This window comes from Pelecanus crispus, chromosome 5 (genome assembly GCF_030463565.1).
Source record: "Pelecanus crispus isolate bPelCri1 chromosome 5, bPelCri1.pri, whole genome shotgun sequence".
Lineage (NCBI taxonomy): Eukaryota > Metazoa > Chordata > Aves > Pelecaniformes > Pelecanidae > Pelecanus > Pelecanus crispus.
This window is the reverse complement of record NC_134647.1, coordinates 22793269-23037061: the sequence shown is the minus strand read 5'-3', so window position 1 is coordinate 23037061 and position 243793 is coordinate 22793269. Positions and strand designations below refer to the sequence as shown.

Here is a 243793-nt window from a genome sequence, read left to right as displayed (position 1 = left end):
TTTTCTCCCTCTAGCCTTCTAACAGATGTAGTCTGCGTCTTCTTAAACCTGAAATAATCAACTAAAAATCCCTAGATCTAGTTAAGTCAGAAAACAATCAGCTGACACTTTAGTCAACAGGAAGCTGAGAGGGAGAGGTGTGTTACACTGGCATGGGCGATTTTGGATGTAGTTATGGGAAAGCCTTGAAGTGTTTTGAATCTGATTTTGCAGCTCTAGTCTTGCTGAAGTCCCATGTGATGATGTCCAGCAGGACAGGGTCCCTTTGGTTGGATGATGAGGTGCCACTGTAAAGTGAGAGGAGAAAATTTTAGATGAAGTAAATGGAGAACAGCATTGTCCTATGCTGGCTCCTTAGTGACTATCATTCTTCAGCAGTGAAGCATCTGGGCTGATCAGGTAATTTGTCTCTGAATGCATATTTTGTCTTCTGAGCGCAAAGAATAATGGGTGGGGAGGGCTTGACCCACTGTCTCAGCCCAGGGCTCACTATAAACAGTGTCTCCACCATTCCTGTTTGAGAATCCCTCTTGCCCACCACCCTGTGGGAAGTACAGATGTGTAGAAATGGTCATGGTGAATGGGGCAGGAGCACACCTGGCTGCCAGCTGTGTGGGAGTGAAACATAGGTAGGTGCCTCCCAAAGCTTGTATCCAGGTCACCTCAAACATACGGTGACAGAAGAGTGCACATAGCTCCCAATCTGGGGTTGCAGCTCCCAAGCACTGTTTGCCCTGTCTGCGTGTTGCTGGGGTGTGAACTGCTTTAAACAATTCCCCTTCTAATTAAGGACGATCCGTCTTTGTGTTGCCTTTTCAGGCACCCATCTGTACAGAGCAGATCTGCTTGCTCCCCTCTGAGGATCCCTTCCTTCCCTCCCATCGGCGTTGTTGGAGGATTAAAGCAGTGGCGGCCCCATACACAAACGCAGCTGGTTCCGTTTGGTCAGGCTGAGCCTTGCTGTGAAACCACGACAAGAATTCCAGTAAGTTGGCAACACTGAAACACAAAGAAAACAACAATAGGAAAAGTCCTTCCGTGCAGAAAGGAATGTTTCAAGCACTGTTCTCCTACAGTGAAAGGAGAGAGGGTGGGAGGGAGGAGAGAGGTTTGAAGAGGGCAGGTCTCCCCCCTCCCCCAGCAGCTCTGGATCTTGTGATGGAGAGATCTTATCCTCTCTTTGTGATTCAGAGGTGCCAGGAAGCTAATTGAATATTCTGATCTGCCCCCAGTGTTTCTTGTGGCTTGACCCCGGTGCTGTGTCGTACCACTACACCAAACAGCCCTGAACCTGCATAAATCACAACCTTGCAAAAGCCTATGCTCCACATCTTCTCCCCCTTATCCCCCCCCCCCCCCCCCCCCCCCCCCCGCCTTTTCTATCTTGATAGTTAGAAAACCTTTACGGAAAGGTTTAGGGGGATTAGTGTCCTACAGGACCTGGAGAAAAATCACAATCTGCTAATAAGCAACAATATGTTCCTCCGCAACTTTTGCAAGAATAATGCTGACACCTCTACAACTTAATTGAAATTGCAGTCCATGGCAAAGAGAAGAGTTAATGCTTTGAAATGTCGCTTAAGTTCTGTTGCAGCATCCGCAAACACCCATTGCAGTATAGTGAACATGGCATGAAGCTAACGTAAATAATATATGGAATTTATAAAGGTGGTGTAATTAAAATTAATCTGAGAAAGCCTCTTGCAAGACAAATACACCTATCTTTCTCCTATGGTATGTATGCACGGTAGTCATTGTTCACATGCATGTGTGTGTGTGCGCACATACAGAGAAAGGAACAGCTTGGCATAACTAAATTTTCTACATGGAAGACTATTTCTGACTAACATAAAACAAAATAATGATTTAACTTCACACAGTTTATGTGTGATGCTTCTGATCCTACAAGCAAAGCCTCCAAAATGTTTGCCTTTTTTCCAAGACTGCATTCCAGCCTGAAGTATTAGGGTATCTTTATCTTTCCCCTGTGATACTATGCACTGTTCTACCCTTGTTAGTAGGTATATGATTCCTGAAATGGCAGCAGGAAAAAACCACAGGCAGACATTTCACGTGTTGCACACGCTGTTGGAGACTTAGAACCAGAGTAAGGTATCTCCATCTGATCTCTTAGGCATTCACAGCCAAAGCACTTTACCAAACTGATTTTATCTGCTAAGAAAGTGCAGAAGTAAGTTTCATCCCTACAGTTTTCCTTTTGCAATATTTATGTGAGGAATAATAATAATAATAACTTCTAAGCTTTATCCCCTGCATTGCTAAGTAGGTGTTGTGACATTTTTCAAAGGTGTCAAAAATACTTTCTTGTTTGGAGCATGCCTTTGGGACACTTGAGTGTCTCATATAAGCCACATCACATTTCACACTATCTAAAACAATGGCAGTTATTTGCCAGGGAGGTATTTTTTCCAAGGATTTAAAGAACAAGCGTAACCCACCTAATCTCAAACTAAACTGGGACATACTTCACTTGCGATCTGAAATTCCCCTGATCTACTCAAAATACGCAGTGTAGCACCAATGGACTCTGATATAAAGTCTGCAAAGTGCAGGGACTTGGAAGCATCTTGCCTATCCTGCAAAGCGTGGAAGGAGGGGCAGAGGCAGCCTGTGGCTGGCTGCAGGGCCTGGAGCAGTGCCCGATTCCCTCATGCTAGTTCCGGGGCCGCCGGGTATAAAGAGCTTTATGCAATGTCTGGAGGGTGGGAGTTTATAGAAAACGCGATGTCTCAACAGGCGAACACGCCTTTCTTCTGCAACTAGCGGGATAAGAAAAAGACACCAGGCTCCTTGTGCTGCTGCTGTGCAGATCAGCACCCCGGAGTTGAGGAGCCAGCTTCTGAGGGAGCTGGAGCATCCCAGCCCAGATGGGACCTCACCATCGGATGGATGGAAGAGCAGCAACTGCTTGCAAACTGCTCATATTATTCACTGCATGCATAATGCAGGGCAGTTGCCAAGGTAAGCACTATGCTCCAGCCTCTCCGGAATGGGACTTGCACTGCAAGGAGCACATCCCTGTCCTGGGGACTTGTATGAGAAAAAGACCAAAGTGCCTGAAAGTAGAGGGTTAACGGGAGCAGATTCAAGGAGTTCTTTCTCATAGCTAGGAGAGACAGCTGGCTCTTTCCAGGAGTCATTTGATGAAGTTGATTTCTGTTGTGGAAAAGGAAGTAGCACTTTAAAAAACACTACAAACCCCACCGGCTCTTTAGCTTAACTTCGTCTTGGTTTTAAAGTATCCCAGGATGGTTTTTCTGATTGTTTTTCTGGTTTGTATGAACTTTTTTTCTGGTTGTACAAGACAGCAACACAGAAATGTTGCTAAATTTGGAGGGACAACTCAGATGGTCTAAACTCACAGGGTTACAGAGATGCAAGTGGGCAGCTTTTTCGGTAGCGAGTACTGCTTACTGGCTGTGGGTAAGGTTAAAAAAAAAAAAAATCACCCCAGAGTTTTTCGCATTTTTTCCGCTTGATCTTGGTGCCCTTCTGGCTAGTGAACGGTGGGTGGTTTTGCAGAGCAGAGTTCACCTGCATTCCAAGAGCAGGTTTGGTGACCACTAAAATTGTACCTAGAGTTGTTTTTGATGAGAAGTGCACAAGCTGTGGCACTTACACGTAGACAGGTTTTGCCTGTGTGGGGGAGTTATGTGTGGACAGGCTTGCGTACGTGTGGTATATGCAGTCATTTAGAGAAGGCTATAAGAAAGAAACAGATGCTTAGTCTGGAGCACAATAAGCTCCCCTCAGTCGGTCTCAGACGCAGATTTGAAGTTGAGAGAGGGAGAACTTTTTCTCTGGGCTTTGCTGTTGCTAGGCGACATCTGGGAGCATGTGACGGGCAGAGCAGGCTGAGTGCTGCTCCTCTGGTACTAATCTGGCTGCTAGGGATGGAGGAGCCGTGTCTCTAGGCCTCTCTCCCCAGCCTGTGACTGCAGCCCATCTCTTCCCGTCCCCCCTTCTTTGCGCAGTTTAATTGCCCGGCAGTGCAAATGAAGCCTGTCTTGTTGGAGCAAGAGTGGCTGAAGTGCGTTTCCTCTGTCCCATGTATTGACCCTGCAGTCTTGCTGGTTGTGTGTGTGTGTGTGTCTGTATTTCATGTGTGTTCAAATTGTTAATCTGCTTTCTTTGCTCAGCTCTTAGTTTAAGCTCCTTAGACAGAATCAAGTAAGTAATTATACAGCAACTGCTGCTAGCAGCTTCCACTTACAAGCCGGGAAATAGGAGATAGCTAATGTGAGCAGGAGAGCTGCAAAAGCTCTAGCCAAGGAGGTCACACTGGGCAGAGTTAATCCTATGCACTATTATTTTACATTGGATAGAATGGAAGCTGTAGTGCTGATCTAAAAGTTTCTTTCTTTGCTCTACAGCCACTTTTGACTGTTCAGGATGTGCCCCGTAAATGACGTGACAGAATAAGCAGAGGGAAGCTTTGAACTAGCATCCACAGGCAATGGAAGTACCGAAGTTTTTTACTTTGATGGTGTGTCTCCCCCCACCTCTCTTCAGAGTAGAATAACCATGCAAATGAAACAATATAGTTTTAGTAATGGGCAAACCGATGCTAGTAAAATCTCTGGATAATAATCACAATGTGGCCAAGATTGCTATTGTGAAATATTTGGTATCCTTAAGTTCCAGCTCCTTGAATGTTGAGATCATGTCAGGCTCTCATTAAAAAAAAAAAAACAAAACATTAAGAGAATCATGAAAGCTGTTCCAAGGCTCAGAAGGAAAATGGTGAAAATGATATTATCTTGCCTAATCCTCAGGTGCTTCCTGAAGTTTCAAAGGTGCTTCCATGATGTTTTTGAAGGTTTTTGTTGGCAATACCTGAGTGTTCCTAGTGTAAGCTGGATGTTTCTAGAAGTAGTTTCACCTAGGCACTTGCTCAAATGGTAGTATCATGATTCTTCCTTGATTTATCTAATTCTGGATTTACTGGAATTAAACATACCACTTATAAACTGAATAAAAATACTGCCTCTTGTAATTGCCAGTAGTACAGGGTCTGGTTCTGCAACCTTTACTCTATAAGCCTTGTTGCCTGTGGGGTAACTGTTATCAGAAAAAACTTCAGCTGGAATCTAAAAAAACTACCTAAGTGAAGGTAGTAGTGTGAAGAAGGAGCATCACGGGACTAATGTTAATATTTGTTTTGAGAAATCTCAAAGTGCTTCACACTCATAGTCACAAACTAGAGACGCTGGATCAATGTTACACTCTCAGCAGTTTTGCAGAGGGCAAATGAGATCACTAGGGCAACTTTGCATTTGAACAATGAGTTCTTTAATGTTGCTGCAAAGCATACCAGATCTACATACTTGTGCAATATTCCATGTAGTATCTGTTATCAGGCTCACCTTATCTAACATGGCAGGCCTGCTGTATTTTTTTTAATGAGGATTTAGTACCTGAGAGTGTTTGAATTTTTTTCTGTTCTTAATGGTTCAGCACCAGAGGAACTGTTGCTTTAGTTTCTTTATAAAATCATTCATATATATAAAAAATAATATCTAAATCATTCATAGAAACCTGCATTTCTTTTTTATGAAGAACCCTTCTTTCTAGACACAAAGTATTATGAACATTCTTCACAAATTACTATAGTTAATATTTCCGTAACCTATGTATTTCAGATCACTTAAATTTCCTTCATTGCTTTTTGGTGAGCCTTAGGTCCTGATGACCTACTTTCAACAGAGATGGTGTAAATTTTCCAGAAAATAAATTTATTAGCATTAAAATAATATGAATTATTTAATAAATACCATTGGTACTTATTTTTGTCTGTTAAATTAGTGCAAGCTACAAAACAATGCCACTATCATCTTTTTTCAGACTTGCATGTACTTACACTGAAATTCTGGCTTTGCTGCAATTTATTGCAAAGTATCAAATTGCTATGTAAAGGCCAGGATTTCACTGGATTGTGTAGTTGACAGTGTTTTAATTGCTGTTTGCCTTCCCCATCTTTGTGGTGGATACTTCTGAGGTTCTTTTTATTTCTTCAGCATGCTTCATGTATGGAATCAAAGATGACAGATTCACATTGCTGTTAATTACATGAGATCAATGATTGCTTAGCCAGGCTGTATATTTTCCTTGCTGATAATCATAATATTGGCGTAAACTTCAAATTCTGGGAAATGCAGCTGAAAATGCAAGCATCTCCCTTAATTGTCTTCCTCTCTACATATATGCTAATTTTTTGAATTTTTGGATTCTATATTGAGTTAAGAGGCCAGAAGATCACAACTAGGTTGACTTCTAGTATTTATTTTTTGCTCCTCTTTTCAGTAACTCATAGTTTACTGACTTTTTTTAAGGTTCCTGTTGTTGATCTCAAGATCAGAAGACACTTAATTTTTTTTTTTTTTTTTTTTTTTTTTTTAGGAAAGCTGATTAGCTATTCGGTATGTGTCTTGGCAAAACATGATCTGTGCAGAAACTTTGCTGTAGCACAAAAGTTAGTGCATCAAATTTGATTTACATCCTAAATCTCTGCAATGATCAGTTTAAATGTGTCCCAGGCCAATACGACTGAAATTTGTTACCATTATAAGGTCTCTATTAGTCTGAGAATGAAGGCTATTCTAAGAATGAATCTATAAGGTGTGATATCATATCTCAGAAATCACAATGAACATTTGCGTGAAGTGAGGCCAGTAATGAATAGGTACAATAAGACCAAGTAGAGAAAAGCTACAGCAGCTCTTTCCAGAATGGCATGGAGAAACATGCTTTTCCATCAAGCATCGTAATACCTCAATCTCCAGTTTAATAATTCAGTGTTTTTTAGACATTGCCTTCACTCAAATCGATTTAATCTGTCTGTAGGATGATGTATAGTGACGTTGCTGTAGGCGACAGGCCAGAGTCAGTATTACTCCTTTGTACATTGCTGTGCATGTTTAAATGACAGAGAAGTCTGTCTGTAAGATTACGCTCCTGCCAAGACCTAGTGTTTGAAGACCTTGAGTGAGACTTTCCTTGGGGACTGAAGATTTGGGAGTAATGAGAAGGGAGAAAGGATGGCAAAGAAAATGAATGTGCCAGTGCAATCCTGATGTACAATTTAATAGGTATTGTGCATGACCTGTCAGCTGCAGTGTTCATAATCCTGCACTAGTATAATTTTCTTGGTTTCTCTTGGAGATGTACTCGCACAAAATCCCACTGAGTGTCCATTTACCTGGCTCTGAACTAGTTTATTTTGTGAGGGCTGACAATTTAAAAGTACCTATCAGTGAAACACATTGTAATCTCACATTTTAATTAATGAGTCGTATTTCTGTGCACTGACAGTAATTTTTTTTTGTATGGTTCTTTTTAATGAGTAGCCCTCTTTTAGTACATCTCTTGAATGTTCTTAATAATTTACTCTTTTTCTGTATTCTGTTCAGCAAAGCATATCAGGAATTTGCAAAGTAATCAGCTAAAGTGAAAAACGGGACAAACCCCAGAATTTTAGTTAAAAATTGAAAGCAGTAATTGGATGACACCTGGTTAGATTTAGGTTCTATGCCAAATGCTAGAATTACAGTAAATAATTAAGCTACGGGAGTCAAGACAAATAGAGACAGAGCATCTAAGAAGATTTCAACTAAGATAAATGTGTGATATCTGTGATGCTTCTATTTCCCTGTAAGACAACCCAAAACCTTCTTTCATATATTGAGCTGATTGGAAATTTGAGCAATGAAATCCTACTTTAATCCGGATTTACTTTCCATGAGTTCTGCAGGAAATGAGCAAAGATTCGTTTGTGGGAAAGGCAGAATGCAATTTCATTAAAGCCTTTTAATTCTTTTCCTTTTGGGCTTCCTGGATTGACATGAAATCAATCACACTGTATGGAGCCTTCCCCCCTCCATATGCCTTCTTGCACTGTTAGATTATTGCCAGATCAAAGCCTAATGTTGTTTTTTTTAACTTCTTATTATTTATCACCAAACCTGGAAGTTCTTCTGTTGAGATTTTTTTTTTTTTAACTCTGAATACTCTTACTTGAGACGTAAACAGGCACATTGTAGAGGTAGTTCATTTTATCTTTATGAATATTGGATCAAATGCCATTCAGTCTTCGTACAATACTTATTTTTAGATCTGAGAGCTTGCGAAAACTTTTCAGATAGACAAATGAGTAACTTTGATTAACATTGTACTATCACTTTTTAAAGCAGGATTTTATAATTCTTTTCCTCTTTTAGAGATCTGCTTAAAAAGTGCTGGAACCATATAACACTTTGGATGTTTCAAAGGAAATTACACTTTCTAGAAGTTGTCATTGTTGAAAAACATTAAAGGTCCCTTCTAATTAATGATCTACAGGTTGACATCTATTTAAAGAGAAGTTGATGTTTTTATTCTACTGTGGCTAATTAGCGATGATAATCAGATAATTTGTCAGCTTTTCAATAGCTTACACTGAATGTGGCAAATAAATGACAGAGCTGTTTTTCAAATTATTTAAAACTAAAATGCTTCTTTATGTCATTTGATAATTATACTTTATTCTTAAAGATACCTTGGGCTGTTTCTGGATGAAGGAATAACAAGGTTTCCTCTGAGTCAACCCAGTGCAACTCCATTAATTTCAAAGAAATTATCTGTGAGTTGTACTGATCTAAGAGATAGAAAATAGGATTCAGTGAAGAGTAAACACTTCTTTTAATAGCTTATTATTGTTTGAGATCCATTTTGAAGTCCACTTTCCTATGATAATGTTAATTTTATTAACTGCTTTTTGCTTCCTTAACTCAGCACACTTTTAGACCAGTTTAAGAAAATGAAGTTTAATGAGTAAGCATAGAAATGTTTAACGGAATGAGTAGCCTTTAGCAGATTCCATAAGCTTTTACTGTTGGTTTCAAGGCTTTTAATGTTTCCTTTGTTTTGCAATGCTTAAAGTGGATTAGAGATCTAAGGATCACTGTTACAAGTTTTGTTTTGGATTAATGAAATGACATATAAGAATTGACTGAAATTGTTCTACTTTTATGACCTGTTCTGTTTTATGCATTTCACATGAATAATTTGCCTTTGTTTTACAATCAAGAAGTCAGATCTTCAGCAAAAGGACACTGTTTACAGCAGCAGTGTGTCTGCCCAATTATTTTCTTGCACAAGCAGGTCATGATACTGCACCCTGCTGAGCTGAGTGGAAGAATGGGGGTCCCTTCCAATAGGGACTCCCTTTGATGGGGATTGCAGGCTCATGCTTTTGTGGAGCGAGAAGGATGGGGGTTTTAGTTGTTTTCTGTGGCATCTCTTAAAAAACAAAACCCAAAAAAACCCCAAAACCCAAACCAAAACAACAACATTGTCAACTCAGATAAATATGCCACAGAGAGTTTTGTTTAGTTTGAGGAAGTGTAGGGGCTGCAGAACTGGAGTACATACATGTATCGATAATCCTCCCCAGGTTTGCCCAGAAGAAGGAAGTCTTCTATGTAAAGTTCACATCATTCAACACCAGTGGGAGGAGGCCCCATTTAGATCTGCTTCAGCCCTTGTCATCTAAGGGTACACTTTCATGAGAAGCCAACTGAACGGTTCACTGCTGCTGGAAGCAGGATGCCCCACTCTCATTCCCTCTCTCCTCCAGTGTCCCATTCTTATGTTGCTGCCAGCCTTAAGTTCTTGCTGCTTGCTAGCTTGCTAGCACCAGTGCTGATCAGACCTCTCTGTGAGCTGCTTTCATTTACAAACCTGGAGGAAAACTAAACCAGGCGTAGGGAATTAGGTGCTTTCCTGGTGGCTTAGTGATTTAGAGCAGCATGCAGAAAGGTCTGGTAATTACTGGAGTTTGGAAAAGAAAGTGAACCTTGGCATAAAGTGGGAGAAGGAGAGGAGTTGGAAAGAGGGAGAGAAAGAGACCCCTTTTTCCTATGGTAAGTCAGTGGGTTGGCTCAGCTGGCCATGCAACCACTGCTTAACGCTACTGCTAAGAACATATAGGAAATGCTTGGCTAGCATGCTAGTTACAAGAGTGGTCCCATCAGGGCTATAGTGAACCAGTGTTAGCACTGCAGGAAACCCTTTTGTGAAGTTGTCTAGTGTAAACAGATGGCTTGACTTGAATGGGACTGCTCACGTGTTCACTTTTGAGCAGGACTGTAGGGCTGTTCTCAACCTGCAATGCAATAAATGAGTTGGACGATAACCAAGCACGTGGAATGCTGCTGCAGTTTTTGTTGGCCTTCTAGCTGTGTTAATAAAAACTTTTACTACTCTAAAGTCTAATAGGTTTTTAAACCATCTGACGTGAAACAAATGAGCTCCAGTTTGTGTCTGAAATGAGTGACAAAGTTTGTGGTGTCTTGTGTATGAATATACGAGCCGTTTTTATTAGCTTTGGAGTTTTTACTTTTCTGCATGAAGTCAGCCACAGAATGCACTTTAAAGCCTCATTGAAAATGAATTTTACTTCCTAGTATTCTGTAAATGTAGCAAAGTACTAAAATTCCTTTTGTTACCTCTGCAGTACATGAAAGGTATTTAGTGGAGTAATTAAACTGTGTCTACTTCAGTTGTTAATCTGAGCCTTGACAAATTCCTGTTGGCTGAACCAATAGGAAATCTGAATAGAGCCTCAGACATAGCTCAGTTGTGGCCTGCCTTTTTGCTCAGGCAGGCTGGCCATCTGCTTCACCAGGAGCTCTGCCTGAGTAAAGAGGGCAACAACGACAGTCGGGTCCTTTGGCACTTGCAGAAGTGATATCCTGTCGTGTCATTTGTGTTCTAACTGTAGGCAATTAAAAAAAAATGATGAGTTAACAGTGGAAATGCAATAATGCTGTTATTACTAGCTTTTATTAATTTCGCAATTTTTAACTTTATTAAGCCTAACCCAGAATGTATTATAAAATGGTTATCTTACAGTAAAAATACAAAGAATAGTAAAACTTTAAAGCTTTAGAAATTTGGGTATCTCCTGGATTTGTCTGAGGAAAAAAGAAGCTATAAGACAAATAGTTATAGTCAATAAATTAATGAGTAGCAAAATTTAAATTAATTAAGAGTGAGGTAAAAGCTCCAACCTTGATGAAGTACTTTATTCATACTAAGATTTTATCATACTAAGACTTTATCACCTATTAGGTAACAGAATCCATTCCTCCCTGGTTTTTGTTTGGTTTCCTAAATAAAAGACACTTTAGCAATCGAATGCCTTTTTTTTTCCCCCCCTTAAGATGTGCAATACTTTCTAACTTGTTGGCCTATTTAACTTTTTCTGATAGGGTTCAAGAATTCTCAGAGACTTAAATCCCAAGAAATTTCATAAGGTAGCAGAGGGAGTCCCAAATTATCACCCTGTTAAGGGAAAATCTCAGTCATTAAATATTCGTTGTGGAGACACTGACTCTGTGGCCAGCAATATACCAGGTGTGGTTGCAATCTTCTTCCTAGCAGGCATTTTGAAAGACTGATGGAAACTATTGCTATGAGGAAGGGATTACAGTTTAAAGGTTGCAAGTCTACAGGCAAATGCCTGCAGCTCTGTGAGCAATGTTATTTATATGTTGTGTGCTACCACTGTGAAAACTTGGGAGACGTGCCTTTCCTGTGGGTTTGTGCACTTGGTTCTAGATGTAAGTACATAGTATGCAGTACTTGTATGCTCGTGTTTCCAAGGATGCAGCAAGTGTAGGGCTTATCCAGCTACACATGCTAGAGCAGGAGACCCTTTTTTCATGCTATTCACCTCTGTGCCTGGAATGCTGCTTAGAGTAGGTAGCTAATGTAATTTAAAGAATTACTTAAAATATTATGCCTAGCAGCCACCAATGAAGAGAATTAGTAGCAGAATCAAGCATCCTTAAAAAAATCCAAATGGGTGAGTAAATCTGACAGTTGTAGAATTTAGGTGGTTAGGGGAACTTAATTGGGTCTCACAGGAAGGGTAATATTTCAGTGGGAGATGATATTTCTTGTGTTTATCCTCTTCTGATGAATTCAAGGATTTTGTCTTTTTAAGTTGACAAACTCATTAGTATTACTATTTGGGTGAAAGAATTTTTTAAAATTATTTTTTAAACTGAAAGCTATATAGAAAATGCACCACATTTAAAAATGAAATAGCCAAAAGATTATTTAATTCTCATTGTTAATTTTCAGGTCTATTAAGAGAAAGTTACATTTTGTGTGAGCACATTGGACAACATTGTTGTTTCAGTTCAGGTGATCCTTTCTTTACTCAGGCCTGCCTTAGCACATGGAATTTCCTTTTCAAGAAGCTTGATAAGGAGCGACCAGCCATAGCTATTAGCTGCTAGCTGAAATTGAGTCACTACTGAATAAAGGAGAAACGTGATGAGTGTCAATGCATCCAAAGAAATATTTGTAGTTCCTAATGTCATGGGCAGTAGTAAGTAGCATTAGAATGTCTATCTAGACACACTAGATGCTTGTAGCATAGGATCTATCTATTCTGTACTGACACTTCAGTTTTTCCTGCTTTTCTGAAAATGTTCTTGCATGTTTAGTTTGCAACAAGTAACAGTCACTAATTTTGAAGTGCAAAATGATGACTAGTACCCTGTGAAGCTTTGGGACACAGCTTAAATTGTCTTTTTTATCTAGAGTCCCACTAGTTATGAGGGCACTACTCAAATAGTGAAGAATTTTGTTATAGATACGGGTTCTGTGGTGGGAAGAGAGAAATAGCTTTTGCTTTATATGCTTACCGTGTTTATCATCTGTAAGGGAAAGTGGTTTATTTTTTGCCTGACAAGTTTCATTTTTCATTTAATAACTTGTGATATAATATTCCAGTAAGCTTTATGATTTGGCAGTGTGTTATATGTTGCATAGCAATTTTCAATCTAGCAATAATACGTAAAAGAAATATAAAAAACTACAGTTTCACTGTCACAAACTAGATTGGAAGGCTTTTACTGAGGCTGATTCCTAGTGCTACAATGACTCATCAGCTTTCAGGAGAGCATGACTGAATTGAATGCAGCTCACCATCTCAGCATGGGGTCTAATTTTGAGAACAAACAGCACATTGGTTGGAAAATTTATTTAAAAACCAGTACAGCTCTCAAAATGAGAATAGCTTCCTGAGAAGGCTGTGTTATCATCTGCTACTGCATCTATCAGACTTTCTCAGTGGTATGTGCTGTACACGTTCTCTCTAAGTTATTTAAGCACTTTTTCTCATTTTCTATGCACTGTGTAGTTGTAAATACTTCCTAATCTTGAAGAGTTTCCTCATTTGGTCATATTCCTTTTCTCACTCCGTTACCCAATTGTTATTCTACAGCAGCCTTGGGGCCATTAGCAAGGTTCATTCTTATGAAAATGCTTGGGATACTTCCTTCTGTGAGTAAGTGGGGGTGCCTTTATTTCTACTGTGTTTGCTTGTTCTTCTTCCTCTTTATGTCATTTGGTCAATTAGAACAGATTTTTGCATATTTAATGTGCCGTTCATGAAAAAGAAGCTTCTGGGATTTAGGAGAGCTCAGACCTGTATGGTTCCTTAGATATCCACAGTGCTTGCTTCGCTTACCCAGCTAACACAATCACAATTGATTTATGTGGATTGAGACACCTAATGTCAAGACAACTGGTTGAGGTTATCCAATTTAGTGCAGAACATGTACTTTGTATGTAATGTGTCTGAAATACATTTTTATGTTGTGAAGGCTAATCTTTCAGTACTGCAAATACTGGTTCTCTTGAATTTGGCCATACAGATAACAACTTTACTAAATTCTCTAAGAAATGAGTACAAATAGTTTTTATTAGTCTCACCTTGGAAAATACTTTATATACAGTTGGGGTTAAAGAAAATATCCAGCAAAAATTAATGGCTGATTCTCAGTTATCACTGAAGTATGAGAAATTTGGCAGTGACTTTAAACGGAAGAAGGAACCTGGTCTGTTCAATATAAGGAATATTTACTTTATCAGTAGAAAGGAGTATCACCTCCTGTCTATTAGAATTAGCCCTTGCTTAAAAGGATAATTTCTTATTCCTGCCTTGTTATAGGACTAAGAAGATAGTAAGAGTTTGTTACTTTTTAAAAAGTGTGTGAGTTGAAGCAAGATTATAAAGGAAACTTGATTTTTATTAATGTGCTTATTGTACTGTATGGTGGTAAAGATACATAATATGGATATGTGCTGTTTGTGAGCATGTACGATAAATAAACTGTCATGATTTTAAATTTAAGAAGTTTGGGTTTTTTTACATTTAGGATCAGTGTGAATAATATTAATTTTTTTTTTTTTTTTTTTTTTACTTTTTCCAGAATGGCTGGCTTTAAAGTGATAATGTAGAGACCATAGTTATTTTGTTCTGAATACCAGAGCTTTAAGAAAAAAAAAATTTTAAAACTGAGAGTTTTTTCTAAGAGGTCCATATGTGGTTTATCAGAAAATTATGAGCTGCTTCTCTTTATTATTCGTTCAGACTTATACTTAAAAAAAATAAAATTGAATAGATATGTTAAAATGAATTTATAAACCGTTTCTATTTTTACCAAGCTGTTTGCATTTGTTGCTTTTTCAATTAATAAAGCTAAAGTAAGGTAGAGAGGATGAGGATTATGAATATCTTTAACGTTGCTAGGAGGCACTTACAGTGTCATTCCTTTGAACTTGATGTCTGCAGGAGACTTGAACCCTTTTTTCTTTGCAGGAAAGCTTTCCTGCTTAGTTTCAGTGGATTAAAATCCTGAATTTCTTTAATTCTTGGATTTATGTTGAGGCATTAGCAGAAATGAATCTATAGTCCTTTTATAATTGTATTAACTGAAAACAAATAGTTTATCATAGAATACACTAATTTTAAGTGGTTTTTTAAAAGATTTTGCATGTGAGCATTATTAAAATGAGATTTGATGCTTTAGTTTTAACAATGGTTTTAGTTGACAAGTGTCTGTGTGTGCAAGAGCATGCAGACACAAAGCACAGAGTATAATGTAGATTTTGCTGTCTCCAGACATTTTTTTTTTTTACTAGGCAAGTGGTTTTGAAAGGGAAACTAAAAATCTGCTGTTTGCTGCAGTGAAACATGGTATTTCTAAGCCCATACTGAAGGACAAAATTTTCACTTTTCTTGACTTTTAAAGTACAATTTATTAAAAATCTGTGAGTAAAAATTTAAAACATAGGTATTGGGTTCTACTGTGATAGGTTAAGATCCATTTATTACAGATTCCGGTACCCATCATTCCACTGAACTCAGGATGTGGTTTACTCAAAATTTCCTCTCCTGTGAGTATGGAATATCTAAGTCATTCATCTGAGATGGAAATAGACTCTGCATATCTATGTAGGCTTATAGAAAGAAACAAATGAGCAAAGATTAAACTTAAGTTTCTCTTCTGTTTTCATTCCTCTCATCCTCCTGGTATCAGTTCAATTTATAATCCAGTAATATATGAAGTTCTATATGGGAGTGGATTTTTAGGAAGAAGGGCTAGAAGTATCATTTTCTGCTGTTTGGTGGAGCAAAAGCTATTTTATTATTGTCATCAATGGATTTCTGCTAATTTTTGAGCAAGCTGTGCAACTGGGACTTGGGAGCCAAATCTCTTAGTCCAGTTAGTGTCAGTGGAGAGCAAGATCTGTTGCTTCAAGTTCAGTTCTTTACCATTTCCACATCCCTCCACATAAAACAATCTGAAATAATCTGTATGCTTTGTGTGCCAGAAAGTTTTCTAAAATGTCTGCATCTTTGCTTGGGGGCTAGGGAATGCATAATAAAACAATCAAATTAAATAAGCGAAGTACTGCTACTCATGCATCACATGATGTTGTTGGCATTCAGAAGGATAAATGGACTCAAAACCAGAGTAGACAACTTTTGTGAAGATAGTGCATTGACCACTGTTAAACACACCAGAGTTAGAGATGGAGTCTCTGGCTTGGAGTCCTTCCAACACCAATTGGTAGAAGGTTGGAGGCCCCTCTATAGGAAGATTCAAGGTGTATGTGCCTTGTTTCTTGTGCTGTCTAGTATATATACACACCACCAAAAATGAGTGTGCCTCTCGTGTACTGTGACTTCTGGAGTGCTGCTGGAGAAACAATAGAATGTGAATATGCATTGGTGAATGGAAGAACAGCACCGTTTGGCCTTTGCTTGTTGATGCTGGGGCACCCAGGTGAGTTCAAGTGCCTATCGTCTTTATGCTGCAAACTTTCTAGGGTATGACCCTTCTTTTTATTAAATGTTTGTACAGTGCAAGGCACAAAGAGTCCTTGATCAACTACTGAGAATGTAGATGCTATTTTACTAATATTAATCTTGTTATAATATGTAATTGGATGATAATTCAGTAATAGAAATCCTGTACTTCCCTATTAACATTGTAACTCTCTCTGGCACTGCAGCTCTTCTGCTTCATTGTCCCTTGACTAGTCCCCTGTCCACCTATCAATCTATATATGGAGATCTTGTAGTCATGTGAAGTGGGTGCAGACTCACATTTGTATTGTCTTTTTGTTGATATTGTCAGTTAAAATTATTTCTCTAATATAATCTAGTTTAGAGACATGTAGGTACAAAAGACGTTCTGTGTTGCATGGTCTTGAAGACTGAAGATAAATCTTGTACTGCTTTCTGTAATACCTATAAAGGCTTGTGTGGTCTGTGGTTTTTTTTAATCTGAATAGTTTATATTAAATATAATGGAGTTTGCAGAGTGTAGAAAGACTGGAAGTTAAATATTGCCTGATGGTATATGAAATTTAGCATAATTTTATCAGACTATTTTTCTTTACATTTTAAATAATCTTTGTTCATTTGCCTATTATAATTGCTAGCAGAATACTACTTTTTAGTATCACAGGGTATTTTACAATAATAAGCAAAGTTTTTTCCTGAACTATGGATTTCACTTCTTTCTTCAGTAGTGTGGGGGAACAGAGAAGGAATTTCCAGAGGTTCAGCTTCCTCTCCCTGAGCATTCCAAAACCTCGGGCTGTTTGACATGTAATTAAGCTAGGCAAAAATCTGACATCAAAGTGTATGGAAAGTGATTCTCCAGGATTCTTCTACCTGCAAGGCCACTGGAGTGGGCTGTTCTGTTTGGGGGCCGAATGGGAACAAAGAGTACCCCTTGTTGGAAGGCAGAAAGGGAGAAAAGAGAGCTTGTCACTTATTTTTCTTTTTGTAAAATTTATGTGGAAGAAGCTTGTGATGTACAGCTCGTTTGCACTTATTTGAGGAAAAAATGCAGATGTATTTACTAAAGGTGGAACTGTTCAGTTGAAAAAATACTACCTTGAAGAGTGTTACTCTTTTAAATGCTAAAAATCTGTTGAGAGATGATTCCTGAACTGTAAAGTTAATTGCAGCAGTGTAAGTTTAATTTTTGAGTGGACAGTTTGAAAATGGTACAATCTACCCTGGGCTTAATATGTTCTTCACTACTTTAAATCTTTCATTCAAGCTTAACTGTTAAAGAGGTGTTAGCAGTCCTCAAAGGTATTGTAGGCATGAAGAAGAAAGAACGAACGAGGGGTTTTGGCCTATTCTGTATAGTCAGAGTAGACAGTCATGGTGCCCTTAATCTGTGGATGACAAATGTAATTCAAAAGATTTGTAGTCAAAGTTTAAAAGTATGAGGGACTTCAGGGTTGAATGGGCAGGTAGAAAATGTATGAAAAAGAATTAGAAAAGACTAGAACTGTTCGGAGTGGAACTGAAAGGAGTCTAAAGTAATGCAGGGAGTGGCAGAGAGTAAGGCAGTATTGGTCTCCATTATAAGCCGAACATAACATTCCGGTTTTAATACAAGAGGATTGAATTTAAGCTTTAATTCTCAATCTAAATATTTCTACACAAACATACTGGGCCAAATGAAGCACAGAGGAGGTTGAGAGGGTGTTATGGATTGCCTTCCTATTGAAAACTGTAGCCCTATGGGTTAAACCATTGTGCTGTGGAATACCTGAAGCTATTAACCTCTCCCTCTTCTGCTGGAGTTCCATATGATTTAATGTGACATTGAATAACATTCATTAGTGGTGTGAAAGTTGACTACCATCCTCTAGTGGCAAGTGGGGTTTGTCTTTGGCAGTGGTTTAGCTTAGGATGCTTCATTCCTATGCAAGCAACGTTTGTTAGGCAAAACTTGTCTTGCAGAACATAAGGTAATTGTATTGAATAGTGCTTGTATTGCATTATTTCCTTTGGTAAGAGATACATTTATTTTTAATACATTAAAAGGAAAAAAAAAAGTTTTTTCATTTGGTTAGTGTTTTGTTCTATCTTTGCTCTGACAAAATCGCTATTAAGTTGCTTTATTCCAGTGGAAAATGACTACCTGGCATAATCTTTGTGCAAGTAGCTTACTCAGAGCCAGTAATATTAGCCTTCTTGTTTTTACCTGAGAAAATTGTGAATCTTAAACATCCACTCAAGGAATCTCTTATAAGAGAATCCCAGATACAGAGACCTACAGAAAGTCTAGTGACGAAGTTAGCGTAAAGCCTGAAGATAGCAAGTATAGCAAGAAGTTTAGAAATAGTGCTTTGGGCTATATTTTTCCAGTGATTCTTCTGATCTTTGGTTTGCATTTTTCAGTACTAGACCGGTTTATATTAAAAATTATATATTTGTCTTTTCCTTGGTGTTTTCCTGGATATTGAGCATCTGAAACAGATCTTATGTTTCAAAATTATTTTTGTTAATGCCCAGAGATTCTTCTTTATATATGTTGTTCTGGTGTGATGCATAAGGTCTGCCATGCATTTTTTTAGTCCGTATTTTAGTAGTGCTTTAATCACAGTCAGAAGACTAAAACTGAACTGTAGTAAAAGTAGAGCAACACCAAAAATTCAATGACTTCTGAATTTTGAACTTTCAAAAGTCACTTAGATTCTTTTCTATTAGCAAATTTTGAGCGTGACAGTGAAGACTAATTATTTTACTGCTTGTTTTTAAACTAGGTGCTTATTTCCTCCAGGAATCCTGCTAACAGGATTCTGTTTGTCTGAAAGAGGTGTCTGGTTTTATCAGCATCTGACAGAGTAAATCAGAATTTCTATGGAAATTAGCTCATTACTATTAATTGTTGGCAATGTCTGACTGATTCATGAGCTGCCTTGCCATTTAAAAAAAAAAGAAAATCTCTTATTGAAAGCAAAACCTTCCATAAAATTACTAAGGACTAATCTTTCAGTGAATCCAGGCTTTAAATAATGGCAGTAAACAAGCAGATACCCCTTGTCTTCTGACAGTCCCGGCTCTTGCTGAAACCCAGGTGCTGCAGACTCACATTGCACATAGCATATACCAATGGAAATAGTCCTTTTGGACTCCATAGGCTTCCTCTGTGGATCATTACTAGTCAGTGTGAGTAATGCCTGCAACATTTTTACTTAGATTAATACTGTTTAAAATACATAACTAAATTCATAGTAACTAAATGGCAATTCTTCAAATCTAATGTTTCCAGTACTTGTTTTTAGCAGAATATGTACAGTTAAGTTTTGAGAAAACGGTCTCTGTAGTTGTCTGTACTAACAATCCTGGTTATCGCTGACATGGTTATTTTTCTTTCATTCTGGATATTTCTCCGGTGTATTTGTAGCAGTAATTTTGTAATCATGCATTTTTCCCCTGATTACTTCTCCTTTATCAAGTTAGGATTCTTTTTGTTTACAGTTGAAACACCAGCTTTTTAGAACCTTGGTGAGAAGTGCCCTTGATGCTGCAGATCCCTTTTATTTCTTCAATATTACTTATTTTCAAAGATTGTCTTTTTACTGGATTAACATCATTATCTGCTATGTAATTTTCTTTGTTCTAAAGACAGCGATAAAACAGCGATAAGCGAAGTATCAGTCATATTTTTATAGGTGTTTCAGAGCTCTTTGCCTTCAGTTATAAGTAATCATGGAAGATAACATTTGAAAAACCTAATGCCAGAATTAAATGAATTATAACAGGCCTGCTGAAGAATTATATAAACGGAGATTGATACAGTGCTTACTGTATGTAGGTGTGAGCAACTTAAACTATAATTCTGCAAAGTATTACAGAGTGTAGGAGAACTGCATGATTTGCAAGTTTTCTGTTAACATTCAGTTACCATTTCTCATACTGTACAAAGGCTGCTATGTTTATAATGCTTTCTAAAAAGTTTATCGGTGTTATCTCCTCATTTTTATCACTATAAGGGTATGTTTAACTATAGTAACTTAATAAAAGATAGAAAAAATAAATTAGCAGTGTTGTACATAGTGCTTGAATTTCTTTTGGCTAGTTGTTATTTAGAAATAATATACAAATTGCTCATATTGCTTGTTTATAAGCATGTTTCATTAGAAATTCTAACCATGTGGATGCAGATTTAATTCTGTATTGTGACTTCTTTTTAAGTAAGTGGCTATGAATATTCCAGTGGTTTTGAATAGCAATAATATACTAAATATACAAGCAGATTTAATGTTCACTTTGCATAGTAATTCCAATTGATAAATCGTGGTTTATGTGTTGTGTTTATTAGAGCTGTAGCTGCTAATCTCATATGGAAATGTTGCTTTGTAGGGCAAAATTCAGTGAGAGGGCCTGGGATTCCAGAGTGAACTTGTACATTCCTTCAGGGCATTTTTGCAAGGGAGGTTGTTGTGTTTTAAAGGTAGTTGATAAGAGACCTGCACCACCAACCCCAGACCTGCACCACCAACCACCATCATGCATTAGTCTATAGAAGGTATTTGGGTGAACATACTCCTGTACCACTCCGTACCACCATTTATCCAAGTGAAATTTTTGACCATTTGCAGGATACATTATAAATCAGGATGTCACTACCAGACAATCAGATTTGAACATTCCTTGCATAAAGTAGCTTGCCTATATCCCTTAGGAATACATCACTTAACTGTGTTTATGTGACAGTGTTGATATGCCTGGTTTTACATGAAAGTTAGGGTAGTGTGTTATTTATGTCATCATGAATTCAAAAAGTAGGTGGTTGTGCTTTATGCATACTGAGGTTATCTTGAATTCAAAAAGTAGGTGGTTGTGCTTTATGCATACTGAGGTTATCTTCTCTGGACAAATCACTCAGAATAATTGAAAGATATAGTTTTATCATGTGGCTATTAATTAAATCAGGAAACAGGATTTTTTTTTTCTTCAGAGTTGGGCTTTGCTACCACCTCAGGTTTTTTCAGTATTCCCTTCTCTGAGGTGCTGACAACAGATTAACATGAAACAGAGCTCTGTTGAACCTAATTATGTTATAGCTCATTGTTTTGGGGACCTATAAAACTGTTCACTCCCTTTTTATGAGGCTGTAGTCACAATGAAAGGCCATAAACAGTGCATTTTCTCTTTCCTATGAGACTGGAGATTTCATTAGTCGACTCTAATAAAGGCCTGATCCAGCTGCATTTACACCTGGGAATGAATGCTTCTTTATGATGTCTTAATCCTCAGTAGGTCAAGCAGGAGGGAATGGCAGCAGGATAGCTTTTGGTCTGAAAGCTTAATTTCTTTTAAAATTATTTGCTATTCAAATGTTGACTGAAGACATGCTTTGCTATACTTCAGAGGAAAGATTTTAAATATTAGGGCATTATTAAAAAACAAAACTGAGGTCTTTCTATACTTTCAAGTAGTCACTGCTGAAACAAGATTTCCAAATTGGCTAATCGGCTAAGGGGTTTTCTTTTTGTGTTTGGTTTTTTTTTTTTTTTTAAAAACCTCAGAGACTCTGGGGAGGACTAATGTTTAGCACATTTAGCCCTTAGAAATAATGTGGAAAACGATGCCCTACCTTTATTTAAGTCTATACTGCTTGTGAATTTAAAATTGATACGTTCCTGCTAAATAGGTTTCTGTAGTGTAGGTGCTCCTCTGAGGCTTGTTTGGGTTATTCTTCCATTTTATTTTTGTTTGTTTGTATAATATACAAATATTAAAATTATGGAAATTTTCTAGCAATTTAGTTGGGAAATGTCCTGTAAGATTTAGAGCTGGTTCTTTTCTTTTTTGGTTGACTGGGTGTGTAGACGTCTTTTTTTTTTAAGTATACTTACTTGTATTTTTGTATTATCATAATGTTATTTTCTCTCCTTTCCATGCTGTAAGGTGATGGATAGATTACAGTTGTTTGACAGAAGTGCAGTCCACTCTCTGTTTTTATGTGCTGGTACTGCTAACCTGCTTTTTACTCTGCTTTACCACAGGATGTGAGCGGGGGCAGTTTCGCTGTGGAAATGGTCGCTGTATTCCTGCAGACTGGAGGTGTGATGGGGCTAGAGACTGCTCAGATGATACAGATGAAGCTGGTTGTCGTAAGTGAAACAACTATAGAGCAACATTTTTGTAACATAAGAAACACTGGGATCCCAATTTGCTCAACTGTACCGGTGGTACAAGAATGAATATTGGAGGGGGAGAAAACTCCTAGTTGTCTTGAGATGACTGCAGAATCTGTTTAAGAGTTGTGTTTCTTGAGTCCATTGGCTTTGGTAGTCAGAAAATCAAGTAGTGCTCAACTTCTAACATGACTTAGCCTTCTCTTAAAAAGTGTCCAATACTTTCTTGAGCATCCGATAATGCCATTTCATTTGATGACTAATGTTCTAATTAGATGTAGAAATCTGTTGTATTCTATTATTGTGGAATATTGAGTGTACATACAGCTACCACCAGCATCACTTGAGCTCCAAATCTTTGAATCTTTCAGGCCCTAGCCAACAAGCTGTACCTACTGCACCTTAAGTAGAGTCTTGGTTAGTTGTCTAGAATTGGTCATGTTATCCTCCGTGCCAGCAGCTCAGGGACAACAATGGCATTCAGATGGGCTGTAATGTCCATGCACAAAGATTCTCTTAAGCTGAATGTTAAAAAGTTGTGAAAATGAAGACATTCCCTCCACAGTCTATTTTTAGGAACTCTCCTGCATTTTACCTTCTTGGTTCTAGTGTTCTTTGAGGTCCTGTGAGGTGGTGCAGTTATCAGCCCATGTATAGGCTAGGCCAGTTTTTGCCCCTCAGCTGATGGGGAGTGAGAAAGACTAATTTATGTTGGTTCTTTTCACACTGGATTGTTTCTTTGCTGCTTCACCCATATAATAATTTGAGGTCATTCACACAACTTGACAGTCTGATTTGTTGCTTGACATTTTAGTTAGCTCCAAAAACCAGTGCAGTTCTGGATGAAGAATGCTTTAAACTGGCAAAACAAAGTGGCGCTGTCCTATAGCTTGCTATTTCAGCTTAGTTCTGAACTGCAACTGCAAAGAAGTGGTTGGGCTTTGAACAAGGAGTGGGTAAAATTCACACCGACTTTGTGAAAGATTAAAAAAAAAAAAACCAACGCTTACTAGATTTGTCATAGTTATAAGCATGAAGTTGAGTTGTTCTCATTTTTTTACATGTGATAAATTAGGAAGATGAAAATTAAACTTTTCAGTTTTTTTCAGTTAATTGTGCTGTTAAAACCAATATGTTAATGTGCTATAGGTAGTGGGGCACGTAAGTGTCTAGGAAGACAGTAGGAAGATAGTTTTAAACTGTTTAAAATTGGCCTAAGGTTAAAACTGTATTACTGAGATTATTCTTTGGTTCTTAAAACAGGAGTTGAAAAAAGTATGCATTAAGTGCATTGTCTGTAGTATGTGATCAATTTTATCCCTCTGATTACTTTACCTCTAATGTAATTTTGTACTTCTCAACTCTAAATCTACAAAGTGATTAAATTTTCTCCCTAGATGCTTTGTTTACATTAGTAGTTGTGCTTGCATATCATCCCATGAGCGCAAAGTCTTTCTAGTTGACTTTGCAGTACTGCAAAAACATGATCCTGAGAAAAAAAGATGGTTAAGACCATAGTCCTGTCTACTGGACTGTGTTGTGTTAGTGATTCTTCCCAGGAGTATTAACTAGGGATGGAGTAAGCTGTAACACCATTTCAAACATTTATTTTGATCTTTCTCTCTAATGGCTCCCTGTTGTTTGGCTATTTGAAAACTACAGAGTGGACCTGGGACAACAATATTCAGATCGTTCTGACCTGACCCTCACTTTTGCCTCATGAATTCACACAGAAGGGTCATGAGCTTTTTTTGAAAGACCTTCTTCCTACCAGGGATAGAACACCTGAGGTGGAATGGGAGCAATTGAACAGGTCCCTGTGAGACTAGGGAAGTTAGCATGACTCCATATGTGAGTGAAAAAAAGAGGCTCTGCCAGAGGGCGGTTCAGACTCTTAAACTTTTGCTGTGACCTGCCTTCTGGAGGAGCCTATGTCTCCAGGGGAGGATACAAAACTGAAGATTCATACGCAGGAGTTCACTAAACTAAATTTTGCCTTTGAGCATCCTTCTGCTGGCCCACTTTCCCCTCCCTGCTCTGTCCATTTTCTTTAGTTTGTCAAATGCTTCATGTGTTTAGTGGAAGTTACAGTGAATTGACACTCGAACCTTGAGTAGTCTTTTCCCTTAATTGTTTTCTTTGAAAGTGCTTTCCCAGATGTCTGTGAAATGACAATTTTTTTTCATTGCTTACACTAGCACAACCTACGTGTGAGGGAAATCAGTTTCAGTGTCAGACTGATGGCGAATGTATCCCACAGTCATGGGTTTGTGATGATGAGGAAGACTGTGAAGATGGCTCAGATGAGCATCAACAATGTCGTAAGTATTTAAGTTCTAATGTTATACCAGCTTTGTAAAATAAGGTAATTCACATAGCAGTATATTGAGAACATACAGAAATGAGCCTGCTCTAAGTACAGCATTTACCAGAAGAGTCTGTCTAAAGCAGTGTCTAGAAAGGAAATAATCTGAAATCTGAAATAGATAAAATTCAGAAAATATGTCCAAAAAGACATCTCCAGGTCTTGAAATCTGAAAATTTCTGATGTTTCAGTTAATGCAAAAGAGAAAAAAAGGAGAAAAATATACAGTGCATATTAGTTTTATAGTTGATACAAAATACAGTAGTTCCGAAAATGGTGAAATATACATAATACTCTGATGTCCAAACACTATCTCGGTCACAGAAAAAGCTGCTTTATTCATTGCATAACAAAATTCACACTGGCATATCAGAATTATATATTAAAAAAAGTTCATTCCTTTCTAGAAAATTTTGAAATTTATATAAAAAAGGAGGAATTATCAGTCAGTTGAAGTAAACATTGCTAAAAGAATCTTGTACCATATTCAGTGATGGTATTTAATGGTGGTGTTATTTAAAATGACCGGAGCAGTTCTTCCTCATATTCAGATACGAGCAATACCGGCAGTCCTGGTATGGGGTGGAGGTCTAGTCTTTCATTATCATTTAGACAGCTTAAACTTAGGACATAATTCCTATTAGTATTTCATTTTAGTATGCTAAACAGTGTATTAATCATGTTTGAGTTGGTGTTTTAAACTAAAGTGTTTAATGTTCTCTGTATATTTTAGAGCAAAGAAATCATCTAGCAGCCTAACTGCCATAGCCCACAGGCTCTCTTTTTTCAGTATTGATAGCAAGATAAATAGTGATAAAAATAAAATATGTTACTCTGATTTTTGAATTTCGTGACTAAGCAGTTTAAGGTCTGCATACAGTTAAGTATGTGCCAAAGTGATGAACGGTGAACTGAGATGATTATTGCATCAAATTACATTCCCTGTGTTATTGCATAAGACAGGAAGAAATAGTGTTGTAGTGTTCTAAAGAACCGACTTCCTGCTACTTCTAGTATTAGATGTTACTTTAAGTGATAAGAATAAGATTAATTTATTTGCATTTTGATTCTGTGTATAATCTTTTGATAACTTCTTTAAACTGAACAGCTCCAGAGCTCCTCACTAACCCCCTTGATTCTGAGGAAGTTCACAAGTTTAAGTTTTGGAACGATTTTGCTCACAGACTTGGGTTGTGCTTTTATATCTTGGTACTTGTTCCCACTGAGGATGGAAAAATTGGAACTAAGGTTAACTGTCTTTTGCTCCCCTCTTCCTCTGAGAAGGTGTCAGCACAACTACTGGTTATGTTTTAACTAAGGAATCTGTAGATACAAAATGCAAAATGAGCAACAGCAACAGCTCTGAGTTGACTTTTGGACGGGGTCACTGTAAGGAGCTTTTCCCTCTTGAAACATTAAAAATTTTTCCTGAGAAAAATGGTCGACAGCTCTGGACGTCACACATGCAGAATTACAACAAATTTGTTTTACTTCACTGTCTTGCTCTTGTTTTTCCTCATGACACTGGTATCGCAGTAGCTGATCTTACTTTGGGAACACTGCTGACAGAAGGAACAGAGAGCCCCTGCAAAGCAGCAGACCACATGCCAGTGTATAGACTGGGATGGTGTTGGGATATAGCATGAGTTTGAAAGAAACAAATGCGCAGGTGACGGGAGGAAAAGTTAGCAGTAATTTTGCCCTTCAGCTATGTCTTCACAGGTTCAATTAATTTGCCTAAGAAGAACAGAGTTTAATTTAGCTGTAGTGGTATCAAAGTGGAATTGCATAGTTTTATGTGGTTACTTTTCACTGACACAGCTGTCACAAGAAGAAACATAATCATTCTTGATCTCTATTAGTTATGAATGTAGAATATTCTTGACTGTTGAGGCCCTGGCTGTATTAGAAAGCAGTGCCTTACCTCCAGCTCTGCTGTGTTTACATTGTGACATTCTAGTTGACCAAATAACTTACAGTTTCTGACAGATTTTTACCCAGTAAACAAAATAATAGAGAAAACTTTAAAACAGTGAGAATTGGTAATTGAATCTTTTAGGCCGAAAAATTATAGGGAGGTAATTTTTAACCTAGAGGTCAACCCCTTCAGTAGAGAAAAGCAGTGACCTTGCAAGCTACAGAAGGCCTCATAGAGCTATGTTACCTGCCATGTGGTTGTCAAGTGTTCTTTAATCTCCTCGAGTACACAAAGGTACAGGGGGAGAAAGTCTTATGCTAATATCTGTGAGAAGGATGGAGTAGTTAAAGAGGAAGAGGGAGAATATTTTTCTGCGTAAAAAAAATCTTGGTTGATGGAAAAGACTGATTGAGTGCCTGTTTCTTGCAGCGGGAAGGACATGCTCAAGTCAGCAGTTCACATGTTCAAATGGACAGTGTATCCCAAGTGCATACTGGTGCGATCGAGTAAAGGACTGCACTGATGGAACAGATGAAAGATTCTGCCGTGAGTCTTAACTCTTAGCACTAGATCTGGTTTCATCTCATCTCTCTGGCATCTTAATAAATTTGTAAGATTAAAGGGCTTGTTGATGGACAGGATGACCACAATATGCTTTTTGTTAGGAGAGTTTCATTTCAGATTCTTTTGTGTATTAGAGCTGATGTTCTGATACAGATCCATTATCGCAGAAGTCAAATGCAAACTGCTACCATAGGATCAGGGGCTTCTTGTTTGTCATTGTCTGAAAGATAATTAATATTGCATTGGAAAAAAGCAACCATGTTTAAATGGCTTAAAGCCCTGGGAGACTCAGACTTTGCCAAATTTTTTCATATTCTTTTTGCATACTCCTTATGAAATCAGTGGTAACTATTACCTGTATAGAAAAGCAGAGTTTCTTTGACGGACTTTGACCCTTTCAAAAGCATTTGTATTCTGGACTGCAGTTTCCTGTGAAAATGAAGCAGAGATGAAGCGGCATTGGGTCATACTGTATTCAGATAAGCTGTTTGCATTGTGCCAACAAAATGCAGATGGACAAGTAGGTTTTTTTCCAGTGTAACTTCCCCAGAGTTGAGGCTGCCTGACTGTCTCATGACAACCTCCCTAGATCCTGGCCTACGTTGAATGCTGATGGAAAGGACAGCTGGCCACAAAATAGAGGCCACATTTTTCAGAGATGTTTTTGCCTAATACCTACACAATAGTGTGTAACAGCATGTCTGTTCATTGTTAGTATTAAGGAAAAGCTTTACACGTGTCATGAGTGACATGTAACATATGAGCTGCTATTCCAGCTGTTAGAACTTAGTGTTCCTTTGGGAAAAAAACATAACTGTAAACTTTGCTCAGAACCAGACCCGGGGCAGGAGGTGGGGGAAGAGGCTAGGATGCTAAGGGATGGATAAAGAAGCAAGAAATAAAATGTTGTTAATGGCTGCACTTAGAGGAAAAAAGGGCATATGCACATGCTGTATAAAGGAAAACTAGCGTATTACATGGTCAGCCAGCTGCTAGTGTGTTTTATCCCTGACTCACAAGTGGCTAAAATGTACACTCTGTAGAATGAAAGGTGATTCAGAACTATATGGTACTCTGGAATAAAAGGTTGCTGAGACAGCCAGATTGGAACTTTTCCGTGTGATAGACGCAGAGCCAATTCTGAAGTCACCAACACAAATGGCAAAAAGCCAAGATCCAAAGTGTCCCATATCATTGCTGGAAGAATATCTTCTATAGCTTGGCATTTTTTCTCTCAAAATTCAGAGGAAGAAAAGAGATTGGTAACTTAATTTAGCAAATCTATGGCACATTAAAAAAAAAAATCCTGAAGAAAAGATACTTGTTTAAAAAATGCATTATCTGTGAATTAAAAAAGAGGAACCACTCAGCACCTCTGGGAAATCTGTGAGTAATCATTGAATACAGTGTGGAACATCCAGATGAAATGGTGTGATTGTTACAACGGAGTAGATATGTGGTAGACTGGGAGTAGAGTCCTAAAGGCAATGCTCACAATTCTTTCTTCAGACTAGAAGCTGCCATGATGCTTGAAAATTGAAGTGCACATTTTATTTCATGTTTAACATTCTTGACTAAGTAAATTAAAAAGGCAGGTTGGAAAGGGGCCTCTAGATACCTTAACAGTAGCACTCTACTGCTGTGTGGGAAACCCAGTCATTGCTGCATCAGCCAATAGGCCCCATGGCTGTTGTGAAGGCAGCATATTCTGCCCGAGGGAGAGGGACTGCCTCATATCATTCAACAGCCTCTACTCTGGTTTATTAGAATATGTGTTGACAGTCCCTCTAAGACAGAAGAATGACTGTGACTTGGAACATTGAAAGTAGGAGTGTTGGACTAGTTTAAGGAAATGTGATGGTGCTGAAGACAAGGGAATCGAGAAGAATGTAATGACAAAACCCTTCCAGAAAGGCTGCTTAATTTTATTGCCTTTCTGTCTTTGCAAGGCCTGGAACTTTAAAGAGAAGCCATAAGATGAAATTAATAATTTGGTGATTTTCTGATTAACTATACAGCAGGGATTAGTGTAAGTGTTATATTTTACTGTTTTGAAGCAGATTCTAATACTTTGAATATTCATTTTTCCCACTGTTTCATCCATTTCCTTTTCCACACTATCTGATACAAGCAAATATAAGAGGAATATCACTATTTTTGCCTTTTTTATTGCCTTTATTTTTGCCTAGTCAAATGCAAAATGTCACCAATGTGAAGTAACTCAGCAATTAAACGTAAAAAAATAGAACAAAGGAATTCAAAGCTTTAGTCCATTTTACTGCTAATGGGATTAACAGCAAGGGAAAACTACCCATGCAGAGGCTAAGATAAACATCAGAACAATGTTTCAGCTACAGGTCATGTAATTGGTGCATTGAAGCTGTTTTAATTTCATAAAATTGTGGGGTTTTATTTTCTTCAAATATATATATCAGGTTGTTTTTCCAGCTTTTTTTAATTGTCAGCAGCTAGCAAATACTTTCATTTTAAAACTTCAGAAATGTAGAATGAAATGGCAGACTGTTTGGGGTAGCAAATACTTTTTGGGAGTAAGTAGCCAATACTGGTGTCATTTTTCTGTGTTACATACTTTAGTTCTTTCAATTAAAGGTAGAATTCTCTCTCCTGCCTCAGCTTCATAGTTGAAAAATGAAAATCCCAGCCATGTCCATTTTGCTTTGCTGTGACTGACAGAATAACCTTCCTGGATACAGCTCTGGCAGCTGAGCACTGCACTGAGACCATGAGGGGAAAAGGGGAAGTATTTTAAAGACATGCTGTTTGAGACTGATGGGCTGAGTGCAGGCCCAGAAACTCTGGATTTTTGATTCTAATTTTGATGTTGCCCTGGGTCAACTGCCTAACCTGTAATTCCTGCCTCTTGTTTGCTACGCAAAATAGCTGTTGTGGTGAGGAAGTGGGCAGCCAGGTCTGGGATGAATTTGCGGAGATCAGGGGGAAAGTGAACAAAGATCAAGAACTGAAGAGGTCATAAGGGATGTAAGTCCAAGAAAGAAGAAAAGGGCCATAGTCAGAGGCTGATGTTCTTGATGTTGGACAAATTACATGTAACAGCTACAGGACAAGGCAGAAGTTCAGGCTGAAGGAAATATCTCCACCAGGGAGAGTTTGGGATAGTGAAGAAGCAAAACTGGAGCAAGGTAAGGAAGGCAGCCAAAGACTAGAGTGGCAGGGATCGAAATCAGGAATTAAGTCCAGGAATGAGGGTCTGGTCAGTCTGCCAGCTCTCAAAGCATCTCTGCTATGAACACTACCTGATATTCTGTAGCTCATAGGACTCTTGGGCTCAGGTAGGTCCTCCTCCTGGTGTCTCTGATAGGCTATGAGCTGTCTGGGCAATGATTTGGCCACTGTGAGGTGGTGACTCAGGGCAGTGAGTCAAAGGGTTTTAATTAATTTTATTTTGTAAAATGTTTTGAAATGTTGCTGCAGTAAAAGAATGACACTTGGAAGGAGGAAATTGCTCCTTTTTTCTCTTTCTCCTTCTTGTAATATGGGTTATGTTTGCAGAAGGTTACATTTCCTGACTGTGTGACAGAAATCAGTGTCTGCTGAATCAAATACCAGTTGCAACTGTTTCCTGTTACTGCTTTTGTATGGATTTATTTCCAGCTTGCAGAACAAAAGTGTTAGGCAGAGAGCAAAATAATGTAGGTTTAGCAATTCCTGTGACACAGCTTTCAAGCATCTTCCACATGAGTACATTGAAACATGCCATTGAAATGTGTTTGCAAGTGTTGCCCCAAAACAGTTTGTGGGTTACAAGGAACAAGGTGACTGTCATTTGTGCTGGTGTTTGCCAGTTGTTTATATTTTGCAACTGAAGTGCTGGCATACCACAGGGAGACAGATTGTGAAGAAGTATTTTTGGCTAAGAGAGGAAGGGGAGAGGAAGAAGAGCTTCCTTTCTTCCTGAGTACTGGAATGAATGTACCTGCATTTCCTCCTGTTTTCACAAAGCTCTTATTATCTTCTAGGAACTGTGATCACTAGGAAAAGATCTCTTCTTTTCAGTTTTCTGTAATTAGCCAAAGGTTCTTGGGAGGAAAAGATAAAGGAAACAATGTTCTTGTTGGAGGCTCTTCACAATTAAAAGCAAGGTGAAAGAAAACAGTGTTTATATTTTGCTGTCCCTTCACGTTTCTCTCCTAATCCCATATTCAGTCTTATACTATGTTCTTTCACTGTATTCTCAGACCTCCTTAGCTGAAAGCGATCTACCTTGTCCTTGTAACTCAGAATCTTATCCTTCCTTTTTAGTTCTTTCTAATCCACCTTTCACTGAAAAACCAGCATAGAATCATAGAATTGTTTAGGTTGGAAGAGACCTTTAAGATCATCCAGTCCAACCATTAACCTACACTACCAAGTCCACACTAAACCAATCAAGGGTAGACTAGACTAAATCATGTCCCCAAGTGCCACATCTACCCGTTTTTTGAACACTTCCAGGGATGGTGACTTCACCACCTCTCTGGGCAGCCTGTTCCAATGCTTGACTACTCTTTCCGTGAAGAAATTTTTCCTAATTTCCAACCTAAACCTCCCCTGGCGCAGCTTGAGCCCATTTCCTCTCGTCCTATTGCTAACTACATGGGAGAAGAGACCAACACCCACCTCACTACAACCTCCTTTCAGGTAGTTGTAGAGAGCGATAAGGTCTCCCCTCAGCCTCCTCTTCTCCAGGCTAAACAATCCCAGTTCCCTTGGCATCTCCTCATAAGGCCTGTGCTCCAGACCCTTCACCAGCCTTGTTGCCCTTCTCTGGACACGCTCCAGCACCTCAATGTCTTTCTTGTAGTGAGGGGCCCAAAACTGGACACAGTATTCCAGGTGCGGCCTCACCAGCGCCGAGTACAGGGGGACAATCACCTCCCTGCTCCTGCTGGCCACACTATTCCTGATACAAGCCAGGATGCTGTTGGCCTTCTTGGCCACCTGGGCACACTGCTGGCTCATGTTCAGCGGGCTGTCGACCAACACCCCCAGGTCCTTTTCGGCCAGGCAGCTTTCCAGCCACTCTTCCCCAAGCCTGTAGTGTTGCATGGGGTTGTTGTGCCCGAAGTGCAGGACCTGGCACTTGCCCTTGTTAAACCTCATACAGCTGGCCTCAGCCCATTGGTCCAACCTGTCCAGATCCCTCTGCAGGGCCATCCTACCCTCCAGCAGATCGACACTCCCACCCAACTTGGTGTCATCTGCAAACTTACTGAGGGCACACTCAATCCCCTCATCCAGATCATTGATAAAGATATTAAACAAGGCTGGCCCCAAAACAGAGCCCTGGGGAACACCGCTCATGACTGGCCGCCAACTGGACTTAACTCTATTTACCACAACTCTCTGGGCTCGGCCACCCAACCCTTTTTTTACCCAGCGAAGGGTACGCCCATCCAAGCCATGAGCTGCCAGCTTCCCAAGGAGAATATTATGGGAGACGGTGTCAAAGGCTTTGCTGAAGTCCAGGTAAATGACATCCACAGCCTTTCCATCATCTACCAGGCGGGTCACCAGGTCATAAAAGGAGATCAGGCTGGTCAAGCAGGACCTGCCTTTCATGAGCCCATGCTGGCTGGGCCTGATCCCCTGGTTAACCTGCACTTGCCTGTTGAGTTCACTCAGTATGAACCTCTCCATAATCTTCCCCGGCACCGAGGTCAGGCTGACAGGCCTGTAGTTTCCCGGGTCCTCCTTCCGGCCCTTCTTATAGATGGGCGTCACATTGGCAAGCCTCCAGTCATCAGGGACCTCCCCTGTTAACCAGGACTGCTGATAGATGATGGAAAGTGGCTTGGCAAGCTCCTCTGCCAGCTCCCTCAGTACTCTCGGGTGGATCCCATCTGGCCCCATAGACTTGTGAGCATCCAGGTGACATAGCAGGTCGTTAACTGCTTCCTCCTGGACTATGAGGGCTCCTTTCTCGTCCCCATCCCTATCCTCTAGCTCAGGGGCCTGAGTACCCTGGGGATGACTGGTCTGGCGGTTAAACACAGAGGCAAAGGCGACGTTAAGTACCTCAGCCTTTTCCTCATCCTTGGTGACAATGTTCCCCCCCACATCCAGCAAGGGATGGAGATTCTCCTTGGCTCTCCTTTTATTGCTGATGTACTTATAAAAGCATTTTTTATTATCTTTTACAGCATTGGCCAGATTAACTTCTTGCTGGGCTTTTGCTTTTCTCATTTCCTCCCTCCATGACCTAACAAGATCCCTGTACTCCTCCTGACTTGCCTGCCCCTTCTTCCAAAGGCGGTAGACTCTCCTTTTTTCCCTGAGTCCCCGCAAAAGCTCCCTATTCAGCCAGGCCGGTCTTTTTCCCTGCCGGTTGGTCTTACAGCACACAGGGACAGCCTGCTCCTGCGCCCTTAAGACTTCCTTCTTGAAGAAGGCCCAGCCTTCCTGGACCCCTTCGCCTTCCTGGATCCCTTTGCCTTTCAGGACTGCCTCCCAAGGGACTTTCCCAACCAGGGTCCTGAAGAGGCCAAAGTCTGCCCTCCGGAAGTCCATGGTAACAGTTTTGCTGCCTCTCCGCTTGGCATCACCCAGAATCGAGAACTCTATCATATTGTGGTTACTAAGCCCAAGACGGCCTCCGACCACGACATCTCCCACGAGTCCTTTTCTGTTAGTAAACAGCAGGTCAAGCGAGGCACCTCCCCTGGTAGGCTCACTTACCAGCTGCGTCAGAAAGTTATCCTCCACACACTCTAGGAACTTTTGAGACTGTTGCCTCTCTGCTGTGTTGTATTTCCAGCAGATGTCCGGCAAGTTGAAGTCCCCCACGAGAACAAGGGCTAGCGATTGCGAGACTTCTGCCAGCTGCTTATAGAATGCTTCATCTACCTCTACATCCTGGCTGGGTGGTCTATAGCAGACTCCCAGCAAGACATCTGCCTTGTTGGCCTTCCCCCTCATCCTTACCCATAAGCACTCGACCTTGTCATCACCACTGTCAAGCTCTATACAGTCAAAACACTCCCTAACGTACAGAGCCACCCCACCGCCTCTTCTTCCCTGCCTATCCCTTCTGAAGAGCTTATAGCCCTCCAGTGCAGCACTCCAGTCATGAGAGTCGTCCCACCACGTTTCTGTGATGGCGACTATGTCATAGCCATCCTGCTGCACAAGGGCTTCCAGCTCCTCCTGCTTGTTGCCCATGCTACGTGCATTGGTGTAGCATGTCCAAGTCCCTGGAAGAGAACCCTTCTTTTGGTTTTTACATAGTTCCAGGTCACTCAGAGTGCTGACACTTTTTCCATGTGCCCCCTAGAACAGTGTGATCAGCTTCTCTGATCAGTATCAGTTCTTGCATAGCTATGGGTTTTTATACCCAAATGCATAGCTCTGGGATCAGGTGCGTACAGAGAAGTCTTATTTTTTAAAAAAAAAGTCAAATAAGAGCTAGGAAGTGTTTATTGTGTAAGCCCCAAATGCAGTGACTAATACAAGACCTTCCCACTTAAATTCAAAATGTCATGATACTTGCTTTCCAGACTTTCTTTGCTGGAGAGCTTTCCATTAAGCTAGATTGTATAGGTCTTCCAGTTTAGGGGGTTCATCCCATTCCTACCTTCCCGACTGCCAAGGTCCAGATTCTTCTTTTCCTATTGAGAACTTTCCATTTGGTGATAGGGAATAGAACAACTCAGCTCACTCATTGCTGATGTTTTCTAAATTTGGGAGAGAAAGAAAGGGAGAAGTCCTGTTTTTTTGCAACTGCAAGGACAGGCACTCCTTCATTTTCAGATATACTAATATTGTTATGAAGTTCTGTTTTCATTCTCTCAACACTGACAGAGTCCACCAGAAACACAATGCCATAGGTGCATCTTGTGCGTGACTTCCACAGGAGCCTTAGCTAGAAGCTGTTGGAAAGTGTAGTACAGTGGTTGGCCCTCACAGAAATCATAATTTCTTGCTTGATTCTTGTATCTCTGTTACTTTGCCTCCAATAAAAATGTGGATGGCTATCCCAGCTACTGTGGAACTGTCCTGATGGTGCAGGTGCTCCTGAACCCTGCAGTGCATTGGCTACAGCCTTTGATGTAACTCACAGCTTTGCCATTATTCATGAGGATTAGTTCTTAATGCCCCAAATAATTAAAACCATTTCAATAAAATCATATGCTATCAGGTACAAACAGTACAATGTACAATACATAATGCAGTGAAAAATATCTTTCAGATCAGTGAGAAAGCTGTGATCAGAACTAATTTACTAAGCTTGGTCTTTAGACAGGGGATTGGGAATGGGATTACCTGTACAGGGTTTAAAAGTTAAATTCATCTCCATCAGGCTTTTCAAAGAATGTTCTTGCTTCTGCAACTACAATTAAAATAAAGAATCTGTACAACAAGCAGATTTGAAAAGAAAATAAGGAAAAAGAGGTATTTGTTCACATTCTAGTAAACTGTCAATGTAGTCAGAATGTGTAGTCAGAAGGTGTTTTGAAGTGTCTTCAAAACACCTTTACTTATTGCCCTGCTTGGTATTTTTATAATGATTTGCATTTATACACTAGATTATACAATATAATAAAGATTTTTCCAGGCTGAGGACTTCTCCAGGCTTGCTGCAGGAGAGAAAACTTTGGCAAGGTGTCCCTTCTTCTAAGTGAGTTTAATATGAGCTTGAGAAAATCTTATTACTGACTAGATGGTTAGTTTGCCTGGGCATTCTTGAAGAAACAGGCAGTGCAAGGGAACGGGTTCAACTTCCTATTTGTTTGACATTCAATCCATCAGAAAGAGTTTGGAACATCAGAGGAGGTATTTCTGTGGGACATGAAGAAAGATGAAGAACGAAACTGTCCCTTTCCCCCTTAAAAGCTTTTCCACTTCAGTGCAGTTACAAAACAAATACCTTTTATTGTTCTTTTTCTTATATGTGCCCCATAATACTTACAGTGCTCTTGTACTGCCATAGCTATTTCCTGCTATGCCATAGAACTCCTGATGGTTCCTCCTTGTGATGGCTTTTCTGCTTCCAGACAGGGAGGAAGCATTGATTCCACAGCGAGCATAAAACGTGGCCCCAGGTCAGGCCTTTCTTTCTTTCTGTAGGCAGAGTTAAGACTTCAGAATCCATGTTGTTCCCAAAGCTTTATGAGTTGTTCATACTCTTAACAAGCCTAACCCAAGCAAGAAAAGGATGAGATGTCTGTGTTCAAGGGAGTTTGTCTGATTGAGAAGTGGGGCTAAAGGATGTTAATCATGTTTAGGGAGTGTGTTGGCATTGTCAGTGCAGGCTTTTGGAATGAAAGGTCTGGGAACTAGCACCAGAAGGCTACAGACAGGAACGCTGTAGCTGGAACCGGAACCCTGGTAATCTGCAACTGCTGTTCTCTGATTAGTCACATACTGTTCCTACCTGCCAGTTGTGGACTTACATTAATTGCAGTGAAAATGAACAAAATGTAAATGAATCAATCAGGGAGGTAGCCTGGCTAGACTTGTAGTGGACATCAACACAGCTGTTTATTCTCTCATATTAAGAATTTAACAGTTAAGATCACGTAAGCCTATTCCATAGGTGACTGAAGTTTAGTGGGAATGTGATGATATATAGAACAGCAGAAGCAAGCAAAACAGTTTGCCACTGCCTGGAAAAAATGCAGCTTTTCTGAGTTCTGCTTGAGTAATTTTATAATCCATGTTTTGAATTCCAAGAGTATGAATGAAAATGTGCGTAAGTGAGAGCCTGCTTTATCTGCCTTATTAACTCGTATGGAAGTAAAATGGATAAGAATTCAAGCTGAAAATCTAAAAGGTGCAAAATGAAATTTGGTTATTCTGGGTTTTTTTGAGTTCATTTATCTACCTGTATTTCCATATAGAGGCAAAGGTTCAATAGATCTCACTTCCAAAAATACCAATTATTTGCTTTCATACTTGCCATTTTTCTGAAATAAGTAACTTTTGTCTGCATGGCAATGAGCTAAACTAAGCTCATATTCTCCTACTCAACTCCAGCACATGCACATGCTTAATTTGTTGGATAGTTTCACTGAACTCACTGACTGCTTGTATGCGTAAGTATTTTCAGAATTGTTTTTGTTTGAAATAATCCCTTGTGTTGGCCTGTAGGTCAGCTACATAAGTAGAACAGCCAGAAACTGAAAAGTCATTCATTCTGCAGCATCTTCTTTGTTTTGGGAAGGGGAAAACAAGTAATAAAAACCAGAGGTCCTAAAGTTGATAATGGGACTTGGAAGATTAACATCCTTGGCTTAATTATAATAAAACCATAAAAACCTGAAGTCTCTGAGTTTGAGAACTCAGAACATTCTAAGAGGACCTAGGAACTATAAATTTCAGGAACTCCTTTTCTACCTAAGTATTTTTATTAAGATAATAGAGTGTAAAACTGAGGTACAAGTAAATAAAATAAAAGTCCACTGCTTGCTCTCCCTTCATATTACATGTTACATCATACTGCAAACTGTTTGAGTTGCAAATCTTTTTGGGATGTGGGAGGGCATCTAATTTTTCCCTTGGTTCTTGCGAGGTTTTGTAGGATCTGTCTAGAATCTGTTGGAGGAGACAGCATACTGGATAAATGGATTGTTTGTCAGTAGTAGTACAGGAAGTTTTGTATTCCTTTTTTGTTTTCCTATAAATCAAGATACTCTTGCTGACACTGGATATATATGACTCATTATACTCTATAGTCTAACATTCATGCTAATACTGAAGGATTTCTTATTGTAGACTACCCAAGATGTGAACAGTTATCATGTGCAAACGGAGCATGTTTTAATGCAAGCCAGCGATGTGATGGCAAAGTCGATTGCAGAGATTCTTCTGATGAAGCTAATTGCAGTAAGTACCACATGCAGAGCGATCCCAAACAAATATGCCTTATAGACCCTCTTTTAAAATTAAAAACTGTAGTTTTCTGACAGATTTTCTGTATGTCTTTCTGTGCTAAAATCTCTTTCAGCACATGGATGTACCAGTACGCAGTTTCAGTGTGCTAATGGAGAATGCATCCCACGAGCATTTATCTGTGATCATGACGACGACTGTGGAGATAGGAGTGATGAAAACTCTTGCAGTATGATGTTTTGGGGTTTTTTTTCACTTTCTTTAACTGTTTTACCAAGAACTGGTTCAAGCAGATGGCAGGAAGTAGATTGCTTGCCTATACAGCAATCAAAAGCTAACCACTGTTCTATAAGGACTTTTTTGTATGGAAAGATGAAAATTGCACTGCTACTTTGATAGACTTTTTTCAGGTTGTCTTAGCTGCTAAGTGCCTGGATGTGTGCTTACTGTTTGAATTTGCTGGATTCAGTGACAGTTTGCTTCTTAACACATAGAACTTCTTCACTACTTCTGTTGTTGTCATTTTCTTCATTTCAGCGTGACCCAAAAGTAATTCCTTCACTCTGAAATCCCAGTTAGATACAGCATGCTATTGTTTTTTGTCCAAATTTGTTTGGCTCTTTTTCAGATTTTTATTTTCCGATAGATGGAGTGGATCTTCTAGAATTATCCCCAGTGACTACAATGTACAACTTTACAGACAGATAACTGTACAGATAGTTGTCCTTTAGATGTTCACATAAGGTCTTAAATTGACTGTTCCATTTCTGGAAATTTCTTGCTCATTCTTTTCTTCACAATCAGGGCATCCCAAAGTATTGCATCTCCAGCCAAAATCATGGCTGTAGAGTTATCACTTATGTGAGCTATATATTTAAAAAGGTCCCCCACTGATTATAGGATCTAACTTTTATATTCTGCATTGCAGGAAGGCCATGTGTTGCCAGTTAGTTGCTCTGTCCTACCAAGGACCTCACACCAGTATGATTCCATGCCCCCACCCACAGTATTTGTCTTCTATGTCTTTGGCAATGCGTGTCCTTTGGAGGACCCACAAATGTTTCTGAACTCTTAGCAGGGAATGCTTCCCAGCCATGGAGGGCTTTGACGTAAATGTTCATTGGTTTTCTTACCTCTGTTTCTTTGAATGCAAAGCATACAAATATTTTCCTCCTGATGTCTTGAGTATCATCTCCTTGTCATGTCCACCTTTAGGAACCTTATTAATAAGGTGCTCTGCATCTAGTTGCACAATGAATTGAGAAATTTAGCCTTCCCTTTCATTTCTGTAAAGAACCAGAGTATTCTAAAATAAAGTTCATACCTAAAACCAGGGCAAACCAGCAGTGTTTACAATATATACAAGGTATGGAGCTGGCTCAGTTTTTCAGGAGAGATCATAAATGACTAATCATCTACAAGTCAGTATTAGTATTTCTAACCTTTTAGTCACTTAGAGTAGTTTGACTTTCTCATGTTTCTTTCCTTAGCTTACACAACTTGCAGAGGCAACTTCTTCACTTGCCCAAGTGGCCGTTGCATTCATCAGAGCTGGATATGTGATGGAGATGATGATTGTGAAGATAATGAAGATGAAAGAGGATGTGGTATATACTAATGCTAACTTCTAATGATGACATTTTCAGAGGAAGACCTCACTAAGCTACTTCTATGAAATTTTGACCAATCAAGATGTTCTGAATCCATTTTAATTCTGTGAAAACCTTAGAATTCCATCTCACCTGGTTTTGTTGGTGGTTGTTTTTGGTGGTTTTTTGTTTTTTTTTTTTTACTTATGTGTTGTGGCTTAACCCCAGCCAGCAACTAAGCCCCACACAGCTGCTTACTCACTCCCCACCTGTGGGATGGGGGAGAGAATCGGAAGAGTAAAAGTACAAAAACTCGTGGGTTGAGATAAAGACAGTTTAATAGGTAAAGCAAAAGCCATGCATGCAAGCAAAGCAAAACAAGGAATTCATTCACTACTTCCCATTGACAGGCAGATGTTCAGTCATCTCCAGGAAAGCAGGACTCCATCATGCGTAACGGTTACTTGGGAAGACAAACACCTTGTTAGGGAAGAAATTCTAAGTGTTACTTCAAACATACTCCTCAATTATTCTTGTTTTTCTTTTCCATAGAAAGTGGTCGCCAGGAATGCTACCCAGGAGAGTGGGCCTGCCCTGGGTCAGGGCATTGCATTCCAATTGGGAAAGTGTGTGATGGGGATGCAGACTGCCCTGCAGGAGAAGATGAAACTAACATCACTGCGGGCAGACATTGCAGTATGTATTAGAATCAAAAGCATACACCAAATAGCAGAAATGTCAGCATTGATATCTTTTTAGATTCACCTTTTGTCTCCTAAATGATGCTGAAGTTTTGGAAGCTCACTATTCTTGTTGGCACTGTTTTGACTGGATGGTCTGAAAGAGGCATATATGCTGCAAACAGACCATTTGTTTTGTAAACTTGTACATGAAGTTTCACAAATAATGATTTTTAACTCACTCTCCATATCCTAAAATGTATTCAAGAAGGCAGGGAAAGGTGTGCTATATGCCTTTTTTGTTTAAATACCTGTGTTTTTCCCTTTTTATAAGTAAGAAGGAATGTTGTGTACTTGCTGGAACACAGGACTGAATCAGTGTATCCTGAGCCTTTGGCTAAGTCACTTAGAGTTTTCAAAAATATCTTTTCACCTGGGATGTCTGGTTCTCCAGTTAGTGGTATACTGGGTTTTCTCTGTTTGAGGCAATAAGCACGCATAGTTCCTGTTAATTTCACTCTTAAGAATATTGATTCCCCCTGAGAATCAGGACCAGGATATTTTACATTTTTAATTTCTAGGACAGAGGAAAAGTCCTATTAATAAAGTCATGCCTTTTGGAACAGGAGGGCAGAAAAAATAATAGGAAATTAAATCTTACTGTAAAAAGGTGTTGCTTGCTTTGCTGAGTGGTTTAGTATTAACATCAGATGTGGGCTGCAAAGCAAGGAGTTTAACCTAAGAAACTGAGGAAAAGGAAGATTGAAAGGAGCAAGGCAGAAGTCAGCAAGTTCTTTACAATCATAATTTGATCACCTATCACTAATTGTTTATTAGGTAGTAGTACAAGGAAAGGGAGAAGTGGTGAAGGAAAAAACAAGAAAGAGAGAAGAAAAGGATAAAGAAGAGTTTCTCCATGGACACAACCCAACCAATATATTCTAATATATTGGAGTAATATACTTATTCTTCTTAATATAATGTAGTAGGGTTTTTTCTGCTTAAAAGAGTAAATGATGAGGTTACATGCCAATAGATGGAGCTCAAGGATGTGTTGTTCACAAGTAGGTCTTATGGAACCAGAGAAAGTTATGGTGCATTGCAGATGGCTTCCTCTGTGCAGCTTTTTACATGGCACTTAACAGTGGTGATTCATATAAGATTGATGCTTATCCTTCAACTCTGTTCTGAAAACCTATTATAAACAGTAGCTTATCTTCTGTCTTCCATTTCCTTGCCTGCATGCATGTAAGCATATGTGATTTCGTGGAACTTTAGACGTAATTTCTTGTGCAATTTGTTTAAGAAGCTGTTCCTGAAATTGTAGACTCATTATAGAAAAGACTATAGCTTTGTAACTCTTAGTAAGGCCAAAAGCTGTTCTACTGGTAATATGTATAATTGTATTTCTGAACTATTTTATCTCCTTTTTAGACATATCACGCTGTGCTGCTCTGAGTTGCCAGTATCGCTGTCATTCTTCTCCATCAGGAGGGATGTGTTATTGCCCTGCAGGATATACAATAAGTAGCAATGACAGTCGTACTTGTATTGGTAAGTGAAGTACAGTGATTGCAGATATCTAGTACCTCCTCACAGCTCATTGGGAAAGTTTGGATTCCAGGAAGGTGAGTAATTTCTAAATGGGTGGATGTACTGGCAAATAGAAAATCTCAAGCGTCAGCAAAAGAATAAAAATCTAAGTGGTACAATGGCTGCATGGTGACACAAAAACAACCCAGAGAAATATCATAAAGATCTCTTTCAGTAAGACTGTTAAAGACATAGTGAGAGCATGATGATGTTTAAAAAGATTTACTCTTGTATGGCTGTTTTATTACAAAATTTTTACAGGTCTTTTAGTGGTTAGATGAGAGTTTGTTTCTGCTCCAGGGATGTGTGGTGTTGTATGCCTGGAAAAATAGTTAATGATATTGAATTGTTTGATGCTTTTTGAAAGTGGCTGTGTATGAAGACAGTAGAACATTGTACTTTAAAAGGAAAAGGATGCTTTGTATTTGCACTATAGAATGGCAGTATCTCCTATGACATTTCAGTATATACATTATTTACATGAAAATGAATAATATTTGCAAGAATGTAAAGGTAAGTGAGGTATTTTGGTGTTGCATTTCTATTCTGTAGCTGCTGTAACTTGGTAGCACAAACCCTTGGTACTACAAATGATTTATCTCGGTAACTGGAAATAACTTCAGAATCATGAAGTTTAGCACTGCCTAATAAAAGAAACTGGATAAATATCTGTTATGGGTTTTCAACCCAAGCTGTGATGTTTGTGCTATTAAAAGTATTCCAGGTGCTCAGTCTCTAATGAGATTTCTGTATTTTCAAGAATACTGGGTGGCCTAGGGCTGTATGAGCTGCAGTGACAATATGGTTGCTCTTAATAGAGAGGAGGAATCAATGCACTGATTCCAGGCACAAAATTTACTCCGTTCTTTCAGTCTTATGTGGGAAATACATGAAGGACACATTTGCAAACCTGGTACAGTCTCAGTGAGTGTTGTTCTTTGACTGCCCTGTAAACCTAGCTATCTGATGCTGGTTTGTAAATCTGAGTCAATGTATTTGGTTTGCCGAGATCTAGGTATATATTTGTAGTGGGAGCAAGACTTGCCATGGGGCAATGGCTCACAGTCAGTAGTGTATAATTCCAGATCTTAGTTTAAATCAGTGGTTTTGGTTTAAGGCCAGAAGAATGAAACCATAGTGTTAGCGAAGTGTATTACTTTTTGAAACCATAATCTTTTCAATTTGTCTGCTCTTTGTTTCCTTCTGGCTCACTATATACTGAAGCTTTTTAACATGTATGGAAGCTGGAAAGCTACTGAGAACAACATTTTTTTAGTACCAAAATATACTATATAGGAAACATTTCATTTTCACTTATGTGTTAATGTTTAAAGCCAGAAGTTCCAGTAGGAAGACTATTTGAGATCTCATTTTCTCCTTTTTTGGCTTAACAGTGGAATTACCAGTTTCCAGCAATGTAATGTACTGATTCTACTCAGGTTTTCAAGTGAAGAAGGTCAGACTTTTAATGTCAAAACCATGTGTTAAGTAGTGTCAGAAATCTCCTGGGCTTTAAACAACCACCGATCAGATGAAATATCAGACAGTGTTCAGATATGAATTTTTTTTTCTTAGAAAATTAGGATTTTAAAAATCCTTGTTTTTAAAAGATGACTAGTTAAATATTTCACAATTTTAGAAGTAAAAGATTCTGCAGCAACCCTGGAAATTGCTTGTAGAATACATCTGTGAGAACTTGCTCGGTCGTCCTAGCTGCAGAATCTACCTATATGGTATTTTGCATGCCACAGTAAACTACTTTGTACTTTTTGCTGGCTGGTTCTGGTGCACAGCCAGCTTTTAATTGGAAATCAGACACCTGTTAACCTGGTACCAAGTCTGAGCTAATAAACATTGCCTTTTAGCAGGACTTACTAGCTTGAGCACTGCACGAACATAAAGGTAGGACTCTCCTTCAGAGTGGGCTTAAATCCAGCTGAGTGTGTGTGTGCAAAGTGTACAGGTCTGTTGCAGGAAGACTACTGCATAGACATATTCTGTATTGTGGAAAGTAGACAATGACATCCCTTCCAATGATTTTTGCTCTTCTCCTGACAGGTGTGGGTTTTTTTGGGGGGGGCATGGGTATGTCACTGGGCAGCAAACATCAGTTGCTTTGTTATCTAGAAATAGCAAATTTGTGGAAAAACATACAAAACTTCTCTTCCCCTTCCACAGTTTTCCAAACAGATATAAAGCAAGCAGAGAGGACAAACTTTCAGCTTCCCAAATATAATGACATCCCTTTTATACAAAGCATTGTTTATAAATAGGCCTTATTCACTTGACAGATTTTGATGACTGCAAAATGTGGGGTGTCTGTGACCAGCTGTGTGAAGATCGTGTGGGACATCACCAGTGCCGCTGTGTGGAAGGTTATTTCCTAGAGCATCATCGGCATTGTCGGGCCAACACTTCAGGTTAGAGTACAGCAGTGCAAGCCTCTTGCTGTTGTTGGACTAATAGACAGAGCTAGATAAAATGGGGCAGTTTGCACGGCTATGCCATACAATTGTGTTTGATTTTAACTTAACTCCGGTCTTAAGGACTTAAGGTCAGGACAGCATTCAGAACATCAGCAAATATCAAGAGACTCTGCATCTGCTGGCACCTATAGGGGGAATTTCATACCTCCTCTAAATCAGTTTCCTTGGATTCATTTTTGCTTTAATTGGGGAGAGTTTTATGTGTAGGGTGAATAGGATTTAGACTTAAATATATTCTTGTCAGACTCGCACCACGCCTTTCAACAGGCATCTACTTTGAAAGTGAGCTTTCCTTCAAAGACTTGCTGGAATCTCTCTTCTATTGTAAGATACACCAAAGATTTTCTGATGAGATGAGAAAATGAAGTAGGTGGATAGGATAGCGCAGTACATAAAAAGATAAGAAACGTGGCCTGCCTGCCAGAATCAAGGAATATCTGAATCTCATGGGGCAGAAAAATATTAAGAAAGTTTATACTTTGATTAAGGGAGCTAAAGCAAGGAAATAGAAGAGTAGAAATAGCCTTTTGGAGTTCAGATGCACAGGGGTTTTGTAAAAGTTTTAACTGGTGGGGCTTTAAATACATATTCCTGCCTAGTTTGCTCCAAGTCTAGAAACCAAAGGCAAATCAAAGCAAATTAGTACTCACATAGAAACATTTGTACAGATTGTAGTCTGAGCATCTATTTAAACCTTTGTGTCTAGTGTGCATGAACCAGTATGTATATATTTCAATGTCCCTTTGCAAAATAGCTTGCCTGCAGAGTAGTCATATATTTGTCACCCCTGCTTTCAGCTGGTGTTGCATCAATTATTTTTTCCAATGGCCGTGATTTACTGATTGGAGATCTTCATGGAAGAAGTTTTCGTACTTTGGTGCAGTCTCGGAATCGTGGGGTTGCAGTTGGAGTGGACTTTCACTTTTACCTGCGCAGAATCTTTTGGACTGATACAGTGCAAGATAAGGTGAGTAGAAATTTCAAGAAGAATATATTTTTGTGTATGTGGAAGTAGAGGACTGCAAGAGGCAGAATGCGTTGATGGGCCTTCATTTTTGAGAGCAGAAGCTGGCTGTATTTTTGGTTTTTAACAAAAAAGCTCCTTGAAATGTTTTATGTTAATGACTGCATTTTTCCAGCTATACTATTACATGTGAGATATTAAACAAAGAATCCTATTATATGGGAATGTCTTGAGCAACTTTTAATTTTACTGGAGATGGAGTCCAAAAAACTAATTAAGAGAAATAGTAGACATTCTTTCAAAACTGAACAAATTTTTCTTGGTAATTTTTTTGAAACATGATCATTTAAAATGTAAAAGCTGTGTGCCTTCCAAGATGATAAAAATCAGATTTCTTCATATACTTCAAATGGCACCGTAATTGAGGTTGGATAAGAAATATTGACAATATTTTGTGTAATGAGCCAATATTTTGTTACTTCTTTTTTTTGGAAGAGGAAATATTTTAGGTTCAAGATGCAGTAAAAGACAGTAATTTTAAAAAACAGTCTGGAGACCCTTGTGAAAGTTGGACTTCACCGTTGTTCTTTTTCTCTGTGCATAACTTACTGAAACAAAAGAAGTCCTGTGTCAAGTGCTGAAACTCCACAATCTTCATCCCCATATTGATTGTCATGCAGACTGAGGGAGAATCCATGGCCTGCCTCCTGCTGACACCATGTATGGATCAATTTGGTGTCACTGTCATTATTCTGAACCTACACATAAGCTGTAAACTGTAGTTTCTACTACAGTGCCATGTTGGTTCTGTTGGAAAGCACACTGCATAGCTGTCAAGTAGGACAGGATTTGTATACACAATTTTTGACTTGTTCACAATTCTGGCATTTTTATTTTCACTGCAGTGGGTTCCCATTACTGCAGTTGCATTGACAATGGCTGAATTAAGTCAGGGTCAAATCTGAACTTTCATGAGACAGGAGATTTATGCTATCTCTGTAAAAGGCATAAACAAAAGATAGTACGGGTTTTTTCACTGCACACCCCAGATGGCCAGGACTACCTCTTTACCTGCCCCAATATAGTTAAATCCTAATTAATTAATTAGGATTAATTAATCTAATTTAAGTTCAGCTAGAATACCCAGATGAAAACAGTGACATTAAGAATTTTCTTCTATGATGCATATTTTCACCTGATGTCTTAAAAGAAAAGTATTATTAGAGGAATTGTTTTAGTTGTCCTCTTTTTTTGGTTTTGTTTTAAGATTAAGATGTAAACTAAACCAGAAACTTGTGGGTTGTGTTCTGTGTCATCTTTATCTCATTTAGTGTACTGCCTGATAACCTAATGCCCATAAGCTCTTCCGTCAACAAGGTTTCCAAAGAACAGAATACACAGTTAAATGGTTTGCTTAATTATTGTTACCTGGAGCTGAAGAATATTTGAAATGATACAACTATTTCAGCTCTTATTTTTCTTGCATATATTTACTTGTGGTAATCTGCATTTTCATTTAAATACATTCCAAACCTCATGCTGTTATTCCAAAATAGGGGTAATGATTCGTAGCTTTTCTTATTACCCAGTGTTATAATCACAATTACTGTATATAGAAAATTACCATATTTATACTGTTTGCTTCGTGTAGCTCTGAGCTTGCTTGTAAGATAACAACACTATTTCTTCTTGAGCATGATGCTGTTAAAATTAGCCTTAAATAAAGGAGACCAGAAGTAATACTGAGCCTTCTTTCTGTCAGGACGGAGAGCTTTCCCTTTCTTCCTTTACTTTGCAATTTCCCCTTAGTGGTTGTGCAGTAAGAGCTCCCCCTCTTGTTTCTGGTCACTGATGAGAGCTTTACATGTTCATTTGTTTTCAATTAGTGAAAATACTGGGTTTTGCTAGATTCCAGGAAAGCAAGATGCACTTTCCTCATCTGTTTATTTTTTTAATCCAGCCATTTGTCATGTTTGATAAAGCACAAGGCTGTTTTAGTCTGTTACTTTGTCCATTTTGCAGAAATACTAGTTGAAGGCAAGCTTCCTGTAGTTTTCCGTAGTTTTCCATTGTTTTCCAAATTTTTGCAAAAAAACCTAAGCTAAGAAATAGCTTAGTGGGTAACTTGGTTGTGTCTAACAGCCAGTTGTGGATATTTGCTCAATGTGGTGAGAAAGGACAGGTGCCATGTGTCTTGTGATTAGCAAAACATCATGTGGGCACTGACAATATTTGTATTGTTTTCAGGTTTTTTCTATTAATATTGATGGCTCTGATTTCCAAGAAGTTTTAAATGTTTCAGTTGACACACCTGAAAATCTAGCAGTGGATTGGGTTAACAATAAACTATATGTGGTGGAGACCAGTGTGAACAGAATAGATATGGTTAACTTGGATGGAACAAACCGTGTGACCCTTATTGCTGAAAAGCTTGGAAATCCTAGAGGAATAGCACTTGATCCAACTGTTGGGTAAGTGATACATGTCAGGTAACGATAAATTCCTTTATTCCCTTGCAAAAGGAGGACAACTAAGAAATAGCTAGGGCGGTCATTTTAGAATCAGGTATGAAATGTTTTAAACATTTACATTCTATCCTAATCTATTCTACACCTTAAATTGTTGTGGGAGGGCTACATACTGCTTTTATTCCCAATGTGCGGAATCTGTTTTATGGCTAGAGTTGTATGTACATGAGCAGCTGAAAACAGGAACTGTGGAATTGCCCTGCAGAAGAGTAGAAGTTATCCTGAAAGATTTCTGTTGTGATACAGAACAACTACTATATGAAATAAAGTGGTAGTGATGCCAGGGAAGCTAGTGTCTCCCAAACCAACAGGCTTCAAAAATGTATGTGAGCCATGAAAACTTGGATCCTTAGAGAATGGGAAGAGGAATTTCATGCAACTTGTAGTGATGGATATTGCTTTCATGATGCATCTATTTGTCACTTGTTTATTTCTGGCAGTACACTTAAGTCTGTATTTTACTAAGGAAACTCAGTATTTCTGAGGTCTTTTGGGTGAAAGCATGTTTCTTTCTAGATTCAGTCTATAAAAGAAAATGCAAATTACTTCGTGGGCAGGAGGTATAAAGTGTGTTTTCATGGTATGCCAGCTGAAAATCAAACTCTGTCCTGAAAAGGTGCTGGTTTTAAATTCCATGTAAAATGTCATTTTTTTTGTAAAATCTCAAGGAAACATGGGACTTTTTTGGTTTTTTTCCTTTATAGTTATTTGTTTTTCTCAGACTGGGATAGTCTGTCTGGTGATCCTAAAGTGGAAAGGGCCTTCATGGATGGCACAAACCGTCAGGATTTGATAAAAACAAAATTAGGCTGGCCTGCTGGAATAACTCTGGATATTGTATCAAAGAGACTTTACTGGGTTGACAGCCGGTTTGATTACATTGAGACTGTAACTTATGATGGGCTTCAAAGGTAGGAGAAATATTATTCCTTGGAGGTTACAGATACACTGATTCAAAATGAGATACACAAAGGATGAAAATTATGATATAATGAATGTGATGCACCTTGATATCTATGGTGTCATGCTGCTTCTAGACAATCCTTAATTCCTCCATCATTCTTTGTCCTTTTTCTACCTTGCATACTTAACTGCACTTCTTTTATAATGTACTTCTTTTATAGTCCACCATTACAGCACACATTTTTATAGCATTTGCTTTTTTTTATATTTGAATTATATCCATTGTCTTCCATCATCATTTCTTTGCATCTTTTTCATGAATGAATTTATTTGAAATATTCCATTCCAAAGCACTGCTTCGTCTAATAGGTATTGTGTTCTTCTTACATTTTATAAATCTTTGCTGTCAGAAATTATCATTCACCCTCCTGTGGTGCTGGGGAAACTATATCACAGCATTCAAGAAAGGAGTCCTTGAGTTTTTATGGGATTGTGTCTTATAGTATAGTGTTTAGTGCTTATCTCTGCATCTGTGATAGTCTGTTACTCAAGCACGAGAAAAAAATTGTACCCTTTAGCATACCTCCTATATTTTGACTTAAAAAATAGTCCTCTGCTCATTTGACAGGTTTATTGCTCAATGTATTTTTTCACTTACAAAATTATAAAAATAATGCTGGTATCTTTGCTCCTTTATCAGGGTTTAATAAGACAAGAGTGTGTTTAGTAAAATCTCTGGATTTTGGAGATAAAAACCGATCACTCACATCAACATCAAAAATCTTGTACATGTTGTGCAAGTGGGCAAGAGGCAATGGCAGTCTGCAAAGAATGTTAAAATACAGCTTACTGTCCACTTGTGTCACATCTTGCATACCTACAGCATGAACCTAAATCACACGTAAACTGTTTAGAGCTGTAGAATTAATCTGATTTTGTAGACCTTCCTTCATGACTCCATGAAAATGATATTGTAGTGTTATTGTGATGTATTGTGTGAGGACTTAAATATCTCTTTTTATCTCCTAATATTTATCTAGGAGCATAGGAGCATATTCTTGCATAGAAGAGATACAATTTATTAGCATTTGGTTGTCCTTGGTTTTGCATGGGTGATTAGTTCAAGCCAAAGAAAGTTGGTTGGTTTTCTTTGGGTGTGGTGTTTGGGGTTTGGTGTTTTGTTTTTTTTTTTTACTGCATACATAGGATTTTATTATTTGGCTTGTGGCTGTTGCAGCCATAAATTTTTCACATTCAAGGTTTCTTGAATATGTCAAATTGCTACAGATGTCTTCAATTTCCTCTGTTTGGCCTCTTTCTCCAATTTTCTCTCGGTAATTATGAATCTTTTCCTACATTTTTGAGTCATCGTGTTTACTCACTCTGTTTTCTTGGAAATTGCTAACACTTTTGATTGCTCTGTTTTCACTGCTGTATCTTTTATGTTTATGTACCCTATATGTTTAGCCTCATCTCTTCAGTTCATTTGGTCTTTTTCGTTTGTACTTTGGCAGTTTCTACGTACAAGCAAAAGCCAGTGAATGAATTAATAATCCTGTATCCTTTCATCTGTTAATAAAGTTATTTTCTAGATAATATTTTGTAAATAATTTTAAAACCGTCTTTATAATAGGAGAACAATAGCTCATGGAGGCTCACTGATTCCTCATCCGTATGGAATCACTTTATTTGAACACAATGTTTATTTCACTGATTGGACCAAAATGGCAGTGGTGAAAGCTAACAAGTTTTCAGAATCTAACCCTCAAGTGATCTACCAGTCTTCACTGCGACCTTACGGAGTGACAGTTTACCATGCTGCCAGACAGCCGTATGGTAAGACAGTAAGTAGATTATTAAGGGAGGTTTAGGAACTATCTTAACAAAAGTTGGTAAAAATTATGAGAGACTGTTACTTTGCTGTAAAGAACTAATAATTATGATACATAAATTTGTATTGTAAAACTGGACTGGTTTTTATCACACAGTGGTTTCATCTAGCTCCTGTAGTTAATGAACTGCCAAATGCAACATTTAAGGGGGGGGCTTATTAAATGTATTGATATTTGGAAAAGTCAAACTTGTGCTTATGAGCAGTATTGGTGTTTGGGACTTTCTTTCCTCAACACTGCAATGAGGGTGCAGTTGGAAAAGGCTACCAGTGTGAATGAATTCTGTGAGAGATAATTCTGAAGTAGATCTATATGCAGAAAACTATAGCCCAGATTATGGCCTCAATGCTGTGTGCTGAGTATCTCTGTACAGAGCTGAATACCTTGAATACCAGTTAGCTCTGATGTGATTTTGGTGCATTCCAGGGTAGAACTGGTGGTGTATGATTTCTATGTGATGTAATTCCCACAGAGACCCCATGATTTATTGTGGATGTTGAAAAAAATCCTGAAAAATCAAGATAATGATGCCATTAGGTTAACAGATGAAGTTACAATCCTATCTGAATTATTTTCCAGTAAGAAATCCTTGTGGAAGTAATAATGGGGGATGTGAACAGATCTGTGTTCTCAGCCACAAAACAGATAACGACGGACTAGGTTATCGCTGCAGGTGTATACTGGGCTTTGATCTACACGTAGATGGACGACATTGTGTTGGTAAGAAAACGCCTTAGGATTGTTTGAAATGGCACTATTCCATTAGCTCTAGAGTTACTTTGAGAACATCCTTCCTCTCTTCAGTAGCTTTGTGGGTTCAGTATGCCAAGGACTTCATGTTTTTCCATCACAACTCTTGTTGACAGCTCTAAATGTAATAATTTCTGCTGATGTTCATTTCAAGCCACAACAACTTAAACTCACCACCTTTTATGAGCATTTTAAGAGAGTTAGATAGGGAATATGTGTAGACAGCTGTATGATTAATCCCTTATCCTGAAATCAAGCATGGATGCTTGCTCATATGCAGATTTTGCATTATTTTGAACACGTAAGCCTGCCTTCCTGTGCAGTAAAGTGCAGATTAGGTTTCTCTTCTCCATTTGAACACATATGGCAAGAGTAAAGAGATCCAGTTTTGGAGCTGTGGGCTTCCATCAGCAATCTGCTGCTTCCTGTTTGAGTGCAAAATTGTCACTGATGGGAGGTTTGCCATGTGTATCTATTGGCAAATTAAGCCAGATAGGATGTCTATAGTTATACTATTTGACCATGCATTTATCTGGCTAGTTCCGATATGCTATGGTTATATGGTGCCTCCACAAAGCCTGTAAGGTTTTTTTATAGATGATTGTAAAGAGGTGAGCACAGAAGATGATTTCTGCTTCCATAGGGATAATGTTTTCTGTAAAGGTGTACTAGGACCACAGTAACAATGCAAGAGGAATACCTGACCGCATAACCTAATATTGTGGGTTGGGTTTTGTTTTTCTTCTTCAGTTTTTAGGTCTGTGTATATTTAAATTCCTATTTTCTTATTCTTCTTTTTTCTATTTCCAGGCTATTAGTTGTTGCCAAGGAAAAGAAAGCTTTACAGTTAATGCTCAGTTGTCTCACCTTGTGAATAAATACTGTGTCTGATCATTTCTCTTGCAGCTGTGCAGCAGTTCCTGCTGTTTTCATCCCAGCTGGCAGTGCGGGGGATCCCATTCAATCTCTCCACCCAGGAAGATGTGATCATACCTGTAACAGGGAGCCCTTCATACTTTGTTGGAATAGACTTCTGTGCTCAGGATGACACCATTTTTTTTTCAGACACAAGTAAAGACATGATCTATAAACAGAAAACCGATGGTTCAGGTGAGAATCATTCTTAGGAATTGTAGAGTAATTGTGGTAAGGAGAGTAGAATATATATTTCTAAAAAGAAGCACAAAAAGTCACATTGTGAGATATACAGATAAATCTCAGTGTCACCCCAGTAATCTGGAAAATGTTTGTCAAAAGTGTTTGTTCAACTCGCATTAAGCTCGTTGAAGTCTCCTGTTCTTTGACAAATTTGCTAAATGTATTTGGGAATGAACTATTTGTAACACTTCTCACAAGTGGTATTTGTCGTCACCAGTCTGTTTCTGCAGACTAGTATGCCTTTCAGTTGTATGAAACTGAGTTTCTCTTTTTAATTTCCCTATCTGAAGAACAGGATGCTTGTTATGATACTGTAATACAAAAAAAGAACATTATGGTTGTGAGATTTTTGGAAGTCCTATTTGTGGTAGTGTGAAGAATGTTTCCAATTTATAACAATGATCAAATATATATTAAGGCAGCATATAGTCTTCTGAGCTTGCTTGCTGCCTTAGGTCAGAGTAATGGTAGACTGCAGCTGACCTTTACTATCATTACTATGCAAAGAGTAGCTAAGGTCTGGCTGTTGAGCAAGATGTCCTTACTGCACTGACCTTATTGACCTTCATTCATAAAAATTATCTCAGTGTAAACTTAGTGAGAGATTCTTTCTTTCATCTTTGGCTAGTCTTTACTTCTCCTCTTTTGGGTTTGTGCTCCTGAACATATACCTCCTTTGCCTGAAGAAAAGGGCATGCCCCCTCCCCTTTGTTATTGGTCTTTATATAAAGTAGCACAGAGGCAGCATTTTTACCAAGGGAAACCACTAGTTTTGTGAACAGAATATTACATCCATGTTATTTCCCCTGTTCCTAAACATTTACAATCATTATGTGTATCATAAATTCTAGGAAGAGAAATCCTGACGGCTAATAGAGTGGAAAGTGTTGAAGATTTGGCCTTTGACTGGATCTCAAAGAATCTATACTGGACAGACCCTCGATACAGGAGCATTACTGTGATGAAGCTGGCAGATAAATCTAGGAGAGCTATTGTTCAGAACTTAAATAATCCTCGATCAATAGTGGTTCATCCTGTTATTGGGTAAGTTTAACTTTGATTCTTACTTGAAACTATACGAACAAATTTATGGTTTAAGCAGAATTGGTGAGGTTAGATTTACACCTCATTCTGGATTTCTGGGTTTTATTTGTGTTCTTTTCCAAAATACCATCTCTTTTCAGTTCTCTTGTCTTTATTTTGTTTGTTTTATTCTGGCCTAGGATTCAGCACCCAGAGGAAAGGGCAAGGTGATAGACATTCCACATGACAGCAGCAGTCTAAAAAATTCTCTTTAAAAGCACCATTTTTTTTTCTTTTACTCCTGTGGGTTGATAAACAGGCAAAAAACCTTTGTTTCTTTGTATCACTCAGATTAGAAAGCTATTTCTCAGTTGAAAGATAAAGTTTTCTAAATTATTTTTAATATACTTTCAGTTCCCAGAATGCTAACCTTGGTTCCTTTATTTTTTCTATCTGAATTTCTTTATTTGAAACATATTAGATACTACTGGCTGTATTTGATATAGACCTTACAATATGTGATTCTGTGTACGTAAAATGAAGCCCTGCTTTTCTTTGATGGAAATGCTTAACTTCAAATTCAATACTCTGTGTTATTTGGTCATGCCAAAACAGCATTTCTTTCACAGCATAGTCCAGCTTCCTACTGCCATACTACCAAATTTCTTAATTCCTGGATATTGAAGTTTCATGTTTAGTAATCAAATATACTATTTTGGAGGTAATCTCATAAGAATAGTGTTAAACTTGGATCCTTGGGTATCCCAACCTTTTTTGTTCTCTGCTTTTTAACGTTAGCTAGCTTCAACTCTTTGACTGTAGGCATAAGTCAAAAGGATCAGGAGAAAATTCTTTGTAATGTTTATGCTTACTTGTAAGCATTACCTGAAGATGCGGTTTTGCTTGATTCTTCCTCCTTGTCAGTACTTAAATGAAATCCTTAACAATTTTAATAAAGTTACGGATATTTTATGTCTAAAGGGATAAACCACTTCAGAAGATTTTTGGAAGTTGTTGTACACAGGATAAATATTAATTGTTGGTACCACTACCAGTTGAGGAGAGGGTCAACATAAAATTGTATTTTTTTTAAGCTACGTGAAGTTGTGGTACAAAGAAGAATGTTAATGCTGTTCAAACATTTGCTCTGTTTAATTATGCTATATCATTGGGTTTATGTGTCTTCTGACATGTGTCCTTTCAGGTATATATTCTGGACAGATTGGTTCCGTCCTGCGAAAATCATGAGGGCCTGGAGTGATGGATCCCATGCCTTGCCAATTGTGAATACAACGCTAGGCTGGCCTAATGGCCTAGCCATTGACTGGAGGTGAGGACAACATAGAAGACAGAAATTTTTTGAGCAAATATGTTTCTTCCTTTAAACTGTTAGGGATTAAAAATAAAGGAATTGTGTCAGATTGCATGCACTGGCACTTTCATATTGAAGACCTTATTTTTCAATTTGTTAAAAAGCCTGTAAAGTGTAAGATTTTCTCAGAATCCCTCCCCACACACCCCAATAGCCTCTTGTCAGGTTTAAGATTATTATTTGAGAAAATGTTAATGCTTCCTAATGGACATAATGTCATTTGAAGAGATAGATACAACATTTTCATTATTTCTAGTTCTCTAAGGCTGTACTGGGTGGATGCCTTTTTTGATAAAATTGAGCACAGCACCTTTGATGGGCTGGACAGACGGACTCTTGAACGTGTTACTCAGATGACTCACCCTTTTGGCCTTACTATTTTTGGAGGTAAGTCTGGCATTGAAAAACATTATCTATTATTACCACAGATGGTTTTTTTCATATGATGATCTGGGAGTATGTGAGATAAAATATCATGGCCTTCATAATACTGCTTTTCCTATAAAAAGCCCTGTTGAAAGTTTCTGTTCTATGTATTTAGCACTCGCTTTTAGGACTGTTTTTATGTATATTTGTGTTTAAATAATTTGAGGCAGATCAGGTAACTCTTTTAGTGCAATGAGGCAGATATGCTGTACTAATTATAGCTTCCAAGGTAGGCTACTCAGGCTGGACAGACAATGTAAGTCACCTCCCTAGAGATGATCAGCAATTTCAGGATTTTATTAATTGTATGTAGGGTTTATCACTGGATTTATGTTGTGTGTGAAGAAAGATGTCAGCATCTGACCCCTTTTGATTTTGTGGAAAAAATATTTTTAATATTCTAAAATTTTCTGGAAAATTGTCTTAATGAATGACTTTTAAAATTGCCTTGGAATTTGAAATGTCAGTTGAGTCTGTTGTATCTCAATTTATGTGAAATCTGAGAGGGCTTGTTTTTCTAAGTTATGTCTGCCTGTGACTGAAGGATGTACTTTGACTGCATTAGTGATAGAAGTCCTTTTGTCTTTTTCATGAAACAGTTATGAAAAATTATTAAACTTACATGAAAAGCCTTGCAGGTTTTTTTCTCATGATGCTTGTTCTTTTATGTCATATTGCTCTGTAATTGTTATATGTTAAATGTCTTTCAAAACAGGTTATGCCTATTTCACTGATTGGAGACTTGGTGGAATAGTTCGGGTGAGGAAGTCTGATGGAGGAGAAATGACTATTATTAGGAGGGGCATTAGTAACATTATGCATGTTAAGGCATACGATGCTCATTCCCAAATAGGTGAGCTCTTTTGTTGTACAGATGAAAGACATGAAATAGGGAATAAGAGACAAAATATCAGGATAGCAGGTTTCCACTCTCAGTTTTAGAAATGGCTTTACTGAATCGTAACTGACATGCTGGGGAGGCAGCACAGGCACTTGCAATCACATGTTATATATTTCACTGTTTTGTGACTGTATGTATTTTTCTTCCACCACTTCTGTTACTTTAATGACCATGTAAAATGAAATTATGATTCCATTATATTTTGTGTAATTGTATCTCCAATTGCAACCTTGTATTTCTCTTTGTCCGGTAGAAAAAGTTAAACTGAACTATTTATTTGGAGGAATGGGATAAACGTTTCTTAATCAAACTACTATTCTTAAAGTAATCACAGTGCATAAGTCTCCAATTTTTTCTTCTTTTCACTGCTGAATTCTATGATCTAAAGTCATAGGTAAGTCTATGATCTGAAACAAGGATTTGGTATTGTAGTTAATTTAGTAAAACACCCAAGCACTTACCAAACATATGATCAAACAGTGTGCTAAGGCTCACCACCTATTTGATGTCCAAAGATTGGATCAGGTCTCCCAGCCTTGCTCAGACAAAGGTCCTCATTTGGGGTAGTATACTTGTTTCCAGGCAGTTGGTGAAAATTGGCAGAAAAGTGGATGAAATTTAATAGTACATTCTTAGCTTCCATAAACATTTGTGTCAATGAAGAGTATATGGAATGTGGGATTTATTATTATGACTTGCTACCACTATTACTGTCAGTGAACTTGAGACTGTTTTGCAGTGTATGCAAAACCAGGGTTTGCTACAGCATCTTTTTTTGTAAAACATTCTTTTACAGATACCATGCACTTTTAATAGTTCCCAAGCTGTTATCAGTAGTGTATACGTTGATCTTCTCTATCACTTTTTAAGGCTCTAACTACTGTAATAGAGGAACAAATCCCAATGGAGACTGCAGCCATTTCTGCTTCCCAGTACCAAATTTTCAGAGAGTTTGTGGTTGTCCTTATGGCATGAAGCTGGCTTCAAATCAACTGACATGTGTTGAAGATCCATCCAATGAGCCACCCACTTTGCAGTGTGGCTCCTACTCATTTTCCTGTGGTAATGGAAGATGTGTGCCTCGATACTATCAGTGTGATGGTGTTGATGATTGCCATGATAACAGTGATGAACAAAACTGTGGTTCTTTAAGTAAGTAATCCCTGTAACTTACAGTTAGTATTTGTTGTTTGCGGTTCAGAAAGTTCAATGGGTCAGTCTGATTCCGTTGGAATAAACCCCAATTTTTTAGGGTTGCATCTGTGGATAAATCCTGAAATCTACCTGGGAGATTAGTTACTTTGGAAATTATTCAGATAAGTCTCAGATAAGTCATAGGAATACGGGATTCAACACTGGCCATCTAAAGAATGCACGAAAATATTCGTATCTCACTAGTTCTCAAAATTCAATTTACAGAGTAACAAAAATTTATCTTCTGAAAAAAAAGTTGTCTTTATTCTTAGTTTTTTGTAAATTTTGAAAGATATTGGAGTATCGCTTGCTTGTCTTATTTTGACACATGGGGAGGGACAAACCATCTTAATAAAGATTCAGACATTTAAAAAACAGCGCCATAAGAAAAATAACAAAACCATATGCATTGTCCAACCTTCCTCTAAGATTAGAGCAGCACCTTTTATTTTGTTTAACATCTGAATAAAGATTTTGTGGGTTTCATTATATTTGGGCACTTTGAACTCTTTGTTACATCTGGTTTTTTACAGTGAAGTGGATTAAAAACACATTGTTTCATTTCCCGGTTTTACCGTATAGTGTCTCACACAAAATATTTTGTTGATCAAGTAAATTGAGAGAACAGTGGTGTAATTATAGTTGATAAGATATTGAAGAGAGGTTTTTATGACATATTTGGTGCTTCTTTCTTTAGAGTCAGTTCTTTCTTTTAAATCACAAACAAGAAAATAGGACATGTTAATAAAATATGCTCCTTAATGCGTAGGAGTAACAAGTATGACTAAGGTGTAAACTCTATTTCTTATTAGTGGGCTATTTTAGAATAACTAGAATGTCTTTTGGGGAAAAGGAAAGTATAAAGCAAATGCCTACTTGAAGAAGTTATTTTTCTTGTTCTTTAGACTGTTTTGAAGTGCTTAACAATTTAGTTTTTTATTGATTCTTGCAGTTTAAAAAAGCTTGTAAGCATTCTGTTCAGTTCTGCAGCATGTTGGCATGACAGACATTTTCATTTTAAGCAATGTGCGTTTTAGAATTTGATGCATATTTTAGACACTCTGTAAGTATATTAAATGTACTGAATACTCTGGCAGGGAAGGCAAGTTTTGGAGATCTGTATAAAAGAGTCCTCCTGTTTTGTTTTTTATTTAGATAATACTTGTGCTTCATCAGCTTTTACCTGTGCCAGTGGACAGTGTATTCCAGGTCGATGGCGTTGTGATAAACATAACGACTGTTTTGATGGCAGTGATGAATGGCATTGTCCTACACAAGGACCCACTTCATGCCCTGTAACCCTGTTCACCTGTGATAATAGAAGATGTATTCCTAGGATCTGGCTATGTGATACTGATAATGACTGTGGTGATGGGTCAGATGAGAAAAACTGCAGTGAGTATCACAACTGCCTGTTGTTTTTTAAACAACTGTGTATGTCTACTGTCTGTTGGTGTAAGGATGATAAATGAAATTAGGAAGAAAGAACTCATATCTAAGTTAGACTAATATTTTGCAGTCCATAAGATGTGGAAAACTCATCTAATTTGAACTACCAGAGCCAAATAAAATGCAGAAAAATAATTGAATAATAATAAAAAAGGGGCAAATGTAATAGTTATAATCATGGTGCTGCACAATGTCATCCACTGCAATTTAGGGCAAAAAAATAGCTAAAGCTCAGATGTTCTAAGCACTTATTTCATGAGTGATCTCAGTAATGACTAATGATGTAGTCAGCTAATCTAGTCTGGAACTTTTTACCAGAAGTAAGACCGTAGTTTTTCTGTACACTTTCTTTAGTGTTATTTACCACTGAGTGGAATCTTCTTTTTGTTTTGTATGAGTCCAAGCCTACATATGAATAAACAGTTACCTGATACTAATGTATTAGTGCTTGTAATTTGTGTGATTACTAGTTGCTGCGTTACATGCTGCAAGTTAGTGATAGTGTCTTTCTACTGTCTCAGTATTATGTTTATTTCAGAAGAGAGAAAAGAAACACATCTGTGTTTATTGTCATTCTTAATAGCTTTCACAGGTACTTGTGAACCCAGGCAATTTCAGTGTCCAGACCATCGCTGCATTGACCCATTTTATGTCTGCGATGGAGACAAAGACTGTATAGATGGTGCTGATGAGCGTGACTGCAGTAAGTGTAACCTCGTTTGTTGAATGCCTCTTTATTGTTTCCTCACTCTTGCCCCCTGAGGGGTCTTTGGTGACTTCATATTACCAGCTCCAAGATAGCAGAACGCGTAATAAACCTATCCATAGTTACCTGTTTGTGACGCTTGTTTTAGCATTTTAGTAAGCCCTTTGATTGCTAGGCTGGTTGCAGAGGGCTGAAATATGTTTCCTCTGTTTTCTGTAGATTCCAAGGTCACTGCATTTTCTGTGTCCCAGGGAAATCATGGTCTTCAGCGGAACTTGGACTCCTGATATCGTATCTGACTTGGGCACCTGTAGAAAAATTGGGTACTGTCTAGCTCTGTAAAACAAATAAATAACATCAATATTTTTTTATTTTGTAGTATATAACTGCAGTGCCACAGAGTTTAAATGTCTAAGTGGGGACCAGTGTATCAGCACTTACTACCAGTGTGATGGTGTTTTTGACTGTAATGATCACTCAGATGAGACTGATTGCCGTAAGTATATTGATGCTGAAAGAAAGGCTCCAGTTATTAGGTGATGCTTCTGAAAATTTCCTTTATCTGCTATATCAAATAATTGACACTACTGTCCTCAAAAACTCAAAATTCTTTTTAGGGAAACTTGTCTATAAGTCGTTTCTCTGAGCAGAAATTTCAAACACAGTAGGTTCCAGCTCAAGAGTAGATTTTTCTGGCAAAGAGTACAGTTTTCATTCCTTTTGGCTCTAACGTTTTGTTTTACTTGGCACCTCAGTCTCAGGGTTTAAAAGTAAAATTAAGAAATCTATTCATCTAGAAAACTGAAAACCTTGTATCCATGAGAGTTAGACTGAAACTTTTGCTGGAGTAATTTTTTACATTTAAGTTGGTTAAAAAGTTGCAATGCAGGGTGGTGAAAACTAGTTTCAGCAAGTAATTTCATATTGCTTTGGGCAGGTACATAGATATCAATATACACAGATATCAGTATGTGCTTGCTCAAAATCTAGCAATAGTTGGATTGCCTTGTTCACCATAATATAAAGTAGAAATTAAATTGGTCAGATTCTGAAATGTCATGTAGATTGACTGACTGTGATTCCATGGCCTGATCTAAAAGCAACACAGTCCTTAATAGTATTGTATCTACTTATGCCAAAGATGAACTGAACATAGTGATTTTGCTTCTCTGTCTAAAATTGAAACAACTTCTGAACTATTGAATGTTACTGTTTTAGCTACAAGACCACCAGGGATGTGCCACCAGAATGAATTCCAATGTCAATCAGATGGCAATTGTGTTCCTGCTAACTGGGAATGTGATGGTCATCTTGACTGTGCAGATGGCTCAGATGAACATCATAGATGTCCTGCTAGGACCTGTCCTCCATCTCTTTTCCACTGTGATAATGGCAACTGTGTCTATCGAGCATGGATCTGTGATGGTGATAATGACTGCAGGGATATGAGTGATGAGAGAGATTGTCCTACTCAACCCTTCCGGTGCCCCAGCTGGCAGTGGCAATGTCCAGGTCACAGTATCTGTGTGAATCTGAGCAAAGTATGTGATAATTATGCCGATTGTCCTAATGGAGCTGATGAATCCCCACTGTGCAGTAAGTTACTGTTCAAGCATCTACTACAGCCTACTATGTGCTATGGCTTCAGAAAGAAATGGAATATTCAGCATGCTGTATTTAATGCAGCAACATTTCTAGAAAAAATTGTAAGCATGCTGAAATTAGAGCTCAGATTACTAAGTGGAACTTGCTTGCAGTGAAAGGAGACTACGATGATGACTGATGAATTCATTAGCTATGTCCAATCTTGTGCTCTGAATTCAAATGTGGCTTCCACTGACTTCAGTATAGGTGTTTATATAGCAATATGGGAATGAGTTTTGTGTTCCTGAACATGTTTCACTAAAACATGGTATGCCTTTAAGTTCAGATGAAATGTGATTCAGTCCTTAATATTTTCTTTTAAATTTCTAACTTCAAAAATCATGAAAAAAATCTAAAAGCTCACATGTAGTCAGAATTTGTATTTATATTGATTATGAATTGATTTAAGCATAACCTTTTTCTTTCTTTCCTTCTTTCCTCCTTCTCTTTAATCAATGCTCATTCTCAGATGAACCCCAGCCAGGTATGATTATAAATGATTTTAAATTATTGTTTATTACTACAATTTTAGGTTTGGAGTGGTACAGTAAATTTTTGTATATTTCCAGCTAGTTTAGAAAAATTTTTATAAATGCTTAGACAGCCTTCTGCTTAGCATTCATTTACTGGGATTCAGTAGTACATACTATGTTGTTAACTGCCTTTATGAGCATTGTGTGTGTTATATTTTGCATAAGGGCCTCAGTTCAGTCTTACATTGCATAACTGATGATAGTGCAGTCATGTTTTAGCAGCAGTCTTAGGCTAGTAATGCCATTGCAAAGTGTTAAATTTAGTATAAGAAGCTTTTGTTAACTACTTGCTTATTTCTTTCCCCAACTCCATTTCAGATCAGGAGAGCTGCTCTGACAATAATGCTGGCTGCACTCATGAATGTATTCAAGGACCTTTTGGAGCTCAGTGTACCTGTCCTATTGGATACCAGCTTGCAAATGACTCCAAGACCTGTGAAGATATTAATGAATGTGACCCTCCAGGCTTTTGTAGTCAGCATTGTTACAATGAGAGAGGGTCTTTTAGATGTTACTGTGATGAAGGATACATTCTAGAAACCAATGGGAAGACTTGTAAAGCAGCAGGTGAGGAACACTGATGTCAATCTAAAGAATGACAACAGTGTCTGGAAAATGTCCAGCTTTACCATTTTCATATTGCTCTTCTTTAAAAGAGCTGATGTAAACAGCCGCTTGAAGTTGTTCATGGCAGACGGCCTTGAGTATTAAAACTGTCAGCTGAGGGGTTAATTGGAAACTATTATTCCCTTGAAATAATATATTTAAATGAACATTGTAATTTTTAACCCTGGAATGGTCAAAAATAATATTCTGGAGAAAAGGAATGCCAGGCACCTGTAAGCCATAGGTTAAAATTTGCTCTTTATTAAAGTTCAATGCTCACAGAGCGTTTAAATCGCAGCTTTCACAAGACTTATCCAGTGCCTATGCTGTACTTTGCTCATTTCTAAAGAGTCAATAATACTGACACAGCCTAGCTGTCCATTGTTCTGTATCTCTTACATAGTATACTGACAGTATGGAGGAGCCATATACCTAATGGAATTTGTCACCACAGGTTTCCTGGTATAGGGATATACTCAGGTTGTGGAAGACTCTTGCAATTTACCTGCAAATAAGTTTGGCCCTTACTAATGGAAATTTCTCATAGTTTGCTCTCTTTATGGTTGCTACTCTTCAGTTGTTTTTCAGCAGCTTATCAGTGTAAGCTGCTGCACAGCAATTTAACTACAGCAGCCTGTGGCTTTCCTGTATCTGTTTATTCTCCTCCCTGGTCCCCATGCAGTCTCAATGGGGGAAAAAAGAGCAGGCTGCTAAACAGGAGGAAGAGCCAGGCTGAGTAGAGTAGCTAGCTGGTGGTGCAAAGAACTTTGGGGTTTGAATCAGTACTGGGAGCTGAGAGTGGCTTATAGAGGAATGAGGGTTGGATGTCAGCAGCAAACTGGTTGGACGGTGGGGAAGAGGACCCGAGGTCCAGGTATGAGACTGAAGGGGAGTCTAGTAAAAAGAGTAAATTATAGAGAAAGGGTGGAGAAAAGCCAAGGTAGATCCAAAAGTCAGGATGGACACACTGGATATGATAAAATATCTTGGCCTGAGAATTGATTTGAATTTGTGCTTTCAATATGTATATCTGGATACAATAGCTTTGATGCTATAAAGCCATGTCAAATTACTCTGTGTTTCTTTTTCTTACAGAATTACTGTTGAATAGCTTATTGGTTTATTAAAATTTATTTTCCTTTGACAGAGTCTGGGAATCTTCTTTTGCTGGTGGCAAGTCGTAACCAAATCGTTGTGGACAACATCACCTCTCAGTCACACAGTATTTATTCTCTGGTTCGGGATGGGAGGAATATTGTGGCTATTGATTTTGATTCAATCACAGATCGTATCTTTTGGTCTGATACAACACAGGATAAAATTTGGAGTGCTTATCAAAATGGGACCGACCGAAAAATAGTAAGTTTTGCTGAGTTATTCTTGTCTCTTTGTTGCAGAGAGAAAATGAAGACACTATCTCCAGTTAACAAAGGGGAAGAGGGAAATCCCAGCATAGTAAGAAGAGAGATAACATAGACAAAGTGAAACAGCTTTGTAGATACTAAGCCAACATTTCATACAGCTTTTTGAAAAAGAAAACTGAATGCTTTCAAGAAGCCCTTTTTTAACATGAGGCTATAAGTTGATTTTCTTATTAGTAGATGCTAACTTCTTCAGTAGACCCACTGAAGTTACTAGGAGTGTTTGGGTATGTGGTCAGTGCTTTGAATATGTACGTTGTGAGTCATTCTGCATAAGAGACCTAGAAAATGTTGGAGATTTGGTTCCCCATTTTCCATATCTATAGAAATGGAAAGGGTAAAAATTTAATATTAACTAGTTTGTTCTCTCTCTCTCTCTCTCCCCCTTTTTTTTTTTTCTTTAAATTTTTGTTATTAAACAGGTGTTTGACAGTGGTGTCACCGTGACTGAAAGTATAGCGGTAGATTGGGTAGGACGCAATCTTTACTGGACAGACTTTGTTCTGGAAACAATTGAAGTCTCTAAAATGGATGGGAGCCACAGGACTGTGCTGATTAGTGAAAATGTAACAAACCCAAGGGGACTAGTGTTAGATCCCAGAATTGAGTAAGATTTTTTTTTTTTATGATTTGTTTTTAAAAGATGCATATTTTATGATGTAACTATATTCAAATTTGAAATATGCTCAAATTGTATTGTAAATGACAAGCAGAAGAGAAAAGACAATTTTTTAATAGTGTGTTTGCAGAGTTGATTTAATATTTAAAGTCATATGGTAATCATTTGTAGTCTGTTGCTCTGTTGCACTGTAACAAGATGTGTTTTTTTCCTGTAAAACAGATTTTCCTACATTTGCTTCCTAGTAAGAACTATTAATTAAAAATTCAGATATATCTTTATCAGTTGGTGGTATACCACAAACTTACATGTAATATAATGTGGTGTGCCTACCTGGCAAGGAACAGGTTCCTTCGTAGCCCCAAGTCTAAAATAATTATCTGTACCTTATTAATGTTATCACAAAAGCACCTTCCCATTTCAGACAGCAAGTGACATAGAATAAATGGAATGTTATGATTTGAACTGTTCATGTACAAACTTGTACTGTTTTTTGAGCTCTTCAATGCCTTGAACTCTGTTTACTGCCAGCCACGTGGGGCTCTTCAGTTACAGGATTGTTAATATTATCAATGCATGCCTGGAAAAGTACAAACCCGTAACAAATTAATATTTAGCAACTGGAGAATCGGATAATAATCAACGTTGAAAAACAGCGATAACAGTAGCTTCTATATGCTGCTATTATCGACAAATGAAAGCAGCAGTAGATGTATTAAAAGAATTTTTACAACAGAAATTATGGTAATTCTTGAGCATATTGCTGAAATGAATATTCTGAAATTTCAGTATCGTTGTGTAGGACTTTTCTTAAAAAGGTTGTTTCTATTTTTTGGCTAATGACTCTTTGTGTAATGTTTCTCAGTAGGCAGCTAGTTTTTTTTCAGATTGGTAACCACAAGTTACTTTTTTCAGTGCTCATGTAATGTTCTGGACTGACTGGGGCCAAAACCCTCGAATTGAAAAAGCTAGCATGGATGGCAAAATGCGAACAGTGATTATTAACAATAAAATCTACTGGCCCAATGGACTCTCCATTGATTACCCAAATAAACTTCTCTATTTTGCTGATGCTTATCTTGATTATATTGATTTTTGTGATTACAATGGAAACAACAGACGACAGGTGGTTGCAAGTGATCTGGTAAGACATTAATAAGAAATCATTGTTTTCCCATGTCCTTGCTGATAGTACTTAAAAAAGTATTTGCACTGTCATAGACTTGGATGTATTTTTCTTCAAAATACTTGGGTGAAGCAGATATGAAATATTTTAGCTGCTTTCTGCAGCTGGAAAAAGAAGAATTGCATATCCTATTCACAGTCTCTCAGGAGATCTTCAACAGAACCTGGAGATGAGTGTAGACTTTAGATCATTCTCATTTGTTCTGTCTGCATGCATGAAGTCTAAAGGTGACAGCTTTACAGCTCTTACAGGCTATCTCCCAATGAAGTGCTGCTGGCAGCTTGTAGCACTGTCCCTGTACCACCACAATAGTTCAGATGTTCAGTTGGTATACATAAGCTGGTATAAATAACCACATGTATATTTTCAAGAATTGAACCTTGGGGCTTTTATTTTTGGCTAGAGAGACAATTCTTGTGAAATAGGAGCCAGTGCAATCTTTCTTGCCTCACTCCTAGTTTTCTGAAATTTAGATAAGCCACCTTCTTTGACCCTCTGGTAAATTATAGGGAAGCTTATCAGAGATGCAAGGTCTTGAAAGGTCCATAACTCTCACTAAACACTTCCTCTTGTGCCCTTGAAAATCTACAATTGGGTCTTTATCTGTTGGTTCCCTGTGTTCTGCCCTACAGTTACTGCTTTGTTAATTTCTCATGCTGTACATCTCACAGGGTCTATTTAGCATTTTCATTTAAAAAAAAAGGTATATTTCCCCTGTAATTAATGCCTTGTGTTTCAGGCAATAGATGATATTTCATATTCTTTTGAGACACAGCTGCTTTTTTTCTTTATTGCTTTAAATTATGCTCAGCTCTGTTGTTACTTCATCGCAAGCTTCACCTATACAAATCTCCAGAACTAAACTGGTAAACGTCCTTGCCTTCTAGATATTGCAGCATCCACACGCTCTAACTGTGTTTGAAGATTTTGTGTACTGGAGTGACCGCTATACTAATCGAGTAATTCGGGCCAATAAATGGCATGGAGGAAACCAGACAGTTATGATTTATAACATTCACCAGCCTTTGGGGCTTGTGGCAGTCCATCCTGTAAAGCAACCTAACAGTAAGTTCAGCAAAACAACTTAGGTAATTACAAGAAGAAGCCATGTAGTAATGTCATGCATGGGCACTCCTGGAATCAGTCTTGTCAGCAAATGGGCTGGGTTAAAACAAGCAAGTAATTCATACTATTGACTTGCAACTGAAGGTCATTTCAGGCTGTCCAACTGCTGAACCAGCCTGCCCAACCTGGTGGCTAGGGAGAGCAACCTAGGCAGCATGTAAGCATAATGACTAGCCAAAAAGAATAATAGGGAAGTAGTATGTGCCATTTTCTTACGCTTCTGTTCTGAATGTTTTTATAAGAAAATTGGAGCATTTTTGGAAAGCATTTTAATTTTTAAAATTTGTCTCTGTGGCATATCAGACTCCGTTCCTTGTATGTTAATAATATCATTCTTTTAGACAAGATTACTGTCGTCAACCTTCTCTGAAAGCAGTTTTGCATTATTTTACTTAATGAAATAATAATAAATAAACCCCTTCATTGCATTCAAGATTCCCTCTGAGATCATATGCAGTGATCTTCTGCAGCTGACTGTTAAAAAAAAAATAAATTTTTTTTTTCTTTCTGTTAGGTGGAGTTATCTCCCAAATCAGATTTCTCGTCATTTCATGGCATGACTTGAAGAGTGGGAAATATATTGACATGAATATTGTGTTTCATTTTCTGCTATATTTCTTGTGTACAGAGTATTTCTGATTAATAAATATTACGATGACTTCTTCCCCCTGCCCCTTGAAAACTGTCATACCGGGGAGGGTGGAGACTTGCATCTGAGTAAGGTGCTAGTAATTTCAGTGATATATTTGTTTTGGAACAAAACCTTCCTCAATCATGTTCAGAGCTAAAGCCGCTTAGCACTCTTGCTGCAAATTGTTCAGTCACCAGAGGGTACCATTAATTTATACAGCGTAGTCCTGGTTTAAGAGGTTTTATTTTACAACCCAAGGTTTTAAAAACTTTCTACCACAGGTGGAGAAATTTTTTTTTCTTCATTGTATTAAATTAGTACATTTTATGATTTTTCATTTAGAATTGTTCTGTTGTGCTTTATGTGACCAGACAGAGAAGGGAATAAAGCACTTGCATAATAGGAAAACGTGCTAATGTTTACAAATGAAGAAATAACTATTTGCTGATTAAAATTCCAGGTGCAGTATTAAAACTGTCATCCACTCTCTTTTTTTTGTAAATCATTAGATCTTACACCAACTAGAGTTTAGATTTGTTACACTGATGAGATGAATAATTTTCTTAGTTTGAGTTCTGAGTTTATGCCATTGTTTTATTGTCATCTTGTTAGTTTATTATCAGTTCTTTTCAGTTTTTATATTAGGAACAACTGTGTCATTTCCTGGAACTTTCAAGCTTCTTAGAAAAAGGCCTGCTGCAATTGCTAAGGATATACTCAAAATCTGATTTTTATTTTCTTACAAAGATGGCTTATCCTGAAAAATCCTTTTTAGCAGCAAGTTTGTGGAAGTGATCCAAATAGTTGAATTTTAGTATATAGTAATAATAGCAGTAAGTTAAGACCTTCACTGGCTTTTTTACATTTTACAAGCTTAGACTGACAGTTTCAAAGTGATCCAAGAAATTACGCCTTGAACTCCCACTACCTTTGAATGAGATAGAGGCAACTATTTTATCTCTTTAGTTTTCTCCAAGAAGCTTCAGTAAATAATTTAAATCCCCCATCTAGAAGCGTTGTAATGATCAAAGACTGAAAATGCCCCAGGCCTGCCTCCTGGAGCAGTTAAGAAAAGTTTGAAAAGGAGTTTGAAAGACTTTGTGATGCAAAAAAATTGAAAAGACCACTGTGATAATGGTACTGGTTTTACATGAAAAATTATATCCTGTTACGAGTGTATTGTATTACTTGTGGTTCTTGGAAATTTTTTAATTTTAAGGAAATAGCAAAACTGATTTAGTGCTGGGTTGATATTGTCAGTAGCAACGAGATTGAATAGTCTTTCCAGTCGCTCATGTTGTTACAGTTGCTAATACTTTCTTTTTGCTTTTCAGGTATCAATTCTTGTGCATCATCCCCCTGTAGCCACCTCTGCTTGCTTTCTTCATCTGGACCACTTTTTTTTTCCTGTGCTTGTCCTTCAGGGTGGATGCTTTCTCCAGATAACAGGAACTGCATGAGAGGTAGGGCACTAATAATGAGCGATGAAAAAAAAAGACCTGTCACTGTCAAATCCATCCCTCTGTCAAGTGAAAAGCATACTTCAGACCTGTGGACTGCTGCTCATAAAATCGAAGTTTGGGGCCATTCCAGGCAGACTTCATTTAGGATGCATGGAATGCACTTGGCCAAAGGTTTGGAGCCAGGTTCTGGAAAGAACTCAGAGATTCAAATGCTTCATTTGGGGAAGATGGATGAACTCAATTTCTTTCAAGCACTTTAAAGAAGCCACATTTTAAAATTTCTCAACATGTTGAATGTTTTGCTGTTGGAATACATCTGGAAGGAGCTTAGTATCAGTTAAAAATGAAAACATACTGTGGCAGAATGTTGTCCTTCTCTTTACAAATATTCAGCCTGGAAACCTGTTTTTAAGAGTTGCAATTGTAAGAATGTCAGGATGGAGGCACTAGAAGGGACTTTCTTGGTCACTCAAGTCTGTGTCCTTCTTGTCCTTGACTACCATATCATCTGTCCCCTTTCACCAGTCAAGCTCCAGTTCAAGATTAATTTGGTTTCTTGCCCCTAAAACTCAGTGAACCTCGCAATTTTGATATTTGGAAACCTTCTGATTTTCTGTTCAAATATAGTCTTTCCCCAGTTTATTCCCATTTCTTATGCCGTTTTTGTCCTTCAGGATAAATAGCATTAGTAGTTCTCCTGCATCCCTGGTATATGTCCTGTTGTATATATTTGAAGTGACTATCACATTCTTTCTCAGCCTGTATTTTGCCAAGAAGTAAGTCACAATCTTTTGGTTTCCTCTAATCAGGAGAGATGACCTCCCTGTTCCTCATCACTCTCTTCAGTCTGTCTGAACTAATGCATTTTGGAATTCAGATCAGAATTTCACAGCTTGAGCTTTTTCCCTCCCCAGTGTAAAAAAAAAAAATCTGCCAAATGCAGGAAGCTAGAAACACAGCCTAAAATCATGCATGCAACAGGTGATGCAGCTGTAACAGAGCTAACCTTTGCAAACAAAACTTCATATCAAAAAGTACTGCTGAACTTCCTTTGAACAGTCCACAGACCTCGATGATTTGTAAAAATAATTTAGCCAGTTCATTTAAAAAAAAGTCACAAAAATTCAAATTACTGGCAGGCAGTTTGTCACCAGAAATTTGACCAGATTAATTTTGTCAGATGAAACATTCATTATTAATTTTTCTGTCAGTTGTACAGATATAAAGTGTGCTTTGGTGCCTCCCTAATAAGGAAGCTTCAAATCACTGAAATTTAAGTAGAAATTATCTTTGGGATGAGCTAACACTAGAAATCTCTTATCAGTCAAAAGATCCTTTTCTTTTAAAACTATCTAAATTTTAAAAGCCATATCACACTGTTTTCCTGCTTGATACTTAGCAGGGTGTTCTTTAAAGAGCTGTGTTGCATTCACGTTTTTCTTAGCAGCAGTAAGAGAATTACCAATTTATATAATCTGAAATGAAGTGCAAGTTTGTTTTTATAGAGGGATCATGATGAAATAAAAGGAACATGGCAGTGATGAAGCACATGCATGTGTAGATGTTGACCCAGTTCTTCCACTGAATTGAGCTATTGACAGTTCTTACCTTTATTTCCCACATGTTGCAAAGTTCCCTGTGTCTACTTAGGTACAGTTGTGGCCCTTTTAAAAATTACATAATTGGTCAATATAAATGGTGTAAGAGAGAAATAGAAATATCCTTCTGTGAAGCAAAATTCTTTTAAACTATATGGGCTTATTTTTTCTTTTTAGATGGAATTTATACATTTAAAACAGTATGTAAAAAAACATCTACAGATTTTGGGAATTTTTTAAAATAATGTTTTTGCTGAAGGTCAGCACATCAGAAAAAGTTATAAAAACTATGCTGCCTCCTTTAATGGTAAAAGATTTTAATTATTACTAATTATTACAAAGGAATAGGCATTTGCCATTTCTTTTCTAATATTTACTATTATCCTTATCCTTGCTGTCATTGTTTACTTTAATAGGTCAGTACAAATTTTCGGAAGAAAGATTAAACTCAGCTGCATGCAGTGTCTCTACAAAACAATAATATTGCTGGTCTCTGCCTACTTAGTTTGCATATTAAATACCGCTAACTTCATGTTGATGGAAAGGCATTGATTCTAGGATTGCACCATTTCTAGCTTTACGTAAGATGAAGAATGCTAATATTATAATATTGCCTTTGCACTTATTTTACTTTAAACTGCATTTCAGGTTGATATTAAAGATGGTAACATAGCAAGCTGGCTTGGAAACAAAGCAAGGAATTGTGTATATTAAAATCTTGTATTAATATGGTAAATTTGCATATTAAGTATAACAATACATGGATTTTATATGGATTATCATTTGTCATGTAAACCTGTATTAAGTTTAAGAATTGCAGAAGTTATATTAATGTCTATCTGGTGAAGCTACACAGATTTTAGCTCTGTATAGTTCAGCAAATTTGCTCGATTGTCCATATACGAATGAGGAATAATCAGACTGTATAAATTTGCATAGGTGTTAAACTTAAAGGAAGCAATCAGCAAAAGATTTGCTGTAGAATCTAATTGGTTTAAATGAGACTATCAAAATTCTAAAGTTCAAACAGTCTAGCCTAGAGAATTCACATATCTGTATTTCAGCAGGATTCAGTAGTGTTGTACTGTGTACAATTAGAAAAGGAATAATGACTCCAGGGTCTTGATGCATTGGAACAATTTCACATGAATTTAGCTGTTCTTTGCAAACATTTTACAGAAGAGTACTGGCGTGCCACATTCTTAGGGGGAAAAAAAAAAAAAGGAAGTCGTCCAAGAATTTCACAAGCAGAGCTAGCTATATGTCTTCAGGCAATTATTTGCCAAAAGGTGATTTTTGTGCCGAGACAAACGATATCTAAGCTTCTGTCAAATTTGACTAATAGTTCCAGCTGCCAGAGAGAAGGATGGAGAATAATTTTTGAGACGTGCAATGATGCTGTGGTTTGTGGTTTTCCATGTCAAAATTTTCACTGCAAATTTATATAAATGTATTCAGCAGCCATTGAAGAAAATCAAAACAAAAAACCAAAAAAAAAGTCTTTGATCTATTATAAAAGAGGAAATGGGTTACTGCTACCTTCTATGCAGCAGCAGCAGCCCAGTTCCCTGTCAAGTGGTAGCGAGTCCCTATGGAGAGAAGAGGATAGAATTTGTTCTCCAAAGGCAAAAGCACAAGGAAGAGGGGAATTGGTGTTCAGGAGATTCACCTCCGCTACTCCCTAGCAGATGAGAAATGAAGTCGCTGACTCACACTCTACAGCTCTTCAGTGCATTTTCTCAGATCACCTGACCAGATGCCCTTTGTTAACAAGATTTAAGCATAAGGGTACAAGTTTACCTAAAAGTAAATATACTATAAGGAAGTATGTCTGCTCCCTTGGAGATAAAACAAGAAAACACAGTACTGCAGTTATATTTATTAATAAAGATCAGCAATTGCTGCTGTGACGTTGTACCTTGCTTGTGAGTCCTGCCCAACAGGCATTAGAACCCATCTCAGGCATGTCCTGGAGAGCCCTCAGAGCTTTGTCCTGCTGCTTCCCATTCTCGAGACATTTGAAAAAGCTGCTCAGAGTGATCCTGCCTTATTTACTTCCTCCTCCTCAGAATTTGCTTGCACATGCATTGTGATTGCACAGTGCTGAAACTTTAAATGTTACAACAATTACAATAACTGATAACCTCACTCATAGTGAGGGAACAAACTTACAGGTAAGTGGTCGCAAAACATCACTGGTAACATTCAACTATTCTCAGCATCAGGGAACTTTTGGGTGGGAGAGGGGAAGTACATCATAATGCCATTTTCTTGATCAGAAACAACTCTGAATTACATGATATGTTTCCACAGTTGAACACCCTTTCCTTATTGCTGTAAGAGATAATATAATTTACGGAATTTCTCTGAACCCTGAGGAGAAGACGAATGATGCTATGGTTCCAATAGCAGGAGTACAAAATGGTGTTGATGTTGACTTTGATGACTCCGAACAGATGATTTATTGGGTTGAAAATCCAGTAAGTTAGTATTTATGTTCTAAATGTGCACTAAAATAAGACTTTTTATTTTAAGGTAATGTTTTTGACTGAAATATATTAGCATTGCAGGTAGAATTTTGATAAATACAATTGAAAGGAATGAAAGGGGGCTGGGAGGGACGGGTGTTTGGGTTCCCCCCCCAGGACAAGATAAAGAAGCTTTATCTCTTTTCTAAATTAGTTTTCATCTTTGTCAGTTGAAATATTTGATTAATGCTATTTCTGGCTCAGCCAGAGACATGAACAGGAAATATCAGAAAGCATTGACAGAACCGTACTTTCAGCCCCCCTTTGCTATAGTCCACTCTTTCTCCTCTCTCTTGACTTAGGAGTTAATTCTGCAAATACAGGCAGAACACTTCTCCATGGGAGCAGTACATTGGACACAGTGGCACTAAACATTAGAATGAAAATACACACATCTAGTCTGAGCACTTAATGACGTCATATGGTAGAGAGGCATCTTTTTTTTTAAATGATGAAAATGGTTGCAAAGTCACAGCAATTTCCAGGTAGCACATATGAGGCTTATAGATCTAAAAAATAGTTTGAACTAATTTTTAATAGTGGATTATAATTGTTTGACTAAGCATTTTTAATGCTTGTCCTGAACTAAGAAGTGATATGTGTTCCCTAAGGCTAACTTGTCACAAAAAATTCCCAATTTTTGCAGGATGGACACTTAAAAAAAAAAACAAAAATCTCTGTCAGTCTGGGAGATAGATGTGGTAGGAATCTGCTGATTCAGCAATATATGCTCACTCTTGGAAACTTAAAAGCAGTTCTTTTTTCAAGAAAAGCTGTGCTTAGGTCCTGGAGGAGTATAATGGTAGATGAGAAGATTTCCCTAGTTATGTTTTACAGAAACAATTCACACTAACTTGTTACCTTTCATCCACACAAGATTTATAGGTGTTTTTCCCAGCCCGTTTCCCTTATATTTTGCAGCTTTGAATTAAAAATAAGTTTAAAAATCCCTCATTTTAAAGCTGTTTGTGTGTCACTCATAAAGGAATTATAACTTATGTAATTATTTGTTCTTTTAAAATTAGAATGTTTAGTTCCCATCAAGTATTTAAATAGACCTAATTAAGGAAACCTTTGCCCAAGGAACTAGATAAACACTCGGGAATCTTTTTGATCCTCTGTGCAGACTGAAAAGTTGTTCTTGACAGACCTCAGCCAGCAGATACAGCTGACATTTACAAGAGGTTGAAGGGTTCTGTAGGAGGTCATGGGCTGATATAGCCATTAACAGAGCTGGCAAGTGAAATGCCAGGTGCCTCTGCAGGCTGAGTGTGGGTAAGTGCTGTATTTTAGTTAGGTCTTGAGCTCCAGCCTGACAAATGCGTGGCTATGGGCTGTGCCCTGATCTGTACCCTGGACCTGCCGGCCTCAGGCTGCTGTTGCTCCCAAACAGGGCTGAGACACCCGTGTCAGTCATGGCTCGCTCTCTGAAAAAAGATATTTCCCTAGTTTCTGATGACATATCTGCTTACTTTCTTAACTGTAGTGCTTGTCCATTACCACAAGGCCTCCTCCTTAACACCCAGTTTTGCCTCCACCCATTGCATGTTGGGCTTTCCTGGGGTTTCTCTACGCTTGCATAGTTTGTAGCTGTAATTTCACTGCCATTGTTGGCAACAGTTGAAGCTGTAGTTAGAGCTCAAGTGAACATCCATCAACTAGTTCACCCTGTCTTGAAGCAAACTCAGGAAATGGAGATAAATATCAGAGTCCTCCTTATTCTACTTGAAAAACACTTCTGAAGTATTTTTGTCTTCAGCTGCCATGTTCCATAGATTATTAATTGTAAATGTCAATAATAAGCAGGAGAATTCCTATCTTTAAAGTGCCTATCATAGTAGGCACTGTTGTAAATATTCAACGTCCACCAGGCTCTCAGAGTAGGGTTGACACAGTACCAAAAGTTATCCTGCTTTCCTACTTTTTTCTGTAGGCCTAGGGATTCAAGGACAGGTTAGTTTGCAAATAGCACTACATTATTACGATTCAGCAAGCAGCGCTCTACTGGTGTCTAAGAAATTCTACCCGTTTCAGCCAGCAGTGAATTTGGCCTGGAGTTCTTGTTCAGATTTTTGACATCTGATACGTTGATTCCTTTCTGAAGCACCAATTTCAGTTCTGCACTGAGGTATTTAGACAGTATACTGATATCATGGTAACAAGCAATTAAGAGTATGCATGGACCAAATGATTACCGGGTGCTTTTCCTAAAGCTGATTCTACCTTGTTTCTGCTCTGAGATGGCAACTGCAACCTGTTCTCCATTTTTTACTGCCTGGGCCTGCTCTCTCTGCCTCTACCTCCTCCCTTCCTGAACTGGGCTAGTGTCAGCTGCACAGCTTCTGTCTGCAAGTGGGGCAGAGTTCAGGCTCTAATGGTGCACTCCATGTTCTGTCCCTTCGAGCTGGCAGCGCCCTTCTGTCTTTCCAGCAAAGTGCCAGAGCAGAACAGACCCTACTGCACGTGTTGCCTCCGTGAAGAACTGGGGCGGTGGCTCCCAGTGCTGCCTTGTCTGGGAGCCTGCCTCATGGAGGCAGGACAGGTGCAGCTTGTCTGCATCAGTGGAGGAGGAATTAATTAGTGAGGAGAGAAAAACAGATTTCAACACTCACTCACAGCTCCCCTTACCCTACTGACCTCTCTTCCAAAAGGCTTAATAAGGTGCGATAGCTGCTGGTATTTCAATTCTGCATTAATACTAGTTGTGAAAGATTCACGTGATAATACGCAGGACTTCTGCAGAACTGTAAAACTGACATAACCTGAAGAAAGCTCAGGAAGGCAGCTAGAGTAACCGCTTCAGACCTTTACCTTGCTTGTCTCTCTGTTTAGTGCTTGTTTATATCATGCTTTAGCATCACACACTGTAGCTAATACCAAAGAATCTGCAAGTCATAAGTTATCATTTCAAGGGTTACACTTATGAGGAAACCTGCAAGGATAATAGTCTTGATTCTTGCTATTACAGCTTATTAAAAATTTGGTTCTTGGAAGTGTTTATGCAGGGAGAGAACACTATTTTCCTTTACTAGATTTCAGGTATATTCAAGATGGTTAACTGAGGTATCTTGGTAAAAATCTTTTGACAATGAAATACAAATTACAGCAGTGTGACTGTATATAGCTTAAATATATACAGTTCAACCTTATAAAATATAGTAATTTTATTTCTGTCGATCAGGTTTTGGTTGGTAAACAGTAATGCCTCTTCACACTGGATAATTATGATTTACAATAATATTTTTGCCATGTTTATGGATTGAGCATATATAAATACATTTCTCTCTACTGGATTTTCATTTTACTAAGAAAAGATTGTAATATAAAGTGAGTGCTCATGTAGTTGGAATAGAACAGTGTTTTCTGCTCTTGACATTTTTTCACTTTTGTTATCTTTTTTTTCCAAGGGTGAAATTCACAGAGTGAGGTCAGATGGAGCCAACAGGACAGTTTTTGCTCCAGCAGCTGTTATTGGTGCTCCTATTGGTCTGGCATTGGACTGGATATCTGCAAACCTGTATTACAGTAACCCAGGGACACAGTCAATTGAGGTAATTATTTAAGAGGGACAATTGTAAAGTAAGAGCCTAGATTTTTCACTGCTATGTATACAGGTTGAAATTAGTAATATTTTTTTTTAGTGAAACTGAAATTAGATTTACTTTAAAATGCAAACAGTCTATAGAAAAATACTTATAAACTTGAAGACATAAACCTAAATTTGAGCGTATTCAAAAAGGTTTAAAAAAGACTGGGAACTTTATTTGTGCATAGATTTTTTTTTTTTCTCTTTTTCTTCTGGTGTTTGACATACAACCTCTCTGATCACTAGAGTTACTATTATTATTACTATTCTCACTTGAAATCAGTGATCCCAATACACTGTCTCTCTGATAGTAAAGGAATGTCCCGAATGCTTTGTTATCATATTATGTAGCTTTCTGGAGACTAGCAGTCTGATGGTATGTGAAGGATAAAATTGCCATTTAGTGTAAGGAAATAGAGGAATAGCAATATATAATACAGTAATGACTGTGAATAAGCTCAGTCATTAATGTCCTTGTCCCAAAATATAAAAACATGCTATTAAATTAAAAGGCAGCTAATTTAAACAAATAAAATTGAATACTTTCTAAATCAGCATTTCATCATCCTGTTCAGCGTGCAATAGTTTCAAGATATTATGGAAGCTGAAAGATTAACTATTTTTACGTCTAGGATGCTTACTTGTTAACATAGGCAGGTTCTGAGCTGCGAGCAGCCCATTCAAGGGGTGCATGTTAGAGAAGGGAGATGGCTAGAGTATGGAACAATGTGCTTTTGCTTCAAAGTATTTGAGTCAGTCTTCGGCAATTTCAGCTCCCTGTGGATTTAGGCTTTCTTCCTTTAATCTGAAAATCTGTCATAAGTTCTGTATTACATGCTCTGATGAGTTCAATGTTTGTATAGGTCCTGAAGCTGCATGGTGATGTAATGTACAGGAAAACACTGATTACCAATGATGGCACGTCTCTGGGAGCTGGCACGCCAATTGGTTTGACAGTTGATCCAGCAAGAGGGTAAATTTCCAAAATTGCTGTTGTCTTTGCACATGAGTGTATTCTCCACGTTTTTCTTAATTTTTAGGGTCTTCAGCTTCCATCCTGGATTTGACATGGTTTTGGTTTTTTCATATTTGTGCAGAGTTTATTTAGTCTTTTTAAGACCTAGAAAATAATTGCATGGCTTCATAAATTGTTGCATAGATGTTCATTCTCCTTAATTTACCATATTAAGTATATGGTAAAATTTTTTAATTAAAAAGGATCTCGGAATATTATGATTGTGAAAGAAATCTCTGAAAAATGGGAACCCAGAAAAAAGAGAACTCTAAAGTCTTTCTTTACAATATCTTGTGATGTCTGTCTTGAGGCCTACCTATAGTAGAAAGACACACTACATGGGAAGACTGTCACATTAAATAGCATAGCACTAAATATAATTTTACTGCTTTCTCCCCAATAGAGCTGTAATTTGCTTTTTTTCCAACAGAGTACTCAAAATTGCAATATGATGCTTCCTCCCCCCACCCCCAAAATCACAGTGTTCCATAGGCAGTTTTGCTGGTGACTTGGCAGGCTTTCAGATGAATTGATGCCTGACTTTTTGTCCCTAGTTGGGAGTCTGGCTGCCATGTGCCCCAGGTGTTCTTCAGCAACTGAGGCCAGAGCGGTGCACATATTCCCCAGAGCCAGATAATGGATTTCTGTCTCATATAGGTTTTTTGAACTTGTACTTTTAATTCCAGATTGGAACCAAACTCACTGCTGAAACCTTGCAGCCATCTGTGAAACAGAATTCTTATTCTCCTGCTTTCTTGTTATAGTCCTAATACTCTATTGAGTTTACCTGCTGACGGTATTGGTGGATGGTACAGGGGAGGTTATGGATTTCTAAAAATGATTTAACGGGCATTGTTCTGTTTTTCAAGAGAAACAGACATTTCTCTTTGTCAAGGCATTTCTCTTTTTCAAGGCATTTCTGTTTTTCAAGAGAACGAGCATTTTTCTCTTTTTTTTTTTTTTTTCAAACAAGATCTCTTTTTCATTGCGGCCTGGTTCAAAGTGATCTCTGTTCAGCATGTGCTGAAGTATTTAGCTGATGAAGGAGATGGATTTAAGCATATGCTCAAGTGACTCTGGTCCATTGATCTCTGTTATCAGCTTTGCTAACAGATGTGATAATGTGTGTTACAGGAAGCTGTACTGGACAGACCAGGGAACTGATAGTGGAGTCCCAGCAAAGATTTCCAGTGCAAACATGGATGGATCAGGCATACAAACCCTCTTCACTGGCAACCTTGACCATGTAGAGTTCATTACCATTGACATTAAGGAACAAAAGTTGTACTGGGCTGTCACAAGCACAGGAGTGGTAGGAGATATTTTTTTAATAATTGCATTTTTACCTGTTTGTCTATTTCTGTGTCTGTTGTTCACATGACTAATTCAGTTACTTTACTTTACTCGTGTAACTGGGAGTAGCAGGACTGAGCAAAATCTGAATAACTGTTGTTACTAATTACCATTAAAAATATATGATGAATTTGAATGAAAACCCAGAAATCATTACTGGCACCCTGCTGACCCTTTCCTTCCTACCTTGTATATAAAGATTTCATGCATGAAGAGATTTTAGTAGTGTATGTTGCATTTTAATTTTGTATTGTAATATTGAACTTTTATTATAAGAAATGTAATATTAAACTTTAAACTGATTTCTTAGATTGAGAAAGGCAATGTGGATGGTACAAATCGTGTGACTCTGGTGGTTCATCTTTCTCATCCATGGGGAATTGCTGTGTATGATACCTTTCTGTACTATACTGATCGAGATTATGAAGTTATTGAACGAGTTGACAAGTCCACTGGAGCAAACAAAGTAGTACTGAGAGATAATGTCCCAAGACTGAAATGCCTGCGTGTGTATTACAGAGACAGTGAGTATTTGCTAAAGAGTTATTTCAGGATATCCATCTTGTGAAAACTCGAACTTCCCTCAGAGACAGAATGCAAGCTCTTTCAAAGGAAATGGTTTGATTAGGCTTTCAGGAAAAGTGTCAGAAACACTTTACCTGGTTTTGGTAAAGAGATGTTCCACCATCCAGTTAAGGCATCTATTGGCACATACAGTTTTACTAAAATATTATCAATGTAATATTGACTAATTAACAAATTTTGTTACTTTGGATTCAAATTTATGTATCTTTTATCTGATTCTTGGCCATGTTGATCTTAGATGACAAGAAACCAGCAAATCCATTGCTAAAGCTTATGTGCTAAAATGTACAGTGATTAAGATCTTTATTTTTGTCAGCTGGTTGTTAATACTGTGCAAGTATATGAATTTGGTTATATATCTGCGGCAGTTTGTGATGATACAATTCAGATTTTTATGTCTTGCCATGTGCGTCTTTCACAGATTCTGCTGGTTCCTCAAATGGCTGCAGTAATAATATTGGAGTTTGCCAGCAGCTTTGCCTGCCTGTGCCTGGTGGATTATTCTCCTGTGCCTGTGCTACTGGATTTCAGCTAAATCCTGATAACAGAACCTGTTCCCCATACAGTTCTTTTGTAATTGTTTCTATGCTTTCTGCAATTAAAGGATTTAGTTTGGAGACATCTGATCACTCTGAAGCCATGGTACCACTGGCAGGAAGAGGTATGGGAACATTATAGTAGGAAATACTCTTACAATGCTTAATGTTTTGGCATTTCTTGCTGGCATAGCACATGTTTTAAATAAGTTAGTTTGTATATCAAAGGTAATTAATTATTACTTTTAAAAATATTTCAGGACGAAATGCACTTCATGTGGATGTTCACATGCCTTCTGGTTTCATTTACTGGTGTGACTTCAGTAGCACAGTTTCTTCTCAGAATGCAATACGTAAAATTAAACCTGATGGTTCTTATTTTAGAAATGTTGTTACAAATGGCATAGGACGAAATGGGATACGTGGCATTGCAATTGACTGGGTAGCAGGTAAGCGTAGCTGAATTTAGAAGAATGTTATTCTTTACAGACTGTAAAATTTTTAGACTAACGTAAATGGATGGATCCTAATGGAACTATTTTGAATGGAAGTCCTGTGATTCTAACTTGATTGTTTATGGACTGATTTTAAAACAAGAGGAAGTAATGAATGGCTCTTATATTTATATATATGTGTAAAAATGAAAGTTTATCAGAGCAGATGTATAGAACCTTTTCTCTCATAACACTTTCATATTTGTCTTAGGTCTCTCTTCTTGTCTGTGCATTCATAAGTAGCTGTTATCCATGGCACTACTATACTTTACTACTATAGTGAAAAACATGTACCAGAGTAGAGTGCACAACAGTTTTCTGATGACATTGTTAATAAGAAAGAACGACCCTTCGTCTACCCTCAGCATGCTGTGTACAAATCCTATAAAATATAATGAAAACTAGAGAAAACAGAAGAAATACTTTGTCTTTGAACTTTAATTACCTCACTTGTACTTCCTGTTCCTATTTAAACATATTAGAGATTAATTCAAATATTAGTTCTTCAGAAAGTGTTCATCAACTCTAAGTAGCGGACCATTGCCATTAATACATTTATTTTATATGTACTCTGTATATGTTTTGCAAAAGTTCTGTTGATTGATAGGCTTTTTGGGATGAGTTTTTGAATAATCATCTGCTGTATACAGTTAATTTAGTTACTGTATACAGTGCTAGGCCATAACACAGATTTCATAGTTGTGTGTTGTAAAAGGTAAAGGGATAAGAGTATGGAAGGGCAAGCCAAAGGCTTAGATTTAAAAAAAAAAAGTACACCTAAAGAACAACTGAATGCACTTTTGATCTTATACCACTGATTTTCCCCATGGCAATCAATGAGGATTTAGAAATTAATTGACTATTGTCAGTTTGGGTGTCTCCTTTCTAATTCCTCAAAGTGTAGGCAAGTACCTTATACTTCCAACTACTAAGATATTTATGGGATATTCATTTTATGGTTTAGTATTTTATCAGCTCATGTTTCTCAGGTGTTGATGCTATATATTAATTTTCTGTTTTGTTTTTCTCCTTTGTTTTTTTTTTTTTTTTCTTCTTCTTTAAATGCAGGAAATCTTTATTTCACAAATGCATTCCTGACAGAGACTTTTATAGAAGTTTTGCGTTTAAACACAACTTATCGCCGTGTTCTGCTTAAAACTACCATAGATATGCCAAGGCACATAGTAGTTGACCCAAAAAATAGATATCTGTTCTGGGCAGATTATGGACAAAATCCAAAGATTGAGCGTGCCTTTCTTGACTGCACCAACAGAACAGTTCTTGTGTCTGAGGGCATTGTCACACCTCGTGGGTTGGCCATAGATCACAGCAATGGCTACATTTATTGGGTGGATGATTCCTTAGATATGATTGCAAGAATTCAGCCTGATGGTGGTGATGTTGAAATTGTGCGTTATGGCAGTCGCTATCCAACTCCATATGGTATCACTGTCTTTGGAAATTCTATGATCTGGGTGGATCGGAACCTGAAAAAAGTCTTCCAAGCCAGCAAGGAGCCAGGCAATACTGATCAGCCAACAGTAATACGAGACAACATTAATTGGCTAAGGGATGTTACCATTTACGACAGTCATTTCCAGTCACGTTCACCCCTCGATGTCAACAACAATCCTTGTTTGGACAACAATGGAGGCTGTTCTCATCTGTGTTTTGCCCTGCCTGACATGCAGACACCCAAATGTGGTTGTGCCTTTGGAACACTAGGCAGTGATGGCAAGAGGTGTTCCATTTCAACGGATGATTACCTGATTTTTGCTCTTGAGAATGCCCTCAGAAGTATCCATCTAGATCCTGAAAATCACAGTCCTCCCTTCCGCACAGTCAATGTGTTAAGAACTGCAGTGGCCCTGGATTTTGACAGCATAAACAACCGAATATATTTTACTCAAAGTTATCCTTCAGGGACAGGAAGAATCAGTTATGTTAGTATTTACTCAGGAATTGGCTCTCCAACAGTAGTTGCATCTGGTAAGTGCACTGAAATGTGCTACAAAGTAATTGGATATTGAAAAAAAATGGACTGTAGCACCTAGCATTAGCTCAGCAAGTATTTTCATGCTAATGGTCAAGGTAGACTATTTAGTTAAGATATCTGATGAAATGCTCCTTTTGGCTCTTCTTGTCACTTTTTTCCTCTTCTGAGATTCTTGTTTCATCTTGATCACAATGAAATGGAAATATGAAACTGGTTAAATAGTATTTTATCTAGATATAAAATTATATGTAATAAATTAAAATTATGTATAGTAGATTAATATTATTGAGTGAGAGATGATTCCTGCTACTTGGAGAATAGCAACCAGAACTTAGGTCTATGTGAGGAAAAGGTCTTTGTAACTCTACTGCATACACAGGACTGCCTGCGTCCTAAATACTAGTTCTTCAGAATTTTAAATGGACAAATTTGCATCGATACCAGTGGCATTTCAAAGAGATTTTTGGCGTTGCCACATTATAATAGGCAAACAGTATTGCAATATCTCAGGGAACAGTACTGAATTTGTGTGTGTTTGCTTGCATATGTCTAAGACCTGGGGACTCCAGATGGCATAGCCTTTGACTGGATCAACAACAGAGTTTACTACAGCGACTACCTCAATCAGACTATCAGCTCAATGGCTGTGGATGGATCTAACCGCACAGTGATTGCCCGGGTTCCACGACCAAGAGCCATTGTATTAGATCCCTGCAGAGGGTATGTGTTGCACTTTGTATACTTTTTTTTGACTGCAGGTGAAACTACAATTTGGACTTTGATGAAGACTGCCAGATACTTCCTGTTGTGAGCCCTAAGTTCCAGCTGTGCATAACCATCCTAGATCTAACTCTTTAGGTTTAAGTTTCCTAAGCTGATCTCAGCCTCAGAGATTTTAATTTTCTTCTGAGATTTTTAGAATATTTATGAATGTGTAGTGCATGAGGCTTCACTTAGTGAGGGTGGGAGCCAGGTGCTGGGGGTAAATGAGAACGATGTTCAAAGTGGGTGTTTGTCAAGTAACTAACCACCTTCCATTTGCTGTGTAAGGCAGAAAAACAAAGGGTATTTGTTGAAACCAAGATTTCTTCAAAAATATCGTATCATGATAATCAGGTGGCACTGCCAAGACATTTCTCTGTTTAGAGTCTTATATGATCTTTCCCTTTTGCTGTTGTATTTCCTGAGTGCCTCAGAAGAATTCTTGTTTCAGTATCAAAACATTCTCTGAGAGGCTGGGGCCATTACTGTATTATACTGTATTTCTAATTTCATTACTAATTATACTGTATTTCAAATGAAGAAAGATAAGAAAGAGATTAATTGACTTTACTGGATTCTCATAGGAGCTAGAAAAACTTTTCTGAAGTTCACTCCCATGGACCCCAGTCATCCCTACTAGAAGATTACCTTGTCATGGGCCAAAACAGAGGAAGAAGTTCTTTTCCCCTGGTTTTACACTGCACACTTCAGGGACGGACACCAGGGTGGAAATACCCTGGAGCAGATAAGAGCTTTGTGAGCTTTAGCTGCTGAAAATGTAACCTTGTAATCATGTTATTGACAGGTATATGTACTGGACTGACTGGAGTTCAAATGCAAAGATAGAACGAGCTACACTTGGAGGAAACTTCAGAACACCTATTGTGAGCACCAATTTGATATGGCCAAATGGGCTTACCCTGGACTATGAAGAACAGCAGCTATACTGGGCTGATGCAAATCTGTATGTATTAATAACACACTTGGTGGTTTACATTTGGTTAATTTTTTAATAGATCTATTGTTTATTTTCCCTCATTTTTTAGACTGTTTTTCGGCATTTCAATTGAACTTGGTAGTTTGTATTATAGAATGTTAAGAGTTGCTTAATAGTTAATAGCAATGCAATGTCAAGTCTTGATATTGATGTGGAACTACTCTGCAATGATAAGTTTTGTTAGGCCGCAGTGTAGATTTAGTCCATTGCTTTATGGCATTTGTACCCACTGGCAGTTTGTTCATCTTACGTGCAACTCAGGACTTTTATAAGCATCTTCGCTAACAAATACAATCCCAGTGCATATTTTACATCATTCATTGCTCATGGCTAATGCCTGTCACCTGTGGAATTTGGCATGATGTTCTTGCAGTTGCCTGCCAGACAGAACTCTACCCTTCAATTTATGCCACCAGAATTTCTGCCGTCAGCAGGAAAGTTTTTAAAAATAATTTAGTTTGTATCCATTCAAATTCACCTGTGGTCTCAGAAATCACTGCAGCAATCAGACCTTTCCCCTCTGGTTTCTTCAGCACAGCAGTTCTTTTGCAGGCTTCTCCTTTGCTGTGACAGAAAAGTGATGTCTGTAATGTAATAACTATGACGTCTGTAATGTAGTAACTGTTACGTTCTGTGCCTCTATTGGATCTTCTGGGAGGAAGGGATTGTTATTTGGGTTCATCTGTGTGCAGGAATGCAGGGAACCTGTAATGGGAGCCACTATTTTAAGGGGAGTGCAGAATGTCAAATAAGACACCCTCTTCTCTTTCAAACTCTAGTTAATGGAGGTAGGGGAGCATATGCTTAAACAGCACAAAGTCGTCTTTATTCTGATTTTCACGGGGAGGGCCTTTACCCCTTCAGAGGGATAGATACCAGCATGGGGTAAGATATGAAAACCAGACACTCAAAAAGCCCAGTGCTCCTAGCTCTGAATGCACCAAGGGAACACAAGGGTGAGCTGTATAGTGTCTTCCATTTTTACTCTTGCTTATTCTCCTCTTGTTTGTGCTAGTGTCCCAAAGGTGCTACCCTCTTTCTCTAGAATAGTGTGTCTTCTTTTTTGTTCTAGACCCCTCCTGTTGCCTGTAAGTATTGTGATACTATTGGGAAGTAGATAGAACGTATGTGCTAGTTGTACAGTGTTCCTTTCCCATATCTTCACAGTTGCTGCATGCAACATAGTAAGAATCCCTCACCAGATAGCATGCTGACACTTGGGAACTGTGGCATCAAAGGGGGAAATTACCTGAGCCTGTATTGCAGGAGAGTTACATTTGAGCTTCTCTATGAAATTGCACTTCTACAAAAGAAAAGTGCCTTCCTGCACTTTTCCCACAAGTGTTCTTTCACATTAAAGCTTTTGCCTTATAAAGTGTCCATCTGTTATTTTCCTGTAGTAATTACTAACATTCTTTTCTTTTTGTTTCTTCTGCTTATATGAAATGTAGCTTTTCCCTTCCTACTAGTGATGACAAAGGAGACGAGCTGTTCAGCTTATTGAGAAATTTCTTATCTGCTCATTTTCTCTCACTGGATGTTTCCATTCTTATTCAACCCACACTGGTAGTCTAGTAGATACCTTAAATACAATTGGTAATAATTAAATTTTGTATCTAGCAGAAACTTAAACATACAGTTGCTTAGAGGTTAGATAAAATAAGTTCAAGTGATTTTGTTACTGCTAATGCTAAGTTGTTGGAGCATTTCTGTATTTCTGTGAGAACTCTTTTGGTGGCTTGAATCAAAGGGTGGAGCTTCTGCTTGGAGTCTCCAACAACAACATTTGGCCCTTCTGACTTCACAGGCAAGAAGTATTGGCCATGCAGTGATGAACAGGGAGAGAAGCTGCTAGCAGGAAGAAAATCAGCGGGTATGATGTCTTTAGCCCCACAGCTGCTGTATCCTAACCCTCCACAGAGCCATTCTGGGATTTTTATTAGCTCCCTTTCAGAAGCTTGTGCGTGAAAGACGCCACAGCCTCTTAGAGAATTGTTCTGTTCCATTGACGTTGCATAAACACCACTCCACTTCTTAGGCATTATGCCTTTATACATAAGGATACACACTGTCCTATCTCTGTCTGCTCTTTAGAGAAGAGTATTAAGAGCAGTGCATTTGAATGATGCCATACTTGATGGAGCAGAGACAACTCAAAGTGTGTTCTTTCTGTCAGTACATGGTTGGCAGCCTTGCCATGTGAACATCACAGTGTGACTGAACGGCAAGATCTTGGGAGCTGGAGGCAAGAAACAGCCTTTATCCATGCTCATTCTTGTTCTACTGTCTTCAGCTTGTTGACAGTACCTCATCTCATTTTCAGCATTTAGTTATATCTTGATGTTTTTCTGTCAAGCTCTTCCTCTTCCTTTGAATAACCCCAGCTATTACTTGTTAATTCTTCTCTTGTTATTCTCATTGCAAATAACTTTTGAACATCCTCCATTTTGTCTTCTCTCATGCTTTATTCTTGTATGGTCTGCCTGTCTCAGACAGGAGTCTGTGTGGTAAAGGGAACCTCTAACATTTATCATTGTTTTATAAACAATGCTTAGAAATAATGTCCTTGCATGAATAGTGCCTATTGAGTCTCCTGCTATCAGCATGTCTTCTCCTGCTTCCCCACTGACCTTTGCTGAAGTGGTCATTAAGGGTGGGAATGGCTGAAGGGGAGAAGCAGTGACAGAGTGGTTGTGGGTCAGTAGTGCTGCGAGTAAAGAATGGTTCACATACAGCAGAACCTGTCTATCAGAGAACTTGGAGCTGAACCCTGATTTTCTGGGGTTCCTTGAAGTCTTGTTTGTTGGAATTTTGTTTATCATGGCAAACACTGTTCCTAAGGTAGAATCAAAACTGGAAGATCAACTAGGAAGAAATGTTGATCATACACTATATATTTGTGGCTATTAGATGTTATATGTGGTGGTTATTATATATTAGAACTGTTTTTGCCTCCTGTATTCTTATGTGAGAAATAGCAGAAAATGCATGTTCATAGTCTTGTGAATTTGCTTGTATTTCCTGATTGTGTAAATTTGGATCTGCAGAATATAAAACTGAAATGAAAACATGTCCCAGTTCATGGGACTGTTGGTTTTCTCCCGGTCCAAGAAGTCATAAACACCATACCCATTCCAAAAGTGTATTCTCTCATGAAGGTTTGCATTCATTTTAGCTCTCAGTCACATAGTTGTTTAAACACTTCAATCTTCAGCCCAATTACTTCCAGTACGTTACTGTGTCAGTAATACAGAGCTGCTATTCTGCATCACTATTGAAGCTATAGATTGGAAAATTTGAGATTTTTAACTCGTAACAGCACCCTACATATTGGTGCACCTTACTGAAATGGTGGATACTAGTTGCTGGACTAACTAGGGCATAGCTTTATACATAAGTTAAAGACTTCTTTCTTTTAAGATGTAATAATTTCTTTGTTATTTTAGGCAGAAGATTGAGCGATGCACTCTCACTGGTACAAATCGTGAGGTAATTGTTAGCACTGCTTTGCATCCATTTGCGATGACATTGTTTGATCAACACATATATTGGACAGACTGGAACACGCGAAGCATTTACCGAGCTAATAAATATGATGGTTCAGATCAGATTGTAATGATCATGAATCTTCCACAAAGACCAATGGATATTCATGTCTGGGCAAAAAGTAAGCAGCAGCAGTGTACCAATCCTTGCAACCAGTTCAATGGTGGCTGCAGTCACATCTGTGCACCAGGTAAGCTGTTATACTTGATGACTGTAAGCTATTAGTGTTTGTATTAGAGTTCACAGTATAACAATTTTAGTCACAGAGGACAGCTGATATATTTCTTAGTGTTTCTAAATGTTTAATATTTATTTTATTTATAAATGCAATCAAGATGATTGCCATTCAAGGTCATGGTATTTTGCTAACACACCTCAGGGTTGTGTCAGAATCCTCACAACTAAAAATTACAATAAAATTTAATATAATAAATATAATAAAATTTAATAAAATTTAATTTAATAAAAATTAGTTTCTCTAATTTAAACCAGAACATTGTTTTCTGAGGTTTTAACTTTTTTTTTCCTCTGGGATGAGACATGAGGTGACCTCTGCAGCATATGGTTACCTTAGGAATACATACTGATACGCTGTATACTGTACAGATGTTTCCTACCACATATTTAAAAAAATCTTTATGGTCACTATTTCTTTATCACATGATATTATGAAATCTTTCCTTAGTGATTAATTTCCAAGATAAATGTTTCTACTACCTCATTTTAAATGTTGGACAATTACTAAGAAGACAGCACAAATTGATTTCTATCTACACTGTGGAGCAGGTGTCCTTTTTGAGTCATGGACCCCAGAAACATACTCTGTATCATCAGCTGCATGTTGGGGTGAGACCTGAGTGACATATGTATCCCATCTTGTATCTCTCCTTGTGGATGTGTAAGGAGAGAGTCGAAGTGCTCCAACAGGTCACCAGTCCAGGTGGCCAGGAAACCAGAATGGCAGTATACCCCAAAGAGCATACCTGTTACAGAGCTGTTTTGTATATTGTGGATTTTTGGAAGTTACAATCCTTGACTTTGAAAAACTCATTCAGTGCCTGCTTTCATCTGTAGCATCTTAAATACCTTTAAAAATATGTTTTGCCTGAAAACAACTCAAACTTCTCATTGATTTTGAGAAGAGCAGTTAGTCTAGCGCAAGGAGTTTTGAAAACCCTGTTTTGAAAACCCTGGTTTGATTTCAAGGTATAGAGCCTCAGCTGGTGTAGCTCTGATAGTTGAAAGCATCAGATGCCATCTTGCTGCCACCCAAAAACTATTTGGACAACAAGCAAATATTAAGATAGTCTAAGTTCTGATCTCATTTCCTCTAGGCAACTGTGAAATAAATTTTGTGGGTTTTGATGGGTTTGCATATGCTCAACTGAGATAAAAATCTGGCTAAGTCACCACACTTCTATCTAAGTAGATAGATCTTACAGGACTTGTGAGAACTTCATTGCCTTTTCCAGTGTTACAGCTGTGAACAGTTTCATAGAACCCTATCTAAAACATCAGTGTTAAATTTGTTTCATTTTTTGTCTCCTTTTTTTTTTTTTTTTTAACTGTCAAACATAAATTTAGGTCCAGCTGGTGCAGAATGTCAGTGTCCTTCTGAAGGTCATTGGTATTTAGCCAATAATAACAAGCACTGTATTGTGGATAACGGTACCAGGTGTGATACTGGTTTCTTCACATGCCTTAATGGGCAATGTATCTCCGAGAGATGGAAATGCGACAATGACAATGATTGTGGTGATGGCAGTGATGAGTTGGAAAGTGTGTGTGGTAAGCATTTAAAATAACTGCATGAGAAAGTGATGCATGCTCTGTCTTGCCTGTACTGTATTCTCTATCACTTTTATGGCTCTGTGATCATGGATCTTATGGCTGTAGTTTGGAAACGATCTCTTGCTTGTTCACAGACTTGAGGTCTGAATGGCTACTGGTTTGCTCTAGAATCCAAAGCCACTATAGTATTGTATTTTTAATATGTATAGCCAATTTCTATTTTGTTTAATTCAAATATGTATTTTACTTTTCATGCAGTCCGTTTTGCAGCTGTGTTTGCCCTGGCAGGTAAAAATATTGTGATTTTACTTGTTACTTGGTCAGAGAACTTAGATTACATTTTATCCTTATATATTCTTTTTTTTAAAAAAAAAAATTTTTATTTATTTCCTGCAGCTTTCCATACTTGTCAGCCAACAGCTTTTACCTGTGGTAATGGGCGATGTGTTCCCTATCATTACCGCTGTGATCACTACAATGACTGTAGAGATAACAGTGATGAGGTTGGCTGCTTGTTCCGAACTTGTGACTCCCACACAGAATTTACTTGCAATAATGGAAGGTGTATATCTCTTCAGTACGTCTGCAATGGAGTAAACAACTGTTACGATAACGGCACATCAGATGAGAGAAATTGCCGTAAGTTTATCCTAATTACATAGTGCGTCTTTGAGTCTGACTCTTTAGACCGAAGAAGCAAATCTGTTTGTGTGTGAAGAATTATGACAAAATCAGCAAAAAGGATGAAAGATTTCTTTATTTATGTTACAGATTCTGCTTTGTGTTATTTGAAACAAATAGAATTGTTAAGAGATTCTTGAGTACTCTAAGATACTACAGAGTAACTATTGCTTTAAATAGTCTGCCTTGATGCAACAAATGCTCATGCAGTGCTTAATGTTAGGTCTTGTGAGTAATCCCATGGACTTCAAAAAGATTATTTCAGATTAATTGGATGCAGGGCTTATATTTTTGCAGGATTAGCCTGGAGTTTGACAGTGGGTTCTTACTTTGTGTCATGCTATGTTAATTATACTAGATTTAATCATCAGGAGTGTATATTGTGACTCTTACACAGACACAGTTTATATTTATTCTGTTTAAAATTATATGCCTTATAGCTCTCAAAAAGTTATCAGTTATGTTTGTTTTCCTTAAGATGTAAACTGTGATTAGTTCAATATTGACTACTATTGCAGTTAATCAAACTAAACATGTCTTTGCACTAAGATTACATTCTTCAGTGGAGAATTTATATCTGGAGTTAGAGAAATTGATGAAAATGTGTTTAGAGAATTTTTTTACATTTTTGTGTGCACACTGATTTTTTTTTTTTTTTTAAACATTATTTGTGACAATTTTTTTATTCTCAGTGAAATCTGAATATTTGAAATTTCTGGTCTATTAGTAATTTGTAGTTGGTCTGATGATTCGTACAGCACCAGCTGGTTGCAAATGCAGGCATTACAGTGTGAATACATGTCAATTTACATTCCCTTACCCTGAAGTATTGGCATGTGTTTCTTTGATCATACTTTTGTCAGGATTTTTGTCAATAAAAGCAATTGTCTATTGTTTCCATATAGCATAAGCAGTATGAGTGCACTTTAGCAAGCGAGCGACATGGGACTCTTTAACAGTATTATGTGTCTTTCAATGAGATACAGCATAATGGTATTTTAAAAAGTTCTAAAGAACTTTTGCTTTTGTTTTTCCTCCCTCCTTAAAGCGGAGCGCACTTGCCAGTCTGGTTTTACAAAATGTCAAAGCACAAATATTTGCATTCCTCGAACATATTTGTGTGATGGTGATAATGACTGTGGAGATATGAGTGATGAGAGCCCTACTCACTGTGGTAAGTTAATAGGGCCTCAGTTACTTTTCTTGTACTTCAGTAATTTATTCCACTGCTCTTTACCTTTGACATAACTCCAACTGTTCTCAAAACATCTACTCTTGTAATACTGAAAGAGTTATAAGGTATATGCATTGTATTATTAGCTCCTAATTACCTAAATCATGCTTTTAGCTAATAAAAAAGATCATAATTTTTTGCAGCATTTTTATACAGCATTTGAGGGATCATTCCTTTTGCTTATTCTGCTCTGTATCCTTTATGGTTTTCCAAGGTAATTGGTACTAAAGTATTATAGCAAGTTGGCTTTTTCTGGAACTTTAACATTAAAATATTTTTCCTTCTGATCAAATGAAATTGTGTACAGTCTCAAATGTAATTTCTTTTAGCTCTTTCATGTAGTTATGTATGCCTTAGCATATGATTTGTTGTTCATTGTAGCTTCCAGTTAGTGTATAAAAGTGTCTAGTTTTCAGTCAGCCTTAATTGCAAACCAGCCTATTTTCGCTAGTACAGACATTTGTATTACGTAGTAGTTAGGTAGTACTTTTCCCATATAAAATGTTTTGGATCAGTTCATTATTTTCAGATAATGATTTATTTTTAGTATTGCCTGAGTGGATTATTTTTGCTTTCACTAGTTTTCCTAAAGGTACCTGCCTTGAATTAACTATGCCACAATTTTTCTAAAATACGAGTTCAATTTTTCTAGCCGAAATGTGGCCACTTTTATCTATGGACCCACACATGTCAAAAATGTGTGGCTGTATATACAGACATAGTGAGTCTTGTGTTGCTCATGAAAGGTGTGCTTTGTCCCTTCTACTGTTTATGTCCCAGCAGCACTGCTGAATTACTTAAATTGAGAAGTGGTGAAGGGCAAGAAAGAGGGAGAGAAGGGCCTTCCTTCATCTCCCATTCTCCTTAAGACATTAATGAGCAATGTGTTAATTGCCTTTGATTTCCATCATTAAAGGCCCATAGAAGAGGAAGTTAGAAGGCCAGACTGGATCCTTTTTGGTATCTTGAAATCATCAGAGGGTATAGTAAAGTATCAGTAACTACTGAAGAAATTATTAAACCCACTATACATGCCAGGATCAAGGGGCTCAGCCAAAGTGCAGAAGAAATATTTGCAGCGTGCTTACCTGGAACTATTCAGTGTTACAGTTTGTTCTTCACTGCCATTAAGAAAAGATTCCTACCTGCAAGTGAAGAAAAATTGGTGGGAGAACAAGGAAAGCATTATCTACCATGAGATATTACTTCCTTACTGCACCTTTTGATTCCTTGTAAAGCATGGAGTCTGCTAGTGCCTGGTTTGGGCACTGGAGAAATGAGTATATTGGACTGCGGTCATTTTCTTGTGCACAAATCTCAAGTATAAACATAGAACATCTTTACAGTTGCTGCATGCAATCCTATTTCCAGGGCAAGTTCTGTCTACTTATTAGCTGATACGTATACCCAAGGAGAGAATTAAGCCCATTTTTTGCATACAAATCAAGCTAGTTTGTACAATGAACTCTTTGCAGATAGGCTGTAAAAAGAAAGCCTTCCTAGCATAATTTTTTCTCTTTCTTTTTTGGGGTCTGTAATATTTTTGCATAACATGGACTCAAAAGCAACTTAAAACAAGTTGGAAAGGTAACAGAAAGAAAGAAGTCATACATAGGTTTTTTCTTCCAGTCTCACTGACTTGCACAAATAGTGAGTTTCGTTGTACATCGGGACGTTGTATTCCTGCTCATTGGTACTGTGATCAAGGAATAGACTGTGCTGATGGCTCTGATGAACCTGCCTCTTGTGGTAAGTTTACACTCAGAAGATACAACATGATGGGTTATGGGAAATAAGTAGTTTCTCTTGTAGGCAGCAGCTTGAATCCAGACTAGGTGGAAGATAAGTATCTTCTGAGGTTTATTCACTGACTCTAAATAATCTGAGTCATTGAGTAATTCAAGTCTTAAATACTTAAAGCAGTGTATGGAATATGAAGGCTTTTAGTTGCCACAATTATTGCTCTTAATGTGATTACTCTTAATGTATAACCTCCTGTCTCTTTATAAGACTGTGATGGTGGTAAATCAAGTGAGGAGAAGTAGCAAGTATTTTGATATTGTTTTGGATGTAAAAGCAGATGTCATGCTGTACAGAAAGTGTGTGTGCAATATTGCATTTGGGGAAAAAAGGAATGTAGGATGCAGAGGAACACTGTTGACACAGTATGAGGTAGAGTATCATAGTATCACAATAAGCAAATCGTGTAGGTACAGTAGAAGGTGATGGTAATAAGCAGCAGAGTGGGGAAGAACATGAAAAGAAGTAATCTCCAGGGAGGAGGAGGAAGGGCTAACTGAAGTCACTGAGAATTGATATTACAACATAGTCATTATTCTCACTGTAAAAGTTGGCATAACACAAGGCAGAACAGATTCTTCTGTGATTTAAGTAGGGCTGATAGCTCACTTTGCACATTGCTGGAGTTGCACCTTTAGCTTAAGAAAACGTCTTGCAGCTTATACCTTAACTGTCTTACAGTTAAGCTTCTATTTTACATTTCACTATCACAAGATTCTTCCTAAAATACCCTTCTTAGTAGATTTTCATGGCAGTGCAGGTTAGTTTAACAAGCAGGGTGACTGTGTTAATTTTTAAGTGCCCCAAGTGCGGACTTGTTCGAGTGACCAGTTCAGATGTGATGATGGCAGATGCATCCCAGCAACATGGATCTGTGATGGTGATAATGACTGTGGAGATATGAGTGATGAGGATCAAAGACATAATTGTGGTAGGTCTTTAATGCAAATAGATACTGCACTTTCTTTGTTTCTCCTGCAGGCATTTTTTAGAAAACAACCACCCCACCCCCAAACTCTGCCAATTTTTCTATCCATAAAGGTGCACATTAAGCATGAGGTACACTCTTCCTATACCTTCATTTTCATTGTATTTAATTAAAATTGAATATCTTACTGGTAAAAAAAAAAAAAAAAAATTTGTTCTAATTTTGTGGTTACTCTTCTTTGAATTGTTGAGTTCAAATGGAGATATAATTAACCTGGGTTGTTTGTACAGTCTGGGCAGTAATAGCAGCTTCAGTGGAGATACTCCCTGATCGTCACGCACTACATCTAGTGCATATTAATAACCACATAGTTTTGGCATAATGTCTTTAAAAATCAGTGAGCAAAATAAGTGTGGCTGTTTAGAGGGTGAACAAAGGGAAGAAGGTTCACTAAGCCTGGTCGCGCTTCTTGATTGTTTTAACAGCAGTTGGATACGCTTGCAGTCCTTGCACGTGCAGCAGAGCATGGCTCTGTTGTGGATTATGGGTGGATATCCAGGCTGTGTGTGTGTGTGTGTGTGTGGCAGGGGAGGGGGTTACATGCACAGAGTATAACTTGGCATGTCAGTGAACATGCTTTTCTTTCAGCAAACCGCAACTGCACAGCAGCAGAGTTCACATGCATCAACAATCGACCCCCACTCAGGAGGTGCATTCCTCGGGCATGGGTCTGTGATGGTGATGCTGACTGCAGTGATGCATTTGATGAACACCAGAACTGCACACGAAGGTCTTGCACAGAAAATGAGTTTACTTGTAATAATGGCTTGTGCATCCGAAACACATACAGGTTTGTAGCTACCTGAGCCACTGAGGAAATTCTCAAAATTTGCTTAAAGTGAAGGAGCTAATTCAACCTTTTTTTCACACTATTTAGTTGTTAAGTAGATCTGCATATTGTAATTGAACTATTTATCTGCTCTGCATTCATGCATTAGTTTTAACTTGAAAATGCTCTGGAATTTTCTATGTTAATATCCCCAGTGCTCACCAGTAATGTTTAATCCTTTTTATTGTACCTAGTAACCTCTGCTGGGGTGATTCTGTTCAGCTTGTAATGCATATGGGGAATACAAGCAGGACTGACAGGATCAGACTCTATATAATATGACCCTGATTTCTGAAAGTCTCTTCCATTGGTGCCAATAATATCTGACCTTTGGAAATCAGGAGAGTATATCTATGACTCTCCCCTAGAGATAGTGACTGCCTTCTTATATTTGACAAGTGTTCATTCTTCTTCAGATGTGACAGGCGGAATGACTGTGGTGACAGCAGTGATGAAAGGGGATGCATCTATGAACCGTGTCAACAGCACCAGTTTACTTGTCAGAATGGGCGCTGCATTTCCAAGGCTTACATCTGTGATGGGGATAATGACTGTGGTGATGAATCTGATGAGCTGGAACATCTCTGTAGCACACCAGAAGCAACCTGCTCTCCCCATCATTTTAAATGTGACAATGGAAACTGCATCGAAATGGTTAAAGTCTGCAATCAGCTAGATGATTGCTTAGATAATAGTGATGAAAAAGGATGTGGTATGTGTAGATTTATTTGTACTGTCTTATTGACTTTAAAACGCTTGGGCAGCTTTAAAAAAAAAAAAGAACTCTTAAGACAATTGCTAAATTACAATCATATCTATTCCACGGTTGTCTCTCAGGATTATAAGAAATGTATAGATCTAATTTTTTGGTTTAATTAACTCATACTTATTATATACTGTTTTAACAAACCGTGAAAATTAGCTAATGAAATTAGCTAACTATATTTAGTTTATACATTGTTACGTATTGCGCTTACATTTCCAAAATACACCATTTGTAACTGTATATTTTGCACTCAGTGTATTTGGTGACAGACCTCAAAGGTGCTAGAATTATTTTATATTAGATTAGAGTCTTTTCCTTGCTCCTTTATTACAGCAGCCCAGATTCATATTCAGCGTTTTCAGGGGGCAGCAAGGAGAGAGAGACAGCGAGAGTACATTGGAAAGTGACTGCACTATTTTCTCTGCTAGACCGTTCCTTGAATAGGACTCCTTTCCTTCCCCAGGTATAAATGAATGCAGTGACCCTTCAATCAGTGGATGTGATCATGACTGTACAGACACACAGACAAGTTTCTACTGTTCTTGTCATCCCGGATACAAACTTATGTCTGATAAACGGACTTGTGATGATATTGATGAGTGCAATGAAACTCCTTCAGTATGTAGCCAGATTTGTGAGAACACAGCTGGCTCCTACATCTGTAAGTGTGCCCCAGGCTATATCCGGGAGCCTGACGGAAAAAGTTGCCGGCAAAATAGTAATATCTCCCCATACCTTATTTTTAGCAACCGTTACTATCTGAGAAATCTCACAGCAGATGGCCAGTCTTACTCTCTCATTTTGCAAGGACTGAGAAATGTGGTGGCACTGGACTTTGACAGGGTGGAAAAGAGGTTGTACTGGATTGATGTGGGGAGGAAGGTCATTGAACGAATGTTCCTAAATGGAACAAATAAGGAGGCAGTGATAAGTGATGATGTGCCCAACGGGGAAGGTATCGCTGTTGACTGGGTTGGCAGGTAAGAAAATATATTTTCTGTCTTTCTGGGCTACTAAGGAGATTATGTGTGAGGGAGTTTATCTTAAAGTTTTTCTCCCACTTCATATGAAATTCCCAATGAGTGCTGAAATCGTTTTGGATTGTGCATGCAGTCTTATACAACTGCTCTGGAATTGTTTATTAGCATCTAATACATTACATAACACTTTTCTTTAATTGCTCTCATATCTAGTATACTGAGGTTATATCAGAGTTGCACTCTCATCAATAATAAAGTAGTGTGTATGACCCTTGGGAAAAACTTGTTAGGAAACCATTAATGAACAGACTAGGCAAGCAGGCAGGTGGGATGTTATATGTGGCTGTGGGGTACGGATTCTGAGCTTACGCTCTTTATTCCTTTGCTAGCAATTGTTGGGGTTGGGATGCAGGCTTCACTCTACGCATAAACAATATGTTGCAACAGGTAACTAGATTCCAGTGAAGTAAGTAGTAATAAACATTAATGAAATTTAGCTCCCGTACCAATGCGAAGACCATGTTTCTTTTGCTCTTGAAAACTGGACCTTTAACTGACACTCAAACAACATGATCCACATCATTTGCTGTAAGGAGGGCAGTGTAAGGGTGAGGTAATTGAAAGCACTTTGCATTATGGTCATTTTTTAATTGCCTGATGTGTGTCAAAAAGTAGTCTGATTTACTCCCACAGAAAATCTGTCCTTATGTGGTACCCTCTCTGACAGTGTTCTTGGCTGTGTTTCATCAGGTTTTGCTTTGAGTACAGTACTATCAGTATGAAAAGTTTGAATAACATGGATCAGACTGCAAAATAATGACAATGGTTCAAAAAGTCACATTTGGAACTTATATGAGAGTGTTTGTATGAATATGTCAACATAATAGTTTTTATTTTTAAACTACTTTGTCTCTAAACCCAACGATAATTAATGTTGCCAGCAGTCCCAAATGCTTTATGATTCATGGAGAGGCAAGGAAGGAAAAGCCTAATTTTAGCTGAAGTGGTCCTAGTGCTCCATTACTAATATAGTTGCTGAATGATTTCAGCTAGCATTAGTTATGTCTTCAGTCAGTTTTTGTTCAGGTGTTTCAGAAAGGCTGAAGGATGATACAATGGTAGGGGAGGTTTTCTGCTCACTTTCAGTACAGGGAGAGGACTGGAGGATGCCATGAGGTGCGGGTTGGGGAAGACTACCTTCTCCTCCCTGGTGGGAATGGTACAGCTCAGGGTGGTGTAGAGAGAGACTTTATCTGTCAGGCTATTTCTGGAATGACCCTGGGGATGCTGGAGCTGACCAGCTGTGCAGACAATTTCAAAATACCCTGCTGTAGTTCTAATTAAATTAAATGCTTTGTTTTGTTGCAGGCTTTTTAAAAATCATCACTTCAGCTTGCATGATTTCTTTGATTACAGCTGTGTATAATTCCTAGGCAGTAATAGAAGTGTTAGAAAATTCTAGGTGAAGTTTAAATTTGGCCATCAAACTGCTTAGGAATTTTCAAAGGAGAACCTGGCAACTGTTCTACCTGCTTGATGAGAGCAGAGGTAGCAGCATGGAACAGATGGCGATTCTCTCCAATACTTTACAGCCCTGGTCACAGTCCATTGCACTGCATGTGTGTTTTCCTACTCCTCTTTGCTGGTCATTGTTGGTAGGAGAAGAAGGGAAGACAAGGTGGGGTTAGGAATTTACAGGCAAATGGCATATTATTACTCAACTGGGCAACTTTGAATTTGGCCAAGTTTGAATTTGGCACCAATGACTGTGGATGCAGGAACAGCAGGAGTGAAAAGGGCAGTCTGGAGCATGATGTAGAAGAGATGTCAGTACAGTATGTGTATTCTTCCTTTGCAGTGGATATACTGCTTCTAGGAGAAAAAACACTGTGAAATTTAAGATGCTGTGAAGCAAATTAAACCAAAAAAAGTAAATAAGAGTAAATAAATTAACTCTAAAACATTTCAGAAAATTGTACTGGGTGGATGCCTACAAAGATTGTCTCTATGTCTCTGAACTTGATGGAAGATTCCGGAAAAAACTGGTGGATCGGTGTGTGGATGCCAACAACACTTTCTGCTTTCAGTACCCCAGAGCAATTGTTGTTCATCCAAAATATGGGTATGACATTTCAAGAGTGCTTTTCCTTTCTTTTGCAAATAGTCTTGCACTGTCTCTGAAAATCTGAAATAAATTTTGGCTGCCTGCACTTAGATTTGCATGGCATTAGTTGCAGCTTAGGAAAAATAGTAGCTTGCCTTTTGTAGATATATATATATGCAGGGCCGTCAGATATCATTGAAAGTGGAATTTGGTTCCCCATGGACAAGGAAGTTTTGATTGCAAGGCTAAAAAGGTTGATAGAAGTGTGTGTGGTTTGATAGACAGTGGGGCTGCCAGTTGCATTCTTTAAAGACAGTTGTGATCACACAATTTTCTGCTGTAGCAATTAAAGTAACAAATATATTAACCTTTTTCTTATCTTCCTCAATCTCTGCCTTAGTTCTGTTGCAGGAAATACTATATTTGAGGTGTAGCTTCTAATATTTACTTCAGCATATTTTTACTACGATCCTAACTATAAGTATTTATTTGAACAGACAGATTTACTGGACGGACTGGGCAGATCGAGCCTATATTGGGCGAGCAGGCATGGATGGCAAGGAGAAGACGGTGATAATCTCTACTAAGTTAGAGTGGCCCAATGGACTCACCATAGATTACACCAATGACAAGCTCTACTGGGCAGATGCCCATCTAAATTACATTGAGTACGTATGCAGAAGAGAATAAAAAACTGAATAATTGCGCATGTCAGATTGCAGTGGTAGCATTCATAGATGCTGTAAGCATCGTATGTATTTCTACCCACTTATTCTATAGGAAACCAGAGCTAGAAAGTCTGGAGTAGTAGGCAATACGAATCGCTAGATGACACAGTAGCCTAGTTCCTGTATTTGCATCCTAGGTCCCACTGGAAGTGGTCCAAAAATTATAGTGAAAAGATCCACAGTCTGTGTTCAAATATGCATCTTCTCTAGATGTACCTGAACCTGAACCAAAGCAAAGCTGAGTGTAAAATCACTATTTTTTCTGATTCTCTTGTTTCTGCCTATTGAGTTGAGCTGTAACTAAACAAGTTATGTGCTAATAAAATAGTAGACAAATCATTAGAAGATGTCTGAATGTTTGTCCATAGGTATGACATGGAATTTCCTGTTAGCATATGGGTTTTTTTTCTTAATCAAGAAAAATGTATTAATTGCTTCTAGTGTTAGAAAATTTCCACTTAAATATCAGTAAAAATGAATAACTAGCATTCTGGTTCTTGTCAAGGCATCAAAATACTTTAAAAACAGTCCTTTGTTATTTATATTAGTATTTATGTTTGTATTCATATTTACATTTAGTTTTATATTTACTTTTGTTCTTCTTTATGTTCATAATTCTGGCAGCGTTTTCTATGCTGAAGTCTTAAAATGTCTTTTTTAAAATGTATATTAATTATATGTATGTTTCTCTCTCTCTTGTATTTCATAATTTCCCCCTATAGCAAGGTGATAGTAAAAATGTAAAATCTTATTAAAGATACTCATCAGAGGAGGCTCTAAATCAGAAAGACATGTAAAATTTAGGAATATAGGAGGCCTATTATTGTCTTAAATGTTCTATTATTAGCTTGCCTGGATCATGCAGACTGCTAGTCTCCCATGTGACAAAACCAACTTGCTGTAAGCCAGTAAATGTGCAAAATTTCATTGGACTAGCTGATATGTTTCTGTGGGAAGACTTTACATTTCGGTGGATGTTCCTCTATTCCATTTATTTGCCTAAAATAAGCTGGTTTACTCTCCTGTATATCTTAAAATGAATTCACTGAGGCCAGTGCTCTATCATTAGGGACTAAAGAAACTGCAGTTCCACATTGCATTATCCTTGTCACCAATAATGAAGTACCATAAGCATACATAATAAAGATGTGAAGATGTTTTAGCATTTATCTGAACGTTATGCACATATTTTTCTTTGTGTAGGTACTCTGACCTGGATGGACATCATCGTCACACAGTATATGATGGGACTTTACCTCATCCATTTGCAATAACAATTTTTGAAGACACGATATATTGGACTGACTGGAACACAAGAACTGTTGAGAAGGGAAACAAATATGACGGATCAGACAGGACTGTTCTTGTCAACACCACACACAGGCCATTTGACATCCATGTTTACCATCCATACAGACAGCCATTTGGTGAGAAAACAAAATTAGATTTGCATTTACAGGATCAGCTGTTACCCAGAGACTAATTGTAAAGGGTCCTGAGTGCACTCAGCTTTTGCCTTTACTGAGGGGAATAAAATGCACAGAGTAAATGTAGGCCTCTACATTTATAAATGGCCTTTTCTTTGAATAGCAGTGGCTGGAAATGCATAATTTTAAATTAGTTTCTAAAACATCATGGCTTGATAGCATATATTTCCTGTCTATGAAATCATACATTTTTCTCTCACTAAGTCCCTATTTATCTAGGTTTTGTTTTTCAACTTATTACATTTAAGCTTTCAATACAGTATTAGAGGAGTCTGTTGTAGATTGAGACCTTTGTGTCCTGGGATTTGCAAAGTATGGTAATATTTATTCTTCTGTTTTACCAGTTAATAATCCTTGTGGCACGAACAATGGTGGTTGTTCCCATCTTTGTCTAATAAAAGCTGGTGGTCAGGCTTATTCCTGTGAATGTCCCGATAACTTCGTGATAGTAGAGTTCGGCAATACAGCCCACTGCCTTCCAATGTGCTCTAGCACCCAGTTTCTCTGTGCAGACACTGAGAGGTAAGTCACTGCTCACTGTCTTTTTCTCAATGGCTTTTTAAGGATGTATTTTACAGTTTAGTCTCTTCAAAAGGGCGTGAAATTAAGGATTGCTTCTGCTCTCATTATGAGTTTGTGTTGTGTTTGCAAAGACAAAGCCAGGACCAGACAGGCTTCCATTTTGGACAAATACTTCTGGACTCATTGTTTAAATAGTATTTTTTTCCCTTTTTTCCTGTTACATGACATTGCTAATGTAGCAAAGTTTGGCTTGTTAGAAACATGTAATTCAGAAACCATTTCCAGTTGAATTCACAAACCTGCAACCTTCTCTTATTCTTTGTTCGTCTTTTGCAATGTATGTGTTTCTGCTGAATATATGTGGTCTGCTAGTGGCCCAGGAAAGCCATTTAGCTGATGTGGGGGCACATTTTCAACCCTTTTTCTGAGACAACAGCAGTGGAGGGAGAGGAATGGTGATATAAGGGCTACTGTGCTGATATTGTATGACTCTGGAGCCTGTGAGGCAGGTGTGCTTATTGGGTGACCTTTTGAAGCAGTGTTACAATGATAATCCCTAGTGAAATTCTTGTGCTAAAGTTCAGGTGAGTTATTAAAATGTTACCTCATTAAAAATCCAGTTGAAGATTGATTTAAAAAGCATCAGAGATGGTTACCACAAATACACATAAAAATTAAATCCTTATTAATTTGCTGTGAACTTCCTTCTAGAGGCCCACCAGTATCATCTGTTTCTGATGACAGTATTCTGGCATATTTTGTTAGCATTTGCCATATGAAATAGAAGACATGAAATTCAAGATGTCTTGGAAGTTTCAAGAACTAATGCTGAGACAAGACTGTCTTTTGTGCTGTAAAAGGGTGGTTGTATATCTGTAGAGACATATCCTCAACAAAGAAAACTCTGTTTTCTCTTTGTAGGTGTATTCCTATCTGGTGGAAGTGTGATGGACAGAGGGACTGCCGAGATGGCTCTGATGAGCCCCCTACCTGTCCACACCGATACTGCCCTGTTGGTCAGTTCCAGTGTAATGATGGGAACTGCACAAGTCCACATTTCTTGTGCAATACCCAGCCAGATTGCTATGACAGATCAGATGAAGATCCTGTACTCTGTGGTATGTTACAACTAATACATTTAAGTGTTTTGCCAATACAAAACGTGTAAACAATATGTAAATTTCAGAATCATTATCCCTTTTTTACAGACGAAAAGGTGAGGTAGACAGATGCAGTCTTTTCTGGTCTTGCACCTGCTAGAGCAATTCGCCTCAGTCCAAACCCAGGGTAAAGGAGAGCAAAAATGTACTATATCAAAACATAAACATTTTCTATACCTTTGAGGCAGATTTGCACTGGTCTAAATAACAATCTGAGGTATAAAATGCTAGAAGCAGGACCCACTTTGTTTTGTTCCAAGTAAAGCAGTGTGAGTATGAGGAATCTAAGGCTTCCTAATGCCCAAGTCAGCCTACCACGTATGCTAATTTGCCCTGTTTTCTAGACCTTTGCGTGATGGGACAAAATAATTTCACCTTCTGCATCACACAAAATCTAGTGCATGTGGGAAGATTTGTTTTGGAGAGCTGTTTGTGATGGCAGTATTTTAGAAATATAGTCTAATTATGCTTGTGGAATACTGTTATTTCCTTAAAAACCTGTCTTATTCCACATGTTTGTCTGATTTAAAAAAGCACATCCTTAGTTCTCTTTTTGTAAATAATGTAGTTCTGGCAGTTGCAAGCTTAGTAACATAAACGGGAGGTGTGTGGGGGAAAGCAGCGTGGCTGTATAATTGATAGTTTCATTGCCTTCCATTAGCAAAGTGTTTCTAACAATGACAGAATTAAATAAAATGTCAATTTTACCTGAGTTTCAAATAGCTAAGCTCTTAAGTGTGGCACAGGGGAATATTGAATAAGTAGAAATGTGGCAACTGCATAATGTGTCACCAGTTTTAATGTACCGGGTACAAAAAAAGTCACTTGAGGTCTGTATAATTCCTTCTGCTCATCATCTCGTGCATGGGAATAGAATCCTTTAGTCTAGAAAATGTATGTAAATCATAATGTACTGCTTCCTCTTGAGCAGTTTGACAGTACACGTGAAAAAGTAGTAGGGTGGTGTCCAGTAAGACATACAAACTGTGGAAGCAGAGGTCAGTGGTGACTCCTATTTTCATAGACCTTCAGAGCTCCCCGAGTTTGCCAGCACTGCTGACATCAGCTTCCAGTGCTTTGCCCTTTGGAGATAGAGGCTGTACATTTATAGGTTGTGGGGCTGTTATTAGCATGGTCTTCTGCTAAGTTTTCTGATATGTTCATTCATAGTCAGAGGAACAGGCTCATCAGGCAATGAACATCTAAGTTAGTAGCCTGGCCAGAGCTCCTCTGCAAAGGGACTGGGACCTCCTGCCTCAATCATGTTTGAATGCTGGGTTTACTCCCCTCTGCATTAGATGATAGTACCTGTCTTGCTTCTAGAAAAATGTAGAGCCTTAGTGAGCTTATCTGAAGATGCCTGTGGGAAATGTGCCATGTGACATTAGAAATCTGTACCTTAACTGGGCAAGTAAACATGATGTTCTAAATTTTTACTGGCTTTCTTCTTAACTTTTGGTGTAGACATGATATCGCTCAATTGACGTGATGGCAGTAGACCATGCCTGTAAGTTTCAGTATCCTAACAGCTAATTTGTATTCTTTCAGCTAATCACCAGTGTGAAACTCATCAGTGGCAGTGTGCCAATAAACGATGTATCCCAGAAGCCTGGCAGTGTGATAGAGAGGATGACTGCGGTGACAACTCGGATGAAGATAGTACTTACTGTGCCAGTAGAACCTGTCCCCCAGGCCAATTTAAATGTGACAATGGCCACTGCATCCCACAGTCCTGGAAGTGTGATGTGGATGATGATTGTGGTGATAACTCTGATGAGCCATTCCACGAATGCAGTAAGCACATAGCTGTAGTAAGCTGCCTACATTATAGTGCCCCAAAAGCAGAGCAGACTGCATTACTTAGGTTTCCTGAGGTTGAAAATTTATTGGAAAGGAATATTTCCTGCAAGCTAATTGCAATCATGTACTAAAGAGTGTTAGAAAACATAGAGACTATATGATAATTTACCACTTTCTTATTCTTGAAGGGGAAAAAGCTTATTTATGCTGGCCAGACTATCAAGAACTGGCAGCATCTCACTCTGACTTGCTTGATGCTAACGGCATCCTTTGCTTGGCCCCTAACAACACTTTTTAAGAAGGATGTTATGCTGATCCTTTGGCTATGTGGAAGCAGTGAATGCCAGTTCACTAATTTTAACCTTATTCCACTTTGGAGCATGACATATGCCATACTTTTTACAAAAAACAAAGTAAAGTGTCATTTCTTGAAGCTAAAGTTTCTCATGATGATAGGCACATGATTTGGAAACAAAAGCTTACAAGGAGAACAAACACAGAGCACAGTCTAGCCTACGTTTAACAGCAGGATTGTCCTATGTGCTCCAGCATGCCTCTTTGAGTCACTGGCCATCTGGAAGAACTTGTGACCAAGTTTTGCCATCTGAGGACAAGCTGCCTCCTCTGGCTTCCAGGTTTGGGGCTTCTATTACCACTGTTACCAGCTCTAAATACTTCAGGGAAAAGCACACTCAATGTCGTTTGAACCTGTCATAGGTTTGTAGCATATGCAGAATACAAGCAGCATAGACTGGAAAACAGTAAAATCGGATACATTTAACGCTTTCTCTTTTACACTGAAGTTAGCAGATACCTCTTTTTAGTAGAAATAATTGACTATAAATCATAACAGATTTTGAAAGGCAGTTTAGCAAGGAAGACAGTTTAATGGCTAAGTAACAAAACTAACTTTGACAACTGCCTCTTTCAGTGGGCCCTGCCTATCGGTGTGACAATCACACACAATTCAGCTGTAGAACCAACTACCGTTGCATACCGTTGTGGGCAGTGTGCAATGGGAATGATGACTGCAGAGACAACAGTGATGAACAAGGCTGTGGTATGTTTGGAGAAGAAGGTCATTTCAACATAACTTTGCACCTAAAATATTTCTCCAATTTACAAACTCCTTGACTTTCTGAAAGTCTTCAGTAATAATGTACCTGGGCATATTTTGTTTGATATCAATTCATTACCCTGGTAGTTATTTGTCTTCAGGAAAAATTCTATGTGCAGCAATTCATTGTGCAGGTTATGTGTGTATGAGCTCTGAAGATCAGGGTTTTATTATTTTGCCCAGTATGTCATCAAATGAAACAGGAAATACTTTTACTTGAGCTGAACTATTTTAGACAATTAAAACTGTCAGTGTTTTCTACATTTACTTAACTTACCTCCTGTGCTGGTGAAACCACTGGCATGGGAAGTATGATGATGCTTTCCCAAACTCTCACATTTGCATTGAAACCTCTCATACACTTATACACAAAGCTTAGAGGGAATTGGATCACTATATAAGAGCCAGAAAAGACTTGAAAGTGTAACACACCATGAGGTCAAGATGCTCTCATTTGACGTTACTAATTTTATCTCTTTGTGTTTGTATCTCAGTTCTATATAGTTATTTCAGCTATTTCTTAATCACTTCTCTATTATTTGGCCCAGTCTGTGGCACGAACATCTCTGTCTACTTCCTTTATCTTCTGTGCATTACATCTTATCCAAATACTATGCTAATGTGTGCTGTTTCACTGGCAAACTGTGTACACTGCAGAGGAGATGACTTGCAGTCCTTTTGGAGATTTCCGTTGTGACAATCATCGATGTATCCCACTGCGCTGGAAGTGTGATGGAGATAATGACTGTGGAGATAACTCTGATGAGCACAACTGCAGTGAGTTCTTTTTTGACTGTCATTATCCTTCTATTTCTTATGAGAATGGGGCAGACAGCTCTCAACTGCAACCATTCTGTTGTTTTACTCTATAGCCTGTCTTTTTTTTTTTCTGAAATACCACAGTGATGTCACAAGGAAGCATTTTGGATACATAAAAACACTGATAAATCTAGTCATCACAATAACACAAATTCCTGTTTTCCACTAAGAAGTGACATTTGAATTCTGCCCTGTGTGTAAATGTAGTATTATATAGTTCCTTAAACAATGAAAGTGGATTTTTTTTTTTTATTTGGAATAAAAATTCCTGTATAATTCTGTGATGAAAAAAAATCCACAATGAATTTCTTTTTTTCTATGTCAAGAGGGACATAGAAAGTTTAACATAATTAAAGAGTATTGGGGGGAATGCTGTTTTAACATCATTTAGTTTTAAGGATTATACCACATTATCTGCCCATATTACTTTTGTCTTGTTTAATGAGACAGGTGTGGATGTTTAAATCTACATCTGGGTAACTTTTCATATTTGTACATTCATCTTAAATGAAGGTCCTCGTGAATGCACAGAAAGCGAATTCCGTTGTGACAATTTGCGCTGCATTCCTTCCCGGTGGATCTGTGATCACGACGATGACTGTGAAGACAATTCAGATGAACGTGACTGTGGTGTGTATTGTCTGGTTGCTACCTCTTACATGTTCACACTTCTGTTTCTAATGTGATAAATTATTCTGCAAAACTATCTGTCCTGGTTTCAGCTGGGATAGAGTTAATTTTCTTCCTAGTAGCTGGCATAGTGCTGTGTTTTGGATTTAGAATGAGAAGAATGTTGATAACACACCGATGTTTTAGTTGTTGCTAAGTACTGCTTATGCTAGTCAAGGACTTTTCAGCTTCCCATGCTCTGCCAGGTGCACCAGAAACTGGGAGGGGGCACAGCCAGAATAGTTGATCCAAACTGGCAAGAGGGCTATTCCATACCATATGATGTCATGCCCAGTATATAAAATGGCGGGGGGGGTGGTGGAGGGGGGCGTTGGCTGGGGAGCAGCGATTGCTGCTCGGGGACTGTCTGGGTATCGGTTGGCGGGTGGTGAGCAATTGCATTGTGCATCACTTCCTTTGTATATTATTATTATTTTATTGTTACTATTATCATTACTATTTTACTTTATTTTAATTATTAAACTGTTCTTATCTCAACCCAGGAGTGTTTCTCACTCTTACTCCTCCGATTCTCTCCCCCATCCCACCGGAGCAGGGGGAGTGAGCGAGCGGCTGCGTGGTGCTTAGTTGCTGGCTGGGGCTAAACCACGACACTATCTTTTATGGGAAGCATCTTTAATGGAGTAATGTTGAGCAGACCACCTTAGTCATTCCACCAAAAGTAGAGGATACCACAGTTTTAATGGTCTGGGATTTTGCAGTCTTTTTTAGGATGTTGTTCTCAAAAAGTAAACACATTATCTAGATTTGAACAAGACGACATTTCAACAGTTACTTCTGAATCTTTTCAGAGCTGAGGACCTGCCACCCAGGTTATTTCCAGTGTGATAGTGGACACTGTGTTGCAGAGCGCTTCAGATGCGATGGAAATGCAGACTGCGTTGATTTCTCCGATGAAGCAACTTGTCGTGAGTTTCAAGCTTTGCAATTGGTGCTCATTGAGCTCACTTCCAGAAAGACTTGCACTTTTCTCTCTCTTTAAGTGAGATGACTCCTTAGAGGTACAGAATTCTGCAACACTTGGTGTTATCAGTAAAAGTTCAGGATAAGTATAATGTTTTCAATCAGCTTTTTAATAATGGGTTGCCATCTCTTACACTGGTTGTAAACACATTCCTAATGCTAGGAAATTAATGTGTTGACAAGGTCCAGCAGAAGACACACATATGATCGAATTCAAATTTTTGATTATTCCACAGATGCTCCAAGATCCACTGTTTCAGTTGTACCATATTCTAATAAGGTTCTGTAATGGGATTGGGTTTTTTAATGCTCAAAGGTGTATATAGTTTCCTAAAGTACCAGTGAAGCCAAGGAAGTAGAATACTTTTCTCTTTCTGTCTTCCTTCTGTATATTGATCTAGTGTGAAAAAATGTCTGTATACTGTAGCTTGTATGGAGCTACAGCTGTTTACCCAGAAAGTATTGTTCCCAGTCGGAATGAAAATACCAACTCTGCTGTACCTATGCTGACTGACATTGGCTTTTTAGGTGATACTGAAGCGTTGGTGCTGACTTACATGTTCAAATGATTTTAGGCTTCGGTGCTTGGGAGAATTCCATTCTCTTCGTGTTGGTATTAGGGCAGTTCTGTAAATCTTCCTGTGCACCTAATTCTAACATCTGTGCTTTAAGTAAGAAGGGGCATCTGCATGGCAGGACCCTCACTTTTCTGATGGTAACCACATCCTGGAGTGTACATTGCAACAGTTAATCTTTCAGAACCTTTGGTTTGACACACAATGTTCAGCTGTTCTTAAAGGGAGGAAAAAGCATGTGAGAAGCCATTGAAAGGGCAAGGGTATGGTTTATTTATGTAGGTCGAAAGAGTCATATTTTTGGTTTCTCTTTGCTCTAGTTCAGTTTTTTTCACAGCTTTTACAGCATCTAGGAATTTTTTTTACTATACCAACGTGAGTCCTTTTGGAATTGGATATCTTAGGTACTTCTTCAGTCATTCACATTTGGTGCCAGTGACATTATTTACCTTTATTACTGAACTAGATTTGTCAGTAACAAATTCAAGTAGCATTTGTTAAATTAATGACAGTTTATTTTCAAAAGCTTTTCGGAGTAACCTACGTTGTTTCACTATTCATTCAAACCTTAATGAATTATGTTATAGCTACCAAGAAGTCCTCAGTCCTTGCAGTCTGTTGTTGCTGTAGATCTTTGCAGTGCCTCATAGTATATCTCCTACTATGGAGAGAAGGGTATTGAAAAAAACAATATAGGGTCAGGCTGAATATTTTTCAGGAAAACCTAAAATTTTAATTGTAAATGAAAATATTGTAATAATTTTCTTTTCTTCAGCAACACGGTATCCTAATGGTACATACTGTCCACCCATGCTGTTTGAATGTAAAAACCATGTCTGTATCCAGCCATACTGGAAATGTGATGGTGATAATGACTGTGGAGATGACTCTGATGAAGAACTTCACCTTTGCTGTAAGAAAGAAAAATATATTAAAATGAACAATATGCATAATAAAAATCTCTAATTACAGTAGAGAGAACAATTAGAAGATAAATTTTAAATATTTTGTTTTCACTGGAGACTCTGTCAGACTAACTTCAGGATGAGTGCTGAGAATTTTGCTTCATATGCAAGTTCACTTCACGCCAAGTTCACAGGTTCAATCCCTGCTTACTGCAGGGGGGTTGGGCTCGATGATCTCTCAAGGTCCCTTCCAACCTAAAGCATTCTATGATTCTATGATCTTCCTACAGTATGTTTCTCAGTGCTTTGCAGATGTTTGTATATGTGGTTATAAAAGTGGTGAGAAACATATCAGAGAGATAAGGACACTATTTCACATTTTCAAGTTGATTATCTGAAATAAGAGCATCAGTTTGCAATTAAAGATTAATTCAGATAATGTATATTCTCAAAGGTGCTGAGCTTTTAAAGCTACCAGTGTAGTTGGGACATCTTAGTAAATATGGTTGAAGAGTCCTGACTTTAGCTCTAAAAATGAGGTATTGGAGGTGCTACTTAAACAATTTTTGTCAGTTATGTACTCTATAGCCACTTAAATAGCATGTTGGATTTTCAATCAGTTTACTTCATAAACAAATCTAGAAACCTCAGTGTTATATGTAGTCATAGGATATGACTTTGGCTAAAGATGATGTACTGTTTTCTGACAAAAAATGTGTGATGTCCTAATATACAATCACCAAAATGTGGAGAAAGTATTCTTTTGGGTCTGAATGCCTCCACACCTTTTAAAATACAGTAAACATATAAATGTTACCACATAAAACCGATTGGGATAATTTGTGACTCAATGGCATGAAGTATCAAAGTGTGACTGACTTGATCTCTATGGTTTCAGTGGATATTGATTGTGAATCTCCATTCCGTTTCCGATGTGAAAACAATCGCTGTATATATAGTCATGAGCTGTGCAACCAGGAGGATGACTGCGGAGATGGAAGTGATGAGAAAGAGGAACACTGTATGTTTACACAAAATTGAGCAGTAAATTCAGTAATTGTGATGTGCTTAATGTTTAATAATACCAAAGGACTATATAAATGTCAAGATTAAACATAAATTATGAAAACTAGAGCTCAGTATGAAATAATTTGAACTATGATTGTTCGTACTATGTATTCACAGCTCTCCATACAAGTAGCAAAAATGAGCAAACATTTGTCTGAAAAGTACAGAGCATGATTTTCAAAATCATGTTGTATTTTATTATGAGCAGCAGCTAAATTGTGTCAACTTATTATGAACTCCTCTTAAAATAAGGGAGAAGAAAGAGTTTGGCTGTGCCATAAAATAAGGATGGAATGGATAGCTGGGACTTTTAAAATAGAGAAACAGGTACTTCTGAATTTGTGGCACTGTTATGCACATAGTAACAGTATTGATATTAAGGCCCAAATCCTGCAGAAGGTTTGTTAGTATTATATAGGTTTTTGCCCTCAGATATCTTACATAGTTCTCACTGACTATGTTGATTTTTATATTGTCAAGTTTAATCATATTTTTGGTTGCTTAGTGGTATTATTTTCTGGCTTTATTGGACAATATTTTCAATAATTTACTAGTATCTCAATAATCTCTTGAAGTCTGCAGTAGATGTATGAAGTATATCGTTAAAGCATATTAATAGATTTGCACTATTAAAAAGGAAGTTCAATAAACTATTAAGAAGAATTTACCTTCTGTCTTCATAAAATGGAGGGGCTTCTTTCAGTTCATGGGGATGTGACTATAAGTCAGGAGGCCCTGGTTATAGTTTTAGCTTTACTATAGACTTCCAAAGTCACTCTAGTTGTCATTTTACCAGATTGCATCAGGTTTCTCATTAGCAATGTGGAATAGTGCTGTCTGTTGGTACTGCACAGCTGAAACTGCGACAGAGGAGTGTTTCTGTTCTCGACTGTAGGTAGTGAACCAACCCCAAGACCTTGTACAACTGAGGAATTCAAGTGCAGTAATGGAAATTGCATTCCTCTACATTATGTCTGTGACAATTATGATGACTGTGGAGACCATTTTGATGAAATGGGCTGCAGTAAGTAATAATATCTATAGAATACAAAATTACAATGCTATTGAAATAAACAATCCTGAAACTGGTAACAATACATGTGTCGTCTTGAATAGCATACTAAGAAGTATTGATTTTTAATTAGCTTGTGCTAGGATTATACAATTAGCCATGACAATATCTTCTGTTCTCCTTCTTTTGGGGTATTTAAAAGATGTGTAGATGTGGCACTTAGGGACATGGTTTAGTGGGACTTGGCAGTGTTAGGTTTATGGTAGGACTCAGTGATCTTAAAGGTCTTTTCCAACCTAAATGATTCTATGATTCTATGAAATTCAGCACTCTGAACAGTTCTTTTTAGGCTTAAGAGTATTTATGCATCACAAAAAAGGGTTTGATCTTGTTTTTGATCTTGTTTTGAAATGGCTTGCATTATGGAGGCAAGAACATCCAGGTATTTCACTCATAATTGCAATAGGCCAACCTATGAAATTATTCATGGGCAGACTCTGAACTGGTATAAGTTGCTCTAGCCCTGTTAAAAACAAAAGTCTATTGAGATGCTTCTATTTTCCTCTTTACAGACATGACCACAGAATTCTATAAGGACAGCCAGTCCTTGGGCCCTCTCAGATCCTCTGCACAACTTTTATTATCTAGAATTATAAATTTACTAGCATCCATTTAGATGCAAAAGCTTTGACTTGAACTTTGAGGCAAGAGAAGGTATTCTTATGGAATCTGGGGAAAAAAATGTAATTCCTAACTTTTTATATCAATATATAGACAGCTGCAGAGTGATAATATGAGCATGTACTTGCAATTTCAATTTGTCAGGCTTTGATGCCTTCAAGTGAAAGTGTGCCAAATGATGCACTGGTGATTTACAATCCAGCATAGAATCATGCTTGCAAAACACAAATAACTCAGAAGCCTATAGTGCAGTCCATTTTGAAGCAGCTGGTTTCTCTGTTTCACATACCATCCCAATGGTCTTTAGGTAATATAACCTAATGCAATGACTTGATGAAAATATAAAAGTATAAAAAGGATATGAAACAGTGCAAAACAGACACCTTCTGGCAGTCAGCGCTCTACTGTTTGGGGATAGATGTAAATGCAGATCAAATGGTAACATTTCTAGCCTTCCCAACATCAAAAACCTGTGTTATAGAGAAAATAGAATATTTATGTATGTGTGTGTATACAGTGAATTTATGCTTCTATATGTATATGAAATTGAGCTGTTTAAACTTAATTTAATCAGCACTGGGATGTGTATGTATAAAGGAGATAATCAGCTTAATGTAATCTTTGCCATACATCTCTATCTTTTTCTCATGCTCTGTCAGTAAACTTATATTGTTTCTCTTTTCTACTTATACAACAGATATGAGTTTGAAAGTACTTTCTGTATATGTAGAGTATGTCAGAATCAATAGAATTCTGTATGTACTTTGAGTATAATTTTCATTAACTGTTACAGAATATCTATTATCCCTGACTTGCCTTTTCCATTATAGTCATGTCTTAAAGGGCAGTGCATTCTGTGCAATACCTGTATTGACTTCAGTAGGCTTTACATTAGGTACGGTGTGAACAAGCTGTCAGCTTCTCTCTAATTTCCAGATGTAATGTAGGGCCTGCGTTATGCATGATAGCAACTTGAGAGCATTTTTTTTTTAGCTGGTAAGAAAGGACTGGGTAAGAAAGAGATAGGTTGGCAAAGGTAGGGGTTAGAGTCAAGTCTCTTAAATAGTTTCTGCAGCTGCTGTAGGTTGGTGGTAATGTAGAATTCCCTTAAGGAAGGTGAGCGTGGATGGTTATGGCTGTTATCCTGACCGTGTTCACTTACTTCTAGAGGTTAAACTTCGTAGTTGACAGCTGTCTTGACCAGAGTTTACCACCCTCTTCTAGTTAGTTATGCGTTAGAAAATAGAGGTTCACATTAATTTGAGTTTCAGTTAGAAAAAAAGGAAAGAAAAGTAACATCATCTACTTGAAAATGATTTTCAATTATAATAATGATCAAAATTATGATACCTTCCTCCCCTTATCACTTTATATTTTGGTTATAATTGTATTTTTTTTTTCCCCCCACCCCCCAGATCCTGGAACACAGCGAACTTGTGCAGAAAATATCTGTGAACATAACTGTACCAACCTGAATGAAGGAGGCTTTATCTGTTCCTGTAGGCCGGGGTACAAGGCCAGTGAAACTAACCGAAACTCCTGTGATGGTATTTTCAATCTTCTAAACATCTTCTCACTGATAAGTATTCAGTGACCTGTCACTTCATCATTCTAATGTGACTACCCATTTTTACATTCTAACAGGATTTTTATACATTTAGCAGATGCTTCCTAAAAAGTTTTGCTGCTGAATCATGTTTTCAAATGTGCAGGCCTCATTCAACAAAGAACTGGCTCCACAGTTCAGACTTGTTTTAAGCTTTTGGTGGGTGTAGGTATATGGTTTTGCTTCACTGTATATAGGTTTTGTCATATCTTTGCAATCCGAGGAACAGAAATCTTCTGTTTGGTTTTTTTTTTTTCCCTTATTGAAAGAAAACTTACTGAAGGTTATACTCTCCTTCTGTTCTGCTCCAGAACAAACCTACAGTAAAGGTCTATTGTGCCATATTTTTGCCCTGATTATATGCATACAAAATATGGTGAGGAGTCTACCCACAGGCCATTGTTAATGGTCCTGCAATATAGTACCTTCACAGTTACCATTTCTGTATGTTTTGATGAGCACACTTCTGTGTGTTGCTCCCAGCTCTTGCAGACAATTTGTGTAGTTTTATTAAACATGATCCAAGACCACTCCTCCCTTTCCTTCCTGCTGATACTGTTTCTGAGGAGTAGGTATCTTTGCTTCAGCATTTCAAGAAGGCTTTGCTCTTGCATCTCATTGTAGTCATGCCTCATCTTTTGTCTTTCCTTGGTGATTTAACACAAAAATACATGATCAAAAATGTCTCTCTGAAAAGCAATCTGATAAGCAGGAGCAACGAAGTTATTAGCAATCTGTAGTTAAGACATGTTAAACAGTAGATGAGTGATGAGGAATTCTGTTAGATGCTGATGTTAAAGATCACTTGCTAGGTCACTGATCTTTTAGAGTATGCGGGGAAGGGACAAACCTACTACTTCATGGAGTAAAGGTGACCAGCATGTGGAAGAAGGAGATTAAGCTCTAGGTGTCTTTTCTCTACTTATGTCTAGATATCAATGAGTGTGAGATCTTTGGAACATGCACCCAGGACTGCAAGAATTCCAAAGGAAGTTATGAATGTTTCTGTGCAGATGGCTTCAGGTCTGTGGGTGATCAACAAGGGAAACAGTGTGCAGCTAATGGTATGTTAACAGATAGCAAGATTGATTGCTGCCTTTAAAAAGCAAGTGGAGTATAGCAACTTAATGAATATAATCCTCTCTTTTTTAGGAAGGAGATAATGAAAACCAAAATTTATTCTGTAGCATAATATTATCTGTGTATTCCACCCATTCCATAATCAGGAATAGAAGTGCTCATCTCTGCTTGCAACTGTAAACATTAAAAATAGTACCTTGATTTGAATGCCTGCCTTCCTTTCTCCTGAAATTTTCTGCAAACAAAAAACTGCTTATCCTGTGGCTGTCGTCAGAAGGAAATTAATGTTGCCTATTCCTGAAGTTCAAATTTTCTCAACAAAAGAATGCATCAGAAGAAAGTTGCGTTAAAGTGGTACAAATCAAAGGCAGTTTGATGACAGATTGCCATTCATTGTTCGTGGACTGATGCACACAAACAGAAGGACTTTGGCCAATGTTTAATGACAGTCATTAGCTTTTTACCATACCTCAGTGCAGTGACTACAGTGTGTGACAGGTTGAGACAGGTTGAGAGTTGATTCAGAAAACAATAGCAATAGAATAGTAATAATAAAGAGCTGAAGAAAATAGAATAAAGTGACAATGCAGCAGTATTACAAAAAAGACAGAAACAATACTGTATTTAGAAAAGTACTTACACTTTAACAGCTTTAAGAGATAGATGATAGAAATGTGGTGTGTCTAGTCGCATAGTAAAATCCTCCGAACAGAATGCCTGTGACCAGAACTGTGTGCTGCTGGAGGTTTTGAAACCTAAAATTTACTTGTAATATGAGAAATGATACAAGAAAACCAGGTCTCCAGGTTTCCAGTCCAGGGGCCTAATTCAGCAGATACTTACTGTTGAGCATGAGACTGGAAATACAAAAGGGCATTTGCACCTCAGTTTCTGCCTGGCTGCCTCTTTATGTGCCTGTGTTGGAAATCTAGTTCTTTGAAGCCCTTCTTCATAGGCTTTATTCAGGAAGCATCTAGACACCCAAAGTTTTCAAGGCTAAGTGATAGAAGATAACATGATTGTAGCTGATAACATCATGAAGTCTGTTGTGCCTATAGTTCTACTTCTGTGTATGCCCAGAACTCTGCCACTCTTTGTAGTACAAGCTCACAGCACTCATGAGGGCTTCCTTTGCCTGTGTCTGCTGCAGGCCTGATCAGTAGGCATTTTCAGAAAACACATAGAATATTAGATTTCCTTTTTCCTGTAATAGCATGTGTATTGGAAATGCTGTCAATTTCTACACTGAACCGTATGTTCATTAGAAAATAGTCACTTGCCTTCTCCCATAGTTGGGTGTGACTTAGAGGGAAAGGGATTATGTTCAAATTAACACTTCATAGGAAATTGAGCATTGTTAGTTGGAAAAGGCACTGGTAAATGAGATTTTCCTTTCCCAGCTGAATGCTTTGTCATTTCTCATTGGCTCTGTGAAGATGTGATTATTGTAGGAGAACTTTTCTGGAAGAAGGCCTAGGATTTAAGTCCATGACTCCCAAATGGACTTTGTCCTTAGCAAAAGGGCTGAACAATTACATTTTCTCACCAGCAAAATCAGCCAGATGGGACTGATACTCCCTATAGTCAAGTTATTAGAGTATTTAGGCTAACCCCAAATTAAGCTGTGGGTAGGAGAACATTCATCTGAATATGGAGACATTAGGTTTTAAAGACTTCCAGGTAGAAGAACTCAGACAGGTTGTGGCTCAAGGTACCGGCAATTTATTTGTACTTTCAAAATTGTTTCCTGTACTTTGAGGGGGGGAGCTGAACTGCATAGTGTATAGTGGCATTCTATTTTTGAGATGTGAGGTGGTGATATGCCAACACTGTAATGTTTAAGAATTTTTAAGGAATTATCCCTTAATGATTACTACTGCACAAAGTCTGGTGAAAAGGATAATACTGTCCTCAGCAGTAAGCATTTCCAGAGTTTTTAATGAATTTTGCAAAGCCAAGAAGTTAGAATAGCTCTGAAGCTTTGGAAGTGGCCCTGTGTTCCTTCTGCTTCTTATGCAGACAGAAATTGTGAAAACCCCACTTTAGTTTTGACTAGGAGTGACTTTCATCTCTCTCTTCTAAAATGGATACATGAAAGTAAAATTCATGATTGTTTCCCAGGTAATCCTCCATTGTTACTGCTGCCAGATAACGTGCGGATTCGAAGATACAATATCTCATCAGAACAGTACTCTGACTATATTGATAACCAGGATCGTATCCAAGCTCTGGATTATGATTGGGACCCTGAAGGAATAGGCCTGAGTGAGTATGTGTAGAACATTAATACTCAACCATGCAATGGTTGGTTTAAAAAGACGCATTTCTGCAGCGTAGCTATTTAATTTACACTGGAAATAAAAATCAAATTAGATTAACTGGCCAGGTCTTGGTTGAATGCGTCCCTCCCCTCTACTCATTCTTCAGCATCAGTGTTGTTCCTTTTAATGCTTTAATTCAGTTTAGCTAGGTTTTGTTGTGCTTTTCCTTTTGTTTTGGTGTGAGTTCAGCTGTGGAACTGTGGCTCTTTAGAATTATGCAGTAGTAGAGGATTGCTATAAATGAACCCCTTCCTTTTATTCTGCCTCTGCCAGTCCCCAAACCTGGCTCAAATCTTGCAAGAACTAATCCTTATACTAAGTAGGAATGGCCAATAGATCCCTATGTTAGCTTATATCTTTTCTTCTTTATCGGCTTCCCTGCTTTTGCCTTTTTCACAGGGTCACTGTCCTGGGTTGTACTTGCTCATTAGGGTCATGAGAGTCTAAATTACTCTCAAAATCATTTGCAAAGGCTTCAGAGCTAAGATCCTCTATTCTTGAAAAATGTGATACATATTTCTTGACAATCTAGATCAAGATTGTTTTAGATGTGTATCTTACCTATGATGAATAGCTTAAAAATTTACACACTAGCACAATGTAATTTAATTGAACAGATGACTTCGTGTTACTCATAAATAAATGGGTTTGGTATCTTCACATAAAGGCCTCAGAAAGATTAGAATTTTCAAAAAATATGGAATAATTAGACATTAAAAATTATCTTTGTCATCTTTTTTTGAAGGTATTGTGTACTTCAGCATTCTGGGACAGGGTTCTGAATTTGGAGCCATCAAACGTGCTTATCTGCCCACATTTGACAGCAGTAGGAACAATCCTACGAAGGAAGTTGACTTGAATCTCAAATACATAGTTAATCCTGATGGGTTAGCTGTTGACTGGGTTGGAAGGTAAGTGCACTCAAAAGCTAGAAAAATACTGTACATTGAATGTGTCAAGGGTCTGATCAGGCAGTGCACAATCCACTTTTTTCTTCCTTATGAACTGTCTCTGAAGATATCCAGTCTCAAGGTAGTTCAGAAGAATATAGTAAGTTCTGTTTGCCCAGACAGCAGGTTAATAGGTCAAATGCATGTTGCTTACTGCACCACACATCCTCTGAGGAAGCTTGCATTACTCCACAACTGGCAGATCAGTTGTGCATCAGTAAAGTGATAATACACTGGCATTCATATCAGATGGATTTTTCTTCAAGGACTCAGGTAAGCTCCGGGGAACAAGCTTTCTCTGCTGTTGGAAGCAGACCTCCCCAATCCATAATGGAATTTGTCTTTTCTTTGCTCCTTTCTCCCCAGCCTTGTGCTATATGAGCTAATCCCAAAGCAGAAGCAGCTCTGAAGTCTGATGAATATACGTGTTTTCTCAGAAAATGGTTACGTTTTTGATTATGTCGCAGAGTTGTTTTTCTCCTTTTTGTTGGTGGTGGATTTTTTTTTTTTAGGCTAAAATATGGCAATTTTTTAATTTAATCCTAGAAATCATGAGATCGCTGCTTATTTTCCCTCCCTTGGAGGGGAGCTGGGAGAAAGTTGGGCATGACTTTTGGGAGTTTGATGTCGATGGTGTCATTTCTTATTTGCAATGTAACTGTTAAAGGATGTGGTGGACAGGCATAGCTTAGTTCATTTGGTATAATGTTGAGAGGATCCTGATGTTTGTAGATAGACTATGAAATGTAGGATTCTGTTTGAAGCTGAATGGACAGAGGTTATAGAGATGAGTCAATGAGTCAATCTTCTGAACGCTGTTGACAAATTTTGGATGTTCCTGGTAATGCAGTCAATAGGGAGAAGAGGGAGGATGTTAAGATCATAGTAAAGCATGACATTTCTGGAAAGCTGAAAACTAAAAGAAGGAACTTAGCTGTCTGCTTTCTGTCTGCTACATGGTTATGAACTAAGTGGATGAATACTTTACCTTTTGTGTCCTCAGTCAAAATATGATTGGAAGGTGCTTAAGATCTGAACTGCAGCTAGGTAGCACTTAACTCTGAATTGTGTTTGTGGCAACAGAATTTTTTTTTTTTTTTCCCCCCCTAATGATTCAAAAAGCTATTGTATGAGTAGGCAAAGATTGGGAAAAGACTTATTCCAGTTTGGGGCCTGATATGTAGCTTTCATTATCTAGACTCTTTGTGTTAGGTGATGTGTGCTATGTTATGTGCTGTGTCCTATGAAATAGTTATGGAGTTGCTCATGCAGTATGTCACCCTGATTTCTAGAGCAGGATAAAGTCAGTCTAGCTGGCTGAAGTGATTCACTAGCCTGAAAAATTGTGCCATGATGGAAAAAAAGAAGTGGAAAATTGTATCTTTCCTTCAGCAGTTTGTAAATATGAGACAGATATATTGAAGTCTAGGCTAGCTTTCAGGTTATTTTGCTGTCTGCTTCGTGAACTGCAGGCCACCCAGAAAACCAAATGTCTCTGAGGGCAGAAGAGAGTGTCTGAATTTCTATTCACAAATCTATATGGTCATGAGAGCAGTGATAAAAGATATATATCACCAGCATCCTGGTGAGGCTAGCATCTTCAGCACTTCAAACATAGTGTCAGCAGTTCAAACATAGTGTTACACAGAACAATGTTGAAACGTATTTTAAAAACCCATATTTAAACGTCTGTCCCAAGCCAGTTGTGAGATAATTTGTTTCATCAGAAGGCACGGTGTGATTAGTGAGTGCATAATAATGAGGATGATTATTATGTAAGGTGAAAAAAATAATAAAGCTATGATGATAAAGGTAAGCAAAGTTCAAGGAAGAATAGACTGAGTGCCCTGTTTGTAAGGACTTAAAGCATTTGCATCTCATGTGGTAACAATTTATTCATTAACATGTCTGTCAGAAGACAAAAGTCTAGAGAGGAGCTGTGGACTAATAAGCTGGATACCTTCAGAGTTGCCGTATAAATTACATGGTAAATAAATTTTTGATTGTAATGAACCTCATTGTCTCCTGGAAAACTGAATCTTTAAAGATGCTTATTAGCCACTTCTGGTGCTTAAAAGTAACAATGAAAGTTCTCAGTAGCCCTTTAATGGAGATTATTTTACAGGGAACAGAGGCAGCTGTGGAAACTTTGTCAGATGAGAAAACTAGTGAGCCGATAGATCCCGTTTGCTAAACTCACCTGGATTTAGGGTCTGTTATGTTCCAGACTGAAAAAGTTCAGATGTAATCAATGCAGCTTCATTATATTAATTTTGTTCGGGTTTGATACAGCTTTTCTTCTTAAAAAAAATTTTTTTTTTAATTCCTCCCAAGTATGAACTATTTACTTTTGGAATGTTTGTGTTTTATGTAATTCAGACACCTTTACTGGACTGATGCAGGGACTAATCGCATAGAGGTGGCAAAATTAGATGGACGGTACAGAAAATGGCTTATCTTTTCTCTGCTGGATCAACCAGCAGCTATTGCTGTCAATCCAAAACGTGGGTAAGTACTACAGGACTTCCCAGAATTATTTTCAATACCAAAAAACCCCACAATGGTAAACTTTACAGGAAAGACTAAGGGAATGCTTTCTGGAGTTTCCCTTTACTAATGTTAGGAAATTTGTGTACATGGGAAAGTATTTTAGGATTAGATTTTATATGGGTGCTTGTGTTGGTGACAACACAAGGTGGGTCAAATAAAAGTCTCCTTTCTACAGTATTGTGTGCCCATTGAATTTCCCTGTTACTACTGAAATAGGGAAATTGATGGGAATGTCTCTTTACCAGCTCCAAGCAATACAGACATAGCCTCCTTCACAGTGGAAAGCAATGTAAATGCACTGGTACATTCAGCAGCCGTGCTTGCTACATCTTGTATTATATGATGGATCACCAGATATCGCAGTATGTACTTCTCTCAGCTCGAGTAAAGCAGCACAGCTCTCTGAAGTCACCTGGGCTCTGCAGCTTTATCATGACTGATGGATGTTCAGTGTTCACAGTCATTTTTCTTCCACTGAGAATGAGAAACTGTCATTAAAACCACTCTTTCTCCAAATCAGGACACAAGATGCAAATGTTCTTCTTTTGGTATTTATCTTCTGTACTTGAAACAAGCTTGTTCAGTGAACTCTGTGACTTTCCTGACCACATCTGCAAAACATGTTGCTGAACAGCTTTATGTTCCACAACTGACCTGTTCCATGAACTCCAAGTCATGGTGACCAAATTCTGAACCATATTAAATTCTGGTTCTGTCCTTTCAGGCTCATGTATTGGACTGACTGGGGAAGGCAGCCAAAGATTGAATGTGCCTGGATGGATGGACAACAAAGAAAAACTCTGGTCTCTGAAGACCTTGGCTGGCCAACAGGTCTTTCTATTGATTATTTGAACAATGATAGGATCTATTGGAGTGATTCTAAAGAAAATATTATTGAATCCATGAGACCTGATGGGACAGACAGAACTGTAGTATTACATGGAGGTAAGAACTTACTATGCAATTAATATAATAGTAACCAAGATATATGCTAACAAGCACTTGGGCTTCACAAGTGGGGCTAGATTCGTGAGCTTTCAAAGAGTAAGTCTGTGTAGTGTTTTCTCCTCCTTTATACAGGGATAAATGGCACACCAGGTTCAGAGCTCATGATGCCTGGTAACTAGATTCCCTGAGGGTAATTTACATGACCCAAATAAGGGACAATGTGGAAAATTGGATTCTTGCTTTTTTATGTATATTATTAAGCAGTGTGCAGGTACAGTATCATGAAGTGGTTAGGCACATGAGGATGTATATATACAGCTGCAAATGTCTTAAAATGAAAGGATTATATTATATAGTTAAGCTGAAGAAGAGCAGCAGTTTTATCACTCCTGCTGGAGATTTGCTTGCTGACAGTCTATTGTTTGGTTCCTTTGAGAAGCAGGCAGTCCATACAGCCTTGATGTCTTTGAAGGCCATTTATATTGGATAGCTAAAGAACGAGGAGAAGTCTGGAAGAAAGACAAATTTGGAAGTGGAGAAAAAGTGAAAGTGCTGACCGTAAATCCGTGGCTTACTCAAGTGCGCATCTATCACCAGCACAGATACAATCAGTCAGGTAGGTAATCAGCACGCTGGTGAGCCATTCCTTGCTATGAGACCGAAGTTGGTATTGATGTCTTCAAAGAGCTTAGTAATCTTCTGATAATGCATCTATCGGTATGTGATAATATTCATTTCTGAAAACCTAAAAATGGAATAGAGGCTGGCAAGTATTTTCTGCATACCCAAATTGAAATCAACAGTGGACTACCGCACACTGCTCTTTAGAGTCTCTTAGTTCTAATATACGACCCTGTCCTTTCTCTCCTTCCCCTCCATCACAGAGTTGTCACAGAGGTGTCAGTCACAATATGAATTTATCCTGGTAACGTACAAAGTGTTGGCCACTTAATACTGCCTCCAAGGGTGATATTTCAGCTATGACATGTCCATAGTAATCACAGGGGAGGATGTCCAGAGGAACATCCAGCACACCCCTCTTTAAAGGTGTTTTAGCTTTCAGAATCAGAAAGCTCTGTGTTTCTTAGAGTTGTTCAGTTTTTTCTTGGTGCTACGCTGGCTCCCAACAGCCATGGTCTCTCCCTTAAGAATGTAAGAAAGGGCAGAGAGGAGGTTTTAATATAAATGTGGTATTTGGGCATCAGTTGTTTTAAAAAATGGATCCAGTCCTGTTTAGATTTTTCATGTGTGGTATTGATGAGATACACTACTGACTATGGAATTGCCCTGCCTTACCTCAGGAATATACTGCATTGCTGCTTCACCTGCCTTTATCGCTTTTTTTTCAGTGCCTAATCCTTGTAAAGATGTCTGCAGCCACCTCTGCTTGCTGAGACCTGGCGGGTACACCTGCACTTGTCCTCAAGGGACTCGATTCATAGAAGGCAGCAGCACAGAGTGTGATGCAGGTAGAATAATTTGTCAAACTGGAAATGAAAACAAAGGAAGCTTTTCTTTAGGAATGCAAATACATTACTGAATTAGAAATGTGGAGGGGTGAGCTAGCTGATATAATAGATGTTGGTAAGTCAGGACATCTGGCTTTTATTCTCAGACATCGCTGATTTGTTGTCACGTTGTGCATTTCATTTAATCTCTTTGCATGTCACTTGTAAAATGGATATAGATATTTCACTCCAACCAGTCCAAACCCAGCTGCAAAATTGGTCACAGTTTCTGATTTTTGTTTTGAAATTCCAAAATATTTTATTTTCATTTTTTTAAATGCATTGATTTCAGAACTAGAGAATTTCTGGCAAATCATGGTTTACAATTATGTTTACAATTCTGTACAAGGTATTGTTTGATCAGTATAATAGAATACAATAGAAACTTGAAAAAAAGCTTACAGAACTCACAGTGTGAACAGAGATAACTTCTAGATAATTATTGTACACTGGAAAGCCTTTTAAGCACTAGAATTTAGTGCTTGGCTGTTGCATTGTAGCACAGTCCCCACAGTGCTTCCAGGAGCACCAATAAAATAGAATTGCTCAGCCTTTTCTAAGAAGAGAGAGCATACCACTGCAGGATTTCTATTTCTCTAGCTGACAGTCTGCATTCTTAGCGTACAGTGATGTGGATAGTAGCCAGATGGTCCTTGTACTTGTCCTTGCAACATATCTCTAATAAATTACGGTTTATAACATTATGCCTGGCATCGTTTCTATGGTTAATCTTCTCTGAATACTCTTTTTTTGCATTAAAAGAGAAAATGCCATAATTTTTTACACTACCTTACCTCTAAATTACATTTTCTTAATAATTGCTAATGCTCTTTCCTATTGCTACATGGTGTGAGCTGCAGAAAGAAGAGCTAGTAATATGATGTAATAGTGAGTGGAACTGTGCAATACATGGTTAAATTAGGGATCAATAACCTGTTGATTGCATTTGCTATTTGCTGTTTATTGCTCTGAGGACACTGCATTTGTTACTCTTTACTGAAACTGATTTACATAAAATGTCCAGGAATTAAGAAAACTGCTTGACCTTATTTTGAGGAAAAGGAGGAGACAGCAAATAGGATATACAGTACTGTCTCCATTTTTGAACTTCAGTATTTATCTTGAATTGAAGCAAATTTTTTAGCCAGTGAACTGTGACTGCCATAATTGACGTACTGACCAAACATAGCTTTTGTATATACAGTTGGTTTATTTGGTCCTTGCCGCATACTGCAGCTACTGAGAAACACAGTCTGCAAGACCTCTGCATTTTCCCCCTTTTGTATCCCTACTTGAAGGGAGTTTTACCTGTAAGGAACATTGTAGCAACAGACTTCCTCTACCTCTGGCTGATAAAAATTTTATGATAAAAGCGTTATGATCTAACGTATCAGTGTAAGACAGTCAAAGTCCATCCTTAATTTATAGCCTGTAATGATGTCTAAGATCCAGAGCTTTTCCTCTGTGAACTATACTTTTCTGACAGCATATCCTGAGCTCTTACTTGAAGGCTAGTACAACTTCAAGAAATTTCATTTTTTTTTTTTTCCACTTGACTCAGCATTAGGATAACATCAGAACCTTTGCAGCTCTGCGTTTGGGCCAGCTCAGGCAGCACTGCCACCTGGGCACCTCAGGGCTCTTGGAGTGTGGCTGAGACACTGGCATGATGAACAGGCTTTTGTGCTACCTGGTGCCAAGCTGTCAGCCTGTGCTCTGTACTGACAGAAAACTGAGAACTTTGGGTTTCTCTCTCGTTCTCGCTGTCAGGATGTATGAGAGTTTAGAGGGCCCTCCTATATGTGCATTTCCATCCACTGCTTTTCTTCATAAGTAAATGTGTCAGTTTGACCCTCTCTGTGCAACTTCAAGCTGGTTGGATGGAAGAGTCTGGGCAAAGGAGATAAAGTATTGCTGCTTTCTGAATGGAGAGCTTTGAAGGGTTCATGAAAGGCAGGTCCTGCTTGACCAACCTGATCTTCTTTTATGACCTGGTGACCTGCCTGGTGGATGAAGGAAAGGCTGTGGACGTCATCTACCTGGACTTTAGCAAAGCCTTTGACACAGTCTCCCATAGCATTCTCCTTGGGAAGATGGCAGCTCATGGCTTGGATGGGCGTACTCTTCACTGGGTAAAAAACGGGTTGGGTGGCCGAGCCCAGAGAGTAGTGGTGAATGGAGTTAAGTCCAGTTGGTGGCCGGTCACGAGCAGTGTTCCCCAGGGCTCTGTTTTGGGGCCAGTCTTGCTTAATATCTTTATCAATGATCTGGATGAGGGGATTGAGTGTGCCCTCAGCAAGTTTGCAGATGACGCCAAGTTGGGTGGGAGTGTCGATCTGCTGGAGGGTAGGATGGCCCTGCAGAGGGACCTGGACAGGCTGGATCGATGGGCCGAGGCCAGCTGTATGAGGTTTAACAAGGCCAAGTGCCGGGTCCTGCACTTTGATCACAACAACCCCATGCAACACTACAGGCTTGGGGAAGAGTGGCTGGAAAGCTGCCTGGCCGAAAAGGACCTGGGGGTGCTGGTTGACAGCTGGCTGAACAAAAGCCAGCAGTGTGCCCAGGTGGCCAAGAAGGCCAACAGCATCCTGGCTTGTATCAGGAATAGTGTGGCCAGCAGGAGCAGGGAGGTGATTGTTCCCCTGGACTCGGCGCTGGTGAGGCCGCATCTGGAATACTGTGTCCAGTTTTGGGCCCCTCACTACAAGAAAGACATTGAGGTGCTGGAGCGTGTTCAGAGAAGGGCAACAAGGCTGGTGAAGGGTCTGGAGCACAGGCCTTATGAGGAGCGGCTGAGGGAACTGGGGTTGTTTAGCCTGGAGAAGAGGAGGCTGAGGGGAGACCTTATCGCTCTCTACAACTACCTGAAAGGAGGTTGTAGTGAGGTGGGTGTTGGTCTCTTCTCCCATGTAGTTAGCAATAGGACGAGAGGAAATGGGCTCAAGCTGCGCCAGGGGAGGATTAGATTGGATATTAGGAAAAATTTCTTCACGGAAAGGGTAGTCAAGCATTGGAACAGGCTGCCCAGAGAGGTGATGGAGTCACCATCCCTGGAAGCGTTCAAAAAACTTGTAGATGTGGCACTTTGGGACATGGTTTAGTCTACCTTTAATTGGTTTAGTGTGGACTTGGTAATGTTAAGTTAATGGTTGGACTGGATGATCTTAAAGGTCTTTTCCAACCTAAACGATTCTATGATTCTATGAAGGGTGGTGGTGGGCTGTATTGCACAAGCAAAAGAAAGTGATGGGGCCTACAGCTTTTGAGTTGTCTGTGCCTACTTTTACTGAATAAGTCATTATTTTCCAAGAACAGGTTTTACTTCAAATAAAATAAGCTAATTTAGCATAAAAATAAATATAACAACAACAAATGCCTGTGCTATTAAAAGCAAAGCTTCTGAAAAGTAGCCTGTGAGTTTGCATACACAAGTTCTGTATTTATCTGTAGATAAATAAAATACTCTATGGTACTATTTCTTCTGTTGAAGATGTCTTGGTAACACATATGTGGCTTTTGAATTTTGCAGCTATTGAATCCCCTCCCACAATGCCACCAGCATGCAGGTGCATGTATGGAGGAACGTGCTATATAGATGAAAGTGGTCTTCCAAAATGCAAGTAAGTCAGTATGTTGTTAGGGTAGTCCTGGGTCAGATTGTGCTGATTTAGTCTCACAAAACAATTAACTCTTTGAAATGTGTTGGAAATGCTTCAGAAGACATCATACGGCTGCAGTAGCATGTTTGTAACAATGATGGAAAAATGCACATATGCATAAAAGTATCAGCAAATATGCAATGTAAATGCATCAGGTTGTGGGGGGGAGAGAAACACCACCAAAAAATGGAAAGGCAACTCTCTGAAAATTCTAGTAAAAAGCTATACCAAAAAATTGTAACAGTGAAGTAATGCTCAGTAAATGTAGCTTGGAACAGCCAGTAGGTGCCACCAATGCTCTGCTGAAACCAAATCTTTTGACTTCAGTGACTAGTTTTCTGACTCAGCACTTTTTATTTCCACTTTTAATTCTATGAAGATAGAAGACATACTATATTTACAGTCAGTGAAATATATAATTACTGAGCATGGAGTTAAAATTTATAGCATGTAGATAAATATTACAGAATATAATAATAAAGCTGAGATCCTAGTCATTCAGTCAGCTGTCCTTCTTAAATTTACAGGTGTTCTTATGGCTACACTGGGAATTATTGTGAAATAGGATTGTCAAAAGGCGTGCCTCCTGGAACAAGTAAGCTTCGAGTATATATTACACTTGATACTTTGAGCTAAAGAACATATAAGACTGAGATACCTGTTGAGGGTCAAGCTTATAATTCTATGGGCTCTTTTTTACACTGAACTATGTTTGCTTGAATGTTTGCTTGTTCTTCTGTCTTCGATAGCAGCAGTAGCAGTGTTGCTGACAGTCATACTAATCATAATAATTGGAGTGTTAGCGGTTGGAGGCTTTTTTAACTACAGACGAACCGGCTCCCTTTTACCAGCGCTTCCCAAACTACCAAGGTATGTTTTGAAGGCTTTTATAGCTGGAATGTCTGTGCATGGAAAATGTATGTTTGTTCCTAAATATTTCTGAAAAATCCAGTTTGTTTGCTGTGTGCCCATTCCGTGGGAATACGGGAAGTGCAGTGTTGCAGCAATTCCAGTGGATTTTTGATTCCAAGCAATATCATAGCTGATCATTATTTTGTAACAAAGGACTACTGTAAAACTCTTCTACATTCTAAATAATGAGGAATATAGAAGACTGTTTACCAGATCTGGAACTGTATATTCAGCTCAAAAAGATACAAGACCCTAGTTACGTATGTTTTGATTTTTTATAAAACTTTGTCAGAAGATGATTCTGGCAAAGAGATCTTTTTAACATTGAAAGACTGAGCTCATCTGCAACACTGCATTCATGTGTTTAAAAATAACATGGGGCATGTGTAGTGAACTTGTATCTGTTTCCAGTGCCTGAGAAATCTGGGCTTTTTATAGGTTCCTGCTCTCCTGACAGTCATACTGTCCAGTGAAAACCAGCTTTGTGAAATATAATTAAAAAACATTTGATGTTTTAAATTAAAAGATGAAGAAGAAAAAATATTTGTAATGATTTTAAATTAATTTTTTAAAAAAAGATGTCAGAATATGATGCTTCAAAATTTGTTTAGCTTTAAGCAAATTATGTGTTTTTAAAGGCATAAAGCTTCTTCTTCATAGTCTGCACCAATTTCACAGTAGTAGCTCTTAAATCAGTGTAATTAAATCATTGTAATCAGTAATGTGGATGTAGCTATAACTGCTTACTCACTGGAGGATTACACTGAACTAATTAAATTTATTTATGACTTGACATAGTTAAATTGGGGCAAAATTTTTGTGCAGATCAATCCTGCAGGACAAAGAGTTTGTAAGAGATCTCCAAGCTGCTCACTGAAATTCCCTGTTTCTTGCTTTCTTGAATGGAAATTTTCTGCATTGTCAGATAGTGAACAAGTAGAAATTTTAATGCACTGACTTGAACTTTATGGTTCAGCAATACATCTCATATATGTTATGAGGCCATGTGAAATGGAGATACCCATTTTTTGCCTGTGAGGCTTGATTCATAGTTTTTATTTCTGCCATGAATATGCCTTAGTGCTGCCATTGCTCAATCCCTCTTTAAACTGTTAACTCATACCTTTACTGCAGAGTTAACTCAAGCTATAGCTTAGCTGTTACCTTTAACATGGGACTTGTCCATGTACAGGAATTATAGCTAGGATTTAAGCTTTTTGTAAATTGAATCAGCTGATGCCTACGGGGCCCACTGGTAAATTGTGTACACAGTGCACCGCTGTAGGCTCGAGCTTTAACACAAGCCAGCTCCAATGAGGACATACAAATGGGAAGATTATTTCAATGCTTCTGTCCTCCTTGAAGTTAGGCAAATTTTACAAAATTAACTCAAAGGTTAATTATGCAGTGGATTGTAGTTGCATGTTTTTGTGGAGTTGCATGCACAGAGTTCTGTGCGGAAGGTCCTGTATTTGACTACTCACTACTATCTTTCACTGCACCTATTATTTGGAGCCTGACTTTCAGCCCGTTCTTTCAGCCCGTTTCCAATATTTCTCATGCAGTCTAATGTGCACTTGTGGTTACCTTAAATCTGTATGCAGATTGAACATTTGCTTGTATGAAAACAGTATCCTGTTGCAAACCTTCATGTTTGCATGCATAAACATCTCCAGTATAGGTGTTGTTGGAATTATATCCACAAATCTGTGTGCCATTTGAGCTGCATTTTTTTCAAATCAGTTTCAATGAATTTGAATAACTGAATGGATTCATGCATTTGTCTGTAAATCAACACTGAAGTAAGAGTAGTCAAAATGTAGGTAAATTTGGGGGAATTGTAATTCATTGAGTTCATCTGATGTCTGCATGAGTACACATAAAGATAGTCGAGATCATTCTGAATGGGCTAACTTAGGTTAAAAAAACCCTGTTGAAGGCATACTACTTCTGGTGCCCTCACTAGCTTGCTTATAGCCAGCAAAAATTCCAAGTGATAATTATGCTTAGAAGAACAACTAGAAGAATCTGTTTTATAAACCCTCTTTCTGTATCATCTATGTGTGTGGTTTGGTTTTTTTTTTTTTTTTTTGGTAGTTTAAGCAGTCTTGTAAAATCTACTGAAAATGGCAATGGGGTAACTTTCCGATCTGGAGCAGATGTGAGTATGGACATAGGAGTCTCTGGCTTTGGAGGAGACTCTGCTATAGACAGAGCAATGCAAATGGTAAGGTTTAGTTCTGAAATAATTTTTTAAAATTGTGTTCTTTTAATGTAATTTTTAGCTGATAGAGGGAAGTCTTTTATGTAAAAAAGATAGTGAGATGATAAATGTGTTCTAGAAAAAGAAGTGCACATTGATAATTTCCTGAAATATATTTTTGTAAATTGAAGGCAAGGACAAATGCAGGCTGTTCTTCAAAATAATGTGACTTTTCTCAAGATTTAATTTCCACCATATAAGTCGATTACCCCCTTTCCTATTTCAGCATATTCATGGAATATATGGGGAATGAATAGGCAAATGAAAACATTGTAACAAGGAACTTTTTGAGGGCCTTTGTGTTCCATAGAACAGGTTAAAATGTATGGTTTTCAAATCTAGACTGGATGTTAGAAACTTCAGAGGTAAAACTCAGGCCTAACCACAGGATACACTACTTTGCACAACAGATTATAGATTGGACAGTTTCTTATTTTTGCAAGTTAAAACAAATCATGTTTAATAGTTTCGGGGACATCATAAAGTGTAACTCTACTTCATCCATGTTTTGTTATGCACGTCTGAGAAATAGCACATCCTTGTGTTTCCTATACTGTATAGTTTTCCCGTGGAAAAAATATTCCCCTGTTTACCACAAGAAGTACAATGTACAAAAGATTTTTACTTATAAAAAACAGATCACAGGTATGTTTGAATAATAAGCACTTGCTGCAAAGTCTACGCTGGAAACTCCCTAAACTTTTAAAGTTAAAGATCAATTACAGACTTAACTGACAGTAAATTAATATGAAATGAAACAGCTAGTGAAGACAAGCTCATAAGATATGTATATGACCCTTTTCTAGATGAAGAAACACACTCTTTGCTAAAACTAGGCAGCTTGTGTACTGAAACAACCATATGAACGTTTCACTAAATACTGGGAAAATAGCTTTAGGCTTGAATATTACCCTAAATCTTTTCCATGCATGAAAAACTTTACAGTACTTTCCATTTTCTGGCCTAATATTGACATATTGAAGTCCAACTGATGCAGTTTTTACATTGCTAATAACAAGTTTAGATACAGGCTATTTCTACTTCGTTGGCGTTAATTCTCCCTGTGTATTCAGAGTATAAACAAAAAAATTGTATAGTTCACTGGGAAAGAATTCAAAGGGTTTTGATTTGTGGCAGTGAAGAACTGTGAGATGTACCTCCTAAAATTTTAACATCACATATGCATGAGTGGATCTTTGGGGAATGTTTTTCAGTGTGGCTGTTCTTAGCCAACCTAGGCTAATTTGAGGGAGCTGACAAGAGTTCACTGTGTAGTAAACTGCTATACTCTGATAGCACAAAGCATGAATCCTTACGGCATGAAGCAGTGGTTTATAGAAATGAGGCAGGTTTAAAGAACTAGCTGATGCACTATTCCCATATTATTCCTCACTATTCCTGTGATGGGGCTGTGACAAGGAGCAGGAAAAGTGAGTCTGGGTGGGGTTTTGCTTTCATTACCCTTCTACCTGTTCATGTTGAGCTGGCTAGCCCTGGGTGGCTAGCCTTATGCAACACTAAATATTGTCTTAAGAAATACCTAACTCACCACCTTTGCCCACCTGCTGCAAGCACTGTTGCTGCAGCTCAAGATTTGGCACAGTATGTGTGAAGTAGCTGCTATCCACACAGTGGTCTTCATGCATTGGCAAATTATTGGTTTATAGTAAGAGATGTGCTAAAAACTGTAAAACATTTTATTTCTGACATAACTTACATGTTATAACTAAGGGGATGCACTTACTGCTTTGTCTCAAAAAATATAGCAATCTCCCTGCTAGGACAAAATTAATGAATACCATTCTTTTATGTTTCAGATAGTGCTTATTAGTTTGTATGTAATTTTGAAGTATCTAAAATTAAATATTTATTTTGGGATTATGCTTCCTTTGATACCTCTTCCCTGTTGGAGGTGTGATTTGTGAGTCATTTTTTCCTCATCATAAAATACTTTGAGTCAGTTATTGAAATGTGGGGGGTTTTTTGTACAGCTAGGAAATGGGATAATATTGGAACAAGCAATGGTCCAGGCTGCTAAATCAGGGAGTAAAATAATGGATGGTAAATTAATGTTATGATATTAACAGATGCTAGATTTTGTGTAAGTGAAAGTAAATATGCATAGTCCCCTGAGACAAAGAATTGGACTATAAATTAATTCCTAGGAATAGGGATGTGTTTGTTGCACTGCAGTTGTTTTGGCTTTTTTTTCCTTCATAGAATGAAAATTTTGCAGTGGAGTCAGGGAAACAGCCGATCACATTTGAAAATCCAATGTATGCAACCAGAGATGGTGGAGCCAGCACAGCCAGTGCAGTTACAGTTGTTCGGCCAACACATGTAAGAGAAACTTAGACCTGACTTTCATCTTTCATTTTCCTTTATGACCTTCTTTTCTTCTTTGAAGAATGTTGATTTTCTTCCTTCTCCTACAGTTAGCAGCAGCTGGTAGTGAGGAAAAGGAAAATTTTGAAAATCCTGTGTATGCCTCTGTGATATCTGCTAATCCAAAGGAACCCTCTCAGAGTACAGATGCACCTCAGGTAGGACACAGAAATGCTCTAAGGCTGCCTTGTTTGTTTTGTGCTCCAAATCGGGAAAATTGAATTGTTAGGGAAGCTGCAATATAGTTTCAGTTCTCTTTGAATAATGCCATGGAGTTTGCACATAATCTGCATCAAGTCCAACTAACTGGACCATATTTCCAAGATTTCCAAGAGCTGGTCAGGAACAGTTTGATAAAAGAAAAGCAGCACAAGCACGGAATTGCCCAGGGCACACAGTTAGGATCTGTTTGGATTAAACACTCTCTTCTTCCTGGCCCACAGAGTTATTTTGAGAAGAACAGATTGAAACAGAGTTTCCTTTCACTGTTCGTTGTTCTTCATTTTGAGGGCAGATACTAGTCCAAAAATTGTAATGTAACTGCTGTAAATCGTCATTGCTTCCCAGCAGAAATTATTATAACTAAGGCTTTACTTTGGACTTTTAACAATTATTTGTAAACCCCTAATGAATTATACCTTGACAGAAGCAGCAGAGTATGGGGGGTTTATCTTTTTTTTTTTTTTCTCCTATAAAATATGAAAAGAAAACCCAAGAAAAATTACATTTTGGTTTAAAACAGTGAAAACCCAGGGTTTTTTGGTACAGAAAATTGAAATAAGACATTTAGTCAGTGTACTGTCATAATTTTTTTCACATTTATTTTTAATTTTATCCATATTTAAAAGTGCTAGCAAGGACATTTAAGAGACTTGTTCTGTGTGTTCTTGCAGGACATTTTAACAATCAAGATCAAGTGTCGTCTCATCCAGATTAGTCATGATTCATGGAAGATACATTTTTATTTCTTAAAATCCATCTGAATGAGCTGATGGTGGCTTGTTTATAGGACTATTTTCACACATTGTGCACTAAAAAGCACCTCTGAGCTTTGAAATGACAGGTCTGTCAACCTGTTGTAGTTTCATGTCCCTCAGTAATTTCTCCTGTGCTGTTTTCAAGACCATTTTTTCCCCTCTTTGACCTATTTCTCTGGAATGATAGGCTTCCATGAATTTATTTAGTCACTTTTATTGCCTTCTGGCCTAGCCTTGTGAATACCGCTTTAGGTAAAATAACTATAACTGGTTATCTAGCAGAAAAGGAAGCTGGGTCCCATGCTTAGAATTACAACATGGTAATGTAAGAACATCCAGCTGAAACCACTGAGTTAGCAGTAAGTGCAAGTGAAATCCAACAACAGTGATGTCAGTTTCCAGAGAAGTTGTGAGAAAAAAGTGTAAAGTTCTAATGGTTTTTATGTTTCAGGAATCAAAGTGGAGCTTCTTCAAGAGAAAAATGAAACAAAACACTAATTTTGAAAACCCGATATATGCGGAGGTATTGCTTAATATTGTATAATTCTATTTTTCAGCTAATGTACTGCTGGACTTTGTTCTTGCTTTCATAGGATAAAGATTGTGGGTAGATTCTGCTGCTAAGTGAAGCAGCACAGAAATTCCAGCCCAGGTCAAGGTAGGACTGAAGTGGTTCAAGAAAAGTTATACAGTCTCATGCAGAATGAGGTGTTCAGCAGGCATCCAGCTCAGGCAGCACAGCTGCACTGCACACATCTCTATTTTCCCAACCCAAGCACTGCGGCCTGCTCCTGCTCCAGGATCTCAGGTGCTGGTTTCAGCTTGCTGGTGCATTCCAGTACAGCTCAGGGACCCAGCACAAGTGGGAGGCTATTGTACTGCACTAGGAGAGAAGTGTCTATTTCTGCCCTTTCAGTCCTGGCTTCAGCACTGCACAGAAATTGAATAGCTCTGTATACTGCAGCACTGTTTCTACACCAGCCCTAGTGTTTTTCATCCATACAGCTGGATGAGACAGTTCTTTTAAGATGGTGTGCCAGTGGGTGGTATGTGTGCTGGAGGAATTCTCCCCTGGCTTGGGTATGAAGGTTTGGAGTTCTACTGACTTGAGCCAGTAATTCCAGCCCCTTTTATCTTACAGTTTAAAATTTCCAGATGGCCTAAGTGACTTAAGAACCTCAGTCCCAGGCATGTAACTAAAACTAGCTGCCTTTTGTGAAGGACTTAGGTTTCTAATGCTTGAAGAAGGTGAGAGAGAGTGTTCAGGAAGCCAGGGATTCATTTCCCCAATGCTAAATGAATGTAACTATTTTGAAACAGTAGTAGTGCCAATGTTATCTACATTCATGTATGTGCCTATAGACATATCAAGCTACCCCTGACAGTAAGCATTAAAATAGAAGTCCAAGTGTGTGGAGTAAGTTTGTAGTAGTGTATTTGATCAGCTGTACCATCTGAGGTAAAATTAACATTCAATTTTGTTGCGGGTGGTGATTTGCAGATAAAAGTTTTACCATGACATTTGACTTTAGCAAAATAATTGGATATTTATTTAACATTTTTGAAAGTTAAAGTTGGATGTTTTGTACATTAGAACGTACACTTGGATTTTATGATTATTGTTTCAGATGGAAAAGGAACCACAACAGGACGCAGAAAATGTCCCTACTCCTTCTCCTTCGCTGCCTCCCAAGATTACTCTGAAGAGAGACCAACCATTAGCTTATACAGCAACAGAGGATACATTTAAAGACACCGCCAATCTTGTCAAAGAGGACTCTGTGGTATAACTAGGTAACTGATTTAGGGAAAATTAGACTCATCCATTTGCACATATATTTTCTATAAACAGAAAAGTAAGGTTCACATTCAAATGCTTTATGAAAATATATACATCTCTTAGCCAGTGGCTGGAGATGTATGTTGAAACTATGCCTTGTTTTTTGACAAATGCCAATTTCTATTTTTATGAACAATTATCGTGATGTACTATATGTATATCTTTGCACTGAAGCTGTCTGAAAGTAATGTTATAAATATATTGTACATTTGTAAATTTTTGAAAGATTATCTTGTTCGGTGATGTTGCTAGTAGGAATCTGTGTGGAATTGGTCATATCTTTAGGGAAAAAATTCTTTATATAAATGCTTAAACTAAAAAAGAACCAAACAAGGCGAATACAGGAACATGACTGATTTACAGGATCTTTAGAGTATATATTTATAACAGCACCTTTTAAAAGTTCTACTGGTGCTCTGGGCATCTTTACCACCTATTTTTTTTATATTACTGTATGTAAAAATGGGTGTGTCTGTTTATCTCGTGTTAAGCAAAAGATGGGAGAGTCAATGCAGCATCATTATGCTGAAGAGTTACCTGTGCAAAATGTTGTTCCTACGATATTTTAACTGCCTGAGATAAAATAATTTCCTCTCAATCCATAATACATACTTTTCCTCTAGGTTCCAATTAACACCATTCCATTAATAGTGTTCTTAAAAAGTTCTGATATATTTAGATTTTAGTGCCATGAGTACTTAATTTAATGAGATTTTCTCCTGCTCATCAATGGAATAGCTCTGTTCTTGGCTGGAGTCTCTGGAAGTAATTTGTACTATTAAATGAAGTAGCTAGATTTCTATAACAGCTTATTTCGAAACAGCAAAATACAGACGATATTGGTTCATTTAAAAAATTATTCAGGTTTTTTAATGTGAAAATTTAATTTTATTGACTATTTATTTCCTGAGGTGGACATTAATAGAAAGGGAAACAATTTCTACTAATGCAGTCTTTGTAGTTATCTGGCTGTTTCTATAACCTTCCATCAGAATATACTATACATCTTATCAGCTTTTCTATTTCACAACATGCACCATTTGAGGAAACTCTGAGTACCACTGCAGGAACATGTTATTCAGCATTCCTGGCTAGCTACTCGTATAATTTAAAGATTCCTAAAGTTATAATCAGTGAGACATCTGCTATTTGATTGTTTTATATCTGAGTTCTCAAAATATATACTATTTCTAATTAGAATGCTTATAATTACTTTGTAATGTACTTTGATTAGAAAAGACAACTGGAAAATGATGCTGCTGAACAAATCTAATAAATGTATTATTTTATCACATCCTTATTCCATAATTTGTGTCAAGGCTCTGTGTACTTTTCTCAGTTGTGGAGACTTCAGTGTACTCTGAGATGAAAACAGTAGTGCTTTAGATAAAGTCAGATAAGAATAGTGCTTACTGCTTCACGCAACTGTCTAAAGTTCTTGATATAACATCACTGACATCGTATCACTGTGTGAAAACTGCCCCATTACACACATTAAATAAACTGGCCCTTGAAACAGGAAGCTCTTATTACTGACTGTAAGAGACTGACTATTAAGGTAGCATGGACATAAGCGATTAAAACCTTAGTTCAATTAATTTTCACATCTGAGTGCTTTAATGTAGAAAATCCCTTTGAATCTGGGACACAGTGTACACAGCATACACATCTATAAGGCTATGAGAAACGATTTCTTTGAAAGGCAGGTTGCTGTTCTTAAGGAAAGAGTTCACAATGTTTTTTAAAGAGAGAAGGCAAGGCTGACATTTCTGCAAGACCCGCCTCCAGCTGCATACCATAAGAAAAAGGAGCATCAGTTTTGTTGAATAGTCTTTGTCAACAGAAAGATTTGGAACCAGTTTTGAGGAAGACTGCTAATATGTCAGCCATGTATCAGAGATGCTTTTTTTTCCCCTTCTAAGAATTTTAACTTTTCAGATGTGGAAGAAAACCGTCCCTGGGATAACTGTATAGATAGGTAGTATGTAGATTTGATTGGTTAACGTACCTGATCGTGAAGGATTCCTAAGCTTCAACTGGGCCTCTTCCTCTCAGTAGCATACCACAATGGACCCTTCTGATTATGTAAAATTTTATTTTTGATACTTTGTTCAACAGAAGCTTTAGATTCTATTCCTAACTTTGTTTTTTCACTTGTATTCTTTTTCCTTTATGAGGACAGTCCCTGCTTGGATTCTTGAATTCTGGACTCATTCTGTTTCAAAGAAGGCTGATTTTTAGAGACTTCAGCACCTCTCCGTAATCTGCCACTCTTGGGCTGATAAATTATACTATTAAGTGTTTTCATGCACATTCTCTTTACAGCTGTCAGGCCAGGTAGAGAGGACTATCTTTCTGCAGGTATTTATTATGAAATGAAGTAAAATAAACTTATTCTTGAAGCTATTTGCCAGAGAATAGAACCTCCATGAAATACTTAAAGGTTACTAAACACTTTTTACATTCTGTCCCTTTCTTCCTCGTGTACAAACACACACACACACACACACATGCCCCCTCTCACGCACACAGAGTGATGAAACTCCTTTTCTTACATTTGGAGTTCTGACCTGCAGATGGTATTTTTGTAAGCTTAATTGAATTGCACATTAATGATTAATCACCAGCGTAGCGCTTTAGCAAATAAAACCTTTACCCCTTCAATTTCAATATCTCTAGGAACACCAGTTTGTGAGCCTCTGGCCAGCAACTTAACAGAGAGAAATAGTGTACAAGAGGCACAGTAACCTCAACTAACATTTTGCCATTCTGAACACACTCTGTACAGTCAAAATAATTTGCCATAGCATACACTAATGACCTGTTTCATCTGAGTGAAATAATCATCCTTTTAACTTGCAAAGCACACTGAGGACAACAGAAATGTGGATGCATATTATTTTTAGTATTTTCCTCATAAACTATACTAATATTAGGAAGAAAGTTAAAATACAAGATTGTACTCTGTTACTACGCGGAGTATCCAAAGTAGTTTTGGTTTTCCCTGTAATTGCCTATCTGTAAAATAGTGTGTTATATCTCTATACACTTGAATAGTCAGGTGATTAGGTGTGGTCAAATAGTGCAATTGTAATTTTTGGAATATGTTGCAGTAGCTGGGCTTTATTATTATTTGATTTCATGTCTTGTGTTGAGAAGCTTGTGAAGTTTAGCAACTCCTGAATATGACCATCAGCAAACCTCCCATGAAATAGATGACTAAATCTGACTAAATACATTCTGTAAGGTACATGTATAAAATACATGTTCTGAAAGGCCATTGTTTTATTTCAAGTTCACTAGCAGCCTATATGTTGATGAAGTCTACTTGAAAAACTGATTCTTTTAGTAATTTTATTTAAAAAATTTTTATTGGGTGCATAGTATTAACCAGCTTTGTAGCTGAATATTTTATGAATGCAGATCCTGTAGAGGTATCATTTCTGAGCATAAAAAATGACCTTTAAAAACATGCTTGATTTACAAGTCTATCTGCAAACTCAGAAATTCCAGGTAAGGAGGGATGGGGGGTAGAGAAAAGTGTCTTCTGAAAGGAATTTAAGCAGTCTAGTAACTGGTAAAGAAGAGGACGCCTGGTTTTGACAGGATTAATATTTATTCACAGAGCTGATAATGGTTTAATACTAAATGTTAATTAGAACCCCAGGAACTGATCTCCCACTAGCTGCTGGAGCTGGAAACATCATACACAACAGCATGTCAGATAAACAGCTTGGGGCATAGGAGAGAAACAGCCAAAAGAATTTTGCATCCCATCCAGCTCTGTATCGTGTCCTGGGGTACTTTGCTATCAGGGCATGTTCCATGCATTTTATGACCTTAGAAATATCAGTGTCACACAGTCTTTTCACTGATGATCTATGCGCTTTTGTATCTGCAAAGAAGAAAATAAACCTGAAAGCATTTATATGCAACATTATCTGTGAGAAGATTCTTTATATTCAAAGGTTTGTCTACAGCTTCAGGCTTGCTTTAAACTACTGGCTCAAGCACTGAGAGCAGTATAGCTACAGGAAAGCAAGGCCAAGAGCCCAGTAAACAGAAACCTCCCTGGCCCATGTTGTGAGCCAGATGTTCCCTACCGTAAGTGCAGCATGACACAGCACAACTTTTCAGATATCAGTAAGCCATAAACTTAGCATATGGTCATAGCAATTCATTCCCCCTGGGCATTCTACCTCTAAGTATGGAGAGACTAAGGATGGTAGCATGACATCACATCTCACCCATCTTGTATGGGAACTAATAGCACAGGCCTCATTTAACGTACACATAGTCCAGAACAGTCAGCAATGGGTTCTTCATGAACATTAATGAAGTCCAGCAAACATTCACAGAATCACAGATTGGTTGAGGTTGGAAGGGACCTCTGGTCCAACCCCGCCCCCACTCAAGCTGCGTCACCCAGCCCAGGACAATGTCCAGATAACTTTTGAATATCTCCAAGGATGGGGACTCCACAACCTCCCTGGGCAACCTGTGCCAGTGCTCAGTCGCTCTCACAGTAAAAATGCGTTTCATGATGTTCAGCAGGTACAGCCTGTGTTTCAGTGAGTACCCATCACCTTGGGTCCTGTCCCTGGGCACCACTGAAAAGAGCCTGGCTCTGTTGTCTTTACAGCCTTCCTTCAGGTATTTATATATGTTGATAATATCCCCTCTGAGCTTTCATACAGTCCTTTTCCTACTTACATTCAGCAAAGTATTTTTCTCCATATGAGTCCCTGATATCAGGAGTCAGTCTGTTCCAAAGTCTTATGAGGTATTTCTCGATGACATCTGAATTAACTACTCCTGCCTTAAAGAAACCATGCTCAACAATGCTTACTTTCACTCCAAAATGCTGCATTTCTATCCTAGAAGAAAAAAAACCAATAACCATCCCTGACCACCCAATAATGGTATAACCATTAAACATAAGTAAGTTGAAAGTCTGTCACATAAATGAATATTTGAGACTTTGATTCTTATTTTCAAATGTCAGAATAATTTTGAGATGTTCAAATTAGCTTCACAGCAGTGTACCTATCCTGTAAAAGCGCAGCAGGCAATTAACTCGGGGAAAAAAGCAGTGTCAGGAAGATTCACAGCTTTCTGTGTGGTTTATGTTGGACTGATGCAAAGGATGCAGCAGCCAGCTGCATCTTAGTCATGTTTATCAAACTAAAACTTTTGACTATTTCAAATACTGTTGCATCATTTCAGCTTCCAGCAGGAACAGATTATTAGAGTGCCTGGGAAAACGTAAAAGTGAGCAAAAATTTTCAGTTGGATTAAACCTTTATTCTTCATCATATGGTTAAATGGCTATGGTTAACTGCTTAAATGTTAGTGCAATAAAGGTTAGTGTATTTTTTGGTAGCATGGTTCCCTCTATGTAATTTTGTGTTGCAATGCAATTCCTTTAGGATGAAAATGGCCTCTTTGTCTTGCTGGGCAGCTGAAGAGACCCGGGCAGCTATGTTCCAAAGTGTGCAAAAGAAAGGACTACATGTACATTAGCCATTAGTTCATATTATAGTTCCTTGGGGCATATACTTCCTTTATATAAGCATTCATAATGGTTTGCAACCAACTTCCTTAGTCCTTGTGAAGACTTGACTCACTGGGCTAGGCCTTAGTAATCTCAAGGCAATACAACACAACTGGCTTCAGTGAAGGGTGCTCAGCTTAATTTTCTGAAGTTACGAGTACCTTGGGTAATGTGCTGGCTGCCTGGAATCACCCAGCTCAGATTGTTGTGGAGCACTAGAGCAAAATAAAATGTTGTAATGGTTGTAAATGGGCAAGTACAACTAAGTACAGCTTGCCCAGGAAGCTCTGGGTTTCTCACTAGGCTATGCTGTTGATTTACTTACACAGTGGATTCACATGCCTGAAAGCTGCATGCTAGCCATTTGTCTCGGATATGAAAATTTTTCCCAGTGCGGTTTCCTGGTGGGTCTGTTCATAGTACTGGAGATTGAAATCCCAAACAAGTGACCAACATCCTCTTATTTTCCTTTCCCCATTTAGGCAAGATTTCCAGAGAGAAAACGAGAGGGGCAAACATATAGTCACCCTTCATCAGCACATCTGGAATCTGTTTTTTGGATTCATGCATGTATTTCTAGCTACTCACCATAAGATATCAGAGAAAGCTTCCATGCCCCATTTGGACAAGCTGTATCCACCCCCTACAAAAGCCATGAGGCCTTTGGCATTAGTTAGATTGACTACTCTTCCCTCAGCTTTTTTCAGAAGTGGCAGAAGCTTGAGCGTGATTTCAATCAATCCCAGCAGACTAACATCCAGCACTGAGTGGAAATCTTCAATCCTCAGCCAGTCGGTGGGTGCTACAGGTGCTGTTCCTTCAGCATTGCTCACCAAGCCAAAAAGCCCTAAGAGGATTACAAAACCATTTATTTCAGTATGTGGCAATATCTTACCCTAGAGTTTCATACATAGCATTGGGAACCAAGCACACAGTCTACAAAAACTTCAGTGAGATGAAACCAGTTGTCTGGGGTTTGCTTGTAGGATTTACTCTGTATACCTGGCAAAATTTGCTGAAGGCCTTAGGCAATGACTCTAAAAGAGCATGGGTAAAGTATTAAAAGAGATACGGGACACCATACTGGGCTTTATTATCCGCTCAAGTATGTGGGCTTGTGGGCTCCTAATATACGCTTACATTCTTGTGAAAATCAAATAGTCTACATAAAAGTGGAGAGACTGACTTTTCTGGGTTGGGGTCTAAAGGTCTGAACGAGATGTGCAGAATTTGTCAATGCTTCTAAAAACATTAGCTTAACCCTGTGTATCGATAATACTGCTTTACTACCTTATAAATTACTTGAGGAACTTTAGATAAATAGTGACACTTCCAAGGGTTTGCTAAGGACAGCCTGCGCCTGAAGGGAGAGTCCAAAAGTCCAGCACTCAGCCTCCCTAAAGAGTTTCTCAGACTGAGGTGACAGCATTCACAGTGGTTACCCCGACCGAGAACGGCGGCTTTCCACGAGCTAGAAGCAGGAGCCTGCCGGAGGAGGTAAGCGCTAATAATTACGTTGTCCTTGCCCGCCCTCAGTCACTACATTCAAGAATGGTCTGCAACTGTCATGATGAGGCCAACAAGCTTTGAGGAGAAAGTCCTACTGGTAGAAGATATGTGTTCTGCTGTTTTAGCTAGTTAATTACTTAATAAGCCTACTGATTATTTGGTATAACTGTTTGTAACAGCTGGTAGGTGCAGTGCTGTGATCCCCTTTGACGGCCCTAAACAATGTCTAGTCTGAGCTATCAGTACTGGGAAAGAAACATGAATTGCTACAGTTGAATATATTTACCACACAGATCTTTTTATCACTCTTTGCCAAAACCAACACTTGAATCTTGTTTTTTAAGTCCACTCATAGGTATCCAAAGACAAACTCCTCTTTTAGACAAGTGCTTAGAAGCGTATGATAGCAGTAGTGACAGCTACCTATGGAACAACTCTAAGAAAACTGGCTGAAACGGCAAGTGTTTAACTCTTACAGTCAGTGCAATTGTTGTTGTGTGCATTGCAAAAGTTGGACTTAATTCAGCCATGCAAAAACACTCTTCTGCTTACTAGAGGAGGGCTGAAGAAGCCCTGCACCACGCATTTCTAATTGGGTGGGCTGGTTTTACTGTCAAGAAAGTTCCTTCTGGTACCAGTTAGCACCTTTCCCCCACTGAGATTCTTCAACTGCACCAAAAGAGTCTGAAAAATACACCTTGGAATGATTTGGTTTTAATAGACTGAGCAACTAGATTTTTAGGCACCCTGTTGGTGAAAGCGAGGAGAAGCCCAAAAGCATTGCTGGAGAGGATCTCTTTGAACTGAGAAATGACAGAACTGAAGAGTGAATGCATTTCATCAGTAAGATGAACAATGCCTCTGTGGAGAGTGGAGAGGCATCAGAACTTTTAGCTAGACCAGATTTGGTTATGTTGAACCATTTTTCTGGGAAATTGCTTTGCCACTTACCCTTGCCCGCTGTCTCTTCGGTCACAAATACCACAGCTCTGGCAATGCTGTTGGAGTCAGCTAAGTTCAGGTTCACTGTCTTCAGTGAGAGTGAGGAGCAGGACCGTAGCTCTTGGCCTCCTTTTTCCGTGGCACATGCAGCAATGACACAAAATCCCCTTTTGTCAAGCCATTTAGCCAGTGAGTTTGCAAGTCCGGTGTCACAGCCTGTTATGAAGACATGCTTTCCACGCAGGTTTCTCACTCTGTGACTGTCTCTGATGAGCCAGTAAATTATAAGAGAAAGTATGGAAGCCAAAATCACAATGTGCAGTGAGTCTGAAAGTGAGAGCTACAAGCATGTAAGTTAATGATCTAGAAATGCAATGAAGCAAATGTCCTCAGCCAACCCCCCAACTTCCTCAGACACAATTCCCATAAGGGGCTTTGCTTCTGGCTGCAGCCCTTCCAGCTCACTGCAAGTTACAGGCTAGCAGGGGTGGAAGCTTTGGCATAATGTCATTGGAATCCATGAATAATGCATCCCTTGGCAAAACCTTCCCTATCCTTTTTTTCAATAGATTTCCACTGTTTCCAAGCTTTGCTGAGCAATCTTTCTAGCCAGCCCTGTCCTCTCAGGACATTTCAGACTGAAAGGAATGACTGCGTCAGTTCTCACAGTAGCATCTGGGGTTTTTTGTGGACACTGGTTATTATTTGTGCTAATACTGGAGAGAGGAATTCCTCTGGGAAGAATGATGATTCTCTTTGACTGCCTGTATGATGCCACCCAGGCTGCTCTTCTAATCTGTAGCACAGAAGCAGAGTGACCCCAAGAACAAGCAGAAAAGCCTAAGCTGTAGTGGTGGGTCTGATGACTAATTTGCTGTGTGACTTGTGTTGTGTGATGGCGAGTAGTCTGCTTTCTGCCCCTTGGACAAGGTGGACTTAGGGGCAGTGCCCAGGTCTTCTGTCTCTTTCCTCATTGCCTGTTTAGCACTGATACACAGCACAGCAGAATATATTATATAGGAAATATGTTTCTATAAAGAAATGGGGAAATGCATGGAGATGTTGCCCTCAAATAAAAAAAAGCACTGAGGGAACACAAGGTTTCCTAACACTGGTGGGGAGGATACTGTTTGCTTATTACAAAAATTTTTGATAAATGTAGAATACATTTCTTGCCATCTAAAATCTTTGTGATTGATTAATGTTTTTCTATTGGTATTTTTGGTTTGTACAAGAATTAAACCAAAATAATTCATTAAAACCAGTATTTACAGAAAGGCTGGTAAGCATTTTCCAGGCATCCTGTTAAAGAGAAACTTCTTTACAGGTGCTAAGCAGTCACCTAGGCTCTAGTTACCTACATATGTGTAGAGGTGCAGACATCTGGCCTTTAGAATGCAATTATATTCAAAGAATGAAGTGATACTTTAAAAAAAAGGAATTTGTGATTATTTTTACATCCCGAAAGTACCCAAAGAGGAAGGGGTCCTTCTTCTCTAACTCATAGCTGTCTGAAGTTAACCATTCATTTGGCTGATTTTTGTGTAACATCCTTGCTACCTTAAGACGCGAATATTAAAGGCAGCCCAATGTATTAGGCCTGGTTGCTAGAGCCCGTCTGGTGTACTTGTTCCTACTGAGTTCATGGAGTGATTTGGATTTATTCTGATTGTAAATTTTGCTGTCACCTCACCAAGTGGGAATGGAAGGAATCTCAGAATGTGATAGTGAATGAATGTTGGACTCTCACTAAATAAGTCAGTCAGTCACATAGCTGATAAGTGATAACATGTGACAACATTCATTGCCACCTAATGGTCTTATTTTACGTAGTTGGGTGCCTCAGTAGCCATCAATATGGACTTCGGAGCTACTGGTTAATGCTCTCTGATTTTAAAATGTTAAGCAAATGTATACAGCTCAGAGTTTGCTTCTCCTTCCACTGCAATCTACAGGGAGGCTCCACTGAATTTTTGGGGTGTTAGATTGGTCCCTGGGCTGCAGTGGTTATTTCAGCAGCCCATGTCACTGTTGTTTTGAGGGTGATGTAATTGGACCTCTCGTTCAGGTACTTCACTTAGATACTTGGCTTTTTTTGCTGTGAATATTCCTGTTAAGTCTGACAAGGATTACAGTGTTCCTGAATGTGAGCACTTTGGAATCATCTTTGTAATGTTTCACTGAGTTGGTGACATTTATTTTTTGAGAGGACTCACAGAGTGTGCTCTGACAAAGTGCCATTAAAACTGTGAAAGAGCTCAGCCTAATTCAGGCTTCTGTGCTGTAAAATAGTCTGAAAACAGGATGTTGCAGCAGCTGATCATAGATACCCCCAGTCCTTTTGCAATGACATGCCAGGCAATGACATTTCCTTTGACTGCTGATTTAGAATTTGGACCTGAGCTAGACACAGAGAGAAGAGTTGGTACCTGCAGGCTCTTGTAACCCCGTGCCAATAAATCTCAGCAAACTACTCAGCAAGCTAGTGCTGTGATATATCATTTTAGGACTCAATCCACCTTTTTCCCAATACAAAATTAAATGAAATAATTAGAGATTTGGGGAAAAGATTAACCTAATTGGAAACAGGAGCTGAAAATCACACCTTCCTTCCTTGGCTGTGCTGTAGGGAGAAGGCAGTGGGCAGAGAGCTTGGTGCTACTGGAAAGAAGGTTAAATTTGAAACAGGGCTCTGTGGAGAAGTCCTGGAGTGTCTGGCCAGGATGCCTACTTGGCTCCTGTAAGAGAAACACCCGGGACTGCTCTGGTTAGTGTTGGTCCCTGTGTTTAGGTAGCAATAATTGGCAGAGAAGGGGCTCTAGGGGTGACAGCTGAGAGGGCAGCACTGTGTGGAGCCTCCACTGTTCCTCTCTCCCCTATCAGCCGTGCGCTCGTGTTCCTAAGCCTGTAATCCCTAACCACCTAGTTCTCCCCGAGTACCAGTGCTCCTTCTCTGATAACACGTGGACATTCAGTGCTGAGCACCATGGTGGGTTTTGTTCTGCTGGAGCCTTCTGCCAGTATTTGTTCTGCCAGATGATGTCATTGCTGCTGGAAGGAGTCTGGGGTCAGAATCAAAGGAAATAGTCTCAGTTAAAGCTTTCTTCCAAGAAAATTGTCTTGTTCTGTGGATGTACAATGTTATGCAAAATATTTCTTGTTTGGTAATTGTGGAGCACTAAAAAAGCCACTTGTCTTCCAGGGGCATACCAATTTTGAAATAGCTGCCTGGAGTGGCAAAGAGTGTTTCCAGAGAAAATGTCAGCATGCTATTTCAAGAGTATTGATATATCTTCATAAATATTGAATTCTGATTGCTAATGTAGCCAGTAAATAGCTAAAGGCAAATTCTACTTTCCATTAAAACTTCAATATTTGCCTGGCAAATTGAGAACTCTTGGGATAGAGCTTGGCTTCTTACGCCTAGACAAGTGCCATTATAAAAGCAATTGATTTTAGAGAAAAGCAGCATGATGATACCGAGAGCCCTTTAAGATCCTTAGACGACTGCAAAATACAGCATCCCTCTGCTTCTCTGCATTAAAGGAAACCGAAGCAAATAGACCATATTGAAGGGGGGTGTTCCTGTTTTACTCCCACAGCAAGTTTGCTTTGGTAGTCATGCCAAAGAATCTCAGGTTGGGTGAGGTTTGGGGTCTGGGTGTGCTTTGGATTCCTTCATCTGCCACCGTGCCAGTAGTGCAAACCTCCAGAAGTCAGTGCTCTGGAATGGGTTAGAGTGACCTCCCAGGCATGCTGAGGAAGAACTGGCAAGGGGAAATTTAGGGACCAGGGTTATTCAGAAACAGCACTCATGTAGCACTCAGTAGAAAGTTTAGATATATCAGACAGCGCTCTGACAGATCACCCTACAGTTCTCCAGAGTCTAGGAAGCACAAACTTTAATAATTGGTCATCCTGCCAGAGCTACAAACCCCCTGGTCTTCAGTTAACAAATTGAACAAATACGCAGGCACAAACACATCACATCTCCCACTCTTAGGTGAGCTATTCCTGCATGTGCAGGGCTTTGCACTTTTGTTTCATGGAAAAGGAGTGTTTTTTTGTATGCAGTGTAAAAATGTCAGTGTGATAATTCAGTTTGGTGGTCAACAAAAAACTTAAGATCTTCATTAATATGTGACCTTAAAAGAAATATATCTCCAAACTCTCCTACTCAGCATTTTGCAGGAAGATGAATGTGGTCTGGTACAACGGGGTCTGATTTCTTGGCATGATTGCATCTTTGCTTGTATGGCTTGCACTTCAGATTTTTACCACAGCATCAGTAAAAGACCCAGGAAATAAAAACCTGTAAACCCTCGGGTGACTGAGCCAGTAGTTCAAAATAAAGGAGTAGAGAAAGATTCCAGATGTTGGGAAGAACATTTCTGAGTTAGCATTTTATTCAGACCCTTTAGGTGCTTAGATAAGCAACAATTGTTAAAATCATTCTAGAAAGGAAAGGACTGCATGTTCTCTTGTCTGTGCTCTCAAAAACAAGTGCTTAATCTGTTCTCTTAGCTATTCTCAAATGCATGTAATGGGTACTGCTCACTATAACAATAGACATGAGTTCTGGGTTTGTGCCGGTACTCACATTCTGGGGAGACATCTGCAAGCTCATTCTTATACCTCCAGGTGTTCACAGGTTGCCTTCGCCAATTATTTCTGGTGTCAGAATATAGAAACTGCCCCAGTCAAACTCATAAGCTTGTGCACCAGCCTGCATGATGGTAGTTTCCAGAAAAATCTTGCTGTAAATTCTGTATCTGGTGGTGCTTTCTGATTGCTGTACGTCAGCTGACAAGCACAGCCCCGCTCCCTGCTGTTGATAATGACTTGTGCTGTGACGCTTCTACCTTAGGGACTTACTTGGTATTAATCTTCTGTATATACTCCATGCCTGCCTATCCTACCTATGTTGTATAAGCATTGCTGCCTATATAGTAATCTACACAGCCTGGGGGATTGTCAAGATTAGGGAGAACTAATCTACTCAGCTGGGAAGGACTGATCTGTGCTTCGTCTTGAAACCAGCAGGAGTCTTTCCATTGCTTGGAGGGCTTGGTTCAGACCTCTGCCTTTTCTCTTGCACGTGAGGGAATTGTTATTGATATGACTTAATCTTTTAAGATACATCCTTGTGTGTGAAAATTTTTGGGGATGAAATTATTTTTTCCAGTCCAGGGGCAGCTTTTTGCACAAATAATTGCCTGAGTAACTAAGCAATGTTTTTCAAATAAAACCTCAAATTCTACAAACTGTGCAAACAGAGCCTCTACAGTTTGCATGGGAAAAGACTCTAACGTGACTGGCAGGCTGCTTGTTTGTTTGCTACCTGGCCCAGATCTGCTGGGCACTTCTGACCCAGCTCTGAGTGCTACTGTGTAAACATGTAAGCAGAATTCCTTTTCCCTACTCTTCACGCCTCCCCATTCACAGCACCATGCAGTGCTGGATGCTGCAGGGAGCGAGGAGGCTTGGGCAAAGACCTTTCTCAACAGCAGAATGAATAAATAAGCTTTTTATGAAAATTTATTTGAAACTAACTGAATGAGAAGGAAATTAAAACTGGGGAAACCAAGCAAGGTAATAGGATGGAGCTGGAAGTGATCTGGCCCTATTCATTTGAGCGGACCATGGCAATGGCAGCCCATCCAGACCAGGAGCTGCATAGTTGTTAGTTCATCCTCTTCTTGGTGGGCAGCTCTCCCCCCTCCAGTTTCCCTGCTCATTTTGGCTTGGGCCTGGAAATTCTTGCTTCTTTTGCCACTCTGCCACACCAGCCTGAGCTGTGGTGTTGGTTCTTGCTGCACTTTCAGTACTCTCAGGGCAGTCAGGAATGTGTGCAGCTCGCTGGAGACTTGGGGGTTCAACAGGTTGCCTCTCCAGCACAAGCCTGGCAGACATGCCTGCTGGGCCTGCCTAGTTCTGTCTGGCCTGATTCAAACAACAGGCTCTACAGCATGGTTGAAATGACCACAAAACAGCACTCCACCAGCAGGCAAAGCCCGTCGCAGGGGAACATTTCTCCAGCATCATCAGCACCGGAGTCCTGCTATTGTAGGTAGCAATCCTTTGCCACACAAATGGAGAGAAAAACATAACAGAAGGTTCTCTTCCTCTACTGCTGTTTTTTTTTTTCCTCAGCAAACTGCTTCTGAACTGTAGAAAATAATTCCAGAAAGGTGAATAGGTCCTGCTTAGCATCTCGGAAAACATCGAAATGGGGAATTTTTCCAGTAAGTTCCCTTTCTCACAGATGATCCTCCCACTTGCTCAGAGCACAGCATGTGAGGGAGCTTAACAGAAGAGAAACCACATAAGCAAAACGTGAGCTCCATGTGCAGCTTTCTGTCAGAGAGCTTGGCATGAGACCGTCTTTCACCTGCAGAAAGCAGCACTTGACTGTCTGATTTCCCATTGACTCCTTAGGTGTATTTCATAATGAAATCCCTGACTCCTAGAAAGGATGTGGAAAAATTATCCCCCTTGAAGCATAACATTGGGAAAGGAGATTTGGTTCCTTTGTGAAAGTGAAAAGCAAGAAGCTACTGTTATTCCTGCTGGACAAGTGAAGGTTTTGAAGCACACCTTTGCGCGTTGGCTCTAACAAGCTAACTGAAGCCAGGTCCTGTGGGTGCAGTCCCCCAGGACGTTCTGACCTTGTGGAATTCATGGGTCTCCTCCTTCCAGTCCCTAAAAACGTATGTCTAAATATTCACCTGCCTCATACAGTCTTGTGAGCAGGACAGGTTTTGATAGCCGTAGCAGAGCGCACTGTGGTTTGCTCAGTCCCTGGCTTTTGTTGCTGGCATTTGAGTAAATGAGGCGTCTGGTTCCAGGAGAGAAAATGCCAGCAGAATCTGGCACTCCATACAGTGAGAAGTAATATGCTGAGCAGCTGATATTTTTCCTGCATTTCTAATTTAAATAACATACTTACAGCTAGTGTGCCCTGTCCCAAATTCTGTTTGTATTTTCCTTTAAATGTTAACCTCCACAGTGCTACTGTCTCACAGCAGCTGACAGCATACTTGTGGTCTGACAGGGACTGAATTAAGCCAGCCAAACTGTAATTTCTAAAGATAAAGATCAGAGTAGGTGGTGTCATTTCATACTATCTTTTTTTTCTTAATCACTTCGGCTGAGTAATCTTGGTGGGGAAAAAAAAAAAGCTCTATCTTCTAGAAAGGCTCTGTGTGAAATGACACCAGGGCTGTCTGCTAAGTTCAGAGGACAAGATTCACATCGCTAGGGCCCAATGCTGCCTGCTCTGCAGGAGCCAAGAATTTCACTGACTGGGATGGACCAATCTCTTGCCTGGAAAGCTAACAGCTCATGCAGATTGGGACAAGAAAGCTACTAGCTCACCAGACAGCTATGAAGCAGCCTCTGAATTAAATGTTAAATAAAGAAAACTTGGTTTTCTGTCACTTTTATTGACAGAAAGTTGGTTTTAAAATAAAATTTACTACAGCAATGCCATCAGTACCTCGGTAAGAGTAGCTAGTTGAGAGGTATTCTCCTCAAACCTGCTCTAGAAGGAATAACTTACGGTCCTGGTTTTGGCTGGGATAGAGTTAATTTTCTTCCTAGTAGCTGGCATAGTGCTGTGCTTTGGATTTACTATGAGAATAATGCTGATAACACACTGATGTTTTAGTTGTTGCTAAGTAGTGCTTGCACTAGTCAAGGACTTTTCAGCTTCCCATGCTCTGCCAGGTGCACAAGAAGCTGGGAGGGGGCACAGCCAGGACAGCTGACCCAAACTGGCAAGAGGGCTATTCCATACCATATGATGTCATGCTCAGTATATAAACTGGGGGGGTTGGCCGGGGAGCAGCGATCGCTGCTCGGGGACTGTCTGGGTATCGGTCGTCGGGTGGTGAGCAATTGCATTGTGCATCACTTGCTTTGTATATTGTTGTTGTTATTATTATTTATTGTTATTATTATTTTCTCTTCCTCTGCTGTCCTATTAAAATGCCTTTATCCCAACTCACAGGTTTTACTTTTTTTCCCCCCCAGTTCTCTCCCCCATCCCACCAGGGTAGGGGGGGAGGGTGAGTAAGCGGCTGTGTGGTGCTTAGTTGCTGACGGGGATTAAACCATGACACTTATTCAGATAACTGAGATATAAATCAAATTACCCACTAATGCTTAAGCATAAGCTGCACTGAGAAAAGTAGAATTGATGTTTTGTAAGCTCCATAGAAAGTAAATTGAAAAACAGCGCTATCTGGAGAGCCACCAGGTAACTTGCTCTTTAGCCTCATTGTGTCACAGCAAATTCACCAGCATGAGGAAAGCATTTCTTTTCATCGCTGAGTAGTTTCCATGGCATTGGGAAATGGCTTCCTGAGCAATGCACAGTTACAGACTCAACGTGGGGTCTTTGCAGTTCTCAAGCACTTTGCTGTGATTAATTCCAGTGGAGCCGTGTCTTAACAGGCACTTGTGTCAGGAATTGAACAAGAGCAGCGCCTCTCCACAGGAATTACTCGAAGATCTCACAAAACACGCTTTTTATACCAAGAAACAGCTCCCAGACTTGAAGTCTTGCAAGCTCAGAATTTTTTTTCTTTTAATTAAAAAAACTCCTTAGCTCTTCACTACCTTAATTGCAGGTCTCGGGCCCCAGTAATTGGATCCACAGCCTAAGTTTGTGACTACAGATCCTTTACAACAGAGGGCTGGAGCTGGACTTTAGAGACCTTCAAGATTTGGCATGCTGACCATGAAAATGCATCACCTATGCCTTGCAAAGTCCTGTGAGTAGGAAGGGGTGTGAATCCCAACCAGCTCAAGGACTTGGGCACATTATTTTGCTCTCTCTTCAGTTAGAACTGTATCAAGGAAAGGCAACCACAGTTTCCTTAGCCTCAAAAACTGAATAGGGGTGACTGCCAAAGAAAGCAGTATCAGGAAGTGGATTGTTCTGCCCGCCTTCCTAGTTTATATTGCAAGAGTTCACTTCTCCCAGAGGAAGGCCCTCTTTCCATTCCCTCCTCTGCCTGAGATGACTGAATTCTTCTTGCTTAAGGACTTAAAGCCACATTCCCTATTTTCCTGGGATATTTTTGTCTTACAGATCTTTGCGAAAACTGGAGCCTTGAAGGGTTCTCAAACTGAGCACCTTAAAGGAAAATGAAATAATGTAATTTTTTTGAATAGTAGCAGATAGCAGAGAAATACATGTATTTACTACATTTATAGGGAATGTGTGTGTATTTCATGTATAGTTTGTATCATGCCAATATAAAGGACAGATCTTACAGAACCAGCCTTGTCTGTGATGGGGGATATATTGGCAAATATTTACTTTGCATGGGAAACTGCAAGCTGTACTCTGTTCCGCAGCAGTAGGAAGTCTTGTACAATTGCTGGCATTCTTGAGAGGGGATTCCAAAACAACTTAGCATCCTGCCCAACAACATAATGGGCACGTGGATGGAGGCTTGTTAGGGCATGCTCCATGCACTGAACAACAGGTGAAATGTCCATGTTAAGACAGATCTTGGACAGCTTTTGTTTCTTTGCTGCATCTGTAAAGCTCAAAAGAAGAAGATCATTTAGTGACAGCCAGGCAAGGTGACTTTTAACTCTTTCCCCCACACTGATCTGTGAAATTTCACTAAGAAATTGGTATTTCTTCTTTCTCCCTACACAAGAGTTTGTAACAGTTTCTGAAGACCAAGTCCCCATTCATAATGACCTTGTGATATAGCTGACCCCAAGAACAGTGTAGTTACCCTTAATTGTGGAACAGTTACGGCAAAACCAGGCCTGTATGATCTGAGGACAGGCAACCAGCAGTGACAGTAGCTCAGAATAAACATAACTATGTCAGAGGCAAAAGGAAACAGAAATGCTGTGGTTGTAGATTAGTCTCTTGTAGTAAGGAAATTGCTTTGTGGAAAGTTGTGAAACACAATTGTAAAGAAAAAAATTGAGGGACAAGAAAGTCCAAGGATCAAAAGACAAGCAGCCCTGTTCAAGCAGGCTTAGCAAGGGTCTGTCAGAAAGGTCCTGGATGGCTTCATCACCACTGGGGCTAGCAGAAGCAAAGGGAGTTGATCCCTATTTGAGTACTAAACAAATAAACAATAATGACAGGAAAACAGATCAAGCACATTGATTACATCATCAGATAAAAGTTTTTCTGTTTGGGATTTTGCTCAAAAGCTTCATGCCAACACGAATAATTAATCTTTTACTGAGATTTTAATAACGCTTCCCAGAACAAGTCTTTTGTGCAGTCATATTGTAATGCAGATGCATTTGAAGAGTAACTTTTCACATCACAGTCTTTCAAAAGGGTCAGAATGATTAGAAGATATAATGCTACTTTGCAAGGCTTTCTCACTTTCTCAGCAAGAAATGCATTGCTTCTTTTGACACAAATGTCTGGAAACTGCCTTACCTTTCTGAAAATAGTCCGCTCCATATTGCTTTTTAATATCAGGAGGAAGCTTATTCCAAATAACCTCCTTCTCTTTCATAACCTTTGCTGGATTCGATAATGCTGTTTTGAACAGTCCAGGTCGGATACAACAAACCTTAACTCCAAAAGCTTTCATATCTCTCCTGCAAAGACAGCCGAATGATTTAATCACATTAGACATTGTTATTAATACTGTGGGTACTAACACTTTTATTTCTATCTTTACATGGCACACCAGCACACAAATACTGTGAGGTTTGTTCATGGTTGTGAACTTTCATTTGTCATCCCTAAATGAAAGAGGGATGAACTATCTTACCTGCTTCACTGAGTGAGAACATGCATGGGCTGTGACTGTGCAGTAGCTGGCATAGTGTATTTCACATCCTAGTTCACCTTGCAGTAGCTCATTAGTTATCTGACTTGCTTGTAAGACTGGCTGGCTGTCTAAATGCCAGTATGTAGAGCCATTTTTCACGTCTTAGGGAATCCTTCTCAACCTCTGGCTGATGCTCCAGAATGGTACCGTTCCTTCTGGCCCCATCTCATATCTGTCAGCCCTGTGTGAGTGTCCCGGTATCTAAAATGGCACCATGTGTTCAGGCACACAAATTGCTCCCTGTCTGTGCTACCAGAAGAAGCCATGATGGTCCCCAGGATTAATTTGCTATGTTCTCTAGATCTCTCTAATGATCGGTAAAATTAGGAGAAGACACGTTGGAGAACAAAGCTTAGACAAAAGTTACTATAATGCAATAACTCATGGTATGTATATGGTATGTATTTTTTCTGGATGGGCGGCTGCTGGAAGTTGCTAGGTGCATTTTTCAATTAGAATTAGGTTCATATTGCAAAGACATCTCAGTTCCCTTGACTGGAGCTTCCTCTGCAATGAGGCCTCTGTGCACACTAAGGTAGGTTAGTTGTGAATCTATAAGAGTACCAACTGCACTGCAATAATACTTGAGGACAGCTTGTGTGCCCAACAGGCTTTGTACCATTTCAAAAGTGGCATAATCTGTGTTGAGCAAAAGAACTTTTAAGAAGAATTAGTCCAAAGCGTCTAATCTTTTTCAATTTTATACCATGTGCCAGCATTATAAATCAGCTCCTGTTCTGCATGTGCCAGTTTTTAGTTAGTATATGAGCCTTAGGGAAAAAAAAACACAGTGGTCTTTAGTGAGTGTTATACCTTAAGCTGTCATTAAATCCTTCTACTCCAAACTTTGAAGGAATATAGCCTCCACCACAGAATGCTAGGCAACCTCCAACACTGGACACATTTACTATTCTTCCCTTTGCTTTTTTTATCAAGGGAAGCATATTTATTGTAACATTTATGAGTCCAATTAAATTAACTTCAATTGGTTCTCTGAAGTGCTCAATATCCAACCAGTCCGTAGGAGCTGCTGGCCCCATAATCCCAGCATTATTGACAAGTCCCCAGAGACCTGCAGGGAAAAAAAGAAGAAAGTCAGGAAGCAAATTTTCACCTAATGTGTCAGATTAATTGAACTGGGTGAGACTTCACAGAAAAGCAGTGAGGGACCAAGAAGGCAATGAAGATTTGGAGGAATTGCTTGAGAATGTCCTGCAGTATTCAGCTTTGTTCTCAGTGTTCAGGTTTTATCACCATGCTTTCCATCACCTGTTGTGTAGTCTTCCCCCTGCCACAGCATTTTGGGCAGGGTGTGGTGTTGGCTTTTTGTGGGGGAAGGGGCAGTAGAGGAAGGTCAGGTGTGGCAAAGAGCAATTATATTGGGTGACAGGAAATGTGTAAGAAATAGACCTGGCCCTTGGACAGGCAGTGTCCTGAGACACAGGTAAGTGTGTCCTGGTTCTGAGATGGGTGACGTGCCAGGACAATAAAGAACAGCTCTTGATAACAAAAAAAAATTAAAAATACTTCTCAAAGGTTTGAAAACAAGATGGGAACTGTGTGACAGGGAACGTTCTCACTATTCTTTTTCCCCACAGTGACATTTTTGTTGTAGCAGAGAACTTATGCCTCACATTAACTGACATGTCCCAGCTGGAAATAGGAAGGATTTTTTTTTTTTTTAAATGAACAGCCAGCTCCAAAAAATGAGGCGGAGGCAGAGAAAAACCACTAGCTTGATTTGAAAAGCATTTCTGACCCTTCAGAAGTGGGAGGGGAAAATACAAAAATGTAAAACCAGTTCTTCTCTTGTATCAGCTGTTAGAGTTGTGTGAATGAATAGCTTTGCTGGTCTGACCTTACTCATAGCTTTTCTTGGGGAAAAAAATCACTTTTGGCCTGAAACCAAGCACAGTTTCAAATAAAAGCAATTTGGCAAGTTATAAGCAATTTTATGAAGGTAAATGGAGATTGGAATTTAGCATTCAGTATAATTGGTACTATGGGACATCATAATAGACCAGATTTTAAGACTCAAAGTTAGCAGAATCCATTGGATCTTGGGCCTTTGTAAACTCTATTGCAATACTGCTCCTACTGAAATCAATTAGCATCAGTAATGGCAGCCTTGTTGTTGTCTTGTACAACTTGTTGGGTCAGAGATATGAGATTTTTCTGTTTTTCAGATGGTCTGCAAGCAATATTACAAAATAGTTATATTCAGATTTATTCAGTAGAGTTCATATATAATTTTTGCTTTTGATAGAATGAGTGATTACTTACAAGTGATTACTTATAATTTATTACATGTATTTAATTTTTAAAATAAAAGCTCTTTAAGCCTGTTAAACAGAATTTATTTAATTTGTTCCCTAGGTGGGTAACACAGCATGGGAAGTGCTGAGCACTCATACCATAACCCAGATACACATGTGAGTGCAAACAGTCCCAGCAAAGGTTCCAGGAACTGGATTCCTGTTCTGACAATGATGTATTGATAAGCCTGACTTTTTGAGCACATTCCCAAATATTTACCTACCACTAACTAGATGTATAAAACATCCCTCTAGTGAGATCTTCTTCCGTGTTTCTGGAAGGTGACAAGACATCCACACACACTTTTCAAACATCAATTAAAATAAGCTGTGAACGTAGCATGGTATTTTTAGGAAAACTCTTATTGCTTTTTTTTTTTTTTTAAGACAGATATCCTGGCACTCACCTTCTGACTGAACTTCTGCTTTGACCCATGCAGCCACTTTCTTAACACTGACTGAATCTCTCACATCTAGCAGCACTGTCTGAAGCTGCTTTGAGGTCACAGCTTTTAGCTCTTTGGCTCCTGTTTCAGTCAGACAGCTGGCAAAAACACGGAATCCCTTTTTATCAAAAATCTTTGCTGCCATATTTCCAAATCCTGTGTCACATCCAGTGATGAATATGTATTTTCCGGTGAGGTTTGTAACCTTCATCCTGTCTCTTGCCCTCCAATGCCACCACAGAGATATGATGCCAAGAAAGAGTAATAGGTAGAAAAGCATATTTACTGAAGTCCTTTGGACACGTTCTCCTGAAATGAAAAAAAAAAAAAAGCTGCTAGTTTTTAAGGGGTTGTTAGTTGGTTGGGGTTTTTTTCTTTTTTTCTTGAGTTGGCTAACTGCAACTATTCAGAGAATCAGGCACAATTCAGAGCAGTAGCCTCCTTATGCTAAAACAAACAAACAAAAAAATTCTTCTTTGAGCAGAAATGAGAACTGGACATATAACATAACATAAGGTTACAAAGAATAATGCATAGTAGGTTACTGCTGCCAGGTCAGTAAGCTCCCATTGAACATATCTGGGAGAAATGCTGACTAGAAAAGAGTAGCAAAAATGAAATATTTGCATGGAAACCAACAGAAATATCTGAACTCAGTGTCAGTTGTAGAAAATTAAAGAATAAGACTGGGGCCAGCTAGCAACAAAAGGTCAAGCAAGATCAGCAGGACCCAGAACCTTTCTCATCACTGTGGATACTTAAGCAACGCTAGCCAGGAAAAATTATTTACTTTATTTTACTAAAACCTTTGGTTGTCAGTGCCAGAGCCAGACTCTCAAGAAAGAGGGTAGCAATTACTGCCACTTTGCCTCTCAAGAAATAAATTCCCACCAGCTAGGTGGTGGAAGCGTGCATGTGGTCTCTGAGCATCGGAAGGAGGGTGCAAGGCTGGAGAACTTCACCTGCCAGAGTGAAGCTCAGGCAGTGGGACAACATCAATACTGCAAAATATGTTTGGGAAGAGCCTGCATATCTGGGATTATACTCCAATTGACTTAATAGTGAATTTATAAGTAACTATTGATGATGGATGAAATTCTGCTTAGAGAAAACAATTCAGTTATACTTCTTCAAGAGTGCTCATGGCCTGGAAAAGAGGAGATGCCTAATGCAATCGACTGAAAAAATAATTCTAAACAGACATAAAGGAGTACAGATCTTTTTAGAGACTGCTTACAGACAATCCATCTTGCAGGGCAAGATACAATGAAGTTGCATTTACTATGGCCAAATTCTCCTCTGGCAAAACTTAATTTAAAAGGAAATTGTGAACACCTGACATGTTTTTAAGCATCATAATAGGAACATCAACACTGCTTTTATTTTCTGCATGTAGAACTGCTTTCTGCTCTGACACGGGAGGTTCAATACATCTCAATTTTTATTGCAAGCCCTGTGGCTGCTCATGGTGCTTATTTATGTAAATAGGCTGTATGTATGCTTACATACATAAGTTGCTGTTGAAATGCAGCTTCTTGTCCCGGCTGGAAGTTACCCAGGGTGTTACTAAAGTTGCAATGCAGCGATGCTAGTTTTTGTTGCTTAACTTCCTCTGCAGAATCAGTAGTGAAGAAAGTATGAAGTGATTAGGTAACTGCCCTCCCCATGTAGTATTTCATGGTTCCTTTGTTGAGACGAGGAAATTTTTCTCTCACCATATGTACACACGCATAGCAGACTCAGCACAGTGGCTGGCTTTCCTCCTCCTGTGACCCTTATTAAAACTACTCTTCTCTTTATAATATAATCATAGAATGCTTTAGGTTGGAAGGGACCTTGAGAGATCATCGAGCCCAACCCCCCTGCAGTAAGCAGGGATTGAACTTGTGAACTTGGTGTTATTAGCACCATATTCCTTGCTCTGCTTGGAGTTGCCATATTCCTTCTCAGCCTTCCATCACCTGCAGCTGAATAACAGTCCGGACAGTGCCTAGCTGTTACACATCAGAGCCGGGGCCAGGCTCGCTCCCGGAGGCTGCGTGGAGACCTGCCCTCCTTCGCACAGAGGCACTGTTTCCCTGCCGCTCCTGCCCTTCCACACCTACCTGCCCCTGGACCTCAGCCATGCCGGGGAGCTGCACCTCGCACGTGCCAAAGCCCGGGCAGGGTCTGGCCACAGCAGCAAACCGCGGGGCCCAGGGATGGAGAAGGTTTGGGAAGAGCCCTTCTAGAGAAGAGGAGACAGAACTGTGTTTCATCATGCCCTACTTCAGCTGTAAAGTAGATATAAAGTATAACTAGTAAATTACATAAATAAAGCGGAGTTTTGGCCTGATATGTAATCTGGTCAACAAATAAAAATAAAAGCCAATTTAGCTAGACTGAGGGAAAAGGCTCACCTAGGCCTGTTTTTGCTGTGGCAACAGGCACATCTACGAAAATGGGACTTGGACGATCAGGGTTAACTTCTGGTCCCTGTGATCCTTCATCAATGGGTCAGGGGGACTTCTTTATATCAAACTACTAAAGTGCTGAAATTACAAGGTTTTCAGTTAGAGTGCTTTGTACAGGCTGTGTTTCCAACTCCAGCCTGCCAGGGAGACTGGGAGGTCTAGCGCCTGCCCACAGTGGCCCACCTTTGCAGTGTAAAGATCTACCTCCAATTTTTTATAGGGGCCGCAAACCAAAAAAGAACAAAACCAAAGGAGTCATCAAGAAAAAAAAGTATTTTTCTCTAGTTAGCAGGACGGCTTCTGACAACTCAGTCAGAAGCCCAGAAGGTGTTTGAGTGGCGGCATTCGGGAGTGGTTGGGAAAGCGGAGACGCAGGGGACAGGCAGGCTTACATGGGCATGGCACCTTCTGACAGGACCAGGCAAGGTGACTGAGGGGCCAGTTACCCAGAGGGTGGGGCAGGCACTCTCAGAGCTGTCTTTTTGAAAGACTTTTTTTATTTTAACATGTTGAGTCAGTTAATTTTGATATAAAAGTTAGAGTTTGCATTTAAAATTTACAGGTTGTTTTGCTTTGCTTTGTTTTGTTTTGTTTCTTAGAAGTGTTGTTGCTATCTCTGCTATTTTTACTTAAACAAGTGTTTGGAATGGAGAAAAAAATCCTTACCAGCTGCCAGACTTGGGTAGGAACAATGAGTTAAGTGAGTGTATTTCCTGCTTCTGGTACTTTCCAAGGGCAGATGGTGAGAGGCTAACTATAGAAACAAGGCAAGTAACTAGAGGTAAGTCCCTTGCTGCCTACCTCACAGCCTCCCTGCCGGACCCACTCCAGATGGCATTTTGCAGTTTCAGGGTAGCATATTTTTGTGGCTAAGAAATAAATATACCATGACTTATTGTCTCTGGTAGAGATTTAGACCATGGGAGAAGAAGTAAGTTTGTTTCTTTCTTTGTGCTAGCCTCCCACCTGGAGGTATCCCCTCCCGACAATCACTGACTTGGACTTTTTACTTTCCATAACAAGAGAAAGTCACAGAAATGTCCTCATTGTGCCCAGAGGTACTTTCCTTATTCCACTGTAAGAAAGTATCTGCTATTCCCCATTTCAGTATGACGAATCATAGAATCATTTAGGTTGGAAAAGACCTTTAAGATCATCAGGTCCAACTGTTAACCCAGCACTGCCAAGTCCACCAGGAAACCATGTCCCTAAGCGCCACGTCTACACGTCTTTTAAATACCTCCAGGGATGGTGACTCAACCACTTCCCTGGGCAGCCTGTTCCAATGCTTGACTACCCTTTCCGTGAAGAAATTTTTCCTAATATCCAATCTAATCCTCCCCTGGCGCAGCTTGAGCCCATTTCCTCTCGTCCTATTGCTAACTACATGGGAGAAGAGACCAACACCCACCTCACTACAACCTCCTTTCAGGTAGTTGTAGAGAGCGGTAAGGTCTCCCCTCAGCCTCCTCTTCTCCAGGCTAAACAACCCCAGTTCCTTCAGCTGCTCCTCATAAGGCCTGTGCTCCAGACCCTTCACCAGCCTTGTTGCCCTTCTCTGGACACGCTCCAGCACCTCAATGTCTGTCTTGTAGTGAGGGGCCCAAAACCAAATGCAGTATTTGAGATGTGGCCTCCCCAGTGCCAAGTGCAGGGGGACAATCACCTCCCTGCTCCTGCTGGCCACACTGTTCCTGATACAAGCCAGGATGCTGTTGGCCTTCTTGGCCACCTGGGCACACTGCTGGCTCATGTTCAGCCACCTGTCGACCAACACCCCCAGGTCCTTTTCGGCCAGGCAGCTTTCCAGCCACTCTTCCCCAAGCCTGTAGCGTTGCATGGGGTTGTTGTGATCAAAGTGCAGGACCTGGCACTTGGCCTTGTTGAACCTCATACAACTGGCCTCGGCCCATCGATCCAGCCTGTCCACATCCCTCTGCAGGGCCTTCCTACCCTCGAGCAGATCTCTTGCCGATGATCGAGGGTGCACTCAATCCCCTCGTCCAGATCATTGATAAAGATATTGAACAGAACTGGCCCCAAAATACAGAAAAAAAAGGGGGAAATTGACTTTTATCAATGAGCAGCTTTTTGCTTGCAGGAAAAATTATAAAACCCAGCCATCAAAAGAGGAAGTCTTGCTCTTAGGTGCAGAAAGGAGGTTTCTGTGAGAACACTTGCCACAAGATCTTTGGAAAGGACAGTAACTTTTCAGAAGTCACGCTGTGTTGAAGGAAATAATGTACATATGCACCTCACGGGATTGACATAATTCCATTTTTAATAGCATAAATCACAAATCAGTAAGCTCAGTGTAAAATTCACTTTGCATTGTATAAAGTGACTACTAAGTGATGTTTGTATAACTCCTGTGGTGCCAAGAATAGAATGAAGACATAGCATGTGGATACTTGCCAGCCTGACCAGTTGTGTGTGTGTGCTGACCTTTCCTGCAGCTTCCCACTCCTCCAGTCTCTGCCCTGATCAGAGTCCCACAGAGCACCTTGTTCTCTTCCAGCCCAATTTTGTTGGGTTTGTCCTCTAGATACCTTTATAACTGTGATAATTTTTTTTAGATTAATTTCATAAACAGTATTTAACAAATGACACTCCAAGAACAGATGTGGAAGTCATCCTCCTAATAATTCAAGCTGCAAACTGTATCTACTTTATTTCACATGTCCTTTACCTCAAATCAGGCTACCAAAAGAGAGCTGTAACTTTTATTTAGAGTCCACTTTGCTTTCACCTTCATACTACTTAGGTGAAAAAATTGTGATAGCATGCGGAGCAAAATAACAAAAAATATTTTCAAAACCCGGGAGAAATAAAGAAGCAAACAAAGTGTTTTCCTTTGTTTTTCAAAGGATCAGGGGACAGGAAGACAAAACATCATGCAGAAGCAGAAGTGTACTGCAATATCAAAATCTGCCTTATACTTCTGACACTCTGAGGTGCTATCACTATAAGTGGCACAATTAAGATGGGGATTATCCTCAAGGGAAAAATCCAGTGTCTGGCTTCTTTGCCCTGGAACCACTGTATGTTAGCTACAGAAATAAATTTGGCTATGAATGGTTAAAAAAAAATTAATGAAGCATAAGAGCTATCTGTTCAATGCCTTCTGTCAGGCAAGAGAGGCCAGACTGCTGTAATTGCATACAGCCTTTAGCACAAAACACAGAAACAAGCTGGTTATCTGGAGTCTCAGCCTGCAGTGGCAGACTGAGTCTATTCACCTGGTGGAAAACCATGGCCACCTACTCCTACATAGCTGTGAGCACTCAGTGCGAATTTTCTGGCTATCTTTAGGAAGCTTTGGAAGCATTTTATTTCATTGCTGTTACTAGCTGTTGTCAATACTGGAATAAAGATCAACAGGCTATAGACTACAGCTTAGACCTGAGAAGTCCTGTGCCAGAAGAGCACATGGGCTTTCATTTCCTACTGAGAAATTATCTGTCCAGGAATAACTAAGATTCATTTTTATTCACTTGCTCTTATGAACTGTTGGAAAAAATCCAGAGAAGAGAGGATAACTTCATTTGGAGTGGTAATATGCTAGAATAAACAGGTACTCAAATTGAGGGAAGAAGCAGTTATTTTACTGCATTTGGTTCAATGAATTGTGATCTTTTTTCTTCCTGTGAGAAGAGGTATTAACATGATGTGAGCTGTAAGCAAAATGTTTCCCTTCAACTCAGATTATGACTGAGGGGAATTATCCTGTCAGTATTGCCCATCTTTCATGAACTAAATAGTATGTATAGCCCACCAAAATTCAGAGATTTTGCATGTGTCCCCTAGGAGAATTCAGGGATGGGAGCATCTGTCCTCAGTCTCCTCGATTTACTGAAGTCTTGCACTCTGTTGTTTTAGTTAGTGGCTAATTCTTCATTCACTGAAGGGCTGACTCTAGCAACAGAAACTGAGTTTTCCCTTCCCAGGACATCAGAGGGAAACAAAGTACAAGAGGGCTTGAGGACATGGAGTGGATTTGGCTAGTTTTTCCACTAGCAGGTGTAAAAGGGGAAGGTGACTCTGTGGGAGCAGGACCAAAACCGAGTGCTTTATGTTCTCCACGTCACTTTACAAAGACGGATGATTTTTCAGCATAGATTCATTTTTATGGCCCATGTCATAAAGTCAGGTCAGAATTTATTAATCTTCAGGATTTTTTGTAAGGATGAGTTGAGAGAAGTGGAGGTTTAGAAGAGAGCAGAGCCCTTCAAAAAGGTGGGGGTCGTCTGTGGTCTCAGCTCCAATTCATCACTGCCTTTATCTACTTCATTAGCAGCATGAAACAGGCCCTGCGCACACTTTCCGGATGCTTAGATGAGCAAAGTCTTTAAGTGAAAAGGCTGAAGTAATTAGTATAAAGCTAAAATTATATTCTGTCTCTGACAAGCCAAGCCTTGTCTGGAGGTGCCGGACTTCCTTGCATGCTAAGAGTGAGCTCTGCTTGAGTACCTTGAAAAGCAAAGGCATTGCATGACCTTTGGCCATGTTGCTCCTGAAGAAGCTGTCAGGGGAGAATGAAGCAAAGCAGAGTTCTGCTTCACCATATAATTTTTCTTCCAGCCTTTCCACTCCTGTGCCCTGCACTGCAAGTAACTATTTTTTTTTTTTTTCTCTAGCTTTATGATGTTGTGGACAAGATGATGAGCACTGTGACATTATCTCACATACTGTTATTCTCAACACTATGCTGTGTACTTTAGTATAGATGTAGACTTCTTTTTGTTAAGAAAATGGGAGAAGACATCGGGTTTGTGTTTGGTTATGCCATCATTGTGAACACAGTAATGATGCTAAACAAGGAAAATGGAGTTCTGGTTAGCTCTATTTAATCGTGATGCACTTTTGTGCATGAACCTTTATCATGGAAAATTTGAGAGTACAAAAGACTTTAGGAGAGCTGACAGTCACTGAGATTAAGGCATTGCCTTTCTGTCTTGTCCTATCAGTCAGGGCTCTCTGTAGTGAGAACTGATTTCAGAGGGCAACTAAACCATGTTTGCTATTTCCCTCTAAACTCTGCGGTGACATTGGCTGAGGTCATAGCATTGTCCTCACCAATGTCCCTTACTGAAAAATCCATGGAGGGCTCACTTCCAGCGAGAATTCACTACTGCTCAGGAGCTTACAGGCTGTAAAATCTTCATTTTAGAGGAAGAAAGGTAAAATATTAGAAGCCATGGGGAGAGGGACAAGGTATGGGTTAGAAAACAAAGCTTTTGAACAAGTTTTTAATCTAAATTTAGCTTAATCTCTGGACCCATTTTCGTGTTATCATCTGATGTTGCTATTTACTGCAGGGACAGTAGTGTACACTGAATTACTGCATGGCTAATAAAGTAATTCTATACTAATGCTGATAAAATAATGCTATAATAATCTCTTCCCGTACATTCATTGTGAGGTTTTTTTTTTTCCAGAGAACCGTCTGGTCTCCTTGTGTATAATTGCTTTCCAAGTGCCCTGACTTTATGTTGTGAGATTACATTAGTCAAATTTAAACCTTCCATTAGATGTCAATGAACTGTAACCATTGTGACTGCATGGTTATTGACCCAGGTGCAAATAGCCAATGCCCAATTTAAAGATTCAGTTCTGACAAATGGGTTAGAATAATGAAAACATGATGGGAAATGGTTGGGTGCTTCCCTGACTAATTGAACAGGATCCTTGCAATTTGTTCTGTGATACCTGATTTTTCACAGCCACGGGTGAGTAACAAATCTATCACGTTTAATGTTTCAGAGTTAACAGATGAAACTTCCTGAACTGAAAGGTACCTGTATTTTTATTTCAGAACAATTTAAGCTAAATGCAAAATTCCCTTTGCACAGTTAGTGGTGGCTTTTTTTTTTCCTTTGAATAGGACTGTTTGAAAACAAGACATTCAAGTTCTATTTTGAAGCAAAATGTCTTTCTGCATGTATGCTATCATTAATGTCTGAGGAACCTGGTTTTAAAGAAAAATGAAGGATAGTGCCCATCACCACCTTTATGTTAAATAAAAATCTGATCTGAATAAAGATGTGATTTGAAAAAGATTTCAAAGGGCTTTGGATCAGGTCCTAATGTTACTTCATTCTATAGGATATGTTCCTTTGTTAGCATTTTCGAAGTATTACTTGTTTAAATCTGGATTTGGAGTTCCTTAAAGATTTTTGTTTATCAAAAATCCAGCACCCATACCTTAATTGGCTAGAGTAAAATTCTATTTCACTTTAGTGCAGTTTCTGAGGTATTCTCTGCTCCTAGTTTGTATTTTGCACACACAGGGGTAGATGGGATGATCTAATGCCTTCTATTATCTGTGATTTCTATTATCCAAATAATTTTTAATGCAGTCATCAGCAACAGTATTTTTCAAGATGTTCTAAGTGATCCCCAGTTAAACATTCAGACCCTGAGGAAGGTTATTTTAATATTCTAATACAGCATGCTGATCTGCTATACTAATCTGTTTAAGTCAGCTAATGAATGATGCGTGCTGGACAGGATAGTACGTGGATCCTATTTGATATGTTGAGATACAGAAAATATAGGAAAAATGTGTTCCCTTTCAAAAATGTGGGACAGTCACAATTTTATCGGAAAAGTTGTATCATTCCAGAACATTTAGATCTAGTGAGTGTTTATAACTAGAATTCTTATTCAAGTCTATCAATCATTGGGGGTTTCTTTCCACTCTTCCTATTATTTAAAACTGCATCAGCATTCAGACTTAAAAAATCAGTTGCAAAATCCATTTCATAGTGTCAAAATACAGCATCAGAGCAAGCACTGAAATGAGACTTCTCATGATGTTCTATACCAACATTTAAAGGACAGATTGACTTTTACAGTGTTCCATTACTAAATTTTGTATAGATGTTATGATTACAAAGTCAAATAACAAAGAGCTGAAAGAGGACAGGCACAGAGTGGCTCTGCTTGCTTTACTTTTGCCTTCCTCATCAATTTACAGTATGACATTATCCATTATCTTTCTGAAGCAGAAATGCAGTGGGGGCGGTTTTTTAACCACTTCATAGCTTTTCACTGGGAGCCACATTCAGTAGTATGGTTTAGACTTCTGTGAAGTTATAAAGTATTTTAAAGCTGCTGGAATGTGTGTGTAAATACCACCCTTAAAGTTTAGATTTATTCTGATAGCAGAACAGGTAGAAACATTGCTTCTTTACTCCAGCAGAACGCATTTTCATAACCCAGGTAACATTTCCAATTACACTAATTTCAGTGTAAAATCATCAGTTTGTGTATTAGCTCAGCTTCCTTTATACAGTTCCATTACTTGTGTGCTAAACAGTGCAAAGCAGGCAGTACTAGATCTAGAAGCAAATGATGCCTTCATGTTTAAGGACAAATTGCTAGTAAAATTACCATTGTGGTGAATTACTTTTTGCAGAAGAAAATATGAGTGTATGGTTGCAGTTGGTATCTTCTGTGTATTATTAATTCAGCCAATGATGCTTTAACCATTTGAACCAAAAATCTGAAAAACTTTAACAAGGATACAAACATTGTGATTTGATTGTTTTTCTCACACTGGTGGCTTGCTTTGGAATTTATTAATTCATGGTTTTTTTTCAACTGTATTCTTCCTAAAACCATATACTTAAGGTAAAAAAACTGGCCAGCCTTAGGCCACTTGCATATTTGAGCTGTATTTTCCTTAGAATCACGTCACTGTGTAGTGGTCCCCAGTCTGTGCTACCAGTGTCAAACTTCTTTGTAAATGGAGCAAAAAGTCTGTGTTTTCAGATCTCCTGCTCCAACCTCACAACTGAATTGACACATAAAAAAAATTGTCTTGAGAATGTGATCACTGACAAAACTGCCAAAAATGAGCTGGCTGAGAAGCTTTTTTTTCTTAAGAAACTTCTGGAAATTTAGGATGATTTGAATAAACAGTTTTTGGAGATCTGTTCCAGACTATTTCAATCAATCCATCAGACACAGCAAAAGGCAGGAGGAAGGGAGCAGAATAACTGTTTTCATTGAAGTGAGGGATTTTTTTTTTCCCCACTTGGGGAAGATTGTCACTCTCATCTTCAGTGAAAACATAATCTCAAGGGACTTCAAGCTGCCAGAATATATGCTTGCTCTTTTTGGGACTCTACATATATTTCAATATAAACTGAATAATATCATCTGGAAATTAAGCCCTTGTTAAATCCTCTTCCATATGCTTGATGCAAATCCAGCTGAAGTGAAATTTAATGATTTGTAGATAGGTCCCATGTGAAACAGTAGTACGTATATGATGCTTTCCATTCTTTCTGGTCAGAAGCAGGTGTTACATGCTTTCTCTGTTATATAAAAGAGCTGAAAGAGAACTTGGAAATGTGCACATGGTAGAGACTTTAACTAAGGAAGTACCATAGCTTGTTCAGCCCATTTGCCATCTGTCTCAGAGAATGGAAAAATTATGATTAAGATTGTAAATTTGTTCACTGTATGTAGGGATGAATTAAAAGCTCCTGTGATTTTATGTTGTAAGTGACTATTCTAGTCCTGGCCAGACATTTTGCTATTGCAGTGGTGATTTGGCTTTATGCATTTACTTAAGGAGAGAATTTGGGTAACAATTTTAGGGGTCACAGAATGTGAGGGGGTCAGAATTTACCAACCAGTGGATGACTGAATTGTCTCTCCTCATCAGAAACTTTTAGGCAAGACAAACTACATCCACAGAGTAGCAATCAATGAACCAATGTCCAAAAGAATGGATGTACTGAATGAAGTTCTGCCGAGGTCTGTCTTGCTTCTGGTATAACCCAGTAATATTGATAATGATGTGGATTACACAATGGAGAATACCCTTACTAAATTTGATCATGACATAAAGGGAGGACAGACTGCACATATGCTGAAGAACAGGACTAGAAATCAAAATCCCCTTAACAAATACTTAAAATGGGCTGAAGAATGCAACGTGCTATTCAATATGGACAATAGTAGGCAGGATTCATCAACTGTGAAAATATAGTTCGGAAAGCAACTAGCTCCGTAGCAAATTGTTTGCAAAAAATGAGTGGCTTTGGTGGATTACAAACTTAATGTGAATCAACAATGTGATACTTCTGTTAAAAAACAAATGTCATACTGGGTTGCATAAACAGGAATGTAATCCACGAAATGCGAACTAATCCTCCTCCTTTGCTCAGTGTTGGTAAGACTGGTGTTGTAGTGCTGTTACGGACTTGTCACTTCAAGAAAGATGTGTTGGAATCTGGAGGAGACCAGTGGAAATTATCAGAGGTTTAGGAAATATACCCTACCAAGGAAAATTGAATGAGTTGCTTTCTTCATCTGAAGAGGGAGACTTTCTAGTATTATTCAAATAAATACAGCCTACTTACAAAGTGGAAAGGAATAAATAAAAAGGAAAATAATAAATAAAATAAAAGGAAATAAAAGATGTTAAAGCTTTGATATCTGAAAGTGTTGGTAATACGCTTAAAATGAGAGGTTGTGAGAGGTTCATACAGAAGTATAAACATACAAATGTTGATGTTTAATGACTGAAATAAGGTATTGTAACTATGCTTTGGGATACATTACATTAAACAAAGGTGTGGATGAGATGACTTTGGTATGAAAGGGCATGTGTTGGGGAGGGCTTTTGCAGCACTTTTCCCCAGGTGCCATCTTGGATGCCAGGCCTGCCTGGCCAAAACTAGCACTACCGGCAGATTTTGCCTCACAAAAGTGCTTCTTTAACAAAAAAGCGTTAACTTTGTCTCCCTAATTCTGCTCATCTATGACATCTGCTCGGCATGTCAGTGTCACTAGTTAGGCATAAACCTGCCCAGAGGAGCCAGTTTGACGGGTAACTCACCCCAGCCGAGAGCTGTGGGAGTGCAGCTGGCGGTGGTGACGCCGCAGATGTCGGTGTGGCCCTGGGGTCACCCCCGGCCACCCCTCTTGTTCCCCGACTGTCCCCCTGTCATGGTCCTGCGGGCCGCTGCCAGGGCAGGGCAAGGCCAGGGCAGGTCTCCTGCCTGCCACTCCCTCATAACCGAGGCAGGACCTGTCATAGTAATATCTGAGTCAATAACCTACCCATGCCCCCTGCCCAAAAGCAGTAGTTTATTTTCATATGGCTGTTAATGGGGACAGGGCTGTTTCATACAATCATAGAATCATTTAGGTTGGAAAAGACCTTTAAGATCATCCAGTCCAACCATTGACCTACACTACCAAGTCTACTCTAAGCCAATCAAGGGTAGACTAGACTAAACCATGTCCCGAAGTGCCACATCTACCCGTTTTTTGAACACTTTTGCCCACTTTGCAGTGGGCTGCAAAGCCCTGCGAGCAGCTCTCACTTGAGGCAGGAGGCACTGAAGCCTTTCAGAGGCCTTGCACTTCAGGATGAGTTGGGCATGCTTCTCTGAGGTGTTTTTCTACTCTGTAGTTCCACTGTGTCTGGGACACCTATTCTGTTATAACTTGTGCTGTAATCAGTAGCATTGCCCTAGGCTAATGAGGGAAAAACTGAGGTAAGCAGGAGTTTAACATAATATTGTCATATATTCACAGACAAATGTATGCTGATGCTCTTTTCCTCTCTTCAGGACTTCTGATTTACCTCACTTATCATCATGTCTGACCCTGTTGTTCTGCGTAGCATCAAGAGATTGGGGGAGGATAACTATGCTTTTGACTTGGATGGCAAATGTAAGTAGTTTATTTTTCAGTCAGCTCCTTATTTTATAAAGCATGTAAAATAGGTGGTGGGTGGCCTAAGTGGAGCAAATAGTCTACAGAATACAAAGCAAACAGTCTGTGGAATAAATACAGGGTTATGTGGTACCTGCTGTTATGGGTATGCTGCCTGCAAAACAACTTTTCTGTAAAAACTATGTGTAACAATCCCCACTTACGGACAATCTTATCAGCCTACAAGTTCACAGTATCTACCTAGGTTTTTTTACTCAGCACTTTGGTGTACAAGTAAAGGGCCTTTACTGGGGGAAAAAAATAAAAAGTTCTATCTTCCATAGTTTCTGGAGCTCCTTTCAACAAACACATATATCTGTAGTCATACTTATATTAGGCAGAATTCTTATGAGCTCTTGCTATGCAAAGATCTGCATTCCTTCTCCTCATCAGAACTGCTCCTCTCTTCTGCCATTTTTCCTTTGCAGTGTGCACTTTTCCATTTTGCCAATCCAAGTGTGGCAAGAGTCAAGGAGAAGCGTGAAGAGAAACTGCTCAATATTTTGAATTCTGTTTATAAGACTTGAGAAAAGCAGACAAAGGGAGGGGTGTTGAATATTTATGTTGAATGTAAGGTACAAAGGAAAGCAAAACAGTAGCGCATAATGGAAGCTAAATTGCAACACAATGCAATGTACATGCTCCTCAAAAAGAGTAAAAAGGGTTCACGAAAAGATTCCAGCACTCAGATCTATCATCAGATTCCCTAAGCATACATACATTTTGTATTTTCAAATTCCCTGACAGCTGTGGCCTAATCCTGGAAGTGTTTAAGCTTTCATTAAAAACATTCTCCTAAGACCCAATGAAATGCTTCAGACCATGCATGAAATAGCCCGTGTTCTAAATATGGGCCTTATTGGGATTTACAGATGTGGCATTCACTCCCAATTTCACCTGCTTCATCACAAAAATAGGTGCTCTCGGGTCGGCTCTGAACAAAACACAGCTTGAGGAGGAGGGATGCTTTTTTATCATGAGTTCTCTTTCTTTGAATTCACCAGACGTTAGAACAATCAAGCTGGGCAGTGATAAAGACTATGCAGTTTTATTTCACTTGCCATACTTTGTGACAGATTACCTCCAGAAAACATGTCTTTCAACATGGAGACACATGTTGAAAGACAGTCCCTCTCTCTCTTGGAACTATTTTTCAGCAACAAAAAGAAATCAAAGCACACCCTACCAGACTGAGTTACAGTGAATTTTTTCCCCTGCCTAGACAACAACTCAGGTTTAAGGCAGTCCAGCCTCAGCCTCTTTTGTTCTGTGGGAACCATACATCTACTTTTTGTTAAACCTTGTGGCATGCAGCAAAATTCTTCACATAACCATGTATATCATGGAATTTCAGACAATAATCAAACTTTTTCAAGTCCTTATGACTGATTTTTAATCAGAGAGCCCTCTTCAAGCCTCTCTCTCTACTATATAGCAGCACAGTGTCCCAGCTATAACTTGATCTGTGATGCTTGTTGTTAGTTTTAGAACTTAGTTGCTGATGAATGCTAAGTCTGTATTTCAAATCTAGTATCATTCATTGTTTGGGTTTGGGATTTTCTTCCAATCTTTATCTGTCTCATAGGACTGTTGGCAAACCAGTAGTGTTTGCATTTGGAATATTCAGTCTGAGCTTGGACTAAGCCTTGATTGTGGTTACCTTTGTACAGATTGACTGATATCTGCAAACATAAAATCAGCCATTCTGTTAGAAGACAGTACATGTGCTTTTTTTTGATCTGACATTAGAAACTGAACAAGAGCTACATGTGCAGAAGGTGTTATGTTCCCACCTTCTGTCACTGTACTAGCCAGGTAATTCCTTTGGTTTTAACCATCCTCATCAAATCTTTTTCACTTTGCTGGGATTATTCTTCTAGACTAGATAACCTCCTGTTCAACAGATTCAAAGGTCTGTTTTGGTTAGGAACTTCAAATCTATTGTTACAGCTGGTAAGAAGATAGTGTAGGAAATTATTCTCTGAGTAACTTGAATGTGTTCTTAAAATCAAAGCTGGCATGCTAGATTCTGCAGCTGATTTTAAAGTCTGCAACACAGCAGCAGCAACCTCAGCTCCATGACTGTGAAAGAAACCAATGCAAACGCTTTCTGAAAGCCTGTTCTCTCCCCAGTATATTGCTACGCCAGCACACTACTCTGCATCCTGCTGGAATGAGCAGCCGCCTGCATGCTGAAGCAGTACAGATCTCCCCACTCCCCTCCACTGCTGTGTTTTGTTTTGCTTTTAAAACTTCTCACTTAGGCTGCTAACTGAAGGCAGTTCAATGCATGGGGCATTGTGGACTCTATTGTCGGTGGAGAGGGGAGAGGAATGACGAGAAAAGGCAGTGAATAGGTAAAGGGGTATGTCCTTCTACTTCTGAGATAGAAAACTGTTTGTCTCTTCCAGCCGCTTACTTAGAACTTCTCCCAGATGGCCCAGATTTATCTAGCTGGTTTGAGGGGTTGTTTTTCATCTGTTAGTTTGTCTTATGTACTTGTAGCTTTTACTTTATACAAGATTTTGGCAAAAGACTTTCTATTGGGACCAAAGCTATTCCTCTTTTCAGTTGTTTTTTTTTCTTTTTTGTCCTATCCAAGTGAGTTTGCCTCTGGTCTTCTTGGAAATGCACTGTGTTTTCTGCTTAATGTAGTGAGCAGTTTGTTGAACTACTGGAGCATCTTTCCCAAAGCAAACATCATTGCTTTAAAACCCTACTGGCATTCTGCTGATGGATCTCTTTGGCTCTGCAATCTCCAGTGAGGCTTCTTTCAATAACCATCTTTTGCACATATTAGTAAGAATTAGCCTTCTCTGGATCAACCCTTGAACACCACAACTGTAGGTATAGTTAAGAGCCAGCTTTAGTTGGGAGACTTTTGAGTAGAATTTTCATCACTTGAATCAAGTATCAGATTTCCTCAGGCTTAACTTCTACTGTGTTCTCACAATACCAGTAAAACATCAAATTCTTGGCAATGTTCTTCAGCTTTTCTTTGATTCTGTCCTTTTTTCAAATTGTAGAATTTCTTTCTTAAATGCCGTAGTTCCTCTTTCAAAATTTTTTGAGCATTCAAAGACTACTATAGGTTTTTTTTCTTTAGGGTTAATAAATTTTTTCATCTTCCCTATATTTGTTTCTTTTCAATAAAAATCATGTTCTGTCCTCTTTTTCTATTTTTCAATTATAGCAGTGTGAACTGTTACTCACCTGGTTCTTTCTTTCAAATTAAGCATAGGTAACGTCATTCCAAATTCTCCTCCTGCTTAAAAACTGCTGGCCCACAGTTCCTCACATTCTTGAATAGCACTGATATACCTTTGCTTTCAAGTTCATAGATTAGGGTTTCTTCACTTCTGGAGAATGTTTATTTTGCTCTCTAAATTGATATGACTCAGAAAGCTATTCCACCAGACTCTTTTGTTCCTCCCATTTTCCTCCCAGTAGCCAATTCCTTCATTTTTTGCAAAACACTTCACATTACCAGCCTGCAGAGGAAGCTTTCTTTAAACCTTATCTTTTCTGATAAACCCTGGAGAATCTCCTAGGAATGATTTCAAACCATTACAGCTGTTACCAGCTGCCAAACTTCAAAGAACTGCAAACAGACGTGTCTTTTTCCTTCACAACCAGCTCTCTTCTAACATCAAATGATTCTTTGTCATAATAATTTTACAAATTAAAACCTTCCTGGAAAATGTCTGGGACTCCTGGGGTAGACATATGTCCTTATTGAAAGAATCTTTTTACCATCCCTGAGTAACAAACAGAGCAGAATAAAACCAATAGAGTCACTGTTAGCTAAAGCCAAATAAAATTATCTTATTAATGCCCAAAAGAGGATGTAATCAGCTGTTCCCTCAGTCTCAAACTCAGACCGCTTCCATCTAACATTGTTGCCTTGGGAAATGCAAAACCCTGGATACAATGGAAAAGCCTTCTTCCATTGGGTGGGAAAATGATGGAGGCAAAATTTGTGGTTGCAGTGGCTTCTTTGCATCCTCTGTGAATTGTGATGCAAAGTTCCTCTGTGTTTGGTCTGTGAGATAGGCCTGTGCATGCTAAATGTTTGTCACTAGATGTGAAGAAAGGAAGGCACGGTTTGAAAAGCATGCCATGGTTCTGAAACTGATGCTGAGCAGCCAAGTGCATCGTAAACGAGCAAGGTGCATATGCCCAGTGCCCTTAGATTATTCAAACTGTGCTGTATGCATAAAGCTCTTTCTTCATTGCCATCTCAAGTGATGTACAACACATATTTTCTACATCAGCCCTTATAATGACACTTCTTCTTTGGGGCCCCTGCAAACACAAGCTGTGCTTTAGGTCAGTCTTTAACATTATCTCTTGAACGGGACCTAAATCCAGACCTGTTCTGGGGACTAAGGAGTTGCCCTACAGCATAATTATATCTTGTAGTATAATTCCATTTTTCTAAGCTATGGTTCCTTAGGGAGTATGACCAGTGTGACAAGTTCATCTTACCTCCCAGGGGCACAGCTGCCCCTCTTCCACAGGATTTGCAGTCTCTAAGTTGTTGGAAGGCAAGAGTGAAGAGCTACGACTCCTCCTTTCAGGGAACATGCATGGACTGCCAGTAGAGTAGTATTCCTTGATGAGCCAGTATCCAAGAGAACTAGTTGAATACTAGCAAACAGTCTGCAATGAAAATGAGTTGACTTTTGGCAATAGTCCTGAATAATGTATTTTGTGAAAACCATTTTGTCACCTGGGGGATTGAAAACTTGAGACTACTTCTTCAAGAGAAAGCAGGCGTAAATTGATACAAACTTAGCAAGGAATTTTTGGATCCATGGCAGTGCATGTCCCTGGCTAGATGTATCAGTGGGAATAAGACGCTTATAAATCAGGAACGATCAGGTCCCATGGCGTTTATGTTTCACATGTCTACAGAAGATTATGTACTTTAACAATAATTATTAACTAGATTGTGCATTTATTTTCCCTAACAGGTAACAGCTTCAAGAAATCAGAGTAAGTAATGTACACAAACAGAACAATCAGTATTTCTAGGAATATTCAAAGAACTTAATGCCATCGGATCAAATTCACGCATTTATAGAATATATAGTATTTAAGGAAAAGCTGTTCTCTAGGAGCTGAACTGCCTTATTTAATACAACTGACACAGGTAGACCAAAACAGTCCTAGAAACTTCTAAAAACAGAGAGTAATGGCAGCAAAATATGGCCTTCCTTCTGAAAATGTTTTTAATATTAGAATTTATCTTTCTTCAGCGCTTTTAGTTTGAGAAATGAGTTTTTCAGGAATTTTAATCAATCTTGATTAATTTCTCTTAAAGCTTAACTGTGAGACTTTAAAAGAAAAGGAATTAGCTCACCATTTGAGCTCAGATATTAAGATTTAAACGTAGAATTCTAGATAGTTAAAAGCTGAAATGACTTAGAGACCTTGACCTTCAGCTATAATCTGAGATTTGAACGGGGTTAAGAGCCTCCCTCGTCCTAGATCTTGGGACAACTCTGTAGCAGACTGGACATCCTAACATGTGCTGTAATTTGTGCCAGCTCTTTCTGACACAGTCCGAGAACTACTCCTAGAATGAGGAAGCAAGAACATCTCTTAATTTTTGTCTTTGTCAGGTTACCCGTCTCAGAGAACACCAGCCCAGTATTCAAGGTCTACCATGGTCCTTGCACATATCTTGAAACCCAAGTTCTGTTGGACTTTCACATGTAACACACATATGGTCCTACCTACTACACATATGAAGCTTCCTTCAGGCTTTCTAGGATCTGGTTTCTGAAAACTGTTCATGACAAATATAGCTTGAATTCATTTGTTTTATTAAAAAACAATATCCAAATTCAAAATCCCTACTCATTCATCACTGAACATACACAGCTGATGATTACTTGCTATAGTATGGATCCCATCTGTAATGGTGCAACTAGTCCTTTAGATTTTAACTGATCATACAGAACAGCAACACATAATGTGAGCACTAAAAAACCCCTATATGGTATGGTGAGAGATTCTACTGCCACTATGGACATACGAACATACAAGCAATATAAGAGGGAATGGGAACAAGACTTCCTCTGTCTAGGCCTAGCCAACATTTTGGATGGTTTTTCTCTAATTGACCTCCAAGAACCCAAAATCCACATTACAGCAACAGTGTTTGGAGGGGCTGCTTATGAAACAAAGCATAAACCTTCAGATAATTTTAACCTAACCTCTGTTCTAGTCCCTGTCTAAAATTTAAAAGAACCATCAAATCACTGGTTCCAAAGAAATGTGAAAGAAACACCTTGTCTCTTAAAATTTTGGGCAAAATGTCTCAAATAAAATGTAATTTCAGAGAAGTAACCAAGAGAATAAAAAAAAAAATTAATGTAAAATCTTATCCTTTTTGCTAGGAATTTCTATACATATGAAGAACCTTTTATAGAGAAGAAAAGTGAAAAGTAAGTTCAATTCAGTGTACTATCTTTGCATATAGAACAAAATATGTACTAAAATACAAGTTTATAATTTTATGTTTTGTGTTCTTGAAGGTCGTCAGAAAAGAAAGAAAACATTCGTGTTGGCTTCTTTCAGCTGGTAATGAAAGCAATGGCTACAAATATTTTATGTGTATTGTGCTGCAAAATAAGTGACAATAATCTATACGGTTGTTTTGGGGAATAGCTGTGACTAAGCCAAACTTTTAAGGATTAAACCATCTGGCATGAAATCCTGCCATTAAAGTCAACAGGAATTTAATAGAACCCTTTGTAATTTTGTCAGCTTGGTATCAGTTATCAATATTTGTGTCATCATTGTCTATTAAACACATTATATTGAACCTACAGGTAGATATGGGAAAAAGAATTAGGATGCACAGCAGTGGTCTAGGTGACTTTGATTCATTCTTATTTCTGCCAAAAATTTGCTGTGTGGTATTTGGCAGATAATTCAGCTCCCTTGTAATTGCTCCATGGATATTAGAAGATTTGGTAACTACAGAAACTTGGGAATGCGCAATACTGTATGGTATATCTAGCCTTTGATGGGTCTTGGAATCCCCTAGGGTGCATCTAAATTTTAAAATTAATGTAGTAGAGAGATGTCCAACCCAGCAGCATGCAGCTAAGAGGCTTTATTGCCTCTGTTTTGCATGTAGTCTAGGCAATTAGCCTATAATGTGTCCCAACTAATATGGTCCTGACTGTCATACTGGGCTAGTGCAGTTACATCCATGTGGCTTGTACTCCCTGGCTAATTATCTTAACCCTTAGTTGGGTGGAAAGAACAGTCTGTCCACGCAGAGGGCTATGTCTGTCAAGCAGAGGGGTTTGAATCCTGTAGCCTGTTTTGCACAGATGTTTAACTCCTAAAATGCAGTTGGTAAACACAGTATGTTTGCCTCAGATGTGCTGAGAAATTAGATTATCACATATCTGTGCATTTTCTGTGGTGTTTTTTTTTTTTTCTTAATCAAGGGAATTCCTAGACTTCTTATGAGCAGGGTTTGCAAAACACTTGTAGTGCTAGAGTTTTCTTCTGATTTCTTTTTTTGTAGAAAGACCTTTCATTTATTTCTCTTTTATGTTAACTGACTTGTTTTTCCCTTTATCTTGTCTCTTCCCTAATGTCCCTTTTCCATATGTCCTCCAAATTCCCACCCTTTCTTCTCTTAGACACTCTATAGCACCTACAGAACCTGGACAGGTTCTTCAGCAGGCTATGATTCCTCTTTACACTCCTATTTCAAAATATATAGCATTTCATACTGATATTCTATATGGACAGTTTGATCTATATATTTACACATGACTTCAGCCTGAGAATCAGACTTCACGCAATCATGACAAAGGTAACTTAAGTCGCTGTGTCTTAGCTCAGTCACCAGCTGCATATTTGCATGCTCTTGGTCCATGGCAAATGTAAGGTAATAGGACTTAGCTCAATCCTTTACTGCATACTATGTTGTATTTCTATATATTTCTCCAGATTAAGAGCCAATGCACAATTGCCTGGCTCAGCCAATACATTTTAGAATATTAATTGAGAACTTGCTCAGAGATGTTTAGTTGGCTTTCTACCACAGGACACCAGACCTTTGAGAAATTGGCTAACTCTGTTCAGAGGTTCTGCATAATGCCCTAAGGCTTTTTCCTCCCTTCCCTCTCCCTCCATCTCCACAGGAAATCCACAAAGCAGGCTATATATATGAATTATAATTACTATTCTTAATCTTTTAGTTAGTTTCTGGAATGATGATAATGTGGAATGATATTGAGCTATTAATGTTATATGATAATACATTCATTCACATGGTCAGATTCTGCTGTCAACTAAAAGGGAGCTCATAATAATTTATGAGGCTGTAATCACAGGTGCAATTAGATTAGATTGGAGAGAGAGATTTGTCTTCTTTCTGTATTGAAGATAATTCTGAAATTTAAAGAGAATGATTTTGTATCTGATCCACCTGATTAATGATTATAAGTGTACAACCAGCATGAAGACTGCCTCTCAGCAGAGACCATTTTTTTTTCCTGTCTCTTTAGTTTCGATTTTCTTCATCTGTGGAAATTTTAATGATGGCTGTTGGTAGTTTCTGTGCTATTGTTCATGGAGCAGCCCAGCCAGCTGTGTTGCTTGTGTTTGGTGCAATGGCAGACACATTTATTGAATATGACATTGAAATGCAAGAACTTAAAGACCCAGGCAAGACATGTGTAAATAACACCATAGTGTGGATTAATGGTACTATTCATCAGAATGAAAAGAATGCCACAGTAAGATGTGGGTAAGTAGCAGATGTAGTTGTTTCTTTTCCTTTGTTATTATGGCTTGTCAGAGAATGTATTGCTAGTGAAACTCCACTTCAGCCTTTAAATGTTACACTTTCTATCCATGAGGCAGAAAAGGGGCATGGTTCTTGTTACAGAGTCCTGTTTCTGAGCTGGAGATATTACCTGGAGGGAGAGAAGGTCAGCTTGGGTCTTGGTCTTTCAACTATAGATGTCAGCAAGGATATTCTTTGATGATGATTGTTCTGGTAACAGATATATCTGCTACGCATCTGAGTTCATTAATCTGTTTTCTCTGATGACACTTTAGGTAATAATGACTTCTGGTTATTCTGGTTAGGACTTAGGTACCTATAGAAGCCTGATGACTTCTGAGCAAGTTAGCTAAACTTTAGTCATTGAAGAGAAATGAGCACTTCTAGGATGCAATTCATCTCAGCTTATGGGAGATGTCTAAGGCAGGTCAGATGAACTGCCCTATAAGAGTGCCTGTTTCCTTCCATTAACTATAATAAATGGAGTCTAGATGATTCATTCAGATACAGATATCTGTCAAAGCCAAATTTGAACCTGTAACCTTTCCTAAGGCTCATTATTCAGTGCATTGTTCTAAGAGTTTTCTAATCACTGAGTAACATTTAATTAGATATTTAATTAGAATTAAAAGTTACTTGTCTGAAGGTCTCTGAAATTCAGAGCACACGGGAAGTGATTCACATTCCTAGATGCAGGTGACTGGGGCCAAATTATTTGCTCCAGGCTGTCCAAACCAGCCCTCCAAGATGGGGCTGGCAGATAGAATACGGGATTTGCTACAGACAGATCTCTGAAGCAACAGCTTCCTCTGAAGCAGCAACTATGCACTAGGCAAAGATACATTAAAGCATTAAAAATGGTACTGGATATCTGTGTCAGGCACCTGAGTTGCTTTCATGACTGTTTTTTGCAAGAGTCAGGTGCATAGTGTTCCCTTTTGGCTTAAAATTTCAGTGTACCAAATTCTGGGCAAACAGAATAAAATTTGCTGTCTGCAGGATGTTTTAAAAAAGTTTCCTAAAAGCATAACTGACAACAACCTGAAATGCCTATTTCAAAGTAATCTAGATGCAATAGCAGCAACTCAATGCCCTTCACTGATATTAGGAGTAATTTAATACTCCAACTTGAGCTAAAAGAAATTATCATTTCAGATTAGCACATTTATGGTACAAAGTAATACTTGAATTGACTTTAGCAGCCCTCATTTCTCTCTGTAAAACACTCTTGAATTCTGAGTGTTATTAGTTGGTATAATGGCACAAAGCAAGTGTATTCAACATCTAAGGAAAACCTGTTGGGAAGCTCTTCCCTGAAACCGCTCTCACCTGTGCTGTTTCGGAGCATGCTGTCTGGTGGGGCTTGTCAGAGGCTGCAGGGTGGCTCCAGGGTGGCAGAGCTCTTCCTGGTACCTCCCAGTGCCCTGCCCCTGTGAGACAGCCAGAGCAAGCAAACCCACCACTGCCAGCACTCACCTCAGTATTGAGCAACGATGCCTCTGTTACCAAAACAAGCTGACTTGCCAGCTGACATGACTCTAACTTGAAGAAACACCAGAAGAGAAATCTGAGAGAAACTTAAAACCATATTGCTAACTCTTTTTTTTTTTTTCCTTTTTTTCAGGCTGCTGGACATTGAACAAGAAATGACCAAGTTTGCAGGTTACTATGCAGGAATTGGTTGTGCCGTACTTGTGTTAGGATACCTCCAAGTCAGTATTTTGTTTCCTATTTTATTTCAAAGTTTAAATCACTAAATAATTAAGTTTATAATAATAATGTTCCCTTTAACTGCTTAGTCAGCTGCCCATTTGAGCAGAGCAGATGCTTTCAGTTCTCATTCTGTCGGCTGAAATAGGTTAGCTCTGGCAATCTGAGACCTCCTTGGATTTGTGTATGCCTACCTTTGTACAAGGATATGTTTCACCCAGTGAGATGAAAGTATGCTGCTCCTTTCATGCCGCAAGAAATAATTGCTCAAGTGTGGTTCCCGTGGAATCCACACGCTCTCCCAAAATAATAGCTGAAGGGCATGCAAATTCTCAGTAGGCATCTCAACTGTGTTGAGCCCTTTGTTTCTATTATAGAGGTATTTACAGACTGATACTAGCATAAAACTAGTGCTGGAGAAGAATCACACCCTACAGATTCTGTAGTAATGGTTCAGTCCTTATGACTGAGATGAGCCACAAGCTTGGATGATTCCTGCATAATCTGCCAAAGGGTTCACTGCTTCTGAAGCTTTTTATAATCGCAAAAATCACTTGTCAGTCTCCTTCCTGAAAGGAAGAGAGAGAGAAAACTCTCTATCCCAGAGCTTTGCTGAGGTAGGATGACTGCCATCCCTGTATTACTTACAGCTGTAGATGGAAAAATTTTTGTCCATATGACATTCACATAACAGCACAAGTAATTTACCTTGCATCTCCTCTCAGCCTATCAGAACTGAAACAAATGCTTGATCCAGAGGCTTTATAAAATTGTGGGATGATTTAAAGATCAAAGGCATAAAACAACTATCATGTCTGTGTAGCTAGAATATATTTTACCTGAATAGTAACTTTATCAATAGCCAAATTGTTCTTTCCCATTTTAGCCAAATTACTTTTTCCCGTTTGTTGGGAGTAGAAAGACTTTTTACTGCAATTTATCAGCCACATTATGCTCTTCCCAGATCTGCTTTTGGGTTATGGCTGCAGCTCGTCAGATACAGAAAATCAGGAAAGCTTATTTCAGGAAAGTAATGCGAATGGATATAGGCTGGTTTGACTGTACATCTGTAGGAGAACTGAACACCCGAATTTCTGAGTAAGTAATCTAGAAAAAACATATGCTACAGAGAACATTTTGCACTTCCAAACACAACAGAGTGCCAAGAACTAGGCATTTGACAAACACCTTCTAATATAAAATACAGCTATGTTCCTGGGAGCAGGGACCAGGCTGATTATCTCCCCCATCTTCAAACTGAGTGCCATAAACTGTTAAGCCACAATTATTTCCCTTTTGTGCCTCGTCTGTCAGTAAATGTGTGTGGGGGGTTGTTGGGTTTTGGGGTGAGGTTTTTTGCCAGCTTGTCCTATACTTCCCTTCTCCTGTGCCCAGTCCTTTCAGAGTAATCTATAATTTGGCTGCCACTGCACACTCCCCTGAGGCTGGAGATGTAGGTTTGAATCCTCTCTCTCTTCCCAGAAAGGAAAATTACATTAGGGGCACACTTTACTTTTAAAAGAGAAGAGTGAGCCTTGCTTAATCTTCTGCTAAAGAAGGTACAAGCACCTACCTTTAGAAAGGGGCCCAAGGTAGATGGAGAAGCCTTCTTATCCTGGGTAAACGTTTAGCCCTGAGAAAAGTGGAGTTTAAGGCTTGCTCCTTTTCTTAGTGGTTCCTGTTTACAGGCTGCAGGCAGCTGCGAGGTGAATATGCCGACTCTAGATGGCTCCCTGTTGTCAGTTGTGCCTGCATACTAGTAGTCACATCTGCAGAAGATTTTTCTGTAGTTGAAGGAGATTTTTATTTGCCTTTACCCACTGCCCAGTGGTATCTATGACTTTCTGTGGTGTTCTTTTTATGAAGAATAAATGCTAAGAGTAAGTTTCTATGAAGAATTTCTCTGGCAAAAAATAGGAACTGAACATGTATTTGTCTAATAAATAACACTTAGTTCCCTGTTTTTTCGAACAACATTGTCCTGTGCCTACAAAAAGCTTCCTGACTGGAAAAAACATTCCCCAGAAGAAATATAAACATGTTCTTCAACTCAACACTCTTAAATTTTTCAGTAGAGGACTGTAATATCACTTGATGTATCAATGAGCTAAACAACTTTGCACTTAAACCTCAACACCACTTGCTCCTATTTATTCCAGGAGTTCCCAGTTCTTCTAATCTCGGGGTGAGGTAGTAGCCAGGATTGGCAGAAGTATAATGTCTGGTTTGCTTTCAGACATTCTTTCTGTATTGGTAATGTATAAGAGAGAACAAATGAACTCTGCAGCTGCCTAAGGGTCAAATGATGTTAACTGCTGCACCACTCTCCCCCATATGATAGAGCTGTCTTGTTTTCCCACTGCTTCCACTGATATAGTAGCCCTCCTCAGTTTTCCCACTCTCCCTCTCATTTAGAGAACAAACTACCCAATAGGGTGGCGAGAGGAACCAGGAGGTGGTGGAAGGTGGAACTAGGAGAGAGTTACAGCCCTCCACCCTTTTCCTGCCTCCTCAGCAAGGCGGTACAGTACATTCTCAGTGCCCCATGATAGGAGGAATGCCAGATCAGCTATACTGTTTTTCCATTATCAGCTGCATCCAGCTGGGATGTCTCCACCCCTTCCTTTGAATCAGCTGGGGCACAGTAGTAAGAACCAGCTTGTGAATGAGTCTGCTGGCAGGACAAGTTTCCCAGGGAAAAGATATGGTCTCTGCAGTATTCATGCATAAAAGCCTTCTGCCATTGCAAAGGCACCAGGTTTTCTCACCGTAGCCCAGGGTCTTTGGAAGGGATGATGGTGGAAAGAATAGGGGTGAGGACAGGCCCTCTCCAGGGGAAAGCGACTAACCCAAATGTGGTCAAGACCCACAACACAAACAAAAGATATGCTCACCAATCTTCTGCTGGTTTTGATTTTTTCTAGTGATGTAAACAAAATTAATGAGGCTATTGCTGACCAAGTAGCAATCTTTATCCAGCGCTTAACCACCTTCGTGTGTGGATTCCTACTGGGATTTGTCAGTGGCTGGAAACTGACCTTGGTTATCATTGCAGTCAGCCCTCTGCTTGGGGTTGGAGCAGCTGTCTATGGCTTGGTAAGTGAATTGTGAGAGGTTCGTGTTGAGGTATGATGAGCAGGGAAGGTCATGCCATAAACCTGGGAGGATTGGTGGAAGAGGAGGCTATTCCACCCCTTGAAAGTCAAGAGAAGCGGATTATGGTCGCAGCAGCACTGGGGGTGGGGGAGCGGGGAGGCAGGCTTTGCTCCCACTTTGCTTATTCTAATTCCCGGAATAATATATCCTGCTTCTAAGCCAGGAGTGTAAGCATAAATTCTGTTGGGTCCTGTGGATAGATATTATGGTTGCTGAGATCAAAACCTGGCCTACGTCTTCCCTCTATTACTACACACCTGGTTTGGATGATTACTAGACACGGGGCTTGATTTCTTTATGTAGACTAGGGGCTTTTAGAGATGATCAAGTTTAAGAGCTGTAAAATGGTTGGAAAAAACTGCTCAAACTTACCTCAAGCTGTCCCTGCTCCTGGCAGCTGCTGCGTCCTCTCCCAGTTGCTCCTGTTCTGCTCCTCCACCTGCTCCCTACAAACTCCCTGTCACTGTGAAGAGGAAGGACAGTAAAGAGGGAAGCTGCAGTATCCTTTGCCCTCTCACCTCCTGTCCCACACCCAGCAGGGCTGGGCAGTTCCTGCTCAACCTCTGCACTCTCTCACACTCTGCTGCCATCATTTTGCGGTCAAACCCCTAATGTAACTCTGACTAATTTTTCGTCTTCCTGCTCTCCTTTAGCACCTGGTGCTGGCTGCAAGTAGATGACATGAATAATGACTCAGTGTGAAGTGGGAGAGCAGAATCCTGGCAGGGAATGAAATAAGCCCCAATATGCTTCTTTCCTTCATTTGCAATTTCTTTCTGAGCTCATTCACTTTTATGACCAGCCTGGTTAGCTCAGTTGGTTAGAGTGTGGGGCTAATAATGCCAAGTTCACAGGTTCAATCCCTGCTTACTGCAGGGGGGTTGGGCTAGATGATCTCTCAAGGTCCCTTCCAACCCAAAGCATTCTATGTTTCTAATTTTCCCCCTTTCCATTCTTACTTCTCTGGCACACCTCTTTCCTTTCATATACCCACTGTTAAGTGTTCCCTCCTTACTAGCCTTTCCAGCCCAAGTGTTTGTTTTTTACCATAAAGAAATCAGACCCAAGGTCAAGCTAGCCTGACTTCCTGTCTCCAAAAGTGGCTAATAGATGCCTGGGGTAGGGTATTTGAAGAGAGAAAGCAAATAATGACACTCCACAATTTTTAGTGATATGTCATTCCCAAGCCAATGTGGTATCCTTGTGTAGAATTGTACATGACTACATTTTCTTCCATTAATTTCAGCATTTTTTTGAGCCTAAGTAAGCTTTTGGCATCCAGTGTGCTCTGGGCTGCTGTGTAGGGACCTGTTTGTTGTCAGCCCAAGAAGCAAAGCGCAGTGGTGGGCAACATCTGTTTCCATCCTCCCCCATCAGTACCATTACCTCTTCTTCCTGAAGCAGGGCTCTGTCACAGTGGCTAAAGGGCTGCTCTTGCTGCTTAAGCTCCCCCTTCCTCCCACGATGCACAGGCCCTCAGTCTGCAGTCTGCCTAAGCCCAGTTAGCAGCAGAGAGAGAGGGAGGGAGGGAGAGAAGCAGGTGTTGTCAGCTGCTCTTTCTAGCTACCTGGAGCAGAGCTGTTGGCCAAGGGGATAACTGTTCTGCAAAACATATGCTACGGAGTTATATGCCCTAATACTAGAAGACAGAAATCTTCGAGTGTGCAGCACGCCTAATGAAAGCCTGCTTGGAGTGGAGGAGGTGGCCTCAGGCAGAGCAGACAGCACAGTGTGACAGCCAGCACTGCTTACCACTGTCCTTGTCTGCACCTACAGTTCAGGTGTAACCAGCACTTTCTTATGCTTTTGTAGGCTGTGGCAAAACTAACAGGCCGAGAATTAAAGGCTTATGCAAAAGCTGGAGCTGTGGCTGATGAAGTGCTCTCATCCATCAGAACAGTGGCTGCTTTTGGTGGGGAGAAGAAAGAAGTTGAAAGGTTGGTTTGGACAAATTGTAAGGTCTCTTAGAAAGAAATTTCCTGTAGGAACATAACGCTGTAATGCACTTTGGAGTCATGGCAATTAGTCTCTAAATTCTACAATAATGACTGTTTGCTAGCTTTGAGAATTATATGCATGTTATGTTACAGAAATTTATGTTTAAAATAATATTACATATGCAAAACCAGTTTCATAATTCAGTCAATCAATGAAACAAAACATCAGCAATACTATCTTCAAGTCATTCCCACTTGTAGGAACATACTGTCAAATTTTCCCCTAAACGTTGTCTGATATACCACTTTTGCAGCACATCTGAAAACTTTGGGTACTTTCAAGCTAAGTAAGAGAACTAGTTCCAGCAAGACATAATGATTTGATGATGTTAAGCTGCAAATTTCTCTTAAATTCATTTAAAACATAACATGGCTGTAGGACATGCTCTGAAGTGTTGACCAAATTCTCAAATCCTGTGTCACTCTGCTAAAACCCCAAACCCTGTGGCAAAGTATCTGCAGTGAGTGTGGCTTTTCTTGTGCTTATTACACTAGAACATACAAGGATTTCATGACCTGGGAGCATTGCTGGTTTCAGCAGTGGTCTCTCACTTCAGAGAGAGAGGTGTCAACCATATGTGGACTCTCTGTTAACTGTAGCACAACCAGTCATTGAGGACTCCCCATTTTGTTGGTCTTTGCTCCTTTTGAATTTTCTATCAAATTCATTCCATCCCCTTTTATTTTTCTTTCTTTCTACAGATATGATAAGAATCTGGTGTTTGCTCAGCACTGGGGAATTCGAAAAGGAATAATAATGGGATTATTCACTGGTTACATGTGGCTTATAATTTTCCTGTGTTATGCCTTAGCCTTTTGGTATGGGTCTAAACTTGTCCTTGAAGAAGAAGAGTATTCACCTGGTACTCTTCTGCAGGTACACATTTTAGCTTGATGCAACTTTTCTGGACTGTTTCTTGAAACATTAATTCTGGAACACACATTTGTAGTGTTCCGGTATCTGGAGGCTCAGTGGTAACAAACACTATGTATGTCTTTTGAAGATCATTACTCAGTATATGTATGAAAGTATATGACACAATTGAATAAGATTAAAAAAAAAAATCATGTTTATTTTAAAGCTTTGAAATGCTGCCTACTGCGATCAGAATAATGCTTTCGTTTGAGAGCCTGCTACACAATTGGCAGTGGCCTGAAACTAGCTTTCCCATTTTGTGGGTCAGCATGTGGCTTCTGGGATATTTGCTTCTCTGAAGAACTTACTTGGTGATGAAAAAAACTCATTGTGGTAAAGAGAAACCTGACCAAAGAAGGTTTTATCAATTCTAACCTCTCTCTCATGAACAGTTTCTGTTCTTTGAATCACCATTTTTTGTTGCTAATTGCCCACCCAGCTCTGTAGATGACAAAGAACATGTAAACGTATATGCTGATAAACACACACATGGCCGTGGCTCCTGCAGTGTGTATAAAAAACATACTAACCTGCACGGCACTCATGCATCCATTTCTGCACAGTAGATGCTTTAGACACTGATGACCTAAATGCAACAAAACCAGCATCTATGGATATTTTGGTTATTTGCTTTAAGCCAGGACTGCCCAAATGGCAGGCTCCCGTCCAGACCCAGAGTAAATTTTTCCTGAACCTTGGTAAGTCCTGGGTGTTGTGGTGAGACATCTATTTCTGATCCTTCTCTGCCTGTTGCACACCATGAAAGCTCCCAACCACCAGCAGCATGCAGTGCAAAACTTCCTGTTAAATGGAGCTTCTAAATTACTCTCAGAACATAGTAAAATTGAGTCATTCTGTTTGAGGATGTCCCTCACAGGAAATCATTTGCAACTGCTCTTGACACCAGTAGCTGATATAAGGTAGTGCTGTGAAAAACAAAGTGAGCAATTTCCTTGCCTTGCATGTGATAACTATAGTTCAGTGCTTCCAAATGACAAATGACAAACAGCGGGGAGCTACCCTGTAGCTGAAAAATTGTAGTTGTCAATAGAGAGACTCTTCCTTATGCTCCCCTTCCTCTCTTAGTTTCCAGTCGTCTTTCTTGCACTTCATGTTTTCTACCATACACTCCTAGGCTGGCAGGGGGTGGGGAGGGGAGGAGTATTTGTAGATACAAAACATTTAAATATGCTTTTCCTGGTCTCTGAACAACTGTTGTGCACCAGCCATACTGCACTGAGATACACTAAGCATTGCCTTCCCTTCTTCTTCTATCAAATGTACAGAACCTGCTCCCTCATGTTCATGATGGATTCTGACATGCATATAACCTTCTTGCTTTGGGACTCATTCACATAAGAAAATTAGTTTGTAGTAAAGCTGAGTATGAACTTACGATCTATACATCACAGTGTAGATGTTTGCAGTGCACAGTATGTGTACAGTAGATTCTTGCACTCTAGCCATGGAGTTATTCTCAGTAAACTTCACTATGGTCAAGGGAGAACTGAGTCCTGTCTACTTTTATTTCTTTTCCAACAGCAGTGTTTCCTTATATACCTTGCCCATTTATCCTGACTACTGTTTGTATTGTATTCAGAAGGCTAGCTGAGTCCTTGGTTCCTTCTTAGCAGAATTCTCAGGGATTGCCAAACTACAACAAACGTTTACATACCAGTTCTCCTGATGCTCAGGGTGAATGTTCAAGCTATCAGCCACAATAAAGCAAAAAATGGACCAAAAGCCTACACCAAAGACATTATCCAAACCTTTATAATCTGCTCTGCCAAACCATCTCTGTAACTGAAAAACTAAGGAGGAATAAAGAAGAGTAAATTCTAGGAAAAAAATGTTCATTCTGACAAGGACACCCTGCTATATTAGCACTGAGAAGAGTAAGCTATACTTATAATACTATGCAGCTCATGCCGTGTAGAAACAGATGATTAATGCATTTGCATGTGTGTGGTACATAAGTGGCACCTCCGTAAATTTACCTCAGTAAATATCTGGGTGCCCATGTTTTTAGGCCAGGGCAAATGTGAGCTAAGTTGATTTACTTCAGCCTGGAAGCAAAGTTGTGAAAGACAGTGAAAATCCCTTCTAAGATACATTTGTTTGCTTTCTTGTGCTCGTATAGTGAATTACCACAGCTCAGCTGATGCACAAGAAGTCATTAAGCCGCTGTAGTTTGATTTGCCTGTCTAAGCTCAAAACTGTAACAAAAATGCAACGTCATAGTTTGTTAATTTCTTTTTCCACTTCTTCAGGTTTTCTTCGGTGTTTTAGTAGGAGCTTTAAATCTTGGTCAGGCATCTCCCTGTCTGGAAGCCTTTGCCACTGGCCGTGGGGCTGCAGCAAACATTTTTGAGACAATAGATAAAGTAAGTAATGAATTGCTAAGCTGTGTCACTTTGTAGTGGAAAAATAATTAAATAAGCCCCAAGCGGTAGTAGTTTTATCTTCTGTGTAAATGAGGAAAAATGAGTGCAATTAAAGAAAAATTGACTGTGCAGTAGAAAGGTCTAGCAGCATGCACTCGGTCTCAGAGAGGGTGTTGAACAGATTTCTTAAGTGACCTGTTTCTGAATAATGAAGTTTTACTTCAGCTACTGCTGTTTCTTACCCCCATTTTCCCCTACATGTAATTACTGATCAGCGCTGGCCCACGGAAGGTGTACAGGCAGGCAGAAATAGTCATCTTGCAGCCAAACTTGCAGCAAGCATCTAGCTCCCAGCCTCCAGCTGGCATCACAAGGTGTGGCTCTGTTGGCATTAGTGGCAAAGGTGGCCTCTGTCACCTGTCCCAGAGCTACCCTGAGTTAAAATGAGACCAAATGAGCACAGACACTGGTCATGCAGCCATCATAAATGTTAATCACAATATTATCCAGACAGATAGATGTTTGAAATAAGGTTTTATGAGAAAGTTTGAGAGCCACTGGCATTTTTTGATGAGGATTCCTATCTATATTTGTATAAATTTAGTGGTTGGTAAAATACTGCTGAATTATTAGCAGTAAGTAGTATCTCTGGTCATTGACAAACTTTATTGTGCTAAAAGCTGTGTAAACACATTAAAATGCTGCTTGTCTTTTAGAGAGCACATAAGGGTATATGAAGAAGGCTAGAGAAGCTGTGGTAATGCTAATGGACTTTTTAGTAACCCTTCAATGTTCTATAATAACAGTAACACATATGCCTTATCAATGCCCTTCATAAGCTAAAGCTCTAAGATAAATTGAAAAAGATTAATAAGGAAAGTGATTTTTAGAGAAAAATTTAAAAAGCACAGAAGAATTAATCACAAAATTCAAGATAAGGCTGAGTCAGATAACCTTAGGGTAAAAAAAGCAAACTAAAGTGAGATTTCATCTGTCTAGAGAAAGGGTGACAAAATTAGATCCATCTGCTTGCTGCATTTGTAGATTTGTGATTAGACAGTAAAAGCACAGCTCTGCCCTGATACAGACTTTTTTTCTGGCACTAAGCTTATAGCCATGCTGAGGTTCCCATTTGCAGGATCAGTGAAACTTTTCTTCATAGCTTAGTATCTGAATTTAAGTAGGATATATCCCTAAAGAGGAACCAATCTTTTAGCTGTTCTTAACATCTTAGAACATACACATTTCTCATATTAAAATTCCCTTCAATCTGTTAGGCTACATAAAAACTCATGCACATTTCAATTATCAAATATTGGTGTTGATATAGTTTTAATTCATTCTCCGTATTCCATGCTTCAAAAATCTATCCTTAGAAAATTTGATTTCTTTGGGATTCCTCAAATTTCTCTTAGTTCTCTGCTCATGTCTAGCAGTCCACAAAACTCAAGACCTGACCAAAAGTATATGAAACCCAACGCACTCCATGGGAAAACTACAAAGCAGGATTCCAGCTCTTAGGACTGGGTGTGCAAGGATGGATGTTTTAAATGCAAAGTGGTGAAGTGTGCAGATTTTCAACAATGAGTTGTTGTTCAGCACTGTAGGAGAATGTTTATAAGGATGAAGTAGTGCCATTTTATTCCTGAGGAGCTGGCTAAATTAACTTAGTCAAAATGCCTCACTGAGTCAGCTATTCTGTTCCAGCAAAAACTAGCTGAGTAAATGAGAAGAGGGTTCATTCATCTTGCCTGTACTACTCACCAGTGACAAGTCCCCCATCACTGTGGCCTTCAATTTCATGTCCCTTGCCTGCTAACGCTGGCCTGCTGCTGGCTCAGTGCAGCCAAATGCTGTTCAAACAGAAGTGCCGTGGCTTTATATGGTATTGGGTATATTTATCTACTGCAGCAGTGTTGGCTGTTTAACAGCAAATAAATAACACAATAAATTCTGTCCTAGAAACCTGCCATTGACTGCATGTCAGAAGATGGCTACAAGCTGGATAAAGTACAAGGTGAAATTGAATTTCATAATGTAACGTTCCATTATCCCTCCAGACCAGACATAAAGGTAATTATTCATCATCCATCCTGTGAACACAATTACTGTAAACAATCAAAATATCCCGGTTCTGCCAGCAATTTCTAGATTTTCATCAGAGTTTGTTTTCTAGAAGCCCAGACCCTCTATTTAAAAGTAGACGAAATAATTCTTCTATTAAAGGGTTCTTCTAATTACCATTCTGCTTATTTTACCATTCTAACATATCCATTGCCATATGTATTCCTTGCTGCTGAACATAAATTTGTAGTAATTTCAGACAAATTCACCTGCATAGAGCATCTCTTACAATCAGTTATGCACTTGTATCAACGTGTGCTAGGATAGGACACAAGGTAATAATCTGAACAGTGCAAGGAGATCTTATAAAACTCTTCTGTTACCCTGGGGATGCGCCATGTGACCCATTAACACACTAGGAAAAGGTACAGGCGCATTGGCTGTATACCCCATTATTTCTCTACTACTGTGTTTGAATTGACAAATTCTCCTTGGAAAAGCAAATTATTGGGGAAGCAAATGAGTGTTATTGCTTCTAAAGACAGAGGCATATGAAGTATCAGATTTCTCTACATAATTTCACTGTTAAATTCTTAATATTTATGCTTTCACAGGCATTCATAGTACATGTACAGTGTTCTTTGAAGGGGATTTATTGCCTCCAATTGTATTAACTTGACCAGTTCTTAATGATGAACAACAGGAACAAAGATCAAAATCCATCTGCCTGTCATGGAAAACAGTTCTCTGCATTTATAAACTCTTCAAACAATGTAAAAATATTTGGCTTTCTTTTTCCTCTTTCTTCATAATATTTTTCTGAATTTTGTAAAATTGCTTTGAAGATTTTAAGATACAGAATATACCCACTTCGTTGTATGACTGTGAGAGAATTAGAACAGATAGATTCTGTTTCTTTTTTTTTTCCTCTCCAGATTTTGGATAACCTTAATATAGTTATTAAAGCAGGGGAGACAACAGCTTTTGTTGGAGCTAGTGGAGCTGGAAAAAGTACAACAATACAGCTCATCCAGCGTTTCTATGACCCCACTGATGGCATGGTGAGTGTACCAGTCTAGAATGTGTTTCTCTAGCCTTAGGGACTTGAAAGAATGACATGGTTTCTTCTCCAAGGTGGGAAGGAAGACTCCTAACTTTATTTTCTTTTTTTTTTTTTAAATGAGCGAAATATCCTCTTGTGCATTTTAGGGGAATGCTGAACAGTCTTATCAAAAATAATTATGTGAAAAACTGTGAGGAGAAAATAAAAATTCAGTGCTAAATCTGAGCAAAAACTATACCTATAGATACGATAATTCAGGAGTGACAAATCATTTTCCATTCTGGAAAACACAGTATTGGACATTTAATCATCATCCCATAATATTGCTTTAGTATATGCAATTACCATTTAGTAATGGATTGGCTAAGAATATGAATTACATCTATTAACAGTCTCATTCCATTTATGCGTTCCTAGTTGGCACAAAATCACATACATGTTGACCTGTATTTGAATGTATAAAAGACAAAGAACCAATTTATTGTAAACATATAAACATAATTTTGATGATTACTTTCCAGCTGGTTTTATTTCTGAGGCCAAGCAAAAAGAGGTATTGGCAAATGAAATCAAAGCACAACTCCTAGGCCCAAGAACTAGCATATACTACTGCCACTGCACTGCATTCTTTTATGTATGAAAGCTGTTTTTTACACTGGTCATGGAAACACAGCATCACAGGCCCTTTGTTTCCATTGTGTCTTTGTCTCTGAACTGAAGGGGATAGTGTCCCTGACTTTTTTCCTTTTTTTTGTCCATGTTTTAATTGGCTTCTGTAGATTACCCTGGATGGCCATGACATTCGTTCCCTTAATATCCAGTGGCTACGCTCACAGATTGGTATTGTTGAACAAGAGCCAGTGCTGTTTGCCACCACGATTGCAGAGAACATTCGCTATGGTCGGGATGAGGCTACCATGGAAGACATAATCAAAGCAGCCAAACAGGCCAATGCTTACAATTTCATCATGGACTTGCCGCAGGTATGCTGTGCCTTGTAAAGTGTTTGGCAGAGTTTGACAGAAAAATAAAGAATCCTTTTGTCTCTCCCCCCATGGAGCCATGTGTACTCAGATGGAAGGGCAGAAGATTAATATAGATAGTAGGCAGCAACCTTTCCTTTGACTAGAGTTAATTAGGTCTAACTATGTGTATGTCACCAAGTTAAAAAAAAAAATCACAAAAGGAGAAGGATTAGTTCCTCAGGAATCATATGCACAACATTCACTATCATGGTAATAATCATAGCATGTTTTTAAAATACGTATTTTGCATGCTATGGAGATCTGTTTCTGCTCAGGCCAAAAGCAATTTAGAGCGCAGACTCTAACTAGCCAGCATATGTTTTTCAGCAGTCTGTACTGATCCTCACAACCTCATCTCCTTGTACAAACTGTGTAAGTTAGCTGGAGGTTCCCTCTTCCCCAGTTTCTTCCCTTGTGATGACAGGGCTTTGATCAGTGCTATGGTATCCTCCTTACAAAGCCCGTATTTGATAGTACTTGGCTTTTTAGTTTTCTAGAATGTTATTTTGCCAAGTAGCTTCTCAAAGGGACATGTTACAACAGTGAACCTGATTGCCAGGATTCAAGTGCCATTAACTAATATGAGTACATATTTTTATCCTCCATCTATGCATTTCCAGGCTTCCAGGAAACTATTCATAGAAAGACTGTGTAAAGGCCCCTGTTTATTTCCTGGAAATGGAGGAATAAACAAGATTTGGCTCTATGTCAACATAATTACCCTGGCTCTTGAGATGCTAGCCTTTATGTGTTTATTTAATTCTCTACTTGAACCTGATGTTACCAGACTATGATGTCCATGAATCACAGACAAAGTGTTCATGAGTCACAGGCCATCAGCAGCCAAGTACAGCTCTGTGGAAAGTTTGCTGGTCAGTCATCTGATGGAGACAGGGCAGGTGTTTTCTCTCCATTTCAGCTTTTGCTGATATAACAATTTTGAGCCAAACCAGAACATTTCACCTTTTTATCAGTACATACTTTTGGCTTGGGGTTGGAACCCCAGTTCAGGCAAAATGATGTTGTTCATTATGAAGGAAGTTATTTCATCGGCTCTCCTTTGAACCTGATGCACTAACAATGTTTTTTTGTCTTTCAAAGACAGTAATTTTTTAGGTCTACTCCCAGGACAAATCTGAGAGACATTTTAGCAACGTCTTCACCAGTAGCTTAACAGACCCTTTTGTTATCTGTTTCATTTTCATTTCTTTCCTTCACACAGCAATTTGACACTCATGTTGGAGAGGGTGGAAGTCAGATGAGTGGAGGTCAAAAACAGAGGATAGCTATTGCTCGAGCTCTTGTGCGAAACCCGAAAATCCTGCTACTGGATATGGCTACATCAGCACTTGATAATGAAAGTGAAGCTACTGTCCAAGAAGCACTTCATAAGGTTTGCTATAGCATAGCATAAATCAAACTTAAAAGGGCAGAAATTATTTTTAATGCACTCTGCAGTGGGTGCTGCTGAATTGCAACAAAGCAATGAGAAGCTTTTCTTAATAGCCATTTCATATGCACAAGTAGAACCTGAGTATTATTGACAGAAGATATTTTTTTCTTACATTGGGTCATTAACAGAAACCTGTAGCTCCCTTTGCTCAGAAACAGATGCTTATCTATGGGCTATAGATGGACTTCAAGTCAAAGTCAGCTGAAACCATTAGAAAGACTCCTATTGATCTGGCGAACCTTTAGATTACATAGTGCTGGTTCCAAGCATTTCTGTTTGCTGTCCTGGGAATGGGTCTGTTGTTGTTCCCTGTCAGGCTCGCCTTGGCTGCACAGCAGTCTCAATAGCTCACCGCTTGTCAGCCATCAAAGCTGCTGATGTCATCGTTGGGTTTGAGCATGGAAGGGCTGTGGAGAGAGGAACTCACGAGGAACTCTTGAAGAGGAAAGGTGTTTATTTCATGTTGGTGACCTTGCAAAGCAGAGGAGACACAGCACGTAACAGAGAAGCAATGGAAAGTAAGCTTTTTGTTTTCTTTCATAAGATGATGTACAATTCCACAAAATGCAGAGATTTTTTTTTTTTTTTTAATGAGGGCTAGTTGCTTCTTTTTTTATTCCGCCTTTATGGCTGAATTTTAGCATTCATAGAAGTAATACATTAATAGCCCTGGCCAAAGTGTGTTTACTGCATATGCACTGAATGGCCTTCCTAATATAGATCTGCCCTGAAACATTAATCCTGACCTGCAATCCCCATCATTTTATAGCTCCATTTAGTGCTGACAGGCTGGTTCTGCTGCATTTGAAATGCAAACAAATTACAGAATATGCTGAAACCACCCTATTTGTTTTACTAGAGGCAGATTTGAATCAAGGCTTCTGGAAATGGAGGTCTAATAGAATGATCTGTTTTATTTTGGTGAAGCATCATACCTTGGATATGATTATCTTAAAAGAAGAGAGCAATTACAGTGCTAAAATAGGGAAACAGCCTTTAGCAGTCATATCCCAAGTGAGATGGTCGTTGGGTTAATATTCAGTTAAATTCATCATGTCAAATACAAATATAAAACTTGTGATACCTGTAGGTTGAGTAGCAAGGTTGTATTACATTCCTTGCCTTTTACAAAGTATTCCAGTTATGACTTGGAGACACTGCACTTTTTTGCAGAGCCACAGTGGACTTAGGTTGTATTTAATTTTAGCACAAACTGAAGAGCTCTATATACTGTTTTACAGCAGCAGAAAATAACCTGGTTGAGCCAAGTCTTGAGAAAGTCCAGTCATTCAGCAGAGGAAGCTATCGGGCCAGTTTGCAGTGAGTCTTAAAAATAATTTTAAATCTTAATATGTTTCCAGATCTCCCTACTTCCTCCCACTATTCCAAAATCGCAATAGTGCTAATGAATCACTTCTCTGTGTGTTGCGTAAAAGAGGGTGAAAGGGTTGCAAGCATTTTACTAAGACAGAGTTCACTTGGAAAGAAATAGCTTGGGTAATACATTACTGATTGAAGGTCCATGGATAAATAGCAAGACTCTTAATTTTACTCCCTTTTCTATCCATAGTACCTTCTCTCTAATTCTGGTCTACTGTGTTGATGTTCTATTTTTAATATTACTACCATATGGCTGTATATTTGTATTAACTAATGCACTTTCAGTCCAGTCACTTGAAAAATGACTTGCTGTGCAATTACTTGAGAAATAAATGCAATGTACAAAGACATTTTTATTATGGCTTCCACTTGATGAAAGTTAAAGCATTTTACAAGCCAGACTGTCTTGTAGCTAGACACTTAGTATGTCTTTCAGGCAAGCCCATGTCAGACATACGCAAGTGAATACTCATCTCCTGCATTACAGGGTTATGTTTTGTCAGGGATAGAGGTGGGTTGTTTCAGAATCCCGTTTTGCTGGACTGAATTACTTGATAGTGATAACGGTGAATTGACTTGGTGTCTTAACAGCTTGTGCAAATATAGTAGGATACACCACAATTTTGCTTAACAAATACACAATGGAGAGTACATATAAGACAATGTCTGAGTGGTGGGGGTGGAGTGTGATTTTGAAAAGTGTTTGTCCCTGTTGTGGGATATTTTCTTCTCAACAAGTTGAGAGAACATAGAAAAAAGAAAGAAAAAGTCCATGGGATTCCTATGATTTGCTTCAGTGAATGCTGATTTAGTTGATATGAAAACTGCACCTACTTTGCAAGCAAGAATTGTGTTACTGAGCTGTGAAGAACAGACCATTTCTGTCCTCTTTACAGAGCTTCACTTCGACAGCGCTCCAGATCTCAGCTCTCTAATGTGGTCCCTGACCCACCATTATCCATTGCAAGAGATCATGCAGAGTCTACGTATCTTATGCCTTCTTATGGAGAAGATGATGGACAAGCGAAAAAGGTCAGGTCCAATAGTTTGTTATTAAATTTTCAACCAAACAGGTTATGTTACTTGGTAACAATAACTGGTAGATATGCGCCTCTGTTATAGGAGTTGTTGGCAGATATGTCATCTTGGACTGATCCTTTTCTCTACTTAAACAAACCCACAGCTTCAGTTCTTATCCTCTGTGTAAACCCTAGGCTGCATTTTGATGGCTGTTATGCTTATTGGTCCATATAAAATTTCTAGCAGAGCATGACCTGTTGGCAAATTGATGTATATTGTAGATTTAAGTTGAAAAAGACATATTCATAAAAGCTGAATTAACTGACAAAAAGAAAAATGCTCAGTCTGTGAAATGTAATAACCACTCAGTGATACAAATGACACTGCTTCTTGTTCAATAAAGAGTAAATTCACTTTTGTCTCAAAATCATCTGGAGACTTGAGTAAAGAGAGACCCTCACTGCAACCTAACACAGAGTCCTTTCACTGACTGTGTCTTTGTGCAATCAACTAGCATAGAAAATAAAGACAGCATACCTTAAAATTATGCAGAATATGTAGGAATATACACAGTGGGTTTCCAAAGTGCTTATGAAGCTCCCTGCACCAATTTGCATGGTTATGATTGTTCAGTGCAGACAGCAGCGGTTAGAAGTCACTGTTCTTGCTATTGCTAAGCCTATTCTGTGGATAAATAGAGGGCTTTAGTGCTGTCACTCTGGCACTAGCTCAGAAGGAAGAGAAAATACAAGATGCTTCCAGCCATTCATCCTTGCCCATTTCCAGCAGATAGGTCTTTACAGTGTCTGTTTTGTCTGGGCATTTCCAGCCATATGAACTGAGGGAGATGAGCTGGGCTCAGCACACTGAGTGTTACAAAAATTCTGCACAAATCAAACTGCAGGGTAAGTCATAATTTGATGTTGAATATTCTGCTCTTACTGGGAATAATTATGGGAATTCAGCATATTGTCTGAGAGTATTTCACAGAAGGGAGGCATAATTAGCATGTATAAAGCCTGAATCCAGCTATCACTCTGAGATCTCTCTCGTTTTAATTATATAGCATACCTGTTAATTTGCTGCAGAGTCTGATCAGTGTGTTCACCCGCAATGCTTTAAAATAATATTTAAGAAGATTCCACGAGTGACACAAAAAGCCACTTGTGAGGAAGAAGTTTAAATTTTGGCACCGGGTATTGCATCACACCTCATCTGGAGGCAGCAAAAAGGGAACAGCCTGAGTTTCAGTGGCAGAAAATCTTAAACTGGTTGTAATTATCCTCTTAAGTTGCAATCAGCAGAGCTGCACAAGGCATGAATCTCTCTCTTTGTCTCCAGGGACAGTAAAGGTAGTTATTAATGTAACCCTCTTGTGACTCCCTAGCCCTACAAATGAGCTCCAGGCAGCAGCCAAGACCGATCACTGCCCCTTCCAGTACAAAGACAGAGCAGCTGTTTGGGCACTAGCTGGCCGTTTAACAGATTATGCTGACTATTTTATCTCACTGTCAAAGGGAGAACATCACTGGGGGAATGCATTTGCTTCGTAAATCCAACCCGGGTTTTTTTTTTAGGAATCTGTTGTTGCAGAGGAAGATGCCAAGCCTGTACCATTTACCAGAATTTTGAAATACAATGTCTCTGAATGGCCATACATGGTGCTTGGATCTCTGGCAGCAGCTGTGAATGGAGCAGTCAGTCCACTCTATGCTTTGTTATTCAGTCAAATTCTTGGGGTATGTTATGCTAACATTTTAAAGTGTACTTTAGCTCTGAAGCAGAGGGGAATGAAGGTATGATGAAGAACTTGACATGTTTTGGGCAAATCTTCAGATCTCATCAAGTAAATGGGGTTAGCCTTCTTGCCTATAAACAATTATTCAGTAGAGATATTTATATCACTGTCATCACAGTATCATTTGAGCTCTTTGAAGGGGTAGGCTCATTAGCATTTGTCATTTATCCTTCATTATCTCTGTTATGCACTTTCCAGGAATTGTTGGGAGGGGGTTTCTATACTTGTATATCGTTTATTTTAGATGAGACAAGATGTACCTCACGTGCAGGTACAGTGGCGACAGAGACATGCAGAGGTCCTTCCCTGCAGAATTTTATTCTACAGACTTGGCCAAACCTTTGAGAAAACTTTGGATCAGATCCAAAAAATACTTCACTTTTTTGTTCATATATTTCAGGCAGCTCTTTGCTGCCTGCTCCCTGCAGAAGAAGGTAGATAATTGTACAGGGTTCATAGCTGCCAGCAAAAAGTAGACTTGCATCAACAAGTTTGGAAGACAAGCAGGAAATAGAAATATGCTTTAAAGCTTGGCATTCACTAAAGGATGCATTACCACCAAAATCCACAGCCTTGCTTGAAACTTTTCATGAGTTCAACCATGACTGTTTTTTCCTTCAAAAACTTGCCATAATAGAAAGAGGATGCTTCCTCTTCTGTAAAACAGCTTTTTGGGGAAACATTTGCCAAGCTAGTGGGAAACTGGAGGGCTGCCTGAAGAAATTCAGCACTGCTCCAACTAATGCCTAGGAAAGTGTCCTAAATTTTCAAGAATTAGGATGATAGAGAAAACCTCTCTGTTGATGCTGTTTCTTATTGGGTAAAGTAATGACAAATTCACTGGGAAGAAAATGGGAATGCCACTATCATTTTGTGGTTTGGGTACCCACCTGAGATCGGATAAAACTTGTGTAGTGATTCCCATGTACTTGTTTAGGTCATGGTAGGTATGTATGCATGCAAAGAATATATGACCTAAAGGGCAGACACTCTTCTAGAAACTGGAGGTCCGAAACTTTTCAGGCAGGAAAGAGTGGATGAATGAATGCCCCAGCATCTCAGTTACTGATTAGAAAAGGGTTGAGAAAATGCTCCTAATAGCAGTGCTAGCAATCTATCAAAGGAAAGGCTGACCTTTTGCTGGGTTTTTTTTTGCGGGGGTTGTTTTGGCTTAGACATTTCTCTCTGGGAAGTTACTCAGGACTTTGAATCACATCTACTTGCAGCTTGATGTTTGCTAGCTAAGATCCAGGGAGGGGCAGAGCAAACGATGTTCCAGTCCCTGCTGATCCACTTAATGGCTCCTGGCCACTGTGCTTGGCCTTTTAGCCACAGTTGTGCCACCTCCAAACACTTTTTATGTGTCTAGACCTCATGCCAAGGACTGTGGCTTTCACTAGACAGTAGGTGAGGCGCTGCTATATGCATTCTGCAATGAATCTAACCTTTTATTCCTTTTGAGAGAGGTTTTCTAAACCCTGGGGGGAGGTTTGGGGCTGATGTCATCCTGCAAGATGCTAAACACCTTCATTGCCAAGGATGAATTCCTTCTCTTGCAGGCCTCAGTTCATCAAAGGAGAGAGGCTGCAAGAAAAAAACAAGCCATAATGAACATGAGCAAAGTACAACATCTGTGTTTCATTATTCATAAATTCAAAACATTTCTGCCTGGTGCCAAGGTAGCCAGGCAGATGGAATATGCATCTGCTTTCCAAGCTGTCTGAATATCTGCAATGATGTTGTGGCAGACACGTGGGCTTGTACTCTGGGACCAATATGCTCGGGAAGTGAGGGGAAAAATTCCCACAGCTATGAAATGGAAGGATAAATTTAGTAAAATCTGCCTTGAGGGTTCTCAGAAATTAATCCCAAAAAGTGAGTGAAGAACTGGATTAATACTGGATATATCTTCTGATCAGTTCAGATCAGAAGTGTACCTTTGGAACAAATTTCTCAGTAGTTTCTTCTTACTATGCTTTGGTTCCCACTGTGGAACTGTCTCAGAGTATGGCAAATGGATCCTTTCCAGTGCAACTCAACTGGAAGATGTGCTCTGACTGCTATCGGGCATGTAGCCCATGGCCCCAGATAGAAGATAGTCTATGCTAAAACTATTGAAACTTATATAATCTGAACATGGACACCTCAGCAACAACTCTTTCCTTTTATAGACCTGATGCTACTGTCCACACTACATGTTACTGTAGTCAGTGTTATTTTTTTAAATCAAGAACATAGGTCAAAAGCATAGCTGAGCATGCTAGGATAGCTGCAGAATGGGATAGTTCAATTTTACAGGACAGATTTGCACAGGAAAAAAAAAAAAATCCTCTGTTTGCAATACAGAGATCTCTTCCCAACGAATGTTATCCGCATTTCCTTCTGTAGGAGTATATATAAAGTGCTCTTGCTCCCAATTTAGGGAGAGTGTAAGCACATACTTCAGCCCATTGCTTTTCTTGAGCTGGGATGCTTCCTTGAATTTAGAGCTTGCAAGAGGACTCCCAGACTGACCAATAACTGGCTTCACCAGAAACCCTCAAAGAGTCTTGCAGACATTGCAGTTCTCTCAGCCTTTATCTAGGAGCAATGGAAAGCCTGGCCACAAGAACTGGGAAGGCCTTTCACAGGATATTTCTTGCATAAGAGAAAGCCGGGGAACCACTTTGAATGTGGGTGATATGGATAGAATATCAAAGCAAAGGCTCACAGCACTCTCCCTTTTCATGTGCACCTTTCATAAGCATGGATATGGGTCTAGCCTCCCTGAAATCAGGAACTGTGTTGCCTTTGACTTTCTTGAAATGAAGACTGCTACTTAATCTTGCCTACCATCTAGGCATACAGAAGCAGTGAACAAAAGTTTATTTATAACAAGCATAAATACTTACTGGGACTCACTGTAGGGTCCTAGGGCAAGTGTTTATCTCTGTTTCCAATGCTCAGTCTTTTATTTGATATTTATTTATTCAACTAGAGAGAAAAATTTCAAAGTGTGAAAAGAAAGAATGTTAAGTTCAACGCATGTATGGGGCCATCCCAGTGTTTCTGGATGACTGTGCAGAGACTTGTCCAGCAAAATCTCCAGCATCTCTGGAGAGTAGAGTTTTTCATCCCAGTTCACAACTGTATATTTATTATGATCCATCACACACTCTGTTTATCATGCTGTTTGTTAGTTTTACTCATTAGAATTCCTCTTCATTTCAATAGAGATTTTGCTAATGTTTTTTCACATAAAAAAGTGCCACAGCACTGTAATTAACATGACACATACGTTCTCAAATGTTCACAGTAATGAGTTGTTAGTAATTCCCCTGGTTATGTTTCAGGCTAGCTATGCATGTGGCATGACCACTACTATGAAGTGCATTTTCCCATTCATGTCTAGATGTTGCATACCATCATGATACAGAAAATACCATCACAGCAATTCTAAAATCCAGAATCCTTGTAGGACACAGTTTATGCATGCACTGAGTTCACCTCGTATCTCATTCAGTCCAAGTGTTTCACTAGAATATATTCTACAGACAAAAAACCCAAACAAAATCCAGCAGTATCTTTTCTAGATACGTAAGTTACAAAGATAGATGAAATCTGCTCACAGCCTGTTCAGTTCAGGATCAAACATGAATTACTGAACGTACAGTGGATTTCATTAAGGGGATAGGAACAGCAGCAGGCCATTATATGCTTTATTCTTATTATGACAGATTAAAACATACCTGGTGTTTTTTTTTTTTTAAAACAAAGATTAATCTGAGAAAGTAACATGCCTTGCCACTGATAAGACAGCATTGGAATAGCTCTTAACTTGAAACACTAAGTGCTGTTTTGATATTATCATTTTGGATTTTGCAGGATTTATTTTGTTGCCAAGGTACTGATGTACAAAGTTAAAATACTTGAAGTGGAATTCCCACTAGAGAACAGCTATTTCTTTTTCTTTAATTCATGCTCTAATTCCTCCCTGTTACTTTGATGCAAGCTCACTTTGAACTGTAAATAACTTGGGTTGACCTTTTAAGACTAGTACTTATGCTTATTTTTGTGGAATTTTTATATTTTGCAGCTGTAATGAAAATTCCTTCTTCTCTTCTACTGTTAAATACTTACCTAGAAGAATTTAAGCTGGTTTTGATCTAAGTAAAAGTCAAATGCACAGGTTATTTTTAATTACACCTTACAGATAACAGGTTGAGAGATTAGTCAATTCATAGTAATTACTACCTGTAAAATCCAATTAGAATTCATTTAAGGTTTGTGGAGAAGTACAAACATGAGCTGTGGCTTATACCTGCAAGTAGCAGAAGTAGTTTAACAACTTCAGGTAGGTTAACTGATCTACATATCAACTGCTCTGACTGAAAGGAATTGCTAAAGGATTGCTCCTTAGATTTGGACCACTACTGCAGCAGCAGGCAGTAATGCTGGCAGGTGTTGAAAAAGACCAGATATTAAGAAGAAGACATAAAAGGAAAATACCATGGAGACTGGAGCAGAATGGGGTGGAGAGGCTCTACTTTAAGCACTAATGTTTTTTCTCAAGTACCCAGCAGTAAGTGAATAGCCATACTAGGGTATAATTATTTACACAGACTTCATTTTGTATGGCCCAATAAAGTTGCAGTTGGCATAGGGGAGCTGCTGCACTGTTGCTTTGCTGCTATGCTATTTATTTCATCGCTATTCTCCGGTTATCACACTGGATCTTGTTCAGAGCAGGGGATGATTGATTAATTATAATTAGGGATGGGCAACAAGTAATAGCAGTATGTGCAGACACTGAGTATAATAAACTTGTTTAACAGGAGTAAAAAGCATTATGTTGTACCCAGGCTCACCTTAGGGAAAATAAAGAATTGGGCCTTTGCAAGGGGTGAGGGAGAGCTCTGTGTTCTGGCTTTGGTTCTAGGGTGGGCTTCTGCACTTGGCAATAGGGAGTCAGAAAGAAACTTCACATACAGCAAAACTGACACTTCTAATATGATGCCACCCATTTTTTTTTCAAAGACCTTCTCCATTCTTGATGAAGAAGAACGAAGAATCCAGATCAATGGTGTCTGCCTGCTCTTTGTCTGTGTTGGAATTCTTTCATTTTTCACACAGTTTCTGCAGGTAATACAGTCCAATATGGGTAAATTTTGTTTCTGATCCCTTACTCTGTGGGTATCTCTTTCTGTACATTATTTGTATTTATTCTTATGCACCCCAGGGATACACCTTTGCCAAGTCTGGTGAGCTGCTTACAAGACGGTTAAGGAAAATTGGTTTCCAGGCTATGCTAGGGCAAGACATTGGTTGGTTTGATGACCGGAAGAACAGCCCTGGTGCTTTGACTACAAGACTTGCAACAGATGCCTCACAGGTCCAAGGGGTAAGACCTGGTAGCTTAAGAATCGTTTTCCTATAAGCACTGATTGAAGGCCTATTTTGGCCCATTGTCGCAGAAATTAGCTAGCATGCAAACTAGCGAGGTCAGTATAGACCAGCCCTTGGTCAGTCAATTAAGCTACTTCTATTTATCACAGACTGTCAACGTGGAACTATTATCACTGTATTTACCTAAAACCACTAATAGAGGCACAATTTACTGCCCATTATTCCTGCCAGTATTACCAGAACACAAAAATCAATAAAATACCAACCATCAATGGAACAGGAAGGAGCATCCAGTGCAAAAATTTTAATTTCTTTTTTTTCTGGGGGCGAATTAGCTTTTTGCCACAATGCTTAAGTTTTTATTTCAAAAACACATCAGACTAGTATTTTAGTGACATTCATCACTGATCGTGTTTTCGAGTTTTCAGCATGGTATTGTGCCTGTTGTGACAGTTTTGATTTAAACTGATAGTCCACTTGAAAAAACAGTTTACAGTACTGCCTGGTGCTCCAGCCAGGGACTTATGCAGCCAGTTTCAGTGTGACTTAATATTTGGGAAAGTGAACCACTAACTCCATGCATTGTGTTCCTTAGTGGGTGAGGGTTAAATCATGCTGAGCTATAAATGTTACCTATCTGAATTGATGCTTTGGTAGAAGTGAGTCAGATGCTATTTTACTTGGCTCCAATGCAAGCAATTTTCTAGAAACGAAGAAGGAAACATACAGATTTCTTTGTTACAAAATTTGTCCTGTTTCAGCTTGGCTGAAGATGGTGGGTTAGTTTTTAAAAACTATTAATGGAGGTTTTAAGAATTTAAAAGACAAATGAGAGAAGAGGTTTCCCAAAACCCCTGTCAGCAGCAATTTCTACAGAATCAGAGAAACCAGCTGCAAACCCCTACAGCCCTTATAGGCACTAACAGGGCATATTTTGATTGAAATAAACAAACTTGTAAAATAGTGACTGAACCATTTAATAGCCTCCTAAGGTACATCTTTGTTCTAAGCACATGTAGAGCAGTGGGGCACAGCCATTCAACCCACAGCTCCAGGGGAAAAAACCAGAGCTACCTGAGCAGCAGCGTCCTGTGCCTTTCACCGCCTGACACAGAGCTTAGCCAACTGCTGCTATTGCAGAGTGAGCTGAAGGTGAGAAGATGCACGCAAGTGTCCAGGGTCTGAAAATGTCTACATCTGCATCAGGAGTAAGAAGTGGACTCTTGGAGTGAGGGGGGGTTGTTAGAGCTGCAGGATCCAGGTGAGAGCAGCTCCTTTTGGTAGCCTCTTCAGAGCTGGGAGGTGTTCCTTCCACCGTGGCCAGGCCTGAGGCACCTTGCCTTACTGCTGCAGGTCAGAGGAGGAGTAGATTATGAGCATTTTGTGCTGCAAGTTCACATCCTGCAAATGAGTTCGACTAAAAAGGATCAAGGATATCAAATGTATTTTTTTTTTTTCCTAATACATAGCAACCTAGTTCCTATCTAGGGCTGCTGCCATTTACTGCTATGAAAGAAAATAACTTTTGAGTAAATAAATCAAGTTTATTACAAAGAACAGTGTTCTCGAAGTACATAAGGAGAAGATGAATGAATTCAATAAAGGTGATGTCAGAGGTGTATTTAAAATTTTTCCTTAATAAAGAGACAGGCAGAAATGCAACTTTAATTCATCCTTCTCAGTGATGTTTCTTACTGATTTTAGCAAGGCTGAGACTTTGTTGTTAATAGTTAAGTTAAAAAAGGGTTCTGTTTATTATTTAAATCTAGATGGATAAAAGTAGGGGCTAAACACGGTATTCAGATGGGAGATTCCCCAGGGAACCAAGGGAACTCATATCAACAGTTAGATTATCTTTCTCACAATCATTGGGAACAATTTTCTGAGTTCTCACTGGAAAGCCTGGTGGGTGAAAGGAATATTGGAGATTTGCAGTCCTTCTTTTGACACAATTAATTCATAACAGTATATCCAAACTGGCTAAACTCCAGTGCAGTCAGCAGCCATTGGTGCTTTATGATATTTTAGTATCATTTAGAGTTTTCTAAAGTTTTATAGGAAAATTTATTTAAAGATTATTGAAGTTCCTATTGGAGTACAAGTCAATCACCTCTGTTTCTTTTCTTTGAAGGCAACTGGATCGCAGATAGGAATGATTGTCAATTCCTTTACCAATGTTGGGGTGGCCATGATCATTGCTTTCTACTTCAGCTGGAAACTGAGTTTAGTTATACTGTGTTTCCTGCCATTTTTGGCCTTATCTGGAGCTGTGCAAGCTAAAATGCTGACAGGATTCGCCTCTCAGGACAAGAAAGCGCTGGAAGCTACTGGACGGGTAACGTTATTTAAAAACTAATTTATATTTGCAGTCACGGGCAGTTGAAAAATCAGACATTTGGGACCATCAGTAATTCAAATGTAATGAAACTGGCAATGTTTTGGAAATAAGTTGTAATATTTCAGCTTGTCAAACCATTGAAACACCATTGGGAACTCCCTAACTGCAAAAGCACTTGCTGCATGGAATGTGACTGACTTTTCCAAAGTTATTGGACCTAACTGGTAGACACAGACCTCTCAGCAGTCTGTTTCACCTTTGTTGGGTTTTATTTAAACACCCATTTGTTGATGTCCTGTGATTATGTTGTCCTCAGAAAGCAGTGACATTTGTTCACTTAGAAACCCTCGCATCTGAGAATTCGGCACTGAACCACAGATTAGTACGTGGATTTTAGAGAGAGCAGAATTGTTCCTTCAGTGGGCCCTACTAGCTTACCAGCTTCTTTGTCAATGTGTGCTGCTAGATCACAGACATAACTTTATTTTTATGTATGGATTTTAAGGGTCAAAAATCTATCAATTCTCATTTCTCAACTAGTATATAATTTATTTTTTTTTTTAAATTCAGAGAAGCATTAACCCTTTTTCTGTTGATTTGTAACAGGAGACATAGCACTTTCTCATAATACTTCAGATTTTGCTCCATGGTGAAAACATGCCTGTGTGGGTATTAAACCAACCAGCATGGGACATGAGGAAGGAATTCCCTTTCCTTGGAAAGAATGCATCCAGCGTTCAGTGACCCCTGGCTAAAGCTCTCCTCCTTGTTACTCTAACTCCAGTATCCCGGTTAGCAGGATCCCACGCTCTGTTGGCTGCAAGACCCCATGAACTGCCTCACCTCGAAGGCTGAGAATAGGTTTATGTAGTTCACACAAGGCTGACAATAGCTTTATGAAGTTTGCACTGGCTCAGCAGACTTCCCGCCCATGTACCAAACAAGGAAAAGGTGGGGCCACAAGAGAAAGAATGGTATTTTCTCATCGAGTTCACTCCTGTGCACAAAGAGGAGCGGGCAGGTCTGCTGCCTTTGAAACACTCACACTCCTTTTTTAGTTCGGGGTCGCTAAGTTCTGGCACGTGACCCAGAACCTGGTACTTTTTAAATACACTGTTCAACTGTGCAGAAGCTGAACTACATCAGAAATGTGGGGATTTAGAAGACAGGCAACATGAGGAAGACTACTTCAGGTTACCCCACTCAGAGTAATGTCTGAGCCTTCTCCCCTGCTTTAGGCCACCATATTTCTAGCATCAGAAAAAGTATGCTTTGCAGGCCCTCTCAAAGACTCAGAGGTTTTCCTTCTGCAGAGCTACTTTAGGCCCATCCTAAAATGACTCTTGCAGAGTTCCCACTCCTCCCAATCCTCCTTCTTGCTACATTAAGGTTCTGTCCACCAAACATCTTACTCATCTTCCACCCTGCCCCATCTGAACCTTCCCTCTACCCATCTGAGCTCTCAAACAACTATCTTCAGCCTTCTCTTGACCATAATCTGTGCAGCAAACACGTAGCCTGGAGCCCTTTGCCCTGTTCAGCTCTGCATCTACTGGCGGTTTCTTTCCCATTGCCTGCTGCAGCTAGCTCAGCCTGCCACCCCCCCCCTTTTTGACTTCTGAAGAAGCAAATCTTCAGTTCCCAATTCCCATTTCTGGGTGTGATTTAAAGCAGCATGTCATGACTGGGGGCATAGAACTTAAGAAAAAAACCCCATGTTGACTACTTACACATGCAGACTTCTGGAATTTTTTTTTTTAAATGCACAAAAGGTATTGCGTGAATTAATATCACTTGACTTTGGTATCACTAATCAAATGAATACATTTACGGGCCACTGTTGAGTGCTGTTAGGAACAATCCTCAGTTCCAGAAAGCCAAGGAAGAGTTAAGACCTGACCAACTGCCCACACTCAGAATGGTTTAACTATTTACAAAAAGTGATAAATCAAAATACTGTCTTGACAAGGAGAGAAACTTCACTAATGAGTCAAGGCAACAGCTTTTATTCAACAGAATGACCCAGAGGCTGGGATGAAAAGGGCACTCAATGCTTCAGCAGTTTTGGCAATGACTGATTATGTCTGGTGTTATTTTCTAATTTATTTGCCAGCACTGCATCCAAATGCTAAACACTCTGAGTTCTTCCGCAGTGATGGCTCATCAGCCATGATAAACATGGAAAAGCACAGTCTGAACAATCCAATTCACAGTACCTACTTAGCCGCTCCTTCACATTGTATGATAATGCAAGAGATTTGACTCTTAATTTTGGCCAGGAAAAAAACCCTGAAATTGGATGTAATATTTTTAATGATTTATACTCAGATCTCTTCCTACATGCTGAAAGCATTCATAAGCCATATACCAGACTATTGCTTCCCAAACACACTATGAAGCTATTATGAAAGTCAAGGCAAACTACAGAATTTTAAACCAATTTCATAATAAAATTACTTGAGATAAGTAGGGTGAAATTAGGATCAAACAAACTGCCAATTTGCTTCTATAGATGAAACTGTAGTGCTATTTTTTTGGGACAGAAACCCAAATTCTGACTGGCACCAAAGCACAATGTAAAGCCTACAATTAATTAAAGCTCCAGAGAAGTTTCCATGGGGGTTATCTCATAATTTCCTGTGTTGCATTTTCTATGTACATATGCAAGCATTTGCTTACTCTTTGCCTATCTACAAGGCAAAAATCCTGGAAATTGTGTCACTGATGCTAGAGGAATCAAGGCATCAACCTCCATTTATATGTTCCATCTCATCAGGCTTTTTGGACATATGCAAGAGAAAGAGGGAGGGTGAGCAGGTGAGGAAACATAGTAAATTCAAGTGGTTTTAATTTATGAAACAGAAGTTAGGGATAGCATCCCTTCTAACCCTTTCTCTGACTATTGCTGTAAGTAAAACAAATAAAATCATTGACATACATCTCTTTAGTAAATGCATGCAATCAAGGAAATAACAGTGTTCCTAAAACCATTTTTGCTTTTGTGGATGTCCCATTTTATTCACATTATGTGAAATAAGTCACAAGTGCATCTGCCCGATTTCCTAAGTGTGCTTACAGTAACTTAGCTCTAGTGGAGCAGACAGAGCATTACTACTGAGGATGTTAGTAGATAATTGCTTGTAGGAAAGTTTCTCTGTAGGCTGGCTGATATTTGTCTGTATCACACCTGCATCAATTTATATATGGCATTAGTGACCTGTGTTCATGAAAGAATCATGCATTTGTGAAGGAGCACACTCCTCTACTCTTCCAAGTAAAAATTAGGAGCTTTTACCCATGTTTTTTTTTCTCCTCCAGATTTCCAGTGAAGCACTTTCTAACATCAGGACTGTAGCTGGGATAGGGAAAGAGAAAATGTTTATCAACAATTTTGAGAAGCACCTGCATATGCCCTATAGAGCTGCAATCAAAAAAGCACATGTTTACGGACTCTGCTTTGGCTTTGCCCAGAGCATAGTGTTCATTGCCAACGCTGTCTCTTACAGATACGGAGGGTTTCTAGTTGACACCGAAGGACTCCATTACAGCTTTGTGTTCAGGTGAGAGCCTGCCTGGAGCCGCAAACAGGCTCCTCTCCACGAGCACTGGTCTCGGTGTAGCATTCAGTTTCTTGATGGCTTTCCAAGAATGACTGTGTCCCCCTTCCCCACAGGGTGATCTCTGCTATTGTGACCAGTGGAACTGCTTTGGGAAGAGCTTCTTCCTATACCCCAAACTATGCCAAAGCCAAAACATCTGCTGCACGCTTTTTTCAACTGGTCGATCGGCTTCCTAAAATCAGTGTTTACAGTGAAAAAGGGGAAAAATGGGTAAGAGCAGAGATGAGTAATCTGTGATGTCATTCAGCTCAATACAAGCATTGAAGTTGCACTAACGATTTGTATGTCAATGAGGATCACTGCTTTACAAGAAGGTTATGCTGATTGTAGAATTCTTACTTGTCTCTGCTCTTTTGAAAGCAGCGAGCTGAGTACTAGAGAGCAAGAGTAATAGAAAGTGTGGCTATTAGGAATTTGTCAGTGAGAACTCCTGTAAACTGGAATAGGACCAATTTGGACGACTCGCAGAATAGCTTGGGTTTTTCTTTCTGCTCTACAGTTCGCACATAAACCTGACTATCGCTAGCTTATAATGGAGGCTTTTTTCCATTCACATCAAAATGTTGGGGGTGTTCATGAGGAGTCGAATCATCTTTGAGTCAGACAAAATGAAAGTGTTCAATTTTTGGTGAATTGAAAAGTCAGACCCAGAAAATTAAAATAGTTTATTTTTACTTAACTTATTTTTTCAGGATTAAATGAAAACTTGGAAATAATTGTTATGAACTGAATGCATTAAGTATTTTGCTTCAAACCATGAAAACAAAGTATCTTGATTCCCTTCAGAGTTTTGTAAAAGAGTTCTGGGAAAACTGCCCTGAATTCATGTATCGTTTTAATGTTGCAAAGTTCAACTGATTTTATTTTTTTTACCAAATCCAGCCTTTTGCACAAATGTATTTGGACTGTCACCAGATTTACACTTACACAGTGTCTGTAATTAAAACAAAAGCTTACCCATTTGCAAGACAATCCTATTTCCAATTGATGCCTCTGACCAGTGCAGTATGGGGAAGTATAAGCAGAGCAATAGTGTTATGACTAAAGGCTTCAACTCTAGAACAGCTACTCCAGTATGGGTTTTATTCCTCTTTCTGGGCTAATTTCACAAGCACTAATGTCATATTTTAAATAAAAGATGCAAGAATGGCATTTGAGGAAGAGTTACTTTGTACCTTACAACTCAGTTTTGAGCTCGAGCTCATTGCAGCATCTTTCTCCTTTTTTTTCACCAGGATGATTTCAAGGGAAGCATTGAATTTCTTAACTGTAAATTCACGTACCCTTCTCGGCCTGATATTCAGGTCCTGAAAGGACTCTCTGTAGCTGTTAAGCCTGGACAGACTTTGGCATTTGTTGGAAGTAGCGGCTGTGGTAAGAGCACCAGTGTGCAGCTTCTGGAGCGTTTCTATGACCCTGAGGAAGGGAGTGTGGTAAGCAAAGACAACGTGGTTTGTGTGCTGTTGTTTTCAGCAATGCTACAAGGACTCTTCTGAATGCGTCCTACTGTGCAGCCTAGCAGTGGTGGCATGTACATATGCAGCTTGGGGCTTCGGCTCCTTCTTGAACAAAGGTGCACTGTTCAGACAATTCCCAAGTATCATCTCAGATGTATTCAGGCAAGATCAGAACACTACAAGCCTCAGGTGTACCCTCATGCATTAGGTAGGCCATAGACATTCACCTCGGTAGCTCCTGTACGAAACATATAATGTGTGGCATACATTGTGGCAGCACAAGGAAAAATCAAGTCTGATCGGAGCAACAAAGAGTCTGGAACATCCCTAAATATAATCCAGCTTCTTTGCAGGTTGAATTTCTCTAGACTTAACTTCCAGTTACTCAATTACAGATAGCTTGAAAAGCTTTTACGTCTTCTCCTTATGTAAATACTTAACCATCTAGTTTGATTTCTCTTTCTTTGGAAAAAAGTGTGGTGATCACTCTGCCAGGAAGGCAACAAAGCATATGCCTCACCTTAAGCAATTAAATAGTTCACTTGGACTTAAGATCAAGCAAATGGTCCAGTGTTTGGCTGGATCACAGACATACCCAGAAATTACACATCATGCACAAAGGAGTCAAATATAAGCAGATTCTTGAAATCACTTTAAATCAGTCATGTCTGCATTTTAGTAATATGGCTAAATCATTTAGTTTTGCTATAAACTGTTTGGGTTTTGCAGGCTATTGTTTCAAGGTTTTTTTCTATTTCCTGGTAGTTAATAGATGGACACGACACCAAGAAAACAAATGTACAGTTTCTTAGATCAAAAATCGGAATAGTGTCCCAGGAGCCTGTGCTATTTGACTGCAGCATTGCTGATAATATCAAATATGGCACTAACACCAAAGAGGTGATGATGGAAGAAGTCATAGAAGTGGCCCAGAAGGCTCAGCTGCATGATTTTGTCATGTCATTGCCTGATGTAAGTACCTGCGAGCCCTTGGCTGTGGAACTACAGATAGGCTGCTCGGTGTTGTCACAGTGGGAGTTGCTCCAAAGCCAGTTAAATTTGCTACGCACATATACCTTTTATTTACTTTTACAGCTGTAACAGCAGGAGCAAAGAGGGTGTCATGACCATTCGTTGCTGACAGTCTGGGCGTGAATTGCTAGTGGGTTTTTACACAGTAGGCAAATATTTATAAAGCTGAAACCAGCAGTTACAACTCTGAACTAAGAGAAAAGGGAAGATTTTTCAAAGCTATGGACAAGAAAGAAGCAGCAGCACAGTTCAGCAGTCAAAGCGTTACGTTGAATCAGGAAATAGAAAACCTGTTCCCAACTGTGGGAGGTTTGTCTTTTGACTAGGGCATGATACTTAGACAAAAATATTTGAAGCTGGCTGCTTATGTGCTCTTAAGAAGTATTTAAATGCACTGAAATCATATAAATATAAATCAGAGGAACATACAAGGTATGGATACAATTCAGGTGCCCAAACAACACACTTATCCAGAAAGGCCTTAAATCACTTTTAGCCTCTTCTCCCAAATCTAGGGTGGGGGGATTTTTTTTGCCTCAGACATATCAGCCATCATCTTGCTATCAGATTTTTCTTCCAGGCCCATCACTGTACTGCCTGGGCCCCTGGGCCATGTGCGCTGCCAAAGCATGGCTCAGAAACAGCTCCCCAAACATGTGTATCACTCGTACGGTATTTCTGCATTGCCGAGTTTTTTAAGGAGGAGGCAGCCGTGATCAGCGCTCTTGCCTCTCTCTTCCTGCTCTTCCTTCCAGTTGTGTATTGGTGGTTGCTTACACCTGAATAAAATTTTCCTTTTGTATTTTTTTCAGAAATATGAAACTAATGTTGGGGCTCAAGGATCCCAGCTGTCTCGTGGGCAAAAACAACGCATTGCTATAGCGAGAGCCATCATACGAGATCCTAAAATTCTATTGCTGGATGAAGCTACATCTGCCTTAGACACAGAAAGTGAAAAGGTAAATGTGCAGTGATAAGCAATTAGGGAAAGTTAATACAATGGCTTACAATGTACAGCGCCTTTTGCTATTCTACAGAGACATCCTGACGTACTCCACTACATGACCGCAACGTTACTCCACATTGCTAATTCAGCACTTATACCTTCAATGATCTTTTTGAAAGATCCAGAAAGCACAGCTATAAAAAAAGCAGCCAGCTACAAGGACCCTCAGACTGCCAATGAGAGGCAGCACTTTTTCAGAAATGTGCATACTAATTCCCTGGGTTTCAAAGCATTCAGCAGGAATGTTTCATAAATACAGTTTCTGCACGTTAAAAACCAAGCAACCAAAAATGTATTCAAGCACATACGAATGATGAGCCTGAATATCCAATAAAAACAGCAGTGAGGGGCCTAAGAACTTGGGCAATAGTTTCCGTGGCTTGGTTACACTCTGAGATTAGAGAAATGGTGGAAATTTAAAAACGTATCCACATTGAGCTAACATTCAGCATGTCAGCTGAATAAAGGCCTTCCTTAATTTCTGCTGCTATGTTTACCCACTCCTTCTTTGTACTGCTCAGTTTAACTGAGTTCATGACCCAGCTACGCACACCAGTAACATAACCTTTGATTTAGCCCCATAGCCACTTTGACATGTGTTGCACAATACGGTTAATTAATCTGAAGCAATCAGGTTTCTCCGGCTCTGATCCCCAATTTGGTTTGCATGTTTTCACTCTGACACTTTGTCTGTTGCCTTCAGACTGTACAGGCAGCGCTGGATAAGGCCAGAGAAGGGCGTACCTGCATCGTCATTGCCCACCGCTTGTCCACGATCCAGAATGCTGACATCATCGCTGTGATGTCGCAAGGACTCGTCATTGAAAGGGGCACTCATGATGAACTGATGGCCATGGAAGGAGCTTATTATAAGCTTGTTACCACTGGAGCCCCAATTAGCTGAATTACTGTGATTCTAAATTTGAAAGATTTCTTTTCTGTAAGCAAATACTCTGCAGTAGGTATGTGTATGGTGGTACCCCACGGTGCTCTGCAATATTGCGAGTTCTGTGGTACCCTAAATGTATGTAGCGTTCTGCATCAAGCACATTTGTCAGGCACATGCAGGGGACTAAGCATGGGCCGATGCATTCAGGAAGCAGCTTAGCCTGCTGCTAAGGGCAAGAAAGCCTGAAAATGGGAAAGATCTTTGCTGGTGAGCTAGGGAATGGCCACCACCCGCAGTCAGACTGCGCAGTCCTGTCATGCCTCAACTAGCAAGGAAGACTCCACCCTGGTGTTCTGGAAACTGCCACTTGTCTAGGTAAGCTCTGTGAGTAAAAAACAATTCTGAGAACAATGCTGTGTATCTGAAGGGATCAAATCTCTCCTCATGTTCAGTCTGCAACATCTACCCTTGCTGTGGGTACAGACCTGCTTCCCCCCTTCGTACCAAACACGTCAGCTGTGCTGGGGGGGATGCTGGGCCCCCACTGCGCGCAGCCACAGCACTAACACATCGGTGCCCTGAGCCTGGCATAGCGGTGCCCCTTCAACAAAACCGTGAAGTACTCAGAAAGAAGGCAGCTCCACAAAAGTAAGGAAAGCAACCAAGAACAGGAACAGAAGCTGGTGAGGATCATTTCCCTAACACGCACCCCTCTGATCAAAGCTGTCAAATAGATTTTGAATAGGAATACATGCTTTAGTTAAATCAATGCAAAATCCTACAATCAATCATCACAGTTATTTAAATCACTTCTATCGAGATGGTGATGGATAATATGTTCTCTTTTTTCCAGAAGGCAGGACAATGATGAGTATTTTTACAGAAATCCTAAATATATTCAGTAAAGGTGGAAAAAAATTATCCATAATTAGCTCTTTGTTTGTATTAAGCAGAGTTGATAAATAGAGCAACAATTCATTCAGCAATGATGAAGGTCAGGAAGTATCTTGAAGTATCTTGAATGAAGGTCAGAAAGTCAGGAAGACTCTTTCATTTAGTGACTGGGATCTTGGAGACAAAGCAGATAGACAGAACACCTAAATTACAGTTTCAAAATTTAAATCTTGATTTTGAACAATAGAGCATTAACTGGAAAAGTCATTCTCCATGTCCTAAAATCTGCAGCTGTGGGTAGGAGAGTTCCCCCACTTTATAACAAATCACACCATAATGGAGTTTCTTATAAAACTACGCAACAGTACCAACTGCTGAAACTTGAATAGAGCTGTAAGGGTGACAACTTTATTAGGATACAGACCTTAATTCCAGGCGGCAAATAAAAAACAATTTCTAGTTTTGTATAGCTCCATTAATAGAATGACTTCAACAGAACCCACTGAAATCACATAGCTGACACGGAAATGCTATTTTCCCAAGGAAGCCTGTATTTTAATCCTTAAGTGAAAATGAAAAAGGAAGCTGCATTATTTGCCTTCTGTTTTAATCTTTTCATGTTTCAGAACAGTAATTAGTTTGGATGGCTCGGGACTGAAACCATTGCAAGAGTGACTATCAATAACCTATTGACATACCTGTATGATATTTAATTTATATTAGCATTTAAGGCCATGGAAAAATAACAACTCTTTGTTAAAAACTACAATTACTATGTGTACTTATTCCATAATTCTTTTGCCTAAAGGACACCACTGTCATGCCCCAAATTATACCAGTAAATTGTATTTTTTACTGGCTCTTGAGCTTTAGCCCTTCATCTCTCACCCTTCAGACAAGCACGCATCTTGCAGCAGATAACAATTTTTTGTATGTATTTAGATCACATCTGTAACAAGGGTCTGCTGTGCAGGACGGAGCTGTTGAGAAGGCCAATGCAACTATGCCAGTCCCTGCCTGCAAAGGAGCCTGCCATCTCCTTGCAGGAGCATCACGACTTGGGCCCGGCTGGGTGGTACTACTACTGCTCTTTGTCATAACATAATCCTATTTTTAGGCAGCTAGTAAATATTGGGAGCTATGTACTGGGAAGTATGCCTGTATAACAGAAGGCACTCACGGTGCACACAAACAGTTTTACACATTCTTGGGTGCCATCTCCTGCCACTTCATACCTGTGTGCTATTGACAACCAGTTGATTACACAGCCCTTCAGTACCTGTGTGAGGGGATTAAAGTGCAAGTGGAGCTACGCGGTGTGTCTGGGCACGAGCAACAATCCTTGATGGGCTGCTTGGTGCAGAGCTGGGCTGGCCTTTCCTCTGCAGCTGCCCCACAGGTAAGATCTCCCAGCCCTGGAGCTTGGTGACAAGACCCTGGAGCAGACCCAAAGGAGTTTGCTTATGTCGTTCAGAGCCAGCCCTGAGTTACTAGTCTTGACAGAAGTAGCCAACGGTGTCGTTTGGTGTCTCCTGCTGTATGTTTCTCTGCACGGTCCATGGCAGCTGCATTATCTGGTTTTACAACCACCCTGTTCCTCTGGGTAAGTATAACCATGACGCTTACTGGGATGACACCGAACTGCTCTGCAAATACAGCCGCTGCTCCAACTAGACTACTCTCAGCAGGAACAGCCTGTCTGCAGCCAGAGTCCTTCCAACAGGAAGGCGTAACGGGGAATGGGGAAGACGAAAAGCTGCATATTAGCAAGAGTGAGTGTTGTGAACTGAATGTAATGCCAACTTGTCAGCTAGTTTGTATGAGGAGTGAGGGACACTTCATGTAACTCCTGACCAGTGAGAATCTTTCTGCAGACAGATGGAAGGACTTTTGGAATTGCATTATCCCAATTCGGGCATCTCTAAGTCATAAAAGATTAACTTGCTCCTGGGATCCCATTAGTGGGAGCAAGGGGATCAGTCAAGCACTTTCCACCCTCCTTATTACATAGGAAAAGCTTAAATCAAAAGGGTGGCCCAAGCCAGATTGAGTGGTTCAGCCCACCATCATGTAAGTGTATATGCTCTGTATCTGTTCCAAATATTAACCATATAAACAGCTGCAAAAGCCTGATGAAGTTACAGTTTAAATGTTTAACAGTTTGATAGCTCTTAGTTAAGGTGCCACACAATCTTATTTAATAAGGCTTGACATGTAATTTTCAGCTGTGATAAATTCACTAAAGCCTGACTAAGGGACATGTAGGCCTATTTCACTGTATCATCTAAATGGCTGGCTCCTGATTTACAGTTCTAATTCTATGAAAATATCAAGATTATATCTTGACTCTTGTTTATTCCACCACTCTGGAAAAGTCTAACTCCATCTAAAGTTTCAGGAGCCCTCTTTGGAGACTCTTCAGGCAGTTGCACAAAACTCTATAGCACAACACACTCAGCTGCTCAGCAAGTGTCTTATTCTACTGCCATTACTTTATCAACAAGTTAATTTTTGAAGTTATTGGTAAAATTAAACTAACTTAATTTACTCAATTTTCCCACCATTCTTGGTTTTAGTAATGTTTTAATAGTTGCAGAAAGAATAAAAGGTGGTTCAGACAGGAAGCTGGTCTTTGTCCCTTTCCTTGAAGCACTGAGGGACTTTTTACAGAGTCATGTAGTGATACGACAAGGGGTAATAGCTTCAAAGTGAAAGAGGGTAGATTAGATATAAGATTAGATTAGATTAGATATAAGGAAGAAATTCTTCACTATGAGGGTGGTGAGGCACTGGAACAGGTTGCCTGGAGAAGTTGTGGATGCCCCATCATTGGAAGTGTTCAAGGCCAGGTTGGACGGGGCTTTGAGCAACCTGGTCTAGTGGAAGGTGTCCCTGCCCAGGGCAGGGGGCTGGAACTAGGTGATCTTTAAGGTCCCTTCCAACCCAAACCATTCTATGATTCTATGAAGTTGCAGGCTGAATTAATAGGACACTCCAAGAAAGCGAGTGAGAGCCCATGTCTTCTTGCCTGTACAGTACTTAGAAGAATACTGCAGAAATGCTAGTTGTCATTCTACATTAATAGTTCTGTCTATCCCGACACAGGCACCAAGATTCTCTATCAGTACTGGGAAGCACAGACCTTCATGTGGTAGGAGCTTAGAAACGTGATGTCTGCCCATAACTCCCAGCTTAAAATAGCCAACATTGCCAGTAGGCCCACACACTGCTGCAAGAGCCACAGATGGCTGTGCGCAAAGAACCCCCGGCTGTTGGCCAGGAGTGAGGAACAGGAGGACAGCTAGACCAACCTTCTAGCGTTTTGTGATGCCCCTGTAGGTCACCTCACTGGTAGGGAATAACAAACCACAGAGCATCTTGAACACAGGAGAAATCTTTGTCATAGCTGTCTTTGTTCTTCATTATTTGTTTCTAGTCCCATTAGCTTAGTCATTTTGCTTAAGGAGTCACAATTATTGAAAAGACTGGTTTCAGGCCAGCTGCTGCAGGAAAAAGAGGTCAGAGAATCATTACAGAAGGCATCAGGAGTTGCATAAAGCAGAATGCTCCTCAGACTGTTAAAAACAGATTAATAACTTTTTAAAGTAGGTAGTCTTACTAGGCTCTTAAATAAGGATGCCTGTTTCAGATTTGCTTCTGTAATTTGTATCATGTTCATTCCCAAGGGCCAACTCAAACTATTGCCTTGTTTTCCCAATTAGGTAAGATTCTTTCCATTTCAATTATCCCACAACTAACTGGAAGTCTAGAAGCAATATCATGTTTACATCTTCTAAGCCTCATTGCTATCAGACGACACACACACACAGCCCTCATTATCCATATTACAGCTTTATGCTGCTTGTACACTAAGTATTATGAGATGGTATCAGCAAAATGTCGCTTAAAGATTGTGCACCGAAAGGGAATATGCAACACTAGGTGTTAAAAAATGAATAAACAGGGAAAGTACCTGCCTTTGCCTATTTAGAGCATCCATTTTATACAGCAAACTTATATATAACATATTAGTTATATGTGTGCTTAGGTAAACCAAGCTGACAAGAATATAAACTTGCAATGACTTAGTCTGCAATCACATTTTCATGATTTACACAACTACGAACAGTGATTCAAGCTTGTGACTCTCGAAATGACAGAACTAGACTAATTTACCTTGGCAATACAGGAGCATGAACAACATTCTTCAGGTGATATGCAGAGATAATTTCATTATTGACAACTTTCTTCATTTGTTGCTCTGTGTACATGTACAGAACCCAAAGATTTGTTACACCGTATTTATGCATTTTCAGTATCAAAGATGTAATCTGTATCATTCATTATCTATATGACCACTTTCAAAAAGCACAAATGACAAAAATCACACAGTAATGCAAAAAATATATTCTACAGAGTCTAATTGAAATAAACTTTTATTTTTTTTCTCATCTGGCTTAATCAGAAGCTGGTTTGCTCAGGAAGCTCAATAAGTTAAATCTAAAGCCTTGTTTATAACTGTGCTGGCCTTTTTCACAGTGTCTGGGTACAGCTGTACGTGGTGTGATACTGTCACACCATTACCTAGCAGTTTAACACACAATATCTATATATAAAAAAATTAAATATTGAGTATCACTATATACAACTGAGGCTTGAAGCACCATCTAGCTGGAGATGGACAGAACTAAAAGACCACCAAGTAGCTAAATAAAACTAGCTGATTATACTTTAAAACGTTGTTATGACCCAGAATATTGGGTCATTTCTAACCATACTGCAGTGTGGTTGCAATATTTCTAGGAATAAAATCAGCAATTAATATTTCTGAGCTGCCAAAGTCATGCTTGAATGTACTGATTGTGAATGTACTGGTTACTTACTAGGAGCACACCAAAGGTGCAGTGGCATCCCCCTTGGTTAAAATGAGTCAGCACAACTGCCTTTGCAGAGGGTTCTTGAACAGTTCATATCCATCCCCACATTGCTAACCATTTGGAAACTTTATCTAATTAAGTTTCTTTTCAGTTGTCCTCATTAACAAGTGGACACAGTACGGAACCAAGGCAACTACAGTCAGAGGCACAGCTGCACTCTTACAAAACGAGAGAATGTAGAACAAATACTCAATATGAGTAGGTATCTTAACGAAATTATACAGCTGCAGTGTAGCTAAAGAAGCAGCTATACACAATATGCGGAAACTCATCTTACAGCTGTTTTTACCTTTGCAGCTCATGCTGAACATTTCCGAATTAATTCCGAGACCTAAGCCAAAGAGTGCACCTAAATTCCTCACCAGTCCAGCAAATGGAGTTGTGTCAATGTTTATCCAGTCTGGGTTGGCACACCACTTCTTGGCCTTTGGAACAGACCATAGCAAGTCAATATCAAGAAGCTTAAGGACTAGATAAAAGCCAAGGGCAAAGATGAAAAGAAACAAGTTTGTCTTGATGTACATTCTCAAGCTTGCTGTCTGAATAGCAGGGGTATGCTCAAATGCTTCTGCCACAAGAATGCCTGCGGATTAGAAACTCAGTGTTACAGGAAACAACACACTCATACTTTGAAGAAGCACTTTTTACAGTGCCCCTGTAGAATTTGACTTTTGAAGACAGAATAACACATGTATGTATTTTTTTAATATATATATGTATATATACAGACACACACAATTTACCCCTTCTGTAGTACATTGCAAAACCTGTTCTCCCACTCAAAACTGCTAATTTGTAAAAAAAGAAATTACATACCAAGCACTACACGTTTTTGGTATGAGGCATGCCTTAGGCCTGACAGAATTCCCCAGATGACAACCTATCAAATATTAGATGTAAACTAGAACATTCCTTTTTCCCAAGAGTCCTCCACTCAAAGACTGGCCCCAGCAATGCAGAATTCAATACCAGTTCCCACAGAGGCTTTGAGTGTTGAAGGAAAAGACACAGAACACACTTACCTTCTTTCTTACTCATTTTATCCTGGTTGTGAAAAGGGAGAGCTGGACTGCAAGCTGTTAGCCAGTCCTGCCCAGGCTGCTCTGCATCCATGAAAGAGAGCAGGAGCAGACAGCCCCTGCTCAATGCTCCGCTCACCCTCCTTAAAATCAGATAGCTACTAGAGAGATTGCTCATAGTTTCAACTCCCTAAATACCAATCTGAAACATGTTTAAGCAACTCTGAGAAACGTACTTTAGCTTCTTAAACCACCCTGGGGAGTTTGCACTGCTAATCTGCCTTTTTCTCTGTTTTGCCCCAGGTCTCTGGCCCTGTGCTTGTCCACACTGGTACACATGCTAGTTTGCGCCAAGACACCATTTGAAGTGAACCAAATAGCTTCGTCCTGAGGGGAAAGGTCAGGGCCATATAGGAGAAACTTCCTCTCTGATCCCTTCCAAACAGGCAGCAGATAAAGATCAGATGCAGCCAGTACAAACCAGACAGCATCAACTGGCACACAGAGAAGCACTCACTCCCTGTGTGAATTACAAAGACAACAGACACATACTGCCTCACTAATTTTACCTTTTGACTATCATCAAATCCTTGATCTTCCAGAGAGCGGAGAGCACCACTACAGCTGCAAGCTGAGTAGCACTACTAAAAATCTCTTGCCTTTTCTCATACTTAATTTTTTTCAGATTTTGAATATATGTTGAAAATAAAGGAAAACATAGCAGCATTACCAGCAAATACTCCAAGAATAACTTGATGAGGGAAATGTGTTGCTATGAATACTCTTGAGATGCACACACTGATCTGGATAATCCAAAAAATACTCCAGAGGAATGACCACGTCAATCTAAGAGGGAAAAGGAAGACGCTTAAAAATTAAGACAAGATATAATCACCTAGTAATTTACATCAGGCCCCTTTGCGTCAGCCTCATATTTTTACCAAGAATAGGTTTACAAGTAGATAAGTTTAGAATCAGATTATTAAAAACTGGAAGTCAGGACTAAACCATTAGAATAGAATAGAATAGAATAGAATAGAATAGAACAGAACAGAACAGAATCATTTAGGTTGGAAAAGACCTTTAAGATCATCAAGTCCAACCGTCAACCCAACACTACCAAGTCCGCCACTAAACCAATTAAGGGTAAAGTAATAATTAATTTCATGTTTCCTGGCTTGGTGGCTGGATTATTTTTCATAAAAGTAAAACTAGGAATCATTAAGGTTAGAAAGGATCTCTAAGATCATCAGTGCAACCGTCAACCCAACACCACCATGCCTGCTAAACCATGTCCCAAAGTGCCACATCTACAAGTTTTTTGAACACTTCCAGGGATGGTGACTCCACCACCTCTCTGGGCAGCCTGTTCCCATGCTTGACCACTCTTTCTGTGAAGAAATTTTTCCTAATATCCAATCTAAACCTCCCCTGGCGCAGCTTGAGGCCATTTCCTCTCATCCTATCGCTAGCTACTTGGGAGAAGAGACCAACACCCACCTCACTACAACCTCCTTTCAGGTAGTTGTGGAGAGCGATAAGGTCTCCCCTCAGCCTCCTCTTCTCCAGGCTAAACAACCCCAGTTCCCTCAGCCGCTCCTCATAAGGCCTGTGCTCCAGACCCTTCACCAGCTTTGTTGCCCTTCTCTGAACACGCTCCAGCACCTCAATGCCTTTCTTGTAGAGAGGGGCCCAAAACTGGACACAGTATTCCAGGTGCGGCCTCACCAGTGCCGAGTACAGGGCGACAATCACCTCCCTGCTCCTGCTGGCCACACCATTCCTGATACAAGCCAGGATGCCGTTGGTCATCTTGGCCACCTGGGCACACTGCTGGCTCATGTTCAGCCGGCTGTCGACCAACACCCCCAGGTCCTTTTCGGCCAGGCAGCTTTCCAGCCACTCTTCCCCAAGCCTGTAGCGTTGCATGGGGTTGTTGTGACCCAAGTGCAGGACCCAGCACTTGGCCCAATTAGCAAGAGTGGTTGCTCTTGCAGCCACATCTAGGGCTGCAGGAACAGACCCCAGTAGTTTCAGGTCCAAGACACCACTGTGGTTTTAGTGATGAAAGTCATCAATGGCAAGTAAAATTAGCACTAGTACCTTGAACATATTTTTCGTCATGAAGTCATACTTAAATGCAAAAGTTCAACTATTTGGTGACAAAATTCACATAGAAGAACAACCTTGTCAGGCTTAGAAAGAACAGCCATCAAAGCAATTGTAAGACTTCCCCACAGAGCTGAGTAACGTTACACTGAACTTTGCCAACATTATGCGCATTTAGTTTAAAATGTGGTATGAAGGACTACCATCAAAGCAGTAAATTTATGGATTAACCAAAAGATCCAACATGTAAAGACAATTAATAGAATTCGAAATTTCCAACGCTGAAGATGTGACATGACATGTGATGTGACAATAGGAGCTGATTCAGAGATATTGTTTGTAATGACTATAAATTAATGAATACCAACCTATAGAAATGGTAAATCCTCTTAATATTCTTTTTCTTCAGTTGAAGTAGATCATAGTAAAGGTTTGGTTTTTTTTTTTTTTTACAAACTGGACAAAACAGACTATGAAAATTTGGTTAAAATAAGTCCATTAAAAACACAGCATGTGTATAAAGTATCTGTATGAGTTAGAATAATGGAAAGACACTGACCTGTGAAGGGTAACTGCTGATTTATCTTTCCATCTAACTGTGTAGCTAAGCGCTGCTGTGACCATTACATACCAGACACAGGAAGATCCCATGGCATGTCCAGATGGGCTTCCTAGTAAAAACAAAAAGGAAATAGTCAAGCTTAAAAATTATGACTGCAACATTTGTCGTATACAAAATGTCTACTGGCAGTAACTCAGGCACCTAATCATTTAGAAAGAAAATTGTTAACAAAGGCTGAAAGAATGTCAACTGCTTCTCAAAAGTTAATTTTTTCAATATGAATTTTTCAGAAGATTTATCTATACGGAACCCAAAATATTTGTCTGAAATCAAGTAGATAACAGCTTAACCATCTTATATTGGTGTGAGCAGGTATCTTGATTGGAAAGCATAGTATTTTTCCATTACTTAGATTTGGATTGTGATGTAAAAAACAGAGCACCTAAGGCCCTCTTAGGGATGTAGCATACAATGTAGAAGATATATATGAGGATCAGATGAGATAGGTTTTGAATGGGCTACCTCATAATAAAGGGGAGCAATGGAGATTTAGCTGTTTGTAACATTCTAAATTAAAGTACCAGTATAACTTTAGATGGCCCTTCCAAATTGCCTTTTATCTGCTTCTCCAATTACCACAGCGTTAGCAATTGTGATTGTGATTCTGTGTCTCATTAGTAATATTACAGTCCAGGTAATTCACATTTTAGGTAGTTTTGTAATAAAATTAGAAATGTATCTGAAGTGTGATGGAAGAACTGTGTCTTTATGCTTTAGTTTGATTTATTTTATAAATTTTAAGGCATTGTACAATGTCCACTAGCTTGGAAACAGATTATCAGTGGAACTGGCACATGAAATGATGCTGTGACATACTGGACTACTGTACCCTCAGTAGTCTATAACAGTGAACACACTCTCATATAGAGATCAATAGTGATTTCTTTTTAGTCCAGGTATACTAACAGAAGTGTAATTTGTTTTAATTTAATGAATGAAATTTTAATTTTAGTGGAAATGATATGAAGCCACAGAGAAGTTCCTACAACCATGAAAATCATCAAAAACTAATGTATGCTGGCAAGATGCAAGGGAAATGATTCCTAAAACAATTCTGTCACTTCTTTTCCCCTGTTCACCAGGTTTACATACAACAAATTGAAATAGGGAAGGAGAGAAAATTAGATCATTGGAATCTCTCTATACCAGACTTTTACAGCTTGGCTTTCTGTGGAGACAAGAGAAGTAAAAGGGACAGGGTTCTTTCACTGGCAGAAGAAATACTTTTGGCTGAAGAATGTGTTATGACCCAGCACTATATAGTAGTTTGCTAAGCCAAAGAATATTTCAGTGAAGCAGCAAAGCAAGAATGTCTAGGAGGATAAGCACAATTATTTCTGACTCCCTGCACTCATTTTTGGTATTCTGCTTGGCAGTATCTTTAGTAGTCACACTAGCAACTCTTTGGTTAATTTCCTAACAGATGTACACTTCTAAACCTCACAACAAAACAAATATCACTGATAAGGAAACCATAAGGTTGTATATCAGCATTGGGAAAGCTTCTCTTTGTTGTCATCTAGGAAAATGTCATCTAGGAAAAATGTTTCATAGTTCATCTGCAAATTATCTCCTAGAAACAGCATAAACTCCACCTTAAGGTTTACGTTCTCAAAACCTTTCAAATACCAGAGAAAAGATGGCTGCAGGGTTTTAGTTCAGTTCATTCCAGAAGTACAAACCAAATTCCGGTCCTAGATTGCTTGGCGTGTAGTCATATAAAAAGTTCCCTCAGCTTTCCCTTTTGTTGAGCTGCAGAGTTTGGGGTTCAGGCCATCCTAGCAATATTTGGATATGCCCTTCTCACGTCTGTGGCTGCTTCTCTCCTCATATAAATGGCATATTTAAAAAGTGTGTGAAGTACCACGCAAGCTCACACAATGACTGTGCACCTAACAGTTGCACTGACTGCAACAGGTGAGTGACAGATATTGTCAATGGTCAAGGGCAAATCTGGAAGCGGGAGAAAATGAGGTCATTATAAGCGCACATAAGGAATCAATATGACAGTGGTACCCACTGGACAGAAATAGGAATGACTTGTTACTTCAGGAAGAAAGTAACAGGAAGAAAGGCCTTCTAGTTCAATGAATCAAAATGAAACACTCTGACTGGTTCCTTAGCCAGGGCTTGGAATTACATGGTGCTGACTGGGCTCAGTTCTGAAGTCTTTTGAAAAGACCTGAAGGACCTTAATACTTTGGGTTAGATCCCAAATGAGTTCACTTGAAATAGACTGCAGATCACGTATAGACCAGGCATTATTACACCCTGCCTGATACAAGGGCTTAAGCTTCTTGTTCAAAATTACAATAGGATATAATGCAGGATATTGTTAACAAAATACAGCTCTGCAAACCACTTAAAGTTTGCAGTGGCATTAACGAGGCACAAAGCACATTCATTTTCCAAGTCAATATATTTAGTGTACAATGAATTAAACTAAATTCAGTCAGTCAGCTCCAAGCAAGTTTACCTTATTTCACATATTAGGGTTGCATAAGCTCATTTAACTTCAGCAGTATTGCATTTGAGTTCCACAGAGAAGACAATGAGATACAAAAAAGTAAAAATACATTGGAAAGGTACATTTTGTTAAAGAATTATTTTTTCCGTATATTTGTACACATACCCCCACACACATATTCAGTGCCAGTGGCTGGTTCTGGAAAGAGTGGTCCCATTTTCTACTTGTGATACGTTATGTGATCGATTGCTGATACTATTGTTATTTACACTGAAACACCTACTATTTTTTGTGGTTTGAATAATACTTTCAATAGTGCACAAGCCCTCAAACTCAACAGCCCCCTGCTCTGTTTTGGAACACTCTGAAACTTCTCTCCCCAGGCTGATGTCATTGGCACTGTAACTGTTCCTAAAAATGACATCACAAAACAGGTGTATTACTCTTTCTGAACCTATGACACAAGTTATGTGAAAATTCCTTTCTAATACGCTGGTTCATTCTAGTAGGAGTTATTTTTAGAGCAAACCCCCATCCCTTGCACTGTTTAAAGGCAATGAAGTAGACATTCTTGACATACAGCAATCAAATACTTATCACATTTTATTTCTTCCTTTTTCTCTTTTTCTCTGTTTTGGTGCTATTTTAAACATGAGCTCTGAGATTTGTATATCATGTAAAATCTTCATATGTCACATCCTGTCCCTGCAAAAAGCCGCTATCTCTGTTAAATGTACCAATGTAATCTCCTTACCTGGTCCAGTTTCACATGTTATAGGAAACTGTTCAAGGCATGGGCTTGACTGATTGGGATAAATCATTGTTTCTTGCACCCACCAGTATGGGCGATGGCCAAATAAAATCCTGACAAAAAAATAAAATAAAATAAAATGAAGCAGAAACACATTAAAAAGATTTTTATGTAAGAAAGCCTCAGCAAAGCATGATAAATAATCTTACAAGGAATATGAAGAGCTATATTGCCAAAATTATTCTGTAATAGTTCTACAGGTTCTTCTTGTCTTACCAAAATGTCATTTCAAACATACCTTAAATATCTTCACTGTGAATTTCTGTTTTATAATTACAGGGGAAAGTCTACTAATACATTATTCACAGAAAGTTTTCTAAACTTGAGGTACATATAGTAACCATCATTAAAAATACCAAATCTTAAAATAAATGCAACTTCTTACCATTTAAATATGAGGTTGAACCAATCACCAATGACTGCCACCCATATCATTTTAGTACCAACCACTTGGTTGAGCTGAAACCAAAGAGGAAAATAAATTGAGAATATATTCCTGGGATCTCCAACATGTGACATAAAATTAAGGAAATCCTGGTAAGCCCTGTAGTCCCTCTGTAAATGCTGAATGATAAGCACGCCATTGCTATGAAGGACATCCATCTTAATGGATTAAACTGTACTTGAAATATAGTAAAGTTCCTTTAATCTTAAGTTTCTAGTGGTGGAGAATGAGAACCATGGAAGGGAGCTATTAAAAAGTGAGAGAAGGTGATTGACGTTGCCTTTATATTGTATCGCCGTGGTGTACCCAGCCATTCCTGGAACACGTGGGTCCAAATCTCCGGGAAAGCACATGAGTCTGTTAGCACTGGAAAGCTTTTCTGTTTGCAAATTTTAATTGGGGGAAACTAAGTGAAGTACATGCTGAGCAGCAGTAAATTGTGGGGAAAGTTTTGTGGAAACACAATGCGTGACTTAGGCAATCCTTTGTATGAACAGTTGGAACATGTTTGCTTGAATTTTTTCACAGTTCATTTCTCTGCAGGATGGGCATTAGCAGTGTGTATACTTCATTAAGTGTTGCCTGTATAAAGGATAGAAAGAATACACAAATAATTGGTCTTTGCAGAACTGTCATTAAAGCCGTACATTTCACTTTGGAATAGAATTTGGCCACCATGCTGCATCTAATACTTTGCACAACACATTTTCAGTCACGGAAAAGACAACCACCATCCATACATCAAGAATGCTGTTGAGCTCTAGATTAATTTTTAAAGTAGCGATATCCTCAAAGCACTGAAAAACAATTGTTTCCTTCATACAAGAGGCCATGCTAGTCTAGGGCACAATGCAGATGAAGCTTAGTCTCTGAGTCATCTCATTCAGTATTGCCATTCTCGCATATTGCTTGCATGAGGCAAGTCCTACCCACCTCTGCCAGAAGGAGCTGAAGCCTGACCTGCTGCGGCCCCCTTCTTGCTGCCCAGCCTAGCAGAAATGAGACCTGCTTTGCAAACCAGAGCAAGGTTGGGAACAGATGATTATGAGTATTTCCCTGAAGTATTCCCAAGTGAAGCACCTGGGTTCTCCAGGGCGAATAGCCAAGAGGAAACTGAGATTCTGCCAGATAGCAGGATTTTAAGAGTATACAGCAAATAATGTATTAGCACATCAGATTTATCAATATTAGTATTAATAACTGTAGCATAGGAGAAGATTACGTTCATTTGTGAGGTGGCTACATGATAAACTTTCTTCCACAAGAGATTAAATGGATACCAAAAGTCTGATGATGCCATCATCTGATAACATCAGAGCGGCAAGAGGAAAACTTCAGTTATCAGGCTCTCATATTCATATCTTCTATTAAAGATTATCTATGTATCTGAAACAATTAAAAGCAGAAAACAAAAGCAGCTGTACGTATGCACTGCGCCCTTCCCTACTGCTTTCTCTGTGGCACTTAAAGCTAAACTATACAAGATGTGGAGACAAAGATATGAACTACTTAACTGTTTTTGCTGAAGAGAGACTTAACGGCTTAACAGGGCTTTATGATGTGTGGTCAGGGAAGTCACATGGAAACATTGAGTAGATTCAGCAAATAAGGCTTGACAATTAAATGGACTTAGAAGACCTCTCTTCCTGACACAATCTCACATTTACTTTAGCTATTAATAGTCTGTTTGTAGAAACTTTTTAGCAGATTTAAGTCCTATATGTTTATTGCTACCAGTTGCATTGAGCCATGTAGAAAACCTTGACGTTAAAAAGAGATTTAAAATTCTATGCACTGTTTCTGAATAACTACTATAATATTTTTCTGTACATTGACTGAATTATTCACTTCAATTGGCATCACCCGATTTCAAGGAAAACCCTTCCAAATGCAAAACTTCAGGATATTTCAATAATAAATATTTCCTAGTTTCTTAGCTGCAAATATTTTGGGAGGTTTTTTCTTGCTAAGCCATATAGCTTATAGCTTTTCAGAGTGTCCAGCAAGGGAACTGTCATATAAATGAACAGATGGAACTTATTTTCCCTCTCCCAGTTCTTTCCCAAGAACTTACTTGTTTAGAAACATCTCTCTCAAATAACTTTTTATACCTTACCACTAGAGAAAATGTCCTTTTGCTACATTGGTTTTTTTTCTGCAAAAGTATCTCTCCTTTAAAGATAAGTAGGACTTACGATAACAACAACAATAAAAATCACTCTTTTAATACATGTCTGGGTTCAGTATGCAAAAGTGTGGAGAATCTGAGGTTTTCTTCTGGTTTTCAGTTTAGTTTATAAAGAATAATTAGCTTTAAACCTGAGTGTAAATGTCAAGTCAGTTGGTGGCTCAGTAACAGCCATCTTGCTTCTAGTACTTAGTTAAAACAGCAACTGTAATGAGGTTAAGTCTAAACAACTATTGCTCTATTAGGAAGAGTATTTTGCAATAAGTAAGTTTCCATCAAGATACAATTTAATGTCCTCAGGAGAGTCTACCAAGGAATAAAATAGATCACCTTCCAGTCCCTTTTTAATGCCACAATTGTTATTTATCAGAAAAATTGCCTCTCTGACGCAGGACCATTGCAATAACTATTTGTGTGTCTGTTTTGTTTATAAATATAAAAAAACCCACCCATGTCACCCATTAGGATAGTGCTGCATCTGCTCAGGCTGAACTCTTCTTCAGACAGAACCACTCAGGCACACTGGTTCTCCAGAAACTTTTTTAATATAATGTTTGAAGGTATGTCTTGGCAACGTTTCAGTACAGCAACCTCTTTTAGTATAAATGCTAAAGGCCTCCTGATATTAATTTTAATTTTAAAGATTTTGCTGCTGATTCATATGCTGCTAATTATCTTTCTGCTTAGATAGAAAGATAAACACCTTAGACATGATGAAGACTAACAGCTAACAGCAAATATAAATAAGCTTTAATTTTTTCCTACATTCTTTCTGTTTCAGAAGCTCCTACATCCACATCTTAGACATACCACACCACACATAAAACATGTTTTAAAAAAAAAAAAATCCAGAGTCTACAAAACAGAAAGCAGGAAGTTTTTGGAACAGGTGAGTAGGTTTCTGTGGGAGAGGCAGTTCAGATGATATTCTCATTGTGCCTGGAAGCACTCATGATCCTGCTTCATCCAAGAGGCAATCAACAGCTGACACGAGTCATCTCTTATCCTGCCTGTGATATCTGGCAACTTATAAAAGTCTGAGATGCTAAAGACTTTCCTAGCTCTAGTAACCAGCAGAGAAAAGAGGGTGAAACATGTCTTGAAATACTATATTTAATAAGTTCTTTAAACTAACAAAGGAGAAATACTTCCTCAATCAGCTTTCTTTACCCTCCTTTTCTATGCAAAGCACTGCAAAATGCTTCTGCAATAAGCTTAGTATTTCAAAGTCACTTGAGATAATATATGAAATAAAACTATTTGCTGTGTTTTAGTATGTAGAATTGCGAGGAAAAATAGTGATCTGTACAAAATGGTCAGAATGTGTATGCAATTAAGTTTTTTAAATCAAAGCTTTGTCTTGTTTTGATATTACAGAACTAAGGTTTGGCCTTCACATGATCAAATGAGTTCTTAGTGCAAACCCCTTTAAAATGCTATCTATTCATATAAAGAGTTTTAGTTTTTACTTTATTGATATTTTCTTGATTTATTTTATTTGCCAAGACATACAAAACCAGAGACTATCCAAAACTTTATATATTCTTGGTAATAATGTAGAAACAAGAATCATGTTGATGACCCACTGAAGGGAGGATAACATGTTTACAGCTACTTTACACCTACATATTAAAGCAAATATTACATAACGGATATCAGATGTTGTTAAGCAAATGTTTGCAAGGGAAGGAAAAGCCATCAAAGCAAACATTTTCTAAAATGCTGTTAATGGAGGCCTATGTACTGGGCCTAACTTTCTGGTACATTATGCTTAGTTAATTGAGCAATAACATTAATTTCCACATCAGTGTTTTCATTGGCACTGGACCAGCTGCAAGGATTAACTAGCAATTTAGTAAGTTCACAAGTAGACACTGTGTACAACAGCTGACAGCTATTTTCTTAGGTATGAATACTTTCCAAATGGAACACTGAAAAGGTACATCTTAATTTTAGGTTTAGGAAGAGAAGACTCTTTCAAGAAGTTTGTTCTTTCTTTCCATATTTCATTCCCTCAAGCATTCCTCATTGGACCCAGACAGCCCTAGATAAGGTCAGGCTTCTTTAGGGCTGTGCTGACCAGCAGAGGTTTAGCAAATGCTAACATGAACCAGTTGCTTTCTCTTGGTTTTGCCAGCTTATTAATCTAATCTTTCCTACCTACTACACTGTCATTATGCCTTGCTATAAAGTTAACTACGCGCATACAGGAAACTAACAAACCTTGTGTTTGCAATGTAACAGTAACTGCCAGACCTTAATTTTTGTTTATATTTGTGTGTGTATGTGTAACAGTGCAAATGATACAAACAATGCATGGAATACAATTCTGGCATGTTCATGAAAAAGTCACATCTAAGGAATTCTAGTTATTATAATTTTAAGTATGAAGAGCTACTTTTTAGAAATTACAAACAACCTAGAGTTTAACAGTGAATAAAAATCCTTCAAGTTCTATAAACTACAAGCAGAAATGGAGTCAGGACCAGTAAGGGCAACAATCTCCACTGCATTTTTTTGGTTCCTTTTGCAGTAAGATCACTCCCTTATTTATTGCCATTCTCTAATCCCTGAAACTAGCCCCATGCCAAACATAGCCCAGTGAGGTTAGAAACTTGCCAAGAGAAGTAGCTGAGTCTGTTTATTAGCACCAGCTCTTCAATTTTGTGTTCCCTTAGCAGTTTCCTCCTAAGCTGCAGTAGCTCTCCCACCCTGAACTATAGCTCTCAACTACCCCTTAACCCAGCACTGGAATAGCCCAGTATGGACTTTGAGCTAGGAATAAAATAAAGCAACAGGTCTTTGTTGGCACTAGCCTGCCCTTCAGTTCGATTGCAGGTTGTCACCTTGCTGCTGTCGTCGTACATCTTGGAACCTTAAGTTTAACCAGGTACCCTAGGGTTACAAAGACACCCACAAAGAGCTGGCAAATGCAGAAAAGGGGTACGTGGTACAATTACATTGTCTCCAGCAAAGCTCATAGTGCTAGAAATAGGGTAAATGGCTGTTGAAACTTTCTTCCATCCATGACTACCCTGTGGTTTGATATGACAGACATTTAGAAAAAAAAAAAAAAATTCAGAACAAGTGTCTGGGCTGGAGTTATGATAAGGTTAGGTGCCAGCGTTTCTGACTACAGAGCCTCTTGCATCAGACCTAACAGATGATTTAAGAAGCATATGACCTGTGCTAGTTTGTGTCATGAAGCCACATTTCTATTTGTGGTTGGTAAGAGCTGTCAGTTTGAACAGAAAACTAGCATCTGCTAAACCCACCATGCTTCATTTAAACATGCAGTTGGTAAGCTGATTGTGGAGTTTGTTCATAGTGGGAAAGTAAGGTTGAGGATAGGTTATAGTGTAAGTTCATGTCTCCAGAAAACTCTGAGAAAGGACTCCCAAATCAGTCAGAATAAAGATCAATTAAGGTATGGATTGTGCTAGTAAATGTCACGGGGCTGTATTTAGTGTTCGGCTGGTGAAAGTCTAAAACAAAGGAATAGGACTAATGAAATCTAGAAAAACTTCACTGATGAAAAAAGATACCTAACATTTTGGAGCTAGTCCCAGCTACTGTGGGGTGAACCTATTATCTATGTTAATGAAAGGATTCAGAAGACACCAGACTGAAGAACCCACCAAAACATTATTAATTAGAATTCTGGATTTGTTTAGATTCGTTTAACTTGCATTTGCTAAACTCCAGGGGCTGGGAAAATCATGTATTCAGAAAGTTATGAGCTCATATAACAAAGGCTGGTGATGTTAGGGGCAATATTTAAGCTTCATACTGGCAGCATTCACTTGGCTAGATTTCAGTCTGACTGGGAAAAAGACAGAAATGCTCCTAGTTAAAAAAAGCCTTAAGGTGTAGGCTTCATAATGCCCAAATGTCTGTGTGGCTAGGTAATCACTCTTGAACCAGCCCAACTTCAGTGCATTTGAATCTGAAGCAGCTAAGAAACAGTGGTCTAATAATTAGTTTTAGGACTAATGCTGAGGAAACTGTGAAATCTGGAGCACAGGTGTCTGAGTCAAATGAGACAGAAATACAGCTGGGTAGAAGTGCTATCCACTGGCAGTAACAGTTCATACACGACTAACGCAACTAATAGTTGGTAGTGTCAGCTCAGACTTTGCTTTGGGTCCAGGTGTGTGTGTGGGGGGGAACGAGTAATTAATGGTTTCAGAGAGCAATCCTCAAACCTTTACTAAGTTTGCATTATTCTGAGATCATCTAAATACCACTGCAGTAAATTAAAGCTAGGAGAAATTAATTAGCTATGATAACAAAATTATTAGTAAGTAGCTTCCACGATGAACTGAAGGCTGGTACCTGGGATCACAAACTAGTGCTTATCCAGAGCCAAAAGGGAATATACCCAAGTGGAAAAAAATTAGGCGCAGTATTGTAAGGAGGACATTCACGATGACAGAGGCTTATGACAAGTATTTGAATGGGCACACACACAACTACTGTATTGTGGTTTTGTTCATACCAGAAAGGACTGCAATTACCTCTGCATGTCAGTCTCCGATCATAAAGATCTACCCTAAAGATTAAAGGTCATTGTTTATTATTTAGCTATCATAAAAATAGGTAAAGATAAACTCATGAGAGATTTCAGGCTTGGGGAATTAAAAGGCAATTCAGAGCGTCACAAAACTTAACGACTGGATTACCCCAAGTATGTTCCGTGAATAAACTAGACATTGGAAACACGTTCTAGTTTCAGAGGAGCTAGCCTGCTCCCCAGTTCGAGCGTGGTTTCGTTCAGCACGGAACAGTAAATGGCACAAACCGCCCCAGGCTTTTTTTCACCGCGCCCTACCAGTCCCGCTCCCCGGCGCTGCGAACAGCCAGGCCGCCGCCTCCTCAGCGGGCCCTGAGAAAACGTCTTAATCCTAAGAGGCATTTCCCAGGGGAAGGAGAGGAACTCACAGCTGCCTCTTCCTCACAGCACCGGCACCGACCGCCTCCGCAAGCCCCGAGGGGCTGCACGGCAGCGCCGCCCGGCCCTGCCCATCATGGCAGCTCCGCCTCGCCCCAGGGGGACCGTTACCACAGCAACGGCGCCGGCAGCTCCCGGCATGCCCTGCGGCTCCAGTCACAGCAGGAAGGATGGCTGAGCCAATCAGCGCTGCGCTTGCTGCGAGGCGGGCGAGAGGCGGTGCCCAGTTAGAAAGCGGCCGTTGGGGAGGCGGGAGGGCGCCGGCCGTTTGAAAGCTGGTGGGTGCGGGCGGCCTCGGTACGTCGCCGCTCGCCGGGCGGAGAAGGGGGGAAGCTCCTCATCCGCCCCTCGGCCCAGGATGCGAGCGTGGGGAGGGGGCCCCGGCTCGGTGCGAGCCCTGCGGGAGGACGGCGAAGGGGTGGGAGCGCCCCAGTGGCAGGAGGGCGCGGTGCCGCTGGGGGCTGCTGGGCCCCTAGAAGCGGGTGGCGGTCCCGAGCACAGGGCAGGGCCTCCTCCTGACGCAAATAACCCATCGCTGGTGGAGTAGCAGAAGAAACGTAGCTCCTGCTCTTCCTGCTTGTTGTAACAGTAACAACAAAAACAACTTACGGGAAGAGGTTTTAATAACAAGCCAAGCGGATAAAAACTGCCCCGAAGGTTTATGCTGTAGTTGTGAGTTACAGCTGCCGCGATTGTCTTGTGTGTCGTGACACTGTATTTATTCACTTACGTGTTTGTTGCAGCACTATGGCTAATATAAAGACAGAAGATGAAATAATTCTCTTTGAAAGAGAAATGAAAGAGTTTTGGACCAAATTAAAAAGCACTTATGGCACTGAACAGATCAATCAGACTTTAGCACTGAGAGATTCATGCAAGGAGTCCATAAAACTGCTTTCAGGTAAAAAGGCTCTATGTCCCTGTTACCTCTACTTTTTCCAAGTTATCATCAAACTTCTTCAGATAACGGAAATAACTTTCCATTACAGAAAAATGGTCCAAGAAGCTGAAAGAAGGGGACCGGATGATCAATAAAATTCAGGAGTATAGCAATGGTATGGTATGGTGTTTTATTTATTGTGTCTAACATTTCTAAAATTAACTTAATACAGCTGAATAAATGTGTTTAACTTCCCATTTTAAAAGGTAAATAACATCAGAATGAAGGTAGAATTTAAACCAAATGTATTTGGTTGGTTATGGGATGTAAATTGCAAGTCAAAAGCAATTTGTTGGAAAACTTCCTTGATGATGCAAGAAGACAAAGATTGGGTAAAAGTTTTCTGTATAGTGGTTTTTGGTGCTTAAGTAAAACAAAAAAGTACCAGAACTTGTTGACAATAGGAAAAGGAAATTAAATGCCTAGTAAAGTTAAGTGTTGTGGGGTTACTTATGCCTCTTCCATATTAGCAATAGAATACAGTCAGCCTATCAATCTAGGATTAACTTCTCTGAATTTTGTAATTAAACTTCAGAATATCATGTAAAAAGAATTGCAACTCTTATATCAGTCTGTGTTTCCATTCCTTGCTTTCTGTCAAATTATTTGTCTGTGGACAGGATTCACCATCCTCCTACTTTGAGGATCTGTATAGTTCTGGCACCAGAAACAAATTGCATCTGATTGAAGTATCAGAGGAGCTCCCTAGTTAGTAGCTTCTCTTTTGAATAACTTTCGCTTTAAGCTTTTATTTGATGCTGTTTGTATAATTATGCTGACTTCTCTCTTCAACTGAGATAGCATGCATTTCACTAGATTTTATTCAAATGAGTCATCTCAAACTATATAGATAAGTACTAAATAGCGGGGACCTAATTAATCATCTGTATAAGTTCATGTTTTCTTGTCTCATTTCAGAGATTCTCCAGCAGAGCCAACGCATATCAGAAAATCAAGAGCATTTGGCAGAAATAAAATCTAACCTAAATCAGGAAGAAGAACAAAAGAAGGACTTAACTGACAGCATCCAAGAGCTTAAAGAAGAGTTGATGAAGAAAAAGGAAAGTAAGCAAGCAAAGGATAATAAGCAGATTTTCTTAATTAGAGGACGAATTGTTTTCAACACTTGCTCTTGATGGGATTTTCTGCTGTTCTAACTATTTTTTTATGTGCTTGTTTTACCTTTACTTCAATATTTATGGTGGCTTTTAAAATGCTAGTAATATCTTCTAAAAACAAAGCCACTAAGGAGAGAGTGGAACGACTGTGCAAGTCTAAAGCATTGTTTGAAGAGCGGCTTGGACTGGAGATACGCAGAATTCACAGTAAGTTTCTGTAGTTTTCATAGTTCCCATGTGATACAATGTGGTTAATGTTGGATTGTGCATTGAAGAACATCCTAGCTTACCTGGGCTGGGGCGATTCTTCAGTTGAAGACCCATTGTCTCTCAAATGGCAGAATGTGGTATGTTAAAATGCATTTATCTTTTTAAGAGGTCAGGTTTCCAAAACTTATAAGTATTCTAAGAATATTAAGTGAAAATGTAGCTTAATAGTGTGATTTTTAGTCATCACTGTGACTCTTCAGCAGAGGTTAATGGTGTTAATTAATTCTGTTTGTGTTTTCTTTAGATGAACAATTACAGTTTATATTCAGACACATTGACCACAAAGATCCTGACAAGCCATATGTGTTTACCCTTTCCATAAATGAACAGGGAGATTATGAAGGTATGTGAATTCTGAATATTTAAGCAAGAGGACAGAATCTGATACCCTTATTTGAAAAAAGGGGGAGAGGAGTAAAGTACAGTTTAGTTGTAGCCTTTATCTTCCAATTTCTGAATGAAGAATCTTGCAATGGTAATATATTTTTTTTTTTAAATGAAGTTTCTCTTGTTGATTTATATGAAAATACAACTGCTTATCTTCACTCCCATTTGTGCAGTTGCTGTTTACTTCGTACTGAGCAAAGCAGGAGAGAGTAGAGATATACAGGCATAGATAAATACTCCAGTTTGTAGTTTGCTGCGTCTTCCCTTTATGCTGGAGCATTTATGCTGACAGGCATATTTCAACCTGTTTGAGAAGCCTAGAGGGCAGAAAAAATGAGGTTCCCTACTATGTGGGGAACCCTTACAGTTCTGTGACATAGGAGGAAGTTTAAAACTTAAAATCCAGCATTCCCTTTCTGCAAGGGTACAACCCTTCAGATCTTAAAGCCGTTTTTGCAATATGGATCTTCCTTCAGTTACAAAGAACAACAGTGGTAATTTAAATACTCTGTTGAGTAGCTTCTAGGCGGATGCTACTGTTGCTCTGCTATGCCTCTAGGTATGGACTGAAGAGATTTCTGGTTTTATTAATTGTCCTGGTTTCAGCTGGGATAGAGTTAATTCCTAGTAGCAGGTATAGTGCTGTGTTTTGGATTTAGTATGAGAAGAATGTTGATAACACACTGATAGTTTAGTTGTTGCTAAGTAGTGCTTATGCTAGTCAAGGACTTTTCAGCTTCCCATGCTCTGCCAGGTGCACAAGAAACTGGGAGGGGGCACAGCCAGGACAGCTGACCCAAACTGGCCAAAGGGCTATTCCATACCATATGACATCACGCTCAGTATATAAACTGGGGGGGGGGGGGGGGGGGGGGGGTTGGCCGGGGGGCAGCGATTGCTGCTCAGGGACTGGCTGGGCATCGGTCAGCGGGTGGTGAGCAATTGCACTGTGCATCACTTGCTTTGTATATTATTATTATTACTATTATTATATTGTTACTCCTACTATTTTATTTTATTTCAATTATTAAACTGTTCTTACCTCAGCCCAGGAGTGTTTCTCACTCTTACTCTTCTGATTCTCTCCCCCATCCCACCAGGGTAGGGGGAGTGAGCAAGCAGCTGCGTGGTGCTTAGTTGCTGGCTGGGGTTAAACCACAACACTAACTCAAATCTAAACTGTGCTGAAGTTAAAAGTTTATCACATGCTGGGCTACATCAGTTTTCAGTCTGCCTGCCTGCAGAGCAACAAAAATGTTTAGGAATGTGTTTCAGTTTTTGAGCAGGCTATGGATTACTGGAAACAATTCAAGGAGGAGCACAGCCCTGAATAGGAGGTCTGGAAATTTAAAAAAAAAAAAAAAAAAAGAAATTGTGTGTTCTTTTAGGCTTTGTCTTTGCTAAAAGAAAATGACTTAATAAGTTACTGAAAAATAATACTGGATGAAGCTAAAATATACAAAGATAACAAACTACATCTGTATTTTATAAGCATGGAAAAACACTAATATTGAATTTTCTTAATAGTCTAATCTTTTGGAAATTTGTGTCATTTCAGTGACTTCCTGTACTCCTCCTCTGGACTGTATAGCAGAGTTCCAGCTCAAAGTGAGAGAAACTAACAATTTTTCTGCATTTGTTGCCAACATCAGAAAAGCTTTCACTGCTTTATCTTATAAACAGTCTGCATAAAACTAGCTTATACCTCTCTTTCCAGCTGTAGAGCACTCTTCTTCTTTCCTTCCTGTATTGTGCAAGTATGTATTTATCCATGTCTTACTCTAATTTCTAAATAAAGAAGATAATGAAAATAGTATTTTAGTCCACTGTCATCTAGAGACATTTTGGATGATTCTTCGAACAACAGTATAATCAACTACTTCCTTAACTGAATGTCTCCACACATGTAGATTTTCATCCAGCATCAAGTAGCTTAATGATGTAATGATCTCTATTTAACCACCCCAGGAAATACTCAAAAGAAAGTACTTTCTGTAATTTATGTCTCTCTTCCAAAAGCCTAGAAGTGTCTTTCACGTTTGTATGTGGTTGGAATGGGCCTGAAACCTACCAAAATAATGCACTGGAGCTTAGCAATTACTTTAGTTACCTGTGTCACAGGTCACTATCTTAATTTTTACCTTGTCTTGTATGAAAATGCTTTATGATAATACCAGAAAGTATATGTGAGTTGTTTTTCTTCTCATCTGTTAAACTATGTATTTTACTGCCTGTTTTGGAATCTTGTCTGGATGCCTATTACTGCTTTTAGTAACAAAATGCTATTCTTGAATAAAGCTCTTAACAGGAGCAAGTGGAAACTGTATTGATTTGATCAGAAATGCTAGAGACCTGAAATAGAACCCTGCTGTAGCCCAGAGGTTCCTGGCTCCCACAGCACCCTGCTGAGCAGAAAAGCTGGCCTGAAACTTGAAGTGCAGTGGTGAAATGAGTAATACTTGTAAGATTACCAGCTTTAGTGTTTTATTGGGTATGTTTTAGACCAGACTAGTCATTTTGCTTTATTACATAAAGCATGTTGCCGTGAAGGACTATTTATCATTGTCATTGGAAATCTTAAGACATGGCAAAGCCTGAAGTATAATGTATTAAAGTATGAAATACACAGATGATTTATCTGTAGCTACTGTATCTTGCAGCTTATCAAGAAGACTATTACTGCCACAGTACTCAGCTTTGATCAAAACTGTTCTTTTTTCATCTTATTTGTAAAGCCTTTTCCTTTTCACAAAATATTTAAATGGACAGCTGCAAAATGAAAGAAAACTCTTTATTTGATAATATAACATAGTTCAAATAAAAGCTTACTAAATTCAGTCCTGGAAATTTTAGTGAGGTAAAAGACCACTTGAATCAAAAACTAATGCAAAAAACTAACACAAATATCTAAGTACATAAAAATGAAATATCATGTAAAGAGTAAAAATATCCAGCACACTGAAAACCCTGTGAAAAAGTATTTAGAATTCTAGCATTTCCTAAATAATGAAAAAACCCTTTAAAATATCTTTTTGAAGAATGTCCCAAGTTGTTTTTCAATAAAACAAAACTTCAGAAGAAAATTCATTTAAAATAACTCCCTGTCTCAAAGCACCTGTAAACACAGGACCCTGTCTTTCCTGCGAAAGCTTCTTGAAATTTATACAGCATGTACCTACATCAGCGTTTTATTTTTTTATCAGGATTGGACTTGTGGACTGAGTCTCCAGATCCTCACCACTTTGGTTCACAGGAACTGCATTCCTTTTGGAAGGCAACTAAACTGGGAGATGCACACATAACGCGTTCCTGCTGTTAATGTTACGTAGTCTATAGGATGCACCAGAGGTGGTCCAAACCAGCGTTTGGTGTAGATGTTGGTTCTCCTGTTTACCAACGTAACTATAGCAGCACTCACTGTTCTTGCCCTCACCTATAATCTTATGCTTGGGTAAAAAACCAAAACAAACACCACCACCCCACCCCCCTCCCCTTACTCCTATGCCTTCTTCAGCTTCTTAATAGGGAAAGCTGGCCATTTAAGCATGTTTAAATCTGGTGATGCTGACAAGATACTCTTACTACAGTTGAGAACATTGCCCAGTCTGATGTGAACTGTATTTTAAATCACTTGGTTTGTCTAAACTTAACAGTATCATTTGCTGGATACAGCACAGACTGTGCACTCTATCTTCTATGAGATAGCTAAAGCGCATCTTAACAAAACCCAGTAACCCATGTTTGCACATGTTGGCTCCAAAAAAGAGAGAACCTTCCATTTCTTCCTCCCTACAGAGTATGATTTGCTATTTTCTAAGTAAGGTACCATTTTCCTTGGTATGCCCTATTGATTTTTTTCCTTGTCCTACAGCCAGCTATACAGAAAACATGAGCAGTAAGAATGGTAAAGGTGCCAACTGATGACAATTTTAGAACAGCATGGCAGCAGAGGTTACTAGGCATTTCTCTGATGACATCTCAAATGAAATACTTCCTCAATTTCTGCCCTGTCCATAAACCCCAGGTACTCTTGAGAATTTTGTAACTGACAATGGGACAGAGGCATAGGCTGGGAGACTGCCTTCAAGTGCTGGGTCTAGTTGTTCATTAGCAGATTTTGCCGTCTCTTCAACCACGCTAACAGGAATATTTAAACAGCAGGGGGTTTTCCTTTCAACTAATGGAAATAAAAAATTTCTTTCAATTAATTGCTTCTACCACCAAAAGAATGCTGTAGGCACTTTTATGTAGGTCAACAGACTAGCCAGTAGATAAAAAAAAAAATGCATTTGGCCAGCTCTGCACTTCCCACTTCTATCTTCTCTCCCAGGAGCTACAACTGCTGTATTACTCTGCTTTGTTGGTCTCTCCTCTTCCTTCCTTGTACGGAAGCCCTCACCTTCCATGTTAGAAAGCCTCTCTCTTCTGGCTTCTCATGAATGACATCACCCCTGTATCCAGAATGACTGTATTCATTTTGATGCATACTCCTGCCTTTCTCCACCTGTCTGTGCTAAGCAACAATTAGTTGCTCTGGAAAGTAAGAACTTCAGGATGCTCAACCAAATATTTTACAGCTGTTGTATGGAAACAAAAGGAGAGGCAGTAACGCAGCCACCTCATTTCCATGTGTTTAAATGGAGCTGTTCATTAAGAGTGTATATACTGCTCAGATGCACTCTGTAGCATATCTGATTTGATCGTCGTTTTCACAGGAGAAAAAAATTGAAACACGCCCTGAGTAACAAAGACAACTGCTCAGACTTACTGCCGTTTTCTTTTCGTGTTCATCCCAGGCATAAGTAGTTGGTTTATTGCTTCTAACAAAATTACTTTGCCAAGACTGCTATGTGCAGAACATAAAATACATGACAACCACTGCACTGGAATTTACATTCCTAGGACTTATTTGCTAGAAAAGATGATGTGCTTGGTTGTAAATGTTCTGTGCATACGCCTAAAGCAAGAAGTAAAGTTTGAAATGTTTATTGTGTGTAATTTAAACCTTTACAGCTCCTTTTGGAGCTGAATAATGAACCCACTTATATTTTCAAGGCAAATCAGATGCAGATATTTTACTTCCTCTAAAACAGAGCCAGGCATTCCAAAAGCAGGTAGTAGCTAGGAAAGTGTACACAATAGATTTGTTTCTTTGATTATTATAAAATATGAAGTAAAACTGGCTTGTGACAGCCCTAAAACAGCCTCTATGCTGAAGATCTGTCTTAAAATCTTAAAACCTTTGTGCCTTTATCAAATGCATTCGGTGCTTACAGAATTTCACACACCTGGATCTGTGGCAATTTGGAATTTTCTTTTTGTTATGAAGCTGCACAATACAGTGATAGCCAATAATAGTAAGGACAACTAGGATAATACTATATACTGACCCAACAGATATAATTATTGGGACCCCAGTGTACCAGATAGCCTACAAATACAGACTGAAGTGCCCCAAAGAGCACATGGGAAAGCTCCTGAGCCCAAAAGCAATATGCAGCTTAGGGACTATGACAGACAATCAACCAGCCCCTTCCAGTTGGTGCTAGTACTCCATCTATTAGCACGATCAGGTTTATCTTAATGCAGACATAGATTTTAGTGAGGGTCAGTAAAGGCTTTTCTTTTTTCATAAATCAGTTTGCCCAACCCTGAATGTTGCTTTCCCTTTCAAACTGCAGACCTGTACTTAGCTACCAAGGCTCAAGCCTGAAATGCGTGGGCCATCAACTAATGCTCACCATACAGAAAACTGGTGCTCAGCACCTCATG

The 243793-nt window shown here is 39.0% G+C and overlaps 6 protein-coding genes across 7 annotated transcripts; 3 read left to right on the top strand and 3 right to left on the bottom strand.

Moving 5' to 3' along the window:
• The first annotated feature begins 2888 nt into the window (after positions 1-2888).
• LRP2 (LDL receptor related protein 2) lies at positions 2889-135508 on the top strand. Its single transcript, XM_075710087.1, has 79 exons — positions 2889-2982; positions 22192-22299; positions 24522-24644; positions 27036-27152; positions 37902-38012; positions 38134-38247; positions 39509-39625; positions 40160-40303; positions 41722-41841; positions 44172-44300; positions 45164-45333; positions 47578-47801; positions 48563-48769; positions 50395-50597; positions 51233-51373; positions 52310-52513; positions 53413-53605; positions 54789-54914; positions 55213-55343; positions 56098-56235; positions 57154-57435; positions 58633-58872; positions 59510-59629; positions 60012-60128; positions 60851-61228; positions 62128-62376; positions 63563-63774; positions 64259-64443; positions 65371-65599; positions 66529-66706; positions 68732-68860; positions 72772-72938; positions 76394-76537; positions 77436-77545; positions 78722-78899; positions 79251-79464; positions 79947-80186; positions 80322-80510; positions 81624-82544; positions 83106-83271; positions 84119-84277; positions 87757-88046; positions 89441-89644; positions 90044-90286; positions 91377-91502; positions 93192-93311; positions 94162-94293; positions 94939-95140; positions 95596-95891; positions 96409-96925; positions 98895-99047; positions 99527-99697; positions 100961-101184; positions 101589-101766; positions 102688-102884; positions 104475-104720; positions 105658-105786; positions 106501-106620; positions 107176-107292; positions 108144-108260; positions 109666-109803; positions 110694-110816; positions 111759-111887; positions 113972-114103; positions 115095-115226; positions 117364-117507; positions 118309-118474; positions 120893-121021; positions 121788-122008; positions 122448-122627; positions 123361-123480; positions 127052-127142; positions 127709-127776; positions 127931-128051; positions 130191-130320; positions 132577-132696; positions 132792-132899; positions 134170-134241; positions 135347-135508. Exons 1-79 carry the CDS (start codon positions 2889-2891, stop codon positions 135506-135508), a joined length of 13989 nt encoding a protein of 4662 aa, XP_075566202.1.
• A 3694-nt stretch (positions 135509-139202) lies between these two features.
• Positions 139203-148206, bottom strand: LOC104027977 (retinol dehydrogenase 7). Its single transcript, XM_075710818.1, has 5 exons — positions 148164-148206; positions 143573-143903; positions 141701-141959; positions 140272-140435; positions 139203-139453 (listed from the first exon to the last, which is right to left on the bottom strand). The coding sequence occupies exons 1-5, from the start codon at positions 148188-148190 to the stop codon at positions 139203-139205; spliced, it is 1032 nt and encodes a 343-aa protein (XP_075566933.1). The 5' UTR covers positions 148191-148206.
• Positions 148207-152887: 4681 nt separating this feature from the next.
• Positions 152888-157433, bottom strand: DHRS9 (dehydrogenase/reductase 9). The gene is made up of 4 exons (XM_009478882.2): positions 157115-157433; positions 155206-155464; positions 153993-154156; positions 152888-153114 (listed from the first exon to the last, which is right to left on the bottom strand). Exons 1-4 carry the CDS (start codon positions 157431-157433, stop codon positions 152888-152890), a joined length of 969 nt encoding a protein of 322 aa, XP_009477157.1.
• Positions 157434-170228: 12795 nt separating this feature from the next.
• On the top strand, positions 170229-214878 carry ABCB11 (ATP binding cassette subfamily B member 11). Of its 2 annotated transcripts, XM_075711646.1 has the most exons (28): positions 170229-170304; positions 175323-175344; positions 176754-176801; positions 176892-176937; positions 178890-179131; positions 180795-180882; positions 181845-181978; positions 183805-183976; positions 185849-185973; positions 186736-186910; positions 189220-189333; positions 191296-191406; positions 192333-192458; positions 193240-193443; positions 194708-194878; positions 195255-195456; positions 196180-196258; positions 197215-197350; positions 198916-199077; positions 204153-204257; positions 204355-204516; positions 206653-206856; positions 210178-210419; positions 210533-210689; positions 211715-211912; positions 212702-212908; positions 213781-213927; positions 214678-214878. In XM_075711646.1, exons 1-28 carry the CDS (start codon positions 170229-170231, stop codon positions 214876-214878), a joined length of 4056 nt encoding a protein of 1351 aa, XP_075567761.1. The 2 variants fall into 2 exon arrangements, with proteins under 2 accessions (XP_075567761.1, XP_009477156.2); XM_009478881.2 differs by lacking the exons at positions 175323-175344; positions 176754-176801 and adding an exon at positions 171569-171595 and having other exon boundaries at positions 176900-176937; positions 196183-196258.
• Positions 214879-220765: 5887 nt separating this feature from the next.
• Positions 220766-228325, bottom strand: G6PC2 (glucose-6-phosphatase catalytic subunit 2). The gene is made up of 5 exons (XM_075711082.1): positions 228108-228325; positions 227666-227775; positions 224382-224493; positions 222444-222559; positions 220766-221277 (listed from the first exon to the last, which is right to left on the bottom strand). The coding sequence occupies exons 1-5, from the start codon at positions 228323-228325 to the stop codon at positions 220766-220768; spliced, it is 1068 nt and encodes a 355-aa protein (XP_075567197.1).
• A 7294-nt stretch (positions 228326-235619) lies between these two features.
• On the top strand, positions 235620-239713 carry SPC25 (SPC25 component of NDC80 kinetochore complex). The gene is made up of 7 exons (XM_075711530.1): positions 235620-235705; positions 236050-236207; positions 236296-236361; positions 237165-237311; positions 237467-237571; positions 237879-237977; positions 239580-239713. Exons 1-7 carry the CDS (start codon positions 235665-235667, stop codon positions 239711-239713), a joined length of 750 nt encoding a protein of 249 aa, XP_075567645.1. The 5' UTR covers positions 235620-235664.
• Positions 239714-243793: the final 4080 nt, after the last annotated feature.

Bases quoted from the DNA above. Each gene is read 5' to 3' on its own strand.
- LRP2 (XM_075710087.1), top strand. From the start codon at position 2,889: ATGGGACCTCACCATCGGATGGATGGAAGAGCAGCAACTGCTTGCAAA. The intron at 82,545-83,105 runs GTAAGTGCACTG...CATATGTCTAAG, and splicing joins TCCAACAGTAGTTGCATCTG to ACCTGGGGACTCCAGATGGC. The intron at 95,141-95,595 runs GTTTGTAGCTAC...ATTCTTCTTCAG, and splicing joins TGCATCCGAAACACATACAG to ATGTGACAGGCGGAATGACT.
- LOC104027977 (XM_075710818.1), bottom strand. From the start codon at position 148,190: ATGAGCTTGCAGATGTCTCCCCAGAAT. The intron at 140,436-141,700 runs GTGAGTAGCTAG...TTTTTCTTCTAG, and splicing joins GCTTTCTCTGATATCTTATG to GATAGAAATGCAGCATTTTG. The intron at 139,454-140,271 runs GTAAGTAGGAAA...TCTTCTTTGCAG, and splicing joins AGAAAAATACTTTGCTGAAT to ATACAAAAGCGCATAGATCA.
- DHRS9 (XM_009478882.2), bottom strand. From the start codon at position 157,433: ATGCTTTTCTACCTATTACTCTTTCTTGGCATCATATCTCTGTGGTGG. The intron at 155,465-157,114 runs GTGAGTGCCAGG...TTTTCCCTGCAG, and splicing joins AGCAGAAGTTCAGTCAGAAG to GTCTCTGGGGACTTGTCAAT. The intron at 154,157-155,205 runs GTATAACACTCA...CTGTCTTTGCAG, and splicing joins GGATTTAATGACAGCTTAAG to GAGAGATATGAAAGCTTTTG.
- ABCB11 (XM_075711646.1), top strand. From the start codon at position 170,229: ATGTCTGACCCTGTTGTTCTGCGTAGCATCAAGAGATTGGGGGAGGAT. The intron at 196,259-197,214 runs GTGAGTCTTAAA...TCCTCTTTACAG, and splicing joins AGCTATCGGGCCAGTTTGCA to AGCTTCACTTCGACAGCGCT. The intron at 213,928-214,677 runs GTAAATGTGCAG...TGTTGCCTTCAG, and splicing joins TAGACACAGAAAGTGAAAAG to ACTGTACAGGCAGCGCTGGA.
- G6PC2 (XM_075711082.1), bottom strand. From the start codon at position 228,325: ATGGATGTCCTTCATAGCAATGGCGTGCTTATCATTCAGCATTTACAG. The intron at 224,494-227,665 runs GTAAGGAGATTA...TGTTTTTACTAG, and splicing joins AACATGTGAAACTGGACCAG to GAAGCCCATCTGGACATGCC. The intron at 222,560-224,381 runs GTCAGTGTCTTT...TTTCCCTCTTAG, and splicing joins TCAGCAGTTACCCTTCACAG to ATTGACGTGGTCATTCCTCT.
- SPC25 (XM_075711530.1), top strand. From the start codon at position 235,665: ATGCGAGCGTGGGGAGGGGGCCCCGGCTCGGTGCGAGCCCT. The intron at 235,706-236,049 runs GCGGGAGGACGG...TGTTTGTTGCAG, and splicing joins CCCGGCTCGGTGCGAGCCCT to CACTATGGCTAATATAAAGA. The intron at 236,362-237,164 runs GTATGGTATGGT...GTCTCATTTCAG, and splicing joins AATTCAGGAGTATAGCAATG to AGATTCTCCAGCAGAGCCAA.